Source organism: Emydura macquarii, unplaced genomic scaffold (assembly GCF_026122565.2).
Source record: "Emydura macquarii macquarii isolate MOO-44397 ecotype Brisbane River unplaced genomic scaffold, CSIRO-AGI_Emac_v2 contig_374, whole genome shotgun sequence".
NCBI classification, from domain to species: domain Eukaryota; kingdom Metazoa; phylum Chordata; order Testudines; family Chelidae; genus Emydura; species Emydura macquarii.
The window spans coordinates 7,830,166-8,113,816 of NW_027130511.1; the positions used below are offsets into that span (position 1 = coordinate 7,830,166).

The following is a 283,651-nucleotide window of genomic DNA, read 5'->3' on the forward strand; positions in this document are numbered from 1 at the left end:
CTTTAGGACAGGGATCATCATCTTATTCTGTTTATAGAGCGTCTAGCCCAGTGGGGTCCTGGTCTATGACTAGGGCTTTCATGCTCTATGGCAGGGGTGGCCAAACTTACTGACACCCTCCCCCCGCCGAAACCCACAGGACAGATGCTCTGAGCTCCCCACTCCAGTCTGGTAGGTGGAGAATTGGGGGGGAGGCATAAGGGGTGCTGCAAGCCACACTTTAACTATAAAAGAGACACATTCAGCTCATGAGCCATGGTTTGGCCACCCCTGCTCTATGGCCTGTTAGAAAGATAGGGTATAATACAAACATCAGTTAAGTAAACAGCTTAACTGATTTCCTGCAATGCCTTTGTCAAGTTTAAAACAAACAAAGGAAGTATTTCTTCACACAATACACAGTCAACCTGTGGAACTCCTTGCCAGAGGATGTTGTGAAGGCCAAGACTATAACAGGGTTCAAAAAGAACTAGATACATTCATGGAGGATAGGTCCCTCAATGGCTATTAGCCAGGATAGGCAGGGATTGCTGTTTGCCAGAGGCTGGTAATGGGCGACGGGATGGATCACTTGATGATTACCTGTACTATTCATTTCCTCTGAAGCACCTGATATTGGCTGCTGTCGGAAGACAGGATACTGGGCTAAATGGACCATTGGTCTGACTTGGTGTGGTCGTTCTTATGTTCTCTGAATTTCGATTACTTTAAAGAAAAGTTCTTGAGAGTTCAATTTAATTTTATACAGTTTTATTGACTATCCTTAACAGCAACTAATAGAATATAGAATATAAACAGGTAAAAATAGTACGGGACTATAATTTTGCTAACATAAACAAAACAAAAAATTGGTTGATATGATAACCATCCAGGTTTTCAGAATCAAATGGCAAAATCACAATGCAAAATAATACTTAACCACTATTTTAGGAAGTTGGTTTTGTTTAGATTTTTGACTGAGTCCCTTGGAATAGGGCCTCACTTGTACCAACTGGTTGTCTGTTGTGCTCTTGCTAACACAATAGAGGAAAAACAATCCAAAGCTAAAGCATAAAACTATTTGGTGAGTTATTTACATGCCAATTCACCAAGGTCTCCTTCCCAATGGATCTACAGTGCAAGGGATGTGGCTTATCTCTTGGCAAACTGCTTACTCAAGTTGCAGTTTCTCCATTAACATCCTGCTAGCTGCTGAAATGTCCGGTTTAAAGTTCATATAATAGTTTATACATGGGCAGTCCTGTTAGGAAAGAAGTAAATGGGATTGTGTTCATATTGATTTGGTTTAGTTTAGTGATAAAATAAAGATGTAAGGTTAATATTTTCAGTCAAGCAGACTTATGCTACCAGATTATTATAATACCTGTACTGAAAGAGGCAGTAAGTAAGAGACAAACAAAATAACATAAGGACATTTGATAAGAGTGGAATAAGCAGTTTGATCAATAAGGCGCAGACCCAGTTCAGCCATACATACAGAGGTCCCACCATTGTTAAAACAAAAAGAACAGAAATGGAAGATTTATACAAATGCACCGGCCCGTTAAAGAACAACAGTTCTTGAAGTGACTATGTGCTGTATAATGGACTATAAAAACAAGTTTCATATTTCAAGGAAAGACACCCATTGCAGCAGCTTGACCACCAGAGGGCCACCTGTGCTTGACTTGAGCTGCATGTTTTTAATGGCAGCAGATTACAGTGGTGTAGTTCATCCGTTTGGAACGAGAAGGATTGGTTATTGACTGTTTCCCTTCTGACAGAGCTCTTGGTTTGGTAGACGTTCATGCTCAGTATCTTACCACCAAGCTGGAAAGGAGTGACTATAGCAGAAGAACACCTTATTCCAGCATAGTCACCTGTTACATAAACCCCTCTGTTACTAAGTGAACAAATTTAAGGTGCATCAAAGGAAATGATTTTTGCACAATACGCAATTAACCTGTGGAACATTTTGCTCCATATTTGTTGAACATATTTGCTGAGGGGAAAATAGCTTAGTAAGGGCTTTAAAATGTTTAAGAATGTTCTGTAAATAAATAGTATCTGCAGTAATTCTAACCAGATTAAAACTATCCCTCAGGCTTCAATGCACAGGCTGGTCTCTAGTTATATATATATTTTCCACGAACAGGAGAGTGTCAGCCTTTTAGAAGACAATAAGGACTGAAGGTGGCATTTGGTTTGGAGAGCCGGAAAAGAGGCCATTTGAGAATTGCAGGTTGGAATTGGAGGGAGCCAAGCATAGGGAACTGGGCACGATAGCCACAGTAGGACCTGATCCCATTCTGCCCTGTTGCCAACCACAGACCTGTTGTTCTGAAGCAGCTAGTATAGTGACACTATCTGGGTCTAGCCCTTCCTGCCCTCATATACTACTACTTCCTTGAAAAGGTGTGATCTGTCTGATCCAGCACATTTACCATAAGTAACATCAGTGTCTTCAAGCTTTGGAAGAAGATAGTGCTTCAGCTTCCAAAGTATGTCTCTCGGAGTTGACCCTGCTATTCCTGAGCCCCTTCTGTTTGTCCCTCCTCTTTCTGGGCTGAGAGCAGTTGTGATTTAAGTGAGAAGTGACAGAGTTTCAGTGGAGCTGCATACCAGGAATATTTGTGAGAGATGTAAATCACTTGATGCTGCCATGCTGTCCTGTCCGCAGGCCCAGGACCCTGACCTTGACAGATCTGGTCTCAGACAATCTAAAGAACAGAGGGAAAGACACCAGCTTATAGAGCTAACACCAGCAAGTGGGAGGTGACAGGTTACAGTGGGAAGTGTAATATTGGACCCAGGAGCTTCTCATAGAATCAGTGGGCAACCGTGTGTGGGCTGGAAGGAATTTGGTTGTTCAGTTTTCAGTTGTGTGTTGATCTTACGGCCCTTGCTGAGTCTCAGTAGTGCATTCTCAACTCTGGTAATCTTATAAGGATTATAACAAATATAGAGGGAGGCTTCTAAAATGGGTGATGAGAATAGTGAGCCTGGAAAGATTTTTATCTAAGGAGAGGTTGTGGCTATTTAAAAAAGAGACAGAGATGGGGATGATTTATTGTAGGCATCCTTGAGTCTTGAGAGACCATGAGTGTGTGCCCCTGAGAGGTAAAAAATTTACTTATTTGGTTTTATGGCAGCCACGGTTGTGTCTGGAGACTCACTTGGCAGAGAAAATCTCTGCCACATTTGTCACATTTAATGGTGGTGGTTTGACCCTTTGGGCTCTGTCTTCTGCGAGCTCTTTTCTCCTCTGCTGAGCTGGACTGCTGCTTCTTGTAGCTTTGAAGACTTTTATTGAGCTCTTGTTTCCAAGGCTGCAGTCCTGAGTGTGATCTTCCCAGTTATCCATATCCATGTCTATTTCTTTGAGGTCTTGCTTGCACACATCCTTGAAACAGAATTTAGGGCATCTGTTAGGTATTTTTCCAGATGCCAATTCGCCATCGAGGATGTCCTTTGGGATGCGTCCATCATTCATTCGGCACACATGCCCGAGCCAGCGGATGTGTCTGTTTAAGGGGTATTTGTATGCTGGGTATGCTGGCTTGCTTGAGCACCTCAGTGTTGGTGACTCTGTCCCTCCAGGAGGTTTCAAAAATTAGACAAAGACCATGCATATGAAAGCTGTTGAGCCTTTTTTCCTCATGAGTATAAGCAGTCAGTTTATTGTTTTACCATACCCTCTTGAGCAGTTTAGATATTGTTGTGGCAGCTTTTCTGATGTAGATGTTGAATTCCATTTCAAGTGAAGGATTGTCTGCGATAGTGGACTCCAGGTATGTGAACCATTTCAAGTTCATAATTATTGATGTTGATGGAAGGTGCTTCTTCAACTCCTTGGCACATAGTTAGTTTTTTTTAACCTTATAGTAAGCCCGAAGTCTTGGCAGGCTTCGGAAAAACTGTCCATGAGACTTTGGAGATGGGCTTCTTGTGGGTTGTCACTACTGCGTTATCAGCAAAGAGGAGGTGTTGGATAAGAGCCTCCTGAGTCTTGGTTTTAGACCTGAGTCTTGCAAGATTGAACAGCTTTCCATCAGATCTTGTGTACAAGTAGATTCCTTCAGTTGAGGAACCAAAAACTTGTTTCAGTAGCAAGGAGTAGAAGATCCCGAACACAGTTGGGGCGAGTACTTGCTTGACCCTGCTATGGATCTGGAAAGCCTCAGAGACTGAGCTGTTGTATTGGACAGTGCCGTAGATGTGTTTGTGGAACAACCAAGTCATACTTCAGAACTTGGGGGGACACCCAATCTTTTCTAAAAGCACAAATAGTCTGCTTCTGCTGACAAAGTCAAAAGCCTTTGTGAGATCACTAAAGGCTATGTAAAGGGACTTTCTTTGTTCTCTGCATTTCTCTTGTTGTCTCAGCGATATCATGTTGATAGAAGACCTTTCAGCTCTGAAATGGCTGTATATGTATCCTGTGATTCAGGATAAATTCTGTCTGCATAGAGGTAAATAGTGAACAGTACAGAGAAGGTAAATCAGGTGCCCCGTCTCATGATACAAGAGCAAGGGGACAATAAATGAGACAGGCAACAAGTTTAAACTTGATCCAAGGAAATACCCTTTTCCACAATGAGCTTGTGGTGATGAGTTTCATAGTGATGCCATAGTGATGCTAGGGGGTGCTGTGCTGAAAGATGTGGTGTAGGTAACACGGTAGCAGCCACTCTCCCCTCTAACTTACTGTCCCAGGATGGTGTCCACTGTTGCTGGAGGCGCTGTCTTTTGAATGAGTGACTAAATGTAGATCCTGACTGTGGTCATTCAGGAATCCTTGGCACATTTCCAAAGTGTCTAGGTATTAAGCTCAGAGTCTTGGCCAAATTTGGACAGTTTCATTCTGTCCTCCCTGCAGTTTCTACGGGATATGGTGTTTGCCTTCACAACCTGCCTTTTGTGCAGTGTTGCTATGTGCTGAGAAACAGCTGCCACACCGCACCCCAGAAGAGGCTGTCTTTCAGTGGTGAGTGAATAATCCCTGTATATATGGTTTGTAAAGTGCTTTACAATCCTCGGAGATGAAGGGCACATGGAAGGGTAAGAGTTTATCCTTCTAAAAGTGCCTTGCCATCTGTGTCCCCCTATGGGGAGGGGTTGCTGCAGTTAGGGTCATCAGATGTCTTCCCCCGTTAAACTGCAGGATGTGCAGTATAGAAATGAATGTCCCCTTCACCATGTGTCTCATAGGCTTGGAGGCATAAGGAGTCCTCCCCTCTCTAATTTCCTCCTTGGTAGACCTCATGGGGAGCCCCTCTTGTCACTTCCTTCTCTGCCTCTTCACCATTTGCACTTTCTTTGTTGCTGGTGTCCCATACTCCACAGTGATTTCAAGGGGGTCCCTGGAGGATGGGTTCACAGCTCACTAGTTATTGCTGCCCCAGATACCTGCTCCCTCTCCTGTCCTCTCTCACTGTTCATCTGCATCTCTCCTCCCCCACAACTGTTGTTTACCTTCTCTCTCTCTCTCTCTCGCCAGCATGGCTGCACAGAAGGCAGAGTTCTTTACCTTAGGCCATGGGTGGGGATGGAACGGGGTCAAACATAGCAGAGTGCACAACGCTAACTCTGGCTGCTCTGAACTTGTCTATGGTTTGGCTTTTTCTATTCTCCAGGATGCTGGGCAGAGTGTGTTCCTTCTCCAGCTCTCCCTGGCTGCCTTTCCCCTCTCCAGTCAGTCATGGTAATTCACCCTGGCACTGTTTTGGCAGGGACTCTCTCTTGGCATCACGAACAGCCAGGGTCAGCTGTCAGCCTCAGAGCCATGAGCCTAATTCAATACAACAGATGTAGGTATTTTTTCCAAGTTCCCTCTGGGCCGCAGGATTAAAGTCTCTGTTCTCAGCTGGGGTCCCTAGTGCAGTCACTTCCCTCTGTGTTATACAACACCCCATTAGGAAGAACAGCACAAACAGGTCCGTAGGGGCCCCTCCCCGAAGCTGGGAGAAAGCCAGGGGGCCAGATTTCCAAAGGTTGGAGAATGGATTGTGTGTTAGCCCCAGGAGCTCTGGAATGGTTCTGCCTCATCCTCCCACCGTGAAAGGTGTCTGCAGCACCCTACTGCCTCTGTTCTAGCCAGGGAGGAAGCATGGTGATGGGGTGTATGAAAATACTGGGTATTTTATTCCCCATGACCTGTCTGGCTGTGTCTAAACTGAACCCCATGCTGTTGGTGTTAGAGTGGCCAGGGTGCAGTGTGCCCACCTGACCACATCTCTGGGCGAGGGCACCCACCTGTCTGCATATTCACTGACAGGATGCTTCTGTGTGTGTGCGTGTACAGCAAGTGGTATTTGTGACATCTCAGTAGGAGGGAAGTAGTAGCAGCAAGGGAAGAAGTGGGGTGTAGCTAGCAGCACTGGAATGCAGGTTGATTCCCAGAAGCCTCCAGTGCAAACAGGAGGGAGATATGGTAGTGAAATAATCTAGCGCACAAACAAAATAACTTGCTTGATAGAGACCAGAGGGGACCTGCCCCAACAAGCTGTTCCACAGGGCTGGGCTTCAGGACTCAGGAGACTTTGGTCTCTTTCTAGGGGCTGGGAAAGTGAAGCTGGAGCTTGCTGAAAGTGGAGAGGCTGCATACAAGAACATATCTTTGTCCAGCTACAGGCTGAATGTGAAGCAAATGTCTGCTACTACATCTGATTCTGAAACTGTTGGAGCAGGAGTGAGAGCACAGCTTGCCTGTCTGAACATGAGTCCCCGGCTTCACTGACAGACATGGGGGAGTATTCAGTGCATTCAGATGTGCACACTGGGAATAAAGATTTAGGAGGATAGGTGTCCATTCAGTCCTGTCCCTTGCCTGAGGTGGTGCTGCATTTCAGCTCTGTGAGAGCCCTCCCCACCAGCTGAAGCTCCTTGCACCAATTACTTGCTTTAGTTACAAAAGACCAGAAAGGAAGAGGCAGCTAAGTAGGTCTCAGGCAGGCCAGTTTGGAGGTTTACAGGGCTGAGAAGGCTGGAGCTGGTCCAGGTGAACTGAGGAAGTGTAGCAGATTCTTGTCTATGAGACAGGCAAAGGAGCTGCTGGTCCTTCATGGTGAGTAGTTCCTTGAGGAATTATTCTCAAACCAGAAGGACTGTGCCCCATGAAGGGAGAGATTCACCCCTGGCTGCCTCTGTTTATTCAGAGCCTGGATAGAGGACTTAAATAGCATGTTCATTAACTCTTGTCCAGCTGCAGAGTGAGAGTGAACCTTCAGGCTAGTGCAGATAGCCAGGGACCAGCTCCAGGTGCCTCTGCGCTCTCTGGGTGTGCTGCACAGTTCAGAAAGGAGTCACAGGGCCTGGAGACCCTCCTGTATTAGGCAGAGTCAAGCAGACAGACACAGCTTCCTTTCCCATCTCCATTAAAATGGCTTATGGCAGCTTCTCTCCGTCTGCCTTGGCCTCCTCGCTGTGGAAGTTGCCCCAGCTATCAGTGGGGAAGGCTGATGGGATGTCTGTTTGGGCTGTCTGAGAAAAGTGATTGAACTTGTAATAGAGAGACCCTGACCTAGTGGTGCCTCCTGCTCTGACACCTAAAGGAGGTGGGTTCCTGTGGTGCCATCTGTCCACTATGTCTTAGCCTGTGGGACTCTGATCCCCATATACCCTTTCCTCCCCCTCTTCAAATACTATTTATTCCTCTCTCCTGAACTTGGGCTCAGATTCTGGAAGGGATCCAACTGGAGGAGCGCTTGCCCCAGCTATGCAGCCCAAGTAAGGAAAGGGGCACCAGTATTGCAAGAAGGCCCCATAATGAGCTTGATAAGTTTATGGAGGAGATGGTATGATGGGACAGCCTAATTTGCCAATTAACTGATTTTTGACTACTAGCGGTAAATATGCCCAATGGCCTGTGATGGGATGTTAGATAGGGTGGGTTCTGAGTTACTACAGAGAATTCTTTCCTGGGTGTCTGGCTGGTGTGTCTTGCCCACATGCTCAGGGTTTAACTGGTCGCCATATTTAGGGTCAGGAAGGAATTTTCCCCCAGGGCAGATTGGCAGAGGCCCTCAAGGTTTTTCGCCTTCCTCTGCAGCTTGGGGCATGGGTCACTTGCTAGTGGATTCTCTGTATCTTGAAGTTTTTAAACCATGACTTAAGGACTCAGTCATAGGTTAGGTGTCTATTACAGGAGTGGAGGTTTTGTGGCCTACGTTGTGCAGGAGGTCAGACTAGATGATCATAATGGTCCCTTCTGATCTTAGTCTCTGAGTCTAATGAAGAGAGGAGCACAGCACTTGTGTTCCCACTGACAGCAAAAGGACCAACAGGGCCCTGGACCCTAAGAACTTGGGGCAAATGCTCTCCACCAACACAGGAAAGGGGCAGCACTTTCAATGAGCCTGCTAGGACGGCTACTTGGTTTGGTGCCCATCAGGTCCCGTGTTCAGAGTGGCTGTGTCTCTGGGAAAGGGAGTCACCTCCTTACTTAATGATATTTATGATCTGAAGCAATTCTGGGGAGGTGGGGAGAAAGGAGTTTGGCCTACCATAGAGAAAGTTTCTGCTCAGTGAGGGTGCATAGGGTGGATGGGGGGAGTTGGACAGCTGGGCTGCGTATCACCTGCCAGGCCTCACCAGCTGCTTTGCAATCAGAACTCAAACCACAAGGAGACTTGGTCAGAATTCCAGACTTTCCCTCACCTCATTTGTTAGCACTTTCTGATATGGATGCTGTGGCCAGCATACAAAGGCCTGGCTAGCGTGCAGGGCTCTGGTCCAGTTGCCTTTGTTCAAACCTCCTCCTCTGCAGGCCTGTCTGGATGTGAGCAGTGTGAAGGCCTCTAAGAAGGAACTCTGGATATCCAGGATGTGCCAATTATAATGAACTCAGTTCATCGCCATGTAAGGGGAGTGGTATAATTTAGGTGTGTGAGATGGACATGTCCCTGGCATATTGGTGCAATACAATGATGTAACGCAGCAGCAGTTTATTTGTATTACAGCTAGTGGCCCCAACTCAGATCAGGGCCTCACTGTGCTAGATACTGTACAAATGTGTAGCAAGAGACACTCCCTGCCCCAAACAGCTTACAGTCTAAATATACTTTCTTACCTTCCCCTTTTGTGTCATCCCCATTTTGCAGATGGGGGCTCTGAGGCACAGCGAGATTAAATGATTTATCCAGTGACACACAGTCTATAGCAGAGTCAGGAACTGAACCCAGAATTGTAGAGTGCTAGTGCAGTGCATTAACCACAAGACCATCCTTCCTGACACAAGTAATTAAGGTCTAAGTCCTTTAGTTGGATGATAAGGTGCAGCATGGGAAAGCATGTCATGCAGGCATGTCCAGTGGCCATTTCAGAGCAGAGCCTCTAGATGTTAAGTGCTGCCCCCAGTTCAAATCTCTAGTATCATTTATGGAGTTGGCCCAGCCTTTGAAGGACTTTGTGTCATTTCCCTGGCTTGGAGGTGGTGGAAGCAGTTGTTGTTATGTTCTGAGTATTAATGTAATTGTGTCTTAATCCCCCCAGTAAGGTGTTTGCATTCAGTGGTGTGTGTGAGTGTTTGTAATTGCTGTGTATTTCATGCCCAAAGGTATCCTGGTTTTACCTGTAGTGATTGTGAGTGATAAGCATGAGATGTTACTCAAACCCCACCAGCACATTTTTGAGTCAGCTTCTAGAGAGAGCAGGATAGGAACAGGGTAACTCAGGAACATTGTCTTCTAGCAGCAACATGGCTGAGTAGACCCCATCTCTGCTAATAGATGCCACTAAGCTTGAGCTGGGAACCCAGGGTTATGAAGCCCTTTTTGTTCCTTTGGTGGAATGGGCTAGTGATCATTTCAGGGTTCTTGTTAATGTTTCCTGTTGATCACTCACAGGGTTTGTTCTTGTGCAGTGTCTGGCCCGGGACATGTCCTTTATCATTATTTGTATTCCAAAGTGCCTAGAAGCCTTAGTCAAGGTCCAGGACTCTATTGTGCTAGGTGCTGCAGCAGGTTCAGGTGAGCTGGGGATGTTTTGCTTTGGAAGGAGCTGCAGTAATCAAAGACCAGGAAATAATGCCCCTAGTTATGGAGAGGCCCCACGAATGCTCCCACATCTGGGAAGAGAAGGAACAAGGAGACAAGCAACCCAGGCAATAGCCCTGGCTAGTATGAGTGTCCTGCTTGCTTGGGATACTCATGGATTTTCACAAGCTCAAGGGAATGGAGCATTCCAGGTCTTCAGCCTGACAGAGTGTTAACAGGTGAGACAGAAATGCAGATGCTTAGCACATCCATGGCTGCATCTCATAAATCAGATTTGAAACACCAGAACCTGGTCTGGGAAGGAATCACCGGGGAGATGAAATGTCTGTGTCATCAGCTTTTCAGAGATAATTACAACCAGAGAATCGGGAAGTGAAATGGCATAGAACAGGAAAAAATGGAGAAACATGGGCCTGCCTGGGAGAGTGCAATGTCTCTGAGCTGCCACTGGGGACAGTGGGGGGTCAGAAGTCTGCACAGGAGATGGTGTTTGGGTTTTGCTTGGGTGGTTTGGTTTTTTAGGGGATTGAGAGGATAGCTCCTATTGAATCTCAGAGGCAGTTGAGCATAAAGGACTAATGTCCTCATACCCAGTGAAGGCCCCTCCTTCCACATGGACCTTTGGTTCCTTCCAGCAGAAAACAATAAAAACACTAAGTTGATCCATTCCTACGCTCAGCCGAGATGGTGTGGGAGGCTCCCCTTATTCTGGACCTGGCCCCTGGCCTCAGTTAACCTGCATAAGTAAAACACCATACCTTGGCATTATTGGTAGCATTTACTGAAGACATGGCTGCGCTGTTTTAGTTGAGCACTGGAGTGGGAGTGGGAGTCCTCAGGCCTGGGGTAACTGGCTTGTAGGTGAGGCTAAGATGAGTTAGCAGAGTTTTGTGCTGTGGGGACCCAGGACCGAGAGCAGTGGACTCTGCAGGGTGGAATTGAGGAGATTCAGCAGAGGTGATGCGCACAGGCCTGGAATAGGCCGGTGAGTGGCAGGTCAGGATTGAGAGCACTGGATTTGTGGGGCTGTCAGCAATTTGTGGGCTCCTATTAGCAATCCAGCAGTGCAGTTAGTCCCTGAGCTTCAAGCATGGCAAACTCTTTTCCTCCCTCCATCTCTTCATCTGACTTGGTGTGTTTGGTGTCACCGGGTTTCCATGCTTTGGACATCCCCGTTCTAAACTGCGGGACAGTTGCAGTAAAAGCCCTGTTGAGGCTGGAGTGAGCCTTGAATGCAAAGAGTTAAATTCCTAAATGTGGCTCCAGTTCCTTGCAGACCGGAATGTCTTTGCCTGAGGGTTCCTGACTGAGTGGCTTGAGATGTTGGTTTCCCCAGTTGCTGCTTGTTGTTAGGGTCAGGCTGTGCTGTGTGCACGTGAAAGGGAGCTTTGGTGCGTGCACATTGTGCTGGACTCTATTGTATGGAACATGGCCTCCCCTTTTTCAGCTGCGGCGTGGGACAGGGCCTCTCTGGGAGCCGGAGAGGAGCTGCTCCCAGGGCCACCCAGAGAAGAGTGTGCAGAAAAGAATCCTCACAAAAGCTCCCAGCCTGGGAGCTCTGCATTCCTCTGCCAGCCTCTCAGGGGTGGATTGTTTCCAGAAATCTCCCTGGCAGACAGGCAGCTTCCCAATACAATGAGTTTCCAAGAGGTTAAAGCTGCTCTGCCCTCAGAGAGGGACCTGTTCCCCTGCTCTATCCATTGTCTCCTAGGGTCTTGTCAGTGCACCCTCCCCTCTCCACTTCTGTATTCCTCTCCATGCTTCAAGGACAGAACACCCTGAGGCCCCTCCTTCCAGGGAACAGGACTACCAAAATGTGGAAATGGGCATTTTTAGCTCTAACAGCGACAGCTCAGTGGAAGAGCCCATGCTGCAAGTAAATCAAAGACAAGGAGATGGACAAGACCATTTATGTCATTAATTCATACCCAGAGGACAGGGCAAGATTATGCCCTGAAGGAGATTTTACTAGTGCTTTTAAATGGCTCAAGGGAGGAGACAATTCCAAAATCTAATAGCTCTCACCAGCAGAGTTTTCTGGTATTTGCCCTCTGTTCCTTTGCTGTTGAATCCAATCACACCCCCTTCCCTCTGGGTGTTCACACCCTCTGTGGGTTAGCAGGCTGCTCCCTGAGGCATTGCTTAACCAGGACATTCTGAGAACATTCTTCAGTCATTCTCCTAAATAAATCTATCCCGTCTCTTAATTGTTTTGCTGATCTCTTTCTGGGTGCCCAGATTATTGTGCTCTAGGTCATGTCTGACCACTGGGTCATGGAGTTGCTCTCTGCGTAGCTGAGGGACCATCTTGACAGTCTGTGTTTATCTATATGCTTCCCAGTAGATGCCTGAGTAGTTAAAGTCCCTCTTGCCTGTAGTATCCTTGCATTCCTCCATAGATGGTGCAGGAATCAATCCCTTTCTCCCCCTGTAGTGTGGAGCTTTGCCCACTGGCTTCTTGTTTGTTCTTTATCTTGTAGTTCACTGCTACCCTCTTCAGTGGCAGCTTATGGGATTCATACAACATGTGCGTTCCTTGAACCATGTGTAGACCTGCTGAAAATGCAGCTTCACTGACTGAAAGGGAGCTGCACTCAGCTAGAGCAGGCACTGAGAGGAGCCACAACGAGGCACGGGCGTCCCAAAATTCTCCCCACTACAAGCACAAGGGGCAGCAGCCATGCTGGCCGCTTCCTGGGACAGGCCGAGGCTGGAGCCAGTGGGCAGCACTCTTTTACAAAATCTAAATGGTGGCATCACTTCCCTCTGCGGTTCCCCCAATCCTGTAGTGACTTTCATTGGACACCAGCCCCATCTCGCTGCTTCCCCTTGTCTTATGAAGTGTGATGCCACCATGCTGTCACTCCAGCCAGGTCACTAATGGCACCAGAGACACTCTCAGCACTTAGCTCAGACTGCCTAGGGGCTGGATCTGGTTCAATTGACCAACATAAGGGCCACAGCCCCCAGTGATTAGATCCATTAGAGATGGATCAATTTAAAGCAAGGCTGAGCTTGGCCCTGGTAAGGATTCTCTGGCCTATATTTTTCTGCTTGGAAAGAAGTTAATGCTGGAGTCACAGAAGGGACTGAGTCTCTAGCACCTTCCTTCTGAGGATCTCAGAATGCCTGCTCTCTTCTTCCTGAAGTCTGAGAGTGGGGGTAGCCTGCTCCATGAGCATTAAGCTGTTTGCATGGTGTCAGAAACCTCTCGGCAGAGGGTAGTCACGTGGGAATGAAACCTGCCTGGCTTGGAAGGACACGGATGGCTGTATCCCAGCCTTTGTTCGAGCGGCTTGTCCTCTGACACTGGCCCCAGGAGAGGACAATAGGAGCTGGAACAACCTCCGCTTCAGCTGCAGGGGCTGCCCTGCCCTTTGGCCTTGACTCTAGAAAGAGAGAGGCATGAAAGGAACTGGAGTGTCTGGCACCAACTCCCTGGAGCTCAATGTCCAGCCGCTGCCCTCCCTGCTCCCTGTCCTGCAGCCGGGACAATCCCAGGCTGCTGCAGATGGCCTCAGACACAGAGGGAGCTAAGGAAAGTCAAAGGATCAAATGGAGGGGGATTGGCAGCTGGAGCAGGTGTCTCTGGGAGTGGGTCTCATGTCTGCACAAAGGGGTTTGAGTGTGGACAGCTCCATGAATGGAATGTGACTTGAGGGTGGAGGGGAGAATCTCCCTGCACAGCCCTCACTGTATGGTCTGATGCCTTCAGGCTGGACGGAGCATGGGATCAAGGCAAGGGGGCATGGGAGACTGCTAGGGGAACATAAGGGTATGAGAGCTTTGCTCTGGTTGTGCCCTCTTCCTCCCCCCACCCTCCGTAGGAAAAGGCCAGTGGAAATGTGCAGTCAGAGATCCAGCTGCCCTGCCCTGTTCCAATACACAACTCCAGCCTCTTCGTGGCAGGAGCCCTGTGGAGCTGGGTGCCAGGGCTCAGAGGGAGTATACATCCCTGCAAAGGGTTCTGGCCTCCTCTCAGGGAATTGCATGGGTTTCCGGGCAGACAGGACCCTCTGTGCTGTGGGCATTGTTGAAATAAAATCTGCCCCTTCAAAGAGCTGCCACGTTCCGGCCCTGGCCCAGGGATGTGTCTAGTAAAGTTAGCTGCACGACTTCTCAGGAAAATATTGCTATTGAAAGTGGGTAACTTGTTGCTAATTCTGCATCTGATCTGTGCTCCCAGGGATTGTCTGAGCAGGACTGTTAGCTCCTTGGGACCAGGACTTGGTCTCTGCCAGTATTCTGGGAACTTCTATGTTGCCTGATTATTACTAAGTGCAGTATATAAATATTGTAGTAGTGACCAATGTGTTGGGTGCTGTACAGACACTTAGGAAAACAAGCTCCTGGCCCAGGAAAATTACAGTCTTAGGCCTCGATCCTGCAAACCAGCACATGCCTAATTTGGAACATCTAAGTTCCTTTGAGCTCAGTGATCTGAGGGCCCTCTGAAGATACCCCCGAGAACCCTCTTCCCCATCCTGGTAAGAATACAGATCTCGAAGACCCTGAGCATTTTGCTCCCAAAGCTGATGCCCTAGTGGCCATGATGACTGGGTGGCTTCATAGGGTATGTGGGGGCATTTCTGACACGTTGGCATCCACTTCGGGGTCTAACTAATGCGCCTCACCTGGCTTGGGTTGGAAGGGTAAAAGGGGGTGGTCATGAAATAAATCTGATGGGAAAGCTGTCAGGGACTTTATAATCCCACTCTCCCCATGCGAGCACATTCTCATGTCAATGGCTGGAACTGATGGTGGTGGAGCTCTGTGGAGTGTGAACACCCTTGGGAGCATTGGAGTGCCTTTCTAAGCTGTCTGGAGACTGTGTTAATCAGACGTACTCAAAGGAAGTCTTAAAGCCACAGCACTGCAAATAGCCCTAATGGAGTGAGGCCCTTCGGTAACATGGGATTAAAATACCAGCGGCCAGTCAAACATGGCGGTGGAGGTGAACTGGTGTTGGTAAGGATAGATAGTTTTGGATAATATCCCTGGTGCAGACGGATGGATTTTTGTGGCGGGGAGGTGGGGGGGTTGTCCCCACTGCTGGAACCCTACAGCCTGGTGGTGGGGAGAGAAGTTTCAACTGTCTAATTGTTCTCACCTTTGGAAGGGTATCCCTTCTCTCTCCCCTTGCCCCATGCTTCAGGGTAAGGCTAACGCTGTCTGTTTCTCCCCTGCCCACCTTCCCCATTCCTTTCCTGTAGCCTCTCAAGGCAGCTGTCCTATCTCTCTCAGGGAAGTGCCTTTCCTGTGTTTCCAGCCCCAGGAAAGGCTCAGAAATCTCTGCTGTGTTAAGTGGCGCAGGGCAAGAGTCCTCAGCTTTGGGAAGGCCACACTTGACCTTTGTTCCCTCTGAGTTATGCTTTCTCTGGGGAGGAAGTGTTGATTCAGCCCTTGAACAAAGCTCTGCCTGTCAGGAGCAGGAGGCCTGGCCCTGCCTGGGAGAGTGATGGATGGGGGTGGGTCAGCTTTCCCCTCAGTGAGCGTGAAGAGACAAAAGGCCCAGTGATGGGTAAGCACAGAAGGCCCAGCTCAATTTATCAAGTAGCACAAAGCCACCTCCCCTCCTCCATTAGCAAGAATAAGCTACCCATGATCAGTCAACTGGTGTCTCTGCCCAAGGGAGAAGCAAACTTGCTGGATAGGAGCAGATCAGAATGATGCCCTGAAGTTCCCTTCTTTCCCTTGTATCTGAAACCCAGTTCCCTTTTTTAGGGTTGTCTCCTGTTCAACCTACTCTGTCTGAACCAATACTACCATCTCCGCAGATTCTCCAGGCCCTGTGGAAGCTCCTGTGCTGTGTCTAGTCCAGTTCACTGCAGCTGTAGCAAACTTGACCCACCCATCTCCATTAAGCAAACCTACACCTGCTGAGTGTAATCTGCAACTCAACAGCTTCATTTCTCCTAAGTAATTAGCAGCAAGGCAAGTGGGACCCATGTGCAGCCTGTATAGTAGCACAACTGTTCTCTGTAACACACCTCTCCTTTACTATAGGCTATGTTATAGTAGTGCCAGTGAAGATCTCCGGGCCCCATTGTGCAGAGAGAGGGTAGGAGAAAAGAAGTGATGTTACTGCCATTTTGTAAATGGGGCCTGAGGCACAGAGAGATTGTGCCTTGTCCAAGGTCACACAGGAAGTCTGTGGCAGAGCAGGGGTTTGAACCCAGGTGTCCAGTGCCTTACCGATGAGACTATGACTTACCTCCATCACCATGGGATCTAGGCGCCAGAGCTGCTGTTAGAAGCAGCTCTGCCAGGCCCATGCTCTTTATTGCACTTCTGACTTTGACATTCCCGTACATGGGGCTGCTCTTGCTCCTTAGTTTCCTTAGGGAATCTCTGCCACAGGCCAGTGTGTGCTTATCTGTGTAGCGCTGATAGTGCTTGGTGCTGTCCAGTGTACACTGAAGCCAGTTCCTGCCTTGAAGCAGTCTGAACCTAAAGAAGGGCCCACTGGGAGACCCAGAGTGTGGAGTGACTCAGGCTTATTTTTCATTATTTGTTTTATTCATGTGTAAAACTTTTCTTGTAGGAATGGTGGCAGAGTGGGTTTCTGGGAAGGGTTTGCATGAGAGAGAGGGTGGCCTGGAACCCTGCTTGTCTGTATTGTGGCGAGGCTGTGCACACAGGTGAGTGTTGCACCATGTCCTGAAGGAGGCAGGCTCACCAGATTTCCAGGGCATGACTTCTCATCGCTAGCCCCTCGGATTAGGAACAATTTCCCCACCCCTGCTCCTGTGTGTGTGTGTTCCCCCTGGGTTCTATCAGCCTCCCTCAGTGATCACAACATGCAAGATAAGTCTTGTGTAGTGAGGTAAGTCTGAGAGCGCTTGGCTCAGCCCATTAGGAGCTTTAAAAATTAGCACCAGGACCTTAAAGCAGATCCAGTAAGGAATAGGATACTGGTGTGACGCACAGGGCACCGTGGTGATGTGCATGCACCTTTTTCTGTTGCTGTAGGCTGCTGAGTGCTGGGCTTGTTGAAGCTTTTATATGGCCTGTGACCTTCAGGTCTCAGCTTCTCCAGCATCTCCCTCCAGAGGATTTCAAACACTTTGCAAACAAGTTAATTTTCCCAGCCCTCCAGTGATGTAGTTTGGAATGACTGGGAAGCAGTGATTTAGTGTTGCACAGTGCCAATGGCAGAGCTGGAGCTAGAGCCCCCATTGTCACAAGATGGAGTTGTAGGACTAGAAGGGACCTCGAGAGGTCGTCTAGTCCAGTGCTCTGCACTCAGGGCACTTAAAACCAAAGCCAAATATGCATCTCTGGAGCATCTCAAAGTAAATATGGTGGGACCCATTTATAGTCAAGTGAGTTATAGAGAAGTGGGGAGACAATTCCAGATTATTTCCAAGGAGTTTCACTCCTCCTGTGCCTTCCCTGTCTATCGATCTGTGCCCATCACAGTATTAGGGATGCTTCCTTTCCTCATACATGGGCTCTGCTTGGCTAATCCCCTTGGACTGCAGCCTGGTGCACAATGCTGCGGTATACGGGCATTATCTTTATCTCCTTACTGAGCAGAGAAGGGGGAGGATCAGAGGAGGTGGGGCATGTCTAAGGAGTGGCTTGTGATTTGTGCAAGAGAAGCTGCTGGCAGGGAGTAGAAAAGAGCTAGGCTGGCATTGCTATCACTGGGAAAAAAGAGTTGGACTTCCAGAGCCTCCATTGTCACTGCACCTGCCATGTTCTCATGGCTGGTATGAAGGGTGTGTGCATCCTGTTATAGTGCCACTCTGCTTATAGCATCCCCTTGTATGGGGAGGGTGAATGAGTATGTTACTGGTGCATGCTTTGGGTCTAGTACACCTGAAGGCACTAGAGGAAGGGCACAAATCAGTAACCTGCAGAGAAACAGCATGTTGTGGGTCATGGCTATATTTTACTCCAGCAATTAGTGGATCTTTGAGTTTGTCATGTGTATGTTAATTAAACCATCAGCTATCAGCTGTGTTTCTATTGCTAGAAATGCCTGGGAAGAGAGGAAATCCAATAGTGTTACAACTAGTGTTCTAGCTTGTACTTGTGTCTGATTAGTGTGGCTATGTGCTAGTGTGCTGATCTTCTGAGACGTGACTGTAGAGGGAGGGGCCGTTCTGCTGGAGAGAGCTCCAGGATGCCCAGCTGTGTCTTGCTCTCAAATCTGATTGGAAGTTTCTACATTGAATGAAAGGTGAGTATTTGAAAAGGAAATTGGGGCAGGTGCCTTGCAATTTTGTGATAACAAGAATAAGCAAATGCAATTCTTAGCAGAGCAAACAGCCCGTAGCTCCAACTTGACACTGTCTCTGGTCATGGGTTACTGGGAGCCAGAGCCCAGACCATGGCTCATTGGAGGCTGAACTCTGCATGTAAATGAACTGACAGATCCTTCTCCCCTTACACCCCCGGCACAGCTGATTTTTGTTTTAAAACCTCACACACTTCGGTTGTTTTGCTGAGGGTGGCGCTGCTGAATCAGCTCTTCTGGAGGTGGCTTCTGTCAGGGAATGATTCTGCTGGAGCTCATCTTCCCATCTGGGGACTTTGGGGACCACACTTCGCCGGAAGAGCCTTACTGTAATAGGATTCAGCGTGATTGGTGTCAGGAAGTGATTTGGACAGGCCATCTTGTCTCTGGGGTGGGGGGTTTTGGTTCACTGTGTGTGAAGCCCAGCCCAACCTGCTGTGGGGTGTAAAGGGCACTGACCAGCTTTCCAGCCTGCTGCTTCCTCCACTACTGCACTGAGACTAATGTGCTGCCCTAACCAGACTATTTGAAAACATTTTGATAAACTTCCAAACGTCTATTTTACAAACCAGATGTGCAAGCCCTGTCTGTAAATTCTCTTCTGAAGAACAGGTGTTCAGTAATAACTCTAGTAGCGGCCCCAAAGCCAGCAGGGTCATCAAGCTGCATACAAGCTTGGGGGCTGGTCCCACTCCCAGCTCTACAGCATAGGAGAGGGTTGCCAGAAGTGTTAAGTGTGTTTGATGTTTGCATGCCAATAACCGTTAAAATCAACACAGATTTGGCTTGTAGAAAGAGTGAGGAGTGGAATGAGCAGGACAAAAAAATCCACAGCCTCAAAGCACCCTGCTCTAATTTGGGGTCAGAGCACCCCTTGAAGGCTCTCTGCCCTGGTTGCTAGGGCAGCACAGTGACATCCATGGGTACATTTAGTTTGGAAGGTGCTATCATTTACACGGATGAAGCACAGAGCTAGATTTGGCCAGAATCCTCGGTGGTAAGTGGTATTCTGCACAGGTGTGATTCTGACTCCTCCAGTTGCTGTGGGGTTTGGGAAGAGGCCCTGTGCCTCAGAGCCCCAGATCTGCTCCGCTTCGTTTCTTGCCAGCTTTGAGTGACTATCAACTTCTGAACTCTGCTGCTGCAAGAAGATGGATGCTAAAGTGAGTCAATTTCTTTCCAGGGTCCCAATGCTTGGGAGCCCCTGCCCTGGAAATGTGGGAACTGGGATGTCTACGCTTGTGTCTTCTGTGGAGAACTGTACCTTTAAGAGGCTTGAGCAAGAGCTAATTGGAACCCGTTTTGTTGTTATGCACAGTCTCATTACAGAGTGCTGATTAGTTAGAACTGAGACACTGAATGAAGCATGCCTCCATCAGATTCCTTGCCTTGGAGTGCCCTCCCTCTGGGGCTGGATCCCCAAGGTCTGCACTGTTCTGTGGAGGAACAGAATCCAGCCCCAGGAGGAGAGTGAGATGTGGGATATGGATTGGCGGATGAGCAATGCAATGATGTGTGTATGAACACTAGTGCCCTCTGCTGGAAGGAATGGCAGCCGTGTGCCAGTGCAGTCAAGTGATGGATGGGAAGTGCTTTGTGTTGCTAACAAGATCCTGTTTGACACAGATGAGTGAGGATGCAAGGAACAAAAGGAGGGAGGCCTAACCATAGACAACAGCTATGGCCCCAGAGGACTAGAGAGGAGAAAGCATGCTTCCCAGACCAGCTCCCACAATGCCCCAAACCTCAGGATCCTGCACTCTTGGGTGGATTTTAACTCCCGATACCCATTGGGTGACAAATGTAGCCAGACAGGCACTGGCAGTGATGCTCCTACATTCCACAGCCACCTGCATAACCCAGAAAGGAGAGAGCTGAGCTGGCGGGGCGGGGCGGGGCGAGGACTGACTGAGAAGAATAAAGCAGTTTGGAACCATGCCCCCGGAGCCGTTAGCTGCTGCATGATAAATCCTGAGGAGTGCATGATACAATTAGCATTTCGGAAAGCAGATATGGAGGAATTAAGAAACCCAGGGTCATGTCCATACCTCTGGTCCTCCCCATGGAGGAGATGAAAGGGACCTTAAAGTGGGGCTGGGGAAGGACTGAGCCAAAGTGACAGCACTGTCCTCCTGCCTTCTGGAAGCCCTGGATGTGACCTCTGCATAGTTGGGGCTTTGAGGTGCTGCTCTTGTCCCTTCTGATCAACCCAAGACAAGCTGCCTTTTGGTGCCATTCTGTGGGGTCAGTGCTTTGATCTCCGCAGGCTGTGTCCCTCGCTTCTGCGAGCGCCCTTCCCCCACTCTGATACAGGACAGAAGCCGCCCCACTCAGTCAAGTGTAGCAGTAACTGTCTAGGGATTAACCTAATTCAGGCGGCATTGGAGTCCAGTGCTCTGGCTTTGCACTGATGCGCATTAGCAAGGACGTCCCCAGCTGTGTCCTGGTAGCTCCCCCCATCTTCCTGTGCTCAGCTATTTCTGGGGTTTGCCCACTATGTTATCCATGGTCTTAGAGCAGGGTACATTGTGGGGAGGGCTCTTACAAGGGAGTTGAGAGGGAATGTCCCTTATCGCCACGGCACGTGCTGCCCTCTTGACTGCTACCCCTATTCTGGCACCACTCCCTACTGTGCTGGGTTTGCCGGTCTCTGGGGAATTCAGTCACCTGGACTATTAGCATCGCTTGTGTGCATTTTTCTGTGGAAAGCTGCCTCATCTTCTGGACAGAAAGAGTGGGAAGGGGAAGAAAACTGTGAGCCAGATGGGCTGAGAGTGAATATCAGCCCAGGACAGGGCTTGGGAAATAACCAGAATATGGTCTCTAGGCCATTAGGCCCAGTTCAAAGCATGTAAACCCCTAATTCTACCTCATATCTCTGTTGTCCGGTTATTCAGTCATCTGACCCAGGGAGAGGGGCTGGAAAGCAGCTCCTATCTACACAGGAAATGGGTGTTGCCTCTCTGCAGCATCTAGCACTTCTTGGCACCTGGTGACCAGACCCTGTGCAGAAGTGCAAAGTGGCTTTGCACCTCACATAGCAGCTGCCCATGTTTGCCAGGTACACTACCACTTCTAGATCCTTCATGCTGAGTCCAGCGTTAATTGTGCATGAAGATTGATCCATGGATAAACTATCATGGTCACTGGACCTTGTTTCAGGCCCTGCAGTTGTACACCACACACACAGATATACAAAGGGCAACAGCAGAACCCTTAGCTGTTAACATCACAGTTGCAAAGCAACTCTCTTGCTGTTGGGGAGCTGGATCTCCAGCCTGGCTCCACCTTTTGTCCAATGGGATTGTAATATATAAATGAATTACAAACTCCTTAATTTCATGAATACGGATTTCCTTACCTCTGATGTCACAAACCCACCACCCAGTTGTTTGCCCATCCGCATAATTCATTTATTAACGAGCTCTTAGTACTGACTCAAAATCACTCTGCCATTGTCAACTGAGATGCTGATCTGACCTTTCATGCTGCTGTCTCAGCTCCCAAATCAGCAGGAGCTCATTTAGGATTCTGCAGTGGGGTCTGACTGATAGTCCCAGGCTGGCAGAGTGCACAAACAAACTAAAAAACATGGTTAGAATCAACCTGATTGTGGATTTTCAGCTGAAAATACACATTGTAAACACCCAACTTCCCTTTTAACCTGAACTGCCATGATGGTGACTTATGGAATTCCCAGTCTAAAACACAGCTAGTAGGCAGCCAAGCTGTGTTTTACTTTAAGGGAACTGGAAAGCCGTCACTCCTAAAGGAAAGCTTGTTTGGTGGAAGAGAAAAGGAATGAAACAGCTTCAATCCAAAGCACACAGTTGAGTCCAAAGAGTGGTGAATGGTGGTTTTGTTCTTGTTTTTAATGAAACCCAAGATGGTACTGAAGAAATTCAATGGGTTTTTAAATAAAAGTTAAATATATTGAAACTTAACAGAAGACGACTCTCCACCCGAGCCCTGACTTTCCCCCTGTTTCTTCTCCGTCACTGATATTTGTCCATCTTGCTTGAAGTCCTTGGGTCTGTTCTCTTCTGGGTGTTCTTGATACCATGGTGAGCAGCTCCTCAAAAAGCAGATGGGGAAAATCAAATTCGCCAGGCTTCCACTTACACAGGCTGTCTGGGTCGCTGCATATCCTAAAGCTGGTTTCCTGTTCTCAGGCCTCTTGAGAGCTAAGGCTCATTTCCCCCTCCCTTCCCTCCACCTGTGCAATGAATATTGATGCTTAAACTGTCCTCTTGTGGTGTAACACCCTACTGAGATGTGGGAAAAACAAACACAACGCTTGCTGTCCTTTTCATGGTCCTCTACAGGCAGCATGGAGACAGAGATGTGCTGCTGTTTGTTCTTTGTTCTCTTTTTGGCAGGTGTTCGGGTACCTTAGAGATGAGGACCACATGCATACCCTGCTAGAAAGTGGGGAGCACATCCCTTTCTAGGAGCTATCGTTTCAGGCATGTTCTCTCTATATTGCATTATCTACATTCGAATTACATTCCAGCTGCTGATGGGAATAGTCAGTGATGGAGCAAAGAGGCTTGAAATAACCATTAATGTGATCATTAAACGAGCCTGCTGGATTTCAAACAGCAGCCTCCCCAGTGCCTTTCTGTAGCCATACTCCATGGCAAACTCCTGTCTGACTTGCTCTCCATTCTTGTCCCTAAGGGTCTCTCATCGGTTCCTGCTACCCAGGTTTCCCCCCCCCCCCCCTTTGTATTGGTGTGTTTATGTATATTCTCGTGTTCTAACCTCCTTCACTGTGAGTGGTCTGAGCCACTGTTAATGTGAACACACATGTTTAGACAACAGTATCCCCAAAGTGCCTGGCCATGGGACACCCAAATGATTGGCCTATGCCTCCCTGTTGGAGCTGGTCCTGTTTAAATAAAAGCAGAAGGAAGGAACGCTAAAGCCAACAAACCCCAGCTCATGGCTAGGAGCAGTTGGACAGCTTCTCTCCTCTTTTCTGACAGCAGCCCATCACTGACACATGACTAGTGTGTCTGCTGGGCTCTTCCCCAGGCTGCAGCTGTGCTCTGGGGCTTTCAGAGAGCTGGTGGAGGTTACTGGAGGGCCTTTGTGTGTGCATCTCTCTATGTGGAGCTATTCCACTAATGCTCAGTAACTGCTCACCTGCCCAATGGCTGTCTTGTTTCTAGTGGAACAGTGTCCTATAATCCAGAATGCGCTGAGCTGTGTGTTCCATGGTAAAGTCAAGGGGCTGGAATTCTATATTGGAGGCTTTTCTGGATGCTTTATTGCGTCCCAAAGCTGTCCTGTGCTGCCTGGTGATGCCCTTTTTGCATGGTCCTGTCCAATTGGCTCTCGGACCTTCTTAATTTTGTATTTTTTCGTGATTGCCTTTTCCCTGGCCAGCTGCCCTGAGGTTGCATCTCCTGTCTGTGTGAGATATCCCTTCTCTCAATGGCCCATAACATCCTGAATGCCTCTAATGGTGTATGTTACCTACCCCAGCCTAAAGAAAGCTGAGGCTGAAGGTCTGAGCATCTCCATTTTCAGAAAAATAAAAACCTTGCAACACATGCGTCAAAAGGCTGATTCCACTCCCCACCAATGGTGCCAGTTTGGGTGGTTCCACCGGGGGAGTGCAGGCTGTGACTCAGGGCTGCCTTGTGCCTTGTCCGGTCCTGTACATAGTGAAACATTCCCTCTTTCCTCATAGCAGCTAGCTCCTGAATCTGTGGAATGCATCCCATCTGCAGCGTGTTACGGATGTGCTCAACAATGGAGGAGAAATGAAATGTGGGTTCTGAACCTTTCTGTAGAGAAAGAAAAGGAGATAATTAATCTAAGGCACATGGGCTAGGAGCCACATCTGGGGGCCAGCTGTCCCTAGGAGTGTGAATCCCAGGTGCTATAGCTTTTAGAGTAAAATTACAAGGGTGATGTGATCACAAAGGGCAAGAATGCAGTGAAATATATAAACCCTGTATGTCTGAGTCCAGGGCCAAAGGGACCCCTGGCCTCCATCATCTCTGCCCTGAAGGGCCTGCCTCTCGCAGGCCCTAGGGCTAAAAGGGAATTGATTCTTCATGCTATTCCCTCCAGGGCTAATTGAAGTTCAGGACTGGACCTTGCCCTCCTCAGCTGGGAGGAGAATCCAGTCTCCTTGTTCTTCCTGTCTTGAGTTCCTCAACACTTTATGTACCCGCTTCACTCTGTTCTAGCAATGGGCCTAACTCTGCTCCTTGAGGAACCCCCTCTCCTGTGGGAAGAGGAGAATTGCAGCTACACTGTGCTCCATCTGTCCCTATGCTGCTCTGCAGAGCACGCTCCTCCAGTAGTGTCTCCATGGTTAGTCTCGTCCTCTGCCTCTTGGCGCACACAGCTGGGACTTCAAAAGTGTGTGCTTTGGTGGGGTGTCTAGTTAGGTCAGCCTTTGTCAGACACTGCCTCTAGCTGTTGACCTCTGAAGCTAAACTGATGCCAAGCCCTGCTGCATAAGGGTTTGTCTACATGGGAAGTTAAGCCAAATAACTAAAGGTGTGAATTTAAAGTGCAAAAGTGAATTAAACTAAAGTGACCTAAGGCTGCTTTACATCTGTATGACAGCATCCACACGGGGGTTTAATGTGTTTTATTTAACACACTGAGTTCACATCGTTCGTTAATTCGGCTTAAGTTCCTATGTAGAAAAGCCCTCTGTTGCCAGCAGCAAATGGCCAGACTACAGTCGCCAGAGATTTGTCTGTCAAATTCAGGGTTGTTGGCTTGCTTTCTCGTCATCACTCCACTGCTAATCTCTCTTCTCGGGCAAGGGTTTGATGTTGTAGGCGCATAGCTCTGAATTGTCCAAGCTCTGCTGTCTGGGTGAGTTCCTAAGAACTGAGCTATTTCATGTCTGTCTGCACTCAAATCCAACTCCTGTTGCAATTCCCCACGGACTCTGCACTTCCCCATTGCTGACAGAAAGGACAAATAGGAAATGAGTCACTGCAGCGAGAGAAGTGCCAGTGTCTAGCGGGCAGCACACAGAGCCCTGCGTTGAATGTTAGCCGGCACTGGTGGCGTGGGCTGAAACAATTCTACCTCCTTGACCCACACCTACCAACCGACTCAGCTCTAATCAAGGCTTCCAGTGTATGCATAGCACTTGTGCTGGAGGGGTGTAAAGAGGAAGCGCTTGCCTGAACAAAATGGCAATAACAAGCCAGGGGGCCCAGCCTCATGCTCCCAAGCACCGCCTACACTAGCCTAGTGGGCACACAAGCACCCCTACAGTAAGGAAGCAGGAGTGCACAGCTTCTTGTCCCATACTCATGGGCAACTCAGATAGCCACGCACCTCCCCATTTCTGCTGTGGAGCATTCCTACAATAACAAGCTAGTGTTTGCACATTTAATGATGGAAAGGGTTTGATGTTCAACTCCTGAAGGGTTATTGTAAACAGGGAGTAAAAATGATTTTAAAAGTTATGCAAACTCCCTGGGCTTGGCTCCATGGGGGCCTGAGGCAGAGGTGGAGGCAGCAGCCGCCTGTGTGAGGTGTAGGAGGGACAGGACCATTAATTGCTTCAGTTGTTTTATTCTTCTCTCTCCTTCACCTTGTCAGATCTTGTCAGACCTTGATAACCCCCCCCCCCTTCCCCAAACTCTCCCTGGCCCATTGATGGCTGTTGGCCACCTAGCCTCTGGGCTGGTGTTGGCACCCAGAGAGGTTTAATCAGTTGGATAAAGAGCAAATGTATTATTTGTTCCAAATGGGAGCAGTGGCGGCAGTGCCTCCTGTGCTGGCGCCCTAATGTAGCAGGAGCTAGACGAACACCTGCAATTGTTTCAGCAGAATCTAGTTTTCAGCAAAGCTTTGGGCTCCGGTGCCTTGTTTTCCAAGTCTTGTTTATGGCACTGATAATTCTTTAGTGTCAGGTTTAGGCACCAAATGTTTTTTCCACTGCTGCTTAAGAGAGTAATTAGGTGAAGACAGAGAGGACATTCTCCCTCAGAACAAAGAAACCAGCAATGGTTTTTATCAGGCTGTGCTCTGGATCCAGTAGCTACATGCATGCTATCACAAACTGCTTCCTGGGCAGAGACTCAGCTACAGAGAGGGAGGGGTTGATTGTGCATTGGAAAATCCCAAAGCACCCCTTGGATTTCTTCGACAAACTGCTTCAGTGATGAACCAACCACCACCAGGATCAAATGCCAGTCCTGCCAGCTCCCTTCGCTCCTCCCAGACTTGGGTAGACACAGGTACGTGCTGTAATTTCAGCTGCAAAAGCAGCTCACTTTTATAGTCTCTCTCCCTGGTAGCTTGGGCCAAAAGAAAAGAGTAGCTCCTATGGACTCCAGCTTAGCCCATGTGTTTCCATTGCCAGCTCATTAACCCTATAGTGGCTGGATGACAATATAATATCCTGCATAGAGCACTCTCGCTTTCTCTGGCCTAGCTTTAAGATGAGGTTTGAGGATAGGATGTGACTCAAGTACCTGTAGAGAGGGGGAGGGGAGTAGAGAGAGAGCCCCAGCTAGAGAGAGCAGCACAAGTGAGCAAGTGGTTTTCCTCCCTTCTTTGTCTGGCCCATCCTCACCTGCCCACACCATAGAGAGCAGCAGGGAAGGGGCAGGAAGGAGACTAAGTGCAGGGAAGTGGTAGGAGCAGACAGCAGGACGGGGCTAGGAAGGCAGTGGGGGAGGGAGGTTTGAGAGCAGGAAGGTAAGTTAGAGAGAGTCAGGCATTAGAATTGGCTGTGGAGCTGGGTGGGAAGTCAGGGTGGGTGATGCAGGGGCTTGGTGTGGGGGTAACCTGGTCCCACTTCCTGGCCCAAGGGAGCTAGTAATTAGCTTTACCTGCATAGGAGGAGATGGAAAGTTCAAGGACTCGGATGACTTTGAAGCATCTGGCTTTAGGAACAAACTTCTGGCCCTAATTGAGGAGCTCTGAGAGCGCAAAGCATGGGGAGGGCAGTGCTTAAAGTGCTGTGGGGCAGGAGGGAAGGGGGTCTATTAGTCTGTACAGCAATGAAAGTGATATCACATCGGCCTGTCCCTCTGCCTCCTCCAGCCCTCCCTCAATTCTGCCCCCACATCTGTTCCCCTCCCAGCCCCATCTTTGCTCCTCGTGCAGCTCCAGTGGTTCTTCACACTCCTTTCTGCAGCTGCTGCAGTGAGGGAGAGGGGAGGAGCCGTCCCTCTTGCTGTTGCTCACCGTAGGGGAGGGAGGAGCAGGGCTGCCCTGAGCTATGGGTGTTTTGGCAGGGCTGAAATGTGGCCCTGCAGAGACCAGGCTCAGCTGTAGAAATGCCACTTGTTGGGTTTGCTACCCCTTTGCACTGGGCCCACCTAAGCCCTACCTGGGGTGGCCCTTAGTGCAGGGGTTGAGACAACCACGGGCTCTGCAGTGAGAACAAAGCGCTTACATTGGAAGCAGGGAAGGAGACAGCTGGGACTTCGGCTTCCATCAGGAGGCACCCAGGAGAGCAAGTGGCGGTATTAAGAGCTGCCCCCGTATCCTGCAGGGTGCGGGCAGCATGGGGAGCGGGTGGAAGGAGAGGTTCCCTGCTCACCTGTAAAGAGCTGAGACCCTGAAGCCAGTCCATCAGGAAGCAGATGGAGCTGGGTGAGATGAGAGGCAGCCCCCTGCTGCTAAGACACAGGGAAGGAGGGTGCTGGGAGGACAGGAATGGGTGAATGAGAAGGGGCCATGTGAGGTGAGCTCTCGTGGGGGGAGAGGGCCTAGTGTTGAAAGGGGGAATGGTCTGGGTGCAGCTCCCCTGGATCTGCCAGTTGTGCAGAGGTCACAGACCTGCCAGGCCATCAGAAGAAGGTGTATATTCAGGGCAGGGTGAGTCAGACTCCGGTGTGGGATGACAGTAGCTAGTCCTGGAGTCCAGTGGGGGTAGTTTTTCCCCCTGGTGAGTCACAGAGGAACAAAGTGGATATACAGGTGCTCAGGTGACCAGCTGGGATTTGGTCAGATACTGACCACCCTGGAGCTGCAGTGAAGTCTCACTCAGCTATTCTAACTGGCAAACACACCGAGCAGGGCCCACCCAGGGGCATGTACCAACCAACTTCCCTTTCCTCTTGGGCACATGCCACTTTCCCCCTTGCCCTTCTAGACCCCAGTATGCATTTATCAAACTTGTGCCCATGAATGAGGGGAGAAATCAGACCATCACTGGTATTGTGTGCTGCTGGAGCCTCTTCCACCCCTGCATTGCCAGACAAGGGAGTTCAGCTTCAAACCCTGCTGGGAGGAAAGTCTGTACTTGTCTCATTTCAGAGATGGCCACAGTGAGCGCAGGAGAGCGGGCGGCGAGGATGCCAGTCGGTTGGTAGAGCGGAGATCAGGATTCTTGGCTCTGTGCTTTCCCACTAGACCAGTCCCATCTCTTGGCACTGGGGTGGTCTTTTCCATCACTGTCTAAAACACCAACTCTTCACATTGGAGGCAGACAGGGAGACTTGTGCTGCTCTCCTCCATCCTGCCTGGGTCTCTGCCTGGCCTCGTCTCCTGGGTCTTGTAGCGGAAGGACCTAGAACTTTGGATTGGCCCTTTTCAGGCATGGAGCCATGGATGTGAATGGATGAATACAATAAAGCACAGAGCTGGGACTTGGGGGATCCACTGTGTGACCCTGAGCAAGGCAAACTTCCCCTCTCTGGGCTTCAGGTTTGCTCTCTGGGAAATGGGACTAACAGCTCTCCTGCCTTCCTGGGGTATGCGGGCTAAATGTCAGTGTTCATACAGAAGATCCTAGCCCCTGTGGAACGGGGATGAAGGGCCCTGGCCTGGGGTATTTTCTGTCTCTGGGGCTGTGCTCCCCCATGTACCCCTGCCTGCCCCACCTTCACTGAACGCTTACAGCTGTTCTGAAATTCTAACACTTGCCGGGAGCCGGGGAAGCTGAGCCTCAGGCTTGTTCAGCAGCAGGGAGTGTTTGGCAGGCTGAACACAAGCTCTGTGAGCAGGCTGTGAAAGGGGCCTCCCCGGTTGCTCAGGGGTTAACGTTTCTCTGTTGTAGTTTGTTTCCCTTTGCCAAAGTGGGTGTTGCTGGAATGTCTCCTCTGGTAAGGAGGGGGCCGAGCCGTGTCCTCTGGAGAGGGGCGATGTCAGCATCAAAAAGACACGAGGGGGAGGTTTCCAAAAATAAAACCCTCCATCCCCTCCAGAGAGTCCAGACTCTGCCACTGCCAGAGGCAGGCGAGAAGGTGCTTGGAGCTGTCTGCAGAGAGCGCAAGCTCTGACAGCCGGGGGAGAGGGGACAAGGGGGAAGAGGAGGGACTGGGAGTTCTCCTTTCAGGGGTAGGAGGGACGGCTGCAGCGGCTCTGTGCAGCCCAGGCTGTTGGGCTTGCTGTTACCTTCGCCCCGGGCTCTCCTCCTCCTGCAGGCAGCAGGTACTGATTAAGTGCCCCCCCCAGTCCCCAGCACATGGCGAAGTGAAGGACTTGGAAAGCTATTTCAGGACTTGCTCAAGGAACTTTGCCTAGTCTCCCTCTCACAAACTCCCGTTGGACACTTTTGGCTTCATGGGGCTGTCAGCCCGACACTGAGTGCTCTCTGCTCCCTTCAGGACTGGCTTTTCCTCACAGGCAGGCACCATGAGAGGCTCCTGGGGGAGTTTTCTCCCTCTCACTTTAGCTCTTTTCCTGGGGCTTGTTGATTCTCAGAGAGACTTTGCTGGAAGATTTGATCTGAGTTCTTCGTTCAGACCCGAAGCTGGGAGCAGGGACACAACCCGGCTAAGGCTGCGGCACCAGGGCAGTAACATGGGTCCTACAGGCAAGGTGTACAGCCTGTTCCGGGTGCATAGCCCTCCATCTGCCTCGGAGCACCTTCCAGCAGCCTCTCACATGGATCACCCAGCCTTGACGAGGAGCCTGACAGGAGGAGACCACAGCGAGCAGCCTTCTGTTCCTCCAGACCACAAACTACCTGCTCCCCAGAGTGCCAGAGGCCAAACCAGCAACCCAAGGGCAGCTGCAGACTCTCCAGATGGGACCCTCATTCAGACCCCCGTGCAGAGGCAGAGGACGGACTCCTCACACCAGCGGCAAAGAAACGGGCTCAAAGCTCAGACAGTGCCCCGGGCAAAGGTGCAGAACGCCAGAGGCCGTCTCATGGGGTAAGTGCAGCCAAAGGGGTCCCAATGCAGGACAAGGTGCCTTACGTGACTCCTTCTACTGCACCAACATGGAAGGTCTGAGCTGGGAGCTATAGGGCCAGAAAGGTCCCATCTGCAGGGGACCTCAGTAAGTGGAGACTCCAGCCCCAAAGCTCCAGCCTCAGGAGGGACCTCTGCTGTTGGTCCCATATCCACTCTTCTTTCTTCACTAACCAAGCCATCTGTGCCCATTGGCACTGCACCTCTGCCGTCCCCAGCAGGCAGAGCTCAGATTATCGCTCCCTAAGTCACTTTCCAACTTTCTGTCCCATGTGCAGTAATAAGGGCCAGTCTATGTTCGGCTTCAGCTGTGCTGACCCTCGCCTGCCCCTGGCACACAGCCCAGGGCCCAAAGCAGCTTAGGAGGAGTCAGTTCTCTTATTTGCTGTAGTGATGTGTGTATGTCCCAGTCCCACACGTGCGGGTGGAGTTTGTGCTTCTGTCTCAATACACAGAGAGAGAGAGAGAGGGAGTGTGTGTGGCATGGCAGGGTTGCTGTGGGCCACACGACTGGTTTGCATTGCAGGCTGTGGTTTTGCTACCCTTCTCGCATGGGTGTTGTGTGTAGCCTCTCAGAGAGTGCAGGAGCTGGGGTGTTACAGTGCAGTGTGTGTCCGTGGGGTGGTGCAGTGGAGTGGGCTGCTGTGGCCCCTGCTTGGTTTTGGGGAATGTAGCCTGGTTGCCAGGGGCGCCGACTGCAGGTAATTGGTCTCTTGGCGCCTTGCACCTGGAATGGGCCCTTTGTGAGTTCTGCATGCAGCAGCTTCCAGCTTCGCACACCTCCTGCTGGCTCAGCTAGAGGACGCTTCTTATGAATTGCCTGGCAGAGCTGCCTCCAGTTCCAGTCCCTGTCATGGTAGTGTGGAGGCGGGGCGGAGGGCATGTGGTCTGCAGAAGAGCCCTAAGCCCCATGCTTCCTCTCCTGCCATTCCCCTTCCTACTCCCCTGCCCTGGATGCACCTCTCAGCTCGCTCTGCTGGTGCACTGCTGCCCTCTCAGCACAGTCGTGGGATGAGGGAAGAGAGGGCTGGCTGCAGGGCTGACTGCTCTAGTGCTCCTGATGTGAGCGTAGTGCAGGCTCACAGATACACTTCCAGCCCTGAACAAGGAGCTTTACTAGACTATGGAAAGCGGCCCTATCCTTAAACTTCCCTCTCCTCCTCACTGCAGAGCTTCTACCTAGCGCTTATCTCTGCCCCATCCCACCTGCTTCCCACAACAGATGTCAAGTAAAAACAAGGAGAGTTCTGTGGCACTTTAAAGACTAACAAATTTATTTATAGCAGGCATAAGCTTTCATGAAGTAAAGTAGCAGCTCACAGCCTTGCATCTCTTCCCCTCCTGCCCCCCATGGCTGTATAAACATATTTAACAATGATTAGCAGTTCACAACAAAGTACAGCTCCAGATGAGCCTCTGGTTTCCTCACGCATCCGGCTCTGCTCACCTGGTGGCCCTGAGGAGCGGGTTGTCCAGTAGATTCACTTGGATTATCAAATCCCAGTCACTCCATTCAGGATGCTTCTTAGCAGAATGTCCACTGCCACTAAGCAGGTGTGAGCATCGTTGCTTTTAGGGTCACATGGCAATTCACCTGGGCTTGGGGAGCGAGCTGGGGAGGCTGCCTGCCTCTTCTGGAATGAGTACCCCGATCAATGTCCACCATGTTCCACTGGCAACAGCCAATGTCCAGTTTTATCAGGACTGGGAGGCCTGGGTTAGCTTCCCAAGACCTCTTAGAAGCAGCATCTTTCATCCTCTAACCAGGATCATTTAGGATGAAGATTTACCTGTAAGTATTGTCCTGATCTGTCGACCAGACAGGCAGCTGAGTTTGGTTTACTCTAATGACTGATGTGGGGAAGCCATATCTCAGTAGAGCTAATAGGTAATTTTTTTTTGTAGCATTCTCTTAGCAATCTGAACTGCTCTCTTCACCAGTGTATTTGCTTGTGGGTGGGGAGGGCTGGAAGTAAAATCCTTGAAATCAACCCCCCACCCCAAAAGCTTGGAATGTGGAGCTGGTATGTTGTGGGTTATTGTCAGTGATTTTTTTCTTCCAGGTGCCAGGACAAGAAAAGTTGCCTTGTTAACTTTTCTCTGATCTGCTGATTTGTGGGGATCTGGTGAGGTGGAGAATTTTTGCCTAACTGGAATAGTCAGGGGTTACCAACATGTTTGTTTTCCTAAGACAAGCCTAGTGCTGTTCTTTTCCAAAGCCTATTGGGTGTAATGTTCTAGGTAGGAAAGGTTCTTTGAGTTGTGGCTTTCTAATCATTTCTACAAGACTCTTGTGATTCCATCTCATCTATCTTATTTTTGCCCTTGCTACATCTGCCATGTTTCTGCCCAGGAAATTGTGATTTTAAGAGGCTTTATTTGATGGTGTTTTCTTTTTCCTGCATGGACATGTATTCTTTTCTACCTGCACCATGCTTGCACCCTTTTCCTGCAGAGCGACTTGTATTTTCACGCAGATAAGTTGCACTAGCCATTTCAGAGTAGCTCAGACACTGACTATAATCGTTCTGAAAGTTCTGTGTTTAAAATCCCAGTTACTAGATAGTGTCTTATTTGTGTTTTCTTACTGATTCCCAGGTCGCAGTTCTCTGATCTTCCATACAGGGCCCTAATACAGGCCCACGACACTTTGGCTCCAGTGGAGACCTACCCTGAGATTTAAGTTCCATCTTGGGCAGACATATCTGTGCTAGATCGATCAGAGCTAAATATAGAAGTGTAGCTGCAGCAAGGTGAATAACAGGAAGGTCTAACTGCCCCAATTAAGTACCTAGGGTTTCAGTTGGGTGGTATTTGGGGTGGCTCACCCATCCTGCCACTTGTGCTGCCACAACTACACTGCTATATTTAGTGTGCTAGCATGTTCAGAGCTAGCACAGATATGTCTCCCTGATCTGGAAATGACCTCTCCAGCTCCACTGTAGACACAGCCTAATGCTGTGGCTCTGCACCCTTTGTCAGAAGCATCCCACTCCTCCGTTGCATTCGTTTTTGCAATAAAATGCTCATCCTCACACTTCCTGGGAGTGCTGTCTCATCCCTTTCCTCTGTGACAGCAGTGATTCATACATGTGTCTAGCTTCACTCCCTGTGGTAAAAGGGAATGCAGTGACATGTCCTAGGCCATGCTCTGTGTTCAGTGTAGCTGCAGAGTGAAAATTAGGGAAGGGCTCCTTCCACTCAGGCCATTGAGTGATGCCCACCGAAAGTCTTAGGGGTAGGGAGAGCTGAACGTTGCTATTGACTCAATCCAAGCCAGCAAGAGACAACTTCTGACACCATATTCTGCCTCAATAGCAAAGAATCACAGAAGCTGCTTTCTTCTAACACTGAACAAGGAGCTTTATTAAAATAAGGAAAACAGAATTATCCCAAAAGCTGCAGTTGCTCTGTCGAGCTTTGCCTAGGACCTTACCCAGCCCCTTCCTGACTGGTACCCATGCACATGCCATCTATCCTGCATCACAACATCCATGCCCATGTTCAAGTGGGGTGTGTTCAGTTTGATTTTTAAAATGTTTGTACGGTTTTTTTTTTATGGGCTTTTGGCAGGTTCCCACCCTGGGCCTTGGTGTCACAGAGTTGGGAGCCCCAAGCCATTGAAATGTCTCAGACGCACCTAAAGTGTAAATACGTCAGAGATCTGGGTGTGTCGCTAGCGAGAACTGGCCAGCTCCCAATGCAAGGCAGATGTGTTGCAGCGTGGCTGGGTGCTTTCTCATTGCACTAGCTGTTGAGTGTCCGTACAACTGCAGAGCCTGAACGCCTTACTCCCTTGGCTCTCCTCTCCCAACAGACAGCTGAGAACTCAAACCTACCCAGGCAGCTCCCATTATTAAAGCCGATGGGGTGCTCAATGCTTTCCAAAGGGAGAAGAGCATGTCCAGGAACCTCCCCTGGGGCTGTTGTGCTGTGAGCGCCTCCTTCCCCCCGCTCCTGGCAGCGGGAGTGGTACGTCAGTGGAAATTGGTTAGGACATGAACAGTGGAAATTAGCAATCCTGGCATACAAACTTGCACAGGCACGAGACTGGCACATTGCATGCGTCCCCTCATCAATGCTTGGGAGACACTCCCAACTTCTACCCTGACACAAGTTGCTCCCCACCTTCCTTATCAACATCACAGGACTCTCGTTGTCCCGCGCTCTGTTTGATGCAGTTTATGCCCATCCCGCCCCTGCCCACCACGGCTCTCTCCTCCTCCTCCTCTCGCAAACTTGACATAGAAAAGATAAGAGTGGGGGCACGAAGGTTTGCATGGCAAAGCTTTCAGAAGTGGGGAAGTACCCCCATTAGAGTTACATGGGCAACCTTAACGCTGCCCCTTACATGGCTGCCTCATTCCAATATGATCTTCAGTCACATAGTCATAAGCCTTTCCTGGAATAAACCACCACCACGTCATACAACTCCCCTACCATCTTAGAGCACTTGCAATATACAAGAAAGTGTTATTTAATCTTTGTTGTTCACACTGCTGTCTTTGTTCTAATGGGGCAGTCTACAGCACTGGTTTATTCAGACCGTGCATATGTTCTCTTTCCAGTATGTGTTTCTTAATAACGTCGTTAACATCCAACGGCTGCTCAGGAGCTGAGGCAGTTTATGATGCTAACTCAGCGGCATATTTTCAGTGGCGTGAAGCAGCTTTTCACTCTTACTCTGTTGTGTAAGAAGGGTTTATGGTGAACTGCTCATATAAAGTTGGATGTAATTCTCTGGCCTGTGCTATGCAGGAGGTCAAACCCTGGTGACTTAATGGTCCCTTCTGGCTTTAAATCTATGAATGACTTTAATGGAGCCTGTGTATTAGTAATACTCAGCTCAGTGCCCAGTACTGCAGGACGAGAAGTGGTTGTAAAAAATGTATTCTGTTGTATTTGGGAAAGCATGTGATCATGTAACGAAGCTGTGCACACCACTGACATCTACAAGTCCGTGATCTTATCATTGCTTCTCTTGTCCTCCTTCCCCCTAGTGTTCGTTACATATGCCTGTATCTGGTTTCAAATAAGACTGCAGAGTCTTCAGGGCTTGTGTGTGTGGAGGATGCAATGCAGTGGGGTCCTAATCCTGACTGAGGCCCCTGGGTGCTCCTGCAGTGCTAATAATTAATAATGAAGCCTGTATTGTATTAAGCCAAAGAGGCAGAGCTAAGATTGCACATTGAGCCGTGGCTGTGGCATTTCCTGATGTGTGGAGTGGTGGGGGCTTCACCACACAGACTGCGCAATTTCAAAGGTGTGCTCTCACTGTGGACCTGTGGGAAATTAACCTGCTGACTTTGGAGGTGAGGCTGTGACAGGCGCTCCAGAGAAACAAGACGAGGCTTCTGTCTCCCAGCACTTGTGGACCAGGGAGAGGGCGCCTGGAAGAAAGACAAGAGATTGAAGCCCTGAGCCTAGAAAGAGAACCACTTGGGTGGACCTCTGCACCTGTACAGAGCCCTAGAGAAGTGAATGGGGCTTCATGTGAAGCACAGGTCTGTGCCCATGTGGTTCTCTTTGCAAGATCAGGGCAGGAGTGGCTCTGTCACGCACAAAAAATAAAAGAGAACTCTCTTTCCCCCTTGTAAGAAACAAGTAGCATCTGGGGCAACAGCACCTGCAACCTTACTGAATGAGGGTGGGGTAGTTTCTCTTGTGCTCAGTTTGGGTGCAATTTGGGGCTGTTCTCTCTAGTGTGGGATGTTTAGAGATCACAGAGCACATCTAGCCCCTCAGGCAAGAGCTCCTAAATGTGATCATTATCCGGCATCTAGTGCTTGGCATAGTCAGGACACTGTCCCTTAACAGACTGGTCACCACGGCCCCGCAGGGAGGTCAGTGCATCAGTATGACAGCCCTGTTTTATTGGGGGGAACCGGAGACTGGCGTGAGACCCGCTCGGCAGTCAGCGGCAGAGCCAGGATGAGAGCATGGGCCCCACCGGTGCGGCCAGCCTCATGCTCATTCCTGCCAACTGTGTGTGCCATTTGTACAGTCCATCCTGCTGTGGCCGACCTGATCCGGCTTTAGCAGGGAGACCTGCTTGTGGAGGTTTCTTTTTAGTCTGGGCCTTTTGGGCTGTGTTGAGCTTGGTACCACCTGGTGGTGATATTGGGAACTGCAGAACATTATTGCCACGGAATGGCCATGCTGTGGTACCTGCAGTATGAGTTATATTATCCGTGTGCCTCTCACCCCCACTAGCCCTGCGTGCAACAGAATGGGCACCAGTCACTGCCTCGCACCAGTGCTTGGCTCCCTCCCTGCTGCTCAGTGCAGAGGGTGGGACTCTCCTGGTCTCTGCTTAATATTTTCCACTCAGCTGAGGAAATGCCATACCAGTTTGCTTCCCTTCAGCAGGACACACACGGCCAACCCTCCCTGCCTGGGCTGCCATAGTGGGCCATACCTGTGTGGTGACTGGCAGCGTAGGAGAGAGTGGCATGGGGCAGTCTTCCAGCAGGGCTCTTGGGTTCAAAGGCAGGTGATGCACGGCAGCTATCAGCAGGGCACTGTGCCTAGGCTATCGGTTTCAGAGGACTAGTGACACAGAGCTAGTCCCCAAGCCAGGCTCTGGGGATTGGCAGATGCATGGTGCAGGGTTGGCTGTGGAGTGTGCAGGCCAAAGGGCCTTGGGCTGGTCCCCTGGCTGGGCACTCTTGCCTGTGCTCTCAGGTTTCAGGGTGGGAGGCACTTGACAGCCCCGGCAGGGTGGGTGGATGCCTGGCATGCAGGCTGTGTGATTAGCTCCGGCTACTGTTATTCCTGGAGCACCAGGGGCTCGGTGCTGCACGGAGCCCAGCAGGGACCCATGTGGCTCCACACAGCCACCTCAATTCTGAGGCCCCGGCACCTGCGTAGTGGTTGGCTTGTCACATATACAGACCTCCTCATTGTGGGGCAGCCCTGCGGCTACCTAGCCTAGAGTATTGCCCTCAGCTGTGACCTTCCAACTCGGCGCTGCGATGCTGGGGGTGAGGGAACCCCCCCAGCTCATGCTCCACGTGAATGCCCTTGGCAGGAAAATACCGGAGGAGCAGGCAGCAATCAGAGGGCTCCTCTCTGAGTTGTGTGGTTGCTGGGAGGCACTGGCAATGGCATGTGCAGTGAGCCACGTGCAGCTGGGGGCTGCTGTTCTGCAGAGCTGCAGGAAGCCAGCCACTCCTTGGAGCACCATCCCTCTGAGCTGTAAACAGGCTGTGCTCCTTAAACCTGCAGGGGTTTATTTCTGAGTTCTCCGTAAGGCAACAAAAACCACATGGCGTTCAAGCCATGAACATGTCAAGTAAATGCTTTAAATGTAACCAGATGCTCCCAGGACTGGTTCCTGCTCAGTGAAAAACTGAGACCACTTTGCCCAGCTCCATAGCCCCCAGCCACCTTCTCTCCCAGTCCCCTAGGGTTAAAGCAAGTGCACCTGGCTGTCCATTAATGCTGTCTCCTCAGGAGGTGAGAGAAACGTTTGCTCCGTTCCCCCCATGGCCACAGCAGTGCGGCCCATGCAGTCTAGGATAAGAGTAACTCTTTGCACCTAGCTAGAATTTTACTGCTTTCAAGAGCTTCACAAACATTTAGTTGATCAGATCTCCCCACCCTGGAGTGGCACTGGGGCCTGGCAAATTTGGCATCACAATGGGAGTTGAGAGATTTTCCCAGCTCTGTCACTGAGTTGCTGTGTGAATTTTGGCCAGTCCCTTTCCCTCTCTCAGCCTCACTTTCCCCATCTGCAACATCGTGCTTATGATACTGACCTGCCTCTTGGGGTTTGGAGGATGCAAGTTAATGTCTATAAAGTGCTAAGGATTGGGATTGCCCGTGAGCCTGGAGGACACAGCAAAGCTGTGACAGTGAGTCTGTCACTACAGGCAGCAGCAGGCAGCCTTTGCCAGACCTTTCACTCCTTTCAGTGCTTGTTCTTTGTGCTTCTGCTTCACCTGCACAGCTTGTGGCTGCTCCTGCTGGCCTGGCATCAGCAGCTTTCCAAGGGAGAGTCAGACCGTCCCCCAGTGTGCTGGGGCACAACTGTCCCCCCGATAACCCACAAGAGCCAGGCATGTCGATGTGGTGCCCTCAGAGAGTGGGGGGCCCTGCTAAGTTCTGGCCCACTTGCTCTATTCCAGTCTCGCACTCTGCACCCCAGATCACGTTGCCCAGCGTATAGCCTGGGAAGAGAGGCATTCCCTCTTTGTGCGTGAGCGAGCGAGATCTAGACAAAGATTCTGGACTTCATTCCACGAGGAATTGTTGGTTTGATCTGAGGCCAAAGCAGTTTCTCTGGGGGCGGCGCCTGCTCCCGCCTGCAGAAACCACCTTCCAATTGTGCCAGTAATTTGAGGCAAGAACAGGAAATGTTTTTGCTCTTTCACAAACCTGCTGAATGTGATTTGCAAAGTGCATCTAGGCCACCCCGGGGGAGGAGGAGGGAGCTGTGGTGATGTCCCACTTCACAAACCAAGTGGAGCTGGGCCTGAGCTGGAATTGGATGGGAGGCCTGCAACAATATAAAGATTGGATGTTTTTAGACATCTAAAGATATACTGCAGACGTATCTAAGCAGACTAGATAGGGGCCTGATGCAGGAATTCCTCCTATGGCCTGTGCTATGCAGGAAGTTAGCTGAGATGGCCATAATGGATCCTGCTGGCCTTAAAATCTATGAATATTAATAATGGCTTGATCATGAAGGATCGGAAAGTGCTTTACAAGAAGTTATTCAGCTATAGAAATCACGCCCTCTGCCTCTGCATGCACACAGTGGAATGCAGCTGCCTCTGGGGTGAGCTGTGTAGCCGTATAACAGTGCAAAGCAACACTCCATGCTAGTTTGAAGCAGGAAATGAAGAAAAATACTGTGTCCATTTGAAACAGCAGGGTAGATTTATGGGAGCAAAATACAATTACGAATGTTGAAATTAGACCTAACACTGGAAAACCATACTGGGAGATCCTTAATGACCCCCAATTGTCAGGAGCTCAAATTACTCATGAGCAAAATGGGGCACCTCTGGCGCCCACAGCACAGCACCCCCTTGCAACCATACTAGGGCACTGAGGTTAGTACTGATTCAGAAAGGAGAGCGCCCTCTACTGAGTCACCCTCACCTCTCCCTGTAGCACCTGGTTGGTCCTTTCTTGGGGGTTTCCTGTCCAAGCATTTAAAAAGCCCAGCCTTTGTTGGCTTGAGATCTCAGGCTGCAGCGGTCTGGGTGCAAGGAAAGCTTGGATGCTGTTGGGAGTGGTTCTATTGGTGACTCAGGGGGTGCTGTCTATGGGGAGGCTTCACCTTCACTCTTTTCCTAATCCTGCGGTTTGTGGCTGCTTAGGCCGAACGTCTGCGGGGGACAGTGCTGCTCAGGGTGGACAACAGCTCCTGGCACAAAGCGATGCATCAAACGTGAGTACGAAAGAACCACCGGTTAGAGATGTCAGTCATGTCACTTAGTGCATCCCTGACAGGCACGCAGCTACCCATGGGATGGGTGTGGCATGAAGGCCAGAGTATGCCCCTTCCCAATCCTTTGGCCCCGAAGCCCCCTTATGTCTTTGAATTCTTCCACTGTTTGGTTGAGACATAAACAAAAAAAGAATTCCCTTTTCTGCCGGACTCCCCCTACCCCCTATTATGTGCATGGTGCGCTTCCCACAGCAGAGAGGACGGAGCGCTCACCGTGGGAACTGTGGATGCTGTTATATATAAGTATATAGTTTCCAGAGCTGAGTCGCATGCCCCCTGCTGGAGCTAAAGCAGGTGCAGGCAGACATACCCACACATACGCCTGAACTGTGCACCCCCGTTGGCAATGCAGCACTTCCGACCACGTCAGGGGTCTGTGCTAACATCAGCTGCATCAGAGGCTGGGCCCCTTCCCCTTGTTAATTTATTATTAATCAAGATCGGGGCCCCAATGGGCTGGGCACTGCACATACGCGTTTGGAGACATGGGCCCTGCTCCTAAGAGCTGAGAAATGTGAAACACGACCCGAGTGATTGTGATAAACTGCAGGAGGGGGAGTGATAAGGGAGGGCAGAGGGGATAAGATCAAATGGTGACTTAAGTGTTAGGCAGCTGGTGCCCAGATTGACGGTTCAAATTATCTGTACGTTTTTAATAAAGCAACTAACTAGGTTGTCTGAGGGGTGGCTGTGGGAGGGGCTGGGACGTGGGAGCCTGCTTCAAGGGGATGTGCACAGTGGGGAGACAACGGAAAATTGCTTGTGCACTTGTTCAAACCCTGACCTGCTCATGACTGGGGAGCGGCTGGAGCTGTGTGAGTACAAAGACCTGCCCTCCCTCCCCCCCCCATCCCTCAGTTCTGATACAGCTCTCAGGGAACCCTCTGTGTGGGGAACTCTCTACCTCCCTCTGGTTGTTACTTCAGATCTCCTCTCTTGCCTGTAAAGGTAAAGCCCTCTGGGCAGGGACTTCCCGCAGGACGGCTTGGCATTGACACATGCATAGGACTAGAACGGAGGGGAGTGATTTACAAGCAAATAATCCCATGGAGGGGGCTCTGGTGACATCATTAACCACATGTGTGGGAACCCCAGTGATGCAATTAATTGCATTGTAAATCAGGGCAGCTCACTGATTGCTGGTCAGTTTTCTTAACCTGTGGATCCAGCACGGCTTGTAAGTTTCCAAACACACAAATCTTCTAAACCACAGAGTGAATGAAAAGAGGGGTTTATCCTGCAATGTCTTAACTCCAGCATTTGCTGCTGCCATGCTTCGTGGACCACCCACAGAAATCTGCCTGTTCCCCTCTACCTGCTGCCCAAATAATCCTGGAGAGACTATGGGCAGAGAATGTTTGTGAATCTCTCTCCTTTCGATGCCTGTCTTCAGTGGGTCTGAGTTCTGGAGTTGGCCACCTGGGAATTCTGCTTCGCCAGTCTGTGATGTTGTAGTGGAGCAGAGTCTGCATCTGGGGTTTATAAAGTGGAGTAGATTGCAGCTGCTTGTCTTGTGAGCCCTATAAATCAACCATCGGTCACAAGCACATAAGGAGAGCAATAGTAAGAGTAAGGAAAGCTTGGAGGAGACTGGAATCCGTTAGAGGGGAGTGGAGGAGTGCCTAGTTGTCCTTCTCTATGTTGCCCAGGCAATCAGGGTCAGCATTGTGTCAGCAAACTCATCTGGTCTCCTCACAGCCCTGTTTAAACACAACAGTACAGCCTGGTGCACACAAGCCATGAGTGACTACTACCGGCCCACGCTGGCCAAGATCTGCAGGGAGAGAGATTAGTGAAGTGTGTTATACAGGAGTGTCATGAGGGGTGATGGCATGGAACTGAGCAAAAGGAAACATAGGAAGACACTGCCTGATGGTGAGATGGGTCAGGCTGTGGAACTTTCTCCCAAGGGAAGAGGTAGGAGCCCCATTTAACAGGAGACTGAGTGAGAGTACCATAGGGGAGCAGACAGCTAGCTGGGGAACCTAGATCTCTTCCAATCTCTGGATTCTGTGACTTAACATGGAGAGGTAGCCCGTGAAGACTGCAGGTCCCAAGTCAGGGAATGTGGCCTGCCTTGAAGAACTCTGAGTCCGATTGTGCACATCTCTTGGGCTGGTGGCTGATGACTGCCCCCAGAAGGGAAGGGGAAGTACCTAGCTCTTATGATAGATCTCAAAGGAAACAGCATCACCAGTAGTCTGTTGACTGGCTTTCGGTTTCTGGCGGGCTAGGAGGATGCCACGGCTTGAGTCACACTCCAGGCCAACTCTCCCCAATCTTCAGAGTGAGGCTTCCTCTGCACCAGGGAGAGCTCAGCCAGGGCCTCCGTTGTTGCTTTGGTCGTCTCCTTTAGTATCTGCAGATGGCTACGTTCTAACTCTAGGGCCTTCACAATGAGGAGTCTCAAGATTTCTTTTTCCCCTCTCCTGCCCCAGCACATCTCTCTTAACCTCATTCTTGCTTGAAAGGAGGCTGGACACACAGCCCCAATAAAGGCCACTTCCCTGTCCTCCCTCCAGCTTCTCACCCACTTGATTTCTGCATGTTTCCTTCAGCCCATTGAGGGTCTGATCTTCTTCCCAGTTCAAAGATGGAGTAAGTGCCCTATCCTTGGGCGAGCTCTCTGGAAGTCAGAGATGGGATAGAATCCTCTTTAACCCTCTCTCTCTCTGTTTCTGCCTGTTTTTCTTTCCTTCTGTTTGTCTGTGCCTTGCCTCCCAACCAGCCAAGGTCAGGCCTTAGCATCCTATCCGGGGCTTCTCACCTGCACAGTGTCACATGTGTGAGTACTTCGCTCCCTTCTGACTCATTTGCATCTTGGGCTGATGTTCTTTGCTAATTAAATGTAGCTCTTGGCATCATCTTGCTACTGTTTTGCAGCTAATAAAACATGCAGATTGGAAACAGGTTTCTGAACTGCAACTGACAGAGTCTTTAAATCAAAGAAAATTGAGATCATGCTTGTCAAAAGGAAAAGGGCAGATATCCCCTACTTCTGGAAGGAGAGGTGCCCACTGGCATTGCAGTACCATTCCCTCTATTATCCTCACTGCCACTCTGCGCCTCCCACATACTCAGCACCCTCTGATGTCCTTAATTCCAGTCTGAGAGTCTCATCTGCTCTTGCCCAGCAGGTGAAGGGGGAGAGGAGATGGCTCACTGTGGCTGGGAGGCGGGTTAGAATTGAGAGTTACTGCCATTAATTTTCCCACCTGTTCTTGCTGCAGTCACTGCTCACCAAAGCTGTTTGTGCCAGATCTGGACATGTTCCCACCCTGCCCCCTGAGTCTTCTTTTATCTGAGCCTGCCAGGAAGCCACATGTCCATACTGGGACATCACGGCCACAGCCACTCCTTGGGCAACCATTTCTGATTGGGCCAATGGGGAATGAGGGTGGTAGGGGGAGTTCCCTAGAGAGACATTTTCAATAGGGGCAAAGGGAACCCGCTCAGACGTGCAGCGAGATGGTTCCTCCGTCCACCCTGGGGCCCAGCGTCGCTCTGGTGACAGCCCCTTTTTGGTTCGAGTGAATCTTGAGCTCCACCTATCAGCCAGGCTGACGTGATGAGAGGAGATGGACACAGCCTTCCACACACTCTGCTCTCGTCTGAGGTATGTCCAGGGCTGGCAGCCCCTGGGATCACTTCCCAAGGGACATTTGCCTCTGAACATTGTTGGATCAAGTGCTGTCCTTCTTTCAATCTCTGGCTTTGCTGGAACTGAGCTGTTTCCTTGGCAGAGCATGTTGTAGGCCCTTGGGTGGTGGTGGTGGTGGTGGTGGTGTAGATTTGGTGCTTGTCATGCACCTGGGAGCAGGTTATTGGCTTCAGGAAACATTCTTGTTCTGCTCTCCTAGCAGCTGGAGACCAAGTCCCTGCCATGAGAATGGGGCACCTTTGTGCCACTGGCAAGCAATAGGGTTTGATTTTCTGTCCCCTTCCGGGCTCCCCAGTAGTGCCAGAGAGCCTGGGGTGAGGGTGCTGTTTGGGAATGGTGGGAGCTGTAATAAAGTGGGGAGTGGGCAGAGGTGGAAGCTAGTTGGAGGCTTGTGGAACGTGCAGGCAGAGGTGGGGGGGAGATCAAGTACTCCTCAGTTCAGCCAGTGGTATTACTAACATGCCCACCCCTGAGTAGCAAGGCCCTCTGTTTCTCACTCCTTTGTTCCTGCCTGGCTCTGATTCTAGTGGCCCCTCTGCATAATTCAGCGTTGCTGCTGCCAGATGGGGGCTTGTAGAGCACAAAAGGACGTGTGGGTTGCCAGGGAGCCTGAGTACATGAGCTCTCGTGCCCTTGCTGGATGAGGCTGTTGTAGAAGGTGGGCCAGAAGCCAATATGCATGCACCAGAGTTTCCAGAAAACCTCTCCTCTGGGTTGGCACAATCTGACTCCACGTTCCAAAGCCACCTCCAGCCAAGTGGAGTTCTCTTTCCATTGTAAACAAAAATACGTTCCTTTCTTTAGCATAAACATGCAGGACTCTTGAGTTCTTTCCTGTTCAGGGTTGAGTTTCTCTGGGCCAGCGGTGCTTCTGGCCTCTGAAATCTCTTCTCCTTCCTCTTGTGGCGAAGTTGCTCCTCTTTTTATAGCCCTCTTGCTGTGCTATCACTTCCCAGCTCTGAGTTCCCATGGTGTTGGCTGATTAAAGCCTTCCGCTCGTGAAGTGTTCCTGCTGTTGCACCAAATGTGCCAGGACTTGTGATGGAGATGGAGACTGTGTCTGCTCTGCAAAAGCCATTTACAGCAGTCAGAGCCATGGCTGAGGAGAATGGGTGACACAGCTTTGCTGAACCTTCCTGACTGGAAGGAATTGGAGATGGGGGCTGTGTTACGTGCCTGGGGGAATTGAGAAGGAATCTGTGCAGCTTGCTCATGTTTGTGTAGCTGTTTAGATTTATGGATTAGCAGGTTAATGTATCTGTTTTAGAACATTTCATGCTCCCAGAAGTATCTGATTTGCAGTGAGAGTTCATGAATGTGCCAGCAGCAAACAGACCAGAGGAGCTGAAACATCATCTCTGGCACTAAGAGGTTTCAGACAGGACAGCCCAGTAACCAGCATTCAGTACTGCCTCTAGGACTTTCATCATCCTTCCCAGTCACCCTCCTCCCCACCTGTTCAATGGTTCCCAACGTTGTGCCTTCCTAGGGGAACACCTGTTCTGTCCATCTGGCTGTAAGAAGGCACCTGCCCCGATGTTTTTATCCTGGTCTCAAGTGGGGTGCTCTCCAGTGCAGCTCAGCATCCAAGGGGGTGGGGCGGGAGGTTAGAACAAACTCGGCATTTGGGGAAAACCTTTGTAAATAAAAGTTCAGCCTATGGAATCTGCCCAGAGTATCTGAGAGCCCCAGTGACTTCACCCAAATAGCAGGACCTGCCCAGATCATCAGTGAGAGCACCCCACCCCACCAGTTGCCAAACAGTAGAGAGCACATTGAGCTGCCAGACAGTGTCTGTAAACAAAGTGCAGGGCCAGCAATGGCAGCATCTTTCTCTCATTAGGGACTTTTCTGTGAGCAGCACAAATGCTATTTGGGAGCTGGCTCCTGCCCATGTGGCTGCCCAGTGACTGCTCAAGTGCCTGGCTGTTGATGGCAAAGATTAATTAAAAGGAAGCTGTCAACATGGGGAGGCCTGACAATGTCCCTCCCTGACGGGGGATGGTAAATCTCAGGCAGGCCTGAGAGCAAAACCTTTCTCTCCTTAAAGCTAAACTAATGGTTCTTCTGTGTAAACATTTTTTGGTCCCCAGCGGCCTTCCTCTCCATGCTGTTCTGCTGGAGTTTGGGTTGCTGGGGACACTCAGACTTATATTTTTAAAGCTGCCTAGGGGATCTTGACATCCTGTTCCCATTCATTTCCCAGTTATAATGTATTTGTTTAATTTTTGATATCCTGGTCTTGTACATGGAGCAAATTGGGGATTTGTCCAGATTGTCTCTGGTTGCATTTCCATGTGTGAGGAGCTTCTGTTTAGGTCTCAAGGCAATAGTTAGGCCTCAACTTCGAGAGAGGGTGTGGCCAAAATGTTGCCCCTGTACTTTTAAGATCTAGCTAACCCCTGTAGCATACCAAACACAGTGATTTTTCTCCTTTCTCCAGCTCACAGTTTTCCAGGGATTTTCATTCTTCATTATCTGTGTGCACAACTGAATCCCGATCTTGGGCAAAATTCTCGGGCCATGTAGCTTTTCTTCTTCGAGTGCTTGCTCATGTCCATTCCATTCTAGGTGTGTGCGTGCCCTCGTGCATGGTTACCGGAACTTTCTTCCCTTTGGCAATATCCATAGGGCTGGCTTCGGTGTCCTCTGGAGCCCCGCGCACATGCCGCGGGATATGAGGCGCTGCCGGCCCTACGCCTGCTCAGACAATTCAGCGGCCATGTATTACATCAACAAGCAGGGAGGAGCCCACTCCTCAGCCCTCTGCAAGGAGGCCATTTGTCTGTGGGACCTGGCGGTGAGGCACAATTTTCACATAACAGCCTCTCACCTCCCGGGGGTTAGGAATGACAAGGCGGACCGCCTCTGCAGGTCGTTCTTACCCTGCCACAACTGGTTGCTGCATCCAAAGATGGTCTCTATGATTTTCCAACAGTGGGCTATCCCCAGGTGGACCTGTTTGCGTCAACATGGAACAAGAAATGCCAGCAGTTCTGCTTCCTCCACAGTGTGGAGGCCGGGTCACTCTCCGACGCCTTTCTGCTGCAGTGGTCAGGGAGCGTCATGGACATGTTCCCACCCATTCCTCTCTTTCACAAAGTCCTGCTGAAAATCAAGAGGGAGAAAGTGAACATTGTCTTAGTTGCGCCGGCCTGGCCGCTCCAGCACTGGTTCAGCATGCTGCTGGACCTCTCGATCGCCCCCCTGCTGGAGCTTCCAAGATGGCATGATCTCCTGTCCCAGGATCTCAGTCGCTTGCTACACCCAGACCTGGACTCCCTGCACCTCATGATGTGGAGACTCTGTGGCTGAGCACAGATGAGCGAGCCTGTTTGGCACAAGTCCAGCAAATTCTGCTGGGTAGCAGATAATCTTCCACGCAGGTCGTATATCATGCTAAATGGAAGCCATTTACCTGTTGGGTGGAGTCCCAAGGAATCTTGCCAGGGTTGTCGCCAATACAGGCGCTCCTGGAGTACTTGTTGCAACTAAAACTCCAGGGGCTAGCCGTGGCCTCTCTGAAGGTCCACCTAGCAGCTATATTGGCATTCCACCAGCCTTTGGAAGGGAGATCAGTTTTCTGCCACCCTATGACAATTAGGTTCCTGAAGGGGTGGAGAGGCTGTTTCCACAGGTCTGTGACCTGGTGCCTCCCTGGGATCTCAACCTGGTGCTCTTGTGGCTCATGAGGCTCCCCTTTGTGCCCCTGACTACATGCCCTTTACTGCTGCTGTCATGGAAGCTGGCCTTCCTGGTGGCCATTACCTTGGCAAGGAGGGTCTTTGAGATTAGGGCGCTGACCTTGGAGTCCTCTTATACTGTGTTTTATAAAGACAAGGTTCAGCTGAGGCCGCACCAGGCCTTCCTGCCTAAGTGGTTTCCCAATTTCATTATAACCAAGACATTTTTCTCTCCATGTTTTTTCCCAAACCACATGGTTCGGAGGAGAGGAGTTGGCGCACACTAGATGTTAGACAGGTGTTAGCATTCTACATGGAGTGCATGAGACCATTCTAGAGATCTACACAGCTCTTTTTCGCAGTGGCTGATTGGATGAATGGCTTACCTGTTTCCACCCAGCGCATCTCGTCGTGGATAACTTCCTGCATCAAGTTCTGCTATGAGCAAGCAAAGGTGCTGCTTCTGGGAATGATTACAGCCCACTCAACCAGAGCTCAAGCTTCATCTGCAGCCTTCCTAGCGAGAGTGCTTGTGCAAGACATCTGCAGGCTGCCATCTGGTCATCTGTACACACCTTCAAGTCCCACTATGCCATTGTTCAGCAGGCGAGGGACGACGCGGGGTTTGACAGAGCAGTGCTACAGGCAGCTCATCCGTAACTCCAGCCCACCTCCAAGGTATTTCTTGTGAGTCACCTACAATGGAATGGACATGAGCAAGCACTTGAAGAGGAAAAGATGGTTACTTGTAACTGTTGTTCTTCAAGATGAGTTGCTCATGTCCATTCCATGACTCACCCCCCAGTCACCACTGCCGGAGTTGTGGCAAGAAGGAACTGAGGGGCATAGGGCTGGCAGTGCCTCATATACTGTGGCATGTGCGCGGGACTCCAGAGAGTGCCGAAGCCAGCCCTACGGGTACTGCTAAAGGGAAAAATGTTCCAGTAACAGTGCACAAGGATGCGTACACACCTACAATGGAATGGATATAAGCAACACATCTCAAAGAACAACAGTTAAAAGGTAAGTAACTGTCTTTTTCCAGCCTTGGGAGTTGAAATGCAATGAGAAAAAAGGGAATTTCCCAAGATTCAAAGGCTAGGAAGATGCAGAAACATAGAAATCTCTAATTCTGAGGCACCTGGATACTTCTTGCTAAACTGAGAATTGGGTAGAGTGAGTGAGTTTTAAGTTACTGGACAAAGTTTTCAGCCACTTGGAATGTTCCTCCCCAGAGAGATCAGTGAACCAAGCTGTATGCAGAGCATCCTAAGGGACTCCGAAGGACTTATCCTCAGTAAAGTGTGCCGAGGGAATGAAAATGAGGATATTTCTTTGTACAGTGTTCATCCCCAGCACCCACTCTGACTCCATCCTCCCTGCTTACCCCACTCCTCTCCACTCATTCTTACCTGAGCAATCCTTTTGCCACCCCCAACAGGCACCTTGACCCAACCTCAACTGTCATGCTGTCCCACTGCTGCCTTATACAGCTCCTCTCCTAATGTAGCTGTGGAACCCTCTCAAGAATCAGAATCATAGAAGATTAGGGTTGGAAGGGACTTCTGGAGGTCATCTAGTCCAACTCCCTGCTCAAAGCAGGACTAATCCCAACTAAAATATTCCAGCCAGGGCTATGTCAAACTGGGCCTTAAAAACCTCCAGGGATGGAGATTCCACCACCTCCCTAGGTAACCCATTCCAGTGCTTCAACACCCTCCTAGTGAAAAAGTTTTTCCTAAAATCCAACCTAGACCTCCCCCACTGCAACTTGAGACCATTGCTCCTTGTTCTGTCATCTGCCACCACTGAGAACAGCCTAGCTACATCCTCCCTGGAACATCCTTTCAGTTAGTTAAAGGCTGCTATCAAATCCCCCCTCACTCTTCTCTTCTGCAGACTAAATAAGCCTACTTCTCTCAGCTTCTCCTCATAAGTCATGTGCTCCAGCCCCCTAATCATTTTCATTGTCTTCTGCTGGACTTTCTCCAATTTGTCCACATCCTTCCTGTAGTGGAGAGCCCAAAACTTGACACAATACTCCGTGTGGCTTCACCAGTGCCTAATAGAGGGGAATAATCACTTCCCTCAATCTGCTGGCAATGCTCCTACTAATGCAGCCCAATATGCTATTAGCTTTCTTGTCAATAAGGGCACATTGTTGACTCATATCTAGCTTCTTGTCCATTGTAATCCCCAGGTCCTCTTCTACAGAACTGATGCCTACCCAGTTGATCCCCAGTCTGTAGCAGTGCATGGGATTCTTCTGTCTTAAGTGCAGGACTCTGCACTTGTCCTTGTTGAACCTCATCAGATTTCTTTTGGCTCAATCCTCCAATTTGTCTAGGTCACTCTGTATCCTATCCCTACCCTCCAGTATATCTACCACTCCCCCCAGCTTAGTGTCATCTGCAAACTTGCTGAGGGTGCAATCCACTCCATCTTCCAGGTCATAAATGAAGATGTTGAACAAAACTGGTCCCAGGACTGACCCCTGGGGCACTCCGCTTGTTACCAGCTGCCAACTAGACATCAAGCCATTAACCATTACCTATTGAGCCCGATGATCTAGCCAGCTTTCTATCCACCTTATAATCCATTCATCCAACCCATACTTCTGTAACTTGCTGGCAAGAATACTGGGGGAGACTGTATCAAAAGCTTTGCTAAAGTCAAGATAGATCACGTCCACCGCTTTCCACACATCCACAGAGCCAGTCATCTCATCATAGAAGGCAATCAGGTTGGTCGGGCATGACTTGCCCTTGGTGAATCCATGTTGACTGTTCCTGATCACCTTCCTCTCTTCCAAGTGCCTCAAAATGGATTCCCTGAGGACCTGCTCCATGATTTTTCTGGGGACTGAGGTGAGGCTGACCAGTCTGTAGTTCCCTGGATCCTCCTCCTTCCCTTTTTTGAAGATGGGCACTATATTTGCCTTTGTTCTTTCATCCAGGACCTTCCACAATTGTCACGAGTTTTCAAAAGTAATGGCCAATGGCTCTGCAATCACATCAGCCAGTTCCCTCAGCATCCTCGGACGCATTGCATCCCGCCCTATGGACTTGTGCATGTCCAGCTTTTCCAAATAGTCCTGAACCTGTTCTTTCAGCACTGAGGGCTGATCACCTCCTCCCCATTCTGTGCTGCTCAGTGCAGTAGTGTGGGAGCTGACCTTGTCTGTGAAGACAGAGGCAAAAAAAGCATTGAGTACTTCAACTTTTTCCACATCATCTGTCACTAGGTTGCCTCCCCCATTCTGTAAGGGGCCCACATTTTCCCTGTCCTTCTTCTGTAGAATAGAAACCCTTCTTGTTACCCTTCGTGTCCCTTGCAACTGCAACTCCAATTGTGCTTTGAGCTTCCTGATTTCACTCCTGCATGCTCGAGCAGTATTTTTATACTCCTCCCTGGTTATCTGTCCAAGCTTCCGTTTCTTGCAAGCTTCCTTTTTGTTTAAGCTCACCGAAGAAGTGCCTTCTGCCCCACTACCAGGGCAGCTTTGGGAATTGGGTTACTTGCCCAAAGTAGGGGAGAGGGTGTTCAGCGGAGGTGGGAGTGAGGGAGGTGGAGATAGGAGAGCAGAAGAGGTGGGATTGTCTGCCTTGTCTCTACCTTAATGAACAAGATCCACCAAAAGTTCCTGCTGCTCCACGGGGTGACAGCACTAGTTGGTCAGGCAAAGGGAGGGGGATAGGGACTCCCTTCTGAACTGAGCCTTTTAAATTTCTAATACACACTTTTAATTTGGGCCACAGGCATTTCATAAATAACTCCAGATTGCAATACTGTAAGGCTGGATTTAGGGTTAAGGCACTGAACTGGGTCTCGGGATCTGGGATTGGTGCTGGCTCTTCCACAAACTCCCTGTGTGAACTTAATCTCTGTGTGCCTCAGTTCTCCCTCTGTAAAATGGAGACACCCAAAGGGGAGGAGGGGGGGAAAGAAAGAAAGTACTGTCTAGTCTACTCAGACTGTATGTTCTTTGGGGCAGGGACTCTCTCTCTCATTAGGGGTATGTCTTCACTACAGAGTTAGCCTGGGCTCTGACTCATGTGTTGACCCCTCTCTAACCCAAGGTTAGTGGTGCTTTGAATCTGGGCTAGTTAACATGGCTAGGAGTGTGAATTAGAGCCCGGGTGCCTCACTCAGTCATGTTGGCAACTTGTTCCCTGTGCAGTGAGGACTCAGGCTAAATCACTCAAGTGCTGTTAGTTCTCCAGTACCTTCCCACAATTCCCTTTGTGGGTCCAGAAGGACAGACGTTCTTCCACAGCTCATAGGAAGAGAAATCTAGAGCGCCTCATCTTATTGCAGCGCGGAGAACTGCAGGGATGTGCCCCAAGAAGCCCTAGTGACATACATGGGTAAGTGCAGCCCCAGTAACTCATGTAGGGATTTGCAGTGTGGCTGAGTAGCCATCTGTCTTGGATGGTTTAGACACAACAAATCCTGCATCTTGGCAGGGGGTTAGACTAGAGGACCCTTGCAGTCCCTTCTAACACTGTAAGTCTATGCTTGCACCCAGCATAGTGTAACCTGGGTGCTCAGATCTGAGTGCTGATCACTTGAGTTATCTCTGCAATGAAGACATATCGTATGTGTTTTGTACAGCTTCTGGCACAGTGGGGCCCTGATCTCAATTGGGAATTTGTAGGTGCTAGTCCTACTCCTAATATTTTGATGAATACTATTGCAGTGTTGTAAACTCATAATTTTATCATGAGTTTTGCAATATTTGTTGTTTTTCCTTAAAGCCCCTGCTCCTGGAGACAAGTGAATACAGGAGAATCTCAGTTTGCATTTTAAAAGAGTAAGTTTCTCCTGGTGCAGAGAAAAGCTTGAAAACATGACCTGGGTGTAACGTAAGAGCTGGAAGGCAAAGAAAAAGAATCCAATATTTATAATTTTTTTGAGAAACTGTGATTTTTCAGGGCCTGACTCATGATTTTTAAATGCTGGGGGTTGGCAATGCTGCTGCTGTCAGATGATCAGCCCTCTTACATCTGTTACACATCTAGAGTGGGTGAAAACAGTTTTAAGAGGACTTTCAAGTTCTTTTCTGGGCCTGCGGGGAAAGCTTGGCAGGGGAGAGATCCAAGGGCTGGAATATTTCAGCTAGGGCAATTCCCCTCCTGCCTGAAGAGAGAACGGGTCTGTCCCCATTCCTCTCCTTTGATTTATTTCAGCAGCACAAGGACTCCTAAAATGTCTAGTCTCTGATGGCTGAGCTCCTGATAAAGTACCAGAGTTTAAAGCTGACTTGAATATTACTGTATGCGGGGTAGTTGTAGTTGTGTCAGTCACAGGATAGTAGAGATACAAGGTGGGGGAGGTCATATCTTTTATAGGACCAATTTCTATTGGAGAGAGACAATCTTTCAAGTCACACAGGGCTCTTCTTAGGTCTGGGAAAGGTACTCTCTGACTGTCACAACTTAATGCAAGGTGGAAGGGATAGTTTAGCATAGGTAGTTAGCACACATTCTAAGGGACCATTCAAGGTAGAGTGGCCCATTAACACCTCTGTAATCATAGGACCAAAAAGAGGGGGTTGATTTTGAACAGCCAGCTACAAGGGCTATTAGAGCTCAAGTCAACAGGGAGCCTGGCTTTGAAAGAACATTTTAATAGTGAGCCAGACTAGTGTGTGTTGCTGTACTCTGCTCTACCTGGCCTTATTTTTTGCAGTCTTGTATGATTCCTGTAGTGATAGCTGTGTATGTAGGAATATAACATTGTCAATGCACCTATTAACATTGTTCGTGAATGATGTTATGGGTTCTGTGGCAAAATAAAGTAACAGAAAATTGGTGGGTGTCAGGCCTGCTCAGCACCAGACAGCATGTGTTGTGAACTAATAAAGATGATTCTTGATCCAAAAACTGGAATTTTATTTGGTAACATGAACCCAGGCAATTAAAAAGAGATTTAGAACGTAATAAATTCAGGGAACAGAACTCATGAAGGGGAAAGAACACACATTTCCATTTCAGGTACACATACCCCAATTGTGGCTTTCACACGTCAGTGTATTGAAGCTGTGATTGTCCTTAATGTCCCCCACGGTGGAGTGGTAGGGGTATTGCCAACACCCCTTTTCAACATTCCACGTGGCATCAGAGGTCACTGCTGCAAAGACCACGTGTGGGGGGACACAAGGGGGTCATGTGCCCCCCCCCCAGATTTTTGCTAGGGTTTGCCAGCCAGACCCCCCTCCCTGTGTGGCAACTCCTGAAGCTGGCAAGCTGTAAGCTATGGCCACAGGGAGAGGCAGCAGCAAACAACTGGGAGCTGCAGCAGGGAGGGGCTGCTGATGGTAAGAGGGGTATGTGTGCCTGGGGGGGCATGGCTCAAGCTGTTTGAGGGGCTTCAAATTGTGCCCCCTGCACTATCAGCAGGTACTATTCGTGTCTGGTTGTTGGGAGGTCCTGATACTGAATTCCCTATGGGCTGCAGTGGGAGGCGAGCATGGGATTATTGAACCTGCAGATCTATCAGAGTCTGCCACTGTCTGAGAAACCCCATTATGTCCTGGTGCATCTCCCTCTCCTTTTCCTGCTTGGACTCCCAGGCATTTCTCCTCTCCACTCTCCTCCTCTATGCTCTCTGCAAGGGTGATCCTCCAGGCCCTGGTCTTGTTCTTCAGTGCAGCACACTGGCTTGCAGGATCTCCTGGAACATGTCGTCCCGCGTCCTCTCTTTTCTCCTCCTTATCTGGCTCAGGTGCCGCACAGGTGTGGAGAGCCTGAAGGCTGCAATGGCAGCAGTTGTAGATACAACCCACGGAGGTACTATTCTCAGTGTGTTCATGACAGAAATGGAAACTTAGGATATTGAGCTCACTCCCCTTGCTGCCCAAAAGTTGTAAGCACAACATTCTCGCACCTCCTTGGGATTGATACAGCATGGCTCCAGTCACAGCACCAGCCATGCTGAGTACAGCCCTTCTGGGACGGGAGGAGTGGGGAAATGAAGGGGGAATAGCTTGCAGGCATGATTCTAGTTGTATAGGGCAATGGAACTCAATATTGGCACCGTTTTCCACAGGCTGTAGTGATTTTAGCTAATAGCTCTCTCCTGAGGGTAACAGCGGCTGCTGGCATCCTGATGCCACACAGGCCAGTATGCTGCTAGCCTGTGTGCTGCAATGGTGCCTGCTGAAGTTACCGCTGAGTGGCATGAAAAAGTGTCCTACTGTGGCAGAAGAAATAAGGCAGCCCTCCCCAGAAACCTTCAGCAGAGGATTGCATGAAAGTTTTATCAAGATCTCTGTAGAGGATTCAGGGGACATCCTGGTGCACATAAACACACTGCTCCTTGTGGCTCCCTCTGCCTAACGCTAGAGGGGAAAGCCATCTGCCTTTCTGTTCTGGACTCTGGGGAGGAGGTGTTTGGGAGTGTTTGGGACATCCTGGTGCACATAAACACACTGCTCACTGCGCTGCCTGTTCCTCCCTCTGCCTAACTGGCTAGAGGGGAAAGCCATCTGCCTTTCTGTCTCCCCAGAGGCCCAGGAGATTCTGGACTCTGGGGAGGAGGTGTTTGGGCATCATCAAAGTCAACTGAGTAACCAATCAACATGCCCCTGTTGGCAGGCCATTTGCTGACAGGGCCCATACCCACTACTCTGACAGGGCTGCAGGGGTGAGGAGGTGGCGTGTGTGGTCAGATTTGTAAATGTTTTCATTCAAAGCACGTGGACAATGGTGAACAGGTGCTTGGATACCCCAGTGATGGGTGTTGTATGGGAACCCGAACAAAAAGGGAGGTGCATTAAAAGTCTACGTAGCTATTTGAGAATATGGCTGGTACATCAGGCTGCTTTAGAAACCTCTCCCTTCTGCTTGGCTCGTGCGGGAACCACACAACCTAAAATAGCCGTGATAGAAATGGTCACTGCACATTTCAGCCCCCACAGAAAGGTTCCATTTGGGTTCAGATTGAGCCTTAGGTGAAGGTTAAATTGTTCTTGCATTATCCAAACAGGTTCCCCTGGCCTTAAAATCCAAACTCTCCTAAGGAGCTTCTGTCGGTTGGGGCTTCCTTTCCTTTAAGGGATATGTTCTCCATTTGGTCTCCTTTAACCACGAGCCATGAAGCTGTTGCCCCGTGGAGAATGACTAATCTAGTCCTCCTGAAGTGAACTGTGATTTCCTTGCTGTTACTGACTGGATTATAAGCCCAATTTGGCTCCTGTTAACTCGGGAAGCGTTAGGGCCCAGCATGTAATTAATGGCACTTTCCTCCCAGAGCCAGAGCTGAAGCTGATGTGCTGTAATTAGGAACACACACAGGTTGTGAGAGTGATTTGGGCATGGAGTTAATGAACTGTAAGTCCCTGCAACTGCTGAGGAATTTGAGCATGGTGACTTCAGAATTAGCTGGCATTTGAAGTGTAGGAATGTTCCAGAGAGGAGAGGACAGCTCAGAGGCATCCGGGGAGGGGATCCATAAAAATGTAACCATGAAATAGAATCATAAAACAACTCCCAAGGGTTCACATAGTCAGTGTCCTCTGCCTCGTGCTTCTCTTCTCCCATCCCCCCTGTGCTATTGCAGCTCCTGTTGTTCTCAGCTTAATTGAGACCACCTTCTTGCAATGAGCTCCAGATGGGGATCAGGGTGCTGGATTGTATGCTCTTTTGGACAGGGATTGGACCCATTTCTGCTCTCACTTATATCAAAGTAATTCCGGAGTAGCTCCTTTGAGTTCAATGGAGGGATGAGAATCAGACCTCAGATCTCTCGCTCTGTATTGTAAGTGGCCATGTATTAGTGATCCATGGTAATCCTAGTATAGAGCCTTTTACCTTCAGGGCACTGGTTCCAGTCTAGCCCAAAGCAGTAGCAACCCAAAGATGTGACTTGTGTGAAATGTGTCAGTCCGATCTTCCTCTTTACCCTCATCCCAGTCTGAGCAGTTCACCTGCCCTTAGAAGCTGACTGAGGGATGGGGAGGGTATCTCCTGAAGCTGGGATTTAGCCAAGTGGAGGAAGGGAAGTCTCCTTTAACTGTTCGTGTCGGGGTGGGACAGGTTGCATTACCCCACTCCTTAAAGTGCAACTGTATGAAGAGGGAAATGTGGGCCTGTTGCACTGGAAGCCATGCATTTATTTCCGTTCACTCCTTTCCATGTCTCCCCAGCTGTCTGTGACCCTCCGTGCCAGAACAAGGGATCCTGCAGCCGACCCCAGCTCTGCATCTGCCGCTCAGGTTTCCAGGGTGCCCAATGTGAAGAGGTCGTTCCAGAACGGGAGTACCATCCTCCTGGTTCTGTGGCAGCCCTCCGGCCCCCAGCAGCCTCCCTTCTGAGGAGGACTGGCGGTGCAGAGAGAGAAGGCTCACCCAGAGTGGCCCAGACACCTGTCCTGCAACAGCCACCAGCTGGGTAAGTCGACCCAGTTACCAGCAGGAATCTGATTCCCTTTGCAAATGAAAATTAACCCCAGGGTTTGTGCTGTGCTGGGCCAGGCCCTGCTTCCATTCCAGACCCCAAGCTCTTGCTCCCAAGGCCTAGCCACTGCCCTAGGGAACAGTGTTCTGCTTTGCCATGCAGAAAACAGCTTCCATTCCAAGTCCCACAGGCTCTTCCTTGGGGCTATTAGAACTGCAGAGTACTGGTGCAGGGGTGACTGCCAGGCATCCACTCTAGAGGAGAATTAGGTTTGTTCCCATCACTATCTCCTGGTCCCTGGGATCACATAGGACTGGGGGGAGGAGCCTGTGAAGGGATGTTAACCCCACCCTAGCCTAGGAATGGTTAATGAGGCTGAGAAGGGGCCAGCTGAGCAGATAGGCCACCTAATTCCCCTCAGGTGTGGCCTAAGTAACCACAGACTGATGAAGGAGCCAGAGAGAAGGAACAGGCAGGGCTAATATAAAACCGGGAAATTAGCAACAGAAAAGGGCTGTAGTGAGGGAGCTTCTAGCCACTTTCTGGATGTTAAAGAGGGAAGGAGGGAAACAAACCAACCACCCCAGGGGGAAAGCAGAAACCACAGGGTATCTGGGCCCTGAAGAAGGGGTTTATCCAGAAGGTTGGTGGAGTGAAAGCCTGAGAGAGGTGGAGTAGGAAAGGGCTCAGGGAAGTGGCAGCAAGGTGGGACATTGCAGACCTTGGCTGCTGTTTAGAGCAGTGCTTCCCAACCCATGGCCCGGGGGCCAAAAGTGGCCTGCAGGGTCTTTCAAAATGGTCTGCTGCTCCCCTCCCACTGGCTGAAAAAGGGATCTGCTGTCTAAGGACCTAGGCAGAGCGCATTGCCATGGGGCTACAAGACCAGTGCAGGCTCCTTGCTGCAGCTAAGGGGATGGGAGATCAGTGCTTCTTTCCCCCTGGCTGTAGCAGGGAGCATGGCAAAGCAATCTACCTGGGTCCCTTGGTGCTGGGGTCCCTGCTGGAGCCAGAGGGAGGGGAGCACTGATCTCCCGTCCCCATGGCTGCAGAAGAGAGCCACTGCCTAGGGACTCAGGTGGAGCACATGGGGCTACAGGATGTGTGCAATTTCCCTGCTGCAGCCAGGGGGAAGGGAGATCAGCAAGGACTCCTTCCGTCTGGCTGCATGGGGGTGGAGGGGAGGAGGTTGCTGGCAGAGACTAGTGGCCCTTTCCGGTTGTAAAAATGATAATTGTGGCCCTCGAGCCAAAAAGGTTGGGAACCACTGGTTTAGAGGGTCCCTGAGCTGGAACCTAGAGTAGAAAGTGGCCCGGGTCCCTTATCAGCCACTGGGGATGTGGCATAGTCAGGGCAGTGCCTTTGGAGGTTGCCTAGGATGGTTCATCCTGTGGAACTTTGATACCCCTTGAAGGGGAGAACACACAGAGGGGCAGCCCATGAAGAGAGCACCCTGAGGTGCAGAGAGAGAGAGAGGTGGCAGCATGCACCAGTGAGTGACAGAAGAGGGGGAGGGGGGCATCAGACGTGGAAGGAGCTAATTCCCAGAGCAGCCAGGATGAGGTGCCCTAGTGGTGAGAGTATCCCATGACAGAGCCCCCCAAGGTTTAATAGTGTTGCCCTTTGTCCAGTTCAATAGCAGCCTTAATGGTCTCAGCCAGGGGGACTGCCTGGGGGTTTTGTGTGTTTACAGGGATATCGCCAGGCAACACCCACAGGCAGGAATATTGGTTAGAGTTGTGCTATTATTATATGCAGAGAAGAGCACAGGTACTTAGGGTAGCATAACAATGCACACAGGTATTTCCAGAGGGGTAGCCGTGTTAGTCTGTATGCAGCAAAAACAGCAAGTCCCTGTAGTACTTTAAAGACTAACAAATTTAATTTCTGCAGGCATAAGCTTTCGTGGGCTGCAACCCACTTCGTCAGATGCCAGGTATTTCCAAGATGTCTATCATCATAGATCCTAGGAGTCAGAGTTGCTGTAACTGTTAATACACTTACATTACACTACTACATATAGTTCTTATACACAGGGAGGCGCTTGGGTGTCTGGTGCAGGATTGTTAGGTAACTCTGCAGCTTTTGTGTATAAGGTACTGTGTTGGAGAGAGAGACCCCCTTCTACATTGTGTGCTGTGTGGTGGGTGCTCGCTGTTTCTTTGGTTTTGTGTGTTAAAAGTAGCTTATTGGCAGATCCCTCGAAGCCAAGCTGCAATCTGTCCCACAGCTGGCATTTTCTAAGTCCCATTGTAACTGTAGACTTTTTCTCTTGTAAGCCTTAGGGTGGTGACACACTTCCCAGCTACTAATAGTGATATTCCAAAAAAGTACCTCTCTGGTGTTTTGTACGTTTGCGGAGTGAGGGTGCCTCCTAGAATGGAATGGGTGGGTTTTTGCAAGATACATATCAGTGTTTTTCTGTGTTAGGGATGTATGAGCAAAGTGCTTGGCTTTGTGCCCAGCTCTAGAAGGCATGCCTGCATCCTACCTGTGTTCTCGCCAGTGATGGGCTGGCTACGTTCATTCTGTTGGAGGCTACTAGAACCTTGCTGTGTAGAAGCTGTACGTGGTTTCCGTGGGGATTCTCTCTGTGATGGAGAAGAAGAGGTAATGACCCTTTGGAGGAGGCCTGCCCAGGAGTCATCTTCTCTGGCACTCTGAGATTCTTTTCTCTTTGGTGTGCTGTGATTTTCTGTTTCAGTGCTGCTCAGAGCTGTGTAAAGAATGGCAATTTCTCCTTTAGATCTGCCTGCTTTCCTGGATCTCTGCAGTTCATCAAAACTGGCAATAAACTGCTGCATATGTGCACAGATGTCAGGACAGTGCACAGCTGTAGCATCCTAGCTTCTGTTTTCCTAGCCTGCGTTTGCCAGGCACCTGGCATTGTCCACTGTTGGAAGACAGGATACTGGGCTGGACGGACCATTGGTCTGACCCAGTATGGCTGTTCTTAGGTTCTTATCCTCCTGGATTCTTCACTAATACTGGATCTATCTAGGCTGGATTACTGTGGGAGTAAACACACAAGTTCTGAGAAAACTCCGGTGAGAGTAGAGTGCAGGAGCCAGCCTATGAAGCCACAAGTACATCACCCCTGTGCTCCACGTCACACTATTATCCATTGAACTCTGAATCCAATTTAAGGACAGGGTCTTAATCTTCTCCAAGCTTGAACAGAACTACCTGAGGGACCATTTTCTCACTCAGTGAGTAGGACCTCCCATGATAAAACAATGGAGCTGTTCACATCTAAGAAGACTTGTGAAAGCCACAGACAAAGGTGGTGGTTGAACTGCCTTTCTGGAGGGATTGGGATGATCAGGACCCTGGTGGCTTTCAGATCTGAAAGCCAGACACATCTCTGAGCATGAGTTTTCCCTCAGCAGTGAACCTCCCTCCCACACAAATCACCCCTCCGTGTGCTGGGATGGACAGGGAGTGGAGGACCATGTGACAGTAAACCACCTGTTTTCTTGTACAGTTCCCAGCTTTCCTAGCAATGAACTTGATCTCTAACCCTAGACAGAGAGTTAGACGGGGTGTGGGACTCTGCTGGCATTTACAGAATATTGTTATCCAGACAGTCAGACGTAGTGTCTAGCAGAGTCCATTTAGGTTTCTGAATGGCCAGCTGCCTTTTGCTGCCTCCATTCCTCTGGCTGGGTCCCGAGGAAATACAGCTTCCTGAGGATCCAAATCATTGCTATCCTGATTTGTGGTGTGTGGAGGGCAGTTTGTCTCTGTGGAGGCTACAGGGTGACCCCTTCCCCAGCACTTTGAGGGGAGCATTTGATTCTTGTCACTATTATCACTTTCATCTACGTGCATCATGTATAATTACAGTAGCCGGAGATTCTCCCATGGCCGGTGCTGACTGTACCCTGTAGCTGGTTCTTCAGGGCTTTGTCTAGTCTAGTGCTAAACGCTTCCAGGGTGAGGCTCCTACCATTTCCCTGGGAGATTATTCTACAGCCTAGTTCGTCTCCTTGCTAGGCAATATGCAATGGTACTGGCAGCAGTGTTCTGCAGGACAGGTGTGAGGCTACTGCAGGCCTAGCTATGGCCAGGCATGTGGTCCTTGCATGTGCCATGGTCTGTACTGATGTTCAGTCCTTGAACCTGGAACAGAAATCACAGAAATCTAGGAAATGACTGATTGCAGGGGACCGTAAAGTTTGTTATGATGTAGCTTCCCAAGGCTGCAAAACTGACTCTAAAGCTGTGTGGCCCTTCCCAGGCTGGGCTTGTAACCCTAGAGAAGTTGAAGCAAATAAGTCAACTGTCATTTGTTTAGCAAAGCCAAGTTCTTCTTGTGGAGTCTTGATCATTTCCAGTGAGTCGAGCCAGGTCCCTCAGCAACTGATTGCCAGCACCCTTGGTTTAGAGAGATGGGGAAGAACATCTTGGGGAGGGTCAGGAGAGAGGGGCCACTGCAGGCTCCATCTCATAGATACTGTGAGGAGGCTCTGAGATTTGAAACACACTGTCAGCCCCAAAACATCCAGCACAGGGGTATTGGTAACGAGGGGAGCTCAAGCAAGAGCAGGAGGGTTTGTAAATTTTTAAGCCCCATCTCCATACAGGAAATGCCAGGACAGGAAGCCAAACTTCAGACTGATTCTCACTGCAGGGTTTCCACTCCTCTAAGGTGGGTTATTTGTATCTATTAGCTGTGTTACCATACTGCCTCGGAACCCCAGTCCTGGACCAGGGCCCCTGTGTGCTAGGTGCTGTACAAATTTGTATCTATTAGTTGTGTTACTGTAGTGCCTCGGAACCCCAGTCATGGACCAGAGCCCCAATGTGCAACAGAAAGCAGATCCCTTCACCAAAGAGCTTGTGGTCTAAGTAGGGATGGGCCAAGCTTTGGTTGCAAGGGTTTTTGAAGTAGTTCTTGACATGTAGGCAGTAAGCAGCTTCTCATGTTATTCAAAAACTATCTGCACCAAATTCCTCACAGGCAGATCGACTGGTTTTAGAGTTTCCTGACCTGTCCCGCTGCTCTGGCTAGGTTGTTGCTGCACTTATATGCTGGCTGTCAATGTAGGTCTGTAAGGAAAGAGAGTTCGGTTTCAATCTGCTGCTGTGGTGCTGCCTTGTTAGCAGTTCATGATGGTGTTCAGTGTGTGGTCTCCTTCTGTGTGGTGAATCCTGCCCCATTGCTGGGGCATACAGGAAGGGCTTTGCGAGGTACCCTAAGGAGAGCTTTTTGCTCACAGAGCGGATTCCCTTGCAGGCCCCACAAGGTGATTATAAATTCTGACGTGCTGTGTTGCAGAGCTGAGGAGTGAGTGCCCAGCTGTGTATCTGTGCTGCACCGTGGGAGATTCCCGCTGCCATCCTAAAACAACTGGCTTGTTTTGAAATGAGCAGAGACCTCACTCACCGCAGAGTCCATGGAGCTGGTGCTTGCAGCTTTTCCCACTGTCTCTGTCTCGTTTGCTGGTTACTTTAGGTTAACCTTGGATGTGCTTGAATTGCCTGCTCTCTAATGGTATCCTGACCTCAGCTACTCCTGTCGTGGGACAGTTCCACCAAGGTTTCCTTAAGGAAAAGCTCCAAATGGGTACAGAGTGGGATAAGGAGAGATGACAAATGCCTTTTCACCAAGCCCTTTGGCGAGAGTTAGTGCCCTATTGCCCCTGAGGGTGGTTATAAGCCTGTCTGAGATGAGTGATGCTGACTGCAATCTAACTATGGGGATTAGCTTCCCTTACTCTCAGGTTAATGAGCCTTGGGGAGTTGCTGGAGGGGCCTATGTAGCCATAGCTCTGGCTCTCCGGCTCGTGTAGGCTCCTGTTTTTGTGACTGATTGCTGTGACCGATGCCAACAGCTGTCCTAGCAAAGAGCAAGGATGAAGTGGGGGAAACACTGGTTTTCTGGGGATGGAAACCTGCCCTTCAGCTGCCTGTCCTCATGGCCCAGCTCCTAGTGAATGTGCCCAGGCTGCTGATCCCGCACACCTCAAGGCCCTAGCATGGGAAACTGGTGCAGTGATTTTTGGGAACAGGTCTTAGGAGGTGTCCCTGCTGAATGCTCCCTGAGAGAGGCCGGGACGTGTGATCACAACAGTTCTGAGAATCTATTATTTATGTGTATTACCATAGAGCCTAAGAGCCCTCATCATGGACCAGGACCCCACTGTGCTAGGCGCTGTACAGACACTGAACAAAAAGATGGTCCCTGCCCCAAAGAGCTCACAATCTAAATAGAAGGCGAGAGACGGATACAGACTGATGGGATAGTACAAGGAAACAATGAGACAGTATTGGTCAGCATGAGAGGCTGCGTATTGTTTCAGTTTATACCCCTAGCCTCAGCAAGGGGTAACTGTCCTGTCCTGGGAGGATTAGAAACGCTTAGACAAAGAAGGGGTTTAGTAGGTCAGGTGCATTCTGGGGTGGTGTTTACACCTTCTACTGGCAACCATTGGAGGCAGGATGCTGGACTAGATGGACCAATGGGTTGGCCCAGTATAGCAATCCTGAGTACTTCTCTGAGTGAGGTGAGGATCCTGGAGAGATTGGGGTCCCAGCCATCAAGGGCAGTGGTGCATCAATGGTAGAGTAGTTTCCCAGCAGCCCAGACGTGGAAAGAGGAAACAGCTCTATTTTAAGGTGCTTACTGCGTGGACACCTCGCTGGAGCTGATTTCTGGAGACTAGACAGCTGCCTCTGGGAGGACTTTTTCGACAAGGCGGTGGTGAGATGAATGCATAGTGTTTCAGACCTGGAGGTGTAGAGGACTTGCTCATAACACTCCCACTTCAGTGGCACCTCTCCTTTGCGCTGCCTTCTCTTCAGCACTCGGGAGACATCCCCTGCCTTGCTGAGAAGGGCTGCTCTCTGAGCAGGAACAGCGGGTCATGGCTCAGGGATCACTCTGAGTGCTCCCCATGGATGTGCTTGGGAACCTGAGGGGAAAGAGCAGGAGTGAAGGTTCTGCCTGCCACCACTTTGCTCTCTGTGTTGGGGTTAGGGGTAGCAGCTGCAGGGAGCAAAATTTAAGGTAGGATCTGGAATGAGGGGAGAAGGGCAAGTGGAGCTGGCGTGGTGATGTGGGAATGTGTATTTTTCTCCCTTTAAAAATTGAGCAAAATAATCTGTGATTGTTAGGAAATTTCATCATAACAAAACAAACCCAGAGATGGGTTCCAATTCTGAAGGCAAACAAAGGCTAGAACATTTATTTGAAAAGAAAACTTAGATTTGCTGGAGTGGAGCCTGCAACAATCTTCAGCTTTTTCGTGGAAATTACAGACCATGGCTCAAAGACAGCTTGTAATAACCAGAAATTTAGAATCCCCCCTTGGTAAGAAGAGACAGAGGGGCTAGTTCTCCTTGAGGACTAGTGGGTAAGATGGCTGTCAGGTTTTGAGTCCCAGCTGGTTTTGGAAGATGCCATTCCAAAAGAAAATTAGACCTTCTAGGAAAGTAGCATCTCTAAAACCTCTCGTTCAGTTAACCTTGAACTTTACACCTCCAGGGTTAGAATGGAAGCTTTCTGACAACCTTAACTGTGGTGCTGCTGAGTGTCCATAACTATTTGTTAAATAACACAGCACATACAGTACCAACTGGAATTTTTCTTAGCTTTACTAACGGTGTACATGCCTCATGCTGTTCTCTTCACTGAAAGTTGTCACTCAGTTTAAGATAATGAGAAATACTGTTTAGTAATACCAGACTAGCTTCTAAAAATGGGACCTTAACTTGGCTGAAAAGCCACTCTATGCAAAGGCTTTTCCCATGCAGGTTCTACTGAAGGTTTCGTATGCTGCTGGGTTCGAAACCAAAGCAGGATATTCACGACACTACACCTGACCTTGAATTTGACCCTCAAGTTACTGGGGTAAACTATACGGATCCAAGCCCCACTTTGCACCTGTGTGGTATGCTTACATGCAGGGCTTACACAACATCAGCGTAGCTACAGTGGAGCACATTACATTAATGTAGATGCGGACTTATTCACAACTTTCTATTTCACTTTCCTTCAGCAACATAGATTTCCTGAGATGGCTAAGCATTTAAGTTTCTTGATTCGAGGCCATCTGTGAGTGGATAATTTGAAACCTTGTTAAAAACATGAAACTAAAAAGCCAGTGCCAGTCTAAATGGAATTATGTGAAAAAAAACAGTTCTACTTGGAGCACAGAGAACTCTGAGTCTCAGATCTCAGTCCCTCTCCTGTTTTGACACACTTGAAAGCCTTTGGCAAGCGGGTGGGAAGCCTAAAGGAAAAACTAGTGCTGCCCAAAAGAAGTGTAAATGTCATTTTTCTTGCATAAAAATACTATTTTGAAATCAAATGACATGTAGCCCCTATCTCGGCACTGTAGACAATTGTTCTGCTTTTTAACATTTTACAGCTGTCAGCACTTGTCCCATTTTATGGATTCTATATACTTTAGAGCACAAAGAGGATAGCTAGTTTTTCAGACTATTTTAGAAGTCTGATTATGGTTGATATAAGACTTGGCTGCTCTGTACCTCATTGGAAACCATCCCTAAAGCTTAATGTGAACATACAGGCTTCGGGAGAAAATAGTCTAGAGCGTGTCTACATGGGGACATCCAGGAAAATTAATCCAAATTAAAGGTGTGAATTTGAATTGGGTTAGTTAAATTGCATTCAATCCCTGTGTGGATCCTATTAATCAGAATTAAAGTGGCCTTAATTAAGGTCATTTTAAATTGTGATTAACAGCATCTGCCCAGGGATTGAATGCGGTTTAATTAACCCACTTCAAATTCACACCTTTAATTAATTTGGATTAATTTTCCTATATGTTCCTGTGCAGACAAGCTCTAATCCACTTTTTCATTCTCATTTTTCTAACTGAAAGAAAACTGTCATGTTGTCATTTTGGACTTTGTGTTGCAGAGCAGGGTGACATTGGAAATACAACATGGGTATGGTATGTGAGGCTACATAACAAATCTGCATATTTTTTAGATAGAGTATTTGACACAATCTATAACAATACAGTTTATATAGTAAGTAGACAAACACCTATATTAAAAGAACATAAAGGCCACAATATCAAGCAGTGAAAAATTGGAAATGCCAGAATGAAGGTTGACTGTGCTATCTTAATTTGTCCTTCTTGTGTGTATGGATCATAAACCCATTGGAATACACTTTGGTAAGGAGCAGTCAAAGCAGAAGGGAAGAGAAGGAACTGGGACGTGATGAGCAGAGGCAGAGGGAAGAAAGGAACTAGAAGGAGGGAAGAAAATAAACTGGATTCATTCACTGTTCATTCTGAGAGAGAATATTTCACATACAATTTCTTTTAAATTTTTCCCAAAATTTCCAGTTTTTCCATACTGGGCCTTGGGGCTTAGGGTGGGGGATATGGGGAAAAAAAACAGGCTTTTTTTCCCCCTGGAAGTTTCCAGGTGTTTTTTTTTTTTCTGGACCCTCACATCTCTAGCTACAATCTTTGATTACATGATCATATCCTTCTTTTTGGTTACAGCTGCTTAAGTAAAATCAATATAGGAGACTTTTATTCTGAAAGGAGAGTTCCCACACACACACTTGCACTGAAATAACAAACTGTGTGAATTAAAACCAATTGAGTCATTTCGGTGCAAGCGTGTGTGTAGAGCGTGCATGAGGGAATCCATGGGATTAGAAACATAGGCAGGAAATAACAGAATGTGATTCAACCTGGAAAAATGTTATCTGTTATGTCTGGAAGAAAATATGGTCCTGTACTCTGAGTCTCAGTGGGAGGGAGAAACCAGGGAAGGAGGAAGGCCTGAGAGAAATGGAGGGTTGGGATCAGGCAGTGTCATGTGGCTGTATAAAAAGGCCAAGCAGCTTTGGGCTTTAAAGGGACAGGCATAGTGTCCTAGAGCCACTCTGTCTGTGCACATCGGATATTGTGTTGCATTTGGGCCACCTCCTTACCAGAAAGATATTGACAAATTGGGAGGAATTCAGAGAACAATAAAATGAACAAGGGGCTGGAGGGAGTTATGGGAAAGATCAACAGTGCAAAAATCTCTGTAGCTGAGTTAAGGGATGGCCGTAGGGAATGGGGGGACATGCTCAGCATTTGTTACTAGCTGAGGGGGGTAACCACTGAGCACTAGATGGCCTTTGCCCTGGAAGGGGGTGTGTGCTTCTTGTCCAGTTGCTAAGGGGCTTTTACCAGCCCTTCCTGGTGGCTCTGAGCAGGGTTTGAAGGCACGGCAATGAAAACACCTGAGCCCTGTCTATTACTGGAGCTGCACTGCAGGGAAATTACATGCCCAACTTCTGCCAGCACAGATATTGCTTGATTCATCTCCCTTCACCCTGGGCAGTTCTGCTCACAACCCTGTGCTCCCTGAGATAAATATCAAGGGCCTCAAGGGGAAAGAAGCAAGTTCAGCTGTGTGATGCGGGAATCCTTTCCCTGGAGAAACTGCTCATTCCTTCAGCCAAGGGGCTATCAGGTAGAATGCAAACAGAGACATGGACGTGTTCTTGGCCCAAACTACGGCTCTAATCCCTTCCCTAATGAGCGATTGGAAGGATGGAGCTGGTGTTGAAAACAGCAGAATCCCCAGGGGGCTTGTTCCCTGAATCCCAGCAGTGCTGAGAACACAGTGTAATTCCCCAGCACACTGTAATGGCCCATAAACCAAAGATGGGGCAACAGCACATTAGGAGGAGTAAGGGGAAACCTAATTAAAGCAGAGCTCATGGATCCAAAGGCCACGGCCCCTCTGAGCTTCAAGCTGCAAATGAAACTCTATTGGGGAATATCATTTTAAATTAAAACACCCAAAGTCGTCTTCAATCTGCAGCATTTTTGGGAAGATCAAGAGATTTCCCAGCATTTCTACTTTAAGAGGAGGGGGCACTGCCTCCTGCCGGGGAGCAGCAGTCTCTCTCTGCCTCTCCTGCAGTTTGCAAATGGAGAGACCTTCTCCGGCCCAGCTGTGTTCTGCCTAAAATGGGGGAGGATGTTACTTACGTATGTGCCTCCTGCGGGGGAGTGTGGGTGTGAAGATGAATTTGCTGATCTGTTTGTTCAGTGCTTTGAAGCTGGGGAGTCCAATGGAGGTTATGGGTGTTGCTAGTCAACAAGATGCAAATGTGCTTGTTTTGTCTCTGCATGACATGGAGATGTGATCCTCTCCCGTGAACTCAACGGGGTGTTCCCTCTGCAGTAAGGCCTCTGCAGTATGTTTTCAGCAGGGCAGGAGCAGGTCCCCAGTCTCCAGTCATTGGATCCCATTCCGGCCACTGGGACACTGGAATGGGATGTTCAGCCTGCTGTATTTGTCTGCAGAAAACCTGTGCGGGCTGGTTTCACGTGATCTTTGCTTCCGTCATGTTTTTGTACTCAGTCAGTTTCCTTTCTCCTGTGCCTGCCAGATTGGGCCCCTCCCGCGTGCTGCACTGTGGAGTTTCTCATTAGGACATGTGCTTTCTCAGAACTGTAGTCAGGAGCCATGGCGAGCTCCTTTGGGGAATTTAAATTGCTGGCTGCCCTAGGAGCTCTCAGACAGGCCCACGTTTGACTTAGGCCTAGTGATCTTTATGGAACACCAGAGGACCCTGAGCTTTGCCCATCCAAGAGCTGCACTGGCTTGTAGCATTAACCAAGGACCACTCTTGGACCTGATTTACACACAGTTTTTGTGCCAGCTATTTCAGATGGGGGAGTGTGATTGGTTTAAAAAAAAAAAAAAAAAAAAGGTAGTTATATGGACACAACCCCTTGTGCAGATGTTATATTGGTATAAAGGTGCCTTATGCCAGTTTAAATTATTCCCATTCCCCATAGCTATCCTGGTATAAAGCACCTTTGTATCAGTATAACTGTGTCCAGACTGGGGTCAAAGGGGGGCCTGTACTGCTTTAACTATGCTAGTGTAGCTAAAGCAGTACAGCTCATAATGTGCATGAAATGGAGCCAACTGGAGCAACTCATTATTAGTAAATGCTGCAGCCTATGGAGACAAGTTCCAGCGTGCAACTCCTCATCTGTAACTGAACAGCCTTCTGGCCTGACGTCTGTACCAGCTGCATCTCTGTCCTGCAGCCAAGGGTGGCTGAGGAGAACGTTGTGAACTCCATGGGCTGCATTTGCACTGCACTTTGCCTACTGGGTCATGCAGATTTCAGTGTCCCTGTGTTTTATCTTCAAGGGGTCACAGTTCTGCCCATCCTGTGGATCAGCACTAATAACCAGTAGAACCAGTTAGAAACAAAGGCAAATCCTTCATCCTGGCATTAACAGTTGTGTGCCATGTTCTTGAATCCTCTTCCTGTGCCACCTTTATGCCATGCAAATGTTGCTCCCCTACTTAGGAAGCTGGGTTTGTGCTATGGCGTCAGCTCTTTTGCTCACTAGTAGAGGAGACAGCTAGCCAGCCAGAGAACAAAGGAAACTTAGTCACAGGCTCTCTTTCTTCCTTCTCAAGCTATGGGAGAAATGTGTAGATTAGCAAGTTTTTGTTTGCTTGTTTATGTTTAGGCTTGGCAGAATTAGATTTAAGTAATTTCAACAGATAATATCCATGTTTATTTCTAAACAATTTTTTCTATTTTATCTATTTAAATTTTCACAACTGCAGGAAATTATGGGGTGGAGATCAGATGTCCGAGCAGGTCATTGAATACATATTTAATGACATGTGGCAATCAGCCAGCTCCCCCTAGTGGGTCTCATGCTCCTGCTGTTTGTAGTGGGCCAGGGCATCTCTAGTCACCCCATCTTCCCCAAGGAGGGGGTAGGGACCTGGGCCCACCCGCTCATCCGGGTCCCAGCCCAGGGGCCCTATGAGAAACAGCTATGTGCTGTTGGCACCATATTCCCAACTGCAAATTCTTCCCCTGGGCTAATTTTCAGGCTTCTGGCTTCTTGAGCCTGGTACCTTCCTCCTGTCCACTCCGCCACAGAACTCTGCACTCCGATCTGCGGCGCAGCGTGGCTCGGCTCGGCACTCTACTCCTACTCCTCCAGCTCATGCCCTGTCTGTTTGGAGCAGAGGGTTTTATGAAGCACCTGGCTGGTCCTTAATTGGCCTCAGCTGCTCCAAATTGCCCCCTAATGACTCTTAGCTAATCTGCAGGGAACAGAGCCCTGAGCATTCTGAGGCTTGCATACCTCCTCCGAGGGGAAGGATCTCCTCGCGGAGCCCCTGCTACACAACCCCAACTTGGTGTGCAGGTGGCGGAGACCCCCTCGGTGCGATGGAGGCTGGTCCTGGCGGGAGTCACCAAGATCGGAGACCTCCTGGACTATGACCGGGGAGACTGGGTGGACCCCCCAGGTGCTGGCTTGGCGCATGGGGCTCTCCACCCTTCGAACCCCCTGACGCGTACTCCAGGAGGTGAAGGCAGCCTTGCCCCCCGCTGCTCAGGCTTACCTTAGCAGGTCCTGCAAGAGAGCGCTCCCCGTCCCACCCTCAGTCCCAGGCCTCCGGCGCTCTCCATCGGGCCCCGGCCCCATGAGCCCCCCTGGCCTCCCCCTCCCCATGCACTGAGGTGGCTGCATGACCTGCAGCCGGTCCTCTTTGAAACTGCGCTGAGGGCCCATCTTTACACGCTCGTGCTCCACACCCTTCATTTCCTCTCCCTCGTGTCCCACCCTGACACCAAGTGGCGGGACCTGTTGCTATCTATAGAGGGCGAGGACCCCTGGTGGGCCAGTCTGTACTCCACCTTGACCCCACGACCCTCCGGGGACATCAGTTGGTGGCTCCTCCATGGAGCCATGAACACGGGAATGTTCCTGGCGCAGTTCATCCCTCGCCCTGACACCTGCCCCTTCTGCAGCGTGAGGGAGACCCTGGCGCATGCTTATCTGGAATGCGCCAAGCTGCAGTCTCTCTTCCGGCTCCTCCAGAACCTCCTGCTGAGGTTCTGGCTGCATTTTTCCCCACACTTGTTTTTATATGCACACCCCGTCCATGGCCCCACAAAGTTGCAGGATCTCCTCATCAACCTCTTCCTGGCCCTGGCCAAAGTGGCCATCTATAACACCAGGGAGAGAAGATTGGCAGGGGGGGCACCCTGCGACTGTGGGGCCTATTTCCGTTCCTCTGTCCGTTCACGTATCCTAGCGGAGTTCCTCTGGGCGGCGTCCGCTGGCTCCCTTGATGCCTTCGGGGAGCAGTGGGTACTGTCTGAGGTTCTCTGCTCCATGTCCCTTTCCAGTTCCCTCCGTTTGACCCTTTGACCCTCACGCCCCTTCCTGTTTTTTCATTTGTTGCCCCACGAACTCAGTTGAGTCCTGGGTCCAGTAACTCCTCCCCTTAGGCATGGGAGGGACCTTTAGCAGTGGGTGGGCTTGTGCCTGCCCACCCACCCTGGCACTCAAATAGATCACTCTCCTACTGCTTTCTGCCCTCGCTATATCACACACGGTAGATGTTGATTTTAAAAAGTTAAAGCTTTATAACCATTAAAACACAAAATGTCAACATCACATGTCAAAATATACAAATAAATATCCTTACATCAAACCCAATGAGTTCTCATGCAGCATTTCTCTCATTTTGCCATGAGTATGCAGCTGTGGGAGAGAAGCCATTTTATTTAGAATGGCATTTGTTGTTGCCTTCTTTGATGCTTTTAGAATGAGTGACCTGGTGACGTTATCAGCTATGGACAGGTCCCAGCAGTCATTGAACATAACAAAGGTACAGCTAAGCTGAGATGTTTAATGCCTATTTTGCGTCAGTCTTCACTAAAAAGGTTAATGGAGACCAGATACTAAATGCAATTAATCATAACAAGGGAGAAGGACTGCAAGCCAAAATTGGGAAAGAACATGTTAAAGACAATTTAGATAAATTAGATCTATTCAAGTCAGCAGGGCCTGATGAAATTTATACAGGGGTACTTAAGGAACTAGCTAAAGTAATCTTGAAACCATTAGCAATTATCTCTGAGAAGTCCTGGAGGACACGTGAGGTCCCAGAAGACTGGAGAAGGGGAAACAGAATACCTATCTTTAAAAAGGGGAACAGAGAGGACCTGGAGAATTATAGAGCAGTCAGACTAACTTTGTTACCTGGAAAGATCTTGGAACAAATTATTAAACAATCAAATTGTAAGCACCTGGAGGCTAATAGGGTTATAAGGACAGATAGCATGGATTTGTCAAAAACAAATCATGCCATACAAACTAATTTCCTTCTTTGTCAGGTTTCCTAGCCTGGTGGATGGGAGGCAAGCTGTAGAGATACTATATCTTGATTTCAGTAAGGTTTTTGACACAGTCCCACATGACATTCTCATAAGCAAACTAGGGAAATGTGGTCTAGATAGAATTACTATAAGGTAGGTGCACAACTGGTTAAAGACCGTACTCAAAAAAGTAGTTATCAATGGTTTGCTGTCAAACTGTGATGGCTTATCTGGTGGGGTCCTGCAGAGGTCATTCCTGGGTCTATTCAATGTATTTATTAATGACTTGGATGATGGAATGGAGACTAAGATTATGAAATTTGCAGATGACACCAGGCTTGAAGGAGTTGCAAGCACTTTGGAGGACAGGATTAGAATTCAAAATGACCTTGACAAACTGGAGAATTGGTCTGAATTCAACAAGATTAAATTCAATAAAGACAAGTGCAAAGCAGTACTTCACTTAGGAAGGAAAAATCGTATGCACAACTACAAAATGGGAAATAACTAGCTAGGTGGTCATATAGCTGAGAAGGATCTGGGGGTCATAGTGAATCATAAATTGAATATGCATCAACAATGTGATCAGTTGTGAAAAAGGCTAATATCATTCTGGGGTGCATTAACAGGAGTGTCGTATGTAAGAGGTGGGAGATAATTGTCCTGCTGTACTCGGCACTGGTAAGGCCTCAGCTGGAGATTGTGTCCAGTTCTGGGTGCCATACTTTACGAAAGATGTGCACAAATTGGAGAGTCCAGAGAAGAGCAACACACAGAAGAGGTTTAGAAACTTGACTTATGAGGAAAGGCTAAAAGAAGTGGGCATGTTTAACTTTGAGAAAAGAAGACTGAGGAGGGACCTGATGATTCTTCAGATATGATCAGACTGTTATAAAGAGGAAGATGATTCATTGTTCTCCATATCTACTGGTGGTAGGACAGGAAATAATGGACTTAATCTGTAACAAGGGACATTTAGGTTAGATATTAGGGGAAAAATTTCTAACTATAAGGGTCGTTAAACTCTGGAATTGGTAACTTCCAAGGGAGGTTGTGGAATCCAGTGATGGAGATTTGGAAGTTTTTGAAAATAGGCTGGACACAAATACCTGTTAGGGATAGACTAGGATCATTTGGTCCTGCCACAGCACAGGGGGCTGGGCTTGATGACTTCTCGAGGTCCCTTCCAGCCCTACATTTCTGTGAGTCTAGCTACAGGAGCAGCGTGCCTATAATTAAGAGTCTCAAAAATGGACCAGAAGAGAAGGGGGGCTTATGTTGTATTGAAGGACTGTGCAGATGAACGCTTGTGACCTGTAAAGGCAGTAAAAGTCTTACTAGAACTCGGGGGCCAGCATCCGTGAGGGCAGCTTCCTAACAAGATACCAGTTTGCCCTGGGACTGAGAAAAACCACATGCTACAGTTCCCAGAGGTAAAAGACCTGGGATTTTGGTAATTTGGGTCCATGGGGCTAGGGTGAGACCTTGCAGGCTGAGGTCCCCACCCATCTTTTGGCACCCTCTGACTCCCTTGTGTGGGGGAGGGGATGGTAGGACTCAGAGTAAGTTGAGTCTTAGTGGGTAGGCTGAGGAGAGCGTACCCTGATTGTCTGGCCTCATTTCGCTGCTGTGTCTGGACTGATTCGGAGCCCGAGAAAGGGGCAGTTTCTGGTCTGTGGGCAGTTTCAGGCTTTCCAAGCCAGGCAGCTCCCTTCTGTCCTTATGGACACGGACATTGGTGGGGTGAGAGCAGTCTGTACTGCTCTGGTGCTTTAGTGGAAAATCAAAGGTCGCAGAGCATTACAGAGAGGGAAGTGATTCACTGGCTCACCCCCTGCAGCGCCAAGCTGAGTGTGTATTTGGCTGAAGGGATGGGCAGGCAGACAGGACTGATACTGAGGAGGATGTTGGTGTCTTCTAAGACAGAGGCGAATCTGCCTGTTCTGGCAGATTGTCAGGAGCTGAATGTGACTCAGCCCCTGTCCTGGCTCAGGGCTCTTCTCTTGGAGCTGTTTGCACAGATTATGGGTTGAAGAAGCCAGGATGGAATTACCAGCATATCAGTGATGCGTGTCTTTAGAAGGTCCATACTCTGTGGCCCTGTGTGGGGAAGGTCACACTGCCCATCAGCAGGCAGTGGTCTTTGTGGGGGGTGGAGAGGGTGTCTGTGGCCCTTGACAGATCTATTTGAATGGAAGGAGCTAGTTGAGTGCTCACTGTCATACTGACTGTCCAGTGCTGGTCCCATATGTGGTTAATACTTTCTCCCCATGCTCTCCAGTGCCCACTCTCCCCACTCAGTACCTCCTGCTGGTTCTGCCTGTTGCACTTGGTTAAGCTTTAATTAGAGAGATGGTGAGGCAGCTGGGGCTAAAATGCCAGCAATACCCGTGTGGCACTTGGCTCTACAAACCTTCACGTGAGATGCAAGCAGCAACAGTTCCCAGCTCTCCAAGGGCCTGGCCTACATCAGCAAGTGGATGAAGAGCTGGCTGGAAGCAGGAAAGGTGGAGGTGATTATGATACTTTCACCCACAGTGTTCAGGGTGAATCACTACCTCCTGCTTACACTGTGAAGGAGTCTTGTCTGTGCCACCAGGGGAAGCCCTTCCCACTTACTGGCTGCTGGCAATACAAGTGCTGTACTTCAGGCTCCACAAGCTTGACTCTTTCCCAATGCAGACTAGCAATTTACACACCCTATTTTGTTACACTCGAGTGCCCAGTTCCTTCTGGATACCTGCAGTATTCACCGATCCGCTGCCTCCATGGAAGCAGCAACACTCTGCTTCCCCAAGGCACTTAGATGTGTCTATAGTAAAACCAAATGGATGTTTACTTAACAGGGCTTGAGACAGAGATTCAGATAAAAGCAAGAGTAAGGGTTTGGAAACAAGGTTACAAGTAAAAGAAAAACATAAAATGCAATCTGCAGCCTATACTTACAAATTATTTTCCTGTCTAAGAAGGTATTTCTCACCCAGTGGTTAGTTCTTACAGCACTTGTCCAGTTTGGAAAGTTGGGGTCCACTTTTCATGAGGCACCCGGTGCTGGCAAAGTCTGTCTTCTGTAATGGCTAACAACCTGTGTTCTTTCTTCAATTCAGACATAGTTACAGATGATTGCCTCTTAACCTGGGGGTGCCTTGTTTCAGAGACTTTTCTTAGGGTTCTTTTGTCTTCCTAAATCCTCAAGCCTGCACCAGGCCCAGACTATAAACAGAGTTGTCTCCACAGACGTCCACTGCTCTCAACGTTGATTGAATGAACTTTGAGCACCACCTCATCTCAGGGGACAAGTTTCACTTTGACAGTTTTGAACCCCAATATCCTACATGTTACAAAACTCTACAGTTATTTCCTGCACACACATCTTGCAGTACCCATGACAATCAGCTAGTTCTTAGCTTTCAGCAGAGGTCACACCTGACCCTTCTTGGTGAAATATTGAGAAGATGGTCAGACACAAGTGTAACCTACCTACCTCGTGGGGAGAGGGGAAGGATTTTAATGAATTTTCCACCTCTACAACCTCACCCCACTGAGGGGATCTGCCCTCAGATCATTAAAATAGCTCACAGCCTGGTGTCTGCTTGGATTCCTCACTGCTTCTAGACACCAGAATAGCCACGGTCATGAAAAATGCCTTCTTTTAACGTCAGCTGTTGAAAAGACTATGCCACCTTTTGTCAGATGTAGACGCAGCCTTTTGTCCAGACTTGGATCTTGTAATTGCTCTATCTCTGGATAAAATTGCTGACCTTTAAAAAAGCTGTAATCAATTCAGAAAGCAGCAGCCCGACTGTTCCACAATGCCAGCTTGTCAACCCAGTACTCTGCTCTCTGCGCTGGCTCAGCCCAGAATGAGAAGCAAGACGACAACCTTCCTGTCGTGCTCCTGTTAAGTGTTGGTGTTTCTTGTGCTTTGTGCAAATCCATTAACAAACCAATGTTGTCAACTGACCACTGGATGTCACATTACCAACCTTCCAGTGAAAGTAGCAATGATTAAAGTCTCTCAAACTGCTCTTTTTGAGACCAGAAAAGAACAGTTGGGCCAGTCCTCTGAATATACCAACTTAATGTAGAAGGAATGTCTAGGGAAAAAGCGGATTACCTCTCGAGGACCCTCAAAGACCATCACATTGACATCATGGCCCTCCAAGAAAGAGGCGAAAGAAGAAGACAAAGCTGACAGGCATAAAATCTATGGCTACATCAAAATTGCTGCTGTCAGTCATCCAAAACATGGGCTAGCAATGTATATACAGAATGGATTAGAGGATGTGGAAATTTTGGAAGGATCATCAATCGGTGGAAGAGAGATCAGTTCGGTTAGAATCAGGGACGTCATGATAGTAAACATATACAAAGCCACCTAACATCATGTGTCCTGATCCCATCTTCGCTTGTCTTCCTCATCCAGCCATTTATATAAGCAACTTTAACAGCCATCACAAAGAGTTGGGATGCTGTTCAAACGACATAGCCGGGTAACAGATCACAAAATGGGCTTCCCTCAAAGACCTCCATCTGCTCTATGATCCAAAGCAATCCAGGTCTTTTTGGTCTGCAAGGTGGACAATGGATCACAACCCTGACCTGTGTTTTGTGACCCATAACAGCACAGGTATCCCACTGGCCATAACAAGAACCATCCTGAGTCACTTCCCGCATAACCAACATTGCCCAATTATACTCCAGATCAGCCTGGAAGTGCCTCTTCTGAAGTCAGCGCCAAAGATGCACTGGAATTTCCACAAGGCTGACTGGCCTGTTTACACTTCAGAAACAGAACATTGGATCCCATGGCTTGAACCGATACCTAGAAAGTTCAGCCATTTTGCAAACATTCTAAAATCAACTGCTAAGAAGTACATCCTGCATGGTCACCGCAAGGCTTTCACCCCCTACTGGACAGAAGAATATGAGTCCCTCCTGAGGGAATATGAAAAGAGTGGCGACCCAGATAAAGCCACTGTACTGCTTGAGTCTTTGAATTCAGCGTGCCTGGAAAGGTTGAATGAGACCGTAGAAAGCCTTGATTTCACCCAGTTGAGCCACAAGGCATGGGCTCTTTTATGGAACTTGGAGGATTCCAGTCAGTAACATGACGCCCAGTAAAAGTGACCGCAAATGCTGTTGCCTCTCATCTTCTTTCTAACAGTAAGATGCCAACAGACAAGATCACATGCCAGGAGGTCCAGTGGGAATTCTGCCGAAACCTTCACCAATGCCTGGAGGAATCTCCACTCTCCTCTCCATACTCTGTCAGAGAGATCAATGTTGTGCTGTCGGAAACCAAAAGCTGGAAAGCTGCAGGGGTTGATGCAGAGTTTCTTAAGAACCTGGGGAGAGGGGGACAGGAATGGCTGGAGGCACTTTTTACCGCTGTGCATAGAACTGGAGAAGTGCCAACAAGTTGGCAATAGGCAACAGCAGTTGCCCAGCTGAAGCCTGAGAAACTCCCAGAGGATGCTGCCATCAACCTCCCCATCTCCCTTATCTCAACCATCAGCAAGCTAATGGAATGGGTGCTGCTCCACCATGCGTCTGACATTATTGAAGACATCCTCCCAGCGAAGTAGGCAGGATTTTGCCCGAAGAAAAACTGCTGTGGCCAAGTAGCTTCACTCACCGGCCACATTGAGGCAGGATTCCAACGTAAGTTGAAGACAGGGATCACCCTTGTTGATTTGTCCTCAGCATACAGCACCGTCTGGAGACAGGTCCTCCTCCTCAAGAGCCCCCACATCATTCACTGCTGGCAAACGATCTGTGTCTGGCAGTGATGACCAGGGACCGCCACTTTAAGGTACACCTTAATGGCCAGATCAGCAGACCAAGAACTCTTAACTCAGGCATCCCTCACGGCTCTGTCTTGGCCCCGATACTTTTTAACTTGTACATCGCAGATAGACCAACGATGGAGCCGAGGAATTTCAGCGATGACATTGTCCTACCTGCTCAGCAGACAAGCTTCCATACCATCAGCTGCACCCTAAACTGAGATCTTAACACAATGGCTGATTATTTCCAATGCTGGAAACTTAGGCCTACCCCAAAAAAAACATGGTGACCACTTTCCATCTGAACATTAAAATGGCTAATACCAACTTGATGTGCAGTTCTGCAGAGAGAGTATCAGCGATGAGGCTAACCCAAAGTGTCTTGGTGTTACATCGGACCGGAGTTTGACCTTCCAACAACACCTCGAGAACACCTGTGATAAGGTCAGGTCTTGTGTCGTCTTATTAGGAAACTGGCTGGAACATCCTGGGGCTCCAGTCCAAGGACCCTACAAACCGCAACAATTGCCTTGGTACATTCTGCGGCTGAATACCGTGCACCAGTGTTGTCTCACAACAGTCATGCTAAACTCTTGATATTCAACTCAATGATGCTATGTGCATAGTGTCAGGGATGCTCAAAACAACCTGAGTCGACTGGCTCCTGGTCCTATCGCACATCCAGCTTCCACAGATTAGAAGAGCTTCCCAGACATCTCACTTTCTTAACCATGTCAATGCAAATACAAGGATCCCATTGCACGATGACCTGCAGAATCCACCAAAGACCAGATTAAAATCCCGCAACTCTCTGTGGAACTGTGTCAAGACCCTTACACTCAATTTTGATGCTGAGGCTCAATGGAGAGCCACATGGAGTGTTTCAACTGCTCAAAATGAATATCTCATTGTTGACCCTGCCAAGGAACCACCGGGTTTTGAGTTATGTTGGAAAGATTGATGCAGATTGAATTGCATCAGGACTTCTCATGGGAGATGTGGACAAAGCCTCTTTAAATGGAAAATGAGGCAAACACCTGTATGCGACTATGGTCACCAGTCACAAACAATGGAGCACATCATATCTGAATGTGCCCTTCGTTCTTTCATTGGGAGCTTGAAGTACATTCACCAGCTCATTGCTGTAGCAATGTGCTGGCTATCAAATCTAGATATAAATTTGTAATTGTTGCTACCTACCCAAGCCATAGGAAAGAAGAAAAGACCACAGAATGCTAGGTCAAATTCAAGGGTTCAGTCGTCAGCTTTAAAGCTTTTCGTGGGATGGGTCCAAGTTACCTTGTCTATGCAGGAGAGAGAACTTTCTCAGAGGCTGGTCTGAGACTGAAACAAACTTTCTCAGAAACCAAGGACCAACACAAAGCTCACCTTTTTCCTCTCGTTTGATGTGCCTTCTCTAATATAAATACAGAGCAACGTGTAGATGGAGGGGGGAGGGAATGACCACCAGTAAAACCCTACCAGAACAAAATACTTCAGCATACACAATTCTGTTCCTGTCTGAGGAAGAGAACAAACATGTAAATATTAGCAACCTCACTTAATGCACTACGTACAGAAGGCACTCAGATGCTACAGTGATAAGCATGGAATAAGAACCTCCATAGAGTATCTGAACAGCTCTCCCTGTGTTTTTATGACTTCTGGTGACAGCCACGTTCCTCTGGTGCAGTGGAACCATCCCCCTGGGGATGTTCCCTGAGGAATGACACTCGTGTGCAGGAGACTGAGCTTCGTGAGCAACTGGCCATTGGATCTGGATCCCAGGAGAGATCAGGATGAGCACAAACAACAACACCTTCAGAGCAGAATGCCATTGCCACTTTGTCCCAGCCTTCCCATAATAATACAGCAAACATTACCTAAGTGCTCAGTTATCACTGTGATGGGTGCAGGGCCCAAGCATAATTTTTTTGGGCCCAGTACAGACTTGTAACATGGGCTCCCTCCCACACACATACCCTTGGGGGTTGCAGCCTTTGCCGGGCCCGCCAGGGCCTCTGGGCCCTGGTAAAATGTACCCTTTTACCCCCCATGTGCGGGCCCTGGATGGGTGCCCTAAAACAAGCCAGAAGGAGGGTGTCCCAGGAGGCTGCATGCTGTTTCTGTCACACATGCTGGGCCTGAATGGAGAGTGCAGTCAGCGGCCCTGACAGATGAAGAGCAGGGAAACCAGCTGTTTGGCAGCCAGTCCCATTTTGTAAAGGAAGAGACCATTGCCTCTATGCAGAGGCTCCAAGCTGCAAAGAGCTGTGCTGGCCACGTGCCTGGCTGGAAGTGTGGAAATGAACAACACAGTGCTGAGGGATTCTGAAGGATTGCCTGAGGCTAAAGCCCTTGGGCTTTCACTGTCTCACTGCCTAATCCCTGAGGCTGTCACATCCTTCTAAACATACAAGTCTTTCTCTATGACAGGTGCAGGCATAGACAGGGGTCGCACAAGTTCCCCAATGGCCTCACAACCCTTAATCTGGCCCAGAGCAGCCCCAGCTAGCAACGAGAGGGTAAGTCACTATTTTCAGTGCTTAGTCTCACCGCTGGGACATTCAGCAAGGGGGAGGGAGCTTGTGGTTTTTGTGATTTGGACCACTGGGAACTGGACTGAGATTCAGCTCCTGTCATGTATCCAGGGACGCCAGATGGCTCTGAGAGAGGGATGATTTCTAGCCACTACTGATTCAGGCTGCATTTAAACAGGTGAGAACTCCCAGTGAATGGTTCCATGCCCCAACCTCTCTGAGCCAGTCAGCCCCTGGATGTGGGGCTAGATTGTAGAAGGAACTCTAAAGGTGAAAAACTCTTTCTTCTTCTCTGACCTTGAACTTGAACCAGCCAGCGAGCCTGACGGGGCCGGATTGGAACTGACAAATGGAGCTCCTGGAGAAAGAGAAAAAGACTTCCTGCCCATTGCTTTCTGTGGCTCCCGCAGTGGGAAGGCATGTTACCTAGCTTTAATGTACAAATCCTCGAGTCCATCTGCCGATAATGGAATCAAATAAACAAGTTTAATTCAAAACAAATGAACATTCCCCCTGCCACGCGACTACACAGATCCCTCTCTGTAAACAGGATCCTCGCTGGACGCCTTTTCCCCATGGTTTTTCATGCAGGCTGCCTTGTTCCATCTCCATTTGCCTTTCACAGGGTAGGTGCTGCCCCCATGCGATGAGCACATCTCACCAGCTTTTATTCTTAAGTGCAATGTTAATAACTTCTTTGAAAACTCCATTCATATGGGTGTTTTAACTACAAAATTCAGTGTTTCTGAAAATCCCTGGAGTTGTCCCTCACAACAAGGGGTCAGATGCTGGACAAAGGAAAGAGCAGGATGTGACACTCTGTGTCTGAGAACAACACAGCAGAAACTCCATACTCACCAATGTCATGTAATTATGATATGTTCTGTACAACGTATGCCTTGTGTGGTATAATTTTAAAAGTCTTGATCTGCTAAACATTAATAACCTATTGGATTGTATGTGCTACCATGGTATGTGAAATTATAAAATACTGCTGAAAATGCTACTGGAACATGTTGCAAGGTGGGAAACTCCCACAAACAGCCTTTCAGGCACAACAGTGGAGTGGCCAGACAGTGTTGATGGCTCTCTTACCCATTCAACGATAGATTCCGCTAACAGGGATTGTTTGCAGTAAAGACTTCACCAAGAAAGCGCATACACAATGGAATACTGAGTGACTAGTGAGGATGACCTCCCCCCAGGACACAAGCACAGACTAGTCGAGCAAGCTGGAAAAGACTATAAAAGAAGGGGAGTGACATCATGACTTGTCTTCACTCCCCCACAGTTCAACACATGAAGAAACACCTGAAAGACAAAAGACTTTTGAATGGAGGAGATAGGGGACCCAGGCTGCAAGGCAAATGTAGCCTGTGAATGGAAGAGCTACAAGCCTGCTTGTATCATCTCTCAGGGTGAGACATTTCTAGATTCAAATCCTGATAGACTTTAGATTGCATTCTTATTTTTATTTCTTTGGTAACTCCTTCTGATCTTTTAAGCCTACAATTTATAATGCCTAAAAATCTATTTTTCTGTAGTTAATAAACTTGCTTAATGTTTTGTCTTAACCAGTGTGTTTTTGAGTGAGGTGTTTTAGGTAATCTGTACTCCGATTAACAAAAGCTGATGCATGACTTCTTCGCATGGAGGGGAAGCGGACTCATTAATGAACTTGCGCTGGAGAAATCTTTGTCCAGCACAAGATGGTATTTATCTTGGGGTGCGTTCCTGTATGGTTAGGCTTGGAGAGTTGGGGGCAAACTGCCTGGGGATTGCATCCATGTTTGCTCAGAGAGAGCATTCTGGGTAACTCAGTTGGGTGTGTGGCGCCACCTGCTGTCGTGTTGGATAGTAACAGGGCCTGGAGAGACTGTATCATCAGCCAAAGTATGATGAAGAGCCCACCTCAAGCTAAATAGTTAATAAGGGAGCCAAGCAGTTCCACAGTTCCCAGGCTGTAACCCGAGGGTTCTGCATACCATGACACATGGTCAGGCCCTGCTGGTTGGCATAAGTCCTCCCTCCCTCAAGGATGGTAGGGGCTCAGTATGTTTTGAAGTACAGGAGCTGTGGTTTCTACTAGCTCATGTCACTGGCCTGCTCTACTGTGCTGCCACCCAGAAAACCCCTGCTGCCCAGCATTGAAATTGCTCTACAACAGACCTGTTACCAGGGCAGTAGGTGTCATCATGCTTACTTAATGAGATCGCTGAGCTTCTCTTCTTTTGGATGCTCCCATATATATAGCAGAAGCTCTTAGATGGCCATAGCAGCACATTTAGGGATAATAATGATCAGACGTCGGCTGTTAGACATCCAGGCACTTGCCATTATTTATTTATTCAATGACCATAACAGGCTGCCAAGATGAAGGGGTTTCATCTAGCCCCAAATATATAGGATTTGGCCAAAACTGAAATCTTTCTCTCTTGTGAATAATTAGACCCTGACAAGGGTGCCTCAAGAAGTTGTGAGGCTCCCAGGAAGTTGTATCCATTGCATGGCTTCTGTCTCGTCCCTTGTCACCCAATAGGCCTTATTGGAAAGACATGGCCTCATCTCAGTGGCACCCATCAGAGTTGTGGGGAGATTGGGTGTGCTTTTTCCAGGAGGGTTGGGTTAGCAACTTGGGGGCATTCATAGCTATGTGCAGAACATCTGAGAGCTGGAGGCTGGCCAGGCCATGGCTTCTGTGGGAAATCCAGGCTAGGTAGGACTGTATGAATTTCTCATGGGAGACGCTGGGAGAGACTGATGGGGGCACTAGAAGAATATTTGTGCAGATGTGTCAAAAAACAGCTGAGGGAAAGATTGCAAGACAAAACACTGCTCAGAAGGGCCAGTGTGTTGGTGTCCTGATATAGGCTCCGTCTTGGCTGGTCTTCCACTGTCTGTATGCCACTGGCTGCACCTCACCCTGGGAGAGTCTAGCTGGCAACAGCTCTTTTGGGTGCTGTACTGTCACGTAAGGCTCCCAGCTTCACTGCTGCTCTCCATGGGCAGTGAAATGGAGGCAAGAAGTTGAGCCTATACTGGATGTTAAGGGAAATGCTGACTGTGGCATTGGATGCAGGGGACTGGATGTTGTTGGACCCCAATTTGGTGTCAGATTTCATCACCCAGAGCTTGTGGAAAGAACAAATTGTATTTGTTTATGTAGATTTATGAAAACCAGATCCTAGCAGTGCTCAGCTCAAGTGCTAGGAGCCCCTTATGGATCTGGAAACTCACAAGCCTTAAAAAAATCACATTAACCTACTTAAAGGGAAATGAAAACTGGGCATGGGCCTTTGTGCTGCTTCATGAAAAAGGCCTAACATTTTTTGTTAAAATATTTTTTGTTTGATTTTTACATTAGAAATTCCTTAGAGGTTTTGTCTGTCCAGAAAGATGCAGTGGCCTTGTCTCCTAGTCTTTTTCCCTAAAATTTCCCATTATTGTTGTCTCTGGTGAGTTCCACCAGTGGTAACAATGTTGGCAGCTCTAGTGTAGACAAGACTCCCAGGGCTACTGGCATTTTACTACTGTATCAACTACATTGTGCTTTTAAAACACTGAGGTTCCCAAAATTGCTAACAGCAGGGGAATGGAACCTAGTGTAGATAAGGCTTTGGTCATCTGTTTCCCCAGGGGAGTGGGCTGAAATGGAGAAGCACAGCTAGGTATTTCCTCATACTGTGAATGCTGTCACCCATATCTCCTTCCTAGCCCTGCTAGTGGCCTCTTGCACGTAAACAAAAGAGCATCTGCTCCTAATCATGTTCTGGGTCCTTCTGGAATGAAACCATTTCAAAGCAGGTTCTTCTATTCTTGCTAAGGGCCACAGCCTTGGTAACAACACCTCATTGTCAACCACTGCTACAGGCTTCATAACATCAGCACAGACCTGCTGCCTTCATCCACAGCCAGGAGGAGATCATTGACCAACACTAATAGTGCAGTTTCTGTCCCTTACCCAGGTCTAAGCCCAGACAGACCATCTCAGGAAAATCTGAAGATTGCAGATGTTGCCACAGCAGCTTTGCCTCTACCTCCTCAAGAATCTTTCCTGGGAGATTAGATACCTGTCAATAATAGATGGCAAGATCATTAGCATCAAGAGTTGGTTTGTTGAATTAAGATCTCACCAATCACTTGGCACTGACATTCTTCATGATCAAAGGGCCTCCTGTCTCCCTGCTGGCCTTTATCAGCCTAGAGGGAGATGGTCCCATTTCACAGGTGGTGGCCTGAAACACATCCAACGTCTTTTTGACTACAGCTGCACTTTGAGCAGAGGTTTCCATTGACTTGGCTATAGTGATGCCCTGGTCTCTTTCCTGAGTGGTTACAGTTTACTCAAAACCCGCAATGTGTGTGAGTAATTAAAATTACTACTTCAGATCAGCCTTACCTTGCATACCAATCTGCCATGGTACTGCCCATCTCAATACTGAATCCCATCTGCCATGGTGTGGCCCATTGACCTAGCTTTGTGAGGTCTCTCTGCAGTTTCTCACCATAGAATCATAGAAGTGTAGGACTGGAAGGGATCTCAATAGGTCATCTAGTCTAGTCCCCTGCACTGAGGGCACGACTACATAATTACTGGACCATTCCTGACAGGTGTTTGTCAAATCTGTTCTTAAAACCTCCAGTGATGGAGATTCCACAGCCTCCCTAGGCAATTTGTTCCAGTGCCTAACTACCCTGACAGTTAGGAAGTTTTTCCTAATGTGCAGCCTAAACCTCCCTTGTTGCAATTTAAGCCCATTGCTTCTCGTCGTATTCTTAGAGGTTAACGAGAACAACTTTTCTCTCTCCTTGTAACATTTTATGTACTTGAAAAGTGTTATCGTGTCTCTGCATAGTCTTCTCTTCTCCAGACTAAACAAACTCAATTTTTTCAATCTTTCCTCATAGGTCATATTTTCGAGACCTTTAATAATTTTTTTTGTTTTCTTCTGAACTTTCTCCAATTTATTCACATCTTTCCTGAAATGTGGTGTTCAGAACTGGACACAATACTCCAGCTGAGGCCTTATCAGCATGGAGTAGAGTGGAAGAATTACTTCTTGTGCCTTGCTTACAACACTCCTGCTAACACATCCCAGAATTATGATCACTTTTTTTTGCAACAGCGTTACGTTGTTGACTCATATTTAGCCCCTAGATCCCTTTCCACAGTACTCCTTCCTAGGCGGTCATTTCCCATTTTATATGTGTGCAATTGATTGTTATTTCCTAAATGGAGTATTTTGCATTTGTCCTTATTGAATTTCATCCTATTTAACTTCAGACCATTTCTCCAGTTTCCCAGATCCTTTTGAATTTTAATCCTACCCACCAAAGCACTTGCAACCCTTCACAGCTTGGTATTGTCCACAAGCTTTTTAAGTGTTCTCTCTATGCCATTATCTAAAATCATTGATGAACATATTGAATAGAACCAGACCCAGGACTGATCCCTGGGGACCCCACTCCATATGCCCTTTGAGCTTGATTATGAACCACTGATAACTACTCTCTGGGAGTGGTTTTCAAACCAGTTATGCACCCACCTTATAGCAGCTCTATCTAGGTTGTATTTTGCTAGTTTGTTTATGAGAAGGTCATGCAAGACAGTATCAAAAGCCTTACTAAAGTCAAGATATACCATATCTACCACTTCCCCCCATCCATAAGGCTTGTTGTTACTCTGTCCAAGAAAGCTATCAGGTTGGTTTGACATGATTTGTTCTTGATAAATCAATGCTGTTACTTATCACCTTATTATCTTCTAGGTGTTTGCAAATTGATTGCTTGATTATTTGCTCCATTATCTCCCTGGGTACTGAAGTTAAGCTGACTGGTCTATAATTCCTCGGATTGTCCTTCTTCTCCTTTTTATAAATTGGCACTATATTTGCACTCTTCTAGTCCTCCGGAATCTCTCCTGTCTTCCATGAATTTTTGAAGATAATCGCTAATGGCTCCTCAGTCAGCTCCTTGAGTATTCTAGGGTGTATTTCATCAGGCCCCACTGACTTGAAGACATCTACCTTGTCTAAGGTTATGTCTACACTACAGAACTTACAGCAGCACAGCTGTACCGCTGCAGGTGTGCTGCTGTAAGGTCTCCTGTGCAGCTGCTCTATGCCAATGGGAGAGCTCCCCTGCCAGCGTAATTAAACCACCCCCAATGAGTGGCGGTAGCAATGTCAACAGGAGACATAGCGCTGTCCTCGCTGGCGTTTTTGTCGGTGACACTTATGTTGGTCAGGGGGTGTTTTTTCAAACTCCTTACTGACAAAAGTTTTACCAACAAAAGTGCTAGTGTGGACAAAACCTAAATTTTAAACTTGTTCTTTCCCTAGTTTAGCCTCAGACCCTGCCTCATTTTCCTTGGCATTCATTATGTTAGACGTCAACATTTTTGATGAAAACTAAAACAAAAAAGTAATTTAGCACTTCTGCCCTTTCCACATTTTCTGTTATTGTCTCCTCCTCCCCCCCCCCCTTCCAGTGAATAATGGGCCAACCCTCTCCTTGGTCTTCCTCTTGCTTCTAATGTATTTGTAGAATGTTTTCTTGTTACCCTTTATGTCTTTAGCTAGTTTAATTTCATTTTGTGCCTTGGCCTTTCTAATTTTGTCCCTACATGCTTGTGTTGTTTATATTCATCCTATATAATTTGACCTAATTTCCTCTTTTTGTAGGACTCTTTTTTGAGTTTCAGATAATTAACATCTTCTGGTTAAGACAGGATGGTCTCTTGCCATACTTCCTATCTTTCCTATGCAGTGGATAGTTTGCTCTTGTGCTCTTAATAATGTCTCTTTGAAAAACTGCCAACTCTCTACAATTGTTTTTCTCCTTAGACTTGCTTCCCATGGGATCTTAGCTACCAGCTCCCTGAATTTGCTAAATTCTCCCTTCTTGAAATCCATTATCTTTATTGTGTTGTTTTCCCTCCTGACATTCTTTAGAATCATGAACTTTATGATTTCATGATCACTTTCATTCAAGCTGCTTTCAAATTCTCAACCAGTTCCTCCCTATTTTTCACAATTAAATCTCGAACAACCTCTCCCCTGGTTGCTTTTTCCATCTTCTGAAATAAAAAATTATCTCCAATACATTTCAAGAACTTGTTGGATAATCTGTGCCCTGCTGTGTTATTTTCCCAACAGATGTCTGGGTAGTTGAAGTCCCCTCTCATCACCAAGTCCTGTGCTTTGGATGATTTGTTATTATAGAGCCATCCTCTCTAGTCTTGCCTAACCTAAGTGATTTTGTGTTAACTAAAAATGCTGCTGCCTTCATTCCCTTTCCCAGATCATTGATAAATACATTTAAACAGTCCAAGTGTAGAATCTTGGGGCATCCCAGTGTTAAGCCTTTGCCATGTTGAAAATTGACAGATTATTCTGACTCTATTTTCTGTTGCTTAGCCAGCTTCTGATCTATGACAGAATTTTAACCTCTCACCTTATGACTACTCAGTCTAATAGCCACTTGTGAGGGACTTTTTCAAAGTATTTCTGAAAGTCCAGGTAAACTGGGTCAGCCTGGCCCTCTTTTATCCACTCCTTTGCTGACCTGCTCACGGAATTCTAGCAACTTAGAGAGACATGCTTTTTCTTTAGAGGCCCGGTCATTTTTTCCCTATCATATCATGTCCATCTCTGCCATTTACAAATCTACTTTAATTAGTGACTCACCCAGTTTACATGGAACTGACGTAAGGGTCACTGCTTTGTAATTCCTTGGATCACCCCCAGTGTTTTGTTTTTGTTTTTTAAAGATCAGTACATTTGCTACCCTCCAGTCTCCACAGTATAGAAGCTGATTTTAATGAAAGAGTGTATATTTTCATTAGCAGCTCAGTCTCTTGATTCTCCAGTTCCTGCAAAAAAACCCAAAAAAACTACTTAGGCGAATGCCTTCTGGGCCTGCACACTTCTGGCTCCATAATAAATCTGTTTGCTCACAAACTCCATGAATCTAAGTCCAGAATGGAGCATTAGATCATCTAATTTGACCTCTTTTGTATAACACAGGCCATTCAATTTCACCTAGTTACTCCTATATTGAAAATTGTGCTTGACTAAAGCATATCTTCCAGAAAGCCATCTAGTCTTCATCCAGTCTTGATAATAAAATATGGAGAATCTGCCACTTCCCTTGGTAGTTTCCCTTGGTAGCTTCTAGCCATTGATTCTTGTTATGCCTTTCTCCAGTAAATGTAAGTACCCTTTGGTACCTGGTGTCTTCTCCCCATGAAGATACTTGTACACTGTAATCAAGTTGTATGCTTACAAAGACAGAGTGCTCCTGGTGGGTGGATGCTGTGGGTCACCAGAAGGGAGATGGAAGCCAGCAGAGCAGGAGGGGCTGTGACAGAAGCCATGGGAGATGTTAACCCAACAGCTGCTGAATGCAAGAAGCTGTGCGCTGGGGACCAGAATGCCTCTGCGATGGGCAATAAGGAGTATAGCCTTGAAAGCTGGAAGCAGCTTTGCACTCTCCCTGCTTGGCTTCTGCAAAATGCCAAAACCCATAAGCAAAATTACCCCCAAAGCTGTAAATCCACTAATGAGAGTTTGTTCCCTGTAAAGTTTCCTTTATTCATGATTTTTATGGTCTGTGTATTTTGTTTATTTCCTTGGCCCAGCTCCTCTCCGGGCCATGTCTCTGGTCTCATCAGCGCCCAGGGCAGGACGGAGGACATGTTCCCCAAGGAAGCTCCCATAGTGAGAGGAACTTACAAAGAGCTACTTGTGTTTGGAGGAAGACGGGTAGATAAGAGGAGCCATAGGACTTTCTTCAATCAGTGCATCCCATCTGATAGTGGGCGCACCCCCCGTGATAGTGATTGAGCTGATTCCTAGAGGCTCAGGGCTTTCTTTGTGCTAGAAGAGAATTGCTTTATTTCATGAATTTATCAGAGGGTGAGTGACTTGTACTGGCATACAAGCCAGGCTGCACAAATGGTATGTATGGCTGCAAATTTCCTCCTGGGATCAAGCTACAGATGCCTCAGGATGCCACCTCACCTGACTCCTAACCATTCATCCAGTGAACGCAGGTGTTTGTGTATTAGCCCCAACTTGGATTCCTTATTGGAATGCTTCTCTTTTTTTACAAGACAGAAAAAAAATCAGGGTGGCTTACGCAGCAGACAGACCAGCTCCAAAGGCAGCTTCCTTCTTCCTAGCAGATTTTAGGGTGCTCTTCTGTATAGCTGTCTCCAGGGCAATTAAGTTTAAACAGGTGCAAGCTAGAACATCCGTTGTAACCATGTGCCATTTTTCATCTGTTTACAGGAGCTGGCACATACAAGTGTGACCGACTCAAAGATAACTAACCCGTTGGCTGCTGGATTAAAATCTAGTACAGTCCATGTTATCCGACAGCACTGAATCTGTTCCTGCAGCAGTCCTACTGAGGCAGGGCTGCTTTTCTTATTTGCTCTGCTACTGTGGGTGAGCAGTGTAGTGCTGCTCTGTATGTGCCTCTGCACCGACACTCCAGGACACAGGTCTTGGGTCTAGAGAACTGTTTGTTTGCAGCAGTTGGGATGAGAGGAACTGGGTTTCATGTCTGCCTCATGGTGGTGCCCATCTGACTGCTGTGGTCTGCGATCTTCCATTCTTTTTCTTTGCATCGGATGGACAGACAGACAGAAGAACGTGCATAAGGCTGGCACTACAGGCAGAGAGCAAAGTGAATAAGAGGCTGGGAGTAGCTGTCACCTCTCCTTTAGAATTTCCCAGACTATCTTTCTTGGTTACTCTGAGTATGTTCATCCTCTGGCTGTATGGTGTTGGGACATGGTGAATGGTTCCAGCACCGTCTTTATTCCAGGTATTTGGATGCTAATGAGCAGGCTGCACTCACCTTCCCTGGGCAACATCTCTGTGTCTCCTGTGGTCATGGCATGCAAGCTGAGTGTCCCAGAAGGGAAAGGGGATGCCTCTGAGCATGGCCATGTGGGCAGCAGGCTTTGTATGACTGCCTGGATGCTTGTGCGGCCGGCCAGGGGGTTTCTGTGACTGATGCAGCCCATCAGGTTTAGTTCAGTCTGCAGCCTCAGCTCCACTGTCCATACTACAACCTTCCCCATGCCACTGCAGTTTGCTCGTCATCTGGGGCCGCGCTACCCCTGCCCAGGGCCTACAGGGACTCTGCAGCTCCCTGCTACGCACAGCAGCTGCATGCTCTCTTCAGAGTGTTAGACTCTGCCCAGTGCATACTGTGGGCCATGGTCTGCATGTGAAGTGGGGAAAGAAGCCAATGGCTGCTGCACTACTGTGCCCTTTGGGATCGGTGCCTTTACTGAGATGTTTCCCAGGGAAGGTGAGTGCAGCCTACTCATTAGCATCCAAGCATTTGTTTAGTGCCAGGGCCAGACACTGTATTATCCTGGAGGGGGATGGGCTGATATGATGTTCAGAGGGCAGAGAGCTGAGCTAGGAAGCCCTGTGGATGATGCATCAGGAGAGGTGCCGGGAGGTCGCTAGCACTGCGGTGAAATGGCAGGGTGGGCAATGGTCTGGAGCGGGCGAAAAGCAGGCGCTGCTCATGTTGACTGGCAGACAGGAGGCTGGGGTTTCAAGCATCGCAGTGCGGGTTTACAGGACACAGGGCACAGCTGCAGGAAGGTTGCATGGTTGTCTTTAATAAATATTCTTTTCCACAGGATTCAAGGCAGAATTGGCTCCCCCGTCTCCTCCCCGCACACGGGAGCTTCCCGCACTGTCCGGCGCTACCCAGCTGCTAATACCCAGCTAACATCCAACGCTCTACCCAGTGGGAATGGGCATGAGCAGAGCAACCCTGGACCACACACAGCCTATCAAGAGCATGCACTCTCTCCCTGGGGTAAGACCTTTTGGACTGCCAGTATCTCTGAGGGGCCTCCTTGGGAAGGGGTAACCATGGCTGCATTTGCTGATGACACCAAAGTCAGAGGGGTAGCAAATACACAGGAGGCTCAGATCATCTGCTTAGCACCTGGCAGAGAGTGGAGGGGCTGCAGGCGATACACTGGGATTCAGCTCTAGTGAGTGGAAAGTCCAACCCCAAGGAGAGGAGTTAAGCTGCATCGAGAGAAACCTAGGGCTGGAGGAGGAGTCTACAGTGAACAGCAAGTGCAGGAGATGGCTTAGGTGACAGGAAGTCAGCAAATGGAACCTGTGCTCCTAGGGCAATGCCACTGGGGCAGAAAAATCAATAATGGTTGCATGCATCTGTGTAAACCGAAAGAGCATAATGCTGCTCTGGTGCCAGCAACACCCTGGGATGGTGTTGCAGCAGGAGGCACCCATAGGGCAGAAAAGAGAGAAATCTTGAGAAAGCCAATAGGAATGCTGCAGGGATTGGAGAAAAAGCCCCACTGCACAAGGATGGACTGAGGGAGCAAAATGCAGATGGAAGGGAAGAGAGAAGGCTTGGGGGATATGATAAATGCGCCCAGAGACACTCACTTGGGCTGGGAATTTCACAGGACATTATACTGAGAGAAAATTGCCTCAGCTAATTGGAGATCAGGGATGCAGCAATTCTCTGCCCTCGGATTTGGCTTTGGATGACTGATTTGCATAACCAACGTATGGCTATTTCTCATGACTGGCCCCCGTAGCCTTGTAAGGTGCAGAGAGGCAAGGCAAGGCAAGGCTGCTGGAGCAGCCTGTATGAGATTTCCAGGAGAAAACCCCACCCTGACACACCTACGGAAGGTTCAAAGTGCCCTCTGTAGCTGTGCCGCTCCAAAGGTTTGTGTGATGGGGTCTCACTCCTGTGGGCCTCCTGAGATGGTCAGGTGATGGCTCGCCAATAGCTCTAGCTTATGGACTGGCTGTGCCCTGTTGCCCATTTGTTGCAAGCCAGCAGAGCTCGGCAGGCCTGGAGAGCGAGCCTGCTTCTTTTTCTGTTTTAAATAGTTTAACAATTTTTTTCTTTCTTTAAAAACAAAAACCTAGGAAATTCTCTCCAGAAAATGTAGTTAAGAAAATGAGAGGAGTGCCCAGTGAAACATCTGGAAGTCAGGATATGCCACAGTTAGGGCTTGGCGACATAGGGAAATTTAACGGTATAATTATACCTCTGCAGCTGTGCTCATAGACTCTAAGGTCAGAAGGGACCAATATGATCATCTAGTCTGACCTCCTGCACAATGCAGGCCACAGAACCTCACCGACCCACTCATGTAATAAACTTCTAACCTATGACTGAGTTATTAAAGTCCTCAAATCATGGTTTAAAGACTTTAAGGTATAGAGAATCCACCAGCAAGTGAGCTGTGCCCCATGATACAGAGGAAGGCGAAGAACCCCCAGAGCCTTTGCCAATCTGCCCCGGGGGAAAATTCCTTCTCGACCCCAAATATGGCGATCAGTTAAACCCTGAGCATGTGGGCAAGACTCACCAGCCAGATACCCAAGAAAGAATTATCTGTAATAACTCAGAACTCACCCCATCAAACATCCCATCACAGGCCATTGGCATATCTATCACCAGTAGTCAAAGATCAGTCAATTGCCAAACTAGGCTGTCCCTTCATACCATCCCCTTCATAAATTTATCAAGCTCAGTTTTGAAGCCAGCTAGATTTTTTGCCCCCACTGCTCCACTTGGAAGGCTATTCCAGAACTTTACTCCCCTGATGGTTAGAAACCTGTGTCTAATTTCAAGTAAAAAATTCCTGATGGCCAGTTTATATCCCTTAGTTTTTGTGTCCACATTGGCGCTGAACTTAAATAATTCCTCTTCCTCCCTGGTATTTATCCCTCTGATGTATTTTTAGAGAGTAATCATATCTCCCCCCAACCTTCTTTTGGTTAGGCTAAACAAGCCAAGCTCTTTGAGTCTCCTCTCATAAGACACATTTTCCATCCGCGAATCATCCTAGTAGCCTTTCTCTGCACCTGTTCCAGTTTGAATTCATCTTTCTTAAACACGGGGGACCAGAACTGCACCCAGTATTCCAGATGAGGTCTCACCAGTGCCTTGTATAACGGTACTCACGCCTCCCTATCTCTACTGGAAATAGCTCATCTGATGCATCCAAAGACTGCATTAGCTTTTTTCATGGCCACATCATATTGGCAGCTCATAGTCATCCTGTGATCAACCAATACGCCCAGGCCCTTCTCCTCCTCTGTCACTTCCAACTGATGCATCTCCAGCTTATAGCAGAAATTCTTATTAATCCCTAAATGCATGACCTTGCACTTTCCACTATTACATTTCATCCTATTTCTATTACTCTAGTTTACAAAATCATCCAGATCTTCCTGTATGACATCCCAATCCTTCTCTGGATTGGCAATACCTCCCAACTTTGTGTCATCTGCAAACTTTATTGGCACATTACCATTTCTTGTGCCAAGGTCAGTAATAAAAAGGTGAAATAAGATTGGTCCCAAGACTGATCCCTGAGGAACTCCACTAGTAACCTCTCTCCAGCCTGACAGTTCACCTTTCAGTATGACCTGTTATAGTCTTCCCTTTAACAGTTTCTTATCCACCTTTCAATTTTCATATTAATCCCCATCTTTTCCAATTTAACTAATAATTCCCCATGTGGAACCATATCAAATGCCTTACTGAAATCTAGGTAAATTAGGTCAACTACATTCCCTTTGTCTAAAAAATCTGTTATCTTCTCAAAAAAGGAGATCAGGTTGGTCTGGCATGAGCTATCTTTTGAAAAGCCATGTTATATGTTATCCCAATTACTGTTAACCTTGATGTCCTTAACTACTTTCTCTTTCAGAATTTTTTCCAAGACCTTGCATATTACTGAGGTCAAATTAACAGGCCTGTAGTTACCTGGATCACTTTTTTCTCTTTCTTAAAAATAGGGCCTTTGTTAGCAATTCTCCAGTGAAATGGTACAGCCCCTGAGTTTACAGATTCATTAAAAATCCCTGCTAATGGTCTTGCCAATTTCATGTGCTAGTTCCTTTAATATTCTTGGATGGAGATTATCCGACCCCCCTCCCAATTTAGTCCCATTAAACTGTTCGAGTATGACTTCTACCTTGGATGTGGTAATTTTTACCTCCATATCCTCAATCCCATTAGCCACCCTACCACTATCCCCAAGATCATCTTTAGCCTCATTAAAAACAGAGACAAAGTATTCAGCCATGCCTACTAGATTATCCTTAACCTCCACCCCATCCTCAGTGCTTAGCGGTCCCACTTCTTCTTTCTTGGTTTTCTTCCTATTTATATGGCTATAGAACCTTTTACTATTTGTTTTAATTCTCTTTGCAAGGTCCAACTTTACTTGGCTTTTGGCCTTTCTCACTTTATTTCTACATGTTCTGACCTCCAAGAGGAACTTTCCTTGCTGATCCCTCCAATCTTCCTCTCCTTGTAGGTTTTCTGCTTTCTCTTAATCACCTGTCTGAGATGCTTGCTCATCCAGCTTGGTCAACAACTCTTGCCTATGAATTTTTTCCCCTTCCTGGGGATGCAGGTTTCAGATAGTTCCTGCAACTTTCAATTGAGGTAATTCCAAGCCTCCTCGACCTTTAGATCCATGAGTTCTTCACTCCAGTCTGCTTCCCCAACTAATTCCCTTAATTTTTTAAAGTTAGCCCTTTTGAAGTCAAAGACCCTAGTCGCAGATCTATTTTTGTTTATCCTTCCATTTAGTTTGAACTGAATTAGCTCATGGTCGCTCGAACCAAGGTTGTCCCCTACAACTAGTTCTTCTATGAGGTCCTCACTATTCACCAATACCAAATCTAAAATGGCATCCCCTCTTGTTGGTTCAGTAACTATTTGGTGATGGAATCTGTCAGCTATCACATCCAGGAAAATCTGGGCCTTATTATTACTACTAGCACTTGTCCTCCAGTCTATATCTGGGAAGTTAAAGTATCCTATAATCACACAGTTCCCAATAGTATTTACTTCATTACAAGCCTTAAAGAGGTCTCTATCCATGTCCAAATCAGATCCCCGTGGCCTGTAGCACACACAAACACTATCCCAGGGGAAACTCTAGTAGTTTTCTCCCCCAGTGTCATTTTTACCCAAACAGACTCTGTCTTATCAATTCCATCACTTCTAATTTCTTTACAGTCTACCTCATCATTAATATACAATGCTACTCCACCACCTGGTCTGACCCTATGGGGGGACCCTCTTTTTCCATTGTGAGTGGCCTGTTTCCAGTTTAACTTGTACTGCTTCTGAAGTAACATTAGCTAAATCCGAAAAAGGCCAAGAAGCAGCGGCCAGAATCACAGAATAATTTAGACTAGACGTTAGGACCCCCGGATAGAGAGAGACTCCCCCTTCCTACAATGATAGCAGAGCAAGGGCCCGATTGCAGAGGGTATGTTGCAGTGCACAGCCGCTGCTGCCCTGGTGCCTGACCTGCCATGTGCAAGTCCTGCAGTTAGGGCCTCAGATGCCCCTGTGGCTGGGCAATGCTGCTTCCACTCTACACTGGTCTTTTCCCTCACAGGGGCCAACCTGACAGAGAAAATCCGGAAGATAAAGATTGTCTTCACCCCAACGATCTGCAAACAGACGTGCCGGAGCGGCCGCTGCTACAACAGCTGTGAGAAAGGGGACACCACCACCCTTTACAGCCAGGGGGGCCATAACCATGACCCCAAGTCTGGCTTCCGCATCTGTGAGTATCCCAGGCCTCCAGCCTCCTCCCTGCCTGGACTGCCGCTTCTGTCTCAACAGGCCCTACAGACTCAGAGCTTGAGGCAGGGGGCCATGGCTTCTCCCTGTGCTCACAATAACGGCCTCCTTCTCCCAATGAGGGGCTACTCCCTCTCCTTCTCTGGGGGCTGATCTCACCTCCCGCGCCCTCTCCTGGGAAGGGGGGAACCTCATCTCCACCCTACTGCTCCCATTCTAGGGGAGGGGGGGACGCCGTGGGTTTCAGTCAGAGCCGCAGACAGGCCTCACAGCCCCGCTCCCAGTCAGGGCCAGCTTGCTGCTTTCATTGGCATCCAGTCTTGGGGCTGCCTTTCATCACCTAATTTCATCCCATTCTCTCCTTTCACTCACACGGCAGCCAGCAGAGCTTGGCGGCAGGTTGCGAGTTGTTTCAATGACCAGCGCTGCCGGAATCTTCCCTCTCTTTTCATGGATGCAGGGATTGCCCGTTAATTCTCTGTGCCATCCAGTGAGTTGGGCAGGCCGTCTGTCTGCCCCTCCCACCAGGGATCCACCCGGAACCTGTCTGTGGGGACCAGTCCTGCACAGATCCCCAGGGTGGCGGGATGGACTAGATGGACCCTAATAGGGCTTTTCATTTGCTAGACATGACAATTCCATGGGGGTGAGATGAGCTGTTTTAGAAGCACTGGAGTCGCTCCAAAACCAGGGGAGCTTGAGGAGATGTCCCGGCAGAGGTGGGGACTGAGCCAAATTGGTGGTGTGTGTGAGTTACCCCTAGGCCCCACCCCCAGCACAGCTGGTTGTCTCCTCCCAAAGGCTGACTGTGCGGTCCCAAGATCTCCTGACTAGTGAGTGATCTCTAAGTGGGAGTATGGTGGGTACCCATCTGCCAGGCACGCAGCTTCACCCCTAAGTCTAACAGGCCACCAGGGGACCCGAGGCAGGAGTGTCTTATAGCATGCAGCAGAGAGGTTGACTTGTTAGGAAATCCCAGTCCCCTCGGGAGCCTCATTCGAATTAAGACAGGCCCTGGGTCATCTGCCTCAATCCTGCCCTGTGTTGAGGATTGAAAGGAGTAACTTGGGGTGTCATCTGCAGAGGCTTTGCTGAAGCTGTGCAGACAAACGGCTCCTGCTTTCCTTCTGATTCCTCCATCCCCATCTGGCAGAGATGGGACAGGCCCTGAGAGAAGCTGAAAATGCAGAGCCCTCTGCCTGTTTGCTGCTTCCACTGGCCCTGCTTGTGAACAGCAACCGCAGCCAAACCAGGTTTCTTGGAAACCCTGATGCTGAGGGCAGGGATCACGCCAACTCATCTCCGACTCCACTGTGTGCTGCTATATTAGCCCCCACCCCACGCCAAGAGATCCTGCTGGTGCCGGCAGTATCACCCTGGCTCTGGGGGGCTTTGCAGCCGCGTGTGTCTCTCGCATCAGCTGGGGTAGCGAAGCGAAAGGGAGAGCAGATCTTCAGCCTCTGACTGAAAGAGACGCCCTCCATTCTGAGCGAAGGGAGGGTCTGTGGCTTTTCCTCTTGCTGTCTGCTGGTTAGAGTGGCGAAGCCTCTGGAAATGAGAAGCCCGGTGCTGTGCTGGGCCAGCTGGTTGGTTGCTGCAAGGCTGCTGCCAGGCCAGGTCCCAGGGCTGAGGTTGGGCCAGGGGGAGTAGCTAGGCTCCTCTGTTAAGCAGGTCTCTCCTTTGCCTTACAGATTTCTGCCAGATCCCCTGCCTGAACGGAGGGCGCTGCGTAGGCAGGGATGAGTGCTGGTGCCCGTCTAACTCCACAGGGAAGTTTTGCCACCTTCCCATTCCAAAGCTTGAGAAAAAACAAGTGGGGAGAGTCCCAAATAATGTGGCCAGCAGCTCCATGAAGCAGTCCATGTACACGCTGCCTTTGTCCAATCAGCTCGGTGAGTGCAGGCCTGGGCCATCTACCCGCTCAGGCTGCCTGCAAACGTGGTTCAGAGAGCAGCCCTTGCTGGGCGTCTGGGTCTAGCTACCCCGTGGAGCATGGGATAGCCAAGCCAGTGCCGGGCCGCTTGTGCCCTGGAGACTAGAACATTACCGGGCAGGGAGGTGTGGGATCCATGGGACAGGGGAGGGAGGACTCTGGTTCAGGGAGGTAATAGGGGGAAGAAGGAGTGGGGCTAGCTCTGGAGTCAGTGGAGGAAGGACATAGGGTGTTGGTCCTAACGACAGTGGGTCTCTCTTAACCCTGACATTCTCCCTGCACCTTGGACAGCCCCCTCCCTCGTACTCACCCCTACATTCCCACTGAAGTATGGGATGGAGTGATTGTTGTTAGATTAAAATATTGTGCCTGCCTTTCCCCCAAGTCTGGTCCCAGCTTCCTCCCAGGAAGCCCAAGACCTCCCCACCTTGCAGCTAAACCCTGCTGGTCTCTCTCACTCCCGTGAGTGAGAACACGCCTCTGAGCAGGTCCAGGTATCTCAGCATTCCAACGGCCTCACCCTCTCCTCTCTCACTTCCTCCTCCCTCCCTGGGAGGGCCCGGGAAGGGGTGCAAGCACCCGAGAGTGCACAAGAGAGCTTGTGTGAACACATGGAGGCAAGTAAGGCTGCGGGAGAGTGCCTGCAGATGAGCAAGTCCCAAGTGTGCAAGGCCTCAGCCACACAGAGGCAGCAGGACCTGAGTGCTGTGCCCTTTTCAATCTGAGAAACACCCAGAGGAATTAAATGCCACTGCTCTGTTGAGGTAATGCTCAGGGTCGGAATTTCAATGCACGGCTGTCAGGGAATACCAGAGTTCAGGTGCCAACAGTGACATGGGCCCAGCCACAAGGCTGAAGTCAGTGGGCTCAGGGCTGGGTTTGGAGCCCCCATGCTGAGCAATCTAAATACTGCATGTGGTCTGGGCAAAGGCTCCCATGGGAACACGGGGGGACTCTCCTGGCTTGTGCGTTTAATCCCTCCCCCCCCTCAGAGCGTGGTATTAACCCAATGTGTTGCACGTAAGCATTGTCCTTTGGGCTCTTGATGGGCTTGTCTCGGGTTGCACAGGATGGCTCTTGGGGGTTTGCCCAGCTAAGAGACCAGGCAGGCATCTTCCTTCAAGACACTGGTTTTCTCTGGATTTTCCAGTGTGGTCGTCAGAGTGGCCTCAGTGGTCAGTGTCCCCTGCACAGTGACTCACTGGCAAATGAGGAGCCGCTCCAGTGCTAAGTAGGTCACCTGAGCAAACGTAGCAGAATTGTCATGTTGGTCTAAATTAATCTTCCAGCTTCATTAAATCCTTCCCTGGTGAATGTCCACATCAACCACCCGCCAGAGGCCACTGTGCAGATCCACCAGGTGGCCAGGGTGAGAGGCGAATCGGGCCAGTCGGAGGAGAACAGTGTGGAGGCTGTGCTCATGTCTCAGCTAGCCGCTGGGCCACAGTACAGCTACAGCAATGGGAACAGCAACAGCATCACCACAGAGAGCGGCCAGCAGCAGAGGCCCCAGGAGCTTATGGGAAGGTGTTTCCGGGAGATGCTGCATGGACAGGTAAGGATTGCACCTTGCTTTGTGGGGGGCGCAGAGTGTGGAGCAGTGTGTGTGTGTGTGTGTGTGTGTGTGTGTGAGTGAGTGTGTGTGTGTGTGTGTGTGTGTGTGTGTGTGTGTGTGTGTGAGTGAGTGAAAGAGAATGTGAGTGCAGTTCATGTGTGCACATACAGCATTGTATATGTAAGCGTGGCACAGTACGTACGTGGCGTGTTGGTGTGCAGAGTGTAGACGTGAGGTGCATGCGCTGCATCCGTGTGCTGTGCGCGGAGTTGCAATGATGTGGTGCCTGGGTGTGATCCAGAGTCAGAGAAAGAGAACACGTTAGTGGGACCTGGAGCTGCTGCCTTGACCCCGTCATGTCCTGTGCCTGTGTAGCTCAGCCCTGATGTGTCTCACATACAGTCTCCTTCAAATAGGTGCCCTATTTATAGAAACATTTACAGCAATACTGTGTGGTGACTGTGGGAAATGTAGGAAAATTCCCCTCACTCTCACACAGTAAATGAAGGTCTGAGTTTCATGGACTGTTGCCTTCCTGTGCATCTTGGTCAGAGCTAGGGAAGCAAATGCTCCTGGCGAGTTTTTTAGCCCTTCCCCTGCACTGACTGGATTTTATTTTGCCTTTCCCCGTGTGTTTCTTTTGCATTGTTGGAGATTTCCGGCCCCCGGTATAACTCATGTGAATTCCCAGGGGCGAGTTCTGACCGAGACCCAGTCTGATGGATCAGGACTCTTCCTTCTCTCCCAGCACCATGAATACAGCCCTTGCTCTCAATCTACTCCTGGTACCTTTCCCGTCGTTTATTGTTTTCTGTCCAAGACATTTTTAGCTGGCTTAATTCTCAGCAATTTTCTAAAGCAAAAATAAATGAGATCAGGCCTCAAACATTTCACATGTGAATGCAGGGCTGGAAAAGCCCCGTTGAGCTGTGTGAAGATGGAGGGCTCTCTAAATCCAACTGCAGTCCCAGTGGGCTCTCCAGCCAAGTGGCCACGTTAAAGGAGGTCCTGTTAGAGATACGTTGGTGCTCTTCTGGGACCCAAAAGTCTGCAGAGGGGAGCTGTGCAGTGGGAAGAGGGGCTGCGCTTGCTGGGAACATGCCTTGTTTAACTGGAGCTGTGGCCGAGCAGCCTGGGTGACGGCGAGGAGCCCAGGCAGGAAGCATTTGTCTCTCCCGTCTGGGTCTGAAGCAGAATTGATTGGAATGTGAGCCCTGGGCACATGGCCATGTCTCAGATGGATGGGGGCCAGGTTTGGCCTGTGGGCCATGACATCTCAGCTCTAGTGGAGAGGCCTGTAATTCAGAGGGGGAAAGAGAGTCATTAAGCAAACTAAAGCACCTTACCACAAGCTTCCCACGTGGGGTGTGCACCCATCTCGCTGGTTAATCACCAGGTGGCTAAGAGCAGGCCTTATCCGGACTTTACTGGGTGATATCTCTGGGTCATGCTCTGCTCTGTCTAGCACCCCCAGCTCCTCCAAGGTTGCAATCATAGGGAGACTCACGTTTTTCTACCTGTTAGACTGTTTAGTGTCTTAAACTGTGTCCCTGTCCTGCTCTGTCCCTGAAGGGAGCTTTGCTGTGTGAGGGCTGTGTTCGTGTCTAGCATAAGGCAGTCATCCCCTTGCTGGCCCTGCTCTCCTCCTTTACAGTGAGCCATGGCTGTATTCCTCCTCATTGTCCTCATCCTACCCCGCTTCCCACACTGCCCTCCCTTGGAAGCTCTTGCCCTGGAAGGGTGGAGGGGCTGGGAGTGGTGCATGACATAGTCCCACTCTGAGAATCTTGATGCCTCCTCTCCTCCTCCCTTTTCAGTGTGCTAACCCACTGCCGGGCCTGACCAAGCTCGAGGACTGCTGTGGCAGTGTGGGGCTCTTCTGGGGGACGAATAGGTGCATCCCATGCCCCCCTAGACCAGGTAAGTGCTGCTGCAGGGGAAACTTTTATGGGGACAGCCCCTGGCTTCTCAGTACCCAGAGCTGAGCGTTCTCCACACACACTACAGTCAGTAGTGGGGATCCAATCAGGTGAGGAAGCACAAGGCCCTTTTCTTTTCAGGTCTCTTGAAATGTAGGTGTCCTTTGCTGAAGGTCTCTGGGAGGGAGGGTGCGTCTAACATGGTGTCTTGGGTGATGCTCACTCTCCCCAGCCTGGGCCGGGAGGAGCGGCTTGGTTTGGGTGCTGGCTTGGAGCCCAGCACTTCCCCACAAACCGCCTCTGTAAAACCAATGCAGCCAGTGGCTTGCTCTGTGCCAAATACATTAGGAGGGAGAAACAGGAAAACGACGGCCGTGGTTTTAGGAGGTGCAGCCCTAGATTAGCCGAGGAGGCTGCAGACTGAGCCGATAGAGTTACGAGCCTGTTATAGGCCCAGCGCGGGCTTGGCAGGGGCTCTGGAAATAACACTACATCAAACAATTGGCAGGAGTGTGCTAGGAGTCCGTTCCAGGGACACAAGAATCCAGCTCTGGTTTTTCTGCTCCCAAGAGCTGAACAGACTGATCCAGCACGGTTCTAGGGGAATCCTCAGCCACTTGGGTAGGACCCTGGGCCCTCGCTGCAGGGCTCATTCCTGTGGCTGCTGTGGTCTCTGGGGAAAACGCCCCACCCTGTGCAGGGAGAGGGAGTTTTCCATGGACTGGGTGACTCCCGCACTGTTCAGGACTGCTGCCCTCCTTGTGTTCAGACACATCTGTCTGGCCAGGCCAGGGCTTGAGCATGAGAGGATGTGGGCAGGAGGCTGAGCCTCCAGTAAGGTCAGTGGGGTGGGATGTCTCAGGGAGAGGAGGCAGTTTGGGGATTGTGATGCCGGCAAGGGTGCAGTGGTCTCTAGCCTGGAAGGTGTGCTGAGCTCTTCAGCCCCCCTCTGCGGGAACACGGAGTTAGCAGCAGGTGGTCTTGGCAGCTTGGCAAGATGGGCTTAGTGTTGTGCCCCCCATGCTGCTTGTGGGATAGTGGATGGGGTCTGGTGCTTGCCCACCATCCTCAGTGGGACGGGGCCTGGGCTTGCCTCACCCCTCTCCCCTTGTGGCATGACAGGGCCCTGTGTTTCCCTACCCACCGGCAGGACAGGATCTGGTGTTCCCCCCTTTTGGCAGGTACAGGGCCGGGAAGGTGGTCCTGGCACTCCCTGCGTGGAGATCAGGTTTCAGTCCCATGCTGGGCTGCTCCCCAGTGGGGTGAGCTGAAGTGCAGTCTGAGGAGGGGATTATTGCACTGGAAAGGAGAGTCTCATGTGACCAAATAGCTCAGTGGTTCCCAACCTTTTTGGCTCGAGGGCCACAGATATAATTTTTACTACCCTGAAGATCCACCAGTCTCTACCAGCTGCCCCCCTCACCCGCTGCAGCCAGATGGAAGGAGTTCAGCAAGGAGGCTCTCCTGTCCCCCTGGCTGCAACAGGGAAACCTGGGTCCCTAGGCAGTGGCTCCCTTCTGTAGTCAGGGGGATGGGAGATCAGTGCTCCCCTCCCTCTGGCTCCAGCAGGGACCCTAGCCCCTAGGGACCCAGGTGGAGCACTTTGTCATGCTCCCTTCTGCAGCCAGAAGGAGCCTGCACCATCTTTTATTCCTGGGTCCTTAGGCAGCGGCTCCCTTCTGCAGTCAGTGGGAGAGGAGCAGTGGGCCACTTTGAAAGTCCCCATAAGCCACTTTTGGCCCCCGGGCCACAGGTTGGGAACCACTGAAATAGCTGCTGCTAATAACCACTCAAACCTGTCTTGGCCTCCCAAGTTCCTTCCATCCCAGCCATGGTTAACCATTTAGAGAGCTTGTCAGAGGAGATTAGCCGGGGCTGCTGGAGTCTCTCCAGGCCTCTCCACCTATGCCCTGCCTGGGCCTTGCTGGATAGCAGGGACACCCTCTCTCCAGGCTCAGTGAAGTGTGATGCCAGCATTGGAGACAGAGGTGCTAAGTCCCTGTTTTTAGCATTTAATGTATCAGGCTGCCACTCTCCCCACAGACCTAGCGTGGCTTTACGCCAGCAGGGCCCCTGTGCCCTAGGATTCCTTATTAAGATTAGAACAGCCTCTGTTCAGAGACCCAGAAGAGATGCCCCCTGACTCTGGGCAGGACAGACTTCATTCTCCCCAGCACAGTGATCTCGCAGTGGGCAATGTGCCGGCCACTGAGGCACAGTCAGCCCTAGAGACAGAGAAAGGCGTGGAAGCCTGGTGGTAGAGCTGGCCAGGCCTGTGTGGTATGAGGGGTCTTGAGTGCCATGGCCACTGAGGTCAGAGAGGGTGTGCCATCTGATTGACAGGGGGTGGGCGTATTGGCAGGGCTGAAGCCAGACTAGATTGGCCCTGGGGTACTAGTGAGGGGAGCTGGGAGAAGAGGCTGTTCTCTGATATTTGGGGCTAAAGGGGAGCTGGCTGTGGGATAGTTCCTGGTGGCAGGGAGTTCTGTCCTGCTCCAGCTGCACTTTGGAGTGCAGTGGGCATAGCTCTGCTGAACTCGTGCCTGCTTGTCCCAGGATACACGGAGCTCTCACCTGCCTCGCCTCTCTTCCCCTCGTCTGTCTTCCTGTCCATGCTCAGCACTGTGGTACCTGAGCACCAGCTCCTCCCTGCTCCTCTCCTTACCCCCCGCCATGGGGACTAGAAAAATAGAACCCTGAGAGCTGGACAGTTTGACCCCAATGAAGACAATGGAAGTAAAGGGGAACAGTTACGTAACAGGATTGTTGGCACCTTGAGTCAGGCCTTTCTCCTGCTTGCATGCATGCGTCTACTTAGCCATTTGGATCTTGCTGTTTCCCCTGTGCTGCCTCTTGCTGGGATGACACTTGTCTGGGACGCGGGACTGGTTTCTCCTCGGTCACGGGCAGTGCTAGCTGGAGCCATGTTCCCTGAGATGTGGACGAGGGCCTTGGCACCAATGTAAAACTGAGATACGCCCAGTTGCTGTGGAACTCTGCTGTAGTCCCGCTTTGTGCGGCCTGTTGCTCTTTGCTGGTCCTGGTCTGCTCCAAGGAATGAGCATGAGCTGTGCAGAGGATCACATGGCTGATGGGTTCAGTACAAACAGGGAAATGCACCACATAGGCCTTCTAGGCATACACCTCCCCCTCCTACCCTCTATCCCAGTATTGGGTTTCCAGTGCTCCTCGGACCTTTATCTCCATAATTTCTGTCTTCAGACCCCTCCCATCCCCATGTTCTCTGTGTACATCCTCCACTTCCCCTTTCTCTCTGCTCCTTTTACTGAGAGCAGGGTTGCACATGGCACCTTTGTTGGGCTACAGATGGCTGTAAGAAATTCCCACCCTCCTGCACCTTGCCAGGTGCTAGGTATCCCAGCCCCTCCCCGGACTTAGACCCCTGCATTTCAGAGAACTGCATGGGCTGGAGGGACACCAATTCCATAGACTTTCAAGGGAATGGCACGGCAGCCCTTTGATTGTGCAAGGCGGAGGAATGTCAGCGAGAGAACCCTACATTACTAACCTGAGTTGGGTTTATCACTAGAGCCCTGCAAACCCGCGGATATCTGCGGGACATATTTGCGGCTGGTGGATGGATGCGGATGCACATTTTGTATCTGTGCAGGGCTCTGTTTATCACTCAGGGCACACAGTGCCCTTGATCCCTGCATGGGAAATCTTGGCCCCCAGTGGCAGCAGGGACCAGACAGACATCCCATAAGAAGCAGGCTTCACCCCTGCAGACATGAAATCTCCACCTTTGCTCTCAGCGGATAGCTGGGGAGTGCGCCAGCCTTTTAGAAATGACCATTAAATCCCAAGGCTTGATATACTGAGCCCCAGCAGCAGCTCAGGGGAGCAAGACACTGGTTCAGTTGGCTCTTTGTTGATTGAGCTCAGACGGGTGGATGCCTGTCTGGCTTTCATCAGATTAATTCCATGCGGACATGAAAGTCAACGGCAAAGAATGTGTCCCCTGTGGGTCGTCTTCCTTCCCGTGCCACCAGGAAATCCTGTCCTCAGTTCCCCAGGCTTTGGGCTACAGGCCCAACAGGCCCCTGTTTACACTGGCAGAAATTCAGGTTAGCTGAAGAGGCCCAGAGCTTCCATTTTTCTCTTGAATTCTGTGCATGTCTCTGTCTCTGCTGAATCCATCCCTGCTTTGCTGCTCCTTAAGTAGCCCCACATGCTGGAGACCACACGGAGCGGGAACAGCCATACAGCCAGCATGTGCTGAGGCTGGTGCGGGGGAGGGCTGCACTGCTCCGAATGAGGGCTGTACCACTGATGTGCTTTGCCTTAGAACGTGCTCTCAGCATCTGATTCCAGATAGAAATGAGTCAGGGGCACAGGTTCCTCTTCCACATTCTCGTCTCTCTCCTGGAAGCCCCCAGTGCCATAATCTCTCTTCGTCCCCATCTTTGTTCCGTGCCTCCTCTCCTCAGGGCTCTCAGCATCTATGGATGCTCCTTTCTCCACCCAAGGTGCTGGTATAAAGAGATCTTCAAGCTGATGCTTGGAGTGTACTGCCCTTCATTGTGTCCACCAGCAGAAACTCCACACTCCCATGCTCAGAGCCAAGCTGTCACTTTCAGATTCAGGCCTGGGCCCTGCACACATTCTTCAGATAATTGGGCTGTAGCTCAGTGACCAGGTCAGCCACAAGCACAGCAATGGTACGTCCTGCTCATGTCCCGCTTTCCTCTGGCACTGAGGATTTCCAGGAAAGCTCCCTTCTGTGCTTGCCCGTCCTGAGGAGTTGTGCACCAGAACCCAGACTTGGAATTTCAAGCATTCCAGCAACCAGAGACAGAAATGGCAGAAATTAGCTCAGTGTAAATACTTACAAATGTACGGAAGCCAGGCAAGAGCTAGACAAATGAAGAACTTGTTTGGATTGACTCGCTGCCTGAGACACGGGATCATTAGTTGAGTCTGGAGATGGCCGGATGTCTCTGCTGACTTGCAGCTTTCATGTTAGGCATACGTTAGTGTGTGGGAAACATCAGAGAATCGGACGGAACAAAGCTGACAGCTCTGAATCAACCTGCCACTCCGGTCCTGCAGTGACCAGCCCCTCCTGCTGTTCATCATTCACCTAGCACCAGCAGTGTGGGTGCTTCATACACCATGTCTATGTCCCAAGGAACTTACAATCTGAAGAGGAAATTCATCAGTGGAGGCTGGGCTGGGATGTGCCCAGGCTGGGTGTATTTTGCTCCACGAGGGGTATTATCAGCTTTCATTTGTACATGTGATTCTCAGTTGCCTGGTTTGTTCACACTCTGTATGGATTTCCAGGCCTCCTGGAAGAGGTGTGTTTGAGAAGGGACTTGGAAGAGGAGGGCTGAGGTGTGGCAGAGTGCTCAGGGAGTGTTTTTTACCCATGGTAAACTGGTGGTAAGACATCAAGGAACAGAAGTCGGAGACAGGCTGAGACATGGGATTGGGTGGAGGGAGGGGGATATGTCGGGAGGGGGTAAGATAGATCTATGAGTTACTGGTGTAAAGATGGTAATGGAAACTGTGTGAGTAGATGAGATAATCCAGAGAGAGGGTGTGAAAGGATCAGAGGGTGGGGCCAAGGGCAGAGCCCAATGGGAGCCACTTGCAGAGTGGGAGAGGGGACAAATGCTGCAGGACAAATGCTGCAGGAATGATCGGAGACGCTGGAGAGAACTGAGGCAGGAAAGCCAAGGGAGGGCAAGACTGCAGGAAAGAGGATGTGATTGGCAGTGTCAGAAGTCGCTGAGAGGCTGAGGAGGAGGATGTTAGAGTGAAGGCCCTCAGATTTGGCTGGGAAGAGGTCATAGCCTGTGGGGAAAGCAGTGTCAGAGAAGTGGGGAGGTTGGGTGGTTGTCATGTTGGTGAAGAAGCTGAGTTACATTATTGTAGTCAGTGACCCATGTGAGGTCAGGAGGCCTGCGATAGGATGTCAAGCATTAGGCCCATGCACAGCAATGCAGAGTTATTTCTGATGACTTACCAGTCCAGGTGAGTCCTGTTTAGCCTCCAACTTGGGGTTGGAATGCCTCTATGAGACATGAGGGCCAGGGTGTGCAAAGATGGCTTTGGCTGAGGTTTGTGTCTTATTCTTAAGTTACCAACAGAGGCAAACCCCAGGCAGGGCATGAATTTGGACATTAACCCTCTGTGTCCTCAGTGCATAGAATCATAGAAGTTTAGGGTTGGAAGGGACCTCAGGAGGTCATCTAGTTCAGCCCTCTGCTCAAAGCAGGACCAACCTCAGCTAAATCATCCCAGCCAGGGCTTTGTCAAGCCACAGCTTAAAAACCTCTAAAGATGGAGATTCCACCACCTCCCTAGGTAACCCATTCCAGTGCTTCACCACCCTCCTAGTGAAAACCTTTTTCCTAATATTCAACCTAGACCTCCCCCACTGCAACTTAAGACCATTGCTCCTAGTTCTGTCATCTGCCACCACTGAGAGCAGCCTAGCTCCATCCTCCCTGGAACCCCCCCTCAGGTACTTGAAGACTGCTATCAAATCCCCCCTCACTCTTCTCTTCTGCAGACTAAACAAGCCCAGTTCCCTCAAGCTCTCCTCATAAGTCATGTGCTCCAGCATCCTAATAACTTTTGCTGCCCTCTGTTGGACTCTCTCCAATTCGTCCACATCCTTCCTGTAGTGGGGGATCCAAAACTGGACACAATACTCCTAATGTGGCCTCACCAGTGCCAAATAGAGGGGAATAATCCCTTGCCCACCACAGAAGCCTTGGGATAAAGGAGGACAGAAATTAAGAGGTTTTCCTACAGCTAATGTGCTTGTTACACCATAAGACACAGCAAAAACTAACACAGAGGCCAGTTCCCCAAAGTGCTTGGTAATAGAAACCCCAAGAGAAATTAAAGTCCCCAAAGCTTCTCCAAGCAGATGTACACCCCTCCCACTCTTTTCCCCAGCCCCACTGCATTTCCTGTGGGTTTTGCCTCCCCAGGTCATTCTCAGTCCGGCAGAAACCCTGCACTAAAGCCCTGGGTGCTGCTTTTTAAGGCATTGTCATCTCCAGCAGAAGTCCAGAGCCCTGCTGCTCTTTCTGTAGGATGGGGCCACAGCATGGGAAGCTTAGCAAGGCAGAAATAGCACCCGTTGCTTTTCTGCAGTGTTTGATTAGCTCGGTGGTAATGAGCATCCTTGCGGGAATGGGTTGCTGCTGGATTTGTCCAGGTGTTGTGTACTGTCTCTTGCACTGACTAAGCAGCTGGGAGAAACCACTTCCCTTCAGCTTCTCCCAAACAAGCTTTCAAGAGTTTCTGGCTGGAGCAGTAAACTAGTAAAGCAGCCCCTTTCAGATACTGCCCCTTCCATTATCCAACAGGATAGTCAGGTGGTCAGCCTAGCAATAGGCCCAGATCCGGCAGTCCTGCAGACTCGCAACCCAGTAGGGTTCACTCCTGGTGCTGTCTCTCCCCCGGACGGGGGTGTTTTACTTCATTAAGATACAGTCCTTTGAGGGCCATTGTTTTATTTGTATTTCTCCCACATTTTTCAAGTTTTTGTCCTAGAGAAGAATGTACTGGAAAGTTGGATCCTGTAGCGTCTGGCTTGGTGTCTGCAATGTTCCCCAGAAGGACCTCCCACTGTGTTAGGCATAGCTGGCAAATGTCTGGCAGCTCACCCAGCTGGAGCCGTAGTCATTAGATATGTGGAATGGTATTGCAAGCCACATGCCATTCTCCCTGCTGCACCCTTAGGCATCATAAAAGCAATTGGAACCCTCTTGGAAATCAAACCCTGGCTGGCCTCACCACAGTCAGATCAGGCATGATGCAGAGAAGAGATTTAACAGATTTGGTGAAGTCTCTATAAGGACCCAGTTTTAATGGAGTGGCACAGTCTGCCATGGGTGCTGGTCTCACTGTGGTGATGCACGTGGGCGTGGCTGGAAGTGGGGAAGGAACTGAGGTTTACACATGATGACACTTACATAGTGCTTCTCATCCTGAGGGATCCCAACAGGGTTGAGACACTTCCCGACACATTCTGGCGCTCTCACTTTGCCCATCACTCTGGTGTGGCTGAGTGGGCTGGAGCAGCTGGTTCACAGTGCACAGCTGCATGACGCTGCAGGTTAGCACATTAAATGCAGAAGAATCTTGTATCCAGTTGAAACTGCTAGTAAGGTAGAATGGAGTTATCTGAACTGGAGGTTACCCCAGCCAATCTAAGGCGGGATCTTAACTGACCGCATGTGGACAGGATCTTGGTTTCACAGCTCGCCTCAATGACAGCACGTCCAGCAGCACAGCGCCCCTCGCCGGGGCCTTGGGGAAAGTTGTGACTCACGGGGAACCCCACAGGTCATCTGGTGGTAATGTATCTGGATAGCAGGACTCTTTAGCCCAATACCCTTTGGGCAGCATTTCCTGCCACCTTTAGAGATCCCTGTTCCCAACTCTCCCAGAGCCCCTTGGGCCTTGCCATTGTTCACTGGCTCCAAGAAATGAACTCACTCACTTACCCTGTGCCTAGCAGACTGCAAGCTCCGAGGGAAGCAGTCTCTTGTTGTGCCTTCCCTCTGGAGCCATTGCTAAGGCTGAGCTGTCTGCTTTTCTGCTGGCAATGGCTTCAGCAGCCGGGTCAGAGCTTTCTCCACTTGGGGAGCAGGTTGTCTCTGCTGTGTGCTAAACCAGGCTGCGGTTTCAGTGGCACGCTCTGAGCCTTTGCGCAATCCAAGGAGAGAAGGATTTTGCAGTCTGGTTTTGATTAACCACACACGCTCCAGTCTGCTTCTCCCTGCCTGGCTCCATCCTTGGGATGTTTACTGAGGGCCTGTTGACTAAGACCCAAACCAGGCTTAATGCTAGAGACAGGGTCTCTTGGAAGCAGAACACTGACCAAGTGTCGGGCTCCCACTAACCACTGACTGACTGCCACGGCACTGGTGCCATCCCTAGCTTTCTTGGCCCGGTGTTGCACATTCTCATTGCACAGCCTTGGTTCCTTGCCTGTCTCTGCCCCAGCTGATGCGTCTCTGAGAGTAGACTTTCCTCCTGTTGGAACCTGCCTCTCTTTCCCTCAGGAGGCTTCCTGTTTGCTACACGCTTGGTTCTCTGGGTGCTGGCTGTTTTACCTGGCTCAGCTCCATTACCTAGTTATTAGCAATGACTCATCACCCCACCTCCACAGTGCCTCTCTCTGCCCCTACAGAGCATCCCCATCCCATGCCTGCATCGATCAGCTCACCAGATCAGCACTGTGTGTCCAGCCATTCATCGCTCCAAGTGCTGACTCTCTTCTGGCTTCTGTAGACCCTTGGGCCTAACTCATTTCCCTTCCACACACAGCTGCCCTCACTGTCTTGGAAGATGCCTAGAGCAAACATGTTAACCTAAAAATACATGCATCAAAGTGTGCAGAGGCACCAGCTGCATTCTCAGGTGAGCTGGGATAGCCACTGTCCTAACTGAGACCTCAGCACCCCCAGGTCACCTGCCCAGTGGCATGTGCTTTGTCTGGAATAGCGAGGGGATTGGCTGGGCCATGGTGTTTCCATCCAGCGCAGTGTCTCCATAAAGGCTGGCATTAAGTGGCTGAGTGTCCTGAAGCTGGCACAGGAATCCAGCTCGTCTTTGACTCTTCTGAGCCTCTTCATCTTGCCTAGGGCAGCATCGCCTGTGCACTGTGTCAGTGCCTCAGGGGCAATGTGGTATAATGTATCTGGCACTGGTCTGGGAATCGGCTCTATCACTAACCTGATGTATAGGGCGGTAGCAGCCCAGGGCCACACACTGTGAAAGCCAGGGCTCTGTGCTAGATTCTCCTCTCCTGGGATGGTGGTATTTGGGTGGCAGAGGAGAGAAAACAGCGTCTTGAGTCTTGGCTGCTTAAAGGTCAACTTCCGATGGACTGAAAATCCTCTGTGATTGATCTTCCCACTGCTGGTTTCCTTTTCATGCTGACAAGCGTGACTATTTTAGCAGACGAGATCAGTGCCTATGTGAGCCCTGGGAATCCAAGGCCGTCAGTGGAGCATGCTCGCTTTCCTCTGACTGAGGCTGTGAGTTAGTTGCACCTGGCCTCCCAATGAGATCACTGAGAAAGCAGGGACCCCTTTGCCCATGTGTAAGGCAGGCCTACCTTGGGACACTGCTGCATTTGGGGACATAACAGAGGCTAGGCTTGTAAAGGCTTTTTGGAGAAGAAGATGGGCCTTGCTCCCAACTCACATTCTGTTGTCTGATCTTGGGAACACCTGGCTCCCAGTTGGAGTGCTTGCGCGTTGCTGTGCTGTGACATTTGTGTGTTTGCTATCACAATTGTGCCAGGGCTGATGGATGTCTCCAGCACTATTGTGTCCCGCAGCCAGCCCCCAGCATATGGACTGGGCAGTAGGACTGGCCTGGAATCTCTCTAATGGTTCCAATTCCAGTGGGTAGGGTGGGGGCAGAGAGAGATTTTTTTTTCAAGTGTTGGAACTTCAACCCCAAAGGCCATGCCCCCAAACCCCCACACTCTCACCTCCAATGCCACGCCCCCAGCCCCAGCATCTGGCACTGGCCACGCCCCCAGCCTCACTATCATTCATATTCTTTGAGGATCTCTGGTTACTGGTTTGGGCTGAACCGGTGAGGAGGTGGAGGGGCTTCTGCTTAGTCTTTAGCTCCAGCTGCAGCCCAGACTTGCTGGCACAGAGTGCATCTCTGCCTCCCAAAAGGTGTCCCTGGCCTTACCATCGATGTAGGTTATTGTCTCCCCTGTGTCTGTCACAGGCTGATGAGTTAGCTTTGTGTTCTCTTGCCGTTAGTTTCCCTAATTCCTCTTCAGTGAGAGGAGTGAGGAACAACCTCCTAAAGACTTAGTTCTGCCCCGCAATAAGTCTCCTGTGATGACTTAAAGCAGCCTTAACTGGGCAGCTGAGGGTGCCCCTCAGAGAACGTTATGGAGGACCCTGGATGGTCTCTGTGTGGGTTTTGCCCTATCCTGAATAGCACTTGCTGTTACGCTATTTTCTTACCTATGGTAAGGTCCTTTGTGGCCATTTTAACAGTCCACTGCCTTCTGGATTGTCTCAGATTTGTCCCTTATTTATTCTTGGCATCCACAATGTGCTAGGTGCCTCTCAGACCCTATTGACAGACATGTTCCCTGCCACAAAGAATTTGCAGACCTGTTACTACAAGAGAGAGCTACAAGTGCTAGGTGGGGGAATAGGAATCTAGGTGGATGAGGGGTGTCCGGATGCAGCTAAATGATTACTTAGTTGTTACACGCATGTCTTGTTCCAAAACATATTCTACCATATGTGGGGAAAAAACCCTCACTCCACAAATATCTCTTTCCAGGACAAGGTGCCCTTTTAACCACGCTCCACCCCATCCTGGTTCCTTCCCCAGCTCCTCCCACTCCCTGAAGTTCACTTTCATTCATTCCAAAACATGGTGCCTGAATTGGGCCTCTTTGGAATTTATTGGCTGGATTGTACTTGCCTATAAAAAGTTTGAGAAATTTAATTATGTAGGCTATGGAGCATTTTTAAACCCACAAACTATTTTAAGAAACTATTTAAAATTCTGTGTAGTGAGAGTGAGTGAGTCAGGAAATCATGTGCAGCCAGAGCAGAAAGATCCTTATAAAAAAGGGGAAAAGGTAATAAATGTGCCCTCAGCTGTTATTTCAGCATCTCATCAGGCCTATGTCATTCCTTCCACTTCCATCTCCCTTGTCACATGCCACTGGACAATCCCAGCAGGGGATCCGAGACATCACAGAGATGGAGAGACAACTGATTGCAGGTGTTGTAACTGTGCCGCTTTGCTGGCATCCATCAGTGGCAGAAGCAACCAACTGGAAAATGTGGCAATTCACCTGCCCAGCCAGGCCATTGTCCAGACACTCGCTGCCTGGGCTGGATGTTCCTAGCCATTTTTCTGCCCTGGGAATCTTCACAGACTTGTAGCACAGGCAGTTTTGGGGGCACCTTCTCAGGTCTGAATTGCAGGCTCCCTAACTGGAGTTGGTGTACCTAGAAGCTGCCTGTTAATTGTGCCACACATTTGCTTGAAGTACTAAGGCTGTTTTCAAGGTAAATTTCCCGATAAGGAGCAAAAGGCACCATGTCCTCCTATGCCTGAGAATAGAAATGTATGGGGACCCTTAGGCCTGATGGCATGTCTAAACTCCTGTTTCCACATAGGCCATATACTTACATGATGAATTGCTGGCTCCCAGGATATGGTTAATTGGGGGTGAGTGGTGGTGGGACTGTATCCCACACACCCACCCCAGGACCTTTGAGATTCCATTGTAACTTATTTATTTGTTTGTCAGTGGGAGGCGGGCCAGCATCTTCGAGTGTGCCCAGGGCCGACAGAGTTGTCCCACATCACACAGTATGAAAGTCACACAGGGTGCCCAAGTGCATCTACTGCTGCTATAAATTAAAAGGCCAACTTTGTATGGGGACCAGCTTGCCAGGAGATGGCACGTATAGGGCTGAGCCTGCTGCGTGAACGCTCCTGGAGCAGAAGGGTGGGGTTTGCAGGTCTCCCAAGTCTGACTGTTCTAAGCCACTCACTGATCTCTGACATGGTCTGTCGTGCCTCTGTTTACACTTCTTACTGTGTGAGGTCCAGGGAGGACACTAGATGCCTGTGGGTGACTTTTCCCTCCTGGGCTCTTGCATTCTGAGCCATGTAATAAGAAAGCGATGTTTTGCCCTCCAATAGTGCCTTCTGTCAAAGGATATCCAAGCACTTGACGATATAGCCTTACTGGTATCGCCATGTTCCTGATGGAGAAACTGAATCCGAGATGGAGTGTGACTTTTGCAAGGTCACACAGTGAGTCAGAGACACAGCTGGCAATAGAAGTGTGGACTCCGGCTGCCGAGTCCCCACTGCTCTACCAAGTAGATGACATGGCTTCCCAGTGTGTGGGGTCTTTCTTCTGCTGACCCTAACCTAATGGCATGATGGGAGAATGATCAGTGAGCTGTATGCACTCTGCTCATTTTCTTAGCCAGTCTAATCTCTGACTTGTAGGTCTCATTCACCTATGGTTGCCCAACCTGAGTGACATTGTTCACATATTTTACTGGGAGGTGTTGTCAACAGACTCAGGTTCATAGCTCTGCCCAACAGTCTGAACTAGTCTCACAGCACAGCACACATTGACTGTGCCCCATCTGGATGAGCCTGGCATGTATGACTCTTCATGCAGGATCCTGTGCCTCTCTGAAGCTGTTAGGGGACCAGCAGGAGTTAGAGCCTTGCACGTGTCATTCGTGATAACCAGGTCCTGCTTCAGGGAAGCCATGCTGGCCACGGTGTTTGTTTGTTGGATGACGACACTGCTCTGGAGAGGTGACCATGTGAAGAGACCTTCACTTTGGGACTCAGCATCAAACTACTCTTCACACTCACCCAAAGAGAGTGAGATTGCAGTCCTCCTTCCTCTGAGGATCTCAAGGCACCAGCACATACTGCGTGTTGGAGCTGATTTGCACCCTGGTGCCCTTAGGGGTGCTTGGGTTTGGAAACTAATTGATAGACATCTGGGGGATGAGCCAGAAAGGCTGAGACCAAGGTCACAGAGTAGACCATGGAGGTAAGGGCTGCTTCAGACCACCCAGAACAGAACTGGTCAAAGCTAAGACCAGTTGGTTGCTGTGGAAAGAAATGGTAAGAAAAGAAATTGTTAGGATTTCTTTTGAAAAGGAAAAGCGGGGCCCAGAGTATGTGAATTACTGTTAAAGCTGTTTGTCATGGGGAAAGTATGAGAAAAGTCAACTGATGACCCTTTATTTTACGATTAAAAATTGTTTAACCCTTCTGATAATATTTCATAATTTAAAACCATGTAAAAATTCATCCAGACCCCAGCATGCTGCACATAGAGCCTGGTTTGGAAAAGGTCCTACCGAAGTCTTGATTGTCAGCAGATCAGCTGGGGTGGCAAAGACCAGTGGTTCCCAACCTTTCTGAGTGGAAGCCCCACTAGTTAACATTAGGTAAAACACGTCCCCCGCCCCCTCACCGGCCATAAACACACACAACCCCTATGAACACATATAATGATAATAATAATAATAATAAATAATACATTACTTTGACCTGAGTAAGAAGCTAAGCCTTCCCTGGCACAGCTGCCACTGCATGCCCCGTGTGGCCCTGCCTCTTCCTGTCCCTCATGGACTGAGGGTAATGGAGGCGGGCCATGGTGGGTTGGCTGGGGCTGCTCCTCTCCAGCCAGGTGCCCGGCCAGTGTGGTTCTAGGGAGGGGGAGCTGCTCCCATCAGAGTGGAGCTTGGGGCTGCTGCTCCCTTGTGGGGGCTGCTTTGTCCGGCCGGCACGGAGCTCAAAGCTGCTGTGGCTGGCACGGAGCTCAGGGGGCTAAATGACCTCAATATTACTGAAGCCTCATGGATCCTTGTAATCTTTGATGCCCCCCCACGGGGGTCCCGCCCCCCAGGTTGGGAAATGTTGGCAAAGACCAAAAAGCCCCTAAGTCCCATTTTCAAAAGCGAGTTGGGCACTGAGGAACCTATGTTTCATTAAGGGCAGTGGCACATGGGCTCCTAAGCCACTTGCGCACTTTTGAAAGTGTTACCTGAGGGCTTGTTGCAAAACCCCCCTCAAAGCCATGACTTTTCTCACATTTAGCCTTACTCATAACCCTGCCCAGAGCCTGCAGGTGTTAAAGGTGAATTGTGTAACCACTCATCCTGGCTAGCAATTAGAGGACAAACCTATGAAAGGATTAACTAATGCTTGGAAATGCTGCATGGTTAAGCTGGGTGTCTGAAACAGATGCCGGTGTGCCACTTCCTTCCTCCCCCCCCCAACCCCTCAGGCTGTCTGTGTTGGGTTAGTATGCTACAACCCAACTTGATCCTGTGCAGTAGGTTTTATGGACTCTTTGAGCCAAGTTTTCAGTGTGCAATATCCATTTAGGCAAAAAATAAGTAGCCAGATCTTTAAAAAGCCCAATATATTGGGTGTGGAATTCTTAGAGAATCTAGCCACAAATCTCACAATAGGAGGTGCTGAGATGTTCTGAAAAATCTCATCCTTATTTAGGCACCTAAATGAGAGCTGAGCTTTTATGAAAATCTGGCCCTAATTATGGGTGCTGAGCAGTAGGAAGTCTGGCCAGGAGGTCTCTTGAAAATCTGTCCCGATCTGTGTGATATGTTTCTGATGCATTGATCACCACAAGCTCTAGGTGCCTTTAATATATACTGTGTAGCCTAAACTGGTTTATAGACTTAACACTAGGCCCTATAACATCAATGACAGAAAATAAGGGCCTTGGACACTGTTCTATAGATCCTTCACTTGCACAACTACTGTTGAAGTCTGTGACCCGTCCGTGCCCAGGGTAGCCAACTGATAATGCCAAGGTCAGGGCAGGCTGTAAACGGAGAGCAGATACTCCCAGCACTGGTGGGTGGCACTGAAGCCAGACTTCCCAACCAGCCACAATCTGCACTTCTAAATCCCCACAGAAACCAGCATACAAATGCACACAGCCCCCTTTACTGCATTTCAGCTCCAGGCTCCCAAATCAGCACTAGGTCCAGTAAAGAGACCAGTTATTTAAACCCTATGCTCTTTACTAAAAAGGTTCCCTGTGACCCCAAGGGGTCAGCCACAGTACCAGTCCAATATAAGTTTGGATCTTACCTAAAATACCACGCTGCCAGCCAATCCTTTAGTAACTAGAATTAAAGGTTTATTGTAAAAGGAAAGAAATAAACCATGAGAGAAATGTTAAAGGGTCAAAGAAAATCACATACATACAAATGATTAAGAGTCCATATACATCAGGTTTCTGGGAGAAATGTGGAGTTGCAGGCCTGTATAGTCTCCTCTGGTACACATCCAGTATCTGGCTGGGTCTAAGTCCTTCGGTTCAATTGCAAGATGATTTGATCTAGGGGTAGGTGTGTGTCTGCAGCTGGACAGGAACATAGACAAAATGGATTGTGTGATTTGATCTTATATATCCTCTGTTTTTGTCCATGCAGCCTGTGGAAAGTCATAAGAACCAAATTGGAGTCCAAAGTCATATGGGCCAATTCTGGTAACTCTTCAGGTGTGCTTGGGCCCCTCCCATCTGTGAGTGTCTCAATGGGCCATTAAGCAGGCTATTGTCTTGCTGCCTCTCTATCTGGGGTGTGTCCCAGCCAGCCCAAATTGACATACAGAAATATCAAATACATCCATAACTTCCATTTTACATATAATACACGAACATAAGTATTAGTATCTTACTCAGCATGATATATTCTTTCCAACGGTGTCTGACACGGTATATCTTACATGAATCGTTATGATTTTGACATACTGATGTCACACAATATACTAAATGGCAGTACATGCTCAGAGGGCTCCAGGACCCAGTCCATTGTATAATGAATAAATTGAAATGTTTGGTTGTGAAGCCAGTAATGGTGTAGAAGAGGGTGTGTGAATAAAGTCGTAAGCAAGGGATAGAAACATTTGGAAGGGAGATTTGAAAAGGGATGGAGTTGATGGTGCGTGCAGAGAGGCAGTTCCAGATGGCAGTGGCTGCAGAGGAGAAGGCTTTCACACCAGCAGCAGGGAGACTGTATGTAGGGCTGGAGAAGCAGAGGGTGTGGAAGTGGGGATCTCTGAGGTGTGTCAGGAGCATCTCCTGGCCCACTGTGGGACCCTGCTGAGTAATTCAGCAGCACGAGTGTGAGCTGAATTCCTGGCGTGCATAGCCAGTGGTGTGGAGGTAGTGACAGAGCACTTATTGACAGAGGAGAGGTGGAAGAAGAAGAAAATGCAGGGTGAGGTGTACACCAAGCTCACAGGCTGTAGGCATAAAGGAGAGGTCTGAGTCAAGGAGGGAGGAAGAGGAGATGGGGTTGTGGAGTTTTGCCCTAGTCCCTAAGCTTCCAAACTGTTTTTTGTGTCCTCCTAGCTCATCCAGTGATTGAAAACGGACAGGTGGAGTGTCCTCAGGGATACAAGAGGCTGAATCGGAGCCACTGTCAAGGTAAGGATGCAGCTCTGATCCCCTTCTCAGACTCCTTATCAGGCAAAGTAACAATCATTCCTGTGTGTGAAATGAGTTCACTACCTGTACCTGCCCTGGGACTGACCTACTGTGAATGTTACAGTTAAAGAACCCTGACCCTTAAAGTCAGGCTACATTCCACTCACTACAGAAAGATTGCATGTCCCTGACAGCTCAGGCGGTTTCACAGCAATACCAACCAAGTTCTCCAGATAACAGCCCTGTCTCTCACCCACAAGACTCGCCTTGATTCTCCCAGCGTGTGCATGCACTAGTGGTGTGCATCTCTGACTACGTTCAGCATGTACTTAGCAGTGTTAAAAACAGGCAATTTGTATATTTCCTGTAGTTTGAAGCAATTTTCGCCTGTTACCAGTGATTTGTGGAGGGGTGGGGGGGTTGTTTGGGTTTTTCGAGAGGAGAAGTGGTGAAAGTGAAAACGAATTGGCTTGAAAATCTGTCTGCACCAAGTACATAAACTTTATACATTGCCAGGCTCCTCAGAGTCTGCCTTGCTCCAGGGTGGGGCCTGTCTATGCACCTTTCAATCCCAGAGTCTTCTCTGTCAAACATTGAGCGTGGGGAGGGGGATGGCTGTGTCTTGGCCATTCACTCCAAGAATCCCCTCTGCCCCACATTGGGAGTAGGGGGGTGTCTGCATGTGGGCCATTTGCCCTGCATTTCCCTCTGTCCCTCATTGGGGAGCATCTGTGTGTGGGCCATTCACCCTGGAGTTCCTTCTGCCCCACATTGGAGGGGTGTATGTCTGTGTGTGGGCCATTCACTCTGGAGTTCCCTCTGCCCCACATTGGGGATGTGTGTGTCTGTGTGTGGGCCACTGACCCTGGAGTTCCCTCTGCCCCACACTGGGGGAGGGGGGGTTTCAAGGGACTGTGTCTGTCCCATCCATCTTGGGCATCCCATCTGCTCCACCTCAGAAGGGAGGCTTTTCCCCTGTTTCTCATTAGGGAGAATGTCTGACAATTTTCAAACTGTAAAGCCCATAGTTTCCATGCATTGATTGGAAGCTGGATTTCTTGTCACATTGTTATGATCCCTGATAAATCAGGAGGTGTCCCTTAGCGGATACTGTCTGGGCCTGGCCCATGCAAGGTCATGGCATGCAGTCCAGTGACTCATCTCCTTTAGCAGGGACTTTCCATCAGATTAAGTTAAGTCATGAGTCACCCTAGAGCTCCCCCACAGTGTTCTAGGGGAGAATATTTACCAGCATAGTGGCCTAAATTCCCTGTGATGAATCTGATCAGTGTAGAGCTAGTGTAAGGGCTCTGTGCTGGGCCCGTGTGGCTCCTGGCATGGGGACCTACTGGGGGAGAGAGATGTGGCCCTGAGTGCTCCGCCTCCCCAGGGACCTTTCTGAGCCTGGCAGGAGATGTACTGTCCTGCAGATGACTTGGTGCCTGGAGGTGCCATATACTGACATTCCCATATCCTTACTGTGGCTGTGGGACGTGTGTCTGGGAGCCCAGTGCTAATCAAGGACCTGAATTCAAAGGCAAAGAGAGCAATTTGGCTAATAGGATGTTGGAGAAGGATCACACGGGTAGCTTGGGGCTCTCCCTAGCAGAGATGGAAGAATGAGTTGGATGATGGATGCGAGCTGCTGGATTTTTCTCCTGGCCTTTGGCTATAGGAATGGAGCCCAACTGGGAGGGAGCCAACAGGCTGAGTGATCCACTGAGCTTTGGGTTTGTTAAAGCATTGAGGAAAGATGGCAGCAGGGCCCAGGCAGGATTTGGGGGGACCTCAGGAACCCTCCTGTCACCACTCTGTATGGCTGGCCAGGGGGCCAGCATGGGTCACACTTGCACCCCCACTGCAGAGAAGAAAACCGCTTAGCTCCCTTTGCAAGGACTCCTTCTTGCCTTTGCTTGTTAAATACCAGAGGGCAGCCTTGCAGAATCAGCACGGTTATGGAGGCCGATCCAGAATGGCTGGAAGCACCAATTTCAAGCACCAATTGTCATGAACTCCGGCACGCTATCCCTCTGGAACAGAGTTTAGCTGTGCAGCACAAATCCTCCAGAGCGAATAGGTGGGAGCCACAGTGTCTCCCGTGGCCTCAGTGCCACTTCCATTAATGAGAATAGCACAGGTGCTGGAGATGCCACCTCCCGGGGCTCCCTGCACCCAGCCCTTCAGCAACAGGATAGTGGCACCCAGCTGCTGGGCACGGGGCAGAGATTGTCATGGAAACTGCTGGCTGGTGCTGGCTAGGGGAAGAAGATGGGGACCCCTTCCCAGCTGGGCTGGATCATGCAACTGCCAACAGGAAACACACAGGGGGACTGGGCAACATGTAATCCCTAGGACCCAGAAGCCCCAAGCAGTTTGGTGAAGGTGCCAACGCCAGTGCTAGAGTCCAGGATCCTGCTTCAGAACGCACTGAGGACAATGCGTGTGACATGTAGGATGACCAGATAGCAAATGTGAAAAATCAGGGGATAATAGAGTCCTACGCAGGGGCAACAGGGTCCTACACTGGACAAAGCCCCTGATAATATTGGGACGTCTGGTCACGCTAGTGACATGGATGAGCCGTGGAACACAGCATCTCCAACTCGGATCTGGTTTCCTCTTCAGACTCTGACACTGTCAGCCCCTCGGTAAACTCATTAGAGCCTTTGTACTATGTGCTCCCCCTTCCCTGCCCCCGTATACCTGAGGTTATTACCGAGATACCGACAGACATGCAAACCAGCTATGTGCAGAATGGGAAGAAATGGCTGGGCTGCTTGTGGTTCTGGTTTGTGGGCTCCCCTTCCCCCACGGCACTGTTATCATGGATCCAGCCTCATCCCCGACTGGGGTGGGCAGTGTGCAGCTGGCAGTGCTGTTTCTGGGTCACTTGGGATTCCCATGCTGGGGAGTCCTCAGTTGCCCAGTTAGGGTAGCTTTACTGCACTGAGAGAAAAACACAAGGGGGCTGGGAGCAGGTGATGGGATCTAGGCCTCTAGTTTGAATTAGATGCACAAAGTTCAGCTGCCACTGCCAGTGTAATTTGTGCTGCTCGTTACTATAATCCCTTATGTCCCTCTGCTCATGCAGACTCCAGACAAGTCAGGTCCATTCTGTGCCTCATGATGGCAAGCCAGAGGAGTGCTGCTGGCGTATGACAGAGATGAGCCCTGTAGCCTCTATCAGGGATGGATACACCAAGTCTCTGCCCTGGATGGGGTTTTGCACCATGTTTGGGGTTTGGCCCCCACTGCATCAAACGTCTGCCCTGGATGGGGGTTCCTAGCTTGCTTGGAGTTTCACATCACGTGAATCTCTGTTCCTGACTCAGTAGCAGGGTGCTACATGGCATGGAGCCATCCCTGCCATCTCACACTGGCAGAGGAGTGAGAGGGACGGTAGTGACTGAGATAGGGTGGGCTCGATGGGTCAGATGCCTGGCAACATGCCCATGTTTTCCATCAGCCTGAGATGGGAAGTCATTTCTGATCACTTGAGGAGAGAGGAGTAGGAAATGGGTTGGACCTCTTCTGTCCCATGGTACAATCAGTTATTCCTCTCTGTGGGTCTGATTTCCATTCTGAGAGCCTTGGCTTGAGGGCCTGCTGGTGCTGTGTATTCTGCTGTGGTGAGGTATATTTGCTGGTGAGAACGTTCTGTGTATCTATCTAGCTGGGTGGGTTTTGATTGGTTCTTCCCAATGGTTATTGCACTCTAGGGTTTTCTCCAAGGATTTGACTGTGTCACTGTGGTATCTGCTGCTCCTCATCTCCATCCTCTGCTGGAAGGCAGGTTCCAGGGAGCTGATTAAGATGCACGCACCGGACGGGCACTTCCAGGCCTTGTATCTCTGGTCACAAGAGTTGCACTGGTTATCCCCTGTGAAATGTCCCTGACCCCTCCTCCCCAACCCTGGCTGAACAGGGACACCTGGGGAAGTTTCCCATTTATAAATGATTACATCTGGCAAAGATGGGGAGGCAAACTGCTGCCCCAGACAAATCCATTTGGGTACCATACGCTGGAGGCCAGGTTTATTCCATTTCACTATAAAGGCTCAACACAGCTAGTCTCTGCTTCTATGTTCCATGTTTGAAGGATTAAAAGCTCCGGCTGGTGTCTCCCTCCCTGTGAAGGGGATGCTGGGTCTGTCTGAACCCTGCAGCGGGGGCTTTCTCTGTGCAACAGGGGCTCTTGCCTGCTGTGGGCCCTGGGTCCAGCTGGAGGTTACTCTCTTATTAGGTGTCTATTGGATGGAAACTGTGAGGAGCTGTGGAACAGGAAGGAAATGATGCCTGTCCTTCCTGCTGCACAGGTGGTAGTGATGATAAGTACCTAGCCAGCACTCTTGAGAGCTTCCAGTTGGCTTTAAATCATTGACTGACCCTCCCGGTCCCCTGTTGGTATCATTGTTCCCATCTGACAGATGGCCCAGGGGGGAGAGGGAACTCATTTAAGATCACACGCTGTATCCGTGGCAGAGCCCTGGCTCGACTTGGAAGCTGCTAGCTCACACGCATGTATCCCCAGAACCAGGTGCACCAGTGACAAGCTGGAGACATCCCTTCCACTCCTCCAAGTGATGCTGGGCTGTGAGTACAAGGGCAGGTTTCACCATCCCTTGCTGTGCACCAGCACTCTGATTCTTGAGGATGCACCCTTTGCAGACAGTGCCCCAGTCTGGCCACGCAGGGGATTTGATTGAAAGGAGGAGATTTGTTGATGAGTCAAGTCCTGCCAAGCCTGAGTCTGACAGCTTTAAAAGTGACCTTGCCAGGACAGCCCTGGGAGATGCAACATGTGATGTCCACGAGGATAGCAGAGTAGAGCAATCTTTTGAGCCATCTATGCAGCTGCACCTGACAGGCTCTGCACAGCGGATGTGGGATTGCAGCCATCATGAAAGTTCCTGTCAAGCAGTTCAGAGTACAAGTGTCCTACTGGACACTACACTAGCTGAGATCAGTGCGCTTATGCTGTGCGGCAGAAGGTGAGATATGGGACTTGAGAGACTCAGAGACCTGATCCAGTGCTTAAATTTTAATGAAAGAGATGCCGGGGCTCAAGCAATTTTTTACATTCATAACTGATGCAGCAAACCCAGATGTGCCCTGGCTATGAACTGCCAAGCCTAGAGGTGCCGGGGCATAAATTAAGCACTGGCCTGGTTCACTAGAGCAGGTTAGATGCCAGACTAGTAGCAGCAGTAGCCTGATCTGATAGAGCAGTAAGAAGGGCCAGTAACTTTCAGTCATTCCTTTTCATTAGCCAAAATCACAGAAATAAGGTGCAGAGCAATTGAATCTGAAGGCAGCTGCAGGGAGGAACAAAAGGGCCATAGCCAGGTCAGGAGGCCGGGATCAGACTGCAGGTGAACTTGGCTAGGAGACAGGCAAGGCAGGACTCTGGGACAGAGCGTAGGAGGTTTTAGGAAAGTCTATAATGCAGGGGGGAGAGTCAGGAATCTCCTGGCACATTATTGTACCCACCTGGGGCTCAGCTAAGAAAGCCAGGCTCCCGAATTCCTTCCTAACCCATGGCATGCTGTACAACTTCCACATCTGGATGGTACATGGTGAATGGACCCGACTGGATGATTGGAGCATCAGCAGCAGGGAAGGAGAGAGGCAAGGCTAATGAGAAGTTGGCTGTTTGCTCTTGAAACACTTTTTGCAGGTTAACATGGCCCATTGGACCATTGTACTTAACTGCCTCCGCGGAGGGGATGGACTAGGTGGCCCATTGAGGTCCCTTCCGGCCCTACATGGCTATGATTAGATCAGGCCCCCTAGAGAGAGCAGCACTTTGTAGAGTCAGGTGACCTGTGCGATACAAGACACTGCCTCGCTGGGCATCCACTGCCAGCAGTGGCAGGTATTAACCCCTTGGGGCCTGAAGCTGGACTTTCCCAGACTGTGTCATGAGCAGAAGGAGCCAGGCATGAGGGGAGACTGTTTTGTACTGTTTTGGAAATGGAGCAATTGGAAATCTCAGAGGGCACCGTCCATACAGTCAGTGCCTAGAGGGGCCCTGCCAGGGCCTGGCCTCACTCTGACATGGTGTCCCCTCCCCTAAATTTCTAGCGCTTGTTGAAGGGAAAGTATGAGAGAGCCGGGCAGGACTCTGCTGGCCCTGGAGTGGAATCCTGTGCCCTGGGCCTGCGGGGTCACTCTCAGCTGACAGCATCAAGGAGGGGACAGAGAGTCTCAGGGATGTCTGCAGGGTGCCAGGCAGTACCACAGTTCCCTGCCCTCACTCCTTCCATCTGAAGCTCTTGTGGGCTGAGAACATTTCGACCCTGTGCCCCTTTCAGCCTTCACTCTCAAGCAGCACTCCCCTGGGATATGTTACCTCCATTATCAGAGGGATAGAAATGTTAGGTGAGACCATGGAAAGCCAAATGCTACCTGCAAATTCCCCTACCCTGTCTAGCTACAGAGAGAGTCGCCCCAGCTCTCCTATGCTCCTAGGTGTCTGGGCCTTTGCTAACTCATGTTTTCTACCAGTGCCTGAGTCAGCAGGGCTCCGGCCAGGACACTGATCTCTGTCACTCTGGGCTCCTGGTGCAACCCACCCGCAGCAGCTCTCACATCAGATCTTCTCCAGTCCTGTATGTGGGGAAATGCATGGGAATTTATTCTGGTGATTCCCACTGTCCCCTCTTGACTGGTTCAATGCTGGAGAAACCAGTTGTGTTGCTGGAGGGTAAAGACCCCTACAGTTTGCTGGTTGCATGGGGGTCGGTATCAGCCCATGGGGTGGAGGTGGGGGCTTAGAAGGGCCTCAGAGAGGAGGTGTTGCTTGTGGGACTGTTGCACATGGTGTGATTTGTCAGTTTGCTGTTCGATTTGCTGTTCTCTGCCCTTCTCTGCACTGACACCAACCAGGCTGTGGGAAGAGATCACTGGCAATTTAGTTACATAGCAATAGAGGGTGTTGCAGATCTCTGCCCTGTTGCATTGCAGCCCCTTCCCTTGCCTGCTGCAGTTCCCCCTGCCACGTGCTGCTGTCACTGCCTTCAGTCAATGGGCAGACCCAAGGCACTGTGTCTGATTCTGTTCTCTGCTTCCATCCTGCAGATATCAACGAGTGCCTGATGCTTGGCCTGTGTAAAGATGCTGAATGTGTAAACACCCGGGGCAGCTTCCTCTGCACCTGCAAACCTGGCACCATGCTGGACCTATCCCGCAGTCGCTGTGTCTGTAAGTACTCTGGAGACGAAGCCCTGCCCGGCTGCCTGGAAGCAGCTGCCCAGAGTCCACAGTAACGTCACCCAAAGTGTCCCCAGGAACCAGCAGATAGTGAGCCAGAGAGACAAGATATCATGTGTCAGTGTGCCCCTGTGTGTGCCTTTGTGTCTCTATGCCCTGAGAGTGAGAAAGAGAGAGAGTGCGTGTGTGTGTGTAAATAAAAGTACATGTGCACTGAGCTGGTGTGAGATCCTGTGTGTGTGCATTCAAGCCGTGCATGATGTGTGTGCATGGATATGTACCCATGTGCCCCAGCACTCGCCTCGTACAGGGCTGCTGAGCTCAGCTCCCATGCGGTGCTCGCCCATTTCTCTCCCTTGTTTCCATTGGGTTGTTGACTGCATAACTGAGTGGCCGTGGCGGTGGCACTATGGCAGAGAATACAGTAGATAGAGAGCCTGCATCCAGCTTCTGGAAAGATGGCTGTGAAAGCAGTGACCTTTCCTCAGGAGTGCAGTTGTGGGGAAGGGTGTTGAGAGCACCTGCACTGGAGTTTCTGGAGTTGAAATAGAAGCCCATCCCTTCCATGCTGCTTCTGTTGGATCTCCGCAATAGACTGGTGCCCACAGCCAGGAAGGAGACCCAGCTTCTGGCTAAGGAAGAGGTCCTAGGGCTGAATGCCCAAGCAGATATGGGCTGGGGAGAGATGTACTATGGAAGCAGCAGCATCAGGGAGAGGGGTCTGCAGCGTTTCACCAAAGTCCTCCTCAACCAGGGGCAAAGGCTGAGTGGCGTGAGCAAGTGGTACCCATGTGTAGGGGGAGTGGGGAGATCGTTGTGGCAGAAGTGGATGCGAGAAGTCCCGAGGGCTGGAGACAGAGAGGCAGACCTTGGAAGCACCTTGAAGGTGATGACAGGCAGCACTTTTCCTTGTCAGTCTGTGCCTGGCAGAGGTGGCAGATTGGCTTCTGACACTAAGTCTGGGCTTGTGTTTCAGCGGATAAGGCGGTGTCCATGGAGCAGGGGCTGTGCTATCGCTCAGCGGCAGGAGGTGTCTGTACCCTACCACTCGCCCAGAGCATCACCAAACAGATCTGTTGCTGCAGCCGTGTTGGCAAAGGATGGGGGAAGAATTGTGAGAAGTGTCCTATGCCCGGGTCAGGTGAGGGCTGTGTCTGCTGCCCAGCTGTTTCCAGTGTTATAAGCCTGGAGCTTGGGCTTACTTCCCCTTTCACCTTTTCATGGCCCCTCGGCCAGAACCAGTGCAGGCGCCTTCCCATGCTCTGACATGTTGGGAAGTGGGTGTGAACAGCCTAAGGGGGACTGAGTGTCAGGGTCACAGGCCAGCACAGAGACTGTGGGCTGCATGGCTGCTTGCCAGGAGGTCGAGTGCACTAGCGGAGAGCAGCCTGCCACTTTGAGGCTGGACTGGAGCAGAGCAGATTCCAGACCTGGAGGATCTGCAGCGCAAGCTGCACAGTGAGTGATCTGAGCTTGTGGAAGTTCCTTGCCAAGCAGCTGTCATGCAGCACTGCCCCAGAGGGAGACCACAGCCTTCTCCATACCTGTGTTAGCCTGACAGTCCCTTTCATCTCACTCTGCCTCCCCTACAGTTAAAGTTTCTCCTTTCCTGAAATGTCAGCCTTCAAGTGCCCCAATGCACCAAGCAAGGATGGGTTTGGCATTTACCAGTGTGTTAAGTAGGAGAGAGACAAGCACAGAGCTCCACAGGGCAGGGAATTCCTTACACATCCCCCTGGACTGGGTGGAAGGCATCTTTGCACATGTGCAAAACCCAAAGGGCCAGAGTACTAGAATGGCTCTGGGGCTTGCAGCATTCTAGCCATGGGACAGACCCATAGTTTAACCCTGGCAGACTGATGGATGGGGGTGGGGGGGCGGGCGTACATACACACACACACACACACAGCTGGCCATTCTCACCTGCGTAACAGAGGACAGCATCTTCAGTTCCCCCACTGGATCTTGCCAGATGCACAGCCCTGTGTGCTCTTGACTGGTTTCTGCCCCTTTCCCCCATGTCAGCCTTGGTCTGTGTCTCCCTTGCAGAAGCCTTTAAGGAGATTTGCCCAGCAGGACATGGCTACACCTACTCCAGCTCAGATATCCGTCTGTCCATGAGAAAGGCGGAGGCAGAAGAGCTGCCATTCAGCTCAGAGGAGCAGGGGGAGAGCAGCAACCGGACGCCCAATGGGGCAGCAAAAAGGCAGCAGCTGCAGGAAGCCCTGAGCGGTGGAGTCACGGGTACGCTCCTACGTGCTGGAACCTCAGCAGCAGAAGGTAGATTGGGATGTAATGCAACGTTAGTAGCAGCTACACACATGGGTGCCCAGCAGGAGGGCATGAATTCCCCATTTCACCCTCTGTACCTATGTGTGACTGTGCTTGAGCTGACCTGAGTCCACTTCAGCTGGCAGGGCTATGCAATGCCTTCTTGCCCTGTATCCCAATGGTATAGGGCATGACCTTTTCAGAGCTTCCTGGGCCTGGAGACAGGGGCAAGCTCTGAGTTCCAGGCTCAGATGCTAATAGGTGCTGCTGCTGGCTGGCCATGCTGCCTCCGCACTTGAAAGCTGCAGTCTGATGCAGATGTGCCCTGCTGAGTGGGGCTGTGGCTCCAGCTGAGCTTAGGGCTCTGAGTGTGAATCCTGGCACTAGTATCCCTGGGCGGTTATTCCGCTGCACTCAGGCTGGGAATGTAAATCCAGAGAGGGGAGACAGTGGCTACTGTCACTTGAACCATGGTCTGTTAGAATGTGAGTTCCCAGGGTCCCTGCTCACACTGGGGGAGGAGCCAGGGCTGCTCTGCATGCTGGGTTTGGAAGGACAAGTTCTCATCTTGTGCTGGGAGAAATGGGAGGCTCTGGGAAGCAAGTGAGGGTAGCACAGTCTGGGCTCCTGGATGAATCTGGGGGGCTGACGTTTCTTGTTCTGACACTCACCATGTGCTGTTTAATTTTCCAGGTCACTCTCCAGATCGTCAGGTGAGTCAAGCCTGTGCTGCAGGCAGATGACAGGGTCAGGGTATGTTTGTGATGAACTTCACAAGTGGGAAAATTAACAAGTGGGAAACACTGGGTTCGAGTTGGAGTAATGAGGGGAAAGGAGTCTTTCTAATAAATAGCTACTGATCAAGAAGGTGAAGGGTTTGCTGAGGTGCTGGAGGGGGCTAGAAAACCCACTGACAGCCAGGCATTTTTACTTACCACAGATCAGCTGCAACGTTCACGCACCAGCTGAGGCTTTGGGCTTAGGAGCAGCTGACACCCTACTGTTGAGGGTTAGGCGAGAATAGTCCCCCTCCCGATAGGATTTTGAGGTTTGTTTGCCTCCTTGTGCACTAAACATTTAGAAATAAAGCTTAAAAGTAACTTGCAAAGGGAAAAAATGGGGCTTGGGCCTTTGTTGTGTGTGCTTCTTTGGGCTGGTTTGGAAAGGTTTTTTCAGTTTGACAGCAGACATTGAAGTCCAGACTGTCACTCCTGTGTGCTCCTGTGGCCTGCACGGCCATAGTAGCTGAGCACCTCCCAGTCTTTAATGTATTCAGCCTCACAATGCCTCAGGGAGATAGGGAACAGCTGTTAGCCCTATTTTACTGGTTCCCAAACAATGGAGAAACTAAGCAACTAGTCCAAGGTCATGCAGGGGTTCTGGGGAAGTGCTGGCACTTGAACCCAGGTCTCTCCAGTCCTAAGCTAGCCCCCTGATCTTGGGTCATCCTTCCTCTAGTCAGGCTGGGCAGACTCTCTGATGACTGGAGAATTAGTGAAATGACGACAGTCTGAAAATGTGAAAGCTGACCTAATGAGGGGGGAAGAAGTTTAGCCAGACTATTTAAAACTGCTTTGGTTTGTGTTTGTTAACAGCTGGTTAATGACAATGACTAATTAACAACCTGAATAAGGGAGACTTTTGCTAAAGAATCACTACTCTTGCCCCTTGAATGGAGGATTCAGAGCTCACAACAGGCATCCACAGGACTTCCCAGAGGTTCTCCAGCAAAACCAGGGGAAACCACACTGACATTCTGGAGATCGTCCCTGGGACAATCTCTGCCAAGGATTGCCTGCCCAGTGCAGATTCTAGAGCACCTCACAAAATTAGCCTGGTTCCCATCTGGGGCACTAGATAATGCAGTTACTTGGCCCTGAAGTTTGTAGCTGTGCAGTCAGCCTGTGGAAGAGGCTTGGAGGGAACTGAATGCAGAAATGTAGGCATAATGCTTTGTTTAGGGTCCAGCACACTGAGGCTCCAACAGTTCCACACACCAGCAGCCTCATCTGCCATTGCGGTACCCTCAGTGTGTACCAGCAGCCAGGATGGGGCAGGAGGAAGCTCACCTCTCTCTTGCCCCTGGGCACATCCCTGAGTGGTTGAGGCAGAGCCAATCTTTGTGTTTGTGTTTCTAACCCACAGGGCACTGCTGATGGCACCCAAGAACCTGCCACACACCCAGGTGCGTAAGAGCCCAGTTGTGATCAAGCTGCAAATAGAAAAGAGGAAGGAGGACCAGGGTTGGCCCAGCTGGCAGCTTCAGGCTGTGCTGATAACTTTGGGGCCATGGGAAGGCAGCTTTATTTCATAGACATCTCCTAATCTCCTGTGTTGCTCCAAATGGGCTGTGCCACGCAGAACTGCAAAGGACTGCAGGAACAGGGCAGCCCCAGGAGATGCAGGGCAGGGAGGGCCGTACTCCATTTCATGTATTGGAAGAGCCATTCCTCCTGCCTGGGGATGGGGCTCTGTTATCATCTGTCCACATTCACGGTCTCTGCATGCTAGGCTCTGTAACTGGCACCAGGGGGGTGGGCAGGAAGGAGTTGGTGGCAGGGGCCAGGTTGCAGGGAACAGCAGCAGGGGATCTGCACCCCCAACATGCAGCAGCAAGATGGTTGGTTGTGAAATTTCTCTGTGGCCTGGATCAGGCGACAAGCTGGTCCCGTGGTGTCGTGGCATAACATTCGCATCGGGGCTCAGAGCTGGGGTTTGATACCCACGCCCGCTACTCTGCAGCCGCTCTCTGGGTATTGCAAACTGTTGGGATGTAGAGGTTGGGGGTTCATAGGCAGGGCTCAGGCTTACAAGTGCTACTGTGTCTGACTGTGGTGCCAGGCTGGCGCTCACACGTCACTCTCGTCTGCAGGGGATGTAGTGGAGGAGACATTCCCTCACCCTCCCGCCCAGCCAGGCCCAGAGGCTGCAGGGGAGGACATAGCTGCAGCACAGATCGCAGGTTTGTCAGCAGCTCTAAATGGGGTTTACTTGCCTCACGGGGCAGGCACTGCAGATCAATGTGAGCCAGTCTGAACACAGAGCCCCCCACGTCCCTCAGGAGGATCCCTGGTATGCCAAATCCCAGTGGATGCCACCAGGCATAGGCGTGTGCTGAGATATATAGGCAGATCTCAGTGGGTCTAAGAGTGCTCCCGTACGAAGAGCAGATGCTTTGACTTCCACTGTCTGTGTTTAATTTGTATAACACACGGTCTTGTCTGGATCACACAGAAGGGGGAAGTTTAGGATTTATGCCATGAGTTAACACAGCCCTTCATTGTTGCCCAGCCAGGCGCAGTGACCTATCACCCAAGAGAGCCCTCGCTTTGACCTGTGCTAAACACATAAATCAGTGCCATTTCCCCCATACACAGTTCCACCTGGTGCCTGCTGTGCCTTCCCAGAGTGATGGGGATGGAAGCAGCCTGCAGAATATGTGGGACTAGCTGGATCTCTGCACTGCGAACAGCAGGGTCTCCGGGTCTCTGGGCAGAGGCGAGAGGGAAGGATTCCCGAGGAAAGAGAGTGGCAGGCAGGGTCTCTCTTGTGGCTTTGGCCCAATCCCTGCTGCAGTCAGAGTTGAGTCATCTGGAAGCTGTGGTGGAATGGGAAGTGTGTGGCTCCCAGGGGAGGCTTGTTTACTGCCTGAATAATAGCAGCTCTGTTATTCTAGGCTTGTCTAAGTGTCTGGGAGCGCTGCCCCTGCTCAGGGCCCGAAGTGCCATCCGGAGAACCCCTGGCATAGGCACCTGGCTGTGGAATGTGCCTCCCACAATAGCCTTTTGTTTGTGTGTGTTGGTTTAGTGATGGGATTGTCTCACTGTTGGGGCATGAGTGGGTCTCTGCCGGCCTCTCCTTGCCCTTCCTGCATTCACTGCTGCTGAGCTGCTTCCTCTGTCTGACCCGGGATTAGTGAGACCCAGGCTGGAGGCAGCAGAAAGGGGAGCAGCATATGAATGGCCCACACTGAGCTGGCACTAAAGCCCCTGTGACTGTGCCTGCCCTGCTCCCAGTGGCCTGTTACAGGGTTGCCCTGGCTCCTGGGGAGCCACTTACCTGTCCAGGCCAGACAGAGCTGGTTTGTTGTTTTCTTTCTAGCTCTCCAAGGGCTTTCCCTGCTTTCCAGCACAGGGGCTGGGGCCAAGGCCTCCCAGCCTCCTGCTCCCACTCAGCCCACTTCGAAACAAGTAGAGACGATAGGCGGTGCCTAGCTGCAGGGTCTGGAGCCCTGGGAAGCCATAGCCCTCCTGTAAGGCCCACATGTGCTGGCCATTAGCACTTCCTCTCCGTTCTTGGGCACTAGGGTGAGTCCATCCCTCTTGTTGTGACTGGAGGCTGCCAAGACCTGGCTCAGCCAGCTGTCTGAGATGCCAGGGGGCAGGGAGCTGAATCCCTTTCTGTCTGTGAAGTGGGGAAGGTGCTAGTGACCGGACGGGCGGCTGTGGAATAGGGAAAATCCTGTACTGTGTGCTGGGGGAGCAAGGGCCTGTGACTCTGCCCTGTCTGTCTCCTTCAGAAATCGATAGATGTGCCTCTGCACGCGACACGTGTGGTCCAGGCACATGTGTGAACCTGCCAGGCAGATACACCTGCGTGTGCGGGCCCGGCTACCGGCTGCATCCCAGCCTCCCCCAGTGCATTGGTATGTCACTAGCTCTGCTGTTTCTAAAGGAGGCAAGTGGGGAGACAATGGGTGTCAGAAATCCCGCCTCAGGAAACAGGCAGTGTGGAGAGAAGCTGGGCAGTGCTGACCCCGGCTGATTCCTGAGCGCAAAGCCTGGTTGAACCAGGACTTTTGCAGGGCACCAACCCTGCTGTCTTCCAGGGCAGAACAGCCCTGTGGCCTAGGATCATTCTCTCTGTCCTGCTTCCCCAGCTTTAGTAGCCAGGGGAGGTTTGAAGGGCAGAACCATCCCGCTCCCTCCATGTGTGGGGATGCTGCCCTCCAGTGGTGCATGGCTGACAAACAGGGGCCTCCTATCATCTAGTGAGCTCCCTGAGGAAACGGTGAGTGGGGGAGGTGGGGCCCCTCAGGCCCTTGCTTGGTCCCATGCTCCAGGGACATCTGTAGGAAATGGGCGGGCTAATGGTGTCACCCAGGTGACCCTGTTCCTCTCCTCCGGACCCAGATAACGATGAGTGTGGGAGAGATCCCTGCGCTGGGAAGGGTCACTGCATCAACAGCGTGGGCTCCTACTCCTGCCTCTGCTACCCGGGGTACACCCTGCTCGTCTCCCGGGATGGACCGACCTGTCAGGGTAAGTGATGCTCCATCCGGCACACGCTCACTGCCCACATCCACAGGGGGCGCCTTGCCAGAAAGGTTCCTGGGACCGCCCCTGCCCACGTGTGGGGGGTCCAGCCTCCTCCTTCATATGATCCTGGGCTTCCCCACACATGCTGCTGCCCAAGCCTGCCCTAGAAGAACCCCTCATAAGGACTCCTCTCCTTGTTCGCTCCCCCAGCTTCTCGCTGGGGCAGGACAGTGAGCTGTGCAGGCTGCGGAAAGACTCCGCACAAAAGAGTCAGTCAGCAAAGGCTTTTCTTCCAGAAAACTGCTCAGCCTGGGGCCTGTTCTGGTCCCCTGGGCCAGGGGCATGGTGCCCAACGAGCCCTGCTGCAGCATCCCCTGCCCTGGGTCCCAGGCCCCTCTCTGAGCACCTGAGCAAGAGGAAGCTCAGCAGAACATCACCCGCTGGCAGCTGGCAAGCAGCCCTGCTGCTTGCTCCATTCCTGTTCTGTGCTCCTTACTAGCTGGGCCCTCTGCCAAGCACACAGGAAGCCCTGGCCATGGCCTTGCCTGTCTCCAGCCTGCTGTGGCAAGTGAGGGTGCCCAGCAGCAATAAGGCGGGGCTGGCGGATGGCAGAGGGGGGTGTGGCCATGAGTACAGCCTGGTGCTGCCATTCCTCCTCATTGGCGTGAGGGCACAGGTTGGCTCTCGGGAGGGGTTAGAATGAGGGGAAGGGAGTGGCCATTCAGAGAGCGTTTGGGGCGAAGGGACCAGGAGGGCCCTGCACGCGGTCACACAGGCAGAGCCAGCTCCCATAGCCCAGCCCAGCTCACTGACGGGACCTATCCCTGGGTGCTAACAGATCTCAATGAGTGTGAGCAGCCCAGCGTGTGCCAGGGGGGGCGGTGCACCAACACACCTGGATCATATCACTGTGAGTGTGCCAAGGGCTACGTCATGGGCCGCAGGGGACAGTGCGAAGGTGAGTGTGCTAACCTCTCTTACATGAGGGGCTCCAGCCCATTTGTGCAAACCCCAGCTCTCTGCCTCCCGTCTCCCACCAGTACTGCACTGAAGCACCCGCTGGGCAAAGAGGGAAGGCCCTGTCACTTCAGTCATGCTCTTCCCCTGACACAGGCCTGCCTCCATTTGCCTGGGGGACTCCCCAGCCTGCTGCAAGAGAGGAGAGCTCTCTCCCCATGTTCATTCCCCTTTAGGCTCCCTCACTCCTGCTCCCCCAGTGGGAGCCCCCCTCAGGTCCCACTGGGAAAGGAGTGGATCTCCAGCCCTAGCCAAGCCCTCCGGGGGCTGTAATGTGCCACAGCAGCTTGGGCCTGCGACAGAAGTGTGGGCGGGCTGTGGCTGGCGGGTCTGTCTGTCGGAAATGGCAGGCAAGAGAGGCTGATGAGTTCCACACACAGCAGAGTTTGGGTTGTGGGGAGATCCCTGGGGATTTCGGAGCACCCCGTTCCTGGCTCGACGTGCCCTTTCCTTTGCTGTGTCTCACAGATGACGACGAGTGCCTCACCGTGGGAACCTGTGCTCATGGACTGTGCGTCAACCTGGCTGGCTCCTTCAGGTGTTCATGCCACCACGGCTATGAGGTGACAGCAGATGAGAAGAGCTGCCAAGGTATCCACGCCTCTACCAGATGCTCTTGGGCCCAGGCCAACTCCCAGTGCAGTCTGGCATTGTTTCCATTGAGCCTGGGGCATTCTGAGTGCATGGCCCGGCTGCTTGTACCTCACTGCCCGCACCAGGGTAGCTAGGTCCTGAGATCCTGTGGAGATACCCCTCTCCACCTCCTTCCCTATTACTGATGTGTTCCCCTCAAAGCGCATGGCTCTGAGAGGAAGCTCCACCCCCTCCTACGCTCAGACTCTGCCCCTCCTCCCTGTCCAGCTCTCGCTCTGGTTTGTGGGTTTATTTAGATATCGACGAGTGTGTGACCCACAGCGCCTGCCCCATGGGACTCTGCGTCAACACCGAGGGCTCCTTCTTCTGCGTGGCCTGCAATGCTGGGTACGCCGTGTCCAGAGATGGCAGCGTGTGTGAAGGTACCTCCTGTGGACTGGTGAGATGTGTGGGTGCCAGGGAGACTGGACTCCGTGGGAGGACGTGCTTGCAGTTAGGACCAGGTCATTGGTGGTGTCCAGGGCTGGATCTCCAGCTGTAGCTGCCAAATCTCACAATATGCACGGAACTTGGGTCACTGGGCGTCCCCCAGCCCATCTGAGGCAAAGCTGCCAGCTTGCGGCCCAGCATTTGCAGGTTGCAGGTGTAATCAGTGCCCCTCTGGCCCTGGGTCTGCATTTCTCACTGGTGACCTGGCCTGAGCCACTCTTCCTGCAGCAGCTCCAGTTGAGCTCCCTGCACTCAGGGAGAGCTGCTGGGGAACAGCCCCTGAACCCCAGCGAGACCCACTTGGAGAGCAAAGGTCCTGCCTGGGAAACCTGCTTCGGCAGTTTAGCTTTTGGGCTGTGCAGAGCAGTGAAGAGCTAGAGAGGGCCTCGGGGGAAGGTCACTCCCAACAGCCTGAGGCCTACAGGTGTTCAGACAGGGACCTCTGCTGCTTTAGAAAGGGGCTGAGTCACAGAGCTAATCCCCTAGCTGGCTCTGAAAACCTGGAGGGCATAATCAGCCCTCCCCAGGGCAGGGCTCGGGTGCAGCAGGGGTGGGGAGGAGGCAGAGTGGGCAAGTCCTGTCCTTCATCCCAGATGGAGTTCCAGTCTGTGCTCTCCCCAGATATCAATGAGTGCAGCTCACCCAATGCCTGCCCCTTGGGAATCTGCACCAACACTGATGGGTCCTTTGCCTGCCGAACCTGCGATGCTGGCTACATGCTCTCCTCCAACAGACTCACCTGTGAAGGTAAATCGCCCTGACTGCTCTCTGCCTCTGCTGGGAGCTGTGGCTGCAAGTTGGGCAACAATGTGTGTCTGTACTGTCAGACTTGAAAGCAGGGGTCCTGCTCCTGATTGGGTCATGCCCCTGGAGCTGTTGGGTGGATCCCTGGGCATTGCCATCTCTGGTTACACCTCAGGTCAGCTTAGCCCCCCACCCCTCCAACAAGATATGCTCCCAATGTGCAAGGCTATCCGAAGGGAAATGATCCTATCTGGGAAGGGGTAGCAGGTACACAGCTCATTTATGAGATCCTCAGATAATACAAATTTAGGAAGAGCTGCAAGCCCCAGTGAGGACAGAGCAACACAAAGAGGCCTAGAGTGAGCAGAAGGCCAGGCAGGGAATAGCAGAATGGGATTCTGTTTAGAACAACGTGGCTAATATGTCTGGAGAAAACAACCCCAAGCCCAGCTAGTCGGTGGGAGGGAGAAGCTTTGGAATCCGGAATGGCTGAGAAAGATACGGGTCAGCAAATTAGGAATTTCTGATGCAACCTGGAAACAAACAAGGCAAGGCCCATTTGGGGCTGCAGGCACAGAGCTGTCGTGTCTTGGGCAAAGTGGAATAAGTTCTACTTTGTGCAGCTCTGGAGCATTTTGTTGTGGACACCTTTTTATCAGCAAGATATTGGCAAATCAGAGGTTATTCAGAGAAAGCCAACCACAGTGATCAGGGAGCTATAGGGAGGAATGAAGTGAGTAAAACTTGGCTAGTTTGGCTAAGCCTCAACTCTGGAGACTGGGGGACCTGGGAAGAGTTTATAAATGTCTGCCGGGTATAAAGTCCAGGGCAGAGAGGAATTATCTAGGGTGATGCGGGGGTTAAAACCAAAACAACAGATAAAAATAGGCAGAAGGTTAACAAAGACACGAGAAAGCCAGTGAAGGAGAGAAAGCAGGCAAATGGGTGATGAAGTCATGAAGGCACAGACTTAATTTCAAGCATGCAAGTGGTCGTATTGAAGTCACCAGGACTGCTCGCTGTCGTAGGGTACATCTACGCTTCAAGCGCTACAGCAGAACAGGGAAGAGGGGTCTGTTGCTGTAGTAGCTGAGTGGCAACAGGACGCCCTGAGCAGCATAGCTAGATTGACTTAAGTTTTAGGTGCAGACTAGCCCTTAGATCACTTTGCTAAATAGGGATAGGATTACTCATGTGTTTAACGTTAAGCATGTGGATCAGTGTTGGCAGCATCCTGGGCACCAATAATAATAGCCAGGATGACTGGGATGAAATTGGGGAAGGGAAAGCGAAGGCTGAGCCTCAGCAGAAATTCCCCGATACTGAGATCTGTCTGGCAGAGCTCGTGGAAAAGAACTCGAGTCTTCCCTGGTAACTGCTAAACCTGTTGTTATTTGTTCTGTTCCCTAGGCCCTGTCCTAACTTGTGTGTGTGTGTGTTTTGGGGGTGTTTTTTGAAGAAGGAGAAAAAAAAAAAAAGCATAGCTGCAAGGCTGTGCTCTGTTGAAGGTACATGAAATTGTGGTGTAGAACTATTCTTGGCTTGAGTTTATGTTGCTGTGTTACCCAGGAGTGGCAGAGCAACAGGTGAGGTCTGCAGAGACTCCTGCCAGGCAGTCCTTTCTACGTAGCTGTGCCAGCAGCGGTTCTGGATCAGCCACGTGTTCTGCAGGAAGACTGCCTTAGGAGTGTGACTGAGAGAGTTTATGGATATTAGTTGGTCATTTGTCATGTCTCCCCTGTAAAGCCTATCCCATTAACCCAGCTGTACGCGCCTCCGTGGAGAAGAAAAACTAGAACTAATATGTTTTAGGCCCCCCTAAAAAAGACCTAAAATAGCATTTCTGTATCTCCTCATGCCTGATACCCTGCAGCCTGCTATGGCCATAATCGTGTGCTGCATTCCACTGGGGATACCCTCCCCCAGCACCTTTCTGCTGGTATCAGGGTCACCTTTCAGACCTGAGATATTGGACCTTAAATCTGTCGCTGGCCCAGTGCCTGTCATGGGCCCTCAGCAGGGATAATTTTGGTTAGAAATTCCACATTTGAGGGCAAAGAAGGAAACATTTTTGTGGCCGGTTTTCATTGTTGTTGCTTGTTATGTGAAGCTGTTCAGATGGCTGGAATGGTGGAGAAGGGCCCTTTGAAGGTGGATCCGTGGTCAGAAAGCAGATGTAGTTCAAGGTGCTAGATAAAGACCCCGGTGATGAGCATGACATGAAAAGCTAACGAGAGAGAACTATAGCGTCTCTTGTGGCTGGGCAGGGGAGCACCTGGGAACCACTTGCACAAGTGATAAATAAACCCACTAACGGGGTCTTCCCTGCTGTTTGCTTGGGGTAACACTCATGGGCAGAGGCACACTGTGTCTGGTGGTTCCTCCTAGGGAGGGAGAAGGCGTCTTGGCCACTTTTCTTCTTCCTCTAGATTGCAGCTGGGTCTGAGACACACACAGGAAAATGAGGTAATGTTTCCTTGCTCCTGATAGGATGGAAGGATTGCACATTTCATTCTGTTTGAGGGCTAGTCATGTGTCTCCCTTCTTAGATGGGTCTTTCCTAGCATGTCACTTCCCTGTGCTTGTTTCTAGAGCAGCTGGGGGGGAAGCATCGAAGGAACCTTAGCAGTGTTTGGTGCTTTGCAGGTCAGGCTGACCCCTGGAGAGACTGTGCCATGGTTCTAGATTTTGGGTTTTGTATCTGAAGAACGATTAGGGGTTTGTGACACCTGACAATAAATTAATTAGGCCATGGATTGTCTCCCAGGGAACTGGTGGAAGCTAGGAATGTTTTAGACCTGAGTGTGGTAGGAATAATCCTGCCCCAAGGCATAAATGAATGTTGTCCTGTTATATACCCTGCATGCTTGGCACTTAGCAGAGGCAAGGTCCCTGCTCTGCCATGGGGAGCTTCCAGGCTCAATATTTCCATTTCTAGCTTCTGTGATGGAACAGGCAGAGCAAGAGAGGTGGGGAATGTTGCTGGTGCCCTCTGCAGCCCACAGGTTGGTACTGATGGGAATCAAGTCCTTCCCTTAGACTCGTGTGCATTCTCGCAGTTGGAAAAGCTGCATTCAGGAGGACACTGGGCCCTGCTTAGAAGGCTGGGGGGACTGAAAATGTACCAGAAACAATGGCATTTCCCTCTGAGGGCCCGGAGCTTCGTGCCTCCTCTGGATTTGACCAGTGGAAAGGTGGGAGTGAGGAGCTCTTGCTGCCCTGAGGGAGTGTGGAGAGCTGCCTCCTGCCCTTGGCCCCAGCATGCGTTAGCTGGATCGTGTTCCGAAAGAGGCAGGTGACTGAGACAGTCCAGGGGGACAGGGCCAGGGGAGGCTGAGCTTACATCTGGCTCTCTGTAGTGGACATGGCCATGCTGGGAGATGGAAGCCCATTTCCCTTAGTGTCCTCCCATCCCTCCTCCTTACGCACCCTGTACCATCATCGCAAAGAGTTCTCCTTCCTCCTTAGGGCTTACAGCCTTCAGGTAATGGCAGGTTGTTGGCCTGTCCCCCAGCCCTCTCTTAGCCTAAAGGAACAGATTTAGTTCCTTCAATCTTTTGTTATTAGTGGAACCCTTAGAGCATTGATGACCACTGGGGGAGGGCCAGGAGAGTTTAAGGGAGGAGGAGGGTGACGGGTTTCCACAGCTGGGAGAGAATGAGGCGTGCCTGTCAGGGAAGGGCCTGGTGGGAGGCGTAGATAGCTAGGAGAATGGGCTCAGATGGGGTGTTTGTGGGAGTTGTGGTACTTTACTGACATACATTCTCCTGCAGTTTGCATGGCCTTTATCATGGCTCTTCTCTGGTTTCCCTTCAGTTTGTGGCACTCAGGTGCCTGGTACTGAGCTAAATTGGGGACAGGCCTAGGAGTCTAGGGCTTGGGTTTGGTTTAGCAAAACCACCTTGGTTGGTCCTGGTTTGCCAAGGCAGAACTAGCTCAGATCTGGGATCCCTGGGTAAAAAGGCACCAGAGTCTGAGGGAGTGTTGGAAAAGGGGCTGCTGTAATTCCTCTAATCGCAGCATTCAAGAGCCTCTCCCCTCAGCACCCCTGACAGGATCCCTCTGTGTAGGCAGCCCCAGGGTGGCACTGCAGGCTGACAGCCAGGGGCTCTGCACTCAGCAGGCAGGAAGGTCCTGAACACTAACCTGCTGGCGGCTGTCAGAGGCCTGAACAGCTGCTGCCCTCGGCCTGATTTTTTGTGGCAGCTGCTCATCATGCACCTATGCTGTCCCTGACTCTTAATTCTGTGCCTCTCTGCCCGGGCAGATATTGATGAGTGTGAAGACCCGACCGTTAGCTGCCTCGGAGGAGAGTGCCTGAACACACCAGGCTCCTACGTGTGCCATTGCCGCCCTGGATTTGAGCTACTCAACGGCACGGTGTGTAAAGGTATGAGCCCCGCCAGGGCCTGCCCATTCCGCTCCCCTTTGGACCCTGCCATGGAGTCTGAGGCATCTGCTGGGAATTCCCATTTCTACCGATGCAGGAGATATTGCAGTGCAGCTTGGTACAACCAGCCTGTGGAGCGCTGCTCCAGAGTGTTAACCAAACTCGAGGTCACCGCCGACACACCCCCGTGCCTGTGATGACAGCGCTGGATGGGGCCCCAACCCTCTTTGGGGCCTGGCCTGTGCAGATGATGGTGGGGTGTGGGGGCTCCTGCCCTCAGCTGATTGTTTGGCCTGTTTCCCCTGCAGACATGAACGAGTGCCTGAGCAGCGAGATCTGCGGCCCCAATGGCGAGTGTCTGAACAGCCACGGATCCTATTTCTGCATTTGTGCTCCTGGCTTCTCAAATGCAGCTGGGGGAGTCAGCTGCCAAGGTGAGGGACTGGGAGAGATGGCAGCAGCTAAGTGTGCCTGGGACCCTTACTGTGCCCTCTGGCTCTCTCCTGGCTGTCCCTCTGGGCTCTCCCTCTGCCCCTGACTGTGCCCCTGGGACATTCCCCTGGGCTCTCCTCTGCCCAGCTGTGCCCCTGGGCTCTCCCCTGCACCTGACCATGCTCTCTTCTTTCACTGGCTGTGCTCCCTTGTCTCCTCTGCCTTGGCCCCTGCCCACTGTGGATAGCATTTGTTGAGTAGGGACCAGTGCACGCCCATTGCACACAGCCTCTGTGCTGATCCTCATGGTTTCATCCCTTCCAGACGTGGATGAATGTGTGGACAAATCCCGGTGTTTGCAAGGCCAGTGTTTCAATACAGAAGGCTCCTACAGATGTTTGTGTCAAAATGGCTTCAGGCACTCGCAGGAGACTGATGACTGTGTAGGTAAGTGCTGGTCTCTGTGGGGACTCAGTGCTCCTCCCCAGATCACTGGGGTATGTATGAGGGTCTCCTTCCCCACACAGCGGGGATGCCTCTACTTCAAGTACTAGGCACACTCGTCCCTTCACTCCTGCTCCAGAGCCATGAGGCCTCTGCCCTTCATTCATCCCCCTATGAGCTGTGCTGTGACAGAGGGCTCACGGCCCACAGTGGGTTTGTGGGCGGGGCCTAGTACCAGGATCATTAGTGGGTTTGTGGGTACGGTTGCCACAGGCCCTTGGTGGGGTGGGGTCTGGTCGCACCAAGGCTTTCCAGTGGGGTTGCAGGGTTCCCAGTTGACTGTCCCATCTCTTTGCCCTTCTCCTTCCGTTGTCACTGAGTGACAGATGTGGACGAGTGTGCAGATTTTGGGGATGCTGTGTGTGGCACATGGAGGTGCCAGAACACCCTTGGTTCATACCGCTGCATTATGGGGTGCCAGCCGGGCTTCCACCAGACCCCGCTGGGGGACTGCATTGGTGAGTACCGTTGCATGCTGAGTGCTCTCGCTCTCGAAGGGGCTGGCTGGCTCCATCGGTACCCTGAGGGTACAGCTTGCTGCCCAAGCCCGAAGCAGGGAGGTGCCTGTGGCTGTGTCCCTCATTGGCGATGGGGAGGAGGAAGTGCCTGGCCAGCATTGACATAGATAATGCTGAGTGCTTGTTTTCCTGCCTGTGCTGGCTGTTTGTGTCTGGACTTCTCTTTTCTTGGCATTTAGTAACAGACGCTGCATTGTGCAGCTTTTCCTCTCAGGGAGAATCCTGAGGAGGTTACAGCACGTTCCGGGGCTGGGATTGTATTGCAGCACCAGAGCCTCCCAGCCTGCCTGCTGGGGTTACTGGCTGTGCCTGACTGTCTTCCTCCCTCCCTGGAACTGCTGGGCAGTGGATGAGCTGTGCTCTGATAGAGGCTGGTAGCTCAGTTCTGGGGTCAGTGCATGGAGATCTCCCCCTTCCCCCCCACAAGCCCCGGGGTGGGATTTAGGGCTCCCAGCCCAGGGCAGCATCGAAAGGTGATACCACAAAGGGATTATTGTGGTGTTAAAGAACTTCCCAAACTCTGGGTTAGAGCCATTTGAGATAAGCTTCAGCATCATAACGTCCTGACAGCACCAAGCTGCAGATATGCAGCTTCTCCGGCCACGGCCACGGTCACGGTGAGGAAAACTCACCCTCCATGCAACAGTGGGTGGGGAACTGAGGTGCAATATTCAGCCTGCAAGGGTCCTCCCCCTTCTCCTGCAAGGTCGTATCCTCTGCCAGGCGAACCAGCCACAGCAATCCTGACTCCTCCCAGCTTTAGGGCACCCCAGCTGTCTGCAGCTGTACTTATGGGCAGGTGAGGGGTCCCAGCAAGTCTCAATTGTGCCTGATAAAGCCAGCATTTTGGGTGCTTGTGGAGTACGTGTTTGAGGGGAGCCAGCTCTGTGCAGCTGCAGGCAGAGCTCTCCATGGCTCAGTGTGTGAAACTGAGGAAGGAGAAAACGTGCAACTCTGCCACTGATCAGCAAGGAGGTCAGGAGCAAGAGGGCACGTCCCTATCTCTGTTCATGCTTCTGCCCCATGCTCCCACACTCTCCCATAGTCCCCTATATACCAGCCCATAACACCTCATATTTGGCTTATTCTATCCTGTATCAACCCATACTCCCCTGTACTTGTCTATAACCTCCATATTCCTCTATACCTACCCATGGCCCCATGCCCATTTGCACTCCCCTGTCTCCTATACTTTCCCATATTCGTCCCATATACCTCCCTATGTCCATCTATATCTCCTATCCCCCTAATTCTCCTATTTCCATCCCTGCCCATATCCCCTGTAAACCTTTTCGTCCCCATCTCTACCCAGTTGGAGCATTAATTGTATTGGAGGTTGCCCTTATGGTGGCTCTTTCCTCATGCTACATTGTTCCCCTTCCTTTTTGCAAATTAGGGAGGTAAGCTGGGCAGGTCTGGCCCTGTGATCATACAGCAGCAGGTGTTGAGAGCTTTCGCTCCGGATATTGCCTGCCCCTGAGAGAGGCTCTGGGAGTGTGATGGATGTGGCATGGGGAAGGTAGGTTCTGCATTGACATGGTCCTCCTCTTTCCTGCAGACATAGACGAATGTGCCAACGAGACGCTGTGCGGGAGCCACGCCTTCTGTTACAACACAGACGGCTCATTTCACTGCCTCTGCGACAATGGCTATGAGAATTTGCCCCCAGACCAGGATTGCGTCGGTAAGAGTCACTCAGTGCTTCTGGCCCGACGCCTTCACGCTGCCTCTGTGCCCCTGCCTGACTCTCCAGCGCATGGATCCCTGCCCCCTTTGTGCTGCATGGATCAGTCTGTCCACATCCCAGTGGGGACGTCTCTTCCCAGTAGGAGTGGGGGATGGGAAAAATCCTCTCCCTGTTGCTCCCTCAGGATCCCTAGTAGTGAAAGGTGTGTACAGGGTGGGCGGGGCTAGGAGCAGGGGCCAGAGTGAAAGGCAAGTGGTCATCAGGTGAATCTCCAAGACATGAGGCCCTTTTCCGAGCAGATGGACGTAGGGGACCCTAGAGGTCAGAGAAGGTCACTTGGGCAATGGAAAATGGATGAGGCCAACACGTTCTACTGGGGAAGGGGCTGCAGGTGAATGGTGGAGGGGTAGGTTATTGGGTGTTTACAGCTGAATGTGCCTCAATCCCAGCAGCTGGAGGAGGAAATGCCCTGTCAGATCCCACCTAGTCTATTCCCGGGGGCCAGGATGTGATCTGTTCCCCGCGCTGTGTCCAGCTGTGGTTTTAAATGCTCCTGGTGAAGGGGCTCCCCGCTCTTCCTTAAGTTGAATCCATTTCATGGATCGGGAGTCCTCTTGGTGTTCAAGACTGTGCAGACCATCCACGGGCTCATTCCCTCCCACCACACACACACGGACACTCAGCCCCTCCGGGGTGAAGAACAGCCGCAACTCCGAGGGCTCAGGTGTAGGCACGGCCCCACAGCAGGAGCCCTCCAGCCATTGCCTTTGCCTTCTGTTGCAGATGTGAATGAGTGTGAGCTGATGCTAGCCGTGTGTGGGACTGCGCTCTGTGAGAACGTGGAGGGGTCGTTCCTGTGCCTGTGCCTCAGTGACCATGAGGAGTACGACACGGAGGCAGGAGAGTGCCGGCCGCGAGCTGGCATGGGTGAGATCTCACTAGGGCTGGAGCTGGGTGCTAAGGGGGCAGCGCTGGGCATGAGTGGGTGAGATCTCGCCAGTGGGGATCTGTTCTGAAGGCTGAGGAATCGTACTAGGGAGGCCACGTGGCCAACCCTGTTTTCATCAAGGGAGATTCTGGACGTGGGGTGACCTTCCCTAGGACTCCAGAGCTCAGGGTGGGAGCCCAGCCCATCGTCGAGACCTTCCCTTGCACATCTGTGTTCTGTTGTCTCCCAGGTGACCCTGAGAGGCCCATAGCACCACGTCCCACTGGCTCGGAGCGGAAGGAGTGTTACTATCATATCAGCGATGTCCAGCTGTGTGACAGCGTCCTGGCCAAAAACACCACCAAGGAGGAGTGCTGCTGCACCAACGGGGCAGCTTGGGGGGACAACTGTGAGACCCATCCCTGCCCTGTCCTGGGCACAGGTAGGGCACCAACCCCACCACTCCCTCTCCTCATGTGAATCAGAACAAATAGCATGCTCACTGTGTCCCAACCTAATCCTAATACGCATTCCTGGTTTTTTCCCTCCCTGCCCCCTTCCTGTCTGCCAGTGGAATACAGCGAAATCTGCCCCAGTGGGAAGGGCTATATCCCTGTGGAAGGGACTCTGCTGTTTGGACAGACATCATACACAGGTACCAGCATCTTTTCTTCTCTCCTCTCTGCCAAGGGCTGGGCTACTAGAATGGTCATCTGCATCAGGGTGTACCCCACACAAGCTCTGAACGGATTCGTGTGGGCCTGAAAGGCCAGTTATGCAACCTGGCTGCACCTAGAAGGTAGGCCAGGCTTAATTAAAGATTAGCCCCAGCTGGGAGAAGTGGTAGGTGGTTGCTATAAAGGTAGGAAATCTGGTGCAGAAGAGGGCTGGGGGGGGGGGTAGGGGGTTAGGGAGAGGGAGATTTTTCTGACTCCCAAATGAAGTCACATTGGAAACTGAAAAAGAGTCGGGGGGGGGGGGGGGGTGAGTGTGTGGATGGATACAACATAAGGGGGGAAGAAGAGTGGAAGTAGAATCAGATGATGATATCAACAAAAAAGAAAAGCTCAGGAAGGAAATAAACCAAAATGTTACGATTGCAAGATCACCAGTTAAAGAACAGGAGTAGATGATGTTAACCCTGTGAAGATAGCTGACTGGATTAACAAAAGCATAGGGGATATTGCAAGAGCGAAGAAGTTGTGAGATGGGGGTGGGGGATCTAAAAGTTAAATGTAAAAGCAAAGAACAAGCTGATATAAAAGCTAAAATGCTAAGGAAAGCTAAAATAGTTTGCTAGCTATCAAAGTATTTGACTGAAATTAAGGGGGTAATGCATGGAGTACTATTAGAGCTGAGCAGTGATGAGATGGCCAAAAGAACAGGAGAAGATAAAATAAGCAACTAATTAGTAAAGCAGGTGGAGAAAGCAAACCATCAACTACTGTACTGATTACATTTAAGGGAGGGGCTCTACCTGAGAAAGTAACATGCTAGGTATCAGATATTCAGGACCAAGCCATATATATGTATACATATATATATTTACATATACGGTAAATGTACTGAATTTGTGAATAATCATTGTGTGAGTGATGGCATAGAGAATTTCAATGATACTGTAATAAAGGAATTGATAGCAGCACCTACTGTAGCCAGACCTAGGATATTGAAGTACCCCCAAACTAAAAACACATTTCCATAGTAGAATGAGGAGTGCAAAATGGCAGGTAAAGAAAGGCACAAAGCCTATAAAACAGTGAAAAACACAATGACTAGTGAAGATCTAATGAAGTATAAAATAAGTAAGGCAATAGCGCAAGGAATTTTAAAAAAAAGTCAAAGAAAGAGAGTTGGAGGAAGGACTGTGGGTGTATAAATAAATATACCAAGACATCAGATATATACAGGCAAATTAGAAGAATGAATGGAATTCAGACTGAGTAGCCACATCCCAGGTCTTACTGACAACATAGTTAGAAGTTCTGATAAGGAGAAAGCAAAAGTTTTGGCAGAAACTTTCCAAGGGATGAGTAATGATTAAAATCAAAGTGAAGTTTTCCACCAGATTAAAAGACCGCTCATTGAAGAGAGCCATGATCTATTACATAGTTGGGGTAAACATGAAGATATTATACTGAATTAATGGTTTTGTATGGGCACTTGAGAAAGCTATTGATATGAGCAAGAATACATCCCCAGGTAAAGATAATATAGCTAACATACTATTTAAATCTCTCTGATAGCAGATTGAGGGTTCTCTTGGAATTGTATAACACTATATGGGAAAAAGGAGTTACACTGATAGGATGGAAACATGAATAGTAATTCTGATATGGAAACCAGGCAAACTATTCACAAAAGTGGATGTCTGTAGACCAATTGCAGTTACGTCCTGTCTGGATAAAATTATGGAAAGACTGGTGAATAAAAGTCTGGTTGCCTATGTGGAAAACATTATAGGTAAGGTGCAAAGTGGTTTTAGGAGAGGAAAATGCACCATTGATCTCATTGTTAAATTAGGAACTGAAATACAAAAAAGTCTGAAGGGACAAGAATTTTATGATAGCTGTCTTTCTAGATATTGAAAAATTGCATGACTGGCTAAGGAGGGATGGCTGTTGTTCAAGTAGGTGCACTAGGGATAAGGGGAAGAGTGTAAGGGTGGATTAGACAATTTTTGAGTAAAAGGACCATGCAGGTCAGAGTTGGAAACGTTTTATGTAGAATATATACCATACTAAAAATGATACACTACAGGGAAGTGTTATCAGACCAACCTTATTTAATATTATGGTAAATGATCTCCCAAAACAAATAAGGGCTGAGGTAGGTGTCACTCTATATTTACAGTTGATTGTGCTCAGTGGGTTAGAAGTAGGAATATTGAGGTGACAGAAAACAGACTCAGCAAAGCGTTATGAGAGACCTCTGACTGGGGAAATGCATGGGGTTACATGTTTTCCATTGCTGAAGCTAAAGGATTGATCTTTACAAAAAGGAAAGTTACAAAGGAACATAAACTGTATCTGTATGAGCAACAAATACATAGAATTAAAAGGTTCAAATTCTTAATTTGATACTAAATTACTTTGGAAAGATTTTATAAACTGTATTAAAGGAAGGATTAATCCACCTAAAAGTCTTGCTGGGACTAATTAGGGGACAGATAAAGAAACACTCCTGATGGTATACAGAGCCTTAATCAGAACAGTTATTGACTATGGCTGCCAAGCTTTTCAACATCAAAATCAAAACCTGAAACATTAGAATTCATACAAGTCCAGGCACTACAAATTATGTGTAGTGCATTCATTACAATACCTACAGGTGTGCTACAGATAGCCTCTCGAGAAATGCCATTTACACTACAAATGAAACTCCTGGGCTGCTTCTTTGTGAAATTTTGTTGCCCAGGAAGGGATGGACTGAAATCATTACCTGGCTGGAGGGCCAAGTTACAGGAAGAGAAACAAGCCCAGGGCCAGAACAGCTGTCAGCAGGGGGTGCCAGATGGCGAAGGAGCTTGCTATGCCACTCTTAGCCAGGAGGAGGTGATCTAGCAGTGAGTGTGCTCCTCTACAGCATTGCACTGAGAAGTAACTCACCAAGATACCTTTGGGGTGGCTCTCTGGCCCTACACCCTGCAGAGTCGGTGGTGGGAGGTTCTGAGGCGTATGGACAGACAGGGCTTTTTTGACTGTTCAGTACAGCAGGAGGGTGAGTGACTCCTAGCATTACAGCCGAAAAGCCCCCACTTCCAGTTGTGCGTAACTCTGGCAAATTAATTCTTTCTGGGCTGATATTCCAGCCAAGAGGCAAAGCTTTTTGGGTCGTTTCAGCAGAAACCATGCAGCTGTTTCCATGCGTGTTTATAAACCAGAGTTACAGTCTGTAAAGATTTAGCTCTTTCTCCTCCTGGTTGTGGAGCCGGATTCCAAGCTTCTGAGGTTTGGAATGTAGACTTGGCTCAGGCTCTGGCCCTTTAGCCCCGGGGGCTGGGTTTTCAAACCAGTTAGAAAAATAATAGTGCAACTAGTTTGTGTGCTCAACTTGGGGAATTGCATGTACAGTGTCCGTGGTGAGCCCTGTGCTCATGACTTCCCCCATCACCACTCTGTCTGTGGGTGAGTCCCTGCCCCTGTTCTACCCACAGGTGATTCCCCCTCTGCCCAAGGTCAGACCCTAGCTGCTGGGCTGGTTTTCCCCAGCCTGGGCTCATGCCGACCCCTGGGATGGAAGGGGTAGGTTCCCTTCCTGCTGCTGGCCCCCGACACATGGCCTCTGTAACTGATGCAGCCTCCTCTGCTCCCTCTTGGCAGATGCAGACGAGTGTGAGATGTTTGGCTCCGAGATCTGTCGGAACGGGCATTGTGTGAACTCCGTGCCAGGGTACAAGTGCTTCTGCCGCTCTGGTTATCTCTACGACTCCAGCCGGCTCGAGTGTGTGGGTGAGATGGCCCTTCCCTTCCCATCTGGGCGGTCCTCCCTCCCTCTGTCTGGGTCTCTGTGCTCCTCACTGGGGGAGGCAGGGCCCATTCTGTCCTTATGTGGCACCAGTGCCCTTGCCGCGTGGGTGGTGGCAGTGCTGGTGCCCTTGCTATGTGAGCTTGGCAGCGCCTGCACCTTTATTATGGATCAGTGTCCTCTCTGCCCTCGTATGGGGAGGGGTTGGCAGAGTTTCTTCCTGGGGGCTCTGAGGCAGTGTGGTGGGAGGAGGTGGCAGAGGCAGTCCCTGGGACAGGGCTTGGGGTGGTGCCCTCGGTTTGCCAATGTAAGGGTGTTTCTGTCTTCCTGTGGCTGCAGATCAAGACGAATGTGAGAACGAAATGTCCTGCATGAATGGTGAGTGCCTGAACACGGCTGGCTCCTTCCACTGCTTCTGCAGCCTCCCCCTCATGCTGGACGTGACCCGCAATCGCTGCATCAATGTCTCCAACAGGGCAGGTGAGTGGGGCCGGCCAGCCAGCAGGGTGCTGCTGCAGGGCCTCAGGGGAGATGGGCTTGGAGGGGCATGAGCTGCACCATCCTGCCGTGGGCCTGCAGTGCAGGCCATGCCCCAGAACTTCCATGCATGCCTCCTCTGAGTGGGAAGCACTGACATAAGGTGCAGGGTGGGTGAGTAGCCCATAGGCAAGGTGGTGCTGCACACCTGGGAGCAGGGGCTATGGGGTACAGTGCCAGACTTAAAGGGGAATGTTGCATGCAGGAGTCTGTGCAGGACCTGGGGCCGCTGTACATGAGGCATGTTGTCAGAAGGGCAGTGTGCTGGGTGGATCTGAAGTTCCATGCATGGGATGTGAGTGCAGGGCACAGTCTGGGAGTAGGACACTGGGCATGGTGCTTTCCTAGGGGATCCCAGGAAACACCCCATGGCATCCTTTGTCCATCTCACCAACAGAAGACCTGGAGGAACATGAAATCCACCTGGACATCTGTTGGCAGCGAGTCTCCAATTACATCTGCAACCAGCCGCTGCAGGGACGACGGACCACGTACACTGAGTGCTGCTGTCGCTATGGCGAGGCCTGGAGCCAGGACTGTGCCCTCTGCCCCCACAGGGCCTCTGGTGAGAATGCACAGCCACAGGAATGGTGAGGGGACTGGCTGGCTCAGTGACTATGGAGTCTTTGGCCTCTAGGCTCCTGCTAGTCAGACCCAGCAATGGGCAGCAGTGAGTGAAAGGCCAGTGTGGCCTGTGGATGAGTGGAGTGAGGGCTCTCCCAGCAGTTCCCAGTTGGCAGATCTCCATGTTCATCAAATGGCTCCCTTATTAGCAGCCAAGGATTGAATGGGCCATAGGGAATGAATTCTCCTGACCCTCCTAGGGGAATTCCTTCTGGCTCAGGGATGAGGTTCATTGGCTGAGGTGGCATGTGAATCCTTTGCTTGATGGTATCTGAATGATGGCACTTAGTGGCACAGCACCCCTAGCACTGCACTGAGGCACTGGGGTTAGTACTGATTCCTCCCCTCCACAAGCGTACAAGGCCAAATCCTGTTTAGCTGGTAAGACCTGACACAGTCCCAGCCCAGGGGTCTTTGTGGAAGGTATCCAAGCCCTTGGTCATGGCTTGGAATGTGGGTTCCACGTACCTTGCAAATCCCAGAAGGAGCCCTGAGATCCAAGGGCGAAGCCTCCTCCTGCAAGAGCTGGACACAGGAAAGTATTTTCCCTCTGGCAAACTCCAGAAGTACGGCTTCAGAGCCTTTCCCCATTATTTCCAGGTGCCTTGGCTCTGCCTGGCCCTTGCATAGCCTTACTCTGTCCAGCCTGGACCCCCTCCCCCACAGTTGGCCCATCCCTCGTCAGTCAGGGGCCTGTCCTCCTTTGTGCCATGATGCTAGGCTGCCCCTTCTCTCTCTCTCTCCACCCTCAGAGGACTTTGCTCACCTGTGTAACGTGGCCAGGGGAGAGGCTGAGAGGGACGCTGGACTCCGAGAAAGGCCTGGATACGAGTATGGACCAGGCCTAGAAGACCCTCATTACGGACTCTATAGCCCAGACGTAGGGCCCTATTACAATTACCTGGGTCCTGAGTACGGAGCCCCTGATGCCAGCTCTCCCCAGAGAGAACCGAGCAGCGAGTTTGGTGGCAGCACGTTCCTACGCACTCCTCAGCTCCATCCAGTGCAATCCCAACCCCGCTACCTGCCCAGCCAAATGGGTGAGTACTGCAGAAGACCAGGAGGTGTCCCGGCCGTGTCCTCTAGGTTCAGGCTGTGCCCAGAAAGTACCTCCGCCCTTCTCCTAAAGCCAGCCTGAACGGGACCCCATCTGAGTCCTCCAGACCAATATCCTTCTTATCTTCTGCCTGATGGCCCCTCTATGTCACCCACCTGCCGGGCCGATGGTCTGGTGTTCCCCGGTGGGCAGATAGCCCCTGCCAGAATCGTGTTGCCCGCAGGCTGATGGCCCCTCTGTACCCCCAGGACATGTCGACAGCTTTGAGGGACTCCAGGCCGAGGAGTGTGGCATTCTGAACGGCTGTGACAACGGGCGCTGCGTGCGGGTGCGGGAGGGCTACACCTGCGACTGTTTTGACGGCTTCCAGCTGGACATGACCCACATGGCCTGTGTCGGTGAGTGGCCTTATGTGGTGAGAGGGTAGGCCCCACAGAGGGTGGGGGGTGGACTAGCTGCCTTCCCTGCCCCATGGCTGGGCTCCCACAGTTGCTAAGATGCCGGTTTTGAGAGGGTGCTGGCTGATCTCTGCAGCTCCCAGTCACTTCAGTTGTGAGGCTCAGTACGTACAGCCCTCAGCCGTCCTTGACCTGCTGCTGCCCCCTAGGGGCATTGCCCAGGAATGGCAGTTGTCATTGGAACTCCTGCTTAAGAGGAGGGTTTGGGGAAGCTGCAGGAAACACTCTCCTTGGCTGGTGCCATCCCAGTGGGGTCTCCCCACCCCCACTCCGACCGTGTTCCCACCACAGAACTGCAGGGGAGAGAGACAGGCTCCCAGGGCCTGGGCAAGAGGGCCCCTTCCCTCAGCAGCCAGGGCTGTTGCTCTAGTCAAGGCATCAGCCACATTCCTGTCACTTGCGGCTGAGCAGAGTCTCACTCACGCAGTACAGAGGGGGCTCAGTGGGGGGGAGCTGTGGGGAGAAACAAATGAAAATTAAAAGTTTAGCTCAGAGAAGGAGAAGGCATCTGGGAAACAAAGTGAGGGCAGAACCAGTAGGAGGTGTACGCACTCTAGCCAGTCTGGGCAGGCTCCCTGTGGTGCTAGCATACTGTGAGCGCTGGTGCAGAGCGGGTACAGGTGCTTTGGGTGGAGGAGACAAAAGGCCTCCATCAGCACTCTGGAACAGCGATAAGGTTAATAAAACACTCTTTTTTTTTTTTTTTTTGCTCGGTGCAAGGTTTCTTGCCTGTGTTTTGGTCCCCGCGGGGATAATCAGCCCCTTTCAGGGCTGCCCTAGAGATGCCCTCGTCTCTGTTTTCCAGCAACCTTGTCAAATCAGCAAGAGTAATTTTGCAAGACCAAAATCACCCTTTCCCCCAAATCTTGTTGTTTAGCACGTCTTGTTCCTAACAGAGGGAGCCCAATACATTCTTCCTGGGGCGATCTGTATGTGTAGGGGGGACAATTTATATCCCGGAGGTCCCCTTGTTCAATGTAGAGGTGCTTAGCATGGATGGCTGTGGGGAAGAAATCCAGTCCTGTGGGGTGGGGGTGGGGGTTATGAGCATGGGGGAGCCCTATGCAGTGTGAGATTGCTGGGCATGAGGGAACACTGCAGCAGGGGGGTGCTGAGTTTGCAGTAACACTGTGTGGCTTGAGGACTGCTGGGTGTGGGTGGGTTGGAGGGCTCCTTGCAGTAGCATGGGGGTTGGGCACAGGGGAAGCTGTGTGTGGTGTGGGGGCATGGGTTTTGGGGGTGCTGTGCTGCAGAACGTGGCTTTCAGGCTTTTTTCCCCCGTCCCTCTCCTTTCAGATGTTAACGAGTGTGAGGAGGTGAGCAGCCCGGGGCCTCTATGTGAGGGCGGCACCTGTGAAAACACGGAGGGCTCCTATCGCTGCAGCTGCTCGCCTGGCTTTGTGGCACAGGATGTGCCCCACCGCTGTGCTCCTGAGACCGCCTGGAGCCCGGAGGCAGGACAGCTTTAGGGGAGTGATGGGGCGAGGGTGGCCCCCTCAGACACTCTGCTGGTACCTGGGACCCAGCGGCTGGAGAGAGGCCCCTGGGACTGCAGCAGCTTTGAGGCCCTTTGCTTGTCCCCCCAAGCGCACAACCTTCTTGCCACATCTCACCTGGCTGAGCCCACAGGGACGCAGTCCAGGGCAGAGCTCCAAGCATCTGTAGCCACCTCCCTGCCCGGTCTGCTCACCCCCAGCCTCCTGCTTCTGCCACATGGACCCACAGGGCTCCCCTACCAATCCCCAGGGCCCCCTCTTCCCTGCATGGCCCAGCCCGGTGCGGCTCACCATTATTGAAATGGCTAAACAGGCATTAAAATAAGGAGCTCTAGCACCTGAATCTACACAAGGGCAGCACGTTCCCCCAGCTCCTCAGTAACCAGTGTAAATAGCTGAGAATGGTGGTAGGTCTCAACCCCTTTCCCCAGTGCCCGGTAGAGGGGTTGATAACAATTCATCATGTTGTCCTGTTTGAGGGCTCATGGGACACTTCTCCAGCCCCCTCCCTCCCATACTCCACAGCCTTCAGAGTTGCAAATATTATGACTCTGCTTTATGTGGTGTCTTTGCCCTGCACCAAGGCACAGGCTGGGGCATGGACCCCCAGGCCTGGGAGCCTGAGTAGGAGGAAGGCCAGCCCAAGATTTGTACAGAGTCCACCTGTCCTCTGGAGATGGCTTGGATGTGGAGCCCAGCAGGGTTGAAAGGCCTGGTGCCCCTGCTCTCCCTGCATCTGTCCCAGGCACAAGACTTTTGCCCCTGCACTTTGTATGATCGCCTAGCAGTGGATGGGGTTCCAGCTTTGTAAAGCTGGTGGTGGCTTTTTCTAAGGGAGACTGCTAGGGAACATCTGTCATTGTTAAATAAAATTGTTTATTTTGGGCCCTGAGGCTCAGACACTGGGGTTGGTCAGGACTGTCCCGGCCTTATCTCTGCCTAGTGTGACAGCTCAGTCCTTGCGGGGAGGAGTCTATACAAGATGCTGCTGCTGCACAAACTGCAGTGGCAGCTCTTAACTTCCCTGTGGAGGGATACTCTCTTACAGCAATGTTAGCCCAAACGCTCTCTTTAGGTAGAGGTGGTCCTCTTAAATGTAGGGTATACTGCTAGCTGATTCGTAGCCTTAACTCCTGCGATGTTTTCCTCTCATAACAGAGGTGAGGGCACATTGCCAGAGCCCGTAGCTAGGCTGGGCTCATGCTTCTCTGTCACTCAAGGCCAGCCTCCCTCATAACAGCACATTGTAGGGGCTGCATCCCCAGTTGGAGCATAATAGTAGCATCTCTGAGCTGAGCTTGAAGATAGTACCTTGCACTGGCCACCTCATTAGACGAAGCAAAACAGGCAGGAGGCAGTTTTTATTTAGCCTTTATTAAAAGGAAAGTTATAAAAAGGTTAGGGGTTGAAAAGCCCCCACAGCTCCATGTGAGTTAGTAGATAGTGCAAAACACAGGTTAGTAAGAGTCATCCCCTGCAGAGATGCTGGGTGCAGTTTGGGTTTGCACCTGCAGAGAAGAAGCTTTCTTCCAGCTGCAGAGTTGCTGGCCGCCGCTGTGCCAAGGAGACACCAGCGCTCATGGAAGGCACGTGGCAGTCCCCTCTTCACCCTCCATTTGGCTCTGGATGGCAGATGCAGGTCTTAGGAGCATAAGAAAAGCAGACAGAGGGATGCAGCTAGCATTCTATCGTGACAGGCACTGAAGGGTTAACAGGTAGCAGCTGACACCCATCCCACTGCCTTGCAGAACTCCCTTGGTGATGCTCATGTCAAGCAGTCATGAACCTCCACAGGGCTCCAGCAGTGTGAGATGCCCTACTGCTCAGCCACTGCCACCGCTGGCTGCCAGACACTGCTCCCTGTCAAGCTGCAGGGAGCTGAGCCCTCGCCTGTTGAAGCCTTTGCAGCAGCTGCAGCACAGCTCTGGGAGCACACAGTACCGGCTGCTTGGAGGCTGCAGGATTTTGAAGCAGGTGTCAGGAAATGCCCATAATATAAGAAGAGTCTGACCCATGTTTTTCTTCTTTAATACCCCCCTCCCCCCCAAAAAAGCCACCCCTAGGGCAAGCAGGGCTCCTTAGTTAGTGATCTGCACGGGTATCTTCCAGCAGAACAGCATCTGTTCTTGGTCATCCACCAGCTCCCATTTCACGATCAGTTTAATCTGGAAGAGAGGAAGGAAGTGAAAGCGTGCAGGGAGTCGCTGGTCCTCAGACATGTGGGCAGTCTAAGCTATCTTTGTGGGGTGGAGAAGGAGAGAACCCACCCCTCTGTCCCTCATAATGGGAGGAACTGCTCCTCTGGAAGCAGCCTGGGAGCTGCAGCAGGCCAATTCCAGCTATGCTATACCCCCAGAAGGTCTGGCACGCTAAGCAGGGTTGGCTGGGAGACCTCCAAGGACTAGCCATCACCCTGCAAGTCAGTACTGACCCCACTGCGGTGACAGAGGGCCCTGTGTTGTCTCAGCTGGCCCTTTGAGCTGAAATTTTCATTAAGCTCCTCTCTCACCACCATGAGGCACTAGGGGTGGGAGGGAGCCACTTGTGCGGGGTCATGGCTTCTGGGAGCCACAGGCTCTGGAAGGAGGTTACTTGGAAGCACTGCCCAGAAAGGGGCTTGCAAACACTCTACACTCCGTAACCAAGCAGCTTCCCCAGACAGGTCTGGCCTGACATGGGAGCAGGAATTGGAGACCAGTCATGGAGAGAACCGTGTGGAGCAGAGGTGGCTCCTGACAGATGACCTCAGCAGCTCCCTTTGCCTGAGCTCCTTCCTCCTCTCCCTCCCCCATGCATACCCCATTCCCAGGGCAAAGAGACCTCCTTGCTCAAAGGCATGCCAGGGGGCTGAGCCCTGACCGGCCGGGGAGCCCTGAGACTTGGAGATGGCCTGTGGTGGGTTACTTACATTGGGGTACTCGCTTTTCACAGGCAGTTTGTTCAGGTAGCTGTAGGAATGGCCTTTCTCAATGGGGCACTGGATCCCAGACTTGCACCCATCAGATTCAGGGATGGGAAAGGGTACGTCCACGTGGAGCATCTCCCCGTACACCTTTGCTTTGCTGCTCTGGCTCTCGATCTCTGCAAAACAGAGAAAGGGACTAGAGAGACACAAGCAGCTGCCCACAGATCCAGAGCTATTAGGGCAGGGCAACATTTCTACCCATTGCAGTGTCCCCTGTGGGGTGGCTCATAGAGATGCAATGTAGGATGAGGTGACAGACAGATGCTCTTCATTTCTCTCCTGCAGTGAGGACACTCCTCAGCCATCCTTCTCCACACCGCCAACTGCTGCAGGCAAGTCCCAGGGATGAAAAGTCCCCTGCCCTCCCATCGCCACCCACCACTGCAGAAAAGCCACCACCCCCACAGAAGCTCAAGCCCTAAGTAGCAGCATTTTCTGCTCTTACTGCTGGAGAAGGTGACATTGACGCTGTAAGATGTCCCTTTGTGGAGCTGGCAGGGCTGTGTGGGGCAGGGGCTCACGTTCACTTCTGTGATGCTCCCGTCTTTGGAGCCTGAAAGACAAACAAGGACTTGGTCATTTTAAGGCCTTGTTACCCATAGCCAGAGGCCTCCACGCAGCAAATGGTAACACACAGTCTCAGTGTACACGATGCACACACCACCACCACTCCCAGACAGGGTATAAAACACACACACATACCTCTCAAAGGAAAGAGTCTTGGAGACTAGTGAGGCCTCAGCTAGAGTACTGTGTGAACAAACTAGAGAGTCCACAGGAGTTCAACAAAAATAAGTTTAGAAAACGAGACCTAGGCCCCATTCTTTCAATCCTTCTTCATGTTTAGTCTAAGCAGAGAAGGCTGAGTGGGGACCTGAGAAGTCTTCAAATATGTAAAAGGTTGTCATAAAAGGATAGTGATCAATTGTTCTCCCTATACACTATTGAGTGCAGGACAAGAAGTCATCAACCTAGGTTGCAGCAAGGGAGATCTAGGTTAGACACAATCTTGTAAATGAGGAGGGTAGTTAAGCAATGGAAGAGGTTACCTAGGGAGGCTGTGAAATCCTCCTCAGTGGAGTTTTAAGACAGGTTGGACAAAAACACTTGTTAGGGATGTGCTAGGTTTACTTGGCACTGCCTCAGCAGAGAGAGTGGGGATGGACTAAATGATCTCTTGAGGTCTTTTCCAGCCCTATCTTTCTATGATTTACACAGGCCAGAGGTGTTGGGAGCTTTTTAGTCAGGAGACTCACCGCCCGTACACAACAAAGGTGCTTTATGATTAAGTAAAGTAGGACAAGTGGGGGGGGGGGGGGGAGGGAAGAGGGAAGCAGAGATATGGATTGCTTAGGTTTGAAGAGTTTCCCCAGTGAAGGAGTGGAAGCCTTATTAGGTGGGACAACTAAAAACCTTGCTAGGGTGAGGTCCATACTGGCAGATTGGGTGTTAACCTCTCAAGCTCTCCGGGTTATTTGTATTCTGTGGTATCAAGCCAAACATTTTGGGGGTGGAGGAAAAGGGCAGGCAAATTCCACCCCGCTCCCCCACCAGGGACCCTGTTCCACCTGATGCTCACTTCACACACAGCCCTCAGGGACCTCGCTCTCTCTCAGCTAGGGAGTCTCCCCTCTCTCTTTGTCACAGATACCAACCCAGAAGGGACCAATGTGATCATCTAATCTGATCTACTGTATAACACAGGCCATAGCACTTCCCCAGAATAGTCGTCAGAGCACATCTTTTAGAAAAACATCCAATCTTGATTTAAATATTGACAGAGAGGGAGAATCCACCACAACCCTACGTAAGTTGTTCCAATGATTAACTACTCCACTGTTAAAAATTGAGACCAGGTGGGTGAGGTCATATTTATGCTTTAATTCCAGTCTGAATGAGTCTAGCTTTGAATTCCAACCACTGTATCACGTATTTTCTCAGCTAGATTGAAGAGCCCATTATCAAGTGTTTGTTCCCCACATAGGTACTTCTAGACTGTAATCAAGTCACCAGTGCATGAGTTGGTGCTAAGGAAAGAGGAAGCGAGTTCTTGGCAGACTCCCACTATACAGGAACAGATTCTCTCTGAAACATGTTGCAAACAATTTGGTCTGGCAGCCCTCGGTCTGGACAGAGAAATTTGAGTGGCATTGTAACTCTATGCATCAGGTTGTGATGCCACTCACTGAAGTTTGGCTCGGCTGTGTCTCCCTCTGTACAGAAGGATGGCTGGGTCAAATTTCAGTGGCATTGCACCCATGCAGCCGGAGCAACATCTCTGGACCACTCCTGCAGTGGAGTACTGATTTAATATGGGACCACTGCTTAAGGAAAAGCAAAAACCTGAGAGGGCGTGTTTGCCCCCCTAATTGGTGCCGATGTTTGTATTGGGCTATAAATGGTTCTTTTCAACAGGCCATAGAGAAAAGCAAAACCCTGCACTGGAACACAGAGTGAGTGCAGGGCAGCACGAAGTAGCCGGGTCAGCAGAACGGCCTGCAGGGGTGTAACAGGTGGGGTTTCGGGAGATGGCAGCACAATGTACCTCTCCAAGCCCTTTCTCTAATTACGCTCACGGAGATTGTGCCACCCATAGGGCAGCATGGGTAACAGTGAATTAAATTAATACTAACAATTAGGACTGGAAGAGACACTATTAGGGACCATTTAATCCAGCTCCCTGGTGTTAGCACAGGATTGTTCCCCAACTCTTCTAGTGCAATTGCCTCCAGTGATGGAGCTTAGGCCAAGGCACTGGGCAGAAAAAAACACCAGGTGAGGTGCAGGACTGCAGGGGAAGGTGGAGATACCAGCTTCTGTAGGTGAGCAGGGCTAGAGACAAGAAAGGGAAGGTTGAGCTTACTGGGAAAGTCAGTGCAGAGATTCAAGGAGGGGGAAACATGGTAAGAACAGCCAGAAAGGAAGATCATGTGGGATGAAATGGAGGGTAGAAGGAGGAATCTGCAACTCTCAAGGCAGGAAAACAGAAGAGGACGAAATAGTGGATGAGCAGTGGGAAAAGAAGAGGACACAGGTAGCAGAGAAGGAAGTTAAGTCAACACTGGCCTTGGCGGGAGAGAAAGGAGGCCAGGCTGTTTGCTTGGTGACAGGCATGGCAGTAGTATCCACACAGGAACAAGAGGGACTATTTAAATGGCCAAGTGTCATCACTCAGTTCTCGTGACTATGAAGAGTTTTGTCTTGTCCATACCAATGTGTGCCCTGAAATACACATCCATCAGGGCCGGGAACTCCCTTGCTGGGAATGCTGGGCCTTGCTCTCTGCAGCCACTTCTGATTATATACAAACAGACTCTGCTGCTGCTTGTCTCAACTGAATGGGACAAGGCAAGTTCAGTCATATTTTTAAAAGTAGGGTTTTACCTGGGAGCACTGGTGTGCAAAAGGTAAACTAATCCCAGTGCTCAAAGGCTAGTGCTTTCAGTGGTGGGCATGCACTAAGCAAGCCCTAAAGATCAGAGGTAGAAGGCAAAGGCAGCATTGGGTATTTACCACTACCAGGGAGATCCCAGTCTCTTGTAGAACACAATGCTGATGACAAAGCTTTAGAGTTCTCTGGCTTCATTGTATTGGGGGAGAAATTTAGCTTTAACTCAGTTACTGGGATTTCAGTTAAGAAGGTTGTTACTAAACAGTTATTTGCTCAATGTGACCAACTTGAAGCAGCCTTGGAAATATCTCTAATTAGCCAAAAAACCCAAAACGCCCTGCTTTCCAGTCATGGTCTTGACATTTGAGAAAAAGCAATCTGTCATTTTACAACTCTTTATCTTGTTTATGGAGGCCAGAGGTGAGCTAGATTGGAGGGAAAGAAGGTCACTTCATCTCTTTATCCTTATCGCCCTTGTCTTTATTTTAACACTGCGTCAAATGTGACCTCCCCTCAGAAGCTAGATATTGAGCCATGGTTCATACAAAAGCCCATATATAATGTTTGTGTTGTCTTAGCAGCTCTGCCCTCATCCATTATAATTCCTAGGTCTTTCTCAACACAACTATTCATTGGTTTCTCCCTCCTCCAACCCTTGGGGAGGAGGGGGGGGGGGAAGAAATCACACCAGGCACCTATCTGAATCTTTAGGCATCTAAATCCCTTTACAAATCAGCCCTTCAGCCCACATTCTCCCTAAGGTCTCTGTGTTATTTCTCTGCCCTGACTGGTATCAGAAACTCTACCAAATGTAGTGTTATTGGTCAGCTTTGTTACTGTGCTCTTTATATACCTCCTTCAGCTCAGTAAATCTGTTCCACAAGATGGGACGTGCTGGGATCAATCTAGTTTACAGCCTAGTATCCCACTGAATACACCACCTCCCTTGCCCCTTAACTTGGTATCTTGCCATTTATCATTACCTATTGTTTAGGGGCTGTTACTACCACAGCACTCAGCAGCCTCTCTACCAGAAGCAGGGCCATGCTGTATAAAGTGCAGTACAAACAAGACAAGGTGCTAGATTCACAAAGGGATTTAACTGCTTAACATCCCCTTTAGGTGCCACAGTCCAACATTTACGTGCCAGTGGCACTAACAAAAGCCCTGCTCAGCTGCTGCCTAATCCTGTAGGCACCTATGAGGATTTAGGCACCTATATTTCTGCCAGTGAGCATGCATAAAACCACCTAAGTCCTGACACCACCTAACAAGTTGCATAGAGCCCTTGTTTACACCTATGTCCCAGTGGGCTTCTCTTCTCCCTCATATGGGGCCCAATCCATTAGGCAGGCTCACCGTACACTTACCTCGTATGAAAGACAACTGGGACTGACAGGCATGGGTCCCAGAATACCCACTAGCCCAGTGGTTATGGTACTCCTCTGGGATGTGAGACACCTGGGTTGGAATCCCCATGCTGTCTAATTTGGAGCAGGAACTTGAATCTGATTCTCCCACAACCCAGGTGAGTGCCCCAACCACCAGGCTATAGAGTCGATCTCCCTCTCTGATCTAATGCATATTCATTTATACAAAGCAGAACAGCTTCCCATGCAGCCTGGTGGTTCCTGCTCCAAGCCAGGCAGAGCAGGGATTTGAAAACAGGTTTCCTGCATCCCAGGTGAGTGCCCCAAGCACTGGGTTATTTGCTGTGATGGAGTGGGGCACACTCTTGGTTTTCAGAAGAAAGGACTGACCTGGCTTGGGCACCAAATGCCAGGAGAAGGTTCATGGCTGAGAAGCCCAAGCAGAGACAGGCCTCTGGAGTTATTTGCTTAAGTAACTTCGTGGATCTGGGCCCTGATTCTCCCTCGCATTTCACTCCTGGCTATCTTAGGCTGCTCTCCCCATTCAGCTTGCTGGCTTCTGAGAATCCCTTATTTAGGCACCTAATTGTCCCCATACATTGTCTGGAAGCCTGGACACCTGAGGTGAGGCTGCAAATTCCACTGGGTGGCAAGGCACCTAGCAGTTAGGCATCACAACTTGTAAGTCACCTTTGTGAATCTAGCCCAGGTTCCTACTTGGAAGAGTTTACAGTTCTAAGATAGCAGCCAGGCACTCGCTATAGTTTTTTATTTTTAATGGTACTTCCATCATTGGAAAGTGTAGGTTTCCCTGAACTGCCTGCTTCAGTCTAGTTTGGTGAGTGTTTGCTCATTTCTTGTAAGTGGTGCGGCAAGAACCTTTCAGTAGCAGCTTCAAACCAGTTTGAAGGTAATGTTTCAGGAAGACTGGGAAACACTATATCGAATGCAGACGGATTATGTCACTGGCCCTCTGTTTGACTATTCATTTTGAAATTCTAACAAAAGATGGCTGTGTACAGGGAGAGAGTTGGATGCACATGAGACTGAGTAAGAAAGGATTGCCCTTCACTCTCAGCAGGGCACTGGGAAACTGAGCTGGAAACTCCAGGAGCTACTTATTCAATGGGATGGGCATGAATTTTCAATGGCTGCTCCCCACAGAAAGAGAGCTGCTGTCTGCACTATTAGAGGCTGGCTCTGTATGACACCTGGCACATGTCTGGACACTCACTGAATGATATTTAAACAACACGAGAGCCAGTGAAGCTTGAGGCTAGAAATGCAGTTACTTCCTATAGCTCTCCTCTCTGTGGTTTCCCAGTCCTTAAATTCACCCTTAGCTCAACAAGCACCAAAGTTGCTAGGATTCGTTTCTCACCAGGCAGAGACATGCCAGCCACCAAAGTTTGCCGGTAGCCTAGGGCCAGCACTGCAAGTCCTGTAGCACGTTAAAGACTAACCAAGTGAAGCTGGCTGGCTAAGGTCGCCGCTAGGGACGGGAGAAGGGACTTACAGCCACATGAAGGCTCCCTACGGAGCCAGGAGATGTTAGGAGGAGAAAGGTGGAGGAGTCTTGACAGCAACTCCAAAGAGGCGGGGGCCGCTAGGAAACCCTCAAGGAACCGAGCCGGGCAGCCCAGAGTGGAAGATACCTTCTCCGAGAGTTCCCTGCGCCTTTCACCCCCGCATCCCGCCCAGGGGCTCCCCAGCTCCGGGAGCCGGGCTTGCTCCAGGTGCAGCCACCCCGGCCTGGCGTCTCTTCCCCGCGGGACGGGAAGGCGCTGTGCGGCCCCCACAGCTGGCCCGGCCCGGGCTGCAGGAGGCAGCATGGCCGGGTGGCGCCAGGCCAGAGCCCGCGAGCAGGAACCACTCACCGCAGTCCACGAACTTGAGGGGCTCGGCCCGCGCCACGGAGCCGAGGACCAGGAGCAGAGTCACAGTCAGGGCGAGCATGGTCCCGGCCGGCACGGAGAGCGGAGCCCGCAGCCGAAGCAGACGATCCGGGAAGTCAGAGTCAGCCGCAGGGTCACCTGAGAGCCAGCGGCGCTAGCTCCGCCCCCCTCGCTCAGCTGACGGCGGGAGCAGCCTCTCCCCGGCACCCACCACCGCGGGCGGGGCGAGTAACTAGACGTGTGCTGCGTGGTGGTCGTGGGGTGAGCCGCGCTCGCTCCAATCTGCTGCGCTTTTGTGTTGGACTCCGGGCTCTAGGCGCCTCGGCCCAGTCACATCAGACAAGAAACCGTTTAGCATGACCCAGCCAGGCCTTCCGGGGCCGAGCCCGGCCAGAGATCCCCGGGCTTTGCTAACTCTCAGCGTTCAAAAGCCACGGGTCAGGGCCCGAAGAGTCCTGAGATTACTTTAAATACAGCGGGGAGCCTGTTTAGTCACTTTCTGGTTTGGGGCTTCAGGGGTGCTCAGGGCACATTCTAAGTCCCCACACAAACGTGGGGGGAGGGCCAGGAACCCGCTTCTCCCCAACTCTGCCCTTTACCTCCTTTCCCTGCCCTGGTTACAAAAAGGGAAGCTGGTGGTCTCATGAGATCTCTTGCTGTCCGGAGGGGGGCTTAGGAAAGACACTAAATATCACAAGAGTCGTGGCGTGTGGGCAGCACAGTGCTGGACTCTGCTGCTGGACCAAAAGTATCTCTAAGCAGCTCCCCCCCCAGCGAAGGCGAGCCAGAGCTTAGTTCTGGTCTGTGACTAGAGCTTCTGAAAAGCAGGGACACAGAAGCCATCTCTGTCAGAAGATAAGGTGATAAGTAACAGTCAGCATGGATTTGTCAAGAACAAATGGTGTCAAACCCCTATCGTGAGTAAGGGGGAAATGGTAGATGTGGTTTATCTTGACTTTAGTAAGGTTCTGATAGTGGCTCACAAGATCCTCTCATAAATGAACTAAGGAAATACAACCTAGATGGAGCTACTATAAGGTGGGTGCATAACTGGTTGGAAAATTGTTCTCAGAGAGTATCACTGGTTCACAGTCCAGCTGGAAGGAGATATTGAGGGGGGTCCCACAGGGAGCAGTTCTGGGTCCAGTTCTGTTCAATATCTTCATCGATGATTCAGATAATGGCGTAGAGAGTACACTGATACATTTTGTGGATGATACCAAGCTGGGAGGGGTTGCAAAAGCATTGGAGGATAGGATTAAAATTCAAAATGACCTGGACAAACTGGAGCAATGGTCTGAAGTAAATAGGATGAAATTCACTAAGGACAAATACCAAGTATTCCACTTTGGAAGGAACAATCAGTTGCACACATACAAAAATGGGAAATGACTGCCTAGAAAGGAGTACTGTGGAAAGGGAGCGGAGGATCATAGTGAGTCACAAGCTAAATGAGTCATCAGTGTAACACTGTTGCTAAAAAAGCAAGCATCATCTGGGATGTGTTAGCAGGAGTGTTGTAAGAAAAGGTCTTTCACCCATTGTTCAGGGAGAGGAGAGAGATTGGCATGTGCTTTCCACTTCAACCTACACCTCTCCCTGGTCCCTGGGGCAGGAGGGAAATCAATGGCCTGCTCTCATCTGTGTGAGCTGTTGCCCATGGAGCTGCACAAGGATTTGCAGTTATGGCTTCCCAACATCCACTGTCTGTCCTTCCCCTCCCCTCAGAAAAAAGTGGATAGGGCACTGGTGGGACTAAGTTATGGAGGAAAAGTTTAGGGTCCAAGTACTATTTCTTTGGTTATCCCACTTTCTTCCAGCACTGACCTCTGCTCCTGCCCTTTGAATGAGATTGGGCCCTTAGACTGGGAGTACAAGATTGTTCTATAAATAAAACAATTAGAGCTCGAACTAGCTCTATGTACAGTTGTAGAGAAGTTTTTAAACTAAGGGCTGCAGGAACGCCCATGGGTGCAAAGGAGCACAGGTTCAGACAGACAGCCCTTAGGAGAGGATCTATTAATGGGAATTCTCTATATCCTAGTAAGGAGGAGAGGATGGAAGTTGATAAAGTACAGGTGGGAACTGAAGATAAACAGTCAAATGGAAAAGTCCCGTTCAATTACATCACATAAGGGCAGATAGCTAAAAAGTGACAAATTTTATAAGTGTTTGTATACAAATGCTAAAAGATGGGTGAATTTGAGTGCCTGGTATTAAATGAGGATATTGATATAATAGGCATCACAGAAACTTGGTAGAATGAGATAATCAATGGAACATGGTAATACCAGAGTACAAAATATATAGGAATGACAGAGCAGATTGTGCTGGTGCAGGAGTGGCACTATATGTGAAAGAAAGCACAGAGTCGAATATAGTAAAAATCTTAAAAGAATCACACTCTACCATAGAGTCTCTATGGCTAGAAATTCCATGCTTGAATAATAAGAATATAGCAGCAGGGATATACTACTGACAACCTGATCAGGATGGTGATGGTGAAATGCTCCAGATGATTAGAGAGGCTATAAAAATAGAAAACTCAATAATAATGGGGGATTTCAACTATCCCCATATTGACTGTGTACATACCAGCTCAGGACGGGATGCAGAGATAAAGTTTCATGACACCATAAATGACTGCTTCTTGGAGCAGCTAGTCCTGGAACCCACAAGAAGAGAGGCAATTCTTTATTTAGTCTTAAGTGAAGCAAAAGATCTTGTCCAAGAGGTGAATATAGCTGAACCGCTTGGTAATAGCGACAATGATATAATTAAATTTAAGATCCTTTTGAGGGAAAAAGCACCAAAGAAGCACACAACAGTAGCATTTAACTTCAGAAAGGGGAACTACACAAAAATGAGGAAGCTAATTAAACAGAAATTAAACAGCACAGTCACAACAGTGAAATGCTTGTAAGCTGTGTGGAAACTTTGTAAAAATACCATAATTAAATGTATACCCCAAATTAAAAAAACATAGTTGGAGGACCAAAAAAGTGCCACCATGGCTAAACAACAAAGTAGAAGAAGCATGTACAAGGAAAAAGGCATCATTTAAAAATTGGAATTTAAATCCTACTGAGGAAAATAGAAAGGAGCATTTACACTTGACTTGCCAGAGTTTAAGTATTGTTAGGCAGGCCAAAAAAGAATTCGAAGAGCAATTAGCCAAAGACTCAAAAACTACCAACAAAATTTTGTAAAGTACATAGCAGGAAGCTTGCCAAACAATTAGTGAGGCCACTGGACGATTGAGATGCTAAAGGAGCACTCAAGAAAGATAAGGCCATTGCAGAGAAAGTAAATTAATTCTTTGCATTAGTCTTCACTGCAGAGGATGTGAGGGAGAGTCCCACACCCAAGCCATTCCTTTTAGGGGACAAATCTGAGGAACTGTGCAGATTGAGGTGTCAATAGAGGAAGTTTAATTGATAAATTAAACAGTAATAAGTCACCAGGATCAGATGGTATCCACCCAAGAGTTCTGAAGGAACTCTGATATGAAACTGCAGAACTGCTAACTGTGGTATGTAACCTATCATTTAAATCAGCTTCTGTACCAGATGACTGGAGGATAACTCATCTGATGCCAATTTTAAAGAAAGGCTCCATAGGCGATCCCGGCAATTACCAGAGATTACTTCAGTACTTCAGTACCAGGCAAATTGTTTGAATGATAGGCAAGAACAGAATTATCAGACACATAGATGAACATGATTTGTTAGGGGACAGTTAACATGACTTTTGTAAAGGAAAATCATGCCTCACTAATCTTTTAGAATTCTTGGAGGGAGTCAACAAACATATGGACAAGGGTGATCCAGTGGATAGTGTACTTGGACTTTCAGAAAGCCTTTGACAAGGTCCCTTACCGAAGGCTCTTAAGCAAAGTAAACAGTCATGGAATAAGAGGGAAGGTCCTCTCATGGATCAGTAACTGGTTAAAAGACAAGAAACAAAGGGTAGAAATAAATGGTCAATTTTCAGAATGGAGAGAGGTAAATTGTGGTACCCCCAGGGATCTGTACTAGGACTAAGGCTGTTCAACATATTCATAAATGATCTGGAAAAAGGAGTAGACAGGTGCCAAATTTGCACATTATACAAAATTACTCAAGCTAGTTAAGTCCAAAGCAGACTGCGAAGGGTTGCAAAGGGATCTCACAAAGCTTGGTGACTAGGCAACAAAATTGCAGATGAAATTCAATGTTTATAAATGCAAAGTAATGCACATTGGAAAACATAATCCCAACTACACATACAAAATGATGAGTGGTAACAGCTAATTTAGACCCTAAGAAAGATCTTGGAGTCATTGTGGATAGTTCTTTGAAAACATCTGCTCAATCTGCAGTGCAGTCAAAAAAGCTAACAGAATGTTAGGAACTATTAGGAAAGGGATAGATAAGACAGAAAATATCAGAACACAACTATATAAATCCATACCACACCATGGGATTAAATTAAGGAAAGGAAAATGCAGGCTGGATATCAGGAAAAGCTTCCCAACAGCAAGATGGATTAGGCTGTGGAGTGGTTTTCCATGAAAAGTGATGGTAACCCCATCACTCAGGACATTTAAAATGGACTGTCCTGGAAAAAGGGTCCAAAGGAAAAGTGACCCAATAGGCCTTTTTCATCTCACATCCACTTTGAGCCTCTGTAGAAGGCAAGCTGGCAAAGGAGAGGAAAGGAGCGGCTTGGCTGGAGTGCAGGAGAAATGAGGTTAGGTGGAAGTGTGAGCAAGGCTGCACCCTAGATGAGAGGAAGTCTAAGATCAACAAGAAAAGTGTTGGTTTGAGAGGGAGAGAGCCCTGGGGGAGGAGCTGTGACCTACTCAGCAGGTCCTGTGGGAACAGAACCTTGGTGAGAACCAGAACAGTTATACATGGGCTTCCTCTAGTAGGCCCTCTGCCCAATGCCTCTCTTGGAAACCCACCTATTCCTAAATTCCTTATTGGTAAATTCAGTTTCTAAGAGAATGGAGGGGAATCAGGAGCAGCTGATGGGGGCATTCACATGCAACAGAAGAGGAGCAACCCAAGGGCAGAGCCTAGCTAGAGCAATAGAAGGAGTTCGTGCAAAATCAAGTGGAAATGTTCTTCCTTTAAGCAACTCCAGCAAGTACTGGGGTGAGTGAGCAGTGCCAGCAGGCTGACCTGTAGCCTCATTCATTAGTCAGACTTTGTAAAAGGGATTTCAGCAAGTATTATTTCTACAAGGCAGTTGCACTCTTTGCCTTGAAGCAGAAGTGACTCGTGTTGTGGCTGCTGCATAATCCTCCTGTAACACCAAACCATGGGCTCCCAATTTACTCCATGGATATTGGAAACATGAAGATGGCTAAAAAAAGTGCCAACAATAGATACATTTTCACCTGCTTTCTAATAAAGTTTAAAATGGTGTTTGATTCAGTCCTGCACCCCAAGCTAGATTTAAAGCCACTCTACACTAATTCTGTGCTGTAGGAAATATTTAGCTCTTCTTAGGTCACGCCAGTAGCAGATCAAAGAAACCAATGCTCACATGCCTTGAGACAGGGATAATGCAGCCTCAGTCCTTCCCTTTTCAGACCTCTGTCCCTGTGATCTCCCCACTCAGCTTCAAGGATACTGCCAAATCACTCAGAGGTAAAGCTCCTGCATATACAGATGATCTGAGCGTCTGTCCCCCAGACAAGAACCTCCAGATGAGGAGACACCAAGAGAATTAGTACCACTGTGGAAGACTCCCTCCAGCAGCCATGATTTTTCAACAGTTCCATCACTTCAGGAAACACGGTTTTTCTTTTAGAATGATAGGGGAATTTTCCTGGGAGGTTCATAAGTAGTTCACTTTGTAGAGTCTCAAGTAAACAAAGATCTCTTCGTGCCTACTATAACCCTCTCTAAAGTAAATGCTAAGCGGGTGGTTTGTCCTCTGAAACCAGATGTCCATAGATTTTTTTTCCCCTTTAAACCCACCCAAGTACCTCTTCTGGTTCAGCTTCTTGCGGAGTTCTTTGACATGTGTATCTTGAGTTCTTTCCTCAGGGCCCTCAGAATGAATTTCCTTCTATCCACCTCCAGTCTTAGTGTTCCAGAAGCAAAGCCTGCTTATGCTGGAGTTTTGAACAGAGTTACTCTTGACTAAACAGCTATATAGGTCTCTGTAATAGCAGCAATATCCCAAACTATTCTGTAGCAGCCTTAATAAAACAAGATAGATATTCACCTTCAGCAATGTACTCCATGAGAGTTAAATGGGACTCCTCCTTGAGGAACTGCCCACAAAATACATCTTTGCTCCAATAGATGCTCATTCATAAACATGATAATAATAAAAAAGAATAAAGAGAATAAAGGAGAAAATGTGCTTATTTCATAGATGTTGAGAAAAAGATTTGTTTAATCTGATACCGGGACTGGACCTTAAAAATGCTACAAAATAGAATTGTTATAAAGGCATCAAATGCAGAATACAATTTTAAAAAATAATTCACACCTTCTGAAAGTTACTGCAACACAGGGGCCCTACAAGTCAACTCGGAAAAAGTGCTTCAGAAATACATTTCAGAAAGCCTCAAAATAACCCAAACAGATCAATGTTGTACTGCAGACATGGAAATTGAACACACCCTAGTTTATGCATACACAGGTCTCATTATAAATACAGCTGGGAACAAAAGACGGTTTATAAAAGCACTGAATGAAAGAACTCGGTGGAATGAGGAAGTCACTAGGTACCACCAATAAGACTACCACTAGAGTTATTCAGTAGTGTAAACCAACCAATTGTTGGATATGAGAGCAGAGTCCAGGGTTCTAGTTTAACAACCAGTTACATCCAGTGAAACAAAATCCGTATAACAACCTTATATTTGCAGTTGAGCAGACTAACACAGACATACCCAGGAACTCCAGCAGCAACAATCCAGCAAAGAGCAGAACTGAGTCATTTCCCCCATCCTAATCAGTATCCAGAAAAGAACAGTCAAGTTCTGGTGCCATGTGAACTAGGACAGCAAATGCTTCTTCTATCACAAAGCACTAGACGATCAAAACTCAAATTCAAATGAAAGCATGAGCCACTCATGATATAGATATTCACTCCTTAGGCCTTATTACCACTAGTTTCGAAATCATTAGAGCAAACCCCTCCCAAAGCTGAAGTGTGCTCAAAGTGCTTTATTAGCAAATTAAAACAACCAGACTACAATAAATCCCCACACAGCTCATACTTCAGATGAGCAGATTACTTCAGAGCAGCAAACTGAGCAGAGCTAAAGCAGATATTCACCAAATAAGGAACCAGCAATTAGACTAGGGAAGGAAACACAAAGCACAGGCCAAACCCAGAAAATAGAACTAAGTAAGCAATCATGGTGATAAAGAAGAGCAGAGGACAGAGACACTCTCTGCTCCAGTGTCTGAAATACAAGGGAGTGCACAAAAGAGATATCATTAGCAGGGATCATAAAAGATTTAAAAAAAAATTAAATTAAAAGAAAAGCCATGAGGGGAAAATCCTGTGCATGAACCTAGATGAGAGAGAGACAGCAGTACACTGCTTAACTACTAGGCTAAGCATGGCCACTAATAACAAGCAAGGGGACCCCTACACAGCATGAACCCATACCTTGTCATACTTACTTCTAACAGTTATCTGAGGGGTCTACTTCTCATATACTAGGACAATACCTTCTTCTTCTGTTATATGGTTAAGCAGACTCACCTATTGAGTCTAACCACCACTTACTATATTCCTCGTACAGTCATGCCACTCCATCTCTTATGCTGCTCTATAGCCTTAAAAAAACGTAGTAGAGCTTTTTTAATGTTATCCTACTTTCCCGATGCCCTCACAAAACCCTCATAGAATATTCTGTCACCTGAAAAACATACATTTTTCATAAAAAGACTTTCTTTCCTGAGGAACACTCAAGTTACACCCATATTAACTAATCAACTGTTTCTTTAATCTTATATATGTTACATAACCTATATTTATGTCTATTCAATAAATATAAATTATTATTATTCAAACCACAGCCACCAGCCTAAATATGAGTACTTCACTGATCCTTTCATAACTTTGGAGTAGCATATTATCCTCTATTTTGGGATATACTTCATATAATCGTCTTTTCTCCTTGGTCCACAATTCTTGGTATAACTTTTAAAATCCTTTTAAACTAAATTGTCAAATTCCTGCTTACTCAAAGGAATCTTTATATCAGTTTCTCCATTTTAAAGCATTTTTTGCTTTCTTCTCTGCCATTTCATTGCCAGGCATGCCAGCATATGCTAGAATCCCTGCTAGTACCATGTTCACACCCAAATGACATCTGTCTAGCTTGTCTTGCTAATAAAGTATTAATGAAATCAGTTGTAAATGAGCCCAGATGGCTCACCCTTGATTCTCTCTAGGCCTACATCATACCTTACTTTCAGGTTGCAAGGGAATCTACAATCTGGGCAACATGTATAAACAGAAGTCATGTTGTCACATTTTTGCCACTACTATTATTAAAAACACCTAAAATCACAAACACTAAAAGAGATTGGATTCCCCTCCCCCCTATTTTTTACTCCCTCCTCTGTATCAGCAATCAGTTAGGCCCCAATCCTGCAATTAGTTTGCTAAATACCTATTTAGTGTGACATGTTGTCATGCAGCAGGGTAATCCAGTACACAGAGGTCATTCCAAAACACACTGTAGGCAATAAAGAATTGAGGGTGACACAGTGATTAAAGGGAAGACAGAATACCCACCCCCTTCTTTGGCTGCAGTCTACAGGAGCAATCTATCCGCTCCCCCAGCATCACGCCTTAAAAGATGCTGATTAAATAATAGCAACAGACATAAAAAGAAACACTTTTATTTAATTAAGATTTACATTATCCTTAGTTTGGGGATTCATAAATATGCTGCTGACAACTGGATTAGCATCCTGATTTCCTCCGTGAGCTTGTCTCTGATACTTTAATAATTCCATAGTAATTATTATAGTTAATCCAAGGACAAGAAAAGGTAAACTACACAGGCAAGCATATATCATCAGGTTTGAGACGACATAAATAAACCAAGAGCAGATGCCCGTTTCTCCTAGTGGCCCTCTCTCATCCTGGGAGTCAGGTTCACCACCTGGCTAATTGGACCAACTCTTGCAGAACACAACACATGACAGGCAACTAACTGTAGGCTTCCATCCTGCAATTGGTTATCCATGTGCTCAACTTCATGCATATGATCAGCACCATTTAAATCAATGGGAGTGTGTGTGTGTGTGTATGACTGCGGGTTTGGCTGTGTCCGATTGTAAGCTCCATTTTTCCCTGTGGAAACTTTTCCCTCTGGAACTTTTCACCATTTTTCCTTGTGACCTTCACTTTGGACTGTAACCCCTATGTTGGATTAAAACATCCAATTTGGGTGGTGCGGTGTTGTAGACACTATCCCGCTGGTGCCGGAGATGCAAGGCCTAGGAGAGGGCTGACGAAAGCGGTTCAAGGGCCATCAGTGCTGGCTGCCTCCCTTACTGGGACAGTGAGTTTCCCACCAGCACAGCCATTGCCTACCAATGACACTGCAGGCCAGGAACTCCCCAGATGGAGCATGTGGGCAAGCAGGGGACAGATGGTTTAACCAGTGGGTGCATCTCTGGGCCAGGGCCCAGGCGGGCAGGGCTGGCAGAGGGCAGAGCAGGCACAGGAGAGGGAAGGCAAGAAGGGCCGAAGAAGGGAGCTGACCCGCGCTGGGACTCGCAGGGGGTGAGATCAGAGTCAAGGGCCCCCGGTTGGAGAAAGCGGGGTGGTGCCTAGAGTGACCAAATAGCAAGTGTGAAAACTTGTTCCGATTAGGAACAGGCGCCTACGTAAGAAAAAGCCCCACAAAGCAGGAGTGTCCCTATAAACTCAGGACATCTGGTCACCCTAGCGGCGACCTTCCCTCGGAGCCCTGCCAGTGTCAGGTGGCCCCGCCTGCGCGGCTGCTGCTTGGGGGTCAGACTCAGCGGTCAGGGCAGGCCCACGTCATCACCCGGCCCGCAGAACGGGGCGGGGCGGGTTCTGCCCCAATAGCGGCGAGGCAGGTGGGCGGGGCACATCCACGGGCCGCTCGGCTCCGGGGCCTGCTGCAAGATGGCGGCGGTAGGGGGTTGGCTGAGTTGTCTGAGGAGGCTGCGGCCCGCCGGTAGGAGCAGGTAGAGCTGCGGCCTTCCCGCCGGGGTGCCGGGCCCACCCCCCGCCCATCTCAGCTCGGGCGGAGCCAGGACACGAGCCCAGGGGCCCCGGCGCGTGTGGGGGGCGCCGCGCTGACAGCAGCGTTGCACGCTCGGGGCACCGAGGGGCCGCGCTGCCCGGGTGCGGAGCGCCTGCAGCTCCCTCCCCGGGCAGCCGAGCCCCGGTGGTGCGGCGCCTGGCCTGAGCCGGCCGTTCCCGGAGCGGAGCAGGCGGCAGGGACGTGGGGCAGGCGGCCGAGTGGCGCTGGCGCTCCGTCCGAGGAACACGAGCCACGCCGAGTCTCGGGCTGAGGCGGGGCGCGCTTAGCTCCGCTGCGCAGCGCGGCCCGGGCGGTGTGAACCTGCCTGAGGAAGCCGGCTTAGAACGATGGCCTGGGGCTCCGGGGGACTCCTTCGTGCCAGCGCCGGGCCGGGGGCTTGGCAGCAGGTGGCAAAATATTATCGCCTGGAGCGAAGGAGGGTGGCCCCAGGTATCTAGATAAGGTAACAAACAGGTGATGGGTATGGGTGCTCCTGGTTCAGGGCACAAGCCATCTCCCAGGGACGCCCCCTGAGGGCAGTTCAGCCCAGCGCATTGGGTTCTTTGCTCCTGCCTCTGAAAACATCTGGTGTGGAATACCGGGGACCAGACAAACCTGTGAACCAGCCTGTTTCTCTAATCTCTCGGTGCTGGCACTAGCTATGTGTACATTGAAGCACTGTAGATTAGGCATTTCTCCTTCTCCTTGACACTCCCTATCTATCTCAGGTTTTTTTCTACCCTCTTTTCCACACCTCCCTTCCCAAAATCCCCTTTCTGGGGCTGTGCTCTAGTAGCCTCTGTGTTCTTCACCTGCATTGCTGACTGTTTCCATCCCCATCTTTTCACAGCTTTTCCCCTACTTTGCTGCACCTAGTGAGAACACCACCCTGTTCTTCTCAGAATGGAGCCCGTGTACCACGCATCAGGGTGCAGTGGGCATCATCCTCTTCTAAATCAGGGGAGACAGTGCGTGACTTTCAGGAGGGACAGATCTACCTCACCAACAGCTGTGTGAAGGTACAACTCTCTTGAAGGCAATCCTGGTGTATCATTATGTCTGTGTATTATTGAGAAGTTTGTTGCAGTGCCTGCCATGCCCTAAGCATGAAGTTCCCTGCTATTGCAGTGCCTGTAACATCATGGTACTTATAGCTCCTTAACCTAAAGGTTTCCAAAGCATTTTATAATCATCCCCATAGTTCACTAATACCCCCCCCCCCCCCCCACCTTCAGACACAGAGTCCCCTTTGAGGCAATAGACTAAATGATAGCTGAGTCTTGCTAAATCAGTTATTTCTTCCTCATCCCTTAAATGAGCTGCATGAGGGATTCCCCACCTGTGGTTGTGGTGGACGGGTGTGCTGCAGGCCTGGCTGCTTATGACAAGGCCATACAGGTGCCCCTTCCCTACTGCTCTGATTCTGGCCCTTATCATTCTGTTGAGGCATCTTGCAGGCTTGATATAGGATTTGAGGCTGACTGCTTGCATGTGAATGTTGCACATCTTGTAATGCTCCTCCCTTTCTGCTTTGCAGAGGCTGCTGGAGATTATAGAAGGGTCTGAGTTTCTCAGGCTGCAGGTGGAGGGAGGTGGCTGCTCTGGATTCCAGTACAAGTTTTCCTTGGACACAGTTATCAATCCTGATGACAGGCAAGGATGGAGGATAAAGGGTGTGAGTGTGAGAGATGGGGGACGCTGTTGTGGACCAAGGTGATAAGAAGGGTGTATGTGTGATGATGCTGTATGTTGAAGGGAGGAAGTGGGTGATCACAGCCCAGTGAGGGGAGGGAAATGATCACAGCGTGTTCTTTATACTGCTGGAAGTGTGCCTTTCCCTTTTATGTCTGCAGGGTTATAACAAGCCACATGTGTTTCTTTCCTAGAGTGTTTGAACAAGATGGTGCCCGTGTGGTTGTGGATATGGACAGCCTGTCCTTTGTGAAAGGTGCAATGGTGGATTTCAGCCAAGAGCTGATTCGCAACTCGTTCCAGGTCGTGAGCAATCCACAGGCCGAGCAGGGCTGCTCGTGTGGAACGTCCTTCTCCGTCAAATTCTGAGTGGACTCCTCCGTGGGTGTTGCTTGGGTGGACACTGGGCCAGAGACTGTACTCAGCATCATCTCCAAGGGTTTCTCATTTTGCTATTTTCTCAGCTTTCCCAGGCCACTGCCTCATTCTGTTATGCAATTACTGCAAATATCCCCATCTGCCTGCTGAACTGGGTCTGCAGCCAAGACCTATAGGAGTTTCCCTCCAAGGATTTGAAATAGGCTTGAAACCCCACATAGGACATCTTCTGTCCTCTATGACTCTCCAGGAACTGTGAGCATAATGAGCTACCCTGATCTCCCTAACCTATCCCACACGTGGAACTGCCTGTTTAATTGAGAAATGCCTGTACATGTGTATTTGACATTATTTAAAAAAAAAAAATCTGTTTCCATTGTTTATATTTTTATACTTTTCTAAGTGTGGTTAGAATGCAGGTCTCTATAGGGAGATGGCTATTTTCCCCCTTTGACTGGCTCTGGGACTCCTGGGGTGTCTGCCCTTTCCAACTAGCTGTGGGTCTTCCCAGAAAATTTGTTCTATTGATCTCCTTATTCTTGAAGATCTTCAACAGCAAGCACTCCCCCACTGCTCTCGTGGCCTACCTGCCTACAGGGAGCAGCCAGCAGCTGAGGGGATACTATTCTGCCAGGTACATGTATGTGAAGCAGAAAGGTGGATGTGGGGGAGGGGGGAGATTAATGCTTTAGGGTTAGGGCTTTTTAAAAAAAAAAAAAGCAATTTGGTTTGCTCCTCATCCTGACTCAATTTAAAAAGTGGTATGGACAAGCAAATGGCTTTTCAAACTGTCTCTATTTTTGCCAGCAAGGTATAAGTTGCATGGTGGATTGGAGAGCCTGTGATTGCACTTGGGAGGGAGCCCTTATATCCTGTCCTGCACATCACTTTGATTTAATAATCTAAAGCATTTTCCTAATTTTTGCTTTGTAATTTACTCTCTTAATTTTTGTTTCCACTTTTAGGAGAGAAACAAATCTCTCATTCCTTTTATGGACAGGGCCAAGCCACAACCATGCTGTAGAAAGGGTGGCTTGGGAGGCACAGAGAACAGACTTGCTTAAACTCCCATGGTTAAATTTGCGACACATCTGGGAAGAGCATGTTTATCTCTGTGCTAGATCCATGTTTTCTTCACCAAACTACAGTTCCTCTCAGACAAAATGTTTCCAATCTTATGCACTTAAAATGTGAGATCTAAAGCCTTGTATACATGCAGAGCATTATTAACCCTGGTTTTTTAGATAGGGTAACTAAGCCATAGAGAGGTGACTGGAAAACATTCTTTTCTGAGCCAAGAAACAGATTCTAGTACTGTTTGAACTTGGTCAAATCCCTTTCTGTGGCTCATTTAACCTGTATGGAAAAATAGGTAAGAGTGGTTGTAAGATGATAAAAATGGCAGGGGGCTCTGTGATGGTATAGTAGAGCCTGAAATTACTTACCCTTTTTTCTAAATGGACTGGATTATAAGTTGTCCCTTTGACACAATGTTAAAGCTGTATAGATAATCAGCTTGTCATATGGAATTTAAACTAAATGTACCTGTTCTGCTCTTTCTCCTCACCCTCTCTTTGCTCATTTTCTGTTCACTGCTGTAGCATAAGGGAACACTGGCCCTACACAGATCACTTTTCCTCTTTTGCAGAAGTTGTCCCCTGAGGGACTTAAAGAACACTTGCTAAGTGCCACCTGGAGCCACTTCTGCACAATTGTACGGAAAACCCACATATGCAGCTTTCTCTACCTGCAGTGTTGGCAAAACCTCAGTAATTTCAGTAGGTGGCACCCTTACTCTTTGAGAGTCATATTGTTGAACAGCAGTATACAGAGACTTTGGGCCCGAATTTTGGTTCTGGCTGAGCTGTGCTTGTCTCAGGACCTAAGAAAGGGGTTAATGTGGCTTTGCAACTCCCCAGTTCTGGGGCTGGCTGGGGATCAGTACAACTCCTGGTGTAAGTTAGGACAGTCTGGTTGTCTGTCTGTGGCCCAAAGTGGCTGTTCTGGAGTTCAGAGATGCTTCAGACACACAATCTGTGCTGGAAGCTGTAAGGGAGAGTGGCATAGAGCTCTTACCAGCTCTAACCCTCCCAAAAGAAATTTCCCATGCTGGCCAAATCTGTTGGCTGTGCTAGCCCCTTTGCACCAATGGATTGGTGCAAAAAGGCCATATGGAAATTGAGTATCAGGTTCCCTCCAGAATCCCCCTCCTTTGGCAAAGAAGGCTAAATGCACCAGAGATTTGCCATGGTCTAATGCATTAGTGCCTTTAAGGAGCACACTTTAAGAACTTCCCAGCTATTGATATATTGGAGAATAGGAACGGAGAGAAGAGAGGAAGTTGGGAATGTGGGGTCTGACTTTCAGAAGTGCTGAGGACCTGCAGCTCCCATTGACTGCAGCACTCTAAATAAATCAGGCCCATCACCTAAATAACTAAACTGGCGGTTCTCAAACTGGTACATGAGCAGTCATTGGGTAGTACATTGGTTGGTTTAAAGAATAGTATTAGAATAAGAACCTGTTGTTCTAATACTGATTAATGTTAGCAGGTGGTATGCTAAGTACTTTGGAGTCTTAGATGTGTATGCCAAGTCTTACAGTTAGAATGCCTGAACTAAACTGTTGATGTTAGGGGCTGATTGCCACAATGTGAGGAAGGACCAGGGTAAAAAATGAGGTGGCATTGATGGTGAGCAGTGAGGGTATAGAAGAAGGGGATGGGGTCTGAAGGGAGCCTCAGTGGCATACTGGAAAGTGGCGGGGTTGAGTTGGTAAGTATAAATAAGTAGGGAGGGAGAGAATTGTGAAGTGCCTTCAGGGTTATGGCAGCAAGTTTCAACTCCATCTGGTGGAAATGGGGGAGCGGGTGAAGGGGTTTTGAAGATTGAGGGTGATACAATGAGGACAGGCCAGGAAAATGATCCTAGCAACTGTTGTTTGAATGGACAGGAAGTGGATAATATGGGTGTCTGGAAAGCCAGAGAGGAAGAAATGGAATTCCATTCATTAATGGAAATGAAATGATGAACTGCATGAGTCTTGGGTATATAGGCAGAAAAAGATTGGTCTTCGATCCTATGGAGCAAGAAGTGGCAAGATTTGGACACTGTCTGAATCTTTGGGGCAAAGGTGACATCCAAGTTGCAGGCCCAGGGAAAAGGGCAGATGATTCAGTTCATAGTTCTAGAGAATGGTGGGAGTGGATAGGCTGGATCAGGAGTTCAGTTTTGTATTTGTTGCATTGTTAACATGATACATCCAGGAAAAGATTGGATGATATGAGACAAGTCAGGAATGGGGAAACAGATCTGAGTCATTGGCATAAAGAGGATGACTGAAGCACTGTGCACTAAGATCATCTAATGGAAGAGTATAGAAGGAGAAGAAGGGCCAGGACAGACCTTTTGTGGAAACTAATGGGGAATGAGAGATTGGAGGAGGAATATGTTTCTTTGCCTCCTCCATTTCCAGGAGGAACACCTTACTCCACCTACTCCCTCAAGAGGCAAAGAAGGAATGACCAGAGAGGCAGGAGAACCAAAAAAGGATAATTATGGAAGCCAAGCTGAGAGAGAATTTCAAGAAAGGGTATGATCAAAAGTGTCAAGGACAGCTAAATTGTTGGGGAGGAAGATGGAAAAGAAGCCCTGACTTTGGCTAGGAAGAGATTGCTGGAGTTCTTGTTGAGAGCAAATTTAATGGACATGGTAGATAGATCCTTTGCTTGTGTCTCTGCCATTGCTCTGTTTTAAGACCGTCATGCCAGTGCCACATGTCAATTGCCAGAATTCTAGATCTCTTTGTTGTGCTTCATGCCAGGCAATGGTACTGAGATGACATTTGTTGCTGTGGTGGAAGAACTCTCTCTTCCCATAAATGAGGGAAGTGTATCAAACCATCCTGCTTGATCGCTCTGCAGTGTTTGATGCCACAGATAATCAAATACTCCTCTCCCACTTCCAAGAAACTGCAGGGGTTAATGGACATGCCTTGAAATGGCTCAGGTCCTTCCTCTGAGACCCAACCCAGTGAGTCATCATGGGCAACCATCCCTCCTCTTCCAAAGCTGTCACCTGGGAGTCCTACAAGGGTTGATCCTCTCCTCATGTTACTCAACACCTACCTCAGCCCACCTTATCTCAGCAGCTGCCCAATGGCTGTAAGTGCCAGCAGGATGCAGACCATACCAACTCTCGCTCTCTCTCCCCTTTCTATCAAACGCAAGTAGTGCCATTTCCCAGCTCTCTCTCTCTCTGCCTGCCTGCCTGAAACAAACACCTGGCTGAAGCTGAACCCAAGCAAAACTGAGGTGATGCTGGTAAGAAAGGGGAAATACTTCAGTGAACTGGCCTCCTGTATCACATCGCCCACTATCAAGGGCATCTGCCTTCAGATGAAGTCAGCCTTGAGGTGTGTTGTATCCAGTAGTAGCAATGACTCCAAAACAGCCATAATGGCAAAAGATGCCCACTTCTATCAGTGACTAGCCAGAAGATGCAGACCTGGCCATAGTGAGCAATGCATTCTTGATTTTCAGGCTCAGTCATACAACTCGTTATCTAGGAACGAAGCCACACAAAACAGAGCAGCCAGTCTGTTTGGCAACACAGGTTATTGCAGACACACCTGTCCGGTGCACTGCTCTTTTCACTTGCTCTTTTTTGCATACAATGTCAGTGTAAGGTCTGTGTCCTGATATTCTGCTCCATCTATGAAATTGGCCTTACTTGCTTCAAAGATCTGCTGTCTCTGCAACCATAAACTCCCATTACACTGGATCACTGTCAGACAATAGATGGGAGACTCATGAGTCCGGAAGACAGAACTTTCATAGGAACAGACTGTGGAACTTACCTTTGCAAGTAGTAAGTGACCATGGACCAAACTTCTTTAGAGCTAAATGGAAAACATCTTTGTGACCTAACTCTCCCTCAGGTTTTTTTCCCCTCACACAAAACATGCTAATACGCAGAGGGGAGTCTAGTTTGATTGGACTGAGACTCAGATCCTTAAAGGTATTGAACTTGAATGAGAGTTATGTTCTTAATGGGAATTAGGTGCCTAAATCTGGGCCTGAGTCACTGGATATAGTATCAGATGTAGGATCGAGTTTGGGGTTTAAGTGGAGGCATCTGCTTTGTTTCGTGTTTGGGGTTAGGATTAGACCAAGTGGGTTTGTGACTGGTTGAGGGTAGGGGAGGGTGTGGAGCTCTGTAGATGAGGTCTGAGTAGATGATAGACATGAGCTCAGGTTTGCATTTGGTTTGGGATCATAGATGTAAATGAAGTTGATTAGAGATGGTTCAAAGCTGGTGTGAGTATCCCCATGGGACGTGCAGCCATGGAGGGAAATGTTCCCTGCTGGAGTGGGCACAGCAACTTCCAATCAATCAATATGTGGTACTGTTATTCCTCACTCAAATGGGGTAGTCTGTGTGCAATGTCCCTAGTCTCAGGCCTTCAGATAATTCGTGTATGTGCCAGGGGTGGGGGAGGTGTTTGGTTTTAATATTTCCTTCTGGAGTGATAGAGTTTCTGGCCTCAGTCTTTCTGCCCTTGTTTTTAAAAGTGCTCATTTACCTTTGGCATCCTTCAGAGGAACAGAATGGTATATCTTTCAGTTGCCATGGAAACGGTGAGACTAAATGCACATTACCATGGCAACCTGCCATGATCTTCAGCTTTATCTGTGGGTCTCATTTCCTGAACAGGGGGGTGGGGTGCTGATATTGAGCTTCCACTGTTTTTGAAAAAATGAGCCCTCCTCTGCTACCAGAGTTGGTTCAGTGCTTAAAAAGTGCAATCAACAAGAGTCCTGTTGCTGCTGTTGCCACTACCCCATTGGCCAGGCTTGCAACCACAGGATCATATCCAGCTCCTTTCTCACCTCCTCCCCATGTTTCTGAATGTGTCTTTATTTTTAATGATCTGATATTGGCATTATGGCATTTTCCCCACTTCTCCTCTCCATCATCTCAATCCACTCCCCCAGGTCGATAAATTCAGGCTCTTTTAGACCAACAGGCAGAGGTCAGAGACCGAAGGATAAATTCCAAAGTCTAAGGCACTCCCTGAGAATCATTTCTGTCTGGTTGTATGCAGATGGGACTGAATGCTGATCATCCCAATTAACCTCAACAGACAGGTACAACACCATGAGAGAAGCAGGCCTCTAAGGTCAGTGGAGTTCACACTCTTTAAAGCTGTGTAGGTCAAAAACAATACTGTGACCTATGTGCAGAAATTGATAGGAAGAGAGTGCTGATCACAGAGAACAGGTGTAATAAGCTTCATGTGGAATAGAGCTTCCATCCTAGCCAAGACTGAATGGGGACCCTGGGGGGAGGGGCGGGAAGCATTCTTAGCTGCTGCTACCATCTCTGCCTTCAGCAGAATCTGAGGCTCCAAAAAGATTTCCTGTTTATGAACTTGAGTAACACAAAGCTCAAGGAAGCTACTCTACGCTGAGACTCCCACCTGTTGTTCCTTTACTGTATGCATATTATCTTTCTTACATAGCTTGAGTTTCAGACAATTCCTTCTCATCCAAGGCCTAATCTTGGTTATTCAGGGAGAAATCCTGTGTCTTGCGCTGTCCTAATCTGATGCAATGGTGATACAGAGCTGAGTGTCATCCATGTCCTTGTCTTGTCTTGCACATATGTTGAACAGTAGGGTGACAACAGAACTCTGTTGCACCCCACAGGAAATATTGCAGATGCACAGTTGTCCCCTGCTATCTTCTGGGTCCTGTCAGAGAGAACAGAGCCTCTAAAATACAGCTCTGTCATTAGCAGAGTCTGCAAAGGTGCCAATGACACTTCTAGAAAACTGGTTTCAAAATCAGTGCAGACCCAACATGTTATTAGGAGAGGAAACATACCATCAAATCCAGTGCACTTCTGAGCTAACTTTGCAGTAGAAAAAAATGCTGCCCATCCGGGCACCGCCTTACTGCAATGAGAACTGGCAATGGTTTCCAAGTTTCAGTAGGGTAACCATCTCAGTGTGTAGGTGCCAGTGGCTGAGGTGAATTGTGCTCTAATGCTGTGTGCGGTGGGTTGCAATCACTTCTGTGCATGCCCCTGGTGATGGGGTGGTGTGCTGCTGCTCTCTTCCTCTCCTAGCACTCCCTGCAGGCTCTCAGCCTACTTCTGTGGGTCTTCTGGGGCTCAGGCCTCCAGGTTGGTTACACAGTCTGAACCCCTTCTATTTTGAATTTGTTGTACCCCTCAAGAAGTTTCTTGCCCTTCAGGACCAATTGTAAATCAAATGGTTTGTTACCCTTCTGGGGCTTAAATCGCTCTCCAGGATTAAATCAGCTGTGTTCCTTCTCAATTCCTGTCATCTGTTGTGGCCAGCAATACATCCTGGCCCAACCGGGTTCCTTTGGCTGTGGGCTAGGGAGAATCCTGCCTTCCTCCCTGGGCTCCAGCCAGGAACTCTCTCACTATGAGCTAGCAGTAGGCAGCTCTTTTTTGAGCCTTGATTGGCTGATGCTGATCTCCAGTCCTTCTAGCTGCTGGAGGACAAGATCTCAATGGTTCCCAAAATCGATACTCTCAAGATGCTTCTCTAGGCAAGCCTGCAGGTGTAATACACACTCATTTCCTCTGAGAATTGTTTCCTGCGGCAGGGTGCAGCAGAGCAATGGGGCCCACAAAGGCCTGGTACACTGTCCGACTGTTAGAGGTCTTCGCTACATGTGGAGAAAGATTGCACACAGCCATATGTGGGTGAGAAGATCATGTGAGGAGCTTCTGTCTCTTTGGTTCTGAGGTCAGACACACTGGCCATCCTTGCTACCTTGTCTAGATGAGGTGTGTTTCCCTATGTGTCTTGAGCTGCTTGGGTGCAAAAGGTATGCCTGCTCTGTCCTTTCAACGGGTGAAGCAGCAACTGTCCTCCAGAGCTCTTGGGAACAAGATACCTGTGTGAGACAATGGACCACTCTCTCACCTGCATCGGCAATAGCACCGAAAAGGCATTTTGTGCCTGCTCTATTCAGGGACTGCTGGGAGGCTGGTTTAGTCACTGTTGCAGACGGGAGAAGACCTGAGTGCTGTCCTAATTTTTATTATCCTGTAGCCTTGGAGAAGGCCCTACCAAATTCACAGTCCATTTTCTTAAATTTCACAGTCATAGCATTTAAAAAAATCTTGAATTTCATGGTTTCCAATATTTAAATCTTAAATTTCATGGTGTTGTAACAAAGAATGAATATGTATTTTAAAATAGCAAAATATAAACATGTAAAGCCCTTAAGTCAGTATTTCTCGAACTGGGGCTCCTGACCCAAGAGCGGGTTGCAAGGCTATTGTAGGGGGAGGCGCAGTATTGCCACCCTTACTTCTGTGCTGCCTTCAGAGTTGGGCGGCCCAAGAGTGGCAGCTGCTGGCCGGGTACCCAGCTCTGAAGGCAGTGCTGCCACCACCAGCAGCAAAACAGTAGTAAGAGTGGTAACACACCACACCACACCATACCACCCTTACTTCTGCACTGCTGCTGGTCATGGCGCTGTCTTCAGAGCTGGGTGCCCGGCCAGCAACTGCTGCTCTCTGGCCACCCAACTCTGAAGGCAGTACAGAAGTAAGGGGGGCTGTACTGCAACTCCCACTACATTAGCCTTGTGATCCCCTCTTGTGTCGGGACACCCAGTTTGAAAAACTGTACTTTTTTGCATACTTTTACCCTATAGTATAAGTAAAAGTACACCAAAGAACAGATTTCATGGTTGAGTTTGGTAGGACCCCACTTATGGATCGTTGCAGGAGGGCAGAATTATTGGGGCACAGGATAACCCTGGAAACTTCCCTCATGCCCCCACTATACTCCTATCTTGGCCCAGAGCAGCCCTTGCACTAGACCCCTGTGTGTGGGGGATCTATAGCTAGCTCCTGTAAAGGGCTGCTTAGACTGGGGCCATTCTCAGTCTTTGAGCTAGTGCAGGGGTGGATTGCCCTGACTGCCTTCCCATGTTGTAGTTTTGGGGGGGAAGGGGGCGTGGCTCTGCCTTTCCTCCAGTGCCTACCGACACAGCCATGCCCTTCATACTTAGACAGGGGAGATGTAGACTTCCCTCCCTCTTGCTGTGTGCACATACTTGCTGAAAACACCCAACATGCCAGATTAATGTTCAGTATAGAAAATTCCCATTGAAAAGCAGGTAAGAGATAATAGTATTTGGGAGAGAGAATTCTTTAGCTGTCTGTGGTGACAGAGGAAAAATAACAGGGAGACTTGTTGTTAAACCTTTATCTGCTTGCACTGGTGAGAGCATGGTGTGGAGAGGGGAAGCAATAGGGCTGCATGCCAGATCCCTCTGCCTGTTAATGAATCTCTGCCTCCACTGCCGCTGTCCTATATTCCCAGATAACTGGCAGAGGCCAGAAATAGGACTGATACAGTGAAAGAAGTTCTTAATCCTCTCCAAACTAAGCAGAAATGTATCCGTGAAAAGCCAATTCACAGGGCAGTGAAGAATTACATGAGAGAAAATTGGATCTGCAAATCAAAGAGTGCTCCTCCACTGCTGGGAAATGAAGAGAAATAAGGCATGGGTAGGGGAGGAAGTGTGAAGGTCTGGAGAGCCCTGTGGGTTTGAAAGGAGACCTGACTAGCCAGGCCTTTGGATGAACTTTGGAACTGCAGAGTAAGAAGAACTAAAGTGAACGTGATGTGGGATAAGCCAATTACATGGATGTTTCCCAGGGCAATGGGAGAACTTCGGGGATATGGAACGGTCTAGAGAGATTTTACCAAAGGAAAAGGAGACGGCAGAAAGGTTGGAGATGGTTTCAACTTCAGTAAGCATTCAGGGCCTGGGTTACAGGTGAGGCATGTAAACTCCCCAACAGCAAGAAATTCCTGAGGTGTAAGGGACAATGGACCAAGGAGGGTGTATGATGAGCCCCTCCTGCCCTGCAGCCTCACTCGTCGTAGGAGTTTGAGAGAGAGTAATGCATGGACAGATACAAATGTCACTGAGGTTACAGAGATGAGTGGTGTAAATGCCTAGATAGATAGGACTCCTTATTTCAGGTATCCCTACAAGGAAAGACTAGATTCAATAAAGACAAACCAAGTGGTTCATTTAGGGAGACATCTCAAATCGAGGATAGTGGCTGGGCAGCCAGACCTCAGAGGGGAGTCGAGTGGAGGGTAAAGTGAATATGAACCAACAATACAATGCTGTCACAAACGCTATGTTGAGATGAACCAATTGGAATGTCAGGAAATGTGAGGTAAGCAGCTTGCACTCCTTGCCTTGCGTGGGCCTCAGATGGGGATGCCCTGCAGTGATGGGTTCCTGGTTTACAGAAAAACAAAAGGGGAGAGTTCAGAGGAGAGCAAAATGTCTGGAAAATAATCTTCCTTCCTAGGTCTTGGAGCTAGGCCAGCAGGGCTGGAGGAAAGAGTGAGGGGAGCCAGGAGAAAGGGCAGCAGCTATAGAAAGAAAGATTATCAAGAGTTCATCACAGGGTCCATCTGTTACTTGTATAGCTGCATGAGTGCATGTGACCGTTTCCAGAACCTGTAAAAATACCAGCATTCTGTTCTGAGTCTACAGTACCCAGCAACTCAGGTCTGGTAGGAGGAGGTGAGGAGAGGCCCCATTTATGGTATGCAGGGCATGGTAAGAGAGCCTGGGGAGGACGGGCCTGGTCTCCACTTACCGTGAAATTTGGCAGCGGTCGATGGGAGTTACGCAAGCTACACAGAGTAGCTTGCATAATGCCTGGCCACTTCGTAACTCCTCTTCTACGCGGCATCTTCACTGTGCTGCGCTGACAGGAAATGTGTTCCCGTCGACGCAGCGCTACGCCACATAAGGGGGTGGTTTTAACGCGTCGACTTCTGGATCGATTGAGCGGGTCTTCACTGACCACTCTATAGATCTGGATAGATCGATCTGATGGCAGCGAATTTGCCACTGTCAGTGAGCTGTACCCTAATTTTCCTTGATTGCTGTCACATGACACTGATCTCCTTCCACAAGGAGAATATGATTGGACTATCCCATTTCAGCTGCAATTGTGATTGACCCTAATGGGAGGCCTAGGGCACCTGGCACAACTTCTAGCATGACCAAGACCTGACTCTTGGTTGGATGCAAGGCATGTTAGACGTGTGCTAATGGGAACAATCTAAATTGAACATGACAATTTTCAAGTGCAGAGAAGGCCAGTCAGACAGTCAACTTGTAGAGGTTTCTTGAAGGAGGAGAAGGGAGGGTGCTGGGGCCCTGGGAATAGGAGACTATTCCAAGTAGCAACGACTGGCAGGAAGGAAGGTCTGAATTATTCTCACTTATGGCTGATGAGAAAACAAGATGAGAGTATAACATCATCAGGGAGTAGGCCCCTTAAACAGGAGGAAAGCTGCTAGGGGGATGGTGCCAATAGAGACCTGCATGGTGAGAGTAAGTGCTGTCTGGATAATTTGGGGATAGTGAAGTACATCCTGCCCTACTCGTTGCACAGGACACAATGCACAGGTCACAAAGATAGCCTACATACCATATCACGCTAACCGTCCCTTTCCATCCAGTGGAAGCTGCAGGGCTTTGTCTGTATACTGCTTAGGCAGGGAGGAAAGGGCTGAAGTGGGATGATCCCCAAGCGTGGTGGATTTTCCCCGAGTTCCTTTGCATTCCTGCCCTCTTCCTGCCCCTCCTTTTTCAGATAGATTTGATGAATAAGTACACATTCCTATTTCTCACATGAATGGGTTTCAGAGTGTCAGCTGTGTGAGAAAAATTGATAGAGCAGGCTGAAAAGCAAAGCAGCTGGAATCTCTCCTAGCAGAGCTGCAGTTGTTAATTATAGGAGACTTGTTAAATCATGGCTGAGCCATCAGCTGAAGAGATGCTTTCTAACCCTCTTTCCCCATTCTCCTCTCATTCTTTTCTATTCAGGTACTTATATTTGTGCCTATCACCATGATATGACCCTAAATGTCAAAACTACACCTGCCTTATTTGTGTGCACATGCATTACAGGTGGTTACCCTCCACCCCTCCCCAGTAAATTGTGCCCTTTCTGGCTCCTGCCTTCTCCCCAAAGCCAGATTAACAGGGGCCAGGCCTCTCTTCCAGCAAAGACCAGATGCAGTGTTTGTGTACATCCCTCTCTGCCTCTGAAAGTGCAGACAGAATGGTGGTTTAGCACTCTTGCCTTAGCCATTGCAATCCTAGCTTTTCAAGACATATCTGTGCTAGCAATGAGCAAAAATTTTTCTCTCTCCTCTCTGGCAGGGATTAAGTCTTAACAGGACTGACCGGCTTTTTCTGCATTGCTCAGGGAGCCCGTCTTCCTGTCCCTTTCTTAACAGAGTGATCGCAGAGCCAGGGTTCAGCTCCAAGCAATCCACACTCATTGGGGTAGGGGTGGCATTCCCAGAATATCTCCTCTTTTCTGCCTAGATCTATCCCAGGTGGAAAGTGTGAGAAGGGTTAAAAGAGTAGAAGAATTTGTTTAATCCCTCCTACTTCTCAGCCTGGGATTCAGGAGACCTAGGTTCAGTTCCCGGCTCTGCATCAGATTTCCTGTGTGACACTGGGCAAGTCACTTAATCTTTCTAGACCTGTGATCCCCATCTGTAAAATAAACGGGGACAATACTATTTCCCCAGCTCCCAGGGATGCTGTGCTGGAAAAATACGTTAAAGATTGTGAGGTATTCAGGCAGTATGGTGATGGGGACCATGTAAGTGCCTAAGGGAGAGCTGGTATGTGGAATCTCTAGGGTTTGGTGCCTTCGCTGTTGAAGGGTTGACAAATTCTCTCCAGTGTCCTGGAGTTGCAGGAAGGAGCATGTGCAGAGAGAAGGTCAATGTAGCCTCTGCGACTGGTTTCAGTGCCTGGAATGGAGGCGATCTCTGCCTACGGCTGAGGCTCCTCAGGGACTTGGCAGTCAGAGACAGAGAGAGGGCACCAGGTCTCCAATTAAAGGAAAGTCCTTTGATTTCCACTGCTCTTAGAGGGAGAGACAGACTCATGGAATGAGGAGAAGCCCTCACCCATGTTTGGGCCTAGCTTTAAAGCTTCTAGACACACAAAATCTGCAGGAGCCTATGATAGTTTCAGACCAAAAAGTGAAGTAAAAAGGTCTTTGAGCTGCCAGCACAGCTCTCGCTCAGAGCTGCTCGCACAAGAGAAACTGGTGCACATCACAGAGTGGGGAAAGAGATGGAGGATCTGAAAGCTGGTGTCAGGTGATGCTCTGAAGGGGCTCGGCTCTCAGGAAGAGGAGGCACAACTCTCAAACACTGCTCAGGGGAGGGCTGGTGGAGATGGACAAATTACGTCTTCCTTATTTCCTGTTCACCACATGGCAGTTGCCAGAAGACACCAGTCTAGCTCCCCTGCCCTTTCTGCATGTGGAACCTGCTCCTCCTGCGTACATCTCCCGGGTACGCTAACCACGCTTTATTCACAATAGTCCTAAATAGCTCCTGGTGGAAACTAGCATGTGTGTGTGCAGGAGAGCCCACCTCTTACCAGGGGATGAAAAACTAAGGAGAAATGACCACGGACATCATCTACAGAACCCTGTGGACTGGAGGAGAGAGAATGAGAAATGTATAGGTCATCACTCAAGGTGCCTGATAGCGTGACTACCAGCCCCTGATACCACTGGGTGATGGAAAGCATCACCAGTATTATTCCTATGTTATGTAGGGCATGCTTTGATCATCCAAAAAGGAGAAAAGCATGCATGTGCATGAATGTGAGTGGATGCCTTAGCATCATCTTGGAGGCCTCCCTTGGCACAGGTGAGCATGCACTGGTGTGTGAGCAGCACCCAGAGTGGCCCTGAGGGATTTCCTTAGCAATGAGCAGGGGTCAGTGAGGGAATCATCATCATGCAGCGTTGTTGGAGCTGTGTCGGTCCCAGGATATTAGAGAGACAAGGTGGGTAAGGCAGTGTCTTTTATTGGACCAGTTTCTGTGGGTGAGAGAGAGAACCTTTTGAGCCACACAGCTCAATTTCAGGTGTACGAAAGGAACTTGCAGCATCCTAGCAAAATGCAAGGTGGAACAGACTGTTTAGCCCCCTCACTGAAAAATCCAAGAGTTTTGGAATGAAAGGCAGTGCCCAACTTTGTATGAGCTTGCTTTGAGTGCTGGCATCTGGACTAGTTGGGTCCAAACAGGTCTTTAGCCTCTCTGACTCCACATTTCCGCCTGGCTTCCTCGGCAGGGAGTTGGCTGCATGTTGATCCTGCCTTGGTAGCTGTAAGGGCCATTTAAAGCATCACAAGAGACACTTGGCATTTCAGCTAATAAGAGGCAAGATGAGGACAAATCACCTAATGCCTGGATTGCAGCTGTCCCCAGGGAGCCAAGGCGCAAGAGCACTCGCTCCCCATCCTCATTAAGAGGTGACCTCTTCACAGTGCCCCCCACTTCAGCCTGCACATGCATCAGGCAGGAGGGGGTTGCTAGTAGGAGGCCTAGCTTCTGTAATGCCCACTTCCCACTCATGTCAGCTGGGTTCCCTCATCAGAGAGGTGAATTAGTAACTCCTGGCTGCAGGAGCCATCTGTGTGCCGGGAACCTCCTCCCCACAGCAATGGGCTGGGTAAATACTTCTCCTGTTCCCAAGCCAGAGGGGAGCTTCACCCCATGCTGAAAAGGCATCCAAGGTGCCTGAACAATTGCAGGGATGGCAGAGGGCAGCCAAGCTAGAGTATGTTGAAACAGGCCAATCTCCTCTTCCCCCCTGAAAAGCCAAAGTGCCAGTGATCTTCCTTCAGCCTGGCACTATGGCCCCACAGCCCACTTGGGTTGGCAGTGCTGAAGGGGGAGCCCTTCGCTCCCAGGCAAGCAGAAGCAGCCGCATAGGGCCTCTTCCTCCCTCTAAGGAGCGCCTTCTCCCCCTTGTAGTAGCAGGAGCCCCTTCTCTCCACCCGAAGAGGCACGAGTGCTAGCAGGGGGGCCTGCCAGTGCTTAGCAGCAGCAGCCACCGTGTATCTGCTTGGATGGGCTGGGCCTGGTTATTTTCTTCAAAACCATGGAGGCTGCTAGAAACTTGCTTTTTTCAATGAGAGCTGAAAGTCTGATGTAGTCGTGTGATTCCACGAGCTTGGAGTCTGTGCCTTCAGCTGAGGCAGGCTGCATGTGGCTCACTACACAGCCTGTCAACACCCCCACTCCGTCAGCCAGCCAGAGGGGCTCACCAGAGATCAATGCAGGCAGCTTCCCTCCCCCAGGGCTGTGACACCTCTCCCAGCTGGCCCCGAGGGAGTGTTACAGAGAGGTCCAAAGCTGAGTGTGTTGACTGCAGGCTTCCCAGGCAGTTAGAGAAGAAGAATAGTCCACATTTAAATCCTGCTCCCCACCCCTTAGCTGGGGTCCTGGCTCTTCTCTTCCCCATTGCGTCCCCTGTTCCCGTCTGGTGTTTCTGGGGAGGTAGACTGCAGAAGAGGGGTGGACGGGGCCTGATTTTCTGTTTCAGGAGAATATTACACTCAGCTAACAGTGGGTTGCCAGAAGGAGCCTACTATATCGCTGTATAGTGCAAGGGTGTAGTTGTGCCTGCTGCCCCAGTACTGAAAGGGTCATTTTCCAAGGTAGACATTTGTTGGTACCACCTGTCAGGGAAAGGAGGAGCAGAAAGGAGTGTCTGGACCCTGGAAGATTGCTCTTTCTAATGAAAATGTCTCTTTGCAGTTTTCAGGGTCACCAGGTGACCTAGGAGCCCTTCCACAGCCCCAGAATCAGGCTGGTTTGCGCTGCTCCCCCTTACCACAGGTGTCAGGCTTGTAGTTCCTCGAGGGGAACGTCTATCTCCTGATGTCTGGTGGAGAGATGATTGAACACCAGGCTTTGCATCCAAGCAGGAACGGCACTACCAGCCCCTGCAGCCCTCTCTGCTGCTCTAACCTTTGTGAAACATAAGCAAGATGAGAAGCAAAGAACAGCAAATCTGGGGGATTTTGTTGGGTAGGCCCATTGCAGCCCCTCCGACCTGCTTCTGTCACGCTTCTCAGACACACAGAGGCAGCTCCCTTCAGAGGCTTTGGCAGTGATTATAGGGATTGAGTCTCAGCAGAGGAAGAAGAAAATGTTCTTTGCCTTAATCTCTGCAACTCTCCTGCCTGCCTGGCCCTGAGAAGCTGCTGTTTAACCCAAGTCAGACAATGTAAGTGGCTCAGCCCTAGTTGCTTACCTTGGGGCTGCTCAGACCTTTTCAGTTTATCTCTGCTGTTTGCTGCTTTGGGCTGCCAGTTGCTATGGGGCCACACACACCAGCAGAACCTAAAAAGAGCTATCTGGGGACTGGCTTCTCCCTTACCTTGTTTGGGGATTTGGTGGAGGGGGGAAGCCATTGGAGAGTGTGGTGTATTGAAAACTGTGTTACAGTTATAAGCTAGCACTTGAATTGTAAGGGGTTTCCCGGTCCTGTTTACAAGCTAAGGGGCTCTGCAGGGAAGTGTATGATCTGGACTGGGTCTTGTGAAGTGAGTCTGCAGAAAGCAGCCTTGAGGAAGGTGGGGTAAGTGGTGCCCCTTTGTGGAGCTGCCTGCTTTGTCTCTCTCTGTTTTGGAGTTCTTGCATGTTATCGTTCTGAAGTCTAAGCAATTAAGTAATGTTACATTGCAAGCTTCCAGCAAGAGTATATTTTATCTCTTTATCTAACTTCTCTGTCTGTATGCTGTGAACATAACAGAGAGGTCTGGGGATTTCCTCCCCAGAAAAGGCTTTAGGAAGATCTGCCAGTTGTTGCAATTGAAAGACAAAGTAATTTGATCCCTGATAGGATCTTGTATAAGGCAGCAATAAAATCATCCCAGCAGAGAGGATGCCAGCATTTGTAGGTATGTCTCCAATGCAATTAAACACTTCCAGCTGGCCCACGTCAGCTGACTCAGGCTCAAGGGGCTCCAGACATGGGGCTGTTTAAGGGCAGTGTAGCCCTTCCAGCTCATGCTGGAGCCTAGGCTATGGGACCCTCCCCCCTCTTGAAGTCCCAGAGCCCAGCCTGAATGTCCACAGGGCAATTAAACAGCCCTGAAGCCTAGCCTTGCAAGCCCAAGTCAGTTAGCACAGGCCAGCTGTGGGTGTTTAATTGCAGCATAGACACGCCCTGAGGAGCAGGAAGATACCACTTCGGTCCACCCTGATTTCACCTCCTTTTAACTGCTGCCAGTGAAAAGGTCACAGAGATGCTTTATGGCCAAGTTAGTGTCCACAGATGAAAGGAAATGGAATCAATAAAAGAGAAAGATCCAAGTTGGAGTGAAATGTCTCAGTGTTCAGCCTGTTGCCAGATAATCTTGAACCTCTGCTTCGGAGGGCAGCCTGGGATGAACTGGGATCAATTCCAGTCTGCTTCAGACTTCAGCTGCCACTTCTATGCATAACTCTGACCATTGCCCTACACCCTAGCTGCCTCTGTGGCTTGGAGCCAGACCACTTTGGACTCTGATCTTGTCAGGTCTCATAAGATAAACAGGTTTGGATGGAAGGAGCATTGAGTTTGCTGCAGGAAGTGCTGCTGGTGAATCAGTAGATGATGCTCTTCCCTGTGGGTCAGTATTAAATCAATACCACAGTGTGGTTCTGTGGGTAGGGCCCTCTCAATTTCACAGCCATGAAAAACGCTTACAGATGGTGAAATTGGCCCTTCCCTGTGAAATCTGATTTCTGTGCTGCTGGGAGCAACCAGCTACTAGTTCCAGTGGGGCTGGGGTGCTCCCAGCAGCATGGGGGAGATCAGACTCACCTCCCTGCTGTTCTTCAGAGCCCAGCTCTGAAGACAGCACAGAAGTGAGGGTGGCAATCCTATCACCCCCCACCCTCCCCCCACAACAGGTTTGTGTTGAGTTGGGTTGAGACACATATTGGGATGACACCCCCACAATTTCAGATGAAAACATCTGAAATGTTTTCAAATCCTATGGCCATGAAATTGACTAGAACAGGCAATTAATTTGGTAGGGCCCTCACTATGGGGCACTGGTCTGCTGGAAGTGAAGAAAACTGAGGCGCTGACCATTTGTATCCATTAAAGTTCTCCTGGTCCTTTGTGTGAGGCCAGGGTGGGGATTATAAATGGGGATTTAACTTTTCCTTTAATGTATGCAGTGTTGTTGTAACCATGTTGGCCCCAGGATATTAGAGAGAAGATGGGTGAGGTAGAATCTTTTATTGGACCTATTTCTGTTGGTGAGAGAGAGACATGTTCAAAAGCTTGTCTCTCTCATCAACAGAATCTGGTCCAATAAAAGATATTATCTTGGCCATGATTCCCTATAATAGCAGATGAATTGTAGAGTGACAGTGAGATGTTAGGCACGTTTTGGCTCTGTGAGTCAGTGATCTGACGTGAAAGAAATGAATGGCTACAGGTACAGTATACTGTATCCTAGGCCAATGCATTGATAAATAAGTGCATATTCTCTTTGGTGGGGAGATCAGATGGCAAAAGGAAATTGCAGTTAGTCACTCTGAGGTAGCATAGCCCCTTTTCAGAACTGCAGCAAAACGCCTGTGGATTGACAAAAGAGAGACACTGCACCTTGTACCTGTGATACAAGAGGTGTAGACACTACAGTGGTTGGTAGCCATTGTCTCATTAGCACTTAACCGTTAAGACAGCTTGTTAGTGCACTGGGGGGCCTGCAATGACTTCTACCCTCTCTAGAGACAAGGTGGGTGAGGGAACATCTTTTATAATGAAGGTATCTCAACTCTGACCAGTTTCAATGAATTCATTATATTCATATCTTCACCATTGTTATTCCCTGCCGGGGCAGGACAGGGCTGGCTGAGGAATTATCAGGACAATGTATCTGAATGGCAAAAGATAAAAAGCACCCAGGAGAGGTGAATCCAGCTGTGTGTAAAGCCCTAAAGGAATTTGCAGAGACCCAGACTCATCTGAAGCAACTTGCTCGTTACCAGTATAATAAGCATGACTCCAGGGCTGAAGAAGCTAGGCTCTGAGGAAAAGCAAAGGGAGCTGGGCTCATTCCCAACAGAGGACGCTGCCCAGCTACACAGAGGTAGTTAGGTACCTAACCCCTATTGATTTCAGTGGGGAGTTATGTGCCGAAATACATTTGAGGATCTGGGCCTAGAGTCTTGTCTACACTGGGGGATTTTACCAAAAGTTTAAGCTGGTTCTAACACCCATTCAGGTGAATCAGGGTTAGCACCAGCAGGAGCTGCAATGAGAGGGCTTTTCTAGCTCAAAGTGAAGAAGCATCATGTGCCCATGGAGAAGGGAAGCATGGCACGGTGCGGGCTTAACATTCTTCATCCATTGCAGGTGACGGGGCTGGGCTAAGAGGTCAGTCAGTGCTCAGAGTCAAACTCTATAAAGTCAGTTGTGTGGGCTCTGCCAGGGCTGGAGTCCCTAACAAGGCAAGGTATTGTGCCTGGGCATTTTTCTTTTCTGGGAGCTCTAAACCTTGAAGAGAAAACTTGCTGGGGAGTTGGGCTTGTTAGGAGGCTGGGCTGGCAGCTGCTGGGGAGAGGACAAAGTAAGATGGACGAGGCTTGGTAGAGAGAATGGGGCACAAGGCACTTTACACAGTTTGACTAAACAGCCCTTCCCCCGGCTGAGCTTTGTGAGGTACTGGCCATTGCAACAACCCTAGCTGAGAGATGGATAGACAGGAGCAGGGCCGTCCGTGCCGCCTGCTCGTCTCCTAGCACTGCCAACCGTAAAGGCTTTCAGAAGAAATGATATTTGTTCTGACATTTAGAATAGATTAAAAATCAGTACAGGCTTTTCTGGGACATTTCAGAAGGTGAAGCTATTGATCTAAAAACTCAGCATTAGTTTTGCGAGGCAAACTCCTCCCCAGTATACTCCCATGAACACTAGATCCAAGTGTCTCCTTGCTTGGCAGGAAGACGTTAATCGTTGTATTGTTCTCCAGGTCCGGCATTCAGTAGCCCTACAAGTGAAGCTGTGGTGACAAACCACAATGGATGGGAGCTATATTGGGCGAGCACTTCACAGCCACTGCCAAAACCTTCTAACAGATGAACCAGAACAACTTATTTCAGGTGCTTTGCCCAAAGTGCTGGTGGCAGGAAGCAGAACTGGCAGCCCCCAGTCAGAAATCCTGAGTCAGACCCCAAGACTCAGGAGAGCTCAATAAATAAATACATGTCGGGTTCTCTTTGATTTACCTTCAGGTGTGAGGCTGCAGGTTGCATCTGGGTCACAGCTTCAGGCTTTTCTCCACACGTCCAAGGGTTAGCAATGTGTTCTTTTTTAGTGAAAGCTGACATTCTCACCAAGACACGGGGCTACAGTAGCTGGGCTTTAAATTAAAAACCCAAATATCATGAGGCTTGTAATGAAATCTTGAGAGTTGGCAACACAGGGTCCAAGTGTTGTTTGTACTGGGCCATAGGGGAGTCAGGGACCAGTTTGTTTTCTTCCCCGGCTTCTGTCTTGGTGCCTTTTTCCAGGCTGTGGGCCCTGGATTCATGGAGTGCCCTCACAAAGCTACCACCCTCGCCTTTCACAGTGCTCCTGTAGCTTGCCATTTTGGTGATGCCAAACTCCAAGCCCCAGGGAACATTGTAAACCCAGTGATCAGGGCGATAGATGTACCTACCACTCCACTGAGGCTCTGAATGCAGATAATAATTAACTATAATAATTTCTGGTCCCAGTCTCAGCCCCACAGAGGACACTAAAGGATTAAAAGTTCCTTTCTCTGCTGTGGGGCTACTTCCTCACCTATCTGCTCCTCTGTTCTGCATTTTAGCCACAGTGTTGGAAAGCTGGATGGGATTTTCCACCTACAATGAGCTGGTGGGTTTGGATCTCCACCCAATGAGCTGGGGTGACTGTTGTGATCCCTCCTTTATCCCCCACCCCGCCTGTCTCTGTATGTGGATGGGCCCCAGCCACGCCATGGAGGCCAACGTTAAGGAAATTGCTCGTTCAGTCTATCTAGATATTTATATTGCATCCACTGCGGTGACATCACAGAATAGATGCAGTGGGCATGAAAAGTCCCCTGAGCATTGACTCTGGAAGACTGGCCTTGGTTTATGTGCTGGGGGAGCATGAATGCCAAGGATGACTTGGGGAGGGTGGTTCTTTTGTAGTGCTTGGCAGGTACCGGCTCTGCCAGAGGAGAACATCCTGAGGGCAGGGTCTTCTCTGTCAGAATACTGTCCTCCCTTGCAAGTCTCCCCTCAGTGCCACCCCAATTACAGTCTCTCCAAAGGAAGGCAGTGGAAGGGCTTGTGGGGCCACATTGCTATGGGAGGAAGGCGCCCATGGCACAGGGTATTAAGGCAGCAGCTTTTGCAGCTGCGCTCAGCCTGCCAACTTTCTCCACATGTCAGCAGAAGTGAAATGAAATTGTCCGCTGCTGGCTAAGGAGAGCTTGTATCTCGTAGCCTCTAATCAGGGCAGATATGGAATTTCTTATCTGTAATATAAAATGGTGCTGGGCTTCAATCCATCCAATTATTTTTTCCAATAAGTGTAAGAGAAGGGGGAGGGGAACTTTAGAGTCAGCAATGAGCTGGCATCACGGGGATGAGTAGCACCTGGCCAGGCAGCTGCCTTTGCTCTGTACACACAGCTTATTAGGCAGGTAACTTGTCCCAGGCACTTAAATCCTCAGAATCACCCAAGGAGGGGCCCATCACTGAATGGAGTTCTCCTGAATAAGGAGTCATGGGGAGACCCCTAGTCAGCAAGGGTGCTAAGGTGAGGGGCTGACAAGGTCAATGGGGTCTCTGTAAAGACCTGTTTTGCACACACCCCCATAATGAGCCCCACCCAAACACCCCTCTAAGAAAAATACCGCCTAGGGGAGCACAGGGGGATGTTTTCCTCCTCGGCCCCCACTGCCCAGGGCTCAGTGTGTTGGGTGGGATGGGACTCTGCACCACTTTATCACTGTGGAGCTGCCTCTGGGTTTCCACTCATGGTGCGGGGGCTGCCGTGAAGGAATGCTGGCTAGAGTTGTTTCTCTCCTGAACTGCCAACACAAGCTTTCGCTACCAGAGGAAGCAGCAGGCCGCTGACGCACACAGGTGCAGAAGCTGCATTCCTAGAGAGGGGAGGAAGGGTTATATCAAGGCCAGCAGAACTGTTCCTGAGGGTGAGCCCTCTACCAAAGCCAGAATGTTTGCACCCAGCGCCAGAGCCTGGGGCCACCTGCTGTGAAGAGCTCACTGACTTCACTGAAAAGCCCAGCACAGTACCCCATAGTAAAGGTGGAACAGACAGAGCAAAGCAGCATCATGAGTGGGATCCAGCCCAGTCAAACAGAGCCCCTGAAAGCACTTGGAGGTCTGGGCCACTCCAATCTAGATGCCTGTCCATGCCCAGCAAGATCTATCCTCTCTGCATTGTTCCCTACACCTCTGGCTATAAATTACACTTATATCTGAGAGAGGAGCAGCGAATCTGGATTGTCAGTAGACAGCATTGGCTCTTAACTGTTGTATTGTGCACCTCAGTACTACAGTGATGTGGGCACAGAACAAATAGAGGGGGACTCTCAGGCAGCGGCAGCGGAGGAAGAAGTATGGAACTAGAGGAGGGAGTGGGACACAGTCAGGGATCAAGTAGAAAAGAGAACAGGAGAAAGGGCGCAAAGTGAAGCGATTCTAGTGCAGAAGAGAGCAAAGGGGTAAACAATAGAGAGTATGGGGGGAAATCGGAAAGAAAGAATGAGATGAAAGGAGATGTTGCTTTTCAGAGAGAAAGGGAAAATTAAAAGGAAGGAAAGCAACAGCAGTCAGCAAATGACGTGGAGATGGAGAGAATGTGTCAGAGATGGGAGGAGAGGGAAGAGAAAATCCCCATTTTAGATTAGTGACTGTAATTCATTCTTCTCCTCTAGTTACTTGCCCTTCCTTGGTTGATTACTGTATCTCCCTACATTTGAGGAAGGGAGGGGAGGAGGTGGCTATTCTGAGCACTTATAATAATATTGGTGGCTACTCTTGATTTGGAAGATAACTAATTAGGATAAGTGACAGAAAACAAGGTAAACTTTACCATAGAGCCCCCCCACCCCAGTTCTCTGGCTACTGGATCCCTAGAAACCCCAGCACACAGAGAGACTTGGGCAGTGAAAAAGTATTCAAATGCTGGCAATCGATCATCGATCCCAGTGCAAGTAGCTGAGTTCAACTTCTGCTACAGGGACAGAGGAGGTAGCTGGCAGGGCAGAGAATCTCCCCAACTCTTTTTGATTTAAAATGAGTCAGGAGAAGCCCCCTGAGGTTAATCTTGCAGCCACCCCCAAAATCCACCGGGTGACCTGGCAGGGAGCGACGGCAGGTCCACTCTCATGTGGAAAGACGAGCTGAGCTGCAGACCAAGGGGTCGGACTGTGGCTCTGAGAGGCAGGTGCTATCCCTCCTGCTCATCTCGTGGCTCTGAATTCCAGCAGCGTTCATCCTCTCTCAGCCTCATTCAAAGACACAGCAGCAAAGCTAAAGATAGAATTGGGGACAGCACTATTAGTCACCAGAGACTTCAGAGCTCATTAGTGTTCAAAGCAGCCCAAATCAGGCCGCGTTTCCTTTTCCCTCACACCTTATCGCTAACCCTCTGCACTATTCACCCTGACCCCCGGTCACCGGGGTGCTGACTCTGTACTGTGACAGAACATTCCTGGAAGAAAGCGCAGCGGGATTTGACTAGCTTTTCTGTCCTTTCATGTCCCTCATTATTTGTGTAACTCTAGCAACACTGAATCACTGAGTGATGGGGGCAGGAGAGAGCCATTGCCACAAATCCTTCTGCATCACTGAAATGACTTTGTCAGGCTCATCTTCTGCACTGCCCAAGGGGAGATCAAAATCCAACCAGCCCGGAGCCCTTTGTCTTCCTGGTACTGAGAGCAAGCTGCAGAAATGCCTGGCCTTTAGTACTGGTCAGGAAGACATCTGTGGACTCCCGAATGGTGCTGAGACATAGTGTTCTGAGCATTGGGCTGGGAACTAGGAACTAGTTAGCAGTGCTAACACCAGCTCTGACACTGATTTCTCTATAGCAAGTTTCTTCTGTTAAAGTTCAAATATTAACACTAGATGTCAAAAAAAAAAAAAAAAGTACAAATGGAACACTAGCACTGTAACCATCCATCAGACATAAGATTATCTATCTATCTAATCAGGATAGCCCCTGACCATGGATCTGAGCATCTTCCATGAAAAGTAAACACCAAAGTTCCGTGTATAATATAAAAAAAGGCTAAGAATACAGAAAAGCAATCAATGGCATCACAGCAAAACAGTTATTCCACTATTAAATTTTTCAACCCTTCACTGCCAATTAAAATAGTGTCAATTAAACTCTAAATCAAAAGAACTTAATGTAATTTAAAGATTAACATTCAGAGTTAATTCCAGTTAATTTGGAAACAGTCTTCAGTGAAGAATTCTGCAGCTTCTCAGTATCACCAATAGAAAAATAAAAGTCTGTAATTCAGGTCATAAAATAAAATGATTCTCTTCATTATTTAATTGGTAGACACAGTGATATGTGGTTTTTCTCTCATCCTTTAAATTCCTGACTTTAGGACTGAAAACTGGAACCATTTCTCTCTGATTGATGGTAACTGAAGTAGCATTGGGGAGAGTCAACACCTTTCCTCCTTGAAATAAAGTATCAGCCTATAAATCTTGATCCTGAACCACTAGATACAATGGGAGCATTGCCACTGACTTTAATGGGAGCAGGATCTAGCTCTTGGCAAGCGAGAATTTAATATCTGATCTCACTCAGAGGCAACAACAAATAGCACAAGAGTGCTCTTTGAATTGTAGCGCTGTTCAGTACTCTGGAGGGGTGGCTACGCTGCCATTGTATCCAGACATAGCCCACAAGGAGGAATACATAAACACTTCCATATAGGTTATTCTGATTACTCATCTGTTTCCAAAACTTGTTTTTGACTGAGGGTTAAATACATTAAAAGTGGGTTTAGTTTAGAATCTTCTGGCTGAACAACAGGGAAATTAACAAAATTGAAGTGTAATTCTAGAGCGGGTTCCCAGCGACCTCTCAGCCCTTCACTAATGATGGGCTTTGGGTTTGAATTGGGGTTACCTTATTAGATTAGCTGATTTCTTTTTCCATTAAAGAGGCCGACTTTTGCTAACCCCCAGCCTGCCTACAGAAGCACTCAGATAGTCAAGCTTTCTCTCTGCTCTGACTAATGCTGCCTGCTGACACTGACTCAAAGGAAAAACCAGGCTGAACAAAATCTAATTTTTGAGAATCAATGGTTCCTGAGTTTCTGTGATGAATTCAGTGACATATTGTTAGAGTGAAAATAACCAAGAACAACAACAGAATTATTTAATGCCAAAGCATCCTAGGCCAGATCTAATGGTGGAAATGTTCATAGGATGCCAAGGGAAAATATATTCTATGTGCTGGTTTAAATTCCAGTGGAAACCCCTTATAGAATAATATATCCATAGCAAAACAACAGTAAGCAGGCCTGTCTGACGGAAGATGGACCGGAAGGGAGTGGGACTGACCATCATGGCGAGTAGATAATCCCAACAAGAGACAAGACATTTTTTTAAAAGATTTTATTTATTGATATAATTTATGTGTGAAGGTCCCTCCTACTTGACATCTTAAACAATCGCTCTCTGCACAGCCCTCTCTGGAGCACACAAAGGAGTGGCTATCCTAAGGTCCAAATGACATGGTTCAAGAAGTAACAGTAGCTGAGTTACTAAGTAACAGTGACCACAATTTCATGACATTCAGGGTCCTCAGGAGAGGGACTGTGCCAAAAACTGTGACACTACAATTTAGAAAGGGAGATTATTAAAAAAAAAAAAAAAAAAGGAGGAAGCTAGTTAAAGAGACACTAATGTTAAAAGTGAGGAAATTAAAATCCTTAGATTCTGCATGAAGGTTACATAATCAACCATAACAGAACTGGAGAAAGCACAAGAGTGGGACTGCTTCCTTTGCAATGGTGACCCATAAAAGGGGACATGATAAAAGTTTACAGAATAATGAATGTTACCGAGAAGGAAGATCGTGAACGTCTATTCTTCCTTCCTCAGCACAAAAGAGCAAGGGGACAATCATGGGAATTGAAAGGTAGCAAATATAAAATGGATACAAGGAAATCCTTTTTCATGCAACAGATAATGAACCTAAGGGAGTCATTGCCACATGGTATCGCTGAGACCAGGAACTTGGCAGGATTCAAAAAAAGGGTTAGAGTTATATGAGTAACAAAAATATCCAGTTATAATGGTAATTTTTTTCTTTTCTTTTTTTTTAATCAGAAAATATAAACCTCCAGGCTTCAGCTCATAAGCCAGCCTCAAACTATTTGGGTTAGGAAGACAGCAAGACCTCAGGAGTTATGAAATAACTGCCAATTGCAGGATTCTTGCATGTTCCTCTGAAGCATCTAGTACCAGTTACTTTCAGAGACAGGTTCTGGGCTAGGTGGAACACTGCTCTGATATGTTCTGACCATTTCTTTTCTCCTGTGTTTCTAAAGGCTTGTCTGTACATACAGTGCTGCACCAGTGCAGCTGTGCTGCTGTAGCGCTTTTATAAAGACGCCATTACGCCGACAGGAGACCTTCTCCCGTCGGCATAGTTATTCCACCTCTGTGAAAGGCAGTAGCTATGTCAATGGAAGAAGCTCGTTTGTCGATATAGTGCTGCCTACACCAGGGTTAGGTCGGTATAACTATGTCGTTTGGGGAGGTGGATTTTTCACACCCCTGAGTGATGCAGTTATACCCGTGTGAGTTTATAGTGCAGATCTGGCCTAAGAATATGAGGCTCCCCACCCAGGAAGGCAGACGTGTGTTAGCTGGGCTCACACAAACATGCTAACAATAGCAGTGGGGATGTTGCAGTTTGGGCAAGCCTCGGGGTCAGGTGGGCTGGAGAGCCCACGCTCCAGCTAGGCAGTAATGTCCACACTGCTATTTTTAGCATGCTAGCTGGAGCGCTGCTAGCACACGTCTGCCTGCCAGTCTGGGACGTTCACTCCCAGTTGCAATGTAGACAACCAAAGAGGCTATTTGAGCCTTTCTGATACCCTTCAGCAAATCAGAGAAGCCAACAGCAAGGCTTCCTAAGAGCTTTGTCCCAGGGTGCGTGTTTCATCTTGAATAAGAGTCCAGGGCAGTTCCACACTCTGTCTTTATTGCCTGTTACCCTTACTTGTGGCTTCACATCTGTCATTAGACTGTAAACTCTTTGGGGCAGGGGGCAGGGCTTCCTTCAATCTGTAGAGATTAATCATGATAATTAATGGGTATTAAAAGTTTCTTTCCCCAAAGCACTAGTGTCACGTAGCTGGGACAGGGCCACTACCCCCGAGGAAGGAAGGGGAGTCCCGCAGTTTCTGCCTTGCTTGAGCTGCATTCCTTCCGCTACTTACAGGCTAGCAGGGGTTTGGAGAAATGTTTACTGCTGGTTTGTCAGCCTGACAGCAATGTTTTCTTGATGGCCTGTCAGCTGCTGATAACAGTAACATCCTCACGCTTTGGAGCACAAGCCCCAGCATAATAAATTCCAAGCTGTTGTCTAAGGTTGAGCGGCAAGGAGAGATGAAATCAGGACCTTGCTGTTGTGGATTTACAGACAAACTGGGAGAAGCGGTCAGCAGAAAACTGGTGGCTCGTAACGTCTCTAATCCCATTGCTGAGAGCAACCTAGCAGATTGATCATAGCATTTATGGGCTTCTGGGACAACAGAGTGAGGTATGTGAACCTTCTGACTGCAAATGAGAGAAAACAAAAAATTTAAAGAGGCTCTTTAAGAAGAGGACATAGCAGCTGCCATTGCAAACATTACGCAGGTAGCCAGACAGGTCATTCAGAAGCAACATGTTGGTGTAAAGCTCTGGTGTGCCAAAAGAGAGGTAAAAAAAAGAGACCCACTCCATGCTCCTGCAGACAGAAAGAAATGGCTGCTGGAAGGACTGGTACCTGGTCATGTGCGTGGGGAGACAGGTAAACAGCCAATGAGGCATGTCAAGAAAATGGGCCAATGTTCCCTGCCATAGAGCCAGGAGGAATGAGCACGATAGATAGAGAAATGGCCTTACCTATCTTCATCATGCCAGGATCTCCACAAGGATTCTGGGAGACTCCATTATTGGAAGGACAACTGCTTTGAATGGAAGGTGTGGTATCACTTGCATCAGACGTCGTATATCTTAGCAAACAGAGTTGCCTTCCTCTGCTAAAGCTGTGTGGCAATACGTATGGGAAGATCAATGATGGTGTCTGTGGACAAATGGCTAGATGGCTGCTTTTTCTAGTGAAGGGTGACTATCCATCCCTGCTGGGCCAATTATGGTATGAGAAGATCTGGCAGAATTAGCCAGAAATTCACATGCTGGAAAACAAAAACAAGCTTAACATGCTGATACATGTTGTTGTTAGGTGGAGAACGTGAAAGGCATCTCTGTAGAGCTAATCACTAAGGGGGGCAAAGTGGATCTAGTCAAGCCATTATCTGTCTCTATGATGGGGTGTCTTGGCCCTTCAGCATCCAGAGTGGAATTCCTCTGGACTGACAACACCCAACTTAACCTGGCCCCAGCCTTCAGCATCTCTGCTTCTACTACCGTTGTTCATCCGGGATCCATGGGGTTAAAAAGTGGGGTTTGTTTGGCAGATATCCTTGTTATCTTGCCAACTAGGGCTATCTAATGTACTGACCTTGCTCTAGCATGGCTGAGGGGGGAGTTTAGAGACCAGCCAGGCATCTCTGCATAAGGACTCTTGACCAGATAGCTGGGAAAAGCATGTTGCTGCCGTGTGTGCTGGGTTTTGTTACTTATGATAATTGTTGTCTGTGACCCATGATATAAGTGTTCGTCATAGGGCACATTGGTGGTTCATTACTGTTTCAGCAACTGTTGTCAGCCTGATATACTCGCTGCACATCACACACTATTGTCCTTATATATATCCATAAGGTGGCATGTAATATATCATTGGAAAACTACTAACTCACAGATCATTAATATTCCTGTAAGAGGTGTGTACAAAGAGTTATGGATGTGTGCTAGAATTATATTCTTAAAATATGTTGGGCAAGCAATGCATAAGCACAGCCTGCCTTAGACAAACAAATGTGTATTTGCTTGTCTGACCATCCTGGTTGTCGGGCAGAGTCAATGAAGGTACATTTACAGACAAGGTAAACAAAGATATCAAACAGGTGAGTGCTGGAGATAGCCTTATAAAGACGGGGGTCTGACCTTCGAATGATAAGCAATTGAATCAACTGATTGTAGATCTAGGAAAAATCAGGATAAGGCTGATAAAGTGAGAAGATCCACATATAGCAGACCCAGTGCAGTTCTGTTTTTGGACCTGGGCCACATGCAAAGACACTAAGAAATTCAGAAAAGCTCCCACTAGATATTCCAGATGGCTGGAACTCTCAATTCAATCTGGGTGTCAGTTGTGGGGTCAGTGTTGTTGCAGCCATGTTGGTCTCAGGATATTAGTGAGATTTTATGTTTATTGTGGTCACATATCGTGACCATCTTACAGAGACAGCGACTAATGTCAAAACGCGCAAAACCTGCTCGGAAAACTGGCCGGAACGACATGGAGCGCCAATGCTCAAACATTATGCACTTCAGCCTTGGGCCGCTGCTATTCAGTGGCAGAGTACCGTGCTCCAGTTCACACAAAGATGATGGACATACAATTAAATTCCACCATGCATATTCTTTCAGGCACACTTAAATCCAAGCCTTTATCATGGTTACTGGTTCTCTGCAATATTGCTTCTTCTCAATGTTCGCAGAGAGCAAAGCGTAGCAAAGCTCATGGTGAAACTGCCTGATATGCCGCATCTACTGTTAATTAAAGACTCATTTAATCCACCACTCGCACTGTCTCTGTTACAGGATCTTTACATTTTTATTTCACTACCTTTCAGATGAGCTGCTGTGCCCTCTTCACATCACACCCTGCAGAATGCTATATGCAGAGGATATTGTCCTAAAGTAATTGTGACAGCCTGGGTTGGATCACACCATCGATGAAGAGGAAAATGCTGGTAACTTGTGTCACACTGTGAGCAATATGCCAGAAGTTTTGCTCCTGTATCCATGGTGTTAGCCCAAAAATCCTTGGTTGTGTCTCTGTGTGCATTGTACTGGTCTGAAGGGACACATGATTTTGGCAGGTATTGCTTTACTCAGAGCAGCCCGAGTTCTGTGTGATAGTGACTTTTATTATGCACTTACTATTGTTCAGTGCCCCAAGGTGAATTAGTTGTTTTATGATAGGAATAAGAAGATGCAGTCCTAGCTCCAAGGACCTTGCAGTTGCATGTCAGACATAACACAATGAAGCAAAGTATGTAAGCAGTAGAAATGGGTTGGAGAAGAAGGACAGGGGAGACAACAGTAAAATTATGCAGTAACTCAGCTGACAGCTAGTGCAACAGTGGATCAAAGACATTTATTTTATACTTACAATAAATAAATCTCCTTGTAGGCTAATTTCTTATAGGTGTTGTGGAAGTGACTCTCCAGGAGGGAGTTGAATGTAGAGAGTGCAGCAGTCTCATGTTCCAGCTCAGGAAGTTTTATCTACATCTACTGAATCTGAATCTGTGCTGTCTGTGAGATGCATAAATGTTCAGTGGTCATGTTCTGCCAGAGCAGCTAGTAAGTGACAATGGACTTCGGTTTGTATCGCATGAGTTTGAAACTTGTATGAAGATGAATGGTGTGTGTCACATCAAATCAGCACCATGCCAACTAGCACCAGCTTAGCAGAAAGATGTGTTCAAACAATGAAGCCAGCCCTGTGTTTCTCAGAAGGGAGAGCATCTGTTCATAAACACTTGGCTAATTTCTCATTATCTTATTGAAACAGCTCATGCCACTGCAAAGGAGTCCCCAGCACAGCTAATGCTCAGTTGACAGGTGAGTACCTGCTTGAATTTACTGAGATCACCCGCAGTGACACATGTGGTGCACAGGTAATCAACAGGAAAGACAAGTAAAAAGTAGTGATTTAAAATGAGGATATGTGGAACTAGCTTGTAAGTAGACCACTGTCTCTAAATGGGCTCTTGCTGTTGTTATTACCAAGCCAGGACCAGTATGGTGTTCATCCACTGCACGAACACAAAATCATCTCACATGCCAGAGATTGGGTTGATCAGCTTTTAGCAGCATCTCCTGAATGAATCAGCTGAAAGTTCAAACGTTTCTATTCTGGAATTTGGGGATGATACTGGGAGGCCCCTTATCACAAACACTTGCCATGCCAGAGCCTTCTCCAGCACTGGTTTTAGTGAATGAGCTGGTTTCATCTTCTGCTTCCACATCACTTATTCTTCTCAGACATTGTTCTTGCATACGGTGGGCTGTGATGAAGATCCCACTTCCTGTTCCCTGCACACATTTAATGTGAGTCAGATGATTTCCCTCTTGTTTGAATGAATAATCCGGAGGTACAAGAATTCCAGGTTTAGATGAGAATTTGAAGCCGCTGACCCTATTTTCTAGCTAACAGTTCTGTTAATGGAGTATTCCGATTGTGGGGCACAAATGTTTAGGTATGGGTGTTCTGTGCGGTTTTGCATAGTCCCCCTTAACATAGTCCCCCTTAAAATATTGGCCACACATCTTAAATCTGGCTCTCTGAGTACAAAAAAAAATATAAAGGTGCATTGACCTGTCTCAGTTTCCTTATCTGTGAAATAGGGATAATGAGACTAGTCTACAGATGTAAAGTGCTTTGAGATTCCCTAGATGAGAGCTAAGTATTAACCTGGTTCATCTTTGTCATTAATTTCCTTGAAAATGAGCTAGAGGGGGAATAAGCCAATCTTTCCCCACCTTGTGCATTTGCTGGTGTGATGCTAAACCTGCCAGTGCATGCCTGACATGCTGTCTTGGCTTCTGTAAAAAGGAGAGTTGAGAAGATGAAACACATTTGGTGAAAATGTGTGGGGAGGGGAGAGCAACTCCTCCTATTTCCCAAGTGTTGGGTATTTTATCTTTATTATGATTTGCAAATGAAAGCAAACAACATATAAAAAAAGACAAATTGAGGGCGAGGAACTGAAAGGGAGGTGTTGGAGAGAGAGAAGAGGAGGAGAAAAAGGGCACAGATTAACAGAGCAAGTGTGAATGTGAGGAAAAGAAAGAATGATGGTAGATTTTGGAATATACAGAGAAAAAAGAGAGAGAGCTAGAGATGTGGGACCTGAGAGGGGCACGGTGAAGAGGAGAGAGCTGTTCTCTTTGAATTAGTTGTAACAGGAAGAAGCTCACTGTTCCACCTCAGTTCAAGATTATTGATGGATTATTGATCTGGGAAGGTAACAAATTAGAATCTAATGGAACTTTATGTTTCTCTTGACTATTTCATTGCAATGAAAAGCAGATGATAGAGAACAGACGGGGTTTGGGGCTAATTGCTGACTTTCAATGTCACGAGTTTTTTGGATCTCTGTTATGTTAACTCCATGTGATGGAAACTGTTGTTGGGATACATGGAAGGGCAACATATCTGGGAATTCAGAATTAGTCCAGCATAGTGAGATTTCAGTTCTTACAAATGCAGAGAAACTCAAGGGGTCGACAAAAACTACTTGCTGAGCAGAAGAGGCAGTGCAGGTCATCTAATTTAGATTAGAAATCAACTAAAACTGAAGCCAGCTAAATACTGAATAATACTTATTGAATGTAAAAATAGTGTATTGTTTATAAAACCTTAATAAAAAGTACACCTGGGTTCATATACAGGTGGAGAAGCTAAAATGCTGGCACTGAAATTAAAGTGCACTACACACTGCAATGCAGGATAGCACGTGTTTTGTTCATATCTGGGTGTTCGGGTCTAATATTTGGGTTTCACGTTTGAGCCAATTCTATGAGCTTTTTAGAGAAGTGTCTTTAATTTCATTACTTGATCCCAGCATGTGTGCCTGTGGTAGCTGCGGGGCAGCCCTGCTCACTACATTTGACTCTCCCATCACATCTCGGACTGACCCTTTGCAAGATTCACCTGAAGAGTCTTCCATTTGGTTTTCATGTTTTCACTCCCTGAGTCATTTTCTGCTTTCAGCAAATCCGCAGCATATTTATCCCCATTGACAGCATCAGTGCTGCGAGCAGTCAGGATCGCTGCCAGCTGGCTGGTCGCTGACAGAAGGTGCTGGGTCGGAAGACAGGTAACTACAAACCCTTGGGGATATTTTTTGGGGGGAGGGGGGAGGTTCTTCACAGGACAGGTGATTGTTCTAGTATGGGTTTCAGTGTACCTCTAGGCAGTTTCTCTCTTGCAGGAAAGAATTCTGTTGTAAGTTTCCTGGCAACATAGCAGTAAATCACACCGAGGTGTGTGCATTACTAGCTGCTGATGCACGGCTCCGGTGCACTGCGAAGCATGAGGCTGAAGGCTAGTCCTGTGGAGGAAGGATGGTTCTGTGGTTCAAGCACAGATCTGGCAGGCAGGACTTCTGGGTTCTCTTTGGGGCTCTACTAGTGGCTCTCTCTGTTACCTTGGGCAAGTTACGGCGCCTCTTGGTGCCTCATAGAGCAGGAGTGGGGGCCTGAACGCAAGCAGAGGAAGGAGATACATGTGACCATTCAGTACTCTCGATCCCTCCAGCCCTCCTGGAACGTGTTGGGCAAGAATTGAAGAGTGAAATAGGATGTTGTGGTCCTCTGCTGAGCACTGCAGTCAGCAGACCTGGCCCTGTTCCTGTTGCGGCCAGAAGCCAACAGAAAAAGGAGCAGGAGATGAGGCCAGCCCAAAACAGCATGACAGAGTGTTTGGGGCCAAGGAAAGTGTGACACAGTGAGTGGCTCCAAGGCAGGTGTGGAGGAGGGCAGGCAGCAAGCTGCCGGTGCAGGAGGAGACGGGCCCAAATCCTTATCCTAGATGAACATGCAAGGATCTTTTGTGCTCTTCCCAAACCAGAGAGTTCAGGTCACCAAATCAAACATCCCTCTTGTAAGGGATCATCAGAAAGCTCTGACAGCCAGGGAATGTTCAGGGATCCATCAGACACAGAAAGGACTGACAGAAACTCCACTTTTGATTGCCAGCTTGTCAATGATACCAAGGGACTGGCATCAGAAGGGCCGCTGCTCTGCGGGAGCCAACAGAGCAGAGCACTACATGAGGGAAAGTGGGGGCCTTCACCCTTCTCTACTGGACTTATCCTAATCTCCTCTAGCAGCTGCTGGTCATAGGGCAGGGGTGGTGGTGTCTCAGAGCCCCTTTCCTATGCTCAGGGACAAAGAACAGCACCATGGGGGAGCAGGACAAGGAGCTCCCCTTCTCCCCAGGAGCAGCAGAAATTAGGGAGGTCGAAAAGGAAGCCCCTCGCCCCTTCCCCCAGTCAGGAAGCAAATGGAGGGGGAGAGCCTGAAGGCTCTCCTTTTCTGCAGGACCTGCCACAGAGGGGTAGGTGGGAGGGAAAAGGAGAGTCCAGAACTCCTTCCCCAGTCAGAGAACAGCACAGGGCAAGAGGAAGGGGCTTAGGGCTCCCCTGAGCTGGCACCTCTGCTCGATAGGTGGCTCTAGGGATATATAGGCGCTTCTCTCTCTCCCTGTGGGCCCGTGCGTTAATCTGTCACTGCTCTCTGCCCCCTTACAGGAGAGACTGCAGCTTGAACTTGTCTTGGCTCCTCAGACCACGGGAGTGCAGCTCCAGCTCTGCTCCTCCTGCCATAGGCTACTAGATCCCCCTCCTCCAGTCCCCTCCCAACCTAACCGCGTCATGGCAGGACCAGGAGGATGGGGGAGCTGGGAACTGAGGCTCTGTGAAAACATCTCCCATCCCCACTCAGCCAGCTGCAGAAAGAGAGGAGCTAATAGTTTTACTTCCCTGGAGGAGCGGGAAGAGGTTAGGGCACTAATCTGGGAGTGTGGTGACCAGAGTTCAGTTCCCTGCTCTGCCACAGACTTTGGGTGTATCCCTGGGCAGGTCTCTCTGTGCTCCCTCTGTAAACGGGCGATACTAGCATTTCCTTCCTCACCACAGGGTTGTGAGGTGCTCAGATCCCACAGTGGTGGAGCCCATAGAAATACCAGGATAGACAGAGGACTGCAGCTGGAAGGTGTGCAGTAGCTCCAGCTGTCTGAGGAACTGGCCTGGCTCTCCCTGATGCCTGAACCCCCCCTTCTTCCCCGCCATTCTCCTTCTCCTACAGATGCCTCAGACTCCCAGCCAGGGGAGAGGAGAGCTTGCATCTGAAGGTGGAGCAGTTACCGCAGGAGTGGAGTAACCACCTAGAGCTCCCTCAGGAGCACAGCTAGTACTGCTTCTCCTGGTGGTCGCTGTGCTCCTCAGAGCATTTCTGGGGGTGGGGGAGGCACAGCATATGTGGGGGGCATGATAGGGAGAGCATGGAGGGGAGGAGACACTGTGGAGATCCTTGAAGCTAGGGATTGCAGTTCCTTATAGGACTGCTGACTGAGCTCCTATGGAGTGCACAGGGGGTGGGGTGGGGGAATGTGTGGGGACTTGGGGGAGACCATGGCTGGAGAAAGGAAAATATTGGTGAGGAAGGTAGAGAGAGGGCTGAGCTGGTGAACCAAGGAGGTTTGCTGGATGCATCACAGAGTGTCTGGGGTAGCAGAGCTGTGAGCTAAAGCTAATGCTCCTTTCAGAAAAATATGCACCGCAGGATATCCAAGCCCTGTATGAAGCCTGCTGTCCTAATGCCAGGGCTATCAGGACTGCTGCAGAGCGTTACAACTAGAGGCACTGAGGTCAGGCGAGGATGACGGTAAAGATCTTGCAAACTCCCACTGGTCTTTAACCATCCTTCGTAGGCAGGCTAATGGGGGAGCTCCATAAAACGGCCTCAATGCCATTAGTCAGCTACTTGTCTCCTGGATCCCTCCCAGTCGGGCTTCAGGCCAGGGCCTGGTGTTGCACCGGTAGATGATCTCCTCCTGCCTCTAGAACAGGTAAGCGCACCACCCTCATCGCTGCACCATCCGATACCACTGATCACCAGATACTCCTGCCCCACCTCCAAGAAGCTGCAGGAGTGAATGGAAACACCCTGAAATGGCTCAGGTCCATCTCATCAGACCCAGCCTAGAGGGTCGTCATGGGCAGCTGCCCTCCACCTCCAAAGCCCTCCCTCCCCTGCAGAGCTACACAAGGCTCAAGCCTCTCTCTCTCTCTCATTTGTCAGTATCTAAATGTAGCCATTTGGGGAGGGAGTCAAATAACCTGGGCTGAAGAGCCAGCAGGATGCAGACAAGACCCAGCTCCACCCCTGCGTTACATCCAATGCAAACAGCACTATCTCCCAGCTCGCTGTGCCTGCTGGAACCCAGCATCTGGGTAAGAACGTCTGGCTAAAACTGAAGTCTAATGCTGGAGCCAGGCTAGACTGAGGTGATGCGTGGGAGGTACGAAGAGGGAAGTGCTTTGGAGAACTTGCCTCCTGTGTCACAGCAAAGGCATCTGCTCTCAGATTTCATCGATTCCAAGGCCAGAAGGGACCACTGTGATCATGTGGTCTGACCCGCTGTATAACAGGCCATGGGACTTCCCACAGATAATTCCTGTTTGAACTAGAGCGTAGCTTTTAGAACCACATTGGGGAGTCAGTCTGCAGCCTTGAGTTCTTTGGCCCTCCTCCGTGCTATCGGAAACTGTAACAGAGTGGCTGCCCCTTTAAAGGCCGGGGGACTGAGGCCAGCCATCCATGTTCATGATCAGATCCAGCTGGGAAGGGGATCAGACATTCTCTAGAAAGGGCTCAGAGAAAGGGGGCTGCAGGAGGATTGCAAGCAAGGGAATTCAGTGCTGAGAGAGAGAGGCTGTGGGAAAAGTTTCTGGGAGTTGTAGCCCATGGCGGGCAGAACTGCTTTGTTTTTATGTTGTGCCTAAGTTTTATGTTTAAAGAATAAAACTGAGCCTCGAGGCAAGGATCTCAAAGTCTTTGGGCGTGGCAGTGAGGACTTCCTAGGCTGAGGAGACAAGCCAGCAGTTTACAGGAGCCCAAATAGCCAATGGTGGCAAAAATCAGTCACTTCTGCCGTGACTGGCCAGGAGCCTGCACCCCATCCTATCAGGCACAGACCTGGCGATAGGGATCCATGCATGTGTGATCTCCAGGCTCAGTTACTGCAACTCATGAGATCCGCAAATGAACCAACAGACCCTGGCGTAGCTCTCGCTTATACCAAATGCAGCAGCCTGTCTGCTTAGGTAGTCTCCACGAGCACATCACCCTGGGCTGCACCCTGCGCTGGCATCTGATTTAGTCCAGTTTGAAGTCTCTGTTCTGCTATTTAACCCCCCGATGGGACTAGTCTTAACTCCCTGCGAGCTCGATCGCCTCTGCTTCTGTGACCAGGACCTCTGACGGCAGCTCCATCCCACCAGAGCAATGGGGGAGGCTCGCAGGATTTGGGCCCAGACTATGGAACTCACTAGCACAAGAGACAAGCCTGAGCACGGACCTGACTGCGTTCAGAATGCAAAGTAGAACTCCGCTCCTTAGCTTAGCTTTCCCTCAATAACGTCTGCACACAAAGCACCCAAGATTCCCACTCATTCCCTCACACAAACAATAAACAATCCAAACCCCTGTGAGCCAACCAAGCTATTTCTTGTAAGGCTGAGAAGGAATAAAGAAAGAGTAAAGGTAAGGTTATTTCTGTTTTTAAACACTTGGCAGGTGTCGGATACAACAGTAATGGTGGCCATATAGGTACCTAGATTGTTCATAATCACTGTGTGTGGCTTGCTGGCTTCTGCTGGGGTATCTAGTCGATTCTCCCTCGTTCCCTCTTATGGCAGGGTTGGGTGGTTATCCTCACCAGTCCTTGGCAGTTGGAGGCCTCTCAGTCGCTCTGAGATCTGTTTCTCATTCTTCTTCCTTTTAGTCTCTTGGTAATGAACAGCACAAAATGGTTAAACAAGGGCAGCAGTAAAATTAGTGATGTGGTAAAGTTCACAGCTCTGCTCATAAATTTAATCTTCAAAGAGGTGAAGCATGAGACGAGAGGCCATAAAACTGGGGAAGCAAAGCTGGTGCCTGATTGAAGCTGCAGCTTTGTGCAGAATTGCAGGCAGCCTCCGTCCAGTGGCCAGTTGCCATGGGGACCTTGCAACAGTGGGTGTAGCAAATCTTTCCATTCCCAGCTTGTACAGAGCGTGGGATGAAATGGCATAGCAGGGTGGGTGCAGCCACTACTTGGGGCCTGCTAAGATCTTTCCTCATTAGCAGTATTAGCTATGTTATTTATTAATTTCAATTGATACACACAAGTGCAGAGTTCCCATCCTGAGCTCATGTGCCTCAGGCAGCCTGTTGTAAACACAATCGATACACAAGAATAGATTTAGCTGCATCGCCCAGCACACCTTGCTGGGACAATTTATTGGAGAAGAAAGATTTTAAACCTCTCAATGGAAGGTAAGGCTAATTCCTTCATGGACAGTGGGAAGGTTTGATAATGATCCCACCCTGGGGCTCGCTGGTCACTGAGGCTGTGTCTACACAGCAATGAAAAACCCACGGCTGGCCCAGGCCAGCTGACGTGGGCTTACAGGGCTTGGGCCATGGGGCTGCTTAATTGTGGTGTAGACGTTCTGGCCTGGGCTGCAGGCTGAGCTCTGGGAGTGTCCCACCTTGCAGGGTCCTAGAGCCCAGGTTCCAGCCCCGGCGTGAGTGTCTATACTGAAATTAAACAGCCCTGCAGCCCAAGCTTTGTGAGCCTGAGTCAGCTGGCATGGGCCAACTGTGGGTTTTTAAATGCAGTGTAGACATACATTAAAACTGACACTGCTCCTCCTGGGAGCAAATGTCTGCACTGCCGATGCTGAGCAATGACCCTCCTCTGTCCTGTTATTCCAAAGGACAGTGATATTAGGGCTTCCTCCTCCTCACCTTTAGACAACGTCTCATTGTAGGCGTTGGGAGTAAATGGAACGTTTATTCTAAGTGGGGCCCTCTCTCCGGCTTGGAGCCTGGCGCTTGCATTTTAGCAAATGGAGCTTACGCCGTGTAGCGTGGGATGCTGAACCTATGGGAACACAGAGTGCAAAGGAGGTGGTTTGGTCTGTCGAGTACCAGCCCCGTCGCTGTAGGGCATTGATCCTGCACCTGTGAAGTTGATGGGAGCTTTGCCATTGCCCTCAATGGGCGCAGGGTCAGGCCCTAGGGAGCGGAGTCAGGATTCCCGCAGCCTTGGGTTGCAGCACCGTCCAACTCTGCTCAACTCTGGGATTTTTAGACTCGGACTCAAATTGACAACATTCCTCAGCTGCTGAAATGGAGTCCTTTTTCCTGAGCGTGGCCTGTCCCACGGGGATAGGGTTGCCAACAGTCCTGTCTTACAAGAGACATCCCTTATTTAAATAGAAAGTTGCCTGTCCCATACTAAATCAGAAGGGGCTGCCTTTTATCCCATATTTCAACATATTCAAAATGTCGTCACTATGCAAAGCCAGTTTTATTATTACCTTAGCTGCCAATGACATCAAGTTTGTCAGATTAGACAATGTAGTGATGCAGAATCGGTCCCGGGATTTACTGAACCAATGTACCTATAGTGCAGAGGTTCCCAAACTATGAGGTGTGGCCCCATGGGGGGCACGATCAGGTTATCAAGGGGCAAGAAGACCTGCTGGGGCCACGCTGAAAGGCTGGTGGCAGGAGGGAGCTCTGTCCGGCAGGGGAAGCAGACAGGGCTCTGTGCAGCTGGTGGCTGCCAGGAGCTGGCTCCCTGCCTGCCTTGCCACCCCACTGCTGCAGCAGCCACCAACCGGCTCCTCTGCTGGGACACAGGCAGAGACTCTGTGAGTGGGAAACAGAAGGCTACACACCAGGAGTACTGACCCCTTGCCAAACAGAGGCCTTTCCTCACCCTGGCCCTTCAGCGCAGCTCCGAGACACACAGCCCCGTCCATTTGCCCTGCCAGACAGAGCCTGCACAGGGAAAGCAGACAGGGCCATGCTCAAGGGCTGGATTTAGCAGGGGGCCAGTACTCACAGGTTCATCTTTCCACTCCCTTCCTGACCCTGGCCCTGGCCCTTCAGTGCTGCCCTGTTCACATCCAGAGCTGAGTCCCGGCAGCCAAGACTGCCTGACTGCTGCAGGGAGCAGAAGGTTTCCGCAGCTGCCACGTGGTTAATACTCCCCCATCCCCTGTGGTACTGGGCACCCCGCCCTGGCCTCCGTGGTACAGGATATTCCTCCCTTAGAGGGGTGCTAAGAAAACAGTCCAATATGTTTTTAAATACAATATTGGCAACCCTACCTGGGTACTATGTGAAACCTTTCCCACATTGGAGAATGCGCTCCTCTCTGAGCCAAGATTAAACAGGCTATTAATGACTATCCATTTTAGTATCATTAATTCAAAGGTAATATGCTTTTGCAGTGAAATCCTGGCCCTAGTGAAGTTAATGGGAATTTTGCCACTGATTTCAATGGAGCCAGGATTTCACCCTATAGTGTTGGGACATTTGCGGGGGCACAGCCTTGCAACAGTGGTGAACATAATCTGCCATAAATCATTGTAACAGAACTCCCAGTGACCTACATGAAGGGGGTTGGCTATGGGCGTAGGAAGGGGGATGATAAAGAACTAAAATATAAACAGCCATGAAATTAAAAACACAGGGGGGACAAAGAAGTTCGAAGGCATCTTTTATGAAGTGGGAAGAGAGGAAAAGACAGGTTTGTGTGGGGATAAGTTTCTGAACGCCAGAGACTCCCACAGCAAAGGCACAGTCTGTCTGGTGATAGAGAGGTCCCTAAATCGTAATGGTGGCTGAGCACCGAGACCAGGTGTCCTTGTTTATTATTTGTGGCACTTTAACAAGATGGCCTGCCCCTTTGAGGGGTAGGAGGCCTTGGGTAGTCAGCCCTATTAAATTAGCCCCTCCCTGCTGTACCTGTGCTGGGTGTTGGACTTAAGAAGAAGGAAGCTCAACAGTGAGGAGCCAGGGAAGAGTAGAAGATAGGCAGAGGTCTGTGGAAGGCTTCAGGCAGGAAGGCCTGGGAATGACTGCTTGGAACAGAGCTGCGAATAACCCAAAGGAGCCCAGGACAGGCAGAGGGGAGAGATGGCAAAGAACCAGGGAAGGCAGAAACTGAGCCCAGAAAGTGGGAGTAAGGTGCTTGAAGTTGGAGGAGAGAAGACAGATCCCTTAGGAAGGAGGGGCTGGACAGAATTCATGATGGGTTTGGATTTGGATTCCCTTGAGAGGATGGACTTTTTGTTAATGGGTTAGTTGGAAGGCCAAGTCACTGCAGCCAGTCACCTCTACAGTTGGAGTATGCTGAAAATCGTTGTGGGGAAACTGAGGCAGAGCGCTGCAGTGCCAAGTCTTGCTGTGAGGAGGTGCTCGAAGTGGTGACTCCCATCTGCTCACACAACTTTACCCATCTTCTTTACACTGATGAATCACAGATCCACCTTTTGCCTAGGGAGGATGTGGAATCTCCACTACTGGAGATTTTTAAGAGCAGGTTGGACGGACCCCTATCAGGGATGGTCTAGATAATGCTTGGCCCTGCCTTGAGTGCACTGGACTGGATTAGAAGACCTCTCGAGGTCCCTTCCAGTCCTACGATTCTATGACTCTTCATTAATACTCCTGATTTGTCTCTTTCCAATGCCCTGTCTCTCCTGGCCTTTCTGACATCTCCTCCTGGCTGTCTCGTGGTCACCTCAGCTTAATGGGACAAAACTGGGCTCGATGTCTTTCATCCTAACCCCTTTCCTCTCCCTCCTTTCTCAGTCACTGCGGCTAAAGCACCACCATTCTCGCTGTCATCCAGGCCCACAACGTGAGGGTCATCTTCAATTCCTTCCTGTCTCTTACTCCATACATCCAGGCTGTGTCCAAATCTTGACACTCTTTTTTCATGGCATCTCTAAGGTATGGCTTTCATCTCTGTGCAGACAACCCAAACTCTTGTCCAGGGTCTCACCATCTCCTGCCTTGATTATTGTAACCTTCTCTCTTACCTCCCTGACACTCTGGTCCATTCAAAGTGCAGCTGCTAAGATCATCTTCCTTGCTTGCCACTCTGACCTTGGTGCCACCTTTATTAATCCCTCCCCTGGCTCCGCCTTGCATCAGGCTTGAGCTTTTTGTCCTCCTCTTCAAGGTCCTTCTCAATTTTGTCCTGCCCCCATTCCCTGCTAGTCTTTTATTGCATATCCCCGCCCCCTCAGATCTGCCAACCATGTCAGCTTTGACCACCTATTTGTCTGCCTCCTCCACAGCTGGCTTTGTGCTTTCTTCCACATCAGATGCCTGCCCTGAAATGACAGACCACCACCTTCTCCTTCTTCCAGTTCATCCACAGACCCACCTTGGCTGCAATGCCTGCAACACACAAGCCGACTAGCTAATCAGAATGGCAGTGGGGGTAGCTGACATTTATCTGTTAGAAAATGGTATGTGTTCTGACTGCATATTTTTCTTCTTTCCCATTTTATATCCCTCCTCTTCTCAGACTGTAGGCTCTCTGTGGCTCCGTATATATCTGGATATTGCCTAGCACAATGTGAGTGTTACCGTATATAAATGAAAAACACCAATTAATCATGGTGGTTCCACCTTTCTTTTTGCTGTAAAGCACAGACTCACATGCTTTTTGGTAGGTGCTGCCACTAGGAGTGAGTCTTTAGGAAAGATCTGGATGAGGGGAGAGAGGAAACTTGACAGATAGATTTGGAAGGGGATTCTTGCCAGAATAAAGCTGAAGGAGCAGGTCTTTAATGTATCCATAGCCTGCACCGCTAAGGGTTTTAACAGATGTCAGAGCCAGGTTAGTCCGTCCACTGTTTTATTGGCAGCTGACATGAAGATAATATGGTAAATGTAGCTCAAGTCAGTGAATGACTAGGCTGCTGCTTTCTGAACATGCTGCAAGGAGCGATGGAGAAGGCCTGCTGAGAGGGAATGACAACAGTTGAACCTCATGGCCACATGGGCATGTGTTGCTCTGGCAAGGTCATCACAAGATGCTGTAAATCATGGCAAAACCTTTGCAAACTGCACAACTGGGAAAACATAAAACACTTTGGTACCTTGCCCTCATGGTGCCTGGGGCTGATAATGTTCTTGTACACACCCAAGAAGCAGGTCTAAAGTCCTGTGTGGTGAATGGTGCACTTCCCAGCTGCTGTCAAAAACCAGGAGCCTATAGAGAAGTTTGCACCCTCATGTGCCTGCACCAGTGGGAGCAAACGGCATCTGTAGCTTTCTGTTGGAAAAAACCACAACATGGAAAACAATAAGGGAATCCTAGAGATTCGAGCTGGGAAAGTCCTGTTTGATCACCCCAGTCCATCCTCTGTGGACAGTGGCAAGTCTCAACTATTGAGTCACTTCCTCAGGGAATCCTCCACAGCATACTGGGAAACACTGTAAAGTTTGGCAATCCTCACTGGTGTCAGCAGGAACAGAGCCCAGGATCTTCTGCCCCAAAGACAGTCATTTCCCTGTTGCTTGAGCTGAAGGTGAATCCTCAGTAGCTGCTGCAGTAGTAGGGCTTAAACCGCCCATGGGTCGGAGCCAGTAGAAGGCAATATGAGTGCAGGCATTTGTGCAGGCCTAACATCCTGTCCAGCAAGGGGCTGTAGTGACCCAGGCAGACTAGCCAGTACATTTCACATTCTCTTTGTATAAGTAGGATTGAATGAGTTCTTCCCTGACTTCTAGTGATGCACTGGTGGAAAAGATTTCAGGAGCAAACCCTGTTTGCATAGATACGTCTATTCTGCTTAGGTGCTCAACATGATGGAGTTGTTTTGCCAAAATGATCAATTTTGGCTGGTTTTGGGTTATAAATCATGCTAGTATTTGAATGCAGGGTAAATGAAGAGTTGTTATCCTTATTTTATGACTGAAGGGCAGCAGGACTGTACTTATCACTTCCTGATTGAGGGGGTCATTTTAAACTGAACCTCACTTGCTAAGCAGGGGGTAGGGATGACAAATGCCAATGAAGATGACAGTGGGTGGATCAGCTGTTTTTAGCTGGGCTGGGGCAGGATGTGATAGACCATTTGATTGACTTCTTTCCGGTGTTTAAAGATAGAGCTAATTAGATTCAACTGAGCATTTTCGTTTCTGGGTAGTGGTTCCTGGTGCTGATGTCACTGCTGAGCAGGTCGAGGGGCTCAGCCTTAGACCTTGTGTGGGGATAATACAGAAACTACACTGGCAGTAAAGTTCCCCAGTACCTGCCGATATCAATGAGAGCTGAAATCACTAAGAGCTGGGTTAAGTGGTGGAGCCTCAGAGCGTGATGTGCAGAGAGCGACAGCAGCCAGTGGTGGCAGAGAATGGCAGCTGTCAACAGTGGCTGAGAGACAGTGGCATCTGTGAGCCATCCATAGCAGTGGCAGCAGCAGAGACATCGCTCAACACCACCCCACTCTCTGGGGTGGGAGGTGAACTGCTGTGAACACACCACTGAACTCTAGGTCTTCGCTAGCCAAGAATAGCCAAGTGAGTGGGGTGCAGCGGGGGGAGTTGGGAGTGATGTGTTATGAGACTTTCGTTTGTCAGACTTTCACACTGCAAGGTGAGAAACAGGCAAAGGACACCACCCAATACACTGTGGGCTGGGTGTTTGCCTATGGTCACATGCTTTTGAATCATAATAGTGGTGTTCTCCCCAATTAATGTTGGGTCCCCTTTTTTCCTTTTTAACAAAAGTTCTCTTTTGTTATACCCAGACTCAGTGCTTGCGAGCGAGGAAGTATTGCATCTTAGAGGTGCCTAGGGCTGGTGGTAAATTTTTTCAGATTATTGGATGTGGAGGGTCAAGTTGGTTTTGTTTTGTGTCATAAAGAGGAACCCTAGATAGCCCTTGTTGCTGCCTACTCCACCTGGCAGAAGGGTTATATTTGTTTAAACAAAACTCATCCCTGAGTATGCAGGATTCACAATTTAGACCAGGCACCAGCTGTAACAATTTAGAGCATTGCACAGTTGTCTTTTATCCTGCATCCCAGAGCTGCACCTCCTGGACTAGGATTTCTTTGACTCATTTCGTAGCAAGCAGTGGCCCTTTCTGCCTCCTTGTCTACTGATTAATTTATTTGAGCAGCTACACTTGGGCTGCCTAAAAACAGTCTATGACTGGCTTTGGGGGAACTGTATTGCAATCCTGTATTGACTCTAAGGGGAAGGACTGGGTGACTTAATACATTGGTCTGTTCCCTCTCTAACCACTGTGATTCTGTGAACTCATGTCAATGACAGGGCAGTGAGCAATTCTGCTTTACAATCTGTTACATTCCCAGTGATTAAAGTCTATTAATGTCTATTTATTCCTTATCTGAACGGATAATGAGGGTGGAAGTGATGCTAGGGTGAATACTTGATCCTGGACCACATAGTATATTGCTTTGTCATTACTTTCCATCTGAGACTAAATCCTGCTATTCTGTTGGGAGAGCACTCCACCATGAGGAAAACAAACACATTTTCAGTGTGTGTGCACAGATACTCACCTGGAGTACTGTGTTCAGATTTGGTTGCCCTCTCTTAAAAAGGATATAGCAGAAATCTTCAGACTAGAGGGCTGATTATCATTAGAGGCCTTGGGCCAGATTTACAAAGGTATTTAGGCACCTAAAGAAGCAGATAGGTACCTAGTGATGTTTTCAAAAGCACCTAAGCAAGGTAAGTGCCTAACTCCCATGGAAATCAATCTGCCTTTGAAATGCACCTCTCTGCATTTTCAGGCATCTAAATACTTCTGAAAATCTGGCCCCTGTATTATAACTTTGGCTTGCTTTGTACTTGTCATGCCAATAAGGCTTTTGAACCTGAGTGATCATGGAAGACAGTTGAATCTGGTGCAGTGGGTGGCTTTGGGTGAAATATTTAGGATTAATGATAATTTCTTGATGTTATTTTTCATAATTGCTGTTTATCTTGCCCCCTTTCAAAATGGCCTTCATCTCCCATTGTTCTTGATGGGACTGAAGCCACAGCGGCCCTCAGGAAGATGGCGGCCCCCTATGCCGTGGTGGCAGAGACACTCAGTCCCATTGACTGTGAGCGAGAGCCTTCTCAAAATGGCTGCTGTGGCTTCAGTCCCATAGCACAATGGGAGTTAGGGTTATGTGGTTGCTGGAGCAGTGGAATGCAGAAATAGAAACTGTGAAGCTGTGCGTTTCTTTTAGCAGGTGTAAGGTGCTCAGATATTTTGTGAAGAGCCTGTTCTAAATGCCCACACAGTTGCAAACTATGTGTGTGTTACAGAGTAACTGGCCCTCTAAGGGGAAATGAGGCCAGCCTCACCTGTGCCATAATTAACTGCATTCCAGCCTGAGGGAGCAGATCTAATAGGGTCAAGTGTGAGTATGAGGAACAGCATCTGGGCCTCCATTAAAAAAGGCCTGAAGGAGAACAGGAGGAGACAGCTGTGGGAGAGACCCTGCAGGGAATAGGATAGGTTCTTGTGTAAGGCCCTGGGACAGAGCCTGTAAAAGAAGTAGGGAGGTCCCTGGGAGAAGCTGCTGGTTTCCTGGGGGAGGCAAGGCCATGGGAGTCCTGTCAGGAGAAAAAGACCCTCCAGAAAGACGGCCTTGGGAGACAGCTCTCAGCTAAAAGGAGCAAAGATGAGCTATGGGGGAATAGGGGCAGAGAGCAGGGAACTTCAGTGAAACGTGGACTGGGAGAGGGACTCCAAGGAAGGCAGCCAGAGAGTCAGCTCTCTACAACAGAACTGGAAGGACTCCGAAGTAGCCCTGATGGGGCAAGAGCTGAGCCCAGAAGGCAGGCTGAATAAGAGCCCAAGAGGGATAGAAATGTGTTTAGATGTTTTGTTCAGTTGGACTGTTTGTTACCCTGGAAGGGGATGGAACTGAAGGCTGACCCTGCTAAAGGGTTACAGCATGGAAGATGCAGACTTCAGCAGAACCAGCATGGCAGGAATAGGGGTTGCTAGAGGAGAAGGACCCATGCAATGCCATGCTCTGAAGCCAGGGGTTGCTCTGGTGGTGAGTTCATCCTATCACAGGGCCTACATTAGGTGTCTGTTTTTTAAAACTTCACCCTCTTTGTATATTAAATAACCTAAGGGCTCAATCGTGAGCTGGCCTATGTGCCCGTGCAGTGGAGTGAGGGGGCTACCTTTACTGTGGGTCACCATGTGGTGGGAAAGGCAGCCTCTCTGGTGTTGCTACTCTCCTTCCCATGCAGGTGGGTTGGGCAAGGATGGGAAATGGGTGGAGTCTTGGCATTGGGGGAAGTAAGATGCTCTGGGGAAAAAGGCTAGTGCAGCTTGTTTCCTCCAGTGGGAAACCAGGGCTGAGTTGTGATTGATTAAGCACTGCCTCTTACTCAGGGGAGATTGCAATGGGCCCATCTCTCCCTAGACATTTAAGATCAGCTGAGGGCAGTTAGTTCGTTTCAGGAGAGAACTGATGCTGTTTGTAATGATGGATCTGTAGCGATGGGAACATTAGAAATGCATCAGTGGGTTAAGGAGATCCAGTTGGGACTGTAAAGTATTTTTTACCTTTTTTAAAAAGTACTTTTCAATTTGTATCTTCTCACACGGCTCCAAAATAATCTCTTTAGTTGATTAATTCGGCACAGTCCATCCAAACTATTACCTTTTGCACTGCATGCTTGCGTTTTGGAGAATTGAAATACTTCCCTGTTTGAAAATGATTTTTATTCTCAAGTTGAGCCAGCTATTGATATAGCTAAAATCTATAGCCACAAAAATGGACTGAAAATTCAAACAGCTGAATAGACTTCATGCATGGCTTGCTGTTGCAGCTGAATATCTAAAGGAAAACCAATTCACTGGCTAGCTCTCCTTAGTATAATCCCCCAACAATAGCCTCTGCTTAGAAAGGAGTTTCTGAGTTGGCCTGAAGGAAGTGTGGTACCATAGGGTTGCAGATGCTATTATTGGCATCCCTCCAGCTCTGTTGTTATTCTAGAAGTTATAGAGAAACCTGAATGACCAATTTGTTGTGTCTTTATATGACCCTTGTTCCCCAGCGAGGCCTACAGCTATTGTATTTTTATCAGTTTGTCCCCTGGAAATCTTGCCTCCCAGTCATGTAAGAATCCCCTAATTCAACCCTCTCAAGGCATGTTAGCAGTTGAAGGGAGCAACCAGATTTCTGCTATGGATTTCACATGGCACATCAGTGCTATCGGCAGCGGCACTTGGTCCTTAGCAGAGAGAGGTGCTGTGCTTATCGTGCTACAGTTACTGTAGAGATGGCACTTCCATTATAAGCCTCTATTTCCAGTGGCTTAGCTCTTTCCAAAAGAGTTGCTTTTTCTCCTGATTGTTCTTAGCGCAAAGGTAGTGGGGTGTTGCTGTTTGCCCAAGGTGGGAATCGTGGACAGGATGGATCACTTGATGATCACCTGTTCTGTTCATTCCCTTGGAAGCATCTGGCATTGACCACTGTCAGAAGACAGGATACTGGGCTACCTGGACAATTGGTCTGACCCAGTGTGGCTGTTCTTATGGTGTATCTTGTGAAGTTTGATTAAAAATTGCTTTTGGCTGGCTTTTGCGTTATTCAAACAGGAGAAAAGTGTCTTCAGCACCACAGACATTTTTCTCCCCTGCCCTTGATCCAGTAACTCCAGCGAGTTCCTTGGCAGCTCCGTTTTCCTCATGGAGGCCAAGCGCCTTAGCCCTGTTTGAAGCAATGTGGTTTATAAATAAGAGAATCATCTGAAAGTAGCATCTGGAGCATGCTCACCGTGTTACTGCCCTTTGCAAGGCACGAGCACCGGAGAATGCGTTGCCCTGAGCCTGTGAGAGAGCCGGGTGGGCACGGTGTGTCTCCTGCCCTGTTCTCACAGGAGCTCGGTGGGGCCAAGAGCACAGCCAGCACCGCTTCACTCTCCACAGCACCTCCCCCACATGTAGGGTGACCATATTTCCCAAAGGGGGAAAGGGACATTGCGTGGGGCTGGCCTGAGAGCCCCCTCACTCCCATGCGGGGTTAGCCCAAGTCCCTTCTCCCTCTGCAGAGCTGACCGAAGCTGCTTGCCCGAGTCCCCTCCCCGCCTCACATCGGACTGATCCAAGCCACCTGGCATCACTGCTCGCTCAAGCCCCACAACGTGAGGCTGGCGTTGGCACGCGTCCTCTGCCTCCGTGAACGTTCCTCCATGCCCCATTTTTTTAGCAAATGGGACAAATGCCCAGTTTTGCCAAAAAAGTCAGGATGTCCAGGACAGGGCTTAAAAAAGTGACAGTCCCAGTGAAAATGGGACATATGGTTACCCTACCCACACGGCTCAGGGCCAGAGCTCCTCATGCGCGACTTGATGCAGGGCAGGACTGAGCCTTTCAGTGTTGTTCCTCAAGCTCACAAGCCCTTTACAAGCCCTCGTGGAGCACTGCCTTGGGACAGCCTGCAACCTTCTCCGTGACCTTGCACCTAGACAGGTACCTCGTTTCTGGTTCCCACTCCAGACGGTGCCGGACAGCAGCTCCCGAAAGAAGGCTCTCAACCCAGTTGTCTTTGCTTGCAGGGACCGCAGTGTGTCCCAGTTACGTGTCCCAGGGAGTGGCTGAACCTCGCCCCACCCTTTCCCTGGCATCCACTGGCCTTTTCCCACAGTGGTTGTTCCTCAACAGTTTTTCCCATCCCACTGCTTTTCATCACGCTTCTATCAAATCTGAGCGTTGTCCTTGGAGTGGGGTTAGCGGTCGGTGCCTGTAGCTTCAGGGGTGCTGAGCTCTCTGCCTTCCAGACACCGAACTGACCAAAAGCAACAGCAGAAAATTCAGTGGCCCTGATTTTGTCACTCGCACAGTAATTGCTGTGGCTTGCATCCAGGCTAATGTTGCACTTAGAATCATAGGGTTACAAGGGGCCGCAAGGGTCATCTAGTCTAACCCGCTGCCGAGATGCAGGATTTGTTGTATATAAACCATCCAGGACAGTGTTGGGCACTGGAAGAGTGGCCTCTCTGCGGGTGCCTGGCCTCAGTTTATAATTTTTGGCCCTCTAAAAGGCCCGGTGCACTCTGGGGAAGGCAGCCCATGTCATTCAAATGCACTATTTGATCATCTGAGGATTGGGGTGGCTCGTTCCTGCACTGCCTCTTGTCTGCCAGTGAGGGTTATTATTGGTTGAGTGTTGTTAATGTGCTTGGTGCTGAACAGAACGTAGCTCAGATGGGCCTGGCCCCCGGGGATTTTGCCAAGCAAGGACCAAGATACCAACTTCCACATAGTCACAGGGCGTCAGAATTCTGCGCTTACTGGAAAACCATGGGCAGCACATGTGCCATGAGTCATTATCCAATGCTAATTACTGTTACTTCAAACCCAAATATTGCCAGGATCGCTTTCCTCCCCGGGATGACTCATGTGGCTCATACGTGACAGTTCAGCCTTTTTCTAGTTATTCAAGTGAATAATAACAACAACCCTTCAAGTGTTTCGTGGGGGATGGGCTCCTATTCACGCTTGCTGAGCTGAATTTGCTTAAACTTTCCCCAAAATGTTCCCCTGGGGTCTGACACCAGGCGTGAGACGTTTCCAGTTTTGAAAGTTACAAGTCACTGGATGCAGGGGTTTGTGATGAGATCATGGTCTGCGTTTTACCTCTAGCAAGACTGGATGTCAAATGGAGGCTGAGAAATGGGCAGACACAAGACATGCGGTGGTGATTATCTTGGGCCTTTGCTCTCCTGAGGGGAACGATGCTTTCAAGGTCAGATGAAGAGTACACACCCTTCCTAGCTAAACCACAAAGGGCTTCATACAGGTGTCCAACTGGCCACATGCTGAAACATGCACCCCTTGCCAAGACGGGGACTTTGTGGGGCCGAATGCAGGCTCTGGGGGTACACCGGTAGCACACATTGCCCTTGCTATCCACTGTGAAGTGACCGAGCTGAAGTGGGTAAGATCCCTGTGGAGCTCATGCAGCTGCCACTTGATATCTTATTCCTATTCCTGCTGCTTTTCTTTCATCTCAGGCTTCAGCAATGTTGTAAAGATTCATTTCCAGAGACTTGCCTCCTGCCAATAGCTGAGTTAGGAGCTCCCCAGGGCTCTGTCTCTCAGCCTCTAAAGAAGATTTATTCAGCTATTAGACAGTGGGGACCTGCTTTCAGGTAGGTGAGGGCAGCAGCAGTTGTCCCAGTCTCTGATGGAGTCAGACAAATTTATGCACGCAAGGAGCTGGACACAGAGCAGCTGCACAAGTAGGAGAGTCCACCCATGGGGGAGAGCAATATTGTTATCAGTATGGAGAACTATCCCACTCTAGTTGGTGCAGGTTAGGCCATGCCTAGGATCCATGGTGTCTTTGGACACCTCTATACCAGGAAAACACTGACAAACTGGAGGGTACACAGAAAAGAGCTGCACAGATTCTTAAGGAACAGATACACTGCGGAACGGATTACTTGGGGAACTGAAAGAATGCAGGTTGCTAGTTCAAAGCCAGCTCAGGTAGGCAGAAACTTCCTCTTATTCATCCCCTCTCCAAACACAATAGTCTTGACCTTGTTAATTTCTTCCTACTTTCCAGACATCTAGGACCAATTGGCTCAAGTCGAAGTCAATGGCACTGACTGCAGGGGTGTTGGATCAGGGACCTTAATCAGTTTCATTGCCCTTCTTTGCCCCTTTCTGTAGGGTGCTCAAAACTGAACAGGTTATTCCAGGTGAGGGCATATCATTGATTTATAGTCCCAGACAAAACTGACATTGAAATGGAGTTAAGTTGGAAAGTACCTATCTGTAATTTAGGGTCAAGTACATTACAGGGATGTTGTAATTATCCCAAACACAGATGTGTTAAACCAAGGAAATTCACAGTTAAAGTTAAACTTAAAAGAAATCCAAACATGTTAAGATATGAACATGCACAGTGAGGACATCAACCAATCTTGACTCTCCCTACAGACTCTTCCAACTTCTCATATAGTGAAAGCTCACTGCAATCCTTTGCGTAAGGTATACTGAAATATTTTTGTTTTAATCGAATGATCATTTTTCCCCAGTTATTCTTCATAATTTAAGTTTCTCCTTCAGCACAAATTTTAACTCTGTCCTGCAGAGATGTCATGGAAATACCCCATGATTACGACTAAGGCATGTTGGTGTTTGTGGAGCCATCTTAGAACAAATTAATTTTTTAAAATCATATTTGGGTTTAGTTTTGTTTCCCCTTCATGAAGTCACTACAGTTGTTTTTTCTAACTATACATTTTTGTACCTAACCACTAATAAGAAACCCAAAGAGATCGCTGCCATGTGATATTTCTAACAGTTTGAAGAGATGAAGTACTAACCATTCACCATTTAAAAAATGTTAACTTTCATTGCCAGATTCAATGGTACCTTGTAGGTGCTTTACCCCACTCTGGAGCAGGGAAAGCAACTAGAGAATACAGGCTAGTCAGAGTGGGTTTACTGCTGCTTTGTTCTGCCAAAGCAATGCAAAACAGCCAGCGTGTACACTGCAGTTTCCACTTCCCTCTTGTCGTCCAAGTTCCCCTTGTCTCTTGCATCCCCTACATTCTCCTGCATGCACACACCCACTCTAACATTCCCACTGCTACTGGCACTTCCCTATATTTCCCTGTGTGCATATCCATGTTCTCATATCCCTCTGTGCACGCACACACACAACATTTTCCACTTCCCTCTTGCCCACCTCCTATGTTTCCCTTGTCACGGATCCACAGGATCTGTCCTATGCCCCAGTGTGCCAGATTCCCAAGGGGTCTCACTTTTCCTTAAGGGTAGGCTATGAGACCTCAACACCGCCGAGACTGAGCCTCTGGGCTCCAGCACTCTCCTTTCGCACTGTGAGCTGAGACAGACTCCTGTCCAGAGACTTGCACCTCAGCAAGTATTTGTGATGACACCAGGCAGCCTTTTCAAAACAGAGTAGGGTGTATTCGTCAGCTGGAATGCAGCATCTGGAAGTCTTTAGTTATCACAGAGAAGCAAAAGTGAAGATAGTTCAGACTGGCCAACTTCCAGGGTCTTTCCAACCAAGCAGCCATAGGATCCATTTTGGCTCTGTCTCTCTCTCTTTGTTAGTGCCAGGTGAGTGCTCTTGTGTCTCTTCCAAAGGTCAGCTCTTATCCTAGCATCCTTTCACCTATTGGTCCATTGTCTTCCTCCTGCAGACTCATGCTGAGTTCATGTGTTCCGCCTACCAGAGTTTCCCATGAGTCAGTTGTTCAACCCTTGAGATTCTCATTGTCTTTCTGGATCCTCCATTGAGATGGGTTGGTTTCAGCCACTCGCCTCCAGTTTAGATCTGGTGCAATGGGTGGCTTTTGTAAAATATTTAGGTTTAATGACAATTTCTTGCTGTTATTTTTCATAATTGAAAGTTTATCTGCTACAAAGACTTGCCCCCTTTCAAAATGGCCTTCATCTCCCATTGTTCTTGGTGGGACTGAAGCCACAGTGGCCCTCAGGAAGATGGTGGCCCCCTATGCTATGGTGGCAGAGACACTCAGTCCCATTGACCGTGAGCGAGAGCCTTCTCAAAATGGCTGTTGTGGCTTCAGTCCCATAGCACAATTGGAGATAGGGGCTCACTTTGAAAGGAGGCAGTTCTTCGTGGAGTTCTCTGTAGCTAAACATTGTATCCTTCAGCATCTGCTGAAGGAGACATTTTCCATTAGGAATAATGGGGGGAAATGACCATTAATCCCCAAAGAGAAATATTCAAGTGTAGCATATACACAAGATATTAACGAGTTTTTACTACAGTTAAAGATTGAGCAATATTGGAGGCAAAATAAGTTCTGACACTAGGTATGATATCTCTTAAAGGACCCATAATTTAATTCCTGAACTAATAAATTTACTTGTAAATTGTCAGAAACGTCATTCTGTACTCAGAGTTCATGCTGTAATTTGCAGGAGGATATGTGATTTTTTCAAAAACAACAAAGAAGTTGAATCCCTGCTCTAAGTACAAAACTCAACTCAACCTTAACTTTGGAATCATTGCAGATACTTCTATAAGAATGGCAAATTAATATTTTTGCTATTATTCTCTATCCCTTTTCCAGTACAACCTACTGCCATGTTTGCTTTTTTGGCCATTCCTGTGCACTAAACAGATAGATTTCACTGTGTTGTCCACAATGACAGCCAGGTCTTTTTTTCCTTGTATGGTTACAGTTAATTTAGAATTCACTGGAGTAAAAGAATAGTTCAAATTATTCATCCCAGTGTGCATCACCTTGCACTTATCCACACTGAATTTCATCTCCCATCATACTGCTCAATTAACTTTGGTTGGTTCCTCTGATGTTCCCTACAGTCTTCTCTGCATTTGACTAACCTGATATTTTTTTTAATCAGCTGTAAATATCAACCATATCTCTTCAACATTCCCCCACCCTCTCCAGATCATAATAAATATATGCATCAAATCTGGCCACTTATTTTGATGCCGAAATAGATGCTGAGCTCTTTTGAAAATCATGTCCTTTCTGATGTGGTCTGGGCTCAGTTTAATACAGCTGGCTGAGTCTGGAGAGGTGTTTGTGCTTTTCCCAAAAGAAATTCAACCCTCTTCAGTCTGATGTCATTCCTCTGCCTTTTATTTTTTTCTTTCCTAGCCTAATCCACTGCCCTGAGGACACCCCGCAGCAGAGTCCTCATCTTAAATGCCTTCCAGTTATTTTGGGGTCTGTACGCTGTTTTTTATTACTGGCACTAAGTCCTTGAACTAAAATATCCACTTGTTACTGCTTGGTGGTAGTTCAGGTTTCCAATTTAAAGTAATCTGGATTTTGGCTGCCAATAATGCAAAGTTAACAAATTTGTCCTGGCATATTTCTTTGTTGCTACGTCTGTTGTTAGATGAAGAATGTAAAGCACAGGATGTCTTGGCAATGGTGCTTCTAATGTCTGATATTCTGCATTGGAAGGAGATGGTAAATGTTATAACTCCAGAACATAAGCATGACGTTTTACTCATGTAGTTTGTTCATAGTAAGTTTGCTTTTAAACAGAGGCATTGTTTGAGTGGTATAATGTGTACAATGGGATAATATATCAGCTAGTATTTAATGTTAAGAGACTTCATCTCCTCAGACTGCATGTGTCCTTGCCAGAGGTCTCTTTGCCACTCAAACTGAGATCAGGGGACCACTTATTTCTACATTTTTTTTAACGGATCCATTTCATTCATCCCATTAGACATATAAATATCCACGATGAGGCTCAGCAGAGCAAAAGACTTTGCACATTATTTCTTCAGTCCTTCCAGAATTCCACCTCTTTGTACCTTGCATTAAAAATGTTTCTGACTTGGGTTTTTTTCATCACTTCCCTGTATGTGGTTCTTTTTTTTTTTTTTTTGTCTGACTTTTATTAGGTCATCCATTCCTTTTGCATCTAGCCACATGAGGGAAACTCGCGGTCCAGTCCATGTGCTTTTCCCCTTTTCTTTTAAAGCTGCACCCTGGAGTGCATTCATAAAAGTTATCTGATAATCATGGTGCTAAGCTGTTTTTACGCACACGCGCACATATGCACAACTATCAAAGAGACATCCTGGGTCAGAGAGACTTTGATTTAGGATGCAAATGTCATCTTATCGTCGTCAAACAAGAGGACACAGCTGCAGCTCTGCTGCTAAGTAGTATCTGGAGAAGTTTGGGATGGCTAATCTCCCACCCTGTCTGGGTAATTACAGTGCCTGCATTTAATCCGGTGATTGTGTGTGGCCCATGTGAAGGGCAGAGCAGCTCCATTGAATCAACAAAAGCAGCTTGTGGGGATTTTGATGGGGCTGCTGTGGCAGAGACGATTATACTTGGGTGATATTACTGTTTTGATTACCGATCCATCCATCCTCCTCGTCCTTTTTGGCGTGCATTTCAGCAGCTTATCATAATGTAAATTCAAACTGGTTTGAAGGGAATTAGCAAGCTGTAGATCAAGGTATTTCATCTGGCTGGCGACCTTTTCTTTGGGGCTCTCCTGTGATTTGGGCAGTGGGGGTTGGGCTGAGATATACAGGAACAGTCATTTTTGTGGTAATTTACTGTCGACCCCCAGAGTCCTTTAAACTTCACTAGAATGGAAAAACTTTGCAAGAGCTCTTCCTGAGGCCTCCCCATACAAGCCAGTGGGTTGTGCTAGTATAACAAGGCTTTGTTCGTTACAGGCCCTTTTTGTTTACCTTCAATCAGCACATGCTGCCTGAGCTTTGCTGCAAGTGGTTTGATAACCAGGGCAAACGGGAGTGAAAATGGGCACTCTGTCTCCGGCCATGTGCCAGCTGAAACTGTGCCTATAGATTCTAACTGCTCCTGGTGACGTGTGTAGTCAGGATCCTTATCTAGGATTTTCACCTAGCTAATGCATTTGCCACCAAACCTGTCCCATCGCCTTCTCCGTGTTTTATTGTTACCCTGTGTTTTGGTTCTGCCTGGAGGCCTGCCACCCATTCTGAATTCGGATCCAGGGGTGTTTGTACCTAGGGTTTTGCTTTGAACCCGTCCTGAGTTATGCTCTTAAGAATCATCAGCTGATTCTGCCTGGTGCTGGATGGGATCTGGCCGTGGGGACCCATTCCGTATGGGGGTGTTGCTTTGTTATTAGTAGTAGCCCTGGACTCTGGGTGAGATTCCCTGGAAAGTAGCCATGTGCTGAGGACATGGACACACATTAGGACTGTGTCCATCCTGGCTCACCCCCTTTCTATTGCTGATGGAGGAGATGAGCAATCAGGCCTTAAATGAGCTGAGAGTCGCTCAGACTGGGACTCCTGTGTCAGACGCAGAAATCACAGATGTTGGGGAATTCAGAGGCTGTGCCCCTCTCATTATCCAGCCCAATCCAATGGCTCAGCTCCCTCCTGTTCCTGTTAAATGATCTCACTGCTGTGGCGAGAAAGAGAGGGTATGTCTATGCTGCAGCTAGATGCCTGCAGCTGGCCTGGGCCAGCTGACTCAGGCTAATGGCCTGTTTAATTGCAGTGTAGACATTTGGGCTCAGGCTCCTGCCCAGGCTCTAGCACCCTGCGAGGTTTGAGGGTCCTAGAGCCCAGGCTGCAGCCTGAGCCTGAACGTCTGCACCGCAGTTAAACAGCCCCGTAGCCCGAGTCAGCTAGCCTGGGCCAGCCACGGGTGCCTAGCTGCAGTGCAGGCATACCCAGAAACAAGTCTCCAAAAGTGTGAGCAGAAAAGATTCAACCTCTTTCTCTCATTCCCCCAGTCAGAAGTCCAGGGGCACCTGGGGACTAGAAATGTCTGTACCAGAGAAATAACCCGCCAGCTAGTGGAGTATACGGGAAGCAGAAATCATGTAGTGTAAGAGGTTAGGTCAGACCCTCCTCCTATTATTTACAGGAAACACAAATCCTGGCTAGGGCTATGGCATTGGGCCACCAGCCGTATTGGAGAAGTGGGATCAGGGCAGTTTGGCTTTTTGGGGGTGGCGTAGACCACTGTGAGCATTTGGGGCTGCAGCATGGCACTGGGATGCTTTGAACATAGGAATTGCCCGACTGGATCAGACCCAAGGCTCATCCAGTCCAGTATCCTCCTCTGACAGCAGCCGGTACCAGATGCTTCAGAGGAAGGCGTAAGAACCTTGAAATAGGCATACGTGGAATAAAATCTGCCCCCCACATCAACTCTCACCCTGATCTCTAACAGCTAGAGATTGGCTGACGCACCCAACATAAGGTTTAAGAGCCTTTCCTAAATGTTTGTCAGCACTGACTGTGATAGCTGGATGTTCTTGAGCATGTTGGGGTATAGCATCGGGGAGATGGCTTCCGTGGAGGTGTGGGGGGGCCATGTTATCAAAACCATGTAACGATGTGGAGTGGTTTTGGGGGGTAAGGCATGTGGCATGGGGGCACTGTGTGGATTTGAGGAGAAGACTTGAGGGAATGGCACTGGAACATTTAGAGGAGATGGAGGCACAGCAGCAGGGGAGGTGAAATGGCCTGGGAGTGACCTAGGGCTGCTGGGGTCATGACAGGGGAAAGGTTAGAGTGCAGCGTGGAAGCTGTTCAGGGATGCTGGGGCATAGTATGGCAGAGGCTCAATGAGGTTTGAGCGGGTTGGGGTCATAGCATGAGTGCAGTTTGAGAGGGTGGGGAAGCTGTTTGGGGAAGCAGTTTAGGGGGATTGGGAGAGGCATAGGGAGCTATATGGGGGGAGTGGAGGAGCTGTGGGGGGAATTGGCTGGGGAGCTGTATGAGCTCTTTGGCGTGTAGGTTGAGCGTGTATAGGGGTTATGGGAATGGCTAGGCCGTCGAGGCTTGGCTCTGATCTCACTTCATGCTGGTGTAGATCAGGATTAACTCCATTGAACTCGCATAGGTTTTACACTGGTACAATTCTAGGGAGGGAGAGCTGAATCAGGCCCTTGGTTTTTGTTCTATACTAACTCTGTTCCTTAAGAAATAAATCCCACATAAAGGAGAAGCTCTGCTTTTTCATCCCACAAAAATAAATAGCCAAACTCCGGCTCCAGGATTCCCAGGTGGCCTGAGCCAGCCCCATCCCACTGGAGCAGAGAGCACACTGGCTGTCCCGGTGACACACAGTAACAGCGCTGGGCCTCCTTGACTCTTAGCACAGGCTCAGAAGGACTCAGTTTGTCTTTTTCTTGAAATTCTGCTGCACAGCCTAATGTCTTGCCTAATGGAGCCTTCCCAGGGTGTTTGCAGGAGAGAAAGTAGCAGTGCCCAGGGGAAGGCTGCGAAAGGAAAGAGAATGAAAAAGGCAGCATTTCTGACTCATTATCTGAATTAGCAGGAAAAACATCCTGGGAAGGAGCCGTAATAAGGCAATGTGTAGCTCTCATTATAGAATGTGTGCAGCTGATCATACCACAGCTGGAGTGCTAGAGAGTGAGTGAACGCTGGGGTCTCTTGATACAAATGTGAAGTAAGGTTTTGCTGCAGCTAGAGGGCTGCGTTGAGACACATCTCCAGCGCTGTCTGGCTATGCTGATGCACATTCTCAGTGCTGTCTCCGGCTGCACTGAGGAGCTGTCCCCAATGCGATACCTGGTGCTGTCGCTGACTACGTAAGGTTCCCAAGCAAAGCAGCTCAAGAATCTGTCCTGACAGGAAGAGGCTAGAATCATTCCTGGTGAAGGGCTGTTCCTAGCCAGAATCATGCCTGGATCAGGTTTACTTCAGCTACCTTCTCTCCAAGTTAGTGGATGAGACACGCTTCACTCAGGTAAGGAGCATCCCTGGACTTGTCTTATCCAAGGTACTTTCCTGCTTTGATCAGACAAGAGCAGCTGGGGCAGAATTAACAGATAGTTGTTTTGGGGATGGGGGGACTGGTTAGAATTTAGCAAAAGTTTTTGACCCCAAATATTTCAGAGAAATTGCACAACCACTTCAGGCTGTTCTGTAAATCTGAGGCAGCCACAGAGCAGGGCTTTCTGGACTTTCCCTGACAATTCAGCCCCCTGCTGGAGTTTGGGGATTTTGAATTAGACTGTGTGGCTAAAGAGAACCAATAGCCAAATCATGCATGACAGATGCTACTCGTGTCACTCAAGGCATTGCGGGAAGACGCTTAGGTGCCACAGAAGCAAAATAGAATAGAAGAGAAAATGAGTCAGTTTGGTTAATGGTGCCACTAATGGTGCTAATTCTAGGCAGGTAACCCCCTTTTCAATGCAGGTTTGCAAGGTCCTCTCAGCTGTTGGGCAGTCTCTGTGGGAAAGGAACTGTGTGTTTGGAGTTTCAAAGGGCTAGTGTGGAAGGAGAGCGCCTTGGGTATCGGACCAGTCTTTGGCTTGTAATTCATAAGCTGCTGCAGGTTTCATAAAACCCCCTGCTTTAAGCTGCTTGCTTAGCTCCCAAAAACTAGATAGCCTCTGAACAAGCGCAACATCTGCCACCAGTAGAAACTTCTCCCCCACAAAGAAGGCTGAAGGGAAAGCTGTGGTGCTATGTAAATAATAAGGATAATAAGTAGAGGCAGGTGTGAGCTGGCTGAGACTCTCCGAGGAAAATCCACTTTGCCTCAGGAGTCTAATAGATGGCTACTTCCCAATGTGGCAGCAGGAGGAATTAGCCATCCGAAAGGGTGGAGATATGTTGATCTAGCAAAAGTATCCAGTGCAATGAAAATAGCTGGCAGATTTACAGCATTTGGAAGCTAAATGCTCTTCTTTTTGATTCTCCGCTTCTCCACCAGAGGCAGGGAGTAAACAGCCTCCTGGAGAGCGAGTGGATCACTGCCGCTCCAGCTGGGGATCCTGTCTGTGCAGCAGAGATCCCTGCTTTGGAAGAGGCGGCACCACAGCCATCTCAGGGCGTTGTCCCTCTCTGTCCCCTCCCACCCTTCAGACTTCAGCGCTCCTTGGGGAGAGGAGCCAGGCGCTCTCAGAAACTGCTATGAATATCCCTTTCATATGCTCTGTCCCATGGCCCCTGTGCCCAGCCTGGGAAAGAGTCAGCCCTGTCCAACCAAGGTGCCCACTGTCAGACTGGCACAACATTCTCGTGCGACACGTCCCCTTTTGGTGAAAATCAGACAGTGACTAGGAAGGGTTAAACTGTCAGGCTATCAGGCAGCTTCCCCAGGGGTAAAGGGAAACGCTGCCTGAATTTTGAGATTGTAATCTCCGAAGCTGGAGACGGCAGCACCTTGTTGGCTCACCTTGCCCATCTCCTGGGGCCAGGTCATTCCATCCTGACCATTCTTTAGCGTTTTGTCCAGTCTAGTGCTGAATGTCCATGGGATGGAGCTTCTCCTCACCCTTAGGAGATGATCCCCTAGCCCAAGAGAAGGATTTTTTTGCTGTTCAGGGAGTGTTTGTTCCTTTATATTCAGCCTGAATTATCTTATTTTTATTTCCATCCCATTCCTCTTAGTTACAACCTTGTGTATCATCCTGAACAACCCCTCCTCCTCCTTGGGGCGTGCAACTGCTATATTTGCCAGCTGCTAACATGTTGGTGTTTTGCTCCTTTAATCTCTCCTGTCCAGGGCTTTTCCCTCCTGCCGTCTGTCACTTTCATTGCTCTTTTCTGGGCTCCCACCAGATGGTCAAGCTCCCTCTGCTAATGGGGGGCCCAGAATTGAATGTGGTAATGCAGATGTGGTGGCACCAGATCCACGTCCCTTCCCTGCTCCAGGGCATTCCACCTTAGAGTGTGCGGCACCAAAGTGCATTGGCTTTTCTGTTATACCACACTGCAAATGCCTGTCTTGTTTGTTGCCCACTCTCCCCATGGAATCTCTCGCAGCCATTCCTGGTCTCAGCTCTCCCTCCCACTGATAATGGTGTTGGGGGTTATTGTCCCCAGGCATAATATAAGCACTTTCCCAAACTGAACCTTAGGGCAGATCTACACTACAGACCTATGTCAGTACAACTGTGTCACTCAGGCGTGTGTCGCTTGCCCCTAAATCCAGCCCTGAGGGAAAGGAAACGACAGAGACATTGATAACACTCTTCAGCAAGGCATGGGCACAGCTTGATGGCTCCTTCCTCCCCCTCCGTGCCATCTCGCCTGCCTCCTCCCTGACACACGGCCCTGTTGCCAAGTACAGTCCCTGCCGCTACCAGCAAACATAGGAGGTGAGGGAAAGAGAATAAGCGCATTTGGATTGGATCTTTTTGCCTAAAGCAACTTCTTGCCTGGGGCTGGAAATGAACAGGGCAGAGGAAGGGCTTTGGGAATATTGAATCCCTTTTCCCCTCCCAGGCTACAGTTGCTCCTGAGTTCAGACTGAGTTTGGGAGAATTGGTGCTAAAAGCGGAGGGCCAGCAGCAGTGGCTTTGGCCTCAAGTGGTCTTTTTCATGGTCCAGATTCTCTGGACTGACATAGAATCATAGAGTTGGAAGGGACCTCAGGAGGTATCTAGTCCAACCCCCTGCTCAAAGCAGGACTAACCTCAGCTATACCATCCCAGCCAGGGAATGAATCTCTGTTGCTGAGATGGACTGTCAGAGTCCTGACAGCTAGCACCATGTCAGATACACAAGTGTCTCCCTAGCTTATCTCATAGGCTAATTCCTCAAAAGGTTTGAAAATTTGAATCACAGCTTCTGCCAGACTCCACTGTGCTGGAGTCAATGCCTTGACCTTCACCACCTCTGAGTAGGAAATTATCAGAGGTGAGTTGTTGTCCAAATTAAAAAACAAAAAAATCAATTGCGCCTGACATGGTTTGCTCTTTATGACCCCCCAGCGTTGCTTACTGCTCACGTTGCCCTCTAGCGGTAGAGACTTTTCCTTTTACTACTTGATTAGGGATTGAAGGCAGACTTATGGAGGGTGAGGCTGCTATGGTGTAAATCCAGAGTAGCTGCACTGAAGTCAATGGAATGACACTAGTATAACAGTCTGCACCACTAAAACTATTGACCAGGCCCCCATCATTTCCTGCCTTCAGAACTGTAACCTCTTGCTCTCTGGCCTCTCTGACAGCCACCTTGCAGACCTCAGATCCATTCAGGATGCTGCTCCTAAGATCATCTTCCTGGTCCTTGCCCTCTCCTGGCTCCACCACATCACATTCAAGCTTCCTGTCCTCATTTGTAAGGCCCTACACAACTCGCTTGTCCCTATTTACCTGCCTTTGTATCTTGATCAGTTACCTTCTCCGTCCATGCTGCTCCACCAGCCTCCATTGTCCTTTGGGCCATTTCTCCCATAAGAACTTTTGTGCCTCCTTCCCTGTCTCCCGACTATGCATGGAACACCCTCCCTGAACTGATCCAGAAGGCCACTACTATCTCTTCCTCAAGACCCACTCCTACCACCATCCCCACAGGAAATCACCAATGGACAGTGGCCAGTAGAACATCCTGATGCACAGTTTATTTATTCGCCTTATAAATTAAAAGAAAACACTGACTGAAGACATGCTACTTTGTACTTACCATCTATGTAACCATGTGTTCCTACTACTGTCACTCTTCCCTTCGATTGTTTGATACACTGAATTGTTGTCTCTGTTGCAGCTTGCCTTCAATTAGATAGTGAGCTCTTTGGGGCATAGACCATGTCTTCCTATGGTCTGCAGCACCAGCACAATGGACCCATGAACTTGATTGTGGCCCTTGGGCGCTATTGTAAATAATAATAACTAGTGTTAGCAAAAATCCATGTAATTGCTGGAATCATGCTGAACTTTTTCTGTGGACCAATATCACTTTTGTCTTTCTCCAGTCTCCTAGGACCTTCCCAGTTACAACTGGGACAGTACAAAGTGGTAATTGTAAGTGTAGCCTAATCATTAGCCAATTGCCATAAGAGCCTGCAATGCATGGCACTCAGATCTGTTGATTTGCAAATAAGATAGACAAGTATTGCAAAAATAAAGATAAATTCAAGTGGCTTCATCCGAGAGGTAGATGAAAGGATCCCTGTGTGCTGTCTGTACATCAGTTTTTACATTTGTGAAGTGCTTTGAGATCCTTCTGGATGAAAAGCCCTAAAGAAATGTCAGATCATTATGGCAAGAAACAACAAGATTGAGCATTGGGAACAGTCATTGTTAACAAGGGAGGCAACCATCAAGGAAGCACTTGTAGTGGCTAAGATGTATTTCCACTATCCATTGACACCACCAGGCCGCGTCAAGAGAGCCAGGAGCTGAACTATCTATGCCCAATACCTGATTGGGAATCAACACTTTACTGTCTGAAAAATGCACAGTCCTCTGTAGAGCGACTGAGACATCTAGGGGCCAGATAGAAAAATAGCAGGTCCATATCCCCTTTTGGATTTCACAGGAAAATCTATTTTTTGTATGCTGATGCTGCACATTGTATGCTGGGCACTGCAGAGACATGCAAAGAGGCTCCCTGCCCCAAAGAGTTCACATTTCAGGAATACAGGCAACGTAGAAATGACAGGGGAGAGCAGGAGACAATCGAAATGTGGACCTCTTTTATATACAATGGTAAGCCCACACTTAGTATGGTAATTTACCCAGCATGTTCCAAGCCCCTCTCGTCTAAACTGACCCCTGGGAGAGCCCATCTGGTTTGCATTTGGTATGTTTTAATGGAACTGGGAAGGAGTGTGAAAATGCAAGGAATCTTTATGGAGCTTCCTCTGTGTGCTGCTGCTGTTTCGCAGGCAGCTGTAGGACTAGAGCCACTGAAGGGACTGGGGGTTAATGTTCTGGTTTTCACCATCAGGAGTCAGGCTTTGGCCGTAAGTAGTTTGGATGAAATGTTTCTGCAGAGAAACATTTTTTCTAAGCGAGAATGAAGATTTGATTTGCATCTGGAAATAGACCAATTTGACTAGCGAAGCTCTGAAAAGCAGCACTTGGCATCCCAATTCTCAAAGCAATTTAGTCTCTGTCAGCTCCAGAAGCCCATCACTAAGGCAGCTGACTCTACCCCTATTAGGAGGGCAGAACCAAAGCCATATTCATGCCTTGCCAGCTCTATCAAACAGGTTGCGTCAGAGCTGTGCATTAGCTGCTCTTCATCACAGACACCCTGTATCCTGCCCATTAACCAGGGGCACAGACTGTCACCTTCTCCCTCTATATCCTGGCTGTCACTAAATCCTTCCCCCATAATAGCTCTAAAATCCCCTCTCTCCTCATTCTGATTGCTAGAACTCTTGTACACACCTGGCTCATAGGTTGCTTGGATGACACCTCCCTCTCCCTGTATCTCCCGCAGACCCCATCCCTTCAATCCATATGCTGCTCTGATCAGCTTGCTCCCTTGCTGCTCTGACATCTCCTCACATGCCTTCATTGGCTTCCATTCTCCTTTTTGCACCAAGTTCAGGCTCTTCGCCGCCTTCTTCAAGGTCCATCACTGCATTCATTTCTGCCTTGCCCTCCCCTCCCCCACCCCACTCTATTCTGAGCCAATTGCTCTCACTTTTGTCCACTTTTGTAAGGCTCCTTTTATCTCTTGCTCACACTTGACCTTATCCCTTTTCTCATGCTGCCTCCTACGTTTGGGACAAGCCTTCCATACCCCATGTGACTGAATGGCTGGTCTCTGCTCCTTCTGATCCCTCCTGTAAACCATTTCTTTTGCTCACCCTACCAATCGTGATCCTCTTCCTGGTATCTTCTTCCCCTGCTTTTTGCCTGCCCTTTGGGTTTGTTCTCTCTTGGTCTGAACCAGATAATTAGCTCCTGGAGGCAAGGATGTCTCCTGCTTGTGTGTCCAGCAGGAGTAGGGCCTCCTCTTAGCTCTGGAAGTGCCCAGCACATCATGAACGCTATCAGAAATAATAATGATCATGTGCACTTAGAGGCTGGCACTCTACAAGTTATAATAATGCCATCTCTCATTGCTGTCATGTCAAGTGCTGCACAACATGGATTGATTTGGAGGCCAAGGCAGGTGAGACTATTTGTATGCTACTTTCACTCTAACCGGAGCAGGAGCTCCTCTCCCTGCAGCTGCGGTGCTGGTATCTCTTTGTCTCCCCGATTGCTCCTCTCTCACACAGCTTCACCATGAGCCTGGCAGGATGGCTGCAGTGCCCAGTACCGCTTCCCCAGCGTGGCTCAGTGGGGAGCCCTCTTGCATGTCAGCCGGAAGGCTGGTCTCGTGGCAGACATAACCTAATAGTGAGTGCAGGAGGCAGGACTGAATGTTTGCCTGACAGAACGACTAAACTAGGACTTATTATTGGAAAAACGCCGTCATTTACCATTAAACCAGCTTGTTACACCCAGCATCGGTGCCAAGTGTCAAATTAGAATCCAGGGCCGTCCACTGAGATGAGTACTCACTTACCTGAACCCTGTAACCTTGCTGCACTGGGGAGGAGAAACGTGCCAGTCTAGTGTTTAGAGTTGGGCGGGAATGGAGCTGGGAGACATCAGTCACACTGTGAGAGAGACTCTATTTATACTGGAGCTACCAAGACCAGAATCTGATCTGTTTGTTTTTTCCTTAGCTCAGTTCACGACCATTGTCTCCAGTCCAGCACTTGTTTTGATCTCACAGCGCCAGGCACATTGATACGTTTCATGTTCTGCCAAAGACTGGAGCAATGGGCAAGAGAGCTTGGGACTGGGAGTTTAGAGGCCTCACCCTCTGGAGTGACTATGAATGTGCAGCTGTAAGTAGACAGCAGCCAAGTAATTATGGGGAGACAGCATCCGTGAGTATCTTAGCTTGATTGCAGGTACAGTCCATCTCTGTCAATCTGATAGACTCGCTCCTCCAGGTGTATCTCTCTCTCTGCACTCTGTTTATATATATGTATCTTCCCTAACCACCCAATAACACCTGCTATTACCCACAGTCAGTATTATGCAGACTAATCCTGGGGGGTGAATAGTAACATATTCCATCCAAGTGAGTTTATAATGAGGATGGTGTGCGTCTTGCTCTCGGCCAATTTTGTCTTTCACCTCTTCCTCGCTTTGATCTGCCAGTTTCATTCGTTCTCTCCAAAGCTTGATGATGGGCAATAATGCCCCAATTTAGTGAAACTCACCATAGAACCCAAGGAAGTTCAGTCTGGTTTGGAGTTTACTGCATGATTTGCTGGGCTCTGTCTCTTCCGGGGTTGGGGGCGGGAAGGGGGAGCTGTACATCTTTTCTTGCTTCCCCTGTTATTCCCTGTGTAGCATCATCCTCATCATCTCAGTGGCATGAGGTGCTGTGCAAACATATATGAAGCACAGTCCCTGTCCTGAAGAACGTACTTTGTTCACTGAACACAAGCACATGTACACACACTCGCACGCTATGTTGATGCAGTGCTATGACCTTGGCATCTTTAAGAAATGAGAATGAGCACTAACCCTTCAGGAACTGTTTTCCTTGCCCCTCCCCCTCCCACCTGCCTCAGGGTGTGTCTGTGATATTAGAGGGGTGTTCGGAGGACGTGCTAACCCTGTTGTTCTTAAAGCAGGACGCATATTCCTAACTTGCAATACAATATAGCTGAGCACAGCTCCTATAGGGCTTTGACACACTATCCCTCAATGCTCCACTTTCACAGAAAGCCACAGCTGCAAACAAATAATGAGACTGTTCCTGTGGCTGCACTTCACGGTAACTTTGCATATTTATGAGACCTGTGGTGGGAAGGTCTCGCTTCTCATTTCTTTCCTTATATGGGGCCCTTGTTATCCAGCTTTCTCCCTAGAGAAGGAGCTGCTGTTGCAGTAGGATTGCTGGGATTTTTCTGTAGCTGTTCCACAGAAGAGAGGTTGCTGTCCATGATCCACCCTATACAGAGTTGGCCATCTCCTTAATGCCGCAATTTCTGTACTCCTCCCTGCTGCAGCCACAGCCTCATGGGATGGCTCAGGGCAGATGTACTTAGGTTACCTCTGTTGGCCCTATGATCCCTTACAATCAACACCCCACTATCCTTTTTTCCTTTCTTTATAACACCATCTCTGGGAGCCAGGCCCGTGGGGTATTGAAAAACAACAAGGAAAAGAGTGTTTCATATAGTTGGGGGCCTTACATCCACAGAGTTTCAGAAGTTAAGGAGGGAAAATAACCTGGGTGCCTCCAGTCCACCCACTGTCAATGCAGGATTGTCTCTACATAGCTTAGTGCTTTGTCCAGTGTAGCTTTAAAAATCCCAAGTGGCTGGCCTTCCATCATTTCCGTTGGTAGAGAATTCTGCAACCACCACTGCTCGCTCTTGGGGAGACTTTCTTAACACTTAACGTGCATTTTACCATCATTTCCTTGATTACTCCCAATTTTACTCCCTTGAGCCATCCTGAGCAATTCCTCACTCTTCTGGATATTTACACCCTTCAGCTATTTGCAGATTGTTACCATGTCCCTCTGTGTTGTCCCTTGTAAATCTGTCCATCCAGCCCCATCTTTGTTGCTCTTCTCTGAACTCTGTCCAGTTCATCAGTATCTTTCTAGTTATAAAGTTCCCAAATTCATATAATAGAGGTCAAGCTGCAGTACAGCTGTATAAAGAGAAACTATCACCTTCGTGCTTTGTGACTCGGTGCATCACAGTGGCCTGTTTTGCTGCCATATTGCACTGCCCGTCTAATTTGTTGTTCAATATCCCCACTAAATCTCTTTTAGTCCTTACCACATCCCAGCTCTTTAATTCCATTTGATTGCCTGTGTTTCAGATTATATTCCTCATGTTTTAGCTGCCTTTTCCAAGCTGAGTTTCATTTTATCTCATACTTACATTTTCAATTTCCCTAGGACCCTTTGCACTATTTCTTCACCCACCAATATTCACAATATAGTAAACATTTGCTCATTAATTAAATTTGTACTTCATTTCTTTTTCCAGATCATTTAATGAAGATCTTAAATAAGATTAGATGTAACATTGGAACATGTTATCATCTAAACACTACCCTACAACCCCATATAGTGTCATTTATCAGCACTCTTTGTTGATGGTGCTTCAGGCAGTTTTCAGTCCAGTTCAGTGACTATTTCCCATCTTGAATGAACTTTAGCAGAAAAAAATTTAATGAGACAAGTTGTCAAATGCTTTACTAAAAATTCAAGTTTGTCTGCCAAGATCTTTTCTCCATGGTTGGATTATTATCTTGTAGACGTTTCGTGATTTTTCTCCCTTAATATTTGTTCCATTATTTTATTAGAAATCAAATTTAAATTTACAAAAAAGTAATTGGCAGGATCACTTTTTTCCTTTTCCATCCCTCCATTAACAAACTCAGTTCTCTGTGACTTCTAGAATTAACTGTCAGTGGTATAATTTGTTAGATCATTCCCTTAAAATTCTTAAAACAATCATCATCCAGACTGTTTCACTTCTCTGTTGAGAATTTCACATATATTACTGTACCTGTCGTCATTAATTTATTTTTACTAGATGTTCCTTACTTGTTAATGGCTCAAATAGAAATTCTTAGTAGGATGGGAAAATTAAGAGTTTGGGCATGCCATTGGTCTTATTTTAGTTCCTGGGTTTAGTGTGTGGATGCTGGCTGGCATTGGTGGCCTATGACATACAGGAGGTCAGACTAGATGATCTTGATGACTCTCCTGGTGGGCAGAGGCATGAAAGACATGTGCATTAAAATGGGTAGGCCTTTAACAACACAAGGTGGTGCTGAAGGGTGTGTGTGTTCGTGCGTGTGGTTTCGTCTCCCTGAAGGGGTGGGCTCCCCTTTCAAGATTCTGGGAAAGGCTGCCTTAAGGGAAGGGATGGAAGCACATTGATAGGGACATTTTTAAACTGGATACAATACTAGAAATTGTACAGTAGGGGAGAATCTAGGATTGGCCCTGGGAATAAACACTTGGGAGCTAATTGGCCTTTCCATCCTCAAGAGTCTTCAGTTTAACTTCTTTATTTAAATTTTCTTTTGGAGGACAGATAAAAGTAAGGCGACATGCTTTATAGCAGAAAGAGTGGCATACCACAGGGAGCCCTGTACCAGGCAGATGAATATGTCTATAATATATAACATACTGCAGAGAAAGAAATCACTAAAGTGTCTAAAGAGAAATAACTTCTTGGGCTGCAAGGCAGTGGGGTAGCCCATTGAAGTCTGTTTAGGAGACAGGTACATGCTACAGAACTGCTGTAAAAACACAATGTCTAGTGTTAGAATTAGAGGTGGCCAAATAATAGAGTTTGTATCCCAGGGGAAATTCTGATATTTTGACATTTATTTTCATCCCAAATCAGGAGGAAAAGTTAAAATATCTCAGACATTTTCACAGAACAAAAGGTTCCAAAATATTTTTATTTGGAAATGTTAAAATGAGCAAGGTCTACATTGTTAATCAAAATGAAATGATTCATCATTACCAAATGAATACATTTTGATTTGAATCGACATTAAAAATAATTCTTTTCATTTCGTTTAAGAAATGTCAGTTCAGAACAAAATGTTGGTTTCATTTAGATTTTGCTGATGGAAAGTCAAGCAATTTTGTCAACATCAACATCTTCCCATGGAAAATTTTGTTTTTTGACAATCACATTTTCTGATGGGAAATTGTTTTGCTTAAAAACCATCAGCCAGCTCTAATCAGAATGCCCTGAATTGAACTAAGTGCTACGGCTTGTCTACACCCAGAGGTGGTGCTGGTTTAATTAAAGCTGTGATGTTGCTCTAATTTAGATAAATAGGTTTAAAAAGGAAGGATGGTACAGTAGTTAGGATGCTGTTCTGGGCTGTGGGTGACCAGAGTTCAATTCCTACTCCATCACAAACATTCTGTGTGATCCTGGGCAAGTCACTTACGGCTGGCCTACAATACAAAGTTGGTCAGCCTAACTGCATCGCTCAGGGCCATTACAAATTTCATACCCTATGTGGTATAATTAAGAATTCTTCCATCAAGCTAGCTACCTCCTCTTGGAAAGGTGGATTTACTAAGCTGATGGAAGAACCCCTTCCGTCGCTGTAGTACGTGTCTACACTACAGTGGAGCAGCTGCGCTGTGTAGCATTTCTGATGGAGACATACCCCTAGGCTGGCTATGTGTACAGTTGGAGCTGGGAGCATGATTCCCAGCTCATTGAGCTAGCAGCTAAAATTAGAATACCGCCCTAGCGGTGGGACAGGCTAGCCGCCCTGAGTATGTACCTCTCTGAGACCCTAGGCATGTACTCTGGGCGGCTAGCCCATCGGGCCGCTTGCACTGCCACAGCTACATTCAGTTTGTAGCAGGTTAGTTCACTGAGAGCTAGTGTAATCACACCCCCAGCTCAAAGTATAGACATACCCTTCATTTCTCTGTGCCTCAGTTCTCCCATCTGAATAATGAGGATAATAGGGGTGTTGGGAGGATAAATACATTAAAGATTGTGAGGTGCTCAGTGATAGGGGCATATGAGTACCTTAAATAGGTGGATAATGGCAGCTGTGTGTATACCAGGCCTCAGGCTCTCAATCCCCATCTCCCTTACTGTGCTGTGTACAGTGCATGAAGAGGCAGACCCCCAAGAGAACACTAAGACTGTAACATTCATTAAATACCTCACAGCACCTTCCATCTTCCCTGGATTTCTGCTCATTCCCTCACCAGCCCCAGCCCAGACATTAAAAAGCACCATGAAAGCTCCAGTATGTTTAGAACCCATTAGCTGAACCTGCAATGCATGAAGGGCTGTAATTCATTGCTAGTTTCGGATGTCAGGAAGGCCCCGCAAGTGGATGCCAGCTGTGCATCTACTGCAATGCCATCTGGTATCCTCTACAGCAATATAAATTAAGAGCCTCCATAAAGGATGCAACAGGCATTCCTGTCAAACTGTGTGTTCCCGTCTCCATGTGCATTGGAGATATAGCAAATCCTCCACTCCATTCCAGCCTGATGATTCAGATCATTTCATCCCATGGCCACATGCTTATCTCACTATCAGCTTGTGATAGATGAACAGCTCCTCATTTATCTCAGACAGTGTTCAAACCATGGAATAGGATTCCTAGTGTCTTGTTCTCTCCAGTGCAGCCAGATAATGCCATTTTGCACTGGCCAGTGTCCTGCAGTCATCTCGGCTGTGACCAGTAGATTTTACTATGAATGGTAGCTCTGTGTCCATTGCCTCACCTTGTTGTTGTACACTCACTCCTTCTACTCTCTTTTATTCCTCAGGGTTACCCTCCCTTTTGCTCCTCCAGGCAATTTTCAGCAGAATGGAAAGTCTGAGTGAGCTTCAGAACCCATTGCTGGCCAAGAGCAACAGGCATCTTCACGGTAGCTACTCCTACCATCAGCATCACCCCAGTCATTGCTGCCAGGGGAAACTTTACATCTTTCAAAACACTGGCAGTGCCAAAACTCACCAGCTGCTGGATGCCAGTTCTCTGCAGCTGGCTGTTGAAGCATTGTATGGTCCCAATTTCATCCTGGTGAAGGATGAGACCAGTCTCAAGGCCAAGGACAAGGGGGAGAGCTGCGAGACGACCTTCATGGAAAACAAAGAGGCCCCATCTGAGGCTGCAGATGGGCAAGAAACACAAGGCCCATGCCAGCTGGAGAGTGACATTCGAATCCAAACAGTGTCCTATGAGGTGGAGGAGGAGGAATTCCAGGAGTATGAGGTGAGCTCTTTATAGGAGAATCAGTAGCAAGCTGCTCCCCAGTGAATATGTTCCACTTCCCTTTGGGGTAGATGGTGTACAAATGGTGCCGAAGGTGTTAAATTTATAGCGTCCCCTTCTGTGTCTGAGCTCAGCATCTCCACAGAGTGTCCCAGCTGCTTCTGTTGGTGTCCCACAGGATTATTTTTGGTGGGATGCTTTGATGTCAGTGTCAGATTAATTTGCAAAGTGGAGCTGGGATTATGACCTCAGAGGACTCGATCAATTATTATAGAGTGATCTCATTTCATTTGCATATTGCAGTTCCATTGGTTGAAATGTTATCATAGAAGTGTAAGTTTCTCTTATCCTGTAAAAAAGCTCATTTGCCCTTTCATGCCCACCCTTCCCCTCTCCAGCTTTGGCTTATAACAGAGGGAATGTTCCTATTTCTGCTAACTAGATAGCTACACAGCAGTGACACCGCAGTGAAGGTGGTGTTATATTTTTAGGGTTGGAAAGTAACCTGGAGCACCTTGGATTGGCCAGAAATTCAGCCAAGAGAATGAGCTCTCTTGGGAGTTGTGGCCTTTGAAATAGCCCTTTTAAAATGTGATGGCTAAGTGCAGGTGACACATGATGTCACACTTCGTGTGGCAGCCACACATGGCGTACATGCTGCTCTGTGACAAGGCATGTGAATACTTTGGGTGGCTGTTCAGAGGAGCCTTCATTTACCCATGGGATGAGGAAGCTGCCATTCTATCCCTCCCCATTCTCCTCCCCGTCACTATCTTGTCTCCATCATCATCCTCCCAGTCCCACCTTGACACCCTCTGCGCTACACTCAATCTCCTGACACCCACACATTCTCCCTACATGCTCCCCAGTTTCCTGGTGTCAATCCATGCCCTACATTCATCTTCCCCTATATTTTCCCTCCTAGTCCCTTGATCGCCTCTTATCATTCAATTCTTCCAATCGCCTACCCACATTCACCTGAATCCCCAATCTCTCTCATGTTCTTTGTATAACATTACACCTCCTCGATCACCTTCCTGACACTCCTCAGCCTCCTCTCTGCCCCCATATTCTCCTCAATTTCCCTACTGCACACCACATCCCCTAGAACTCCCTCAGTTTCCCTTCCTGCTCTTCATCTTTCCCAGTAATCCCCTATGCCTCCATAGAACTCCCTACAGTTTCCTGTCTCCTCATGCACTCTCTGTGCACCCATCATTTCCCTCACAATTTCTGGTCCAGTTTCCTAACCCCAGAGCCCAGGAGGTGGCCATCTTCCCTTATTTCAGTTCAATTGAGAACAATGGCAGATGGTGGCCATCTTCATTAGGGGCAGCCTCACTTTCCAGTGCAAAAGCCTGTAGGGCAGAGGTGGCCATCTTGACTATGGCTTTGGTGTTACAGAAAATAATGGGAACTGGTGGCCATTCTGAATAAGGGCATGTGGTGGGATATACAGATCCCACACAGATCAAGAAGGGGTTAATAAGAGCCTGCTACACCTGTGGCAGGTGTCAATATTGGAAGGAGGAGTTAAAAGGAGGAAAGCCCAGCATACTTGTGGCTGACCAGGAGAGGGGAAAGACCTCTTGTGCTAGCTCCTTGAGAAAAGGGCTGGCTGGGGCCAGGGCCTGTCCAGAGACTGCCTGAAGGAAGGCCTGGCTGGGGCCAGGGAATATTCAGAGACTGTCAGATGCCAGAGCCTCCCTGGGGCAGAAGGGCCTGGTGTGAGACTCTAATATTCACTTCGTTTCCTGTGACTAATGTGTCTATTCCTTTTGGACCTGGGAGATTGAGTTTGTTGTCCTGTCTGGGTCCTGCTTATGTTCAGAGTACGACCAGGATAGCCAACAGCCCTTTGTCTCACACACCCCACCCTGAAAGGAACAGCCACCTGCAGTAAACCTGGGTTGATGTAGCCCTGCCAGAGCCCATGTAGTAATTTGTCATGAGCTCTGAAGCAACTCAATCATAGGTTCCACAAGTGTGATACCAACCATCACGAGAACCTTAAAATACAAATATATCAAGAATCTTGCGATAAAATGATTGGTGAATTTGTGTTATAGCTATTTATATTCAAATGTCCTGTGTTCACTCAGGATTTACCGTGCAATATAGAAGCCAAGAACAGTACACAAGACTCACAAAGGCAGCACTCTGTTGGAGTGGATTCCACTAAACCTTGCTATCGTTGGCATCTGCTGTTTATCTCCAAATCCATTGGCTTGGACCACAGTATGCCCCCTCCAGACTGAAACATGCACTTCCTCATTTCCATGGGTTTAGACCACTAACACCTGCCCCCTCCAAACTGAATGTGGGTCAAAGGGTGCCCGAAATAGGGAGAAAGTTACTCAAGACATTGAGTGGCATGCAAATTGAGAAGAGGAACAGGGGTTCTCATGAGATTCAGGTAAACTCAAATCTTTTCCCTTACTCTCAAACCTAATCTGTCAGGGGATTGGTCCAATTAGTCCTGATGAGAATGAGGCACTTTGCTTAAACTGACACACAGCCCATTATGCCAAAGGCCAAGAAGTTTAGGTATAAGAATAATTTCCAGGGAAATCCCAAATCTCCACCAAGTTTGCTGAAGACTCAGCCTGGGAAGGAAATCTGAATCCATTTCAATCCCAGAATTTTCTCATTGCATTTCTTTCTCATCAAACCACCTGGAGACAATACAATATTTTAGAAACTCGCTCCCTGAATTTTTGGATCAGAAGAGTTTGAGAGTACATGAAAGGGATGGGAAAGAAAAGGAGGTGAGACTGAAATACAGAGAGTGAAGAGGGTGGGGGTGGAAAGCACTGCGTAGGTACCAAGTGGTAAGTGCACTAGAAATACCATAGATGGGCAGACTGACTGGGGCAGCTCTGACTCAGAAAGCCCTTAGTAATAGGACACAGAGCATTTTGTGTCAAGAGGTGTAAGTTCAGAGAGGTTGGTGATGACCAAAAACTGTTTCTACCGGCAGCTGTGTGGTGGTCAGCAGGCAATGAGATCCTGCATCTCAGCCCGGTTCCCATCACACCTGCCCCACGCTGCAGCTCAGGCCTGGATGGGCCATAGCGACCGAACCCTTTTTTTAATCTCAATGGCAGATCCCTTCAGTGCAGGCTGGTGTCACACTGGTGGGAGGAGGGGAGGGGGGGCCCTGTCTCAGTATTTGAAGGGCCACCCCGATTTTGACAGGATGGCCCAATGACACGTTTCAGGGTCACATAAGTGTCCAACTTGCCAGCCTGTTCCACTGAGTGGTGAACAGGGGGGTGCTTGCACTGCTGCTTCCCAGGCTTTCTCTGCCTGGCCGCTTCCCAGGCCGGACAGCCCCGCGCTGTTCAGCAGCACTGAACTCATTTGTCTTCCAGAGTGACTCCTCCAGTGACAGTGAGAGTGAGGATCATTTCCTGATGCTCCCCCCACGAGACCACCTGGGCTTGGCCATTTTTTCAATGCTCTGCTGCTTCTGGCCTCTAGGGATCGCTGCCTTCTACTTCTCCCAAGGGGTGAGGAATCCCATCGGCTGATGTCTGCTTTTCTGTGCTGCACATACTGGGTTAGGTAACAGCTCTAAAGCAGGGACCCTGCAAGCCAGAAGAACTCCTCGAGTCAGGGACCTGGCACCATTCTGATCAGTGAGACACACACCTCTGTCACTGCCATTGGTCCTGTTCTACCCTCACTGACCCACCCATGATGATGATAATAACAATTCTTCCCTTTGCTGACCTGCTGGTTAAACCTTGAGTCAATATTATTCTCCTTTTAAAGTGGGGGAAGGGTTTACAGCTCTCCTGATTAAAACAAGAGTCCGTTCTGATGTTCCCAGGAGGTGGGTTCAAGTTCCACACAAGGGATTTGATTCGCCTTTCACCTGCGTGTAAGTCAGGTGTAACTCGGCAGGGTCAAGCTGGCATAAATAAGAAGAGAATCTGGGCAGAATTGGTCTGTGTTAGCTCCTATTGGGGACTCCTCTGCTAAGGGCCTGGGCCAGATTCTGTTCTCAGTGACACGGATGTAGAGCCATAGTAATTCACTTGGAGTCGATGGAGTTGCACCCAATTTATACTGGATGATGCCAAGATCAACATTTTTCTCCTAGTCTTAAGCAGTTAAATGCAGACAGTAGAAATTATTATCAAAGATACATTATAATGCACCTAGCTGAGTACCAACTCAGGAACCAACTAGCATAGCATCTGTGAGGGAAAGCGGGGTCTCTCACCTGCTAGAGTTCTTTGAAGAGGCCCTCTTGTTTGTTTGTTTATCTAATATTATTGCTGTACATGGTGCTGGGTTGTTGTTATTACTCAGACAGCAAATTCTTTAGGGCAGGGACTGTCTCTGTGTTCTGTGTTTAACAGCTGAGAACATCAACAGCATTTAAAGGAAGTAAAAGTCCCCAGCCTAAAGAGCTTGCAGTCTAACCACTCTCTCCACCACTGTATCACTCCAGTTTTATGCCCAGGGGATCTCCATTGAAATCAGTGGCGTTATGCCAGTGTAAAACTAGAACAATGCAGTGCAGAATCAGCTCCTAGGTTTTAACTAAGAATGAACAAGTAGTGGATAAAAGATGACAAGATCTTCAAAGTGATGCTTAATTTGTAATGAAAGAGGGGCCGGGGCTCAAGCAATTTTTTTACTTTCATAAGTGATGCGGCAAGCCCAGAGGTGTCGGAACTATGAACTGACGAGGCTAGAGGAGCCGGGGCTCAGCCCTGGCACGCCCTGGCACAAATTAAGCACTGCTTCAAAGGCTTTTGATACAGTCGCAAACAAGAGGCTATAAGGGAAAGATGGTAACCTGGGCAAGGTGGTTACAGTTCTGTTCTAGGTTATTTATTCTGTATGCTGGTTAGAAGATAGAAAGTAAAGGACAAGGATAAATAATTGCCAATCCTCAGACCAAGAATGAAATTAATAATGGGATCCCCTAAGGAACAGTTTTTGGACGAGTTATGTTAAATACATTTATTAATGATTTGGACGTTGGGCTTGAAAAGAGAGGAGTAAACATTTGCTGATGACACAAAATCATTTAGATTAGGAAGGCTGAGAGGAACACTTGAAGGATGTAACACAACCAGGAAACTGGGTAACATGATGGCAGATGAGTTGGTACAGACAAGTGCAAGGTGATGCCCACAGCAAGGAGCACTTCAATCTTGCTGGCCTCTGAATTAGCCGCCCAGGAAACAGTCATTGAAGTAAGTCATCCAGACTTACCTGCCTTTTAAAGGAAAGATGTATCAAAGTTGCACAGAAGGGAAGAGGGGGATAAATACTGGGAGTTGGGTTCCTGGTGTAAATGAACAGTCAGTTCTCTTCCCCAGCGGGTTTAGATGTTAATAGTCACTTACGCATTGTCTTCTCTTTCCAGACTAGTAAGGCTGTCTCCAAGGGGGACTTCCACATGGCAAGTTCAGCCTCCCGGAGGGCTCTCTTCCTCGCTGCGCTCTCCATCACCATCGGCACAGGGGTATATGTTGGTGTGATTGTAGCACTGATTGCTTATCTATCCCAAAGTGGCCATGTATAGCAGAGACCTTCACGCCAGAGCTCAGCACTCTGCACCCAAAGGCCAGTGCTAGTGGGATTCACGCTTTCGTATGGAGCATAGGACACAACGCTTGCAAGGGCTACTGAGCAGCTCCATCAGTGGAGGGAGCCAGGCTTGGATGTGCTGTACAGGCTCTTTCCCTTTTACATGAACAATAGACTCCATTCTCCTTTACACCTTGGACGACTGGCTAACAATATCCCGCTAGTAAAGCATTCAGCACAGGCTGAAAGGCCTGGCTTCTGAGGCTGGGAGGAGCATGTTTCACTTAAGGAAGAATGTGGAAGAGAGATTTTTAGTTCACAGCAGGACCTGGTGCAGCCACTCCTAGCTTTGAAAACAACATGTTCATGTTCTAGTCCTGCAGTGAGAATCCCACCACCTATTGTGTCACAGCCCTGGTCTTATTTTGAGGCACACAGGGAAGGCAATGGGCAATTAATTCAGTGGCTGCTCTTCCTTTTGGGAAACAGGGTTCACAGGGTAATTGCAGGAGAGGTTTGTCGGGGTTCCTGTTATGGGGAGAACACTTCAGTTTTAGTTTCATGAACTGCCCCTTTAACTGCCACCAGCTAGGAAGACACAGTGCAGCCCTTCTTAAAGAGCAAGCGCTGGATGTCTGTCTGCAGAACCTCAGCAAACAGCTCCACTACTTTATACCCTAGTCTCATTTACTAATCCATGACTCAGCCCTCCGTGCTTCTGACTCAGTTCTGGAGTCACAAATCCATTCTAAACAAGACAACGGAAGGTAGTTTGGGTTGGTAATTGAATTTAATCATTTCATGTGTAGAAGCTGGGTGGGAAAAGCCTCACAATTCTCGTGTATTATTACCAGCGCAGTAGCACTTAGTGGCCCAACTGAGATGGGGATCCCAGTGTGCTAGGTTCTGTAACGACACATAGGAAGAGTTCCTGCTCCAAAGAATTTACAGTCTAAGGAGATAAGGCAGACAAAGTGTGTGTGTGAAATAAAGGCAGTGACAGCTGACATGATTTACCCAAGGTCACTGAAGTCAGGGGCCTCAGTGGGCATAAAATCCTAGTCCAGAGTGCTATCTCTGAGGCCAGGTACCTCACCTATAGCTTTATCAATGAGAAATGAAACACTCCAGGTACTGCCATTTGGGGGAACACCCAGAAGAAAATATTCTGCCCCAATGCATCTACTTCCAGGTAAATAACGATCCCCTCTGCCAGAACTGGCCCGATCCCATCAATGATGGTCACAGACAAATAAGGATGTAAACAAAAAATCTTCTTACCTCAGCTTTGTGTGTAACCTCCAGTCAAAAATGCTGTTTGTTACTGGACAAAAGTCACAGAAGGAGAAAACATATTTTCCAAGGTTGGCAGCTGAATGACAAACAATGGAGCCAAAACCGCCAGTGGGGTGTGGGAAGGGGGTGTCTGTGCAAGGCTCTGTGCTGGATAGGCCCCACAATGGAAATGCTGGTGCCACTTAACCCTGCTTACAGCCTGTTGCTTATGTGTATAGTGCCAATAACATGCTAGGTGCTTCACAGAGGGATGTGGAGGCAAAGTCTCTGCCCCAAAGAGCTTACCGTAAAGAGCCACTTTCTGCTTCACCCTGAGCTTCACTCCATGCCTCAGACTCCACAACTTAAACCCTCCTCGCCTTTGCCACTCCTCCCCTCCCTTATTTCCTTGCCGCCCGCATGCCTCTCCCTGTTGTGTAATGGGGCATAGGCAGGCGCCCGACTCTTCCGGCGCGTTCCGTGCACACTGTAGCATATTCTGTAAGAGACTCAGCATGTTCCTTGATCCATGTATTGTTCAGATGTACATTTCATTCTAAAGCAGCATGTTAATATCTGAGATTTCTATTGTATGTGAGCCACAAAAGAAGGAAACACACAAGAGAAGCGACCTGTTCAGAAGCTCCTCTGAAGGTTCCATTACGTTTTATAACATGAAAGAGTTAATAAAAGAGAGGGAAACGTATCCTCAGTGAGTTGGAGTTGGACATGGACAGGTTGGGGATGCGCTGTGCAAATGACACAAAATTATTTAGATCAGTAAAACCCCAGGATGCTTGTGAGAGAGGCTGGAGGAAGCAATCTGGCCAGCGCCTGGGCACCACACGGGGTGATTAAAGTGAATTAAGAACACGGCAAAGAAATAACTTTGGGGAAAAGAGCTTAAACTTCTCTTAATGCACAGACAGCTTCTGAATTAATAGTAGCTTCTCTGGGGAAAGATTCACGAGTCACCATGGAGTTCAGTTAGCCCAGTGCACAGTAGAGGTTTAAAAAGCAAAGATGCTCTAAAGAGAGAGAAAAAATATAATGATATTGAATAACAGTGAACTCCCATGTGGCATGACTAAGGGGTCCTCTGGAGAGGCTGGAGAAGGTAAGTCCTAGAGAAGTCAACAAAAATGCCTTAAGGCCTGGCAGGACTTGCATAAGAGAGATGAGAGTTAGAGCAGTTCCAAGGTTTTCGTTTCCTTTTTTTAACCATTCGGTAAAATCTTACCAGTTCGTTTGACCGATTCATCACTCAGGGAGTGGGGTCACTTGTCTCATAGTGAAAGGAAGTAAATAGGAAACAAATAAAGGGAAATGGGCATCCAGTTAACCTGGGGGAGTCAGTGTCCCATGGGGTCACCATGCCGGAAATCATGGCTGGATTTAAAAAGAGGATAATTTGGTGGCCAATAATCACTTCTGAAGCCATGCAAACTGAAAGAAGTGTCATGAAAACTCAGCCCATCAACTAGCCCCCAAGGAGGTAACAAGGAATTCCCCTCCCGGCCACAGCAAGGCGCAAGTGGCCAGCGGCATTATGGGTGGGAAGTTCTCATCAGCTACTGGCCACTACTAGATACAAGCAATAGTCTTACCTGATACAGCAGGAGCCAGGATACTGGGTAGACAAAGGGTCTGATGTGCTACATTATTGGTACTGCAGTAGTGCCTAGAGGCCTCACCAGAGAGTGGGACCTAGCTGTGCTTACACTGCGCACTGACATATAGCACAAGCCAGTCCCTGGCCGAAAGAGCTTACCAGCTAAATAGACAGGCCAAGGGACCACACTGCCATGCATCCCTTCTAGCAGGAGCTGGGGTACTGGGCACAGGCTGGACCAATGGCCTGATCCAGTACATCAGAAACCAGGGGGGGTGTGTGTGAGAGAGAAGCATGGAGCCAGGATTTCTGACTGCCACACTCACTGTGTGATCTTCGTTAGCTCACCTAGCCTCCCTGAGCTTCCGTTTATTCTTCTGTCAAATTGGTATAACATCTACCTCCCTGACCGAGGCATCCTAAGGCTTAATTAAGGCATGTTTGTCACGTGCTTTGAGACCCTTGGCTGGTGTGAAATGCGATGCCTTCTGGCTTGCCCAGGACCAAGCCCAGAGGAATAAATATCGTTACAGACAGGAAAAAGGCCATGAAATGTAAAGCAGCTCCGGCCTTCTCTGCATGCTCAGGGCCGTGTCTCCCATGACATTCTTTCCTTGCAGCAAGTGAGGAGTGACCAGATCCTTCTTGTCGCTCTGAAAGCTGAGTCTGGAGGCAGGTACAACCTGGCCCCCTCTTAATCAAGGTTTTCCAAGGTTAAAGTAACCAGCTAATGTCTTCACTTGGAGACAGTCTTGCATAAATGCTGCCTTCTCTCAAGCTGGGGGTTTCTTTGAAATGGATGTTCTTGGTTGGGTTATATTGGTCTTAGGTGTTGAGTCCCCACAGTCAGCTACCATCCCTTGGATTAACACTTTCTACCGCTAACTGCTGGGTTGGCCACAACTTTTATTAGTCACAACCACTGGGCTAGTCACAGGATGCAATCACATTCAGCTGAGGCTGTACCCAGACTGCTACGAAATGCACATCTAACGCTGCTCCCTACCAGCGCTCTGCTCTCACACAACAGCCTGTATGGGCCGAGACGCTTCCTGCAGGTTGGCAAAGCGAAGTGTACACTCTTTCTTCCGAGACACAGGACGCCCTGCTTGGGCTCGCTCATAGGCTGCTCTTGTGTGTGAGTGACGATGGCGCAGCACAAAGGAATAAAAGCTGGAAATCTTTGGCCAGAGCAAGGCTCCATGTTGCAGCTGGTGTCTTTGTTAATTGATGTGGCAGACACCTGGGGTGCCTGTGGCTCTCTGCAGACACAAAGCTAAGCCCTGGCTCTGAGGTGCTGACATTGCAGTCCCTGGATGTCCCAGGCTGCAGGTAGCAGATGCTGTGTCACTCTGTCTTGTTTAGGCAAATCTGGATTTTGTACTAAGAGCTTCCCAAATCCCCATGAGCCTCTGTCCCAGTGATGCGCAGCGTGAGGGGACTGTTGGCCCCTTACTGAAACTTAATGGGGTTTTTTGGTTGGCCTGCTCCCAGCACCAAAAGAAAGGGGGAAGGGCCAATAAGAAATCAAGATCCTGAGACTGACAGTACCTGGGACCAATGGCAAGAGGCCAACACTCCAGGTCAGCCCAATTGACAGGGCAGGTAGGCCAATGAAGGACTCAAGGGCCCAGGGGCCCATTCTCCACCTGAGCTGGAGCTGCCTGAGCCAATAGGACTGGCAGAGCTAAGGGGCGCCCCAGCTGGAGTGGGAGGCAGAGCAGCAGCATGGAGCACAAAGAGGCAGAGTGGAGCTGGAGCAGCCCAGAGCTGGGAGCTGGAGCAGCGCAGACCAACCACGCTGACAATGAGCCAGGGCTGAGCTACAGTGGGGAGCTGCGGGCCCAGAGCTGGGGAGCAGATGCCCCCTGTGCCACGAGTAACACCGGCGAGGAGTGCGGTGAGCACTGGGGAGAGTGAGGGAGGGAGGGGGAGCCCTGGAGGTCAAGCAGGGCTCCGGGTAGCGGGAGTGGGAGCGAGGACTCAGATCTTTTTGCTAATCGATTCCACTGGGGTCGTGTATGAGCCAGGAAAGTTTCCCCCAATAGCGGGACCATGCCCCCATTTACACCAGGAAACCAGCTACAAGCCAGGTGGCTGGCAGCTGGGACTGGCTAATTCCCAGGTCTTTGGGGAGGTTCATGTGGTGAGAAGACGGGCCAGTGTGTGGCCACTGGGAGGAGCTCTGGGCCAAAGTCCTGCCTCCCCCATGACAGGAGCCCTGCCAGCCACCCTGGCCTACCTCCCCACCATGCCTCCCCTCCCCTGCTGCTGGCTGCCACTCACGCCTCGCTCTGACACTGCATGTGGCTGGCGGCAGCAGTGCCAGATGCAGGGAGCAGCTGGCTGGACCCTGCAGTGGCTCCCCACAGGGAAGTGGCGTTCTCTGCCCACTAGGAGTAGGAGGGGACCCTCTTCTATGTCTCCTGGAGGGAAGGGGTGCCTGTCCACCGAGGAGGCATGAGGGGAGAGGGTCTCTGCACACGTATGTCTGCCCTCAGTGCAGAACGCTGAGAACAAGAGCTGACGTTTTCACAGTCCCTTGAGGTGCCTTCCAGCCCTGCATTTTCTAAGAGAGGCCCAATGAAAATCCATCTCTGCTCACTAACAAAAATCAATGGCTCTTAGGATCCTGAGTCCCTTAGGTGCTTTTAGAAAACGTTATCCAATATCTGTCCTCAGGAGCCTACGGATCAGCCTGAGGGGCTGCCTGGAGTAGTCCGGCTTTACACACCCTCTGCATCCCTGCACTCAGCGCTCCCCCTGAGCTGTGAGCGATAAGTCAGCCCTGATATCAAGAGCCCCTCTGGCCCCTGCTCCACGCCGCCCTGCACTAGGAAATTGCTCTTCAGGCTCCTGCTTATTCAACAAATTTCTGTATGAATGCTGAATTTCAGCTTCCTCTGGCTTATCCCTTCAGCTCCCTACAGACTGGCTGGCTCTAGGAGCTGCCTACGGAGCCCTCCTAGAAGTTCCCTCTGTTAGTTAGCTGTAGTTGGTGGCACCTCCTGGAGTGATGCACTGGGACAGTTCAGCCTGCGCCCCTGCTTTGCTGGCCACGGGGATGATCGTCACACACAGAACGAAGGTTACTATCCATTGAACTGGAAATTAGATGAGGCTGGGCTCCACCAGATCCGTGAGAGCCCAAACTCACTTGCATAGGCTCTTTAATGACTAAAGATCAATAGGGAATACGTGACATGCTGTGTAACAGAACATCATAAATTGAAACTCATTCCTTTGTCTTTTTTAATTTAAGCTACAAGGAGAAGAACTTGGTCTGAAAGGGGCTGACAAAATTAAAAGTATTTTCTGCTCATAAGCGAATGTCTCTGGTGAGACCATAAGGGGTGGGTGGTGCAAGAACATGTTATGGGAAGGAGGATATTAGTTAGATGTAGCCTAAAGGGAAACTTGTGGAAATTTAAATCCATAGAATCAGTATGGCAGCTACCTCAGAGTGACTTATTACAGACTCCCACAGTCTGCTGCATGCCCTGGAGCAAAGGGAAGGAACATAAAAAGCCAAGAAATCAACAGGCTGGTTAAAAAAGCAGCTCCTGGAGCTTGTACAAGCTACAAAATCCTTCAAAATTAAATTCCGGCTCGAGGATCTAAAAGAAAGGGATCACTTCACCCACCAACCCTGCCCCCACCCCCTCTGCTCCTTCCGCCCGCCCCCCACCCCACCCACCATCTCCACTCTGCTCCTTCTGCCCACCCCCTCACCGCCCACCCCCTCCACTCTGCTCTTTCCTCCCACCCCCCTCACTGCCCACCCCACCCATCAGACAAATTGAATCAGGGCTCTGTAGACAGTGGCCCCAAAGTGTACAGTGATGGTATTAATCCCACAGATGCTGATTAGGGTTTGTTCTATGGAGGGAGGCTGTAATTACAACGCTTGTGCCTGTCCACACAGCACTCATTGTGTCGCCAAAGCACGTCCACACTTGGTGCTGTAGTATCGACAGTGAGCGCAGTGCACTGTGGGCAGCTAGCCCATTGTGCAACTCGCCAGCTTGTGCCGCTAGGAGTTGTGGGAAGGTGGAGAGGATTGCAGTGCATCATGGGTGTGGGCTCAACGTCCCATGATGCAGTGATTTCTGTCCCGTCGTTCCATGGGTTTCCAACTGCATTTCGTGGCATTTTTCAATGGCCCCAGTTTCCTGTGCACTTGCCATCTCTATCTGAAAGGATGGATCCTGCCCTGCTCTGCACTGCTGCTGCCAGTGTTCTGAACATATCACGGCTGGCCATGCAGTATATTATGAGCTCCCAATCAGAACGGGAATCCAAGGCACCTGACCTGCTGTGTGACATGCAAACAAACAGCACCGCATTACTGTTTGCATTCATGGAGCATCTCCACACAGTGCACTGTCACTTTCGGGTGTGTGAAAAAGCACTGTGTGGTGGGATCGCATCGTTATGCAGATCTGCGAAGACGAGCAGTGGCTGCAGAACTTTCGAATGCACAAAGCCACCTTCATGGAATTCTCTGTGGCGCTTGCCCCTGCCCTGCGGTGAAAGGACACCAGAATGAGATCTGCCCTCTCAGTGGAGAAGCATGTGGCGATCGCTGTGTGGAAGCTGGCAATTCCAGACTGCTACTGGTTGATCACCAGTCAGTTTAGAGTCAGGAATTCCACTGTTTGAGCTGTGTTATCGAAAATGTGCAGGGCCATTAATCGCATTCTGCTACGAAGAACTGTGAGTCTTGGAAATGTGCGTGAAATTGTGGATGGCTTTGCAGCAATGGGATTCCCTAACTGTGGCAGGGTGATAGATGGCACACGTATCCCAATTTTGGCTATGGACCATCTTACGATGGAGTACATCAATAGAAATGGGTACTTCTCTATGGTACTGCAGGCACTTGTGGATCACCATGGGCATTTCACTGACATCAACGCAGGTTGGTCAGGGAAGGTGCATGACGCACACATCTTCAGGAACACTGGCCTGTACAGAAAGCTGCAAGCAAGGACTTTCTTTCCAGACCAAAAGATTCCAATGGGGGATGTTGAAATGCCCATAGTGATCCTGAGAGACCCAGCCTACCCCTTACTGCCATGACCCATGAAGCATTACACCGGCAACCTGGATAGCAGCAAGGAGCACTTCAATAACAGATTGAGCAGGTGCCAAATGACCATTGAATGTCCGTTTGGCAGATTAAAAGCTTGCTGGTGATGCCTTTATGGCAGGTTTAACCTAAATGAAGAAAATATTCCCATAGTTATAGCTGCCTGCTGCGCACTCCATAATATTTGTGAAGCAGGTCTCCTTGTGGCTGACTATGAACAACCAGATGTCAGGGCTATTAGAGGGGGACAACAGGGAGTTGTTTTGACAATGAGCTCCAATAAGGTGTCTTTGTAAACATCATTGTGCCATGCTAACTGCTAACCAGCTTGCACCGTGTATCAATGTGAGGTGCAACCACCGTGTGCAAGAGACAAATAAAGATTGCTTAATCTTCAAAAATAGTCTTTATTAAATAACAATTATTCACAACACACGCAAATAGCGGGTCTGGAGAGGAGAAAGCAGTGCAGGGCAGTGTGAGCTATGACAACTGGGTATAAGTCCAGCTATCCTTCTGGAAGCTGTCTAAAGGGGTAGAGTGAACAGAGGGTACCTAGACAAGCTGGGAGTTTGGTGGGAATGTGTGGGTAGAGTTTGGGGAGGGCATAGAAAGCAGTTCTATATTAGCTTCCAGGGAGGGCAAGCACACATGAATTCAGTCTGCAGTGTTATTAGTGTCTTCAGCAGTTTTGTTTCCTCCTCGGTGGCTTTTATCATGCATTCGTGACCTGCTATCACTCACTCCTGGTTTTCCCTCCTCTCCTGCCTATCAATTTTTTTTATTTTTGGACACAGTGTGTCTCCATGCCTTTTTTTTCTGTCTCAGAGGACTGGAGGAGTTCTTGGAACATCTCCTCTTTGCTTCTCCATGGTTGGTTTCTTATCAGCTGCAGGCGCTCAGCAGGTTTGGAGAGGTTTCCCCTGCAGGACACATCTGTAGAAGCACAATAATGAACAGAAGCATGATTGTGAGTGTAATAACAGCATTGATTCATTACTGTAAAATACACTACTTTCTCACTGTCCTCTGGCAAGCACACAGATCAACGATCAACCAGGGCATGGTGAGTTGTGCCCAGAGGGAGGGGGTACTCAAGCTGGGGAAAAGGTTCTGGGTGACTATGATTGATTCAGGTAGATAGGGACAAAATTTCAAATTGTGCCACCATTTTCCACAGGTGAGGGCCATAGAAGCCAATATCTCACTCCTCAGAGTAAGCAGGGATGCTAGGGTGCATCTCCTCCATGCGAGCAGCTTCAAACTGGGTCCCTATACTACTCGTCTGTGTGCTGCTTTGGTCACTGCATAATTTATTGCTGATTGGAGAGGGAAACTTTCTGACAATGGAGGAAGAAACAAAGCAGCTCTGCTGAGAAATCCCTGGTGGAGGATTGGAAAGTACCTCCAGAAATGTTTCCTAGAGATCTCTCTGGAGGATTCACATGAAATCTCAGTGTGCATTAACACACTTTTTCACCACACTGACTAAGATGAACAGGGAAATGGGAAGCACATGCAAACACAGCTACTCTTGTGTATTTCTATCCCTTCAACCAGCTGTATAATGCAACAAAGCAAAGGACAAAGCAAAGGACAGCGGTATCTCAGGTGACCAAACAGCATTAGCTCAAAAAAATCAGTTACCAAGCTCCACTCTCCTGCATCCTGCATGCCAGATCTGGAGGGCTGGGACTGGCTCAAAGTCTCTGGTGTTCAGAAGAGGTCCTGGCTTCCCATGTCATCAAACGACATGGCCCCCTACTCCGCATCATCCTCCAACTCGACCTTCTCATTCACGACTTTTTTGCTGGGTTTGAGTCTGGTGTCTGCTGCCTCTGGGCCTGTGGAGGTATCCACGGGTCTTTTGGCGGTGGAGGTGGAGTCACTGCCAAGGATGGCTTCCAGCTCCTTATAGAAGCAGCAGGTCTTTGGCTCTGCACCAGAGCAATGGTTTGACTCCCTAGCCTTTTAGGACCCCTGTCGTCGATCCTTGATTTTCACATGGTACTGCAGCATGTCTCGTTCATAGCCCTTCTTTGCTATTAAACAAGACCGTACGTATCAAAGTTCCTTCAGCTAGAGTGGAGCTGAGACTGTGCAGTTTCCTCTCTCAGATGGTGATCAGCTCCAGAAGCTCTGGTGTGCTCCAAGTGGGAAAGCGTTTGGTGCATGGAGCTGCCATAGTCAACTGGGGAGATGCAATGTGAGCTCTCCACGCTGACCAAGCAGGAAGTGGAATTTCAAAAATTCCTGGGACTTTAAAGGGGGTGGTGTGGATTGCTGCAGGGTAGCAGAGTTCAAATTGGAGGCCAGAGCAGTCAGGATGGGCATTGTGGGACACTTCCCGGAGGCCATTTACTGTAACATAACCAAGCACAGGTCTACACTGATGCTTTGTTGCTAAAAGTTTGGCGCAAAAAGCTTTACGCCGCTCATCTAGGTGTTTTTATTTTGTTGCAAAATCAGGGGAGTTGGGTTGGCGGGGATAGGGATTGCAGTGTGTACACCACCACTGTTTTGGCTCAAAAAGCTGACTTTGGTCCACAAAAGTCTGTAATTTAGACCAGGCCTACCACATGAAGCCTCTATCTACACTGCCCTGCAGTTCAGACTATGGGCATGTGAATTGCAAGTATATAATCCTGTCTCATGAGGACTACATTAACGTGCACTAGGTACCTTTTATTTCATGCCCACAGCATCCATGTGGGGAAGTTACAGTGCGGCACTTCAGTATGCTTTGCTATTCACACCTCTATAGTCTGAAAGACAAGCCCTAAATAAATTCAGAAATCTATTGCTGCACTTTCCTCTTTGTCCACTTGAGTGTAGATCCTAGACCAGGCTCAGCAGGCTAGTTGCTCGCTCATCCAGAGTTGCCACAGCTATGCACCAGCTTGGCATGGTTTCCTCCCCATGCTGTGACTGTGGGGGCAGCATTGCAGACGATAACTCATGGCGGAAGAGTGCCCAACCTGCCATCTGGAGGGCATTTTACACCACTTAGCCTCCCCGGATACAGAGGCCGTCCTCTGGTTATGCAGCTGGACATTGAGCTCTGACATCTACACAGAAGAGAGAACAGTAGCTTGAGCAGTCACAGGCTGTAACAGCATTCACACCTTTGTAAACAATAACCCAGTGGAAACAGGCCAGGTTTAAACCATGCAAATTAAATCCCATTAAAAATTTAGGCAACGGTTAAACTAAGAATAACAAAAAGAGAGAGACTGTGAGGGTTAACATTAAGAAACACTAAAAGGGGCAGTTAGGAGTCTTTGAAACCTTTTAACAATCTTATTTCCCTTTCCCCCCATCCCTCTTTGTTTACAAGTCATTGAGTTAGATTGGAAGTTCTTTGGGACAGGGCTCTATCAGACAGATCCCATGTCTGTAGCCCTTGTTGTTGCGATCTCATATTAATAACCTATCTACATTAGCGGCCCAAGGCTGAAACCAAGGTCACACATGTAGTCTGCAATCTGGCTGGGAAGAAGCCTAAGCAGAGACTGAAAGGGACGTGGGTATTGCATAGCCTCCAGATGCTATTGCTCCCTGACCCTTACCTGACACACCTGTCACTATATCCATGAGGTTGGGAGTAAAAAGTGATCCCTGGCTTTTGTCAACTGTTAGGCAGGAACAGAGCCAGCTGCCTGTTCTCTCATCAAGAAGCTCAGATATTCCAGGTGGGCAGTTATAAAATGTGCCTAGATTAAAGAGGACAGTTCTCCTGGTTGAGCCTAAAAGTCTCCCTGGGGCTCGGACCATCCATCAGCTCCCTGCTCCCATAACCTGGGGCCCATTAATCCTGTGCTTCTTGTCACTAGCTGCATTGAAGTTTCTTTTATTTGTCCTTTTTGCTCAAAGTGAAAAATGTGCCATCTTCCCGCTTGTATTTCCCTTTATCTCACTTTGTAATTTCAAGTCGAACTCCTCCTGGCAGGTTTTAATCTTAGGAAGTGCTTCCCTCCTGAGATGGGCTTGGCGGATGGAGTGCTCTTTTATCAGAGCTGGGCTGTGCTTTGTACCCTGCTGCCTGTTAGGATGCAGTGAAATAGAAAGTTATAAAAGGAAAATGCACTGGTTTGTCCGCCACAGATCTAAGTTACTGACACATCTGAGCTGAGTCTGTCAGCACAGGCTTCCTCTTTTCCTTTCTTCCTGCTCCTCTCCCCCTTGGCAAATGATTTGATATGGAGAGAAGCAGAAGCTGCCTCTGGATGCTGGGCTTTGTAATAGTTACAAGCGGTGCTGGGGCTGGTTCTGCGCTTGATCTATTTCAGTTCTCCTTCCCAAGCTCTGAAGTGCATCAGGAGGAGGCAGCAGGGAGGACAAAAAGAGAAGTATATTTAGGACAGAATACTTGGGCTTCTACCAAATGAATGTTAATGAATGGGATTTCTGGAAACCTGAAGATCTCTAACCCCAAACCAGGGCCATTGGGAGCAGCATCTGTGTCCTTCCCAATCCACACCACTCCAGCTCATGTGTCTTCCTGCTGCCTGCAGAGACCCTTTCTAGGGCTGGGAGGCAGAGGGCAGATTCAAAGGTCCATTCATTCCTTGGCCTCTCAGCTGAAACCCAGCAAAGGGACAAGTCGGTGACAACTATGAATAGTCTATGATGATGAAGACACCTGCCCACTGCATCCTCATACCCATTCCCCATAACCCCTGAACAGTGGCCAAGTGATCAGGAATTTGAATCACTACAGACCTGGGCCACATTCAGACTAGTGAGCTATCAGGCTGTGTACCAAGGAGAAGCCACATGGTCTAGTGATTAAAGCTGGGGACTTAGGAAACTGGGTTCTATTCCCAGCACGGCTATTGACTTATTGAGCAGCCTAGGGCAAGTCCGTTACCAACCGCCCAAAGTAGTGATTGATTTTGGGTGCTCAGTTTGAGACACCTGGAGCCTGTTTTTTTACAGGCACTGAGCACCTACAGCTCCCATTGGCTTCAATTGACTTGTGGGGGCTCAGAACCTCTGAAAAGCCATCTCACAATGCCCCAAGTCGGGCACCTAAAAATCAGTGGCCACTTTTCAGAATCTTAGCCTTACCCTCTGCCTCTGTCAGTGCTGTCATGGACAATAATGGTAACACAAATACTGACCCAGGCATGTAAAGTGCTTGGAGAAAAAGTGTTACCTAAAAGCAAGGTATTCGTGATTCGTTATTGTCTCATTCCCAGTCCCATAAATCCTCCAAGCCCCAGATGGATGGGAAATAGTCACTTAAAAGTGAAAAACTCTGTCTCCTGTTCCCTGCACCAGTCAGGCCCCCCAGCCTGTGACTGCATTAGAACTGCTGCCCTACAGCTGCAAAATTCTAACTTACCCTTCCCTGAGTCACTCCAGCCCCTCAGCAAACAGACTGGCTTCATTTCAGAAACAGTGACACAGAAATAGAACAGAAACGATGGTTTCTCCTCCCTGGACGGCACAATCAATATTTTCCTTTCACAGCAGTCCAGAGAGGAAGTGTCTAATTATCTGAGGCAGAGTGAATTTTCTATTCCTGTAGCAAAAAAAAAGGATCGCAGACATATACTCACCTGCCCTCTTCCCTTCCGCTCCTCCCTCCCACCCCAGCCTGCATCTGGGAGAGACTGTGAAGTCTCCGCCTGTGGCAGTGCCATCTCTCTAGGGGCTGAAAGAAAGGGATTTGTTCATAGAAAAGCCAATTAAGGGCCATCATTCCAGCATCAGCTGCTGTAAAACCAGGATATTCATTATTGCTCCTCTCCCTTGTGACACCTGCCATGATCTCCCCTTATAAAGATCTCCAGTAGCAGCATGCACCAGAGCACAATGGTTAGGGCTGCCCAAACAGACACGAACTCAGCCAGCTCCACAGAGCAAGGCAGAAACACCTCCCACGGGCAAGTCCCACCAGGTGAATAATGGGCAGAGACTGCACCTGTACCCTGTGTCCTGTGGGTGATGCAGGCAGGCAGAGAAGAGCTGCCCAGCTAACTCAGCCAGCAGCAGGAGGAACCCAAGGCACTGGTGTCCACCCCTCAGAGACCACATGGAGCAAGAGCTACCCTTCTATCAGCTGGAACCAGGCTCCAGCAGCTACAAATGAACCTGCAACCAGCAAAGCAGCTGCCTCCCACCCTCCTTGGCTCTTAAAAATTTCTGCTGCATGCAGGGGCTGAAAAGCTAAGTAGGGAGGAGTGGTGAGCTATGGGAGCACTAGCAGGAACTGCCTTGCCCCTTCACCTGGACAAATGGGGCAGCTGTGATGTGTGCTGGTCAGGTTCACAGATGCCAACTCTGGTGACTCTAGTGCGACTCACAATATTTGGGGTCTGTTGCAACACCCGAGCTCCTGGAATCAGAGACGTGCAAGGAAATCTCAGCTTTCCCTTGAAAAATGGATTTCTACCCTTTGTGATTGTGGAGAAGAGCTTGGAAATGTGACCAAGGCCACCTGCAAGGTTCTGAACCCAGACAGTGAATGAACAGAACCCAAGACATGTCATTGTTTAAAAATCTCACGCTCTGGTGGGGCCCGACTCACAGTCTCTGAACACTCGGGGTTGACAATATGGGGCCCGTGTTCCCCCTACCTCACAGAGATGCAGCAATTCCCATTAGGGCTTCTGCTGAGTTAGGGAAAAGAAGGAAAAACCTTAAAAGAGACAAAAACATGAGTGTGGTTCCTGGCATTTAAAGAGAGTGGGCAAAGGCTATCCGGGGGACTGCCTACTCCCACAGAGACAGCTGCATGGAAGAGCTTTTCCTCTAGCTTGAGATTCCTTAGCTTAAATGATTTGGCTGTTCCTGGGACCAGCGTCTGTTTCGTAGCCTCCTCTTCGGCTCTGCTCAGTGTGCTCATGACATCCCTGTTTGCTGTAGAGAGCTCTCCGCAGCCGAGCAGGCCTGTGGATGGAAAACGCTGCTCCTCGCTGTGCTTGCCTGAACCTGCAGTTATTTCCTGATGTCCCCTGGAGAAATAAAGGCATGAGCTGGTTTTCATGTTGTGGAACTACTTACCCTTTAGAAACCACACCTGAACCGGCGTGGAGCCCACGGGGAACACGGATGCAAAAGCACATTTAGCTTCATCTCCTCTCTCCTCGCCCCAGCCCTCCCTGCTGAGGGCTGCTGCAAAGACAGGGAGGGCAGTGGAGGAGGAAGTGGTGAGGGCTGAACGCTAATCTAAGCTGGCGTCTGTCACCGACTGTGTGCTGGAGAGGAGAATTAGTGTGCAAGGAGGTGCCTGTTGCCCCACACTCCCCGGGACATTCCTGCCAAAAAGAATCAGGCTGCAGAAGATGCTCGGGGCATAATTCAGTTTTATTTCATTGCTGTGTGTCAGAAATAATAAAAAGAAGGAAAACTGTAGAACGAAGGAATCTTAATGCACAAGCCCGTGAATAGCAGCCCCACTAAAAGGCACAACGGCCTCTGAATCCTGCTCTCCACCCCCCCCCCCCCCCATTCACGTCCTAAACAGCCTGGAGCCCTTAGCTCCCCTGCTTAAACAACAGAAAACTGAACTAGAATCCTAATGAGAGGAGCAGGCAACTACACCAGCACCTGCTATTGAGTGTCTCCTGGCTTTGCCTCACCAATACATACGCCTGCATTGCTTTCCTTTGCTCCCTTGTGTGTAATAATTTTGGTCCCACATTAGATGACAATTTCATTTATAAATAGATAATAAAGGGTTCATCAATGGTTAATCAATTGTTATAGAGTCACACAGGTCAGTAGGTTGCTTAGACGCTGCTATAACTGATGTGCTTAACAGCATCTCTTACATATACGATTCCTCTGTGTAACATGCTTAAAAACCTATTCATCATTTATTAACCCTTTACAAGCCTTTTATAAAAGTTGCCTTAAAAATCAAGGGTGACCATAATATCTTCAGTGCCCCTGCAGCCTCACCCCGTTAACAGATTGAGTAACACAGCTGAAGTGAGTTAACCTAGGGTACATCTACATGGCAATTAGACACCCACAGCTGGCTCAGGCTAGTTGACTTGGGCTCACGGGGCTTGGGCTAAGAGGCTGTTTAATTGCAGTGTGGCTGTTTGGGTTGGGGCTGCAGTCCGAGTTCTGGGATCCTCCCACCATGCAGGATCTAGAGCCCAGGAACCAGCCCAAGTCTGAACGTCTACACCGCAGTCCAACAAACCTGCAGCCCAAGCCCCGTGAGCCCAGGTCAGCTGGCACAGGCCAACCACGGGTTTTTAACTGCAGTGTAGACATACCCCTCGCGCACCCAGGAGCAGCATTCACACATCCTGCAAACAAGGGAGCCACCCTCCAGTGTTCCTGGTGGTTTTCCATACCTTCCCATTGTGGGAAGCCCCGTGGATTTGAGACTCACACAAAGATTCTGAGACAATTCATCCTCGCTTCCTACTGGACATTCCCAACCCCTTTATCGATAAAGCAGCCGCTGCTGCAGTCAGGGGCTCAGGAATAAACTCCACTATGGAGTCCTCCAAATGATGAAGTGCCTCTGTATCAAGAACCAGCATGGGCAGGGAGGGCTGGAATAGGAGGAGCAGGGGAGAAATACAGTTCCCCCTCCTCAGCTAAATAGAGAGGAAATCCCCTCCTCTCCCTGCTTGAGGGAGCAGCACACACCAGGAACTCCCCAACCCGGTGGTGTAGCAAGAGCTCCCCCTCCCATTTCAATCTACTTTAACCACTGAGCCCAGAGCCATTCTCAGGCTGGCTGGCTGCATTGTACGCTTCCAGCTTGTGTCACGCCTGGATTTCCCCAGTAATTAACTGGCTGAATACACCTGGCTCTACCCATATTCATCAACAGGGTAAAATTCTACTGTGACCCACGTGTGCCCTGGACTCTGCCCAGATGAATCAGGACAATATCTTGGAAGGTACGAGGTGTCTGGGGACCTGTTCAGCTATTTGACAGCTTTCGGCAGCCACGAGCCCTAGCCCTGAAAGAAGCATGAACCTAGAGAGGCCATAACAATGAGAGTCCTGTAGCACTTTAAAGACTAACAAATTTAATTTCTGCAGGCATAAGCTTTCATGGGCTGTAACCCACTTCCTCAGATGTAAGGACTAGAAATCAGATAGGAGGTGTATATATATACATCCAAGGGTAAGTAACAACAATGGGGAAGGTAGGTATAAGCAAAGTCAATTCAGTTAGAGTAGTTGAGGCCTATTCACAACCATTGATTAGGAGGTGAGAATGTGTGAACAGTGACAATTACTTCTTGTAATGAGATAACCATTCTAAGTCCCTATTTAGACCCAGTTTGATTGTGTCAAGTTTGCAGATGAGTTCCAGTTCTGCAATTTCTCTTTGAAGTCTGTTTTTGAAGTTTTTTTGTAGAAGTATAGCAAGTTTGGCACTTGAGAAAAATATAGGTACCCTGTGGGCCCAGGAAGGGGCTGTGGAAAAGGCCTGTGGACAGGCTGAGGTAAGAGGGAGCACAGGAAGGTGGTGGGGGTGGGTAGGTGACTAGACAGATGTTGGTGGCTTGTTACAGGGTCCCTGTGCAGGAACTCTGTGATGCATCCTTCTTTCCCGTTGAGTTCAGCCACTGGTGTGCTGACACCATTGCCTCTCGCACTGACCAATATTGTCTCATTGTTTCTTTGTATTCCCCTTTGAGCCTGTCTGTATTCACCTGTCATTTCTCATCTTATACTTGGTTTCTTTTATACTTGGCTGTCCTTTTATTCTGTGTTTGTACAGCACCTAGCACAGTGGGGTCCTGGTCAAAGACTAGGGCTCTTTGGTGCTACTGTTATCCTATAGCTACTAATAATACACATTCAAACCTCTGAACGCTACCAAATACAAAGTTAAGATCCATGCCACCCTCAGCATTTCCCACTGCACTGCTCTGAGCACCTCCTGTCCACCTCACTATGCCTTACTTTGCTCTGCCTCACGTTCCCCCTCACTGCACAGACTCCCCCTACTCCTCCAGTTCCTCCAACCATCCTGCCATCATGCCCATTGCTCTGAACACCCCCCACATCTGCTGCTCCAAGCCCCACACACATCCCACCTCCACCCCGTCTCCTTGCCATGCCATGCCCCTGGTAAGCTTGGAGGGGCTGTGAGTGTGTGCGTGCACCAGCTGGTTTCAAGAAGGGACAGGAGAATGGAGATGCAAAGTCGCTCCCCCAGATCTAGGCCGGGTGTACGGGTCTATACATGCATTTGTAGCCTCACAGGCTCAGGGAGGCGTGAAGTGGTCCATTTATCTCAATGAGATGTTCTCAGCTGAACTAGATCTCCATGCAGATGAACACAGCCTGAAACAAAGGCAAACTGTTCTGTTCTTATCCCCCTCCTGTGGTTTCAGCAGTAGTGGGGCTGACTCTGAGCCATGCCTTTTCTCAGCTCCTCACCAGTCTCTACACTGTGTGCTTGGTGCCTGCTCCGAGTGTGCCTGTTCTCACTGCTCAGCTATGATCTCAACGCTGCGCCCTGAACACGCCCATTCCCACCTCCTCAGCCTGGCCTTGGCATTGTATGCCTGTGCCATGCACTGAAAGTGCTCATCCCCAGCTCCCCATCTTGGCTGGTCACAGCAATGTGGGGGTATGTTTTGAAGGTGGGACAGAAATAGGGCATGCAGGTGTGTAGAGATTTGGGGGCGGGGTGCAGAACTGCACGGCTCTGACCCCCCCCCCTTGCCTTCCCCTCTCCTGCACTGCACTGACCTCCCTTTTCCTCTTAGAAGCTGCAGCAGCATTGCAGGGAAGCGTGAGCATGGAGACCTTTCCCTCTGCTGGAGGCAGCATGGAGAAGGAGGGGAGTTCTGAACTCCTCCCCGGTTAGAGAGCAGTGGAGGGAAGGGGAGCTTCTGAGCCCTCACCTTGGCCTGGTGGAGCAACCTAGGGAGGAATTGGGAGGAAGGGGGGGTTATTAATGGGGTGGGCATAGATAAATATGTCAGTGGAAGCGAAAGTGCTCAACGTTCCCCCTTTTGATTCTGCTCTCAGTGGCACTGAGCTCCCAGAGACCAAAGATCCTTTTGAGGATGACCTTTATTTGTTGATGGATCATAGAAAAACTACTCTTTTGGAAACCCAGTTCATCAAAACTCTAGTCAAACTGTTTTTTTCAAAAACAGTGATTGAGTGATCCCTTACACTAATACAAGATGTTGTCCCAGGCTGTGCTGCTCCCTACGTAGCAGTCCCAGAGCACAGACCTAAGGTATGAAGGTTGCAAAAGGGGCAGAGCTCCCACCCTGTATAGTCCCCACCCCCCCATGCACTGTTCCACCCCCTCACATTTCATCACTGCTCTGACCCTTCGTATTCCCTAAGTCTGCACCAAAAAAGCTATACGAATATGCAGATGTTACAAGCAGCTCTTGTTAGGGGGACTTAGTATTAGAAACCCTTTAATCAAATGACTCAGTGATTTCTTTCCTTTGATCACACTCAGTTCCACCATTCAAGAAATTCAGGAATTACATTACCTTAATTCTTTACTAGAGACTTTCATCTTCCCTCTATTTAATGCTAATTTCTTTGACAATACATCTAAAGTGAAATCAGAGTCTAAGTATAGATTTTAGAACACTTTAAAATATCATTGTGATGAAGTGGATATGCTCCTAATGTTTCCTCTGAGTGCTGTGTGTGCATCTCATATTCCCCCATATGTACTTGTGCATTTCAGTGCTGGTGTTATTCAAATAACAAATATCACAGGATTTTTTTCAGGGGATAAGGCAACAAGCCACTTTTATTGTGAATACAGGAATTTGGTAAATAGTATCAATAAAAAAGTATCTACACTGTAACAATATCAATATTGTTCTTTACTTAGTGAAATAGTATCAATAATGTAAATACTAGGAAAACAGTATCAACATTGTATCAATTCTACAATTACAAAGATTCTTGTTAATAAAATATACTTTGTTGGTACTTTCATTCACACTCACAGGCATACACAGACAGGGAGATAGACAAACATACATAAGGGTCTCACAGATGTTATGGTTACCAGCCTCTTTGGTACTCATGGTAGTCACTAGCCAGGTGACTGTAGCACGAGGGTGAGGAGTAAGGTTCTACCAATGTGCATCAGTATTCCTGGCTGGTGTGGTGATGAAGACCTGAACCTCCAACCTTCATCTTTCTGTCCCATTTTATAGGGAAAAGACTGCATGTGAGTCTATGGGTTTTTGTTCTGTCATGCTGCATCTGGTGTGATCCTTAATCACCCACATTGTTGGAAGCCTGATCAGATTTTGTCCTTTGAAGTGGGCTGACTCCAAAGTTATCAGGGTGGGCTCCTCTTCAGCCAGTTGAGTGGTAAAAGTTATTATCTTCGCTCCTTTCTTCCTCCCTCGAATGTTTTATTTGAGGCTGGTGTTTTCTTCCTCTGTTTCGACATCCCTTACTCAGACCAATTGTTCAATCACTCTCCCTATCTACACCCACCTCAATTGCTCAGTCATTCACACTTCAATCACTCAGTACCAACTCCTAGCTGAAGAATTCACATATTATTTTTAAAGCAAACATTATTTAATTTTTGCCAGTGTCTTTTACAATTAGGTAGGTATATTACTTTTCACAGTGTGGCTTTTTATACTTAAAATAGGGTTTTTACAAATATATTGAAAGTGGGTAAAATTAACAAATAAAATGGTCAGTGGAGTGGGTTTACAAACAATCTTAAAACAAATAGAATTATAGAAAATACAGACAGCCTTGAATTATTATGCAGTAAATGGATATTTTAAAAAGGCTGAAGTGATCATTTCAAAGGGTAGAACAATAAGAGTCAGTTAAGGTTTTAACTTTTGATTAAAGTTACAGTGTGTCAGGATGAAGTGCCTCTTGGTAGGAAGTGTGTGTGTTTGTGGGGGGGGGGGGTGTTTGTGGCTCTGTTCTTTCATGTATTTAATGAAAACAGGATTGGGCCAATACTGGGACCCGGGTGTGTGATCACTGCAGAGACCACTAGAGGGTGGATGGACCATATGTATGCAGACCTAGCCAGAACCTTCTGCCCTGGCTCAACCAGCTGCAATAGGCTGTGGCAGGTGGAGACCAGGAGGAGTGGCCACCTTGTCCACGAAGGAGACAAAGGACTGGGGAGGAGCAAGGGGATGACTTTTGGCGGGGGCTGGAAGAGCCCAGACACCTGTGAGGGGTCAGGGCCATAGGGCCTGAGAGTGGGGCTCTGAGATTCTTCATGTGGTCGCTGCTGTAACTTCTAATTAAGCTGCTAACAAAGTCTTTCTATGCTGTGATCCTGAGATCTAATAAACCCTGCTGACTTTCACGCTGGCTGTGAATTGCATCTGACTGCAAGGTGGGGTGCATGGCCCCTTTGGGGGCATGGAAAAGCTCCCCAGGGTTACATCCAGGGGAACCCACAGGGGGAGTTCAGGCAGAGCAGGGGTGCTGAGCCCTCTGAGGCCAGATTCAGGAGGCGGCTGCACTGGTGTGTGGAGACCCAGCAGTGGGTCAGACTCTGAAGCATCAGAGTCCTGACTGGTGGCATCCCGAGTGGTTCCAGAGCACTGTTCCTGGGGAACTCCATCACAGTCGTTCTTAACCCAGACATTTGGTCTTAGGGCAAAACTTCCATAAGGAGCCACTGAAGAATTCAGGGAACATGCCTGCATGTGCCCTGAAAATGGCTGAAGGTAGGACTCAGACTTTCAGTGCATGGGTGCTGCTCAGGTTTAAGGGACACGGCATGAGCCTGAGATACCCAGTAACAAGCTGCCTGCAAACCCTCAGGCTTCAGCAGAGTCCTAGTCCTGCTGCACATGCACATTTCACTCTTTCAGGCACCTCCGTTTAGCTTCTGCAGCTCTGGAATTTGAAAAGTTATCCTTAATAACATTTTCAGTATTGCTGTCCCTGATGCAATGTATAGACTTCACATGGTAGCAGCCCCGAAGGGGTTAATAGAAGAATCAATCACCGCTCCAGCTGTGACTAATTTGCCAATTAACCACAGCTGGGATAAAAGGCTGCAGCTCAGGCAGAGGAGTGGTGGTGTTAGAGAGGGTTGAGGAGCTAACAGCTAACCAACTTACTTGAGAAAGTGGCTTTGCAATAAAGTGGGAGGTAGCTGTATGGAGAGGTGAAACTCCAGCGAGTGAGGACAGGGGAGTGTACCTCTGTAACAGGTGCCTGCAAACTGGTAAAGGTAGGAAGCAGTAGTCTAGGGATCCAGCAAGGTATTGTAAGAAACAGACAGTAGCTGCTTATCACAAGGGCCCTGGGCAGGAACCCAGAGAAGTTGGACCTGGTTTTCCTCATCCCCCTACAGGAAAGGCATTGTAAGCTAGTATTGCACCTGGAGTGAGACTGAAGATTGGGGATAAGACATTGGCTTTCCCTCTTACCCCCTTGTAAGGGGTGAGGCTCTGAGTGACTTGGCTGAAGGGCTGAGTTTCAAGAGAAAATAGGCCCCCAAGTGGTCTAAACTGCAGATGATAGGAGTTGCTATGTCATACCCAGCCATGAGATGGCACACTGATCAATGACTGACCCCAGAGGGGAGTCAGTAGGTGTACTAGCTGTGCTAAATCACAAACAGCTGAGAGCTGTTGGGGGAGGATTTAGAGCATTAGGTTGAGCCCTAGGAGTAACAAAATCACCTGGTTTGGGTTTTTTGGCTATCTGCTGTTTTTTAGGGGGATAACATCTGAGGAACTACCTGCTCAAAGGATGCTAAATTTGGACTCCTAACTCTACCCCATGCCCCCAGGAGGCACAGCACATTTCAAGACCATCCAAGGCCGTGGTTGCCTCTTAGAGCTCTTAAAATGGTCATATTTTAAATGGTAAGTGACTCAAACTTAACTGTGATAGAGCTGCTGTTCTGCTATAATGCAAATTGCCAAAATGAGCCATTTGTGAATTGCAGGCCCTTATCAGTGGTTAACTCACTTGGAATCTCCTGGTGAAGGAACTGATTTACAAGGCTTAGTATGCTGTCAGGTGACTTGTCATGCAGCGCCTCAAGTGGCATTTTTTTTTTGTTTTTTGTTTTAATTAACAAACTAGTCCACTTAACTCATTTGGCTTTATTACAGTGTTCACTCAGTCAGATGGTGTTTGCACAACATCCTCTAATTTTACCATCTGGTCAAATTTTGCTTTTCCCAGGGTTCTCTGTTAAATGGGATGTTAGGTGTTGATATATTGTTGTTGGTGCCCAGTGAGATGATTATGGATTTGATGAATCCCAGTTCATTACATGGCTGCAGTACATGCTGTTGCAGCCCTTGTGCTTGACACAATGTATTGCAATGGCCTCCACATTTATTGCAAATAAATTGGTCCCTGCCATTTGTTTACCCTTTCATTGGGTGTTCTTCCTTCGCTGGATCCACTTTAGTTCTTTCACTGCTTAGTAACATTCTCATTGAGAAACACAGCTTTCAGTAGCCCCACAAATGCCTGCTGTTCTTTGCAGTCAAGTCAGCCTCTCACAATATCCTTGCTTTGACCAGTTCATCAGTTATGCCACAAATAATTCAGTGTCTGAGTAACTCATCTGTTAACAAGTCAGGTTTTCATAGCTTAGCTGAGCTTTATTAGGTAGGTTTGTATCAGAAGGCTCAATTATTTCATATGGCAATTGGGTTTTTTTGCAAACCCCAGTGACTTTCTTCTGTAGGTCACAGTATTGTGGATATGTTTGAATTATTTTCGTCTAGCAGCCGTTTGCAGTCTCCTTCATGCTCCCCCTGGACTGGATTGCAAGTTTTCAATGCGTTTAGGCTTGTGCCCAGTGAGATGGTTATGGATTTGATAAATCCCAGTTCATTAGATGGTTGCACTGCATGCTGTTGCAGCCCTTGTGCTGGACACAAGGTATTGCAATGGCCTCCACATTTATTGCAAACAAATTGATCTGGGCTTTGACAGGTGGGAAGTTCCCTACATCACCCAGTTTCCCAATCTCTGCTGCAAAGAGACACCAACTACTCTCATGGGAGGTGAGGTTGGGGCAGAGGCAACCCTGACCTTCCCAGCATGAAGCCAGCAGCACTTGTAGCACAGAAGCACCATTCAAATATCTTTAAAAGGTTCTCCTGCCCTTCCATTGCCCTCGCTTGGCTCTTCCAATCACCCTTGTAAACTGATTTCCCCTCCTGCCCCGCCTCTATTTGCTGATCTTCTCTGAGCTCCCTCAGTCACTGCAGATCTATCTGAAAATATGAATTCTGCTAATAAGAGGAGACCTGAAGTGTACTGTGTTCTCCATGTTCAGGGACTCTGAGGGGAGCTGGGGGTACTCAGCACATCTCAAAATTACCTCACTTTCTTACATGTCACAGTAGGCACCTAGATGCCTAATGGTAGGGTCACGTTGAAAATGTCGGCCCACTCATTGACCCCTGCTAGAGGCAGGATCCAGCAGTGGATAGGCCAGTGCTCTGACAAACCTTGTGCTCTGCGAACCTCTCCTCCTGGCATGGGGTGAGCCTAGTGCCAGGTGCTGCATTAGCAGGTGGAAGGGAGTGGCCATTCCTGGCATGGGGCAAGTCTAGTGCCATGTGCTGCCTAGCAAGCTCTTATCTCTCAGTCCCTGCACTGCATCTGGCTGGCTTGAGTAGCATGACAAACGTGGATGAATGTGAATGAGGTGCGTTAGTGATTGAGAACAGCCCCTAAATCAAAGAGGCAGGAGGGCTCCTCTGTGTAGGTTTTACACTCCCCCAGCTTCTGCATTTTAATCTCCTTTTACTGTTTTCATTTCCTGCTATGCTGGGGTTTGTGTTTTTAAGTAGCAGGCTGCGAGGGATTTCAGGTGACACTTGAACTAAATCTTATTCCACACATGCGAAGGGAGAGATTTATTGGCCCCGAGCTGACAGCAAAGTGAGGAGCAGCTGGGACTGTTTGAAATTCATCTCCCTCCCGTCAGCTCAACGAGAGTTCAGTGTGACAGGGATGCATTGCATGTTATGTTTTTCCCCCCAATTAGACTCCACTCAGCCACAAACTACCTCAATAAATAAAAAGTGCCCACTGCTGCTCGTTAACACCAGGAGCACTCCTCTGTCCATGTCCCTCCAGGCTGGCTGGGCAATAAAACACCATCTTGTTACAGCAGACCAAGGAAGAAGCATGATTGGGAGGGGGAGAAGGCAGGTTTGTCACAGTGGAAATTAGGATGGGGAATTTGAAACCAAGATAGAGTCTGACACTGGGCTGGGGATAATGACCAGAGATGGGCATGAGCATTGAAATACAGTGAGATATGAACTGGGAACAAAAACTGACTGGCTGGAATCTAGGATGGAAAATTGAAACAGAAACCAACAGCAGAGAGTGGAAATAGAAAGGAGCCCCATGGCTCAGGAAGCAGACACAGAGGGCAGCGGTCTCCTGCAGAGCGTCTGCATCTCGGGATTCATGCTTTATGGTAACGAGGTGCAGCAAATCCCAGACAGTGTCATCTCCAGCAATGGGAGGAAGAGTGTAAAGAGCTGCACAATCCTCAGCAGCCTCACATGGCAATTTGATAAGCCTGGTTGTAAAAGCAGAGGGGATGGGTCTGTTGCTATTGCTGGAGCCCTCACCCAACCATCCCACCCCAACCATGGCTCCAGAGTGGGGGGTTCACAGATCGTTAACCCTGGCATCCAGGCCAAATTCCAGCTGGGCTAATTCCATTCTGCTCCCTCAACTCCCCCTGCAGTTTCTATTGAATACAAAATTCTCTTCACTTCCTGTCCTCTGCTGTCATTCAGTGTTGCTGTGGGGCTGTCAGACAGCTGGTGTGCTCCCCAGCCCAGGGCCCAGGAAGAGAAGCCCTCTATCGATTATGCACAAAGCCTGCAAAGCACTTTGCGATCCCTTCTGGAAATAAGTCAGATGAATTGGAAGTGATGCTTGTCGCTGTCACCATCCTTTAGTACCTTGTGGGAATAAGTGAAATCTGGTGCTATAAATCCCATAAATGGGCTATTAATATTGAAAGAAAAAATCTCTAATGTGGGGGGAGAGGCAAAGCAGAAGAGATGGAGAGAAGGCCCTGTTTGTCAAAGCCAATGAGCCATGCTGTGATAACACAGGGATTGGAGGCAAAGATACAAGGAATGTAAAGTTGGAAGAGCAACCTTAGTTATCAGATTCACAGCTCCCCCTCCCCATGAGTGAGAGAGAAAGAGAGCGTCCTAGGTCAACTTTCAAGCAGCTCCATGCTGCAGGGAACCATACTCATGGGGGCTTTTGACAGTGCAGCCGTCTGTTAGGTGACAAGTACAAATCAACAAGGATCATGAAAGCTGTTCCTGTGGAGAGGACAATTTTATGATCCAGAACACAGAGAATCCAGCCAAAGGAAAAGGCCTTCTGGATCCAGTCCTTACCGAAAGGGAGGGATCGAGTGAGACTAGGGAACCAATGAGCAGTGGATCAAGAGACGACGTGCTACTTGAGTTCAGCATGCGGAAGGGATTGGTCATTGCAACCACGCCCGCAGCGGATCGCTGCCGCTAGCAGTGACAGCAGCTGATAAATCTACCGCTCTCCATCTGGAGAGCTCTCCTATCCAGTGCCAAAACCATTCATATCAGCTATAGCAGCATGAGCCCCAGGCCTGGCTGGGGCCTGACCCCCCAGGAGAAAGTTATGAACTTTTGCCAGTCTAGTCAGAGGCCCTTAGAGCTGCTCAGATACCACCTTCCCCAGAAAGGGCGGCTCTCAAGACTGGCTGAGAAGTGGATAGCTCCAGATGGTCAAGCAGTGGTTTCCCGAGCAAGGCCTGAACTCAGCGCAGTTCTGCTGGCCTAGCACCATCTGTCTCAAAGGAAGGGTTGACCATAGAGCCCACCTGCTAGGCCACCATCTTGCCACTGGCTTTCGAGTGGCACAGACACCAAGGATCCAGCCTGGGAGTGGGGGTCCATGCCAGCCAGGCCTTCTGCCTATCAAACCCATTAGGAAAGGGCACGTTCTTGTGCCCACTTGCTCTGACAGGCTTTCTCCCATAGGAGATTCCGGCCCTGATTCTCCACACCTTAGTGCTGGTTTATGTTGCTCTAGTGTCACAAAAGCACTGGGTAGTAGGTGGAATTGGCCCCCAGGGCCTGCCCCAGAAGAGGGGTGTTCTACTGTGTGCTTAGAGCTGGCAGAACAGCTCTGTGTTGGCCCAATGTAGCCCTCAGGTTGGTGTGGGCTGCGGGCAGGCGGGGAATGAGTGCTAGCTGGTGTGCACTGCATTCCAGCCATTCTCAGCTGCCAGTAGTCCCAAGTATTTCTTCTTTGTCTGCCCTCTACCCCGCTGAGACACCTGGCCCACAGCCAGACAGTACTCAGGGCACATCTGTCATTCTTGAGCATCTTCCCTGACCCTGTATGCCCTGCAACTAACCCCCCACCCCCTTCAAAATACACTGCTTGGGGTTAGACTCCCAGCCTCTGCCTTGGCCGCTTCCTTCCCAGGGTCAGTCTTTGCCTTGCCCCCCACGTGGCGCCAACCTACACACCATGCTACCCCTGGGCTCTGACTGCCAGCTGGGCCCCTCTTACAGCTTGATTTCCCCTCCCCCCAGCTGGGCACATATGAAATTGAATTTCTCAACAGACTGAGATCAATATGGCTTTACTGATGTTAGTCTTTAAAGACGTCGGTTATTAAATCTTGGGTGAAAAATCCAGGGACCCTTTAAGGCATCCATTTGTGACCATGGCAATGGAGGAGTTAACCCCAATGCAGTCCCGTGAGGTTCAGGAGCAGCAGGAAGATTTTGTACATTCCTTAAGATGAGATGAGGCTGGGAGGAGGTTGAAATTAGCAGCTGCCAGACCCACTCATCTGGTGCCCCGTCCCCAGGCACTTCAGTTGCTCCATGTGCACCCCCTGTAAGATGAGGAGAAAGCAGCGCAGTGATGGCACCAATTCCAGTCTCTTCGCTGCATGGGAGACAAGGCCAAGGCTGATTCACCAACTCCATTTCATCCTGCTCCAGAGGGAGCTTGATAGGCGCTTGCAGTGAGGGAAAGTTGCAGAACCTGAAAACTGAATCTACAACAAGTCAGCATGGAAAAGAAATCTGTTTTTACACATTGCGAACTGGAATACTCCTCAACTTAAGCTGTGGACTCCATTGCCCTCTGGACCCTTTACACAGGGCTATAAAACCAGAACAACTGGCCTGGTTGGTTAGAGCCAGCCAAGTAGTTCTTCACCCTCCTCCATGACAGGGAGGGTGCCAGGCTGTGGGGAAGGAAAAGGGTGGGTGACAAATATGAAACTGATTCAGGAAAGAATTTAGTTAACACAACTCAGGATTAATTTATGGAACTCACTACTGGAAGGTATTAGTGAGTCCAAGAATTTAGCAGGCTTCCCAAAGGCCCAGATGAGCCCTGTGAAACCACCCACAGCTATATGTGATAGGACAAATGTGTATGGCGTATAAACCTCCTGCTTCAGGGATAAACCAGCTACTACCTGATGGGAGTTTAGAAAAAAGCTTCCCCTCTTGGCAGGGAGTTGCATAATTGTCCATCATGGAAGTTTCTTATACCTTCCTCTGAAACATCTGGTTGCTCTCAGGGCCGGATTATAGAAGCAGATGGCACACCAGGCTCATTTACTCCAGCAATGTGTACATGCCGTGCTCCTGATCTTTGTGGTGCATATATTTCTGAGCCTTGGATCTGCTGCTGAGCAGGCTGGGTCACTGGTGCTCTAGAGTCTCAACCTGTGCTTTATTAGTCAGTGTCAGACAATCCACTCTCTCTCACGCCCCTCGTTTGTCTAGCTGAGGGAAAATACCACTTAGTCTTGATTTCAATTTCACAGCTGCTGCTGCCACCACTGCTGAGGGGAAACAGCTGATTTCCCAGCCTCTGGGCACAGTTTACAGACATGGATAATCATTCTGGAGTAATTACCAGCTCACTTCCTCAGAGGAATTCATTGGTGAGAAGTCACTGGGAGCTAATTACTGTGTGTGTGTGTGTGTGTGTGTGTGTGTGTGTGTGTGTGTGTGTGTGTGTGTGTGTGTGTGTGTGTGTGTGTGTGTGTGTGTCTCACACACAGTGATGGGAGCAAATGTAGCATTTGCTGCAATAATTTAGCCCACCCTTCTATCACGGGGGGGGGGGGGGGGGGAGTGCTATCCCATCCCTGGATCCCAGTTCCCTACTCTGTCGGGGGCTGCTCACCTTTCCTACTGTTCAACTGTTCTAGATCCAACATCCCAGCCCTGCTGTTTCCACTGTCCAGTAAATAGGTTTTCTATGACACTCATCAGTGCCCTGACTGGACAGTAAAACAAACTCTACTGGTTTACTAACAGCTGTTGCTCTTCATGGCACAAGCTGGTAGAATGAACCCCAGCCCGCTCCAGCCACCCACCTGTTAGACTGAATCAATGCAGGGTCTGCAATGCCAGGGATGGTAGGGGGGGAACGGGACAGCAAAGAGGTCGTAGTGCTGGGCTGGAAAACAGAGAGAGCAGGTTGAAAGAGACAGGATAATGAGTGATCTTGCCCCTGTGTGCTGGTGATATGTTGTTATGCTGTAATTTGGCCAAGTTCCCCATCTCCCTCTCCAGTCTCACAGGATCCCCCTCCCTCCCCCATGGCAGCATAACCACTAAGGTCTAGATGCGCCCAAGCCGCTGGAGCCTCATCACGCTCTGGTGACTCCTGTGGAGGGGCTGCTCTGGGCTCCCGCCATCACCTGCAGAGTGAGGGTGCAGCAGAAGGCTCGCGGGGAGCCCAGCCTCATGTGAGGGGACAGGGTCACTGGTAGAGGTGAAGGTGGAAGTCTAAGCTCCCCCTGCCCACCTGCTCTGCCCAGCAGGGTTGTGGTAAAGCCATTGGCCTGGAATTGGGACGGAAGAGAGTGGGAATGGCCTGTGCTAAAGGAAAGATGCCCCTGGGACTAGTCTGCCAGGCTGGACATGAAAGGAAAAGTGAACCACCTGGGAACACATCCAGGGCGACTTATTGCACCAGAGCCCCAAATGAGGCCATCAGAGCCATTGTTGCCCCTTCCCCCTCTGGGTCCTTGGGCTGACTTCACAGGTAGCTCTGGGGCTGAAGTGAAACTAGCATGAGTGGTGCCACTCACTCAGTGGGGCGCTTTGACTAATCTCGTTTCAGGTCTTCCCCCTCCCCTCCCCCCGTTCCCCTTTCCAAAGGCAGGTCTCCATTGGTCTTACATCTGGCTGTTGCCCCAAGCGGTAAGGGAAGTACAACAGGGATAGATACCACCAGGGGCAAAAGATGGGCTGGTGCCTAGCAAGGGCCTGGTCTGTGTGCACTCTCTGGCCCTGCTTGAGGGTGCATACACATTAGCAACACTGAGAGCAGATCTCACACAGACCCTACAACCCCAGCTGTCCCCAGGGGTTGCCACATCTTAGGCTGGGGGGCAGCTGTTCACCAGAGCAAGTCTCCCCAGGGATTGGCTCCAGCAGGAGTCAGGCCCTCACTACCTATGGGATTTAGGGCAAGGACTAAAGTAGTGGCTCCTCCCAGCCAAGGAGCAGGTGAGTTGTGGGGAGTGGGGGGGGGGGGGGATGCTGCTTCCCTATGCTAGCAAAAGGAGGGAGTTTTTAGCACAGATGTGGGAGGCTGAGCTGGACCTTCACCAATTCTCTTTTATTTTAACCCCTGACATGGGGCCCATTTCAGTCCCTCCGGGACCAGCTTTGTGGGTCCCATGTTGGTCCTACTTGAGGCAACCACTCAAGCCTAGCTCCTAGCAGCAACCAGGCTAAACTGCCTAGGCACAGGCTTTCTGGGCCCATAGGAACCACAACCCCCAGACTGGCACAGAACAGAGTTCCCAGCCCCTCTTCCTGAGCTTTCCCTCACTGAGTGCCCAGGAGGAGACAGTGGCAGAGAGAAGTGGGGATAACAGGAAGCACAGGGCTCTCTGGGGAGGAAGGCAGGCAGGGTTAGGGTACAGCTTCCCTAGCAGTGTAGACAGGACTGTCCTATACACAGGGGCCACTGAATGGGGAACTGCTTTTTAAAAACTGCTGGATTTCCAGTGATCCAGTACCAGAGCACCACCTGCTGGCTGTGATCCTTTTCATCACACAGACCCCACTTCTCTCCAGGAACAGGGAAAGAGCGGATTCCTCACCAAATTCACAGCATATTAAATAACTTTTTTGGAAAAAATCAGCTCCCCCCAAAGTGTTTGCAAGCTGCACCCACCCCTTGACAGACACTTGCTATGATGATTTATGTCTCCTTTAGACTGTAAGCTTGTCAGTGCCAGGCCTGTCTCTTCAACGTTTGTACAGTGCTCGGCCCAATAATACACGTACAAACTCCCTCCGGCTCCTCCCTCTGGAGTTATTTCTAACAGTCAACGGCTTCCCTTCCCTTTGTCAGCAGCTGGGGGTGCGTGCTGCTGCACGTTACAGGCACAGATTGCAGGATAGGCACTGCAGTCCTGTATTGTGGCGGCTCTCGGCCCTGCACCTCTATAAACATACCCATGTGTAACAGCCCGGGGTAGGTGGGAAACAATC

General features: G+C 49.1%; 4 protein-coding genes across 4 annotated transcripts; 3 read left to right on the forward strand and 1 right to left on the reverse strand.

The window, feature by feature from the left end:
• The first annotated feature begins 29,799 nt into the window (after positions 1–29,799).
• LTBP2 (latent transforming growth factor beta binding protein 2) lies at positions 29,800–153,189 on the forward strand. The gene is made up of 35 exons (XM_067533334.1): positions 29,800–30,323; positions 39,695–39,765; positions 56,318–56,561; positions 90,711–90,892; positions 95,499–95,669; positions 97,378–97,578; positions 98,909–99,174; positions 100,992–101,094; positions 118,018–118,092; positions 125,173–125,295; positions 126,281–126,445; positions 127,354–127,548; positions 128,269–128,288; positions 129,721–129,760; positions 130,448–130,537; positions 132,095–132,220; positions 132,708–132,836; positions 133,672–133,791; positions 134,319–134,441; positions 134,741–134,866; positions 135,555–135,680; positions 139,945–140,067; positions 140,376–140,501; positions 140,824–140,946; positions 141,330–141,461; positions 143,080–143,205; positions 143,992–144,135; positions 144,387–144,578; positions 144,708–144,791; positions 148,459–148,587; positions 148,943–149,083; positions 149,538–149,705; positions 150,517–150,804; positions 151,070–151,219; positions 152,576–153,189. The coding sequence occupies exons 1-35, from the start codon at positions 29,800–29,802 to the stop codon at positions 152,746–152,748; spliced, it is 5,319 nt and encodes a 1,772-aa protein (XP_067389435.1). The 3' UTR covers positions 152,749–153,189.
• Positions 153,190–154,130: 941 nt separating this feature from the next.
• On the reverse strand, positions 154,131–162,593 carry NPC2 (NPC intracellular cholesterol transporter 2). Its single transcript, XM_067533340.1, has 4 exons — positions 162,379–162,593; positions 156,186–156,293; positions 155,684–155,856; positions 154,131–154,940 (listed from the first exon to the last, which is right to left on the reverse strand). The coding sequence occupies exons 1-4, from the start codon at positions 162,455–162,457 to the stop codon at positions 154,854–154,856; spliced, it is 447 nt and encodes a 148-aa protein (XP_067389441.1). The 5' UTR covers positions 162,458–162,593; the 3' UTR covers positions 154,131–154,853.
• Positions 162,594–172,498: 9,905 nt separating this feature from the next.
• Positions 172,499–175,096, forward strand: ISCA2 (iron-sulfur cluster assembly 2). Its single transcript, XM_067532010.1, has 4 exons — positions 172,499–172,586; positions 173,496–173,664; positions 174,183–174,298; positions 174,532–175,096. The coding sequence occupies exons 1-4, from the start codon at positions 172,525–172,527 to the stop codon at positions 174,704–174,706; spliced, it is 522 nt and encodes a 173-aa protein (XP_067388111.1). The 5' UTR covers positions 172,499–172,524; the 3' UTR covers positions 174,707–175,096.
• A 71,138-nt stretch (positions 175,097–246,234) lies between these two features.
• Positions 246,235–252,190, forward strand: SYNDIG1L (synapse differentiation inducing 1 like). Its single transcript, XM_067532013.1, has 3 exons — positions 246,235–246,642; positions 250,017–250,154; positions 252,032–252,190. The coding sequence occupies exons 1-3, from the start codon at positions 246,235–246,237 to the stop codon at positions 252,188–252,190; spliced, it is 705 nt and encodes a 234-aa protein (XP_067388114.1).
• The last annotated feature ends 31,461 nt before the right edge of the window (positions 252,191–283,651 follow it).

Bases quoted from the DNA above. Each gene is read 5' to 3' on its own strand.
- LTBP2 (XM_067533334.1), top strand. From the start codon at position 29,800: ATGAGAGGCTCCTGGGGGAGTTTTCTCCCTCTCACTTTAGCTCTTTTC. The intron at 130,538-132,094 runs GTTTGTCAGCAG...TGTCTCCTTCAG, and splicing joins AGCTGCAGCACAGATCGCAG to AAATCGATAGATGTGCCTCT. The intron at 143,206-143,991 runs GTAAGAGTCACT...CTTCTGTTGCAG, and splicing joins CCCAGACCAGGATTGCGTCG to ATGTGAATGAGTGTGAGCTG.
- NPC2 (XM_067533340.1), bottom strand. From the start codon at position 162,457: ATGCTCGCCCTGACTGTGACTCTGCTCCTGGTCCTCGGCTCCGTGGCG. The intron at 155,857-156,185 runs GTAAGAGCAGAA...TCTGTTTTGCAG, and splicing joins CAATGTCACCTTCTCCAGCA to AGATCGAGAGCCAGAGCAGC. The intron at 154,941-155,683 runs GTAAGTAACCCA...CCTCTCTTCCAG, and splicing joins TGAAAAGCGAGTACCCCAAT to ATTAAACTGATCGTGAAATG.
- ISCA2 (XM_067532010.1), top strand. From the start codon at position 172,525: ATGGCGGCGGTAGGGGGTTGGCTGAGTTGTCTGAGGAGGCTGCGGCCC. The intron at 172,587-173,495 runs GTAGAGCTGCGG...ATCTTTTCACAG, and splicing joins CGGCCCGCCGGTAGGAGCAG to CTTTTCCCCTACTTTGCTGC. The intron at 174,299-174,531 runs GCAAGGATGGAG...TTTCTTTCCTAG, and splicing joins GTTATCAATCCTGATGACAG to AGTGTTTGAACAAGATGGTG.
- SYNDIG1L (XM_067532013.1), top strand. From the start codon at position 246,235: ATGGAAAGTCTGAGTGAGCTTCAGAACCCATTGCTGGCCAAGAGCAAC. The intron at 246,643-250,016 runs GTGAGCTCTTTA...TTTGTCTTCCAG, and splicing joins AGGAATTCCAGGAGTATGAG to AGTGACTCCTCCAGTGACAG. The intron at 250,155-252,031 runs GTGAGGAATCCC...TTCTCTTTCCAG, and splicing joins CCTTCTACTTCTCCCAAGGG to ACTAGTAAGGCTGTCTCCAA.